This window comes from Theobroma cacao, chromosome 3, assembly GCF_053813885.1.
Source record: "Theobroma cacao isolate CCN51 chromosome 3, ASM5381388v1, whole genome shotgun sequence".
Lineage (NCBI taxonomy): Eukaryota > Viridiplantae > Streptophyta > Magnoliopsida > Malvales > Malvaceae > Theobroma > Theobroma cacao.
In genome coordinates, this window is record NC_142641.1 from 38034517 (window position 1) to 38313383 (window position 278867).

At 34.9% G+C, this 278867-nt stretch overlaps 33 protein-coding genes, 2 long non-coding RNA genes and 6 pseudogenes across 60 annotated transcripts; 30 read left to right on the forward strand and 11 right to left on the reverse strand.

Annotated features, from left to right (window-relative positions):
- Window positions 1–817: 817 nt before the first annotated feature.
- On the forward strand, window positions 818–5699 carry FKBP53 (FK506 BINDING PROTEIN 53). Its single transcript, XM_007038392.3, has 11 exons — window positions 818–924; window positions 1226–1299; window positions 1676–1914; window positions 2073–2218; window positions 3130–3475; window positions 3613–3768; window positions 4229–4502; window positions 4821–4908; window positions 5012–5053; window positions 5204–5252; window positions 5380–5699. The coding sequence occupies exons 1-11, from the start codon at window positions 912–914 to the stop codon at window positions 5459–5461; spliced, it is 1509 nt and encodes a 502-aa protein (XP_007038454.3). The 5' UTR covers window positions 818–911; the 3' UTR covers window positions 5462–5699.
- A 712-nt stretch (window positions 5700–6411) lies between these two features.
- Window positions 6412–10268, forward strand: LOC18605409 (enolase). The gene is made up of 17 exons (XM_007038394.3): window positions 6412–6605; window positions 6812–6875; window positions 7036–7100; window positions 7306–7353; window positions 7456–7542; window positions 7629–7709; window positions 7803–7904; window positions 7985–8065; window positions 8164–8238; window positions 8463–8525; window positions 8640–8720; window positions 8818–9012; window positions 9101–9151; window positions 9289–9377; window positions 9545–9596; window positions 9723–9779; window positions 9903–10268. Exons 1-17 carry the CDS (start codon window positions 6540–6542, stop codon window positions 9981–9983), a joined length of 1338 nt encoding a protein of 445 aa, XP_007038456.1. The 5' UTR covers window positions 6412–6539; the 3' UTR covers window positions 9984–10268.
- A 1363-nt stretch (window positions 10269–11631) lies between these two features.
- Window positions 11632–13319, forward strand: LOC18605410 (rRNA processing protein-like protein). Its single transcript, XM_007038397.3, has 2 exons — window positions 11632–11747; window positions 12308–13319. The coding sequence occupies exon 2, from the start codon at window positions 12318–12320 to the stop codon at window positions 13206–13208; it is 891 nt and encodes a 296-aa protein (XP_007038459.1). The 5' UTR covers window positions 11632–11747; window positions 12308–12317; the 3' UTR covers window positions 13209–13319.
- Window positions 13320–14195: 876 nt separating this feature from the next.
- Window positions 14196–15201, forward strand: LOC148763792 (uncharacterized). The gene has a single exon (XM_088804795.1). It carries the CDS (start codon window positions 14361–14363, stop codon window positions 14763–14765), a length of 405 nt encoding a protein of 134 aa, XP_088660921.1. The 5' UTR covers window positions 14196–14360; the 3' UTR covers window positions 14766–15201.
- Window positions 15202–15802: 601 nt separating this feature from the next.
- LOC18605412 (AT hook motif DNA-binding family protein) lies at window positions 15803–20451 on the reverse strand. Its single transcript, XM_018117520.2, has 5 exons — window positions 19599–20451; window positions 18228–18295; window positions 17376–17507; window positions 16723–16884; window positions 15803–16405 (listed from the first exon to the last, which is right to left on the reverse strand). The coding sequence occupies exons 1-5, from the start codon at window positions 19963–19965 to the stop codon at window positions 16109–16111; spliced, it is 1026 nt and encodes a 341-aa protein (XP_017973009.2). The 5' UTR covers window positions 19966–20451; the 3' UTR covers window positions 15803–16108.
- Window positions 20452–21248: 797 nt separating this feature from the next.
- PLE (Microtubule associated protein (MAP65/ASE1) family protein) lies at window positions 21249–26273 on the reverse strand. Of its 3 annotated transcripts, none has more exons than XM_088804994.1 (14): window positions 26052–26273; window positions 24994–25077; window positions 24650–24856; window positions 24310–24561; window positions 24007–24216; window positions 23758–23913; window positions 23475–23634; window positions 23223–23374; window positions 23051–23138; window positions 22786–22859; window positions 22620–22694; window positions 22175–22454; window positions 21820–21905; window positions 21249–21729 (listed from the first exon to the last, which is right to left on the reverse strand). In XM_088804994.1, exons 2-14 carry the CDS (start codon window positions 25063–25065, stop codon window positions 21448–21450), a joined length of 2094 nt encoding a protein of 697 aa, XP_088661120.1. In that variant the 5' UTR covers window positions 25066–25077; window positions 26052–26273; the 3' UTR covers window positions 21249–21447. The 3 variants fall into 3 exon arrangements, with proteins under 3 accessions (XP_088661120.1, XP_017972905.2, XP_017972904.2); XM_018117416.2 differs by adding an exon at window positions 25430–25486 and having other exon boundaries at window positions 21249–21905; window positions 26052–26271; XM_018117415.2 differs by having other exon boundaries at window positions 21249–21905; window positions 26052–26271.
- A 1888-nt stretch (window positions 26274–28161) lies between these two features.
- YLS7 (trichome birefringence-like protein (DUF828)) lies at window positions 28162–32113 on the reverse strand. The gene is made up of 4 exons (XM_007038406.3): window positions 31785–32113; window positions 30565–31455; window positions 29643–29917; window positions 28162–29263 (listed from the first exon to the last, which is right to left on the reverse strand). Exons 2-4 carry the CDS (start codon window positions 31106–31108, stop codon window positions 28448–28450), a joined length of 1635 nt encoding a protein of 544 aa, XP_007038468.3. The 5' UTR covers window positions 31109–31455; window positions 31785–32113; the 3' UTR covers window positions 28162–28447.
- A 3092-nt stretch (window positions 32114–35205) lies between these two features.
- Window positions 35206–38637, forward strand: LOC18605415 (Double Clp-N motif protein). Its single transcript, XM_007038409.3, has 6 exons — window positions 35206–35594; window positions 35701–35736; window positions 35903–36012; window positions 36817–36996; window positions 37993–38120; window positions 38206–38637. Exons 1-6 carry the CDS (start codon window positions 35389–35391, stop codon window positions 38236–38238), a joined length of 693 nt encoding a protein of 230 aa, XP_007038471.3. The 5' UTR covers window positions 35206–35388; the 3' UTR covers window positions 38239–38637.
- A 12103-nt stretch (window positions 38638–50740) lies between these two features.
- CPSF160 (cleavage and polyadenylation specificity factor 160) lies at window positions 50741–65819 on the forward strand. Of its 3 annotated transcripts, none has more exons than XM_018117375.2 (26): window positions 50741–51256; window positions 51811–51957; window positions 52126–52279; window positions 52934–53069; window positions 53499–53644; window positions 54313–54408; window positions 54572–54624; window positions 55682–55813; window positions 56499–56550; window positions 56655–56774; window positions 57083–57217; window positions 57743–57871; window positions 58358–58435; window positions 58640–58780; window positions 59048–59142; window positions 59641–59837; window positions 60006–60793; window positions 61171–61251; window positions 61338–61403; window positions 61500–61577; window positions 62277–62507; window positions 62873–63004; window positions 63119–63295; window positions 63516–63701; window positions 64162–64547; window positions 65255–65819. In XM_018117375.2, exons 1-26 carry the CDS (start codon window positions 50934–50936, stop codon window positions 65367–65369), a joined length of 4374 nt encoding a protein of 1457 aa, XP_017972864.2. In that variant the 5' UTR covers window positions 50741–50933; the 3' UTR covers window positions 65370–65819. The 3 variants fall into 3 exon arrangements, with proteins under 3 accessions (XP_017972864.2, XP_017972865.2, XP_017972870.2); XM_018117376.2 differs by having other exon boundaries at window positions 57746–57871; XM_018117381.2 differs by lacking the exons at window positions 50741–51256; window positions 51811–51957 and having other exon boundaries at window positions 52126–52224.
- Window positions 65820–68002: 2183 nt separating this feature from the next.
- LOC18605420 (glycine--tRNA ligase, chloroplastic/mitochondrial 2-like) lies at window positions 68003–92732 on the forward strand. 4 transcript variants are annotated; one of them, XR_016025359.1, is made up of 18 exons: window positions 68015–68302; window positions 69184–69234; window positions 69359–69420; window positions 70170–70244; window positions 70316–70393; window positions 71092–71318; window positions 72032–72217; window positions 72653–72782; window positions 72935–73072; window positions 73337–73435; window positions 73933–74049; window positions 83198–83279; window positions 83401–83486; window positions 86826–86908; window positions 86997–87045; window positions 88241–88322; window positions 90397–90540; window positions 90997–92732. XR_016025359.1 is itself a non-coding variant. In XM_088804724.1 (18 exons), exons 13-17 carry the CDS (start codon window positions 83481–83483, stop codon window positions 90481–90483), a joined length of 315 nt encoding a protein of 104 aa, XP_088660850.1. In that variant the 5' UTR covers window positions 68018–68302; window positions 69184–69234; window positions 69359–69420; window positions 70170–70244; window positions 70316–70393; window positions 71092–71318; window positions 72032–72217; window positions 72653–72782; window positions 72935–73072; window positions 73337–73435; window positions 73933–74049; window positions 83198–83279; window positions 83401–83480; the 3' UTR covers window positions 90484–90540; window positions 90997–92732. The 4 variants fall into 4 exon arrangements, 2 of the variants coding, with proteins under 2 accessions (XP_088660850.1, XP_088660851.1); XM_088804724.1 differs by having other exon boundaries at window positions 68018–68302; window positions 88233–88322; XR_016025358.1 differs by having other exon boundaries at window positions 68003–68302; window positions 88241–90540.
- A 7560-nt stretch (window positions 92733–100292) lies between these two features.
- LOC18605422 (protein PSK SIMULATOR 1) lies at window positions 100293–102216 on the forward strand. The gene has a single exon (XM_007038418.3). It carries the CDS (start codon window positions 100594–100596, stop codon window positions 102001–102003), a length of 1410 nt encoding a protein of 469 aa, XP_007038480.1. The 5' UTR covers window positions 100293–100593; the 3' UTR covers window positions 102004–102216.
- A 4360-nt stretch (window positions 102217–106576) lies between these two features.
- On the reverse strand, window positions 106577–107062 carry LOC18605423 (zinc finger A20 and AN1 domain-containing stress-associated protein 1-like). Its single transcript, XM_018117581.2, has one exon. The coding sequence runs from the start codon at window positions 107060–107062 to the stop codon at window positions 106577–106579; it is 486 nt and encodes a 161-aa protein (XP_017973070.2).
- A 421-nt stretch (window positions 107063–107483) lies between these two features.
- On the reverse strand, window positions 107484–112246 carry ACS12 (1-amino-cyclopropane-1-carboxylate synthase 12). 2 transcript variants are annotated; one of them, XR_016025316.1, is made up of 5 exons: window positions 111680–112246; window positions 111457–111591; window positions 110322–110482; window positions 108855–110130; window positions 107484–108537 (listed from the first exon to the last, which is right to left on the reverse strand). XR_016025316.1 is itself a non-coding variant. In XM_018117467.2 (4 exons), the coding sequence occupies exons 1-4, from the start codon at window positions 112130–112132 to the stop codon at window positions 109275–109277; spliced, it is 1605 nt and encodes a 534-aa protein (XP_017972956.2). In that variant the 5' UTR covers window positions 112133–112246; the 3' UTR covers window positions 108730–109274. The 2 variants fall into 2 exon arrangements, 1 of the variants encoding a protein (XP_017972956.2); XM_018117467.2 differs by lacking the exon at window positions 107484–108537 and having other exon boundaries at window positions 108730–110130.
- On the forward strand, window positions 107773–108981 carry LOC18605425 (hydroxyproline-rich glycoprotein family protein). The gene is made up of 2 exons (XM_018117543.2): window positions 107773–108609; window positions 108874–108981. Exons 1-2 carry the CDS (start codon window positions 107776–107778, stop codon window positions 108979–108981), a joined length of 942 nt encoding a protein of 313 aa, XP_017973032.2. The 5' UTR covers window positions 107773–107775.
- Window positions 112247–118752: 6506 nt separating the features above from the next.
- Window positions 118753–124437, forward strand: LOC18605426 (protein TPX2). Of its 8 annotated transcripts, none has more exons than XR_001927106.2 (18): window positions 118753–119304; window positions 119398–119481; window positions 119729–119888; window positions 120047–120155; window positions 120621–120671; window positions 120875–120972; window positions 121073–121151; window positions 121273–121335; window positions 121472–121522; window positions 121652–121710; window positions 121946–122024; window positions 122123–122179; window positions 122278–122340; window positions 122530–122592; window positions 122682–122726; window positions 122837–122940; window positions 123467–123570; window positions 123865–123994. XR_001927106.2 is itself a non-coding variant. In XM_018117473.2 (17 exons), exons 1-17 carry the CDS (start codon window positions 119112–119114, stop codon window positions 124061–124063), a joined length of 1557 nt encoding a protein of 518 aa, XP_017972962.2. In that variant the 5' UTR covers window positions 118753–119111; the 3' UTR covers window positions 124064–124437. The 8 variants fall into 8 exon arrangements, 5 of the variants coding, with proteins under 5 accessions (XP_017972962.2, XP_017972963.2, XP_017972965.2 ...); XR_001927107.2 differs by having other exon boundaries at window positions 123467–123578; window positions 123865–123933; XR_001927108.2 differs by having other exon boundaries at window positions 123467–123548; window positions 123865–123916.
- Window positions 124297–131642, reverse strand: ERL1 (ERECTA-like 1). Of its 2 annotated transcripts, XM_007038426.3 has the most exons (27): window positions 131208–131642; window positions 130435–130573; window positions 130206–130277; window positions 130045–130116; window positions 129883–129954; window positions 129729–129800; window positions 129550–129621; window positions 129237–129308; window positions 129068–129139; window positions 128913–128981; window positions 128703–128774; window positions 128519–128590; window positions 128363–128434; window positions 128185–128256; window positions 128038–128109; window positions 127879–127950; window positions 127711–127782; window positions 127546–127617; window positions 127379–127450; window positions 127227–127298; window positions 127064–127135; window positions 126903–126974; window positions 126753–126826; window positions 126520–126648; window positions 126106–126444; window positions 125531–125901; window positions 124297–125023 (listed from the first exon to the last, which is right to left on the reverse strand). In XM_007038426.3, the coding sequence occupies exons 1-27, from the start codon at window positions 131323–131325 to the stop codon at window positions 124655–124657; spliced, it is 2976 nt and encodes a 991-aa protein (XP_007038488.3). In that variant the 5' UTR covers window positions 131326–131642; the 3' UTR covers window positions 124297–124654. The 2 variants fall into 2 exon arrangements, with proteins under 2 accessions (XP_007038488.3, XP_088660529.1); XM_088804403.1 differs by having other exon boundaries at window positions 126106–126648.
- Window positions 131643–135388: 3746 nt separating this feature from the next.
- Window positions 135389–138415, reverse strand: PBS2 (cysteine and histidine-rich domain-containing protein RAR1). The gene is made up of 5 exons (XM_007038428.3): window positions 138154–138415; window positions 137144–137226; window positions 136787–136947; window positions 135889–136106; window positions 135389–135788 (listed from the first exon to the last, which is right to left on the reverse strand). The coding sequence occupies exons 1-5, from the start codon at window positions 138253–138255 to the stop codon at window positions 135693–135695; spliced, it is 660 nt and encodes a 219-aa protein (XP_007038490.2). The 5' UTR covers window positions 138256–138415; the 3' UTR covers window positions 135389–135692.
- Window positions 138416–139054: 639 nt separating this feature from the next.
- KEA5 (K+ efflux antiporter 5) lies at window positions 139055–146542 on the reverse strand. Of its 3 annotated transcripts, none has more exons than XM_088804741.1 (20): window positions 146038–146542; window positions 145461–145498; window positions 144895–144962; window positions 144712–144796; window positions 144530–144591; window positions 144217–144292; window positions 144010–144084; window positions 143526–143597; window positions 143342–143425; window positions 143185–143253; window positions 143003–143080; window positions 142808–142896; window positions 142555–142651; window positions 142425–142478; window positions 142230–142325; window positions 141676–141864; window positions 141505–141582; window positions 140282–140326; window positions 140073–140168; window positions 139055–139451 (listed from the first exon to the last, which is right to left on the reverse strand). In XM_088804741.1, exons 1-20 carry the CDS (start codon window positions 146264–146266, stop codon window positions 139410–139412), a joined length of 1722 nt encoding a protein of 573 aa, XP_088660867.1. In that variant the 5' UTR covers window positions 146267–146542; the 3' UTR covers window positions 139055–139409. The 3 variants fall into 3 exon arrangements, with proteins under 3 accessions (XP_088660867.1, XP_017972596.2, XP_088660868.1); XM_018117107.2 differs by having other exon boundaries at window positions 145461–145504; XM_088804742.1 differs by lacking the exon at window positions 145461–145498 and having other exon boundaries at window positions 146038–146200.
- Window positions 146543–148320: 1778 nt separating this feature from the next.
- NEET (2 iron, 2 sulfur cluster binding protein) lies at window positions 148321–149039 on the forward strand. Its single transcript, XM_018117594.2, has 2 exons — window positions 148321–148689; window positions 148803–149039. Exons 1-2 carry the CDS (start codon window positions 148436–148438, stop codon window positions 148903–148905), a joined length of 357 nt encoding a protein of 118 aa, XP_017973083.2. The 5' UTR covers window positions 148321–148435; the 3' UTR covers window positions 148906–149039.
- A 5825-nt stretch (window positions 149040–154864) lies between these two features.
- Window positions 154865–157249, forward strand: LOC18605432 (xyloglucan galactosyltransferase XLT2-like). Its single transcript, XM_018117469.2, has one exon. It carries the CDS (start codon window positions 155065–155067, stop codon window positions 156652–156654), a length of 1590 nt encoding a protein of 529 aa, XP_017972958.2. The 5' UTR covers window positions 154865–155064; the 3' UTR covers window positions 156655–157249.
- A 1006-nt stretch (window positions 157250–158255) lies between these two features.
- LOC108661179 (xyloglucan galactosyltransferase XLT2 pseudogene) lies at window positions 158256–161109 on the forward strand (annotated as a pseudogene).
- A 1031-nt stretch (window positions 161110–162140) lies between these two features.
- On the forward strand, window positions 162141–163939 carry LOC108661365 (embryo-specific protein ATS3B). The gene is made up of 3 exons (XM_018117578.2): window positions 162141–162423; window positions 162544–162651; window positions 163492–163939. Exons 1-3 carry the CDS (start codon window positions 162187–162189, stop codon window positions 163813–163815), a joined length of 669 nt encoding a protein of 222 aa, XP_017973067.2. The 5' UTR covers window positions 162141–162186; the 3' UTR covers window positions 163816–163939.
- Window positions 163940–165646: 1707 nt separating this feature from the next.
- Window positions 165647–170654, forward strand: PRH75 (DEAD box RNA helicase (PRH75)). The gene is made up of 14 exons (XM_018117420.2): window positions 165647–166416; window positions 166816–166950; window positions 167048–167188; window positions 167310–167421; window positions 167620–167690; window positions 167838–167992; window positions 168104–168215; window positions 168313–168414; window positions 168499–168559; window positions 168641–168809; window positions 168888–168984; window positions 169131–169225; window positions 169718–169851; window positions 170201–170654. The coding sequence occupies exons 1-14, from the start codon at window positions 165943–165945 to the stop codon at window positions 170455–170457; spliced, it is 2115 nt and encodes a 704-aa protein (XP_017972909.2). The 5' UTR covers window positions 165647–165942; the 3' UTR covers window positions 170458–170654.
- A 562-nt stretch (window positions 170655–171216) lies between these two features.
- LOC18605434 (Peptidase family M48 family protein) lies at window positions 171217–174834 on the forward strand. The gene is made up of 3 exons (XM_007038434.3): window positions 171217–172365; window positions 172448–172596; window positions 174323–174834. The coding sequence occupies exons 1-3, from the start codon at window positions 171433–171435 to the stop codon at window positions 174570–174572; spliced, it is 1332 nt and encodes a 443-aa protein (XP_007038496.3). The 5' UTR covers window positions 171217–171432; the 3' UTR covers window positions 174573–174834.
- A 134-nt stretch (window positions 174835–174968) lies between these two features.
- On the forward strand, window positions 174969–177222 carry LOC148763793 (pentatricopeptide repeat-containing protein At5g66520 pseudogene; annotated as a pseudogene). Of its 3 annotated transcripts, none has more exons than XR_016025256.1 (2): window positions 174969–176983; window positions 177096–177222. The product of XR_016025256.1 is annotated as a pentatricopeptide repeat-containing protein At5g66520 pseudogene, transcript variant X1 (transcript). The 3 variants fall into 3 exon arrangements; XR_016025257.1 differs by having other exon boundaries at window positions 177130–177222; XR_016025258.1 differs by having other exon boundaries at window positions 177135–177222.
- Window positions 177223–177359: 137 nt separating this feature from the next.
- On the forward strand, window positions 177360–180256 carry LOC18605435 (cytochrome P450 704C1-like; annotated as a pseudogene). Its single transcript, XR_016025259.1, has 6 exons — window positions 177360–177928; window positions 178012–178224; window positions 178613–178897; window positions 178982–179317; window positions 179563–179763; window positions 179847–180256. The product of XR_016025259.1 is annotated as a cytochrome P450 704C1-like (transcript).
- Window positions 180257–182136: 1880 nt separating this feature from the next.
- Window positions 182137–183589, forward strand: LOC148763794 (pentatricopeptide repeat-containing protein At1g33350 pseudogene; annotated as a pseudogene).
- A 689-nt stretch (window positions 183590–184278) lies between these two features.
- Window positions 184279–186931, forward strand: LOC18605438 (cytochrome P450 704C1-like). The gene is made up of 6 exons (XM_088804417.1): window positions 184279–184683; window positions 184768–184980; window positions 185368–185652; window positions 185737–186072; window positions 186293–186493; window positions 186577–186931. Exons 1-6 carry the CDS (start codon window positions 184330–184332, stop codon window positions 186757–186759), a joined length of 1572 nt encoding a protein of 523 aa, XP_088660543.1. The 5' UTR covers window positions 184279–184329; the 3' UTR covers window positions 186760–186931.
- A 3196-nt stretch (window positions 186932–190127) lies between these two features.
- On the reverse strand, window positions 190128–192602 carry LOC18605439 (alpha-L-fucosidase 1-like). The gene is made up of 3 exons (XM_007038444.3): window positions 191867–192602; window positions 191469–191708; window positions 190128–190961 (listed from the first exon to the last, which is right to left on the reverse strand). Exons 1-3 carry the CDS (start codon window positions 192409–192411, stop codon window positions 190277–190279), a joined length of 1470 nt encoding a protein of 489 aa, XP_007038506.3. The 5' UTR covers window positions 192412–192602; the 3' UTR covers window positions 190128–190276.
- A 2503-nt stretch (window positions 192603–195105) lies between these two features.
- LOC18605440 (3-ketoacyl-CoA synthase 5 pseudogene) lies at window positions 195106–196605 on the forward strand (annotated as a pseudogene).
- A 7268-nt stretch (window positions 196606–203873) lies between these two features.
- On the forward strand, window positions 203874–206791 carry SBT1.3 (subtilase 1.3). The gene has a single exon (XM_007038448.3). The coding sequence runs from the start codon at window positions 204389–204391 to the stop codon at window positions 206723–206725; it is 2337 nt and encodes a 778-aa protein (XP_007038510.3). The 5' UTR covers window positions 203874–204388; the 3' UTR covers window positions 206726–206791.
- A 586-nt stretch (window positions 206792–207377) lies between these two features.
- On the reverse strand, window positions 207378–210837 carry LOC18605444 (uncharacterized). Its single transcript, XR_001927139.2, has 2 exons — window positions 210630–210837; window positions 207378–207662 (listed from the first exon to the last, which is right to left on the reverse strand). It is a non-coding gene; the product is annotated as an uncharacterized LOC18605444 (long non-coding RNA).
- Window positions 210838–219827: 8990 nt separating this feature from the next.
- LOC18605445 (uncharacterized) lies at window positions 219828–221438 on the reverse strand. Its single transcript, XR_001927133.2, has 3 exons — window positions 220728–221438; window positions 220559–220644; window positions 219828–220263 (listed from the first exon to the last, which is right to left on the reverse strand). It is a non-coding gene; the product is annotated as an uncharacterized LOC18605445 (long non-coding RNA).
- A 2101-nt stretch (window positions 221439–223539) lies between these two features.
- On the forward strand, window positions 223540–227505 carry AHG1 (Protein phosphatase 2C family protein). 2 transcript variants are annotated; one of them, XM_007038452.3, is made up of 4 exons: window positions 223540–224350; window positions 224566–224928; window positions 225388–225493; window positions 226936–227505. In XM_007038452.3, exons 1-4 carry the CDS (start codon window positions 223898–223900, stop codon window positions 227277–227279), a joined length of 1266 nt encoding a protein of 421 aa, XP_007038514.3. In that variant the 5' UTR covers window positions 223540–223897; the 3' UTR covers window positions 227280–227505. The 2 variants fall into 2 exon arrangements, with proteins under 2 accessions (XP_007038514.3, XP_088660624.1); XM_088804498.1 differs by having other exon boundaries at window positions 224053–224350; window positions 224475–224928.
- An 829-nt stretch (window positions 227506–228334) lies between these two features.
- On the forward strand, window positions 228335–234659 carry LOC18605447 (putative protein phosphatase 2C 75). The gene is made up of 4 exons (XM_007038453.3): window positions 228335–229325; window positions 229440–229865; window positions 230082–230187; window positions 234105–234659. Exons 1-4 carry the CDS (start codon window positions 228852–228854, stop codon window positions 234455–234457), a joined length of 1359 nt encoding a protein of 452 aa, XP_007038515.2. The 5' UTR covers window positions 228335–228851; the 3' UTR covers window positions 234458–234659.
- A 54-nt stretch (window positions 234660–234713) lies between these two features.
- On the forward strand, window positions 234714–238032 carry LOC18605449 (glycosylinositol phosphorylceramide mannosyl transferase 1-like; annotated as a pseudogene). Its single transcript, XR_016025310.1, has 5 exons — window positions 234714–234740; window positions 235017–235342; window positions 235402–235742; window positions 235835–236152; window positions 237726–238032. The product of XR_016025310.1 is annotated as a glycosylinositol phosphorylceramide mannosyl transferase 1-like (transcript).
- A 1939-nt stretch (window positions 238033–239971) lies between these two features.
- Window positions 239972–243137, forward strand: LOC18605450 (Protein kinase superfamily protein). The gene has a single exon (XM_018117428.2). The coding sequence runs from the start codon at window positions 240803–240805 to the stop codon at window positions 242843–242845; it is 2043 nt and encodes a 680-aa protein (XP_017972917.1). The 5' UTR covers window positions 239972–240802; the 3' UTR covers window positions 242846–243137.
- A 4622-nt stretch (window positions 243138–247759) lies between these two features.
- On the forward strand, window positions 247760–252193 carry LOC18605451 (transcription factor bHLH118-like). Its single transcript, XM_018117546.2, has 5 exons — window positions 247760–248240; window positions 248579–248908; window positions 249015–249068; window positions 249356–249451; window positions 251111–252193. Exons 1-5 carry the CDS (start codon window positions 247929–247931, stop codon window positions 251147–251149), a joined length of 831 nt encoding a protein of 276 aa, XP_017973035.2. The 5' UTR covers window positions 247760–247928; the 3' UTR covers window positions 251150–252193.
- An 8430-nt stretch (window positions 252194–260623) lies between these two features.
- LOC18605452 (transcription factor bHLH118-like) lies at window positions 260624–262060 on the forward strand. 2 transcript variants are annotated; one of them, XM_007038458.3, is made up of 3 exons: window positions 260624–260970; window positions 261138–261536; window positions 261628–262060. In XM_007038458.3, the coding sequence occupies exons 1-3, from the start codon at window positions 260683–260685 to the stop codon at window positions 261709–261711; spliced, it is 771 nt and encodes a 256-aa protein (XP_007038520.1). In that variant the 5' UTR covers window positions 260624–260682; the 3' UTR covers window positions 261712–262060. The 2 variants fall into 2 exon arrangements, with proteins under 2 accessions (XP_007038520.1, XP_017973037.1); XM_018117548.2 differs by having other exon boundaries at window positions 261198–261536.
- Window positions 262061–269691: 7631 nt separating this feature from the next.
- LOC18605453 (transcription factor bHLH36-like) lies at window positions 269692–271107 on the forward strand. The gene is made up of 3 exons (XM_007038459.3): window positions 269692–270126; window positions 270351–270698; window positions 270847–271107. The coding sequence occupies exons 1-3, from the start codon at window positions 269815–269817 to the stop codon at window positions 270916–270918; spliced, it is 732 nt and encodes a 243-aa protein (XP_007038521.3). The 5' UTR covers window positions 269692–269814; the 3' UTR covers window positions 270919–271107.
- A 3982-nt stretch (window positions 271108–275089) lies between these two features.
- On the forward strand, window positions 275090–277097 carry LOC18605454 (PTI1-like tyrosine-protein kinase At3g15890). The gene is made up of 4 exons (XM_018117110.2): window positions 275090–275394; window positions 275485–275629; window positions 275750–276012; window positions 276309–277097. Exons 1-4 carry the CDS (start codon window positions 275342–275344, stop codon window positions 276940–276942), a joined length of 1095 nt encoding a protein of 364 aa, XP_017972599.1. The 5' UTR covers window positions 275090–275341; the 3' UTR covers window positions 276943–277097.
- The last annotated feature ends 1770 nt before the right edge of the window (window positions 277098–278867 follow it).

The window sequence follows — 278867 nt, forward strand, 5'->3', positions numbered from 1 at the left end:
AATATGAAGAAAACTTAAATTAAAAAAAAAAACAATTTGAAGAATACAAAGAAGAAGATAAAAAGGAGAAAGAAAAAGAAGATCGAGAGATTTTAACTCACAATTTCATCAAATATGAAGAAAACTCAATTTAAAAAAAAAAAAACCAATTCAAAGAATTGCAAATAAAAAGATAAAAAATTAAAAGGAAGAGAAGAATGGGAGATTTCAACCCCTAATTATGGACAAAGAAGAAGTATGGACCTTAGCTAGAAGAAAAAGCAAGGACTTTAACTAAATGAAGAAGAAACAGCAAGGAGTTAAGCAGAAGTGCATAAGGTTTGAAAGGGATTGTAAGTAATTCATTTAAAAGTTGAAAAATAAAAATATTTTTAAAAATATTGTAGAGTATAATGTAATATGATTGAATTAGTTTTAAACTGTAATTGTATTACATCAAATATTTGTTTTGCAATAAATGTAATATGATTATTTTTACATTGTCGCGTTTGTTTTATAATGAATAATGATTTAATTGAGTACATTTAAAAAATATACTTTTACTTTTTTTATACCAAACACTATTTTATAGAATTCAATAATTTATTTTAAAAGTCTTTATATATATTTTTCGATTATAACCATTTGAGTTTTTGTGTATATTATCCATCAAGTACTTATTCTATTTATTACATTCAAGAAAGAATTTACTTGGAGGTCTATAAGACTTGCATAACAGTTTGAGGCTTGGGACAAGGTCCACGTGTCACCTCTTCAGTTTTGGTTGCACATGTTTTCCGTAATATCTCATGTAGCATTCCAAACCTGAAAACGGTCGCTTTAGGGTTTTAAAAAAATCCCAAGGCGAAAAACCCCCTAGGGTTTTAGAAGCAGCTGCTTTTCGTGACCAAAATTTTCTCAATCCGGAAGAAATGGGTTTCTGGGGTCAGTTCTTCTATTGTCTTGAGCAAAACCCTTTTGTTTTCGCTTCAAATTTTTTACAATTTCCATTTTTAAATGTCATTTTGGATGTGTTTGGTTACTGGAAAACTGTAGGGACTAAGCAAATTGCAAATTGAACTATGATAATGGGTTTGGATTGACGTAGATGTTTTGAAAGGAAATCTCAAGGTTCATTATCATCTTCCTGCAATTTTCCAGTAATCAAACGGGGCATTAATAGTATTAGTATTTGTTTATTCCTGAAATTCTCAATTTGTTCTCATAACCCTCTATTTTTGATCAGGAATTGAAGTCAAACCTGGAAAACCGCACCCTTATCACTCTGACAATGTGCGGGGAAAGCTTCACATTACTCAGGTATATTCTCCTGGTTCAGAAATTGGAAGTGAAAAAAAGAAATTGATTTGATTTTTTGAATATTGGTTTATGTTGGAATTTAATTTTTTTATAAAAATAATAATTAATGTAGTGGTAATGTTGATTGTAGTTTAAATGCCTTTATGAGTTGCTTTGAGGTTCTGACCCTTCTTTGGTGGAGTGATTGTCTGTATGGAATGGACTGAAGTTGAACCGTTTACTTAGCATATATTAGTCTATGGTTTGTTAGAGTTTAGGCTTAGTTCTCTGAATTGCTTCTCCAAATCATTTTTAGATTTCTAAATTAGTTTTTGGTTTTGTTCTTTCTTGATGCCTTGTATGTTGCATTGTTAATCTATCTTATGTGATAACTCAGGCAACTTTAGGCCTCGGATCATCTACAGAGAGGGCTGTACTTCAGTGTTCTGTGGGACACAAGAGCCCAATTATCTTGTGTTCCTTGTTGCCAAATCAGAATGAGACTTGCTCCTTAGATCTTAAATTTGATGAAGATGATGATTTAGTGGCTTTTTCAGTAATTGGCCCTCGAAGCATCCACCTTTCTGGTTACTTTGTTGCTGCTGATGGAGATCACCTAAGAGATGAATATGAATCGTATCCTTTTATTTATCTTTCTGGTCTTACTGACTCGAATTTGCACATTCCATTTTTTTTGAAGTTTCATAAAAGAACTGAGAATATGGTTGAATTATTTAGAACTCCAAATATGGTTGAAATGTTGGTAGTTTTCATTTCTTTACTACATTATGAAGTGATTCTTATGGGGAGGATATTGCTGAGACTGAGTCAGAAGATGAGTCCTCTGATTATGATTCTGACGATGCGTATGAACATGACTTCATAGATGATGATGATGATCTTGAGTTCTTTCCACCTTCACCTGTCCCAAATAGTGGAGGTATTTGGCATTTTGATAGCTTTACTGGAGTTCACTAACTAGAGATTGGATCATACATGTTCCTTTTTGTACTACATGTATCAATCTGCAGCCTTCCACAGGAATTTTTTTTTAATTTTTTAATAATTTTATATTGGCTAGGACCTAGAAGTAATGTATGGCCAACTTGGTTTGAAGTAGTGTAGTCTTGACCCCAAAATTTTGACCTATTGGTTCTGGAATTTGGGTTTGTTGTGAACAAATTGAGGTTTTGGTTAAAATTGATATCACCGCATAAGTTTGGCCTTTTCTTGAAAATATAGAGAAGCTTTATTTTGTTTAAAACCTGTCTATCAAAGTGTCTAGATCGTGACCCTTGGGATAGAAAAAAAAAAAAATTGTTACAATCACTTGTTCCCTAAATTTTGACTGACTGGTTCAGGTATTTGGGTTTGTTTTGAACAAATTGAAGTTTTGGTTAAAGTTGACATCACTGCAGAAGTTTGGCCTTTTCTTGAAAATATAGAGGAGCTTTTTTTTGTTTAAAACCCGTAAAGTGTCTAGAACAAGGCCCTTGGTATAGAAAAGAAAGATTGTTGCAGTGGAAACTATCAGCCAAAATCAATGTGACAAAGGAAGATTTAAGAACTATTTGGTAGATGAAAATTAGTAAATATAAATGATTCAGCTGCTTTCTTTAAAATGATTATTTCAGTGGTTGACATGGAAAATTTTGGTGAAATTTTTATGTTTTGAGTACATTATGAAAGCGTTTACCAATAAATTAATTTATTATTTCACTTTATTGATCCATTGCCCATTTTCTGAAAATAATGCCTCAGTTTTTTCTGCACGTTCATTATTCTATGTACATTTGTACTGGTACTTGACAGGCTTTTTGCTTACTGTTCGTTTTTTTTAATTAATTATAGTTGTAATTGAGGAGATAGTGGATGAACAGAAACCTACAAATGGAAATGTGGAATCTAAACGATTGAAGAAAAAGAATAAATCAATGGACTCTGAGGCAAGAAGCAACTCCCAGCAGCAGCTTGTTGTCAAGGGAGGTGCTGGTGTAAAAGTTTTGGAAAGTGAAGATGAAGATGGCTTTCCAGTTTCTGCTTCACATAAAAGTGAAGATGCTATTCAAGAGCCTCAACCAGAAACAGAGAAACAGAGAGAAAAAATAACGGCTGAAGAAGACAAGAAGCCAACAAAAGATGGTAGTGAAAAGAAAAGAAAAGTTAAAAGCACTGATGAAGATGGTCAACAAGAAAGGTGAGATGGCCTTCAACTTAACAGTTTTCCCTGAACTCGGTTAGTTAGTTCTATTATATATATTATGCAGGCACCTAAGTTGCTAATAATATGCTCAATCCATTGATCCTTTGAGATGGTTATGAAAACCTTGTTAGGAAAAAGAGGAAGAAGAAGAAGAAGCAACAAAAAGAAAAGGGTACTGATAACATCAATGGTTTGCTGGACGAAGTTCAGCCTCTGAAGGTAGAGAGCCAGGATCCAGAGCAGGTTTTGCCTATTGGAAACAAACATGATCAGCCATCCAATGATATGTGAGTACTGTTCCTTGCTAATGTGTATTCATGGAGAGATATGACTGTAGTTAGACAGTGTGTGCCTGTGGATATATATGCACATGCATGTAAATTTACTTGTTGAGATTTTCTTTATAAACCCTTCCCAATAAAAAAGGGTCATAAATTGATGTGCATTAATAACAAGTATACTGATTAGGTTGGGTCTAAGTTAAAACCTTTTGGATAAAACAGGGTAGGGAGGAGAAACTTTCTGCTTAATCTGTTGATCAAGCTTTACATAAGTGGGAAGAGCTGGCTTAATATTCAATGGTACTTCATGATAGACATATCCAAACTTTTGAAGTGGTGGAAAGTTGAAAGTGACTTATTATGTCAAATGCATAGATTCTGATTTGCATGGTAGGCTGATGCTATATGTCGCCCTTAGCTAAATTTATATGTTAATTAACCAAAAGTGTTACTGTTTGCATGGCAGGGCCCTTGATTCAGATGCAGACAATGTGCCTGGTGAGAACCTTGCCGAGAAGAAGAAGAAAAAGAAAAAAAAGAAGAAGAGTGCCCAGGAGAATCAAGTGGATGCAAATGCAGCAGTTTCACAAAGTGGAGATAAGGATACTTCCACTTTGAAGTCTGAAGAGAAGCAAACTGCTGGCAAGTGTTCTCAAGTGAGAACCTTTCCAAATGGATTGGTCATTGAGGAGTTAGCAATGGGAAAACCCGATGGTAAAAGAGCATCTCGTGGGAAACAGGTTATTCCTTCAGCATTAAGTTTTCAGTTGGTCAATTTTCCCCTGCTGACAAAAAATACATCAGTGCTTTATTTTTCACTGCAATCATGAAAATGCTTTCATCATGTTATGGATATTTGCTGAAGTAAGGGAATGGATAGGAGATTGCCTGAAAAGGTAATGGAGCCTGAATAACTCAGAATAGATCTCAATTATTCATATGATGTGATTTTGAACTATATTTTATGTCAAATATGAGTTGTGTATTAATGTTATGCATGCATGTTATAATTAGTATTTAGTTGGAGATTCTTACACAAGTCCGTTCATTTGGTTCAGGTTAGTGTCCACTATATTGGGAAGCTCAAGAAGAATGGAAAAATATTTGATTCCAATGTTGGAAGGGCCCCTTTTAAATTTCGTCTAGGTACTATGGCATAAGACTTATGAATTACCGGAACTTGATATCTTTTTGGAGGTGAAATTTTGAGTAGTTAATTACGTATAATTACTTTGTTTTGTTTTTATAGGTATAGGAGAAGTCATTAAAGGATGGGATGTTGGGGTCGAAGGTAATTTTTTTGGAAAATTGTCAAAATTTTTTTGAATTTTGGTTATCCTTGTTCTTCTAATTCCATTTTGAAGCATTTATATATATATATATATATATATATATATATATATATGTATATGTATATTTCTTGAACGTATATTGACCTCAGGCATGCGAATTGGGGATAAAAGAAAACTCATAATTCCACCATCAATGGGGTATGCTATACTTTATTTCTCAAGTACCTGCATTTTACTTCAGTTAATTTAAATTGGTCGAACAATGTTGTGTACCTTTCTTGTAACTGGGAATCTTGATCATGTTTAAATGCAATTGTTATTGCAGTTATGGTTCTAAGGGTGCTGGCAGCAGGATACCTCCAAATTCATGGCTTGAGTTTGATGTTGAGTTGGTTGGAGTTCGCTGATTAGCGTGCTCTTTTTCTTACCTCCCAAGCCCTGGAAAAGGTTTTTCACTGCTTGGAGTTTCCATGAGCCGGAAAAGAAAGAATGAGAAAACAATCTTTGATTGTCTTGCAAGTTCACAAGTTCATCCAATAGTTTGTCTCAATTTCTAGTGGTGTGACTGAGGGAAGTCGTGATGACAAGTTTTGGCAGAAATACTAATTTGTTACAGCTGAAAGAAAATAGGAAATTTTGAATGAACCGTTTGCGGTTTTCCATTACCAAAAATCCATCTATAGCACCAGAAAGTGACATCTTTGCTCTCTATGTTGTTTGTAATGCTCAATGATGGAAAAACCTTGGACAGATACTCTTGTTTTACATATCGATTATTGAGGCTAATGCTATATGGAAATTTTTAGGGACAAAAATGGATTATTTTATATGTAAAAAATATTTCAATGAAATACATTCTTTTTTTTTTCCGGGAAAATTATTTATAACAAAGTAAAAAGAAAGGCAAAGATTCAAACCATAAAAAAGAAGTTTCGTTATAGTAACATGAACGATAAGCAAATGACAACGAGAAAAAGAAAAGACAATGAACATAATTATTTAACACATTTATGAATCCTGGACTTGTACCTGTCGCAAGGAGCTTCACTTTCTCACTAGTTTTCAGAGTTTTGACCATCATGAAGAAAAACAATTAACGCTCCAAATCCAAAAGCCTCTAAACCGCTTGAGCTGCCGTGGTTTAATCGAACCATGGGCGCTCGAATCACTTCTTTTCATGGCGACGCCTCGTTAAAATTCCAGTTTTACCCTCACTTTTGAATTTGGTAATTTGCTTTATTACTTTCGCGATGGCACTTAGTATGGCCCCTCCAAAAAATCGACAAGAAAACAATCTCCACCGTCCACATTATTACCCAACTTTCCACGATCAACGGCCCTCATTCGGTTCCTCCACCCTTTTTATATATTTTCCCCTCCAAGCAGCTTCGACTTTGCTCAGTTCTCAGGGGAAGGAAACGAAGCTCAAGTGGTAGTAAAGACGAACCTCGTTTATATCGAAACAAAAAAAAAATTTACCAAACAATGGTTACGATCAAGTCTGTGAAAGCCCGTCAGATCTTCGACAGTCGTGGAAACCCCACCGTTGAAGTAAGTTGTTGATTTCATTTTAGCCGTCCGATTTATATTTCTACTAGCATATACATTTCTGTTGTGTTTGTTTGTTTTTTTCTTCCCCTAACCATCGTTTTTCATATGGCTCTATTTGGTTGAAGAGAAACCTAAGTGCTTCGTAGTGTAACTTTTTTTTTTTTTGAGTTGAGTGATAAATGTGAGTCGAATGAAAAACTTAACAGGCTGATGTTACTCTCTCTGACGGGACCGTAGCAAGAGCTGCTGTGCCAAGTGGTGCTTCCACTGGTAATTTTACTCTCTCTTGCATTTTACTATTATCTGTTTTAGTTGAATGCATTTATTTAATTTTTTTTTTATAATTTTGTTAGTTATCGTTAAAAATGGAAAAACTGAATCTGTACCGATGCAATGTGGTCACTTACTCGCACCTTGTTTACTCTGAAAGGTACATATGAAGCTCTGGAATTGAGGGATGGAGGGTCTGACTACCTTGGGAAGGGTGTGCTTAAGGTAATTTCTTTTTCTTTTTTCCATTGTTGTGTAGATTATAGATTTGAGTTAAATTTGCAACTTTTCTTTCTTCTTTGGGTATTCTATTTCACAAGCTTTTGTTAAATTAAAGAATAAATGCCAATAACCATTGTGCGGGCGCGTGTATATTTATTGATGAAGTTGTAACTGTTTGGCATGGTTTTATTATCTTGATGATGTTTAGGCTGTGGAGAATGTGAATACAATCATTGGACCTGCTTTGGTTGGTAAGGTATTATATGGAACTTTAAATTATGATTTTTTTTTTTTAATTTTGGCTGTGTTAAGATTATTAATGTTTTGACTTTTATCTTGTTAATCCTTATGTTAACAGGACCCAAAAGAGCAGGGCAAAATTGATAATTTCATGGTACAGCAGCTTGATGGAACAGTTAATGAATGGGGTTGGTGCAAACAAAAGGTGTATCTTATTTTCTTTTATTTTTTCTTTATCTTCTGGTTATTTTAATTGCAATTTCCTAATTAGCTAATGGATGATTATTTCAGCTTGGAGCAAATGCTATATTGGCTGTTTCACTTGCTGTTTGTAAAGCAGGTGCTATGGTGAAGAAAATTCCTCTCTACCAGGTAATGTGTCATACTGTTGTATTGACCTGTTTGGTTTGTCACCTAATATTATTTTTCTGTAGATTCACTCTTTTTGTGTCTTCTAACTTGCAGCACATTGCTAATCTTGCTGGCAACAAGACCTTGGTCTTGCCTGTACCTGCATTCAATGTTATCAATGGAGGTTCCCATGCAGGCAATAAACTAGCGATGCAGGTAAGATTACTAAAATTTTTTGAAGGATGGTTGGATTCCATTTTGCCTTATTGAAGTCTAACTATTTGGTACTTGTCCAGGAATTCATGATTCTCCCAGTCGGGGCATCATCTTTCAAGGAAGCCATGAAGATGGGCGTAGAAGTATATCATCACCTGAAGGTAGACTTTTTTTCCTTTTTGCCACTTACTTTCTTCCTGCTCCCTTGGCTTCTTGTTTTTCCACACTTGTAGTTTGTTCTTACTTGTTGCTCTCTCAGTCCGTTATAAAGAAGAAGTACGGACAGGATGCTACCAATGTTGGTGATGAAGGTGGCTTTGCTCCTAACATTCAGGTCGGAAATTATTTGCTCTTTGCTAGGAACTAAATTCTAGGTCTGGTTTAGCATGAAGGGCTTTTTGCTTCTCTTATTTCTCTTATTTTTCATAAAGCAAATGTATAAAATGTATTGAACTTACTACTTCGGACCTTAGAGTTGTAATGAACAATGGACCTCAGGATGCTGATTGTACCAACCATTTAGATAAGTAATTTAATTTGCTTTGCTTTGCATTGCAGGAAAACAAAGAGGGACTTGAGCTCTTGAAGACAGCTATAGCAAAAGCTGGGTATACTGGAAAGGTTAGTTTCAGAAACATTCAGCATGTTAACCTAAACTGGTGTAGTTATTTCATTATCTACTATGTTTTTGCTGAAAGCTTATCATCAAAATTAACTTTTTATCTTTGTTGACAGGTTGTTATTGGAATGGATGTTGCTGCTTCAGAGTTCTATGATAACAAGGATAAAACCTATGACTTGAATTTCAAGGAAGAGGTAAAATATTTTTTCACATGACATCTGTAACTTTCCTGTAACATTTTCTTTAATTTAAAGTTAAACTGGATTGCTTATCAAAAAATTGTTGCTGCAGAACAATGATGGATCGCAAAAAATTTCTGGAGACAGTTTGAAGAATGTTTACAAGTCATTTGTGACTGATTATCCAATTGTCTCCATTGAGGATCCATTTGATCAGGATGATTGGGAGCACTATGCAAAATTGACCTGTGAAATTGGTGAGCAAGTGCAGATTGTTGGTGATGATCTCCTTGTCACAAATCCTAAGGTAAAAGACTTTATTTATGATTGGGATTATAATATAGAGGTTGGCTTTGTGGAGTTGTTAAATGCTTTATGTTTTATTCTTGCTTCAGCGTGTGGAGAAAGCAATTAAGGAGAAGGCCTGCAATGCTCTTCTATTGAAGGTAGCTTTTGACCATTTTTTCTCTTCTTCAAGTAACCTTGTACATGATGTAGAGTTAGCAGTGTATTTGTTTGTAGCTATTGGCTTACTGAGATTAATAAAATTCTTCGACGGTATTCACGGTTTGTTATTTGTCAGGTGAATCAAATAGGTTCTGTAACTGAAAGTATTGAAGCTGTAAAAATGTCTAAACTTGCTGGTTGGGGTGTCATGGCAAGCCACCGAAGGTATGACTCCCTCACTTCACAACACCCCACCAATTGTTTTATGTTATATTGATCTCTGCATTTAATATGTGACTTATTTTAAGAAAATATATTTGATATGTCCTGATGGTTTTAGATATCATTGTTATGTGTATTCCTCCTTACAATGTTTTTGTCGTCTAATGTAGTGGTGAAACTGAGGATACTTTTATTGCGGACCTTTCAGTTGGGTTGGCAACAGTAAGTGTTATGCTAACTCTGATCGTGTTTTACTCTCAGTATTCACCAAAAAAAAAAAAAAGTTCCTTGCATTTTTGTTATCACTATTTCCATTTTGAGTTAATGACCTGCCTTTTTCCGAAACAGGGCCAAATCAAGACTGGAGCTCCTTGTAGATCAGAACGTCTTGCCAAGTACAACCAGGTAAAGGCTTATTCATTGTTGCTTTTAGCTTTTAGGCACATTCTACTATCTCTATCATTCTTTATAGGAGGCAGATATAGTCTGCAATTGTACTATTTTATGATATGGATTGCAAAATTGCAGCTTCTCAGGATTGAAGAAGAGCTTGGAGCTGCTGCAGTTTATGCTGGGGCAAAGTTCAGAGCACCAGTAGAACCCTACTAGGTTCATTGACGATTCCCTGTACTGCAATAAGCTTCATGAGGCTGCGGAAGTCAAGGGTCCTTTCTAGTATTAGGAAGGTTTAAATTAGTTAGCATAGAAGAATATCAGGTATTGCTGAGTGAAGGTGTTGTTTTGATTGGGTTCACTTTTTCCCCCTTTTTCGGAGTAGTGTTTTTGTAAAAACTTGTTTCAGTTATAAATCTTCACAATTTGATTGTGATGTTTTGACTATTCTCTACCTTGGGTAATCTAGAGTCAAGGGTTTTAATAATGATCTTTTGAATATTTGGGCTTTGAATGGTTATATACTGGAAATTATTGAACGACACTTTCATGTCCCAGGTCTTGTCCGCCCATGGGAAGTTAAGGCGTGGGGACTGGGGAGTGATATTAAATTGACGTTTACGTTGTAAACCCAGTGGAAATGACTACATACTTTGCTAGGGTCAGAGTTGTTGATAAATGCTCCCGTTGTTGCTATATTTGTAGCACTTAGCAAGCCTGTCTACCCAAGGAACTTGATAGTTTCTCGTCGAGGGTGATATATTTTCTAGCCATGTGAATCAGGCTGAGGGCATTCAATTCTGTATTATTTCACCAAGACGCCTCCAACTAATGGCTTGTTGGGTTCAAAATTGGTCATCTCCACTCTGTCCCTGCCATTTAAGGCCATTTTTCATGTAGAATAGAATTCGGGGTTACTTGTGTCCCCAAGTTGTTGTAATTATCAGGGTGACTAGATTGATTTTTCTTTTTGGGTGTATATGTGTGACACCTCAATTTTTGCGTGTACTACTAGGAGTCTACGGATTGATAAGAGCCAATTATTCATAAAGAGTTTAATTATTTGTTAGAAATATTTTGGGTAAAATATTTTTATCTCTTACATTTTAATTGAAATTACACGATAATTTATTAATTTTTAAAATAAATATTTCGTTTCAAAAATGCAAAAACAGTTAATAAAAATTATAAAAAAATTATAAAAAAAATTAAAATATTTATTTATTTTATTAATTTTTAAATTATTATATTTTAAAAAAATAAAAAAAAGGATACTCTCTAAAAATAAAAAGCACCGACCGATGCTGCAAAGGTTAGGGAGCATTGGGCTCCCTTAGGGAGCTCTGGTGCTTCCAAAATAGGGAGGTTTTTTTAAATTAATAAAAAAATAATAAATAATAAAATTATATACTAATAATTATAAAAATTAATCAAAATAAAATTATTTTTTTATATTTGTCAAGTTGACAAAAATATTAATCGTTGATTAACGGTTAAATTTATATATCTAACAAAAAATATTTTTTTGAGATAATATTTATTTTAAAAATTAATAAATATTTGTATAATTTTTATCAAAACTTGGGAGCGTAGATATTTTACCTTGATATTTTTGGTGAGAGGGTTTATCTAAAATTGATTTTAGAGTAAAATTTGAGCTCGAACAAGTAGCTAGACAAACAACCAGGTAGAACTAGAAGGATTGAGCCTCTTTAAACAGTGATCTTGTTCAGAATCGGTGCCCAAAAAAGAGAAATTCAGAGTGCAATTTGTGTGGGCCCAGCATAAGAATAAAATGCAGATGGCCCTGTCCCTACATTAAATGGGCTTTTAATTTGTTTAAATGTAAAGGCTAACTAGGTCTCCTGCAGCCCAACTGGTGTTCTCCTCGCCTAAACAAATAGCTTCGGCTTGGAAATTGCGACTCTGAGCAGCCTAGGGTTTTGCTGAGGTTTTGGAGAGCCGGCGACTTGCATAGTGGTATTTTCTTCTCCATTTTACTTGCTTTTCCACTTCTCGTATTTCTCTTTTATTGTTTCCAACTCTTGAAGTATGAAATGATAGGATTTTACTTAGGTATGTGCATTTATTGTTTCTTCTGGAAATCACGAATATTGATATCAGGTATCAGGTTTTGATTGCTTTTGTCTTGTTTTTTCTTACTCTGGTATCTGGTTTAGTCCAATGTAACTTCTTGTAAATCTAGGATTGTCTTGTGCTCTGACTCGAAGTTTAGGAAGCTTTGTGGCACCCTTTTTCTGTTTGATATTTTGTTTTGGAAAATTGATTCACTCTGTTGGGTGTCCTGTGCTGTCTTTGCGGTGAATTACTTTTACACCTGGTTAACAGAAATTTAATAGGTTAATGGGTATTTTCTTTCTTGGAAGAAGCAATAGCGATTTTGGTCTGCTATTTTTCTTTGCCTGGTCGCTCATGATTGTGATTACCTTATGGGGTTTAAAAAAGTAGTGTACAAAAATTACTGTATCCTATTTGGATCCTGCTAATGAGTTTTTGAATTTCCCTCGCTTTAATGGTAGGTTTTACTCAATGGGACTACCAAGTAAAAAATCAACCTTACTAACTGAGAATTCGGAGGAAGATGATAATGTAATGGATGATCTTAGGGAGGAAGAGTCTGAATCTGGGTCGGAATCAGAAGAGGAAGATGTGAAGTTGGCCGAGCCTTCGAAGAACTCTATATACAATAGGGATGGCCTCATTGAGAAACTTCAAGATATCAGCTGGCCAGAAAACGTTGACTGGATGCACAAGCTTTCCTTTGATATTGACCAAGAGAAAGAGGTGGATGTGAATGATGACCTGGCAAGAGAGCTTGCTTTCTACACACAGGCATTGGAGGGGACAAGGTTGGCGTTTGAGAAGTTTCAGTCAATGGGGCTACCTTTCCTTAGGCCTCCTGACTATTATGCAGAGATGGTTAAAACAGATGCCCACATGCATAAGGTGAAGGGCAGGCTTTTGGCACAAAAGAGACAGATTGAAGAGGCTGAGGAGAGAAGGAAGGCTAGAGAGGCCAAGAGAATTGCTAAAGAGGTTCAAGCTGAGAAGTTGAAAGAAAGAGCTAAGCAGAAAAAACAAGAGATTGAATCAGTTAAGAAGTGGAGGAAGCACAGGCAGCAGAGTGGCTTCCCTGCAGGTGGCAAAGATAGTGAGCTAGACTTGGGTTTCGAAGATGGTAAAGCATTTGAGAGGTCAGGCAAGAAAAGGCCAGGGGTGTTTCCAGGGGATCGCTCTGGAGGGAAGGCAAAGCAAGGTGGTGGAAAGGGTAAGAATGGAAAAAACAGGGAGTTCAGGAATTCAAAGTTTGGATTTGGAGGGAGGAAAGGTTTGAAGAAGCAGAACACTGCTGAAACCACGAATGATCTGAGAGGCTTCAGTAAAGGCAGTGTTGCAGGAAATAAGAAAAGGAGAAGGTGATAACAGCTAGGACCTGTCCTCACTCCTGGGCTTTTCATTTTTGCTTTTATGTAAACTTTAAGCTGTTGTTTCATCTTTAAGTATTAATTTTCTTTTTGATGTTCGCGTTGAGTAATGGTAGTTTGAAGTCGTGATATTAGTTAACTATATTTTCTGGCTGGAATTTACAAAGAAAATTATCCTATATACATAAATTATATTATGACTAGTAATGTTGAATCAAGATCATTAGTGTGCAATGAACCTCCCAACTTGATTCTTGATCCAACCCTTGTTTCGCATCAGAAAAAAATGACATTGGAAGCATAGGAATTGCTTCAGCCAATGCTGCTCAGGCCTCAGAAGTGAACTCAACAACTGGATTATGCAATTTTCTTCCCACAAGAAATCCAAGTTTGCCAAAGAATAATGCCAATATGTTATCCGGAGAGAAAAAAATACAAAACAGGCCAATAATGCAAGGTAGTTGGTGTTTGATTGTACTGTCATCCGATTCTGAATTCTATCATGACAGATTCTTCCATGATTCTTAATTTGTACAATGTACTCGAATTTTGAACTCAAAATGTTCAATTAACATGATTTATATATGGGAAGTCAAATTTCTAACGAACAATCATCAGTTATCTTACGGTATAAGAGAAATTTGTCATTTTGATCCGCCCGTTTCTTGATTGCCTCGTTCTACTCGTTCTCATTCATCGGAGAAAACAAAAAGTTTCTAGTAGACTTTGCTTCGTTGTAAGAGCCAGAAATTACCCAAGGCTAATCCATTGATGACACAAAAGAGTACGGGAGACGGAGAAGGTTCCGTTCCATGTGCAGGATTTGGGACTAGTAAAATGAAGGGAAGCCCCACCTCGCAATTGTCCCAAACCACCAATAGATTAATGATTTTTTTGGGTAAAACAAACCATTAATCATTGATCAACAACATTATATAATTTGTCAGCTCCTATTAAATTATAGCTTTCACTCAACACTTTCTGCCACAAAAGCTTCTCATCCACTCTTTTTTCTTAGACCGTGCAGCGCTATAAATAGCCTTAAATCCCCTGGTAATGCCAGTATCTTTTGATTAGCTGTTGCCCTTTTTCTCCTCGCTTCATTTTCTGGTCCCTTATTTTTTTTTTTGGTTCTTTTGTCGCAACCATGCTTGATTCTACATTGGATTTGATAAGCCAAGCTGTTTCCAACAATCTTTATGTTTTCTGTCTCTTCAATTTGATCATTGTTATGATCCTCATGGGTTCGAAGCATGGTTCCAGCTTCGATCAAGACTATGAAATTCTTCTCTCAACACCTGCATATCATAAGCAAGACGCAGAGGTTAAGCAATCACCTGACCTACGTGAACGAGCCATGAATGCCGGTAGCGTGCCAGGTGCCTATGAGACAGCTACTGAGGACAACAAAGGGAACAAAAATGATATTAATGGCAACAATATCATCGTTACTGATGAAGATGATGAGCTAAGGAGAAGAGTAGAAGAATTTATCGCCAAGGTCAACAGAGAATGGAAAGCAGAAAAGTTAGGCATGTCTATTTCAGCTTAAAGATACATCTTCAATGCATATATCTTCTTTAGATCATGCCTGAATCCTTCGTTTAAATTGATGGGTCATGGCTTCAGGAAATTCCTCCTTTTTTTTCTTTTACACATGAGTTTTTTAGCTTGATAGTTGAGAGCAGCAAAACTTTCTGCAGCTTTGTTTAGAATTCTACTCTGCCTCCTGTAACTGAAGCCTGTAAATTTCGATGATGGAAGGAAGAATAAAATGAAAGTAAACCCTTATTTTGTTCAAAATTATCCGTATCGACTTTAATGCTTCTTCCTCACATGGATAAGGGAAGAAAGCAAAGGGAGAAAATGATTCAACCTGTCTACCTGGGGCATGCCTGAGAAATAGATGCTCTTCATGTACGTATGTTAATCTCGTCAAGAGAATTTGTTTCAAGTATAAAAAGGACTTTGCATACTTTACAAGCGAAGCGAGGGCATTTATATAAGCAAGTTGAGCTGACTGAAGAAGGATTCTTTTTCTCTCTATGCTGCCCAACTGCCGTGTTCTTGACCATTAAACTATAAGGTTCATTAGAAAAATAGTAAGGATAAGGCAGTCTTTTGAACTAATCTTACTCTCAAATTCAATGAAATAATAAAATGGCCATATTTATTACTACTGGCAACTTTGTTATCTTGATGATGAGGCCTGGCCTGACTTTTTATTCTTCCCTCGAACATAATCTTCTGCAAGTATGGATGGAGTCAGACAAGGCAGATTTTGAGTTGAAATTGACCAAGAAAATAAGTTTTGAGGTTGTATAATAATATTAGCATTGCAGAGGCCCAACTAGCCATAAACACTGTAAGGCGAGCTTTGGAAAGGTCAAATTATCTTTGAGATTTGTAATAAATTCTAAAGTGAAATATATTCAATTAAGGGTCAAATATCTTTGTGGCAAACTTGAAATTGTGGGATGCGGGATTTTGTGAATTATATTCAATTAAGGGTCTTGAGTTTCTACAAACCATCATCAAAACAACAATGCAATTAAACCTTCAAATCATTCAGATACATGGCACTTAAAATCAGAAGAATGGCACACCAGGTTTCAATCATTTCATAAAATTTTACACCAATGAGTAAGACAACACTTGAAAATACACCATACACCATGACAACAGCCGCAAACTGATCCTAACAAACTAGAAATACTACCTAAACTTAACGAGACAGAGTACAATTATGGGTTAAAACCATCAAGATGTTAAACCTACTTTTCCCTTGGTAAGAAGCCAATGAGCTTATAGTGGTTTTGGACAAGGTTGACTTAGGAGCCTAACTGATGCAAAAAGAACAATGACGACAAACCAGCTTCTGGCTTGCGGATGCTATCAACTGGAAACCTCACACTGTGATAGACTGTGGCCTTTTGATTCCTCTCCAGCTGAAGATGATTTATTGTCAATAGCAGAGTTTCTAAAGGCCTGGATAGGGTTCAAAGTACCCAAATTGTCTCCAGGGAATGGAGAGGTGAGAATTGGCCTTACTCCACCATAGGACACCTTAATTTCTTCTGTAGACATCGTATGCACAGCTGTAGGGCTCACAACAGCTGCTGCAGGTTCAGTTCTCTGTTTCTTGTGCTTCTGCTCCTGCTGGTGACCCGGTAGGAAACTGCCCACAACAACCTGTTCACTCAAAACGATTGAGAAAGAAGGTATTAGACAATGACAGTGCTCCTTGTATTTATTGCTAGTATTGTCCACTGGCCTGGGTTGCAGTATTCTACATCCTTTGATATAACATTTAACCATTGAGTTTTTGCTAATATTTTATGTCAATATCAACTGTCTGAATTTTCCTTCCAAAACAAGATATCATCAAAACATATGGAAACCTTGTGTGTACATTTAGAAATTTTGAACGACTTAATGACCTTCAACTTCTTTGTTCTTTGCCTCTCTTTTTTTTTTTTTTTTTGATCTTTCAAAGAATATGGTTTTACCTGCACAGGACCAGCTGCTACCAACAGACCAGCAAGTCCCCCTCCTAAAACACGACCATCTGGGCCTGCCAATGAAACACTCATCCCACCAGATCTACTCTTTGTTCCAGCATTCTCAGTAGGCATAAATGAACCAGACAAGGAAAGGATCTCAAAACGTCCCTGGAGAAATAATAAAGAAGCTGGGGATTATTACTTTACAGCTATGTGGATAAAACAATAACAAACGCTTGATAACACTAACTGTCCAGGCTTGGAAGCTTCCTCTAATACAAAAGCTAAGCAAGTTTGAGTGGATCTAGACTGGTCGTAAGTTACTTTTTGGGTGCAAATGAGGCACAAAGTAGCCTCATAAATAAAGCCATCTTAATACGTGCATCCACGTAAAACTGAGTTCTATGGAGATGCCACATGTTTTTCTGCCCTTCTTGCAGAATTAAGTGAAAATAAAAGCTTCAAAGCATATCACATATTGACCTTCTAAGGAAACTAACACCCATCCCCTGGAGTTGCCCCTCTGCCTTAGAAGTAAACCCAAACTGGTCTTCTCAACTGGTTTAATGGGCCTCAATAAAACAAGGAAGCCTAGTAACTAAAATTTCATGCATCCTTATGCACTTGAACTCATATTAATGGAGGATGAAGGGACACACCTCATATGTCAGAGTACCACCAGATGAAGTAGGCTGCCGAAGGGTAACATTCGAAATAGTGCCATTTGCAGAGAGAATGCAGATAGCACGAGCTCCTTGTTGAGAAAAAGACATCACCTTCATTGTAACATCCTATAACAATGATAAGGAAAGTAAGATGAAAAAAAACATAATAGCTGAAAGATGTAAGAAAAAGTCACCTTTCTAAAGTAAGAGATACATATGTATGTATATATGTGCATGTCTATATATAAAAGAAGAAAATTGGATTATTGTGCAATTAACATCCACCAAAGTAGTACCAAAGATAAAAGAAAAAAGGTACTACTTATTAATGTAACATGAATGTATTTCTATATTTCTTTATTTGCTTGACTACAGATATGCATTTATTTATCCCATTGGTTCTATACAAAATATTATAACAAAATTCTGTAACTAACCAAGACAGTCATAAGAATTTTGTTTTTTTTTTTTTTTTTGGGGGGGGGGGGGGGGGGGGGTGGGGGTGTGGTTGTGTTTAATGAATTTGTTCCATTCTTGGAAACATAGACTCTTGGAAGGAGTTGGGATAATAAAACCCAATACAAAGAGGGAGAAAAAAGAGTGAAGATTTAACAGGAATCAGGGAAATACAAACTTGAACATTTTTTTAATCATTATATAACTGTGCAGAAGCAACTACTTTCCTCCATTATGAGAATTTATTTCCTCTCTAGAGCCACATGTGAGGCAGAAAAAAACAGTTCAGAGAATTTTTTTTTTTCTGCTTAAACACAGAAGGAAACACTATACAATAATAAAGCAAAATGCCCTTTACTCATTGTGACAAGATATGTTACCGGGGCATACCTCACCAGCATTTACAGTGATCACATGAGGTGTGAAATTTGCCCCCACAAAATACGCGATTCCGTCACCTATAAAAAGTATTCAAATTAGTAAACAAAAATAAAGTGGCACATTTTTTTGCAGCATGTTGATTGTATCTCAAAATTAAAACTTTGTCTTATCAATAAATAAACTTTTTAAAGATCAAATAACCAAGCAGAGTCATAGTAAAACTAGATCCTCTTGCTGGGTACCTAAGTCCAAAGAGGGGATGAGAAAAAATTCAGTATCATTGACATCCAAGTTAACTGGCTATTCACCAAAGCACATAAAAGTGTAGCACGACTCCTATATTGCAGTTAAGCTTAATTCTATCTAACATACTGCTTGGGTAAGGAGATGGAAAACTGGAAAAGAGGCGTTCTAGCGCAAGAGTAAAGTAAATATATACATTCATCATGGTGCTTAACAGTACTATGGAGTCAAGACAGTAATTGTACTTCCAGTTTCATCTAATGACTGAGATGCAAAGGAATTAGGAGTATAGCAGGAACTGCACCGCAGAACCTTACAGATATTTTGCATACTAAGAATGTTAAATGAAAACTTTAGCAAGGTCAATTCAATTTTCAGAAATATTGTCTTGAGGTTCATGTTTGAGGTCAAATGGTCCAAACTCCAAACCAAGACAAATTACGGTAGGGTCCATTTTTACCCTGAATTTCCCTAATATGATTGAAGATGATGCACTTCTTCATTGTTGTTTCTTTTTGTGATTTCCTAATAGCAAGTATGATGATTTCACCACAGTCAGCAGGTCTGTTAAAATTAATTACCAGGTCAACGAGGTGTGGACCTAGTCAGCTCAAAGCCTCTAATGAGTATATTTTACCTTACCAACTAAAGCACAAAACAAGGTGGCACTTGCACCTTGACTAATATTCTGGTACCTTACCATTTTCCCTGTCCAAAGGCAAGTACAGTACTCTGGACAAGAGAGATATTCAGATTCCCTTCGTTTGCAACATCATCATCAAATCATCTTGTCCTCCAATAACTACCATTAATTCCAGATAGGGGCTAGAATCAGATATAACGGTCCCACTCCCATTTCAAACCCCACAAAAACACAATCTCTATTGACTCCTAAAAACTCAAATCAATGAATTATCCATTTATCCCTCTCCCCAGAAATTAAAAAAAGAATGCCTCTAGCTTTTCACACTACCAACCATTAATAACGTGAGTCGAAACTCTTAACTTTTTAACACAGATTTTTTACCCCAGATCCCGATATCCAATGTAACAGTGAAAACATCAGTTAAAAGCCTCTTCCAAGATTAGAAAGCAAACAAAAAAAGAATAGAAACAAATTATTCATTTTGAAAATACCTGGGCTGCTTTCGAACTCATACTTATGTGACTTTTTGACCGCGTCAACCGGCCGCCCTCTTCCCCGTTTCCAAGGGGAAAACTCTCCGCCCAGTGGAATCGACGACGATATCGGCATCGGCGACAATGTCATTGCCAAAGACCCATCTGGTCTGTACTTTCTTGGTCTGCCTCTTTTTTTCTTCATTTCTGAGCCGGTGCTAGGTCCCGGCGGGGCTGCTACTCTCGCCGGAGGTGCAGCGGTGGCCTGCATTGTGGGCCCCGCATATGGAGTAGGGTTTTCCGTTCTGGGTGCCACGTGGTAGCCCTCTGGAGCTTCATCTCCTTTCACTGTGACCCCGGGCGATGGTCCCTCTTTGTCCTCCATTCACATATGTTTTAGATCAAGAAAGCAATAAAAAAAAACCCAGAAAACCCCCAGCTGCCTAAAACCCTACAACCTACGCATTAAAGATTCAAACTCTCTTTCAAATTTGAGTGATCAGAGGGTTCAAAAGAGTTAATTTTGAAGAAAAAAAATCAAAAACAAAACTTCAGCTGAATTACAGAGTAAACAAACGTACAAGCAAAAAAAAATGTTAAAAAAACAACTTTGATTAGAATTCAAAGATCAAAAGAAACCCAGTTTTATGAGCATGAAATTGGGTTCACTTTTCTTTGTGAAAAACACACTTTTGTGGCTTAAATCTTCACCATTGCAGAGAATACACAGAGCTTGAAAATGCTGACAAAAAATTCAACAAAAAAATTATTAAGAATTACAGAGAAGAAAAATGCAAACTTTTCGGTGTACGAGATGAATTTGTTCAGGAAACAAGAATTTAGGGTTTTGCAGGAAAAGGAAGAGAAATAAATAAAGTAGAAAAAATTGGAAAAATTAAAAAATTATTAAAAAATGAAAATATAGTATATATGATTTAATATTGTGAATTTAATTAATATTATTTTAATTGCAAAATTCAAAGTATGAATTTTGGTTAAGAAAATGGTTCACGTCCGTCTTGGAAATTTAACAAAGGTGATTTAATAAGCTGCAAAAGATAGAAAATTTTGGATGCTTAAAGAAAATGAAAATTTGGGAAAAAGAAAAAAACTTTTCCATTTTAAAATTGCATTTTTTAATTATTTAAAGCTTTAAAAAATATATTTTAGAGCTGTAAAGCTAGCGCTGGAGCCGTGCCATTTTCCAAGTACTGACATCTTCTTTGTCTTTTCAGTTAAACTAAAGTTGACTATACTAATTTAAACTAAATACCCTCTTATTTTAAGAAATCTACTGTTAATGCCACTGTAAACTTGCAACTCCGACTTATGCCTTTTGCCCAAAAAAACAGGAAAAAGGAAAAAAAAATTAAGGAAACAGAAATGTAGAAACAGCTTGGAAACCTGATATGTAGAAGAAGCAAATTATGCAGTGCTTGTCTCTCTTATTACCATAACCTTTAAACATGAGGGAGACAAAGATTTTTGTCCGTACAAATATAAGAAAACGAATCAAATTTTCACCAAAAATGAAAATGCAATGGCTTGTGTACAAGGAAGCAGTAATGTTCAATCGGAACGCCGACGGAGTTCCAAATTAAATACCAAAACTTGAGGATCATTTTCCAAATGAAAACCCTTATCATTGATTGGGAGGGAATATTGATATGTTCAAGCATACTGGAATTTGAAAGCTCGCATTAGTCAGAAGAACTGTTGCAACATTTTCGTCCACGCTCACGCTCGCAGACTACATACACAGCAGAACAGCCAATTATAATTGACTTGTGCCATTACAAACCGGAGAGGAAACAGAAACGAATAAAATCAATTTGATTTTCAGTTCCAACCAAGGTTTTATGAAACATCATACTTGTATCAGTGATGTTATTTGTGTTTTAGAAAGCAGAAAAGCAAGCCTTCTTTCCTCGAAGGACTGTTCAATCTCTTCAGGCATTTCTTCTGCTGGCTTGGTAATGAAAGGTATCGGCGGAGCTGGGGTCATGGCTGTCTGCATCGGAATAGACGCTGTTGAAGGTGTGGAGGGCACAGGAATAGGCATTGCCTTTGGTGTCGTATTCTCTTCGTCAACCAAAGAAGTTGTCTTCAAGGGAGTAGTGTATGACAGATCCTTAGTCGGAATCGTTTTCTGTAAAGTGTCACCATTATCTTCTAGCATGTTTGTCATATTGGCTTTTGATGATACTGTGGAAGAGATGGGCGAGAATGGCTTACGAACCAATGGTGACTCTAGTTCATTAGCGTTTACAGCACTGGAAGAGTGCTTTCGCACAGGAATGTCAGCAATGTCCAGGCCTCTCCTAACTGCAAAATGTTGAAAAATGTAGTAAATAAATTTTTATTGAGAATCCAGTACGTTTTGGCAAGTAACACTGAATCACTTAACACTAAGGGAGATTGGGGAGACTGCCCCAAAAAAATGGCACAAACAAAAAAGTCCTAGGTTCGCAATTTAAACTAATCGCCCTTTTAAAATATTCAAGATGCTTTGCATAGACAATTGTTGATTGTAATTTTTTTTATGAAGCAGTTAAGATGTTCTTGGTTGTAACAAGCAGAGACAGAGAACTTACCAGCTGAGTAAGCTGGAAGGGCATCATCTTGAAGGTCATTTTGAAAAATTCGCTCAGTTTTCTTACTAGGACGTGTTTGGGGAGTAGCCTTTGCAGAGTGAAGTGAATCAGGTTTATGATTGGGAAGCATTGCTCCTCCCAAGGAGACTCTTCTATTGCTTGCACCTCCAGTTGAAAACCTAGGACCCTTTTTTACACTCTGGGGCTTTGATGGGCTTGGCTTTGACCCATAGAGCGCCTCTTGCTCCGCTATTAGCTGTCCCTGAAGTTTCTTCTGGTCCTGAAGCATAAAAATAATAGTGCATGACAATTAGCTCAGTTTCAACAAGGAAAACGCCCATAATGAGTCCATAATTAGATAAAGCATGGCTCATAACTTGGTGAACTAGCATGTATACATGCACTGAGATTTGACAATAAGTTTAGAATAATGACAGACCCATACCCGCAATCTACGCCTTTCCTGCTCTTTCTCTTGTCGTAAAATAGTATACTCTTCAAGCATAGAAAGCAGACGAATCTGGATAGCGTAAAAGGGTCAGTTAGATACCAACAGTGTAAGCAAATCTAGAATATGAAGATTCAAGGGTGTAACTCGTAAGAGTACTCACACCATCATACATAAATTTGATCTCTCTCTCCTTTTCCCATGCCAGGGTCTTTGAAGCCAATGCCTCCACCATTCCTAAGTTAATATTATAAAACAACCTCAGCACTGTGTTAACTAATTCTACTTAAAATATGTAGGAAATAGAAATTGATTGGAAGGAACCTCAAAAAATTGGGCTTCATGATGTGATACCATACTCAGAAAACTAAGCTTAGCTGTGTGACATCTAAACTTTCTCAACCTTTTTTCTAGAATGTACTATATACCTGGAAGTTTATTAACCAAGGATCGAGCTTTCTCAGCACGCTTGAGTGTAAGATGAGCACCTTTTCCTGCATTGTATCGGTTTTCATCCTGTTGAATAAGAGACATTTAAATGAGGAAATTATGGTAGGATAAAAAAAATTAACACTCCGAAGAGATGACAAAAACACACACCCTGTTATATTCCTCCAGCCAACACTCCTCATCACATGCCGTCAACCATTTCTCCACCTTTTCAAGTATTTCTTTCCTGCTAAAAGCTTCCTCTTTAACCTTAGCAATTTGAAGTTCAATTTGTTCTAGTATGGTAGCAGCATCCACAGCCCCTGGATATAAAAGTAAGAAATGACATTTGGTAGGAAGAGGGGGAGCGGGGGTTGGAATTGAAATATAACTCATATTATAACGATAGCCATTAGTGTGTACCAGACTCAATAGCTTCAATGGCATCTTCTATCGCACTGTCTGAATCTGGAACCAGGTGTGTTTTTCTACAGATATCCTCTAGCTCTGATCTCTTCTTGAGGACAAGCTCTTTCATTTTGCTTGACTTTAACTCTTCCAACCGAGAAACTTCTGCCTCAACCTGCAAGTTATATCATGTTTACTTCTCTATAGTCTGCAGTAAAGCACTTACTATTACAAAATTATAGAACCAAGAGAAGCAACAGAAGATCAGTAAAAGTGGCATTAAACGTGCATCACTTACATAGTTGATGAAATCCACAGAGAGAGTGTTGGGTTCAGTAATTTCATGTTCTGAAGCAGCTATATTACAGGTAACATTCTGAAACATCTGCTGCTCCTCAATAGGTGTATCCATTAGATTCCATAACTCCAACATGGTGGTAGCAAGATCTTGAAGCTGGCAAGGGTCAAAGAATAACTATTATGGACAAGAGAAATGGAGGGCGAGAAGATTTTGCAATATACGAAAGGCTGAAATTAACATTTTTACCCTTTGCATTCTCTGTATCTTAACTTCCCGTAACTTTTTAATTGCTATAGCCAACTTCTCAATTGTATTATTGCTAATACTCCTCAATCCGTCAGAGTCTCCTAAACTAGGATGGACCTCACTAACTGTGAGCTTGAAATCCATACCCATAACCGAGCAGAGTGAGTTCAACATATGAAGGTGGTCCTGAACCTGCTTCAGACGATCACTCTGTACAAGAGAGAGATTTATCAGCGAGCTTTTGTCATGACCATACAAGGTGGAAAGTGGAAACAATAAAGAAATGAAAAACAAAAAGTTTACCTTCTCTTTTTGAAGTTCATGGAGCTGTCTATGCAATTCTTCAAGCTTCCTTAAGGATAAGTCAGTTTCATCTACAACTGTTTTCAAAGAAACTGATTCTGTGGATCCATAAATCTCATTTGTGATCTTTTGTGTTTGTTCTAAAACTTCTATGAACTGATTTCTTCTTTCGACCTTCCTTTTCCTCATCTCCTCCAATTGTGGAAGAATTTTCCTGAGCTCCTCCTTCAAGCTTCCAGAGTTTTGATCAGACTGAAAAAGTTTGACCCATAACATAAGTAAATAGCCCAATCTAATCAGAAAATTTTCATCCAGTGTTTGTTATCATTTCATTGCTGACCTGCCTAATATGCACTGGCCTCTCCCCCATTGCCGAACAGATGGCAGCAAGTTCGGCTTCAGAATCGGCAATTGTCTGTCTTAGCTGAGCTCTGCAGCGATTTGCTTGATCCACCTTTCTTCTGTATACTTCCAGGCACTCTTGTTCGAGCTCCAGCAGCATTTTATCCCTGTCAGAGTCTGTCTCCCCGACTTCATCCCAGATTATCTAATTTTTTCAAGTAATCATGGAAGTATAAATGTTAGATTGTGTTAAAATATAGAATACAAATATGACAGTTAAAAAGACATTCTTGAACTGGGAGAATAAAACTACAAAAAAAGGGGAATCATCTTGCTAAATACCTGAAGTTCGTATAGAAGGGTTCCACACGTTGTTTCCACCTGAAGAAGTGGATCATTTTTTGGAGTAGACATGATGAATAATTCCTGCCATAACCAATATCTTCACAAATCAGAAGACGTCCATAATTATAGGCACAATATAGCAAGCACAAAGAAAAAACAAGAACTGATGTTCCGGATGGTATATAAAACTGTAAAATATTGCCAACACTGGTTCGGATCAATTTTAGCTGGTAGATTGAGAACAATGAAATGGAAAAACAATGTTTCAGTCAGTTAGTAGACAACCTCAAGCTTTAAGCTTGCATTGGAACATGAAAATTGATACTTATTTCATGTTTCGAAACAAAAACATAGCTACACAAAGTCATAGGCTAAATTTATAACTGCCAAAAATGACAAACAGACAAAGTAACTTTGTTCAGGACATCTATACCTTGAAATTTAAGGATATCTCAAGACAGCAGCATCCAAGTTCGATTAAGTGGTTGTTCTGGACATTAAGAAATGTTACTAGTTTAGGCAAACACGCAGTACATAGGACTCTGGATTTTCATAGTTTTTCTAAATTAAATATAAAATGAAATCTAACCAGGAATTGACCACAAAAAAGAAAAATCTTACGATGAAAATGTCAAAGAAAAGAGAAAATGACCATTTGAAAGACATAGATGACATTTGATCCATGACCATGAGATCAACCCTAATGCCATCAAAATCTTACTATAAGACATCAACTGCAAGCGCCAAAGCTTTCGACCTAAAGTCTTGAGGTAAAGATTAATTGCATGGATTTTACTATCTTGATTACCTCTAGATAACACGCTAAATCATGATCTCCTTCCAAACATGTTAGTTATTAATCATTAGAAACTCACAATGAGCTATTATTAAATGAAGAACAGCAGATATAAGCTTTAAGCTCTCCTCATGCTTTTGTTTTTTTTTTTTTTCCCTTCAATTTCTCATCAGCCAAATATGGCAATAAGAAATTGAAGGGAAAAAAAACCAGAGCAAAAAGAAAAGAAAAGAAAAAAAGTGGAGAGATGAAGACAAACCTGAACAAAGAGAGATTGAAACGAACAATTTTTCCTCTCCAAGGTATCTTTCTGTTAGCAAGAGTGAAATTTCGTCAGAAGATGCAGGCTAACCTAAAAAACGCGAGAATTAAGGTTTGAATTTTCGATTTGCAACAAAGAGGACCAAAGGTTGAGAGAGAGAGACAGAGAGAGTGAAGGCGTTTATTGAAAAAGGACCGTTGAAGAGCGCTTGTTATGGATTTGTTATTATTGATGATAGGGATTGGATTCGCTAGGAACCCAGGCGATTTGAATTTCAAATCCCACGAGGGGGAGGCCGCGATTGTATGTACCCATCTGCACTGGATTCATACAAATTAACACCGTCGGATTATCTTATGACCCGAAATCCAGCGGTCGATAGTTGTTAGATTCACAAGCGGTAGGAGATTGGATCATGATAAGAGGCGTTAAATTTTATTGCCTACTGTGATAACTAGGACGCAATTTTAGAGAACATTTAAGATTTTGACTAGTCACCACCAGAAGAAAGGGGGGCCTTGATCCTATTGCATCCGATCCATTTCTAAGGAGTAATTACTGTATTAATTTCGGTTTTTTTTAGGTGCTTTGTAAAGGTAAATTGAAACAACAAGTTTACAACCATTTTGAATCTTATTTCTCTTTCTTTCTATCTTTTTTGTCATAAAAGAAATAAAAAAATTTGAAAAGAAAAAAAAGGAAGGTGAAATCCACGTGAATGCTGCATATAGATAAAAGGTTAGAACTGTCGTCGGACAGGAGGGTGGGTTTGTGCTGGCAAAGTGAAATTTGGTTGGAGGAAAAGACAAAAAAATTGCCGGCTGTGCTATATTACAACGAAGCTTCGCATAACACGAATACGATGAAAATCGTCAACACTCCGCCGTCCAGGGGCCTGTATAACTCTGTTTCCCACTAATAAAATCAAATTCAAAAATTGTAACAGGTCCCAACTTCTTTTGACTGTTTAACTGCATATTTGATTCATAAAATAGATAAAAATTTAAATAAAATAATTATTTTATAAGATTAAAATAAAATAATTATTTAATTTGATATAATAAATAAAATAAAATAAAAATAGTTATTATGACTTATCACATTATTTAGTTGATAAAAATAATTTTGAAATAAGAAAAGAATAAGAGGTAAAAATATTTTTTATTATTTATATTATTTTATTTTTAGATATTAATATTTTATGTATAATTTAATCATTAATATTATAAAATACTAATATATTATTTATAATTTAAATATTATTGTGATTATTTATTTTTGTTATTTTTATTTTTTAAATATTATTATTTTATAATTTATTTAAAATATTAATATTTTGATAATTTAAATATTAATATTTTATTTATGATTTAATCATTGAAATTTTAAAATATTAATATTGTATTTATAAATTAACTATAATTATGATTAAAATATTAATACTTTTAATTAATTTTTAAACTCAATATATATTTTAATATATAATTGAAAATTTAAACTCTTTATTATAATAAGATATATTTTCATCAAAAACAAAAATACTCTTTAAATAATTTAGTAAAATTTATATCAAAGGATAAAATTAAGCAATCTTTTTCTTTTTTAATAATTTAATTTTATTTTTATTAAAATTAAAATTTTAATAATTTATTATTAAGTATTAGTATAAAATTTTTATTTTTATTTTTATTTTATATTTTCACTTAAAAATTTAAAATTAATATTTTAAAATATTAATATTTTATTTATAATTAAAATATTAATATTTTTTATTTTTTAAAATGTAAAATATTAATTTTGTAAGTTTTAGTTTGTAATTTTTCAAAAAAAGTAAGGACATTTTAGTTCAAAATGTTTTGAATTATATTCTCATGAGGAGAGGTGGTATTAACTATTCCAAAGTTTAAGCTGATTTTGAGAAATTACCATTCCAAATCCTCCATAAGAGAAAATTTTTGAGAGAATAACCATTCCCCTAACCAAACTCATTGATACTGACAAGCATAAACGACAGCAGCGGGTACATGCAGAACCATAAAGAGGCAAATCTCCAGAGTGATATACAAAACAAGGCGCCACAACCTGATTTTCGGTTAAAAATGAAAGCTATACAGAAAGAACAGCAATTTATTTCTCCAAAATTATGAATTTAATATTGTTATTGGTCGATCAGGCATCACAAAAATGCAAATAGCTCTCAATATTCCAATCCGCTACAACAGTTAATTTATCTCCCAAACTCCCTTCTATAAGCGGAAAATGGAATATATGTAAGGGTATAAACAAAAGGACTGGCTCTCCCTCACTCTAACCACAAAATAAATCTCACTAAATAAGCTACTGTTTCGATTACAAAAGCACAATCAAGTGGAAATTTGCTGACCGAAACCCCATCAATCTTCTGATGAAAAGTTTTGGTCGCCCTTAAATTCTCTTCTTATAATTTCGAGCACAAGTTCATTCCAGGTATCAACAGGACCTGGCATGCACCAGTGCAAGCAATCTTGAGGTGGAGGCTTTCCATCTGGGCCACGTTTTGTGATCTTATGTGGGTCTGGGTTCCTATATGGGCCAGGATGCCCGTCATGGCGATAGCCGAAGACTTCCGTAATATCCATCAACCTCAACTTGGACTTATTTGTCGCCTTCTTGACAGCACGTTTAAAACCCATCACCTGTTTCTTGTGCATTATATTTGTAAAGCCATTCTCCACTAACTCACCAGTTGCAAGAGGCTTTACTTTTCCTGTGCATGATCCACCGGTATTCCAGGCTCCACCCTCATAATGATCAGGAGAAAAGGAACGCAGGATAGTCAGGCCTGTGTAATTAGGATGTGTAAGAATAGCAGACAGACTTGTCTCAACAGATATCCCAAATGCATCAATATTATTGATTTTCATAGGCCGAGAACGATCTGGCCACCATAGCTGTCCTCCTACAATCTCATTTTTCAAGATATAGACAGACTGCTTGGCAAACCAATGGCCAGAAGAAATAACAATCACATCAAAGTTTGGGATGAATTCCATGAAGCTATTATCAGGAGCATCAAGGTGCAGCTTGGAAACACCCTCTGGAGCGAAGTCAAACTTTTCAGAAGAATGATGGACAAGCCAAGAGGACCATATCCGGACAATCATTACAGATGTCGACCTGAAATGCCATCGTTGCATCTTCCGGTTGCCTCGATTTTTTGGAACTTCAACCTGAAATCATCCCATAACTTTTTTCATGAGAACCCAGTCCTATGGTAGAAAAGAGCCAAAAAATAAGGATACACACAATATAAACGTAGTTTATCACACCTAAGAGTACAGAGCGCTAGAAAATAACTAAAATATTTACTAATGGTGACAATTTATAACACCTCTAGCCACATAAGCCTATCACACAGCTACAACCAACCCATTCCTGAACACACCATTGTTCTATTATTTCAAAGCCAGGAAGAAATTACTAAAAGTGAAACAATGGGCTAAGAGAATCAACAAATTTAGAAAAAGTATGGTGCAAAATTGCCCCAAAGACTGTGCAACAATTTTTTGTTCAGAAATAACTGGCATTTTAAGAAATACAGATACTTGCCTGCCACAGAAGACACAGCATTGATTCCATCTGATTTCGAGCAACAGAATCACCAATGAAAGCAAGCGTCTTTCCTCTCATCAACTCCAGAAACTTCTTGGCATCAAATCGCGGGAGGTCACATTTAGAGGGTTTCCAACGCCAATTCTCATATTCCTTGTCAGGCCTCCCATTACCCTGACAGTTCTGCATCTGTGTTAGTACAGGGCAAGAGTTGTTGGTGTATAACGGCCCTTGTGGATCATAGAACCAATTTCCGTGGTACAGGTCACAGCCTAGGGAGCAACCAATCAAATTGAGTATCAGAATCTCAATTGAGAGAGTGGAGAGAAAAGGTAGGATGCAAATACATTAGGAGGAACACTTCAAAGCAAACATTGTATTTATAAAGACAAGAGGTCAATTGGGATCAATATAGCTGATTGAATGTATATGCATATCTTTCTCTCTCTCTCTCTCTTTTTCTTTGTAAATTATGAGATATTTCTAATAGCAGTTTATCAGCACATCAAGAAAATTACTGTTAAATTGAAAAAAGTATATTACAGATTGTACTTCAATGTTCAAATGCATCCATTTCAGGACATTGCAACATAAATGGGTAATGGACCACAAAACATTTCACTACTCACATACTCTGAGGGATTAAAACAGAAGCAAGACAGTAAGACTTGAAGATACTTGACAATCAATTACGTATTGATAAATAAACCATGTAACAGCAAGCTGCCATGTTAGAGACCCAGCATAAACCTTGTGAGAAAACATGATTAACCAACATTAATAAGTTCCTAATATGTTTCCAGCAAAAGATGCAGATTCCACCTCTACATAGCAAAAACAATCAAACAAATATGTATGGCAGATAATACTTTATCTGAAATCAGATGTTATGTAAAAACAAGTGCAAAAGGAGCACTACCTGAATCAACTGAATTGATCTCAGATGCTTTGCTAGATGCAGAACTGGAAGTGCCCACCTCATTTTCCGCTGATCTAAGAGACGGTTCTGGAAGCTCTACAGGTTTCTCTGGCATCTCCTTACTTTTTGAATCAACTAGTGAATCTTTGGAACTAATAGGCAGTTCTACATTAGACTCAGATGGCAAAGAATCCTTAGCAACAGAAGATGTAATAGATACTCGTGCATTTCCACTATTATCAACAACGAAAGAACTATTGGAACTCAACACAGGTGCTTTCAAATTTGACCCAGATGATGAATTCTTATCAACAAAATCTACATCATTAACAGCACTTTGATTAAAGCCAGAAGCAGGCAAAACTATTTTCCTATCAACACTATAAAAATACCCTCTAACAGTAGAACCAATTGGATACGAAACTAGAAGCCAAGAAGCAAAAATCAAGAACATAGCTAGTACTGCCAATGAGGCTGCAATGGAGGAAAGGCTCCGCGGGAATGCAGCCATTTTAGGAGAGCCTTTTGGGGAAGCCAATGACATGGTTTCCTTATTAGGTAAAGTCCTATAAAGATTCGTGTAACATGGATCCTTTGAAGAACAACCAACCAACTAACTAACTGCCGATGATCGAAATCTTCCTTTGATGAATCTGAGAATTGTTGTTTTGAAAATGACCCACCAACAAGGGACTTCGAAATTGGTAACTAAATGCATGCGAATCGGTTTATAGACCCAAACCGACTTTTTCCTTCCTATACAAGAAGGGAGAAATTTTTTTCCAAAGTTTATTGAATCTTCTTCCCTAATTGAGACTATCAGCTAAATCCCATTCACGAATCTCAGAACAGCACGCTTTTCTTGAAGAGACTTGAATTCCTCCTTCTACCCTGAGAAAACAAGATAAATCTCACACTTAAGGAGGAAAAAACCAAAATCAGAAACTAAAAACCGTGATTCAGATGGTAATAGATTGAACTCGGAAATTCACATCTAAAAAGGAAAAGCTTTAATTTATCAAGCAAATAGAAATCTTTCAAGATCCTTCCAAAAATGAAACTTTTATGTTTGACGATAAGCACATTAATTAAACATTAATTGAATATCTAAAAGAAGCTCCGCATTAATCAAAATCCAAAAAACAAAAATCCTTTGATTTGAAAAGAAGAAAGAAAATATAAGGAAGGAATAAAAATCTGAAATTCAGCTCGGAACTTACAGTGTTCGTATAACAGAGAGGAGGATTTGGTGACGGAATGGTGAATTCTTTTGGCGCGAGGTTAGAGAGAGCACAATCGGCACGGATAAAGCGAGGGTAATTAAGGGAAAATCTTGGATCGGGTGGAGTGAATTTTATTATATTTGAGGGCGTTAATGCTGAGGATTTTATGCCGCACAGTATTTCTCTTTGTTCCCTGCAACTCCCCAGTTGCCTTGTTTTTCACTATTTCTCAGCCAGAAACAAGGTACAAGGTCTTAAATTACCGGAGTACCCATGGTTCCGGGTTTCAAGGGTTTCTTTTTCCTCCGATGCCCAACGTTCTGATTTATGAATCTGTGTAATTATTACAACTCCTCACTTACGTACGTCAGCAAGCTTGGTTGTTTATAGTAATCTTTTCCATTTCTTTCCAAAAAAAAAAAAAACAACTGATTTAAGATTATCTTTTATCGGTTGTCCTGTGAATTTTTTGAGTGTAATTTTATGACAATTTTTAAAATTAAAAAAGAAAATAAAGCAAATGAATAAGCTTAACAAGTAATTTTGATATTGACAAAAAAATAAAAGGAAATTGAAGACTTGACTTTTTTAAATGTTTAAAAAGGATAAATTGAGTCATTCCAACTTAAATTCTTTAAATTTAAATTAATAGATTAGACGTTAGAATAGTCTATTCAATCGATTGTATTAATAGCATCCATATTCAAGATAATCGGTTTTCATTTTATTTGAATTTACTTTGACCTTATCAAAACTATAATAACTTGTAAAATAATAGATAGAAAAAAGAAACCTCACTTTTCATTGTAGAGTATTATTGAATTGTTAATGGTTTTTTGTCTAATAAACTCCTTTTGTAAATCAATACTCTTTTTGGTGTTCTATCATGATAAAGGGTTGAAAACCATCATAGTTCGACTTTTTGTGGTCAGAATTTCTTTAATTGTGAACTTAATTATTTTAAATATTTAAATAAACTAAATCTTAACTAAAATATACTTGAAAATTATTTTATTCAAAGTTTTGAAGATTCTCTTTTATTCGAAATCACCTTAAGATTTTAGAATAGTGTTGTGTCTTGTTTTTTGGGCAATAAAAATATTTTTTTTGAATTTTAATTAATAATAGTTTATAAAAGAATATCAAACTCAAAATATTTTATTAAAAAAATCAAGCTTAGACATTGATCATAAATTGATTAATTGTTTAAGCTACTTATTTTTCTAAAAAATTAGTAAGCTAACAGTACGATGAGAATTTGAGCTAACCTTTAAGGTCAAAGTTAAAATTGATTTTTGTATTATATCAATTTTAAGATTTAATTCTTTTAATTTCAACAAATTTAATCATTATACTTGTATCATATGTTGAATTAAAAATAATTATTTAAAATCTTTTTTTTTTTGCCAGCAAGATGGTTACTTAATTTTTTTTTTATTTTTAATAATTAATTATTATAATTATAACAAACAAAAAAAGGCTAAATAATTATTCGGGCAACAAAAAATCCATTTAGCCAAAATAATCCCTTGTCAATAAATTTAATGATTGAATATTACAACGTTAAATACTATCCTCAATCTAATATTTAATATAAAAATAGAATTTGAATTTGCTGAAATTGCGGTACATAATTTAAATCCTTGATATTGGGATATTACAAAAACCAATTTTGGACTAGAAACCTCATCCTTAATTGTTTCAAACTTCCCGCTTAGTAAAAATCAACCTTCAAAGATGGTTTTAAGAGGGTCGTTCCGTAATTTGCAATTGACGCATTTTTGTCTCTCTCTTAATGAATCTTGTCTTGTGCCATTGTGCTTAATAGTTGTAAAAACGGTGGCGTGTGGGGTCCACACGGCTTTTCGGGTGACAAGTGTAGATTGAACGAGCCGCTAAAATGCTCCTTCATTTAAAGGTGCCGCTCAACGCCAATTGGGCCAATAAGGGCCGACCTTCGTCTGACCTAGGGCAAGTATTGGCCGGAGCATTGAAATTATCTAAACAGACGGAACATTCATTCCTTCACCCTCAAAATTACTGAACATCTTACGAGGATATCCAAAGGAAAAATTTATCCTTAACAAACACGTTTTCGATTTTGCCAACATAATTATTTCTTCATCTTTTAACTCGATAAAGAAAAACTTACCTTAAGTCCTTAACTACGGTTCATAACATTTAAATTAATAATATAAAAATTATGATATTGTCAAATCGTATAAGAAGATTTTCAATGATTCCTGATCGAAATAATTCTTATTTTATCTATTTTGTCGTATAAAATAAGTAAATTTGCTTTGAGTTTTAATGCAATTAGATTGAATTTTGGTTTTTTGATTTAATAAATAATATAATACTTCATTGAAATTCAAAATTTTTAACCTAATACTTAAAAAATATTTAATATAATGTTCAAAAAAGCTTATAAATTATTTAAGAAATTCAAATAAGCTTTTATATTTTTATTACGTTTAATCAAACCCATATATTTTTATTTTGAATCAAATATTTATAGCTATTAATTAAAATGTCATTTGTTATTTTATATATTTATGATATTGATATGACAAATATGTGAAAAGTAAAAAATGCCATACAATTATGTTATCGTGTTATATTAGCATGTCATATCGTCATTAATTATAATATATTACCATGTCATACAATCATCAATTATGACATGTCACGTAAGCACTATATAATATAAAATCACAAATGATATTTTGATTAAGTCAATTATTAATTATATATGCTTATTTGACTAAAGATAAAAAAATAAAATTTTAAGAATAAATTAGGTACTTTTTTAGATATTATGTCAAAAAAATTTAAATAAGTTTTTATTTTTTAAAATAATTATTATAATTTTATTTTAAATTAAATAATTATTTATTACTGACGATTGATTAACTGTTATTAAAAATATCACTTTTTATTTTATATTATATGATGCTGACGTGATATTTTGACATGATTTAATAGATATGACATGATAATATAACTAAACGATATTTTCACCTCTATATCAATATTGTGTGGTATAAAAAATGATAAGTATTATTTTGATTAATGATAGTTAGTGAACTATTAGTAAAAAAAATTATTTAACTCAAAACAAAAATATAAAAAATTAATTAAATAAAATAAAAAATAAAAAATTATTTAAAAAACATCACTAATTGATGAGACTTTTAAATTCAAATCTTTTCGAAATTAATCTATCCAAATCCATCTTCGCACAAGAAGAAAAGTCAGGAGGCCCAAATTTGAAGTATGGGCATAGTGATGCTAATGGGCCCAAGAGCTTCATAGACTATCTCGCTCCATCGGGTCACAAAGGACTTCGCAGGCCAGTACGATCATTTCTATCGATTTTCTTTCCCTTTAGCCCCCCAAAAGACAAATTTCGGAACTCAACGTCCATTTCCACGGCTCAATCTATCCGCTCCGAGAAAGTGAGTGCTCACTTGTCTCAGCCGAGAGTCTGCGTGAGAGTCTGAGACGCCACTCAAAACCAAATTTATAAACTACCATGAATTCATAAACTATTTTCGTTTCTCTTCAAAATCTCCATTATCTGTTTTTTGTTTCCTTTTAAATGGCTACCTACAGGCTCTCGTTTCTCCCGATTTCGATTTCCGCTAGCCAGTCTCTCCCTTCTAAACGCCACGATTTTCGTCTATCCCTTCCTCTGAGCTCTCTCTATGGCAACAAGCTTTTACTTAAAACCTCCGATTTGAGCCTTTTCGTTACCAAGCACCATTCCTCAACCACCGCCACGGTGTCTTTTAGCCTCCCAACTGCGTAAGTTTGTACTAGATTTCTGCAATTTTACTTATTATTATTTCGGATAAATTCGAGAATTACCCATTGTTTTAAACCCATTCTTTTTCTTGATTTTCTTTTGCAGGAAACCGGAGAGGGCACCTTCCGAGAAATCCCCAAAGTGAGTTAACAGTACTGTCGAATAATATGCTCATTTACGTATGTAAACGTATTGTACATGTATATATACGCGCATATTTGGGGATTAAGCGAGATTCTGTATTGTATTGATGGTTAGGCTTCTGTTTGTGAATAATTGTTTGGAATTGGGTCATTGTGGTGGTTAGATGGTCGGCAAGATCGATAAAGTCCTTTGCAATGGCAGAATTGGAGGCAAGGAAGCTCAAGTATCCAAATACCGGAACCGAAGCGCTTCTTATGGGAATTCTGGTCGAGGGTTAGTAATTTCTTTTGCTCTTTTAGTTCACTACTTGCTGTTGTAGTATCATATAACACACTTCAAAAAGTTCTTTAGAAAAGTTTCTTATGGATTTCTAAGAAAACCCGTTTCCTTTGGGACTTTTGCTGAAGAAGTGTGGCTTCATAGCAGCCCCATTTGTAATTGTTTCCCATAAGATTGTACATAAGTGAGAAGGTGAGTTAGGTGGACTTTATGTTGAATAATTTTAGCAGTTACATCCCCAATTTGGTTAGCAATGGTAAGAGACAAGCATTCTCAGTTTTTCACTTATGCAGTGTTGATTATTGATGCTGAATTTTCCAGAAATTCTGGGACCAGGCATCATTTGTCTGCAGATTAAACACTTAGATTACTTTTCCTCATATGTTATTGTTTCTATTATCTTCAAGTCATTGAATGATGAATTTATTATGCACACTTATGGGTTCTTAATTTGTTTTGGATGATCACAGTATGCGCTATGAAACAGAACTTCTATATAAATAACCTGTGCTCTTAAAGCTAAGGAAGTAGGTAAGAGGTGTGAAATTATTCTGTTGGGGAATGTAACTTGATATTCTGCTTAAAGCAAGGTAAATCCACCCCAGCCGCCATCTGTAGAAAGGAAAGATATATTGTGAATGAGTTAATATAGACTAAAAACATATATTATGTGTAAAATTAAAAGATGATGTCATACAGTCTCTCCTTTAATCTCTTTGGTGTTTGATAACTTATCTAATGTTTGTGTTATGCTCTTTTACCCGGTGTATGTCTGAAATGCCACTTTTTCATGTACAGGAACAAGCCAAGCTGCAAAATTTTTGAGGGATAATGGAATCACGCTTTTCAAGGTGCGAGAGGAAACAGTGAACTTACTTGGAAAGTCGGATATGTATTTTTTCAGTCCTGAACATCCTCCATTGACTGAACAAGCTCAAAGGGCACTTGATTGGGCTGTTGATGAAAAACTAAAGTCAGGTAAAATGATTTTTCTGATTCTTCATTTGTTACATTTATTATGCCATACAGAATTTTAGACAGTAGTTGAGTTGGTTATGTAATATGTGTTAGGATCGGCATGGACACATGGTGTAGCTTGATAAATGCAAATTTATTATGGTTAAACACCTAGCAAAATTTTGGTGTGGAGCTGATCAAATTCTTGTAGTAGTTATTTTTCAACTTTCAAAGGCAATTGGTTTAAAGGGGATTTATGTTGAATTGATGGAAGCTTTGAAGACTGATTTGAAGATTAAAGCTAAAATATAACTTTTAAATCAACAAATCTCGTGCGATTAAGTGGAATATTAGTCGCTGCTAATTAAATATGGAGGTGGGAGTTCTAGATCTTGGGTTCCACAGCAGTCAGTTTGTCCTTCATAACTATGGTTTTTGACATTATCAGAAATGAGGAGGATGCAATAAATTTTCAGTTCCCTTTTAAGGAAGTTGCCAGGTTGCAGAAATTAATCAAGCAAGACAAATGACCTGCACTTCATGTTTACTGATTTCCTGACAGTTGAGTGGAATCTAAATCTCAAAAGTAAGCAGACTATGATTCTTAAGTTTAATGACTGTTCTAATATTAAAATATAAGGATGGCACTTGCCCTTTCGTTTCCTTTTGCATGATGTGTATGAGTGAATTGGCTTGTGTTAATTTTGAAGTTCATGATGTACAAGTTTTAAAATCATGTGAAGCAGTTAAACACTAAACTACCCTATCAGACTTAATAAGATCTCTACAGGAGCTAACATTTGCCTGTGCCAAACTCCATATTTCTTCAACAGCTTCTTTTTTCCTCCTTGCTCCATATTTCTAAATGTTTGAGATTCGGTATGAACTGAGTAGGCTGTAGTGAATAATGTAGGTTTTTTTGCATTATGTTATTCCTTATTTCAATCTGGCTATTATCTCATCATCTTTGAACTGTTGTACCTTCATATCTAATTGAGATCATTGTGGCAAGTGCAGGTGAAAGTGGAGAAATAACCACAACTTACTTGCTCCTTGGTATTTGGTCAGAAAAAGAATCAGCCGGCTACAAGATCTTGGCCACTTTAGGTTTTAATGATGAGAAAGCCAAAGAACTTACAAAATATGTAAGTTTAAAGACATCTCTTTTTAATCATCGAGCAAGAGCCTTAGCAGTGTTGTCATTGACATGTATTTGTTTATTTCATGCAGATTAACGAGGATATTGTTTTGAATTATAAGTAGGAGGTCAAAAGGTTTTCTGAATTTTCCAAGTTTGTACCAGCTATGAGACATCTTCCAAATGGTAGATACTTCTTGGTGGAGCAAGTAATGTAACTTATGATGGTTTTCTACCCTCGTTAGTGGTTCAAAGTTCCAACATCAATACCTTTTTGTTTTTGGGGAATTAACGAGAAATGTTAGAGCTTTATTTTTTCTCATGAACGCATAAACTGTCTGCGGCAATGATGCATTTTCTTGCTGCTTCTCCAATTTGCTTGAGTTAGATCTTCATCTTTGTATTACAAGTGGATTGTATCCACAACCTTCTCCTCTTTTCTCAACTAATCCGAATGACTGGGAGACCTTTTTGGGATCGATGGAGGTGAATCCTTTTCAAAAATAACATTTGGGGTTAAAGTATGATGCATCTGGTTACTCTACCCTATTTGTTTTTCTTTTTCCTCTCCAGCTTATTTTATTTTTTAAACTCAATAGGTCAAATAAAGTTAAAGATAAAAGGAGAATTGAATTTTAAACCTTAATTATGATTTTTTATTAAATCGGACTAAAAAAAAAGTACTCAAATTAATGTCATACACATAATATTTGTTTTATCAGCGTATTAATCTCATAATGAGTGCCTACTACCTAGTAGAATAATTGAATAATCAAATTTCAACTTAATGATGTAGCCGTGGCCCTTCCGGCGCAATGAAATAAAGAGAAATCTTTTCCAAAATAAAAAAAATAAAAAATAAACCTGAAAAGATTTTATTCAGTTTCACCATCCATTTTTTACAGAGTTGTTTTCCGTTACCGGCTTGCCATTTTCTTTTGAGGAAATTGTGAGAGAAGGACTTCGTGATAAGGTGATTTCAGAAATAACCACTCATATAAAATTATCTGTTTCTAGCCAAAAATAAACATAAGTAGATCAAAATGCCCTTAAAAACATCGATTCAAATAAATGCTCAGCTGTTTGAGCTATCCGCCTCCCGCCAGAGAGAAAATGAAAAACATTAAAAATAAATGCGCGTAGCTGTTTGGGGTCGGTCATCTTTCTCTGTCTCAACTCTGGCAAGTCTCTGTCGAGCACCATCGTTGTCAGCTCTCTCAGATCTTTGAACTGTATGAGCTCTGTCAACTCTCTGTTGAGCACCATCGTCATCGGGCTGTGGTCTATCTCTCGACATTTGGCGACATTGTCGTAGATTAACACACCCTATAGCAGAGATGACATCAAGGTACCTGTTATTGGGTTTATTTCTGCAACACACTTAAATTTTTGAAACATTTGGTGTAAATGATAAGATGGATTAGAAACATTGCCCAGAGTTGTTACACGCCATGCATCTATAACATGAGTGAACTGTTATTTTAACGTGTCACAGCTGTTACTGGCGTGTTGTGGGTTAACTAGTTATTTGGGTTGTTAGCGTGTCACGGCTGTTCCTGGGGTGTGGTGAGTTAACTGAATTTATGGGTTTTTGGCGTGTCATGGTTGTTCCTGGTGTGTCGTGGGTTAACTGGTTTTTTGGATTTTTAGCATGTCACGGATGTTGGTGTAACCAGTCAATAATTACAGTGATTGGCGTGTCACGACAGTGATGCATGGCGTGTCACGATACTGATGCATGGCGTGTCACGACATTTGACTTGATATGCATGACATGTTACAACATTTTACGTTATTTGCATGGCGTGTAACAACACGACTGACAAATTCTTTATCACGGCATGTATTGTGTAAAATGATTGACAATTTTTTTTTTCAAAATTTCAATGGGGTTCCAATAGTGCGACTTGTGATAAGACACGGTGGTCAGTGGGTGGATGGCATTTACAAAGGTGGTGAGTCACAAATGCGGGGGGTTAGGAGTGATTTGTCGTTTGTGGGCTTGATGAAGCTGGTTGAAGATGTTGTTGGGTAAACTCAGAAATTGACGAGATTGAGTTACATACATTGATCAGTACACCCGGAGAGTTATCACGGCCAATTATCAAGGACGATGAGGATGTTGCATTAATTTTGTTAGAACAGAGGAATGTTCCGGTTGTGTATGTCAGCATTAAGGGACACCAAACAAATGTTATGTCACATGGAGAAGTTGGACAACATGGTAATCAGCTCAATCAAAATGAGATTTACAATGCTTCACATATACCATAGCATTCGGTCCGTAACCCACAACAATAGCAATTAAGGTACGCACAAGAGTTTGTGCAGCCCGGTAGACAGACGACATTCACAGAACAGTTGGCTGCACAATTTCGATCAAGATGTGCATCAAACCAATTTATTGCTTCTCTTGAACAAATGCAACGATCGGGTGAAACTATAGAATGTGTAATGCCATTGTTAAATGAGAATACGACAGTTGAGGACAACAATGTGAGGTTTGAGGGTGACAGTGTAACGCTGGAGTATAATACTGCATTTGATGAGGGAAATGAGGATTTGTTCGCTGCCGGTGAAAATAGATTTGATCACACTTAAGATGATGGGCTTGAACAATCTCAAGATGACAGTTCAGACGATGATTGCCTTTATGATAGTGACATTCCAATTTGCAGTAATGTTGAAGGCAAAATGGAACTTGTTGGAGGTGTTGATGTAGGAGATGTTCAGTGTGATGACCCCATATACAATAACCTCATCGTTGGTGAGAACGGGATTCGTTCCCTTGATACATTGCTTGATGACAGTGATCAGGAAAGGGAAAACGCAAGGATATCTCGTACGTGGGTAATTGCAGGTGCAAAAAGGTTCTCCTTCCAAACAATTACCACTGAGGAGTCGACATGTGCTGAAGATCGCTTATACAAAGGAAGAATGTTTTCGTCGAAGGCCAAGTTGAAACGAGCTTTGAACATGTTGGTTATAAAATAGAAGTTTGCGATAAGAGTAAAAAGGTTATGTAAAGCTTGTTATGAGGTTGGTTGCAAGGACAAGGCATGCAAGTTCAATGTTCGTGCAACGAAGTTACCTGATAGAGGAGAATATTGGAAAGTTCAAACATTCCACAAAGTACACACCTGTATCGTTGATGGTTTGCAAGGGCGGTTTCCAACTACGAGTGCGAATATGATTGGTGAACTTATGTCACACAAGATTCGGGCTAATGGAGTAGCATTAAGACCTAAGGACATAATTTCTGAGATGAGGGTTCAATGGGGATTGGAATGCTTGTATGGTAAGGCTTGGCAAGCGAAAGAGTATGCGGAGAGGCTTGTTTTCGATCCACCGGAGGAGTCATTTCAGCTACTACCATCGTATTTTTATATGTTGGAACAAGAAAATCTTGGCACAGTGACTGCAGTGGCCACTGATGAGGAAGAGAGATTCAAATATTGTTTCTGGTCATACGGGGCTTGTATTCGGGGGTTTAGGGATGTAATGCGTCCTACGATTGCAATTGATGCGATACATCTGAAAGGCAGGTTCAAAGGTGTTCTGTTTATCGCTGTATGCAAAGATGCGAACGAGTGCGTATATCCAGTTGCGTTTGGCATCGGCCATGTTGAGGACGAAGACTCATGGACGTGGTTTCTTAGTAAGTTGTATGATGCGGTTGGTTATCCTAAAAACACTATGTTCATTTTTGATCAGCATCTCGGCATTAAGAAAGCAATCCAAAATGCATACCAGCACACCATGGTTTATGCGGTTACCACTTGAAAAAAAACTTTAAAAACAAGTTCAACCACGACGATGTTTGTATGCTTTTCACCCTTGCTCGAGATTACTATAAGGTGGCCGATTTCAACAGACATATGAACCAGATACAACATATTCACTTGGGAGCCCACGCGGATCTTATGAGAATAGTTCTTGAGAAATGGGCACGTGCATGTTCACGGGTAAGGCGATACCAAATGATGACATCCAACATTGCGGAATGTGTTAACTCATGCTTGAAGCATGCAAGACAAATGTCGATCACTGTTTTGATCGAGTTCATCAGAGATATGTTCCAACGTTGGTTCCATAAACGGTACGAGGAGGCCATCAAGGTGACCACGCCCCTCAGCCCTTGGGTTGCCAAACAGTTGAGTAAAAGGTTCAATGATGCACATCGCTTTTTAGTTAAGCCTATTAATCGAGTGGAGTTCGAAGTTAAAGACAAGAAGATGGACGAACTTGTAAACCTGTTCAAGAAGACGTGTTCATGTTGTGAGTTCCAAACAGATTTACTACCATGCAGCCATGCCATTGCAGTAATAAGGTCAGAATATCTTTATTTCTTATTTGAACCGTAATTGACATAGCATTTACATTGTGCTTAAAGATTGAGTTTTTAGTATTTTTCAGTAAATGCAATCATGAAGCAATTGAATTCTACGCTGACTACTACAAGACAACCATTTTCGTGGAGGGTTATTCAGGATTCATTAGGCCGATAGGGCATCCTAGTGAGTGGGACATCCCCCCTTATGTGAAACAAATTATCGTCTTGCCCCCACCTTGGAAAGGCCAAGCAAGAAGACCTAGGAGGAGAAGGATTCCATCAGCTGGTGAAGGCAGTCGAGCACGGAGATGTTCGCAATGCAATAGGTACATGCATAACAGACAGAACTGCCTATACCCATTTGCAGTTCCATCCATAAATTCGGCACCATCTCTAAGTTAATCAGTGACTCCACGACTGCGCCGACCCAAAGCATGTTCAAGTTGTAAACAAATCGGTCACTCACACAATAACTGTCTAATACGAAGGACAATGTCTGAAAATGTAGGGTGTGTTGTGAATGAAGACAGCCTGACCGCCTAACTAAATGTGTTTGAAAATTGTAGTTGAATTCGTTTTGCTTTACGGATTTGTCTGCTCTATCATTCTATGAGGCACTTTTAGTTACGGACTTTGTTGCCAAACATTTCAGGCAGATAAGCATGTCAAGGCCTCTGTCTGATCAAGATCGTGTTGAAGTACATGCTTACATTGTTTGTAAAAATATTTTCGATTACAATCTCCATCAGATAAGAGCCATGTATTTGCTTATCTGCCTAAAATGTTTGGCAAGAAAGTTCGTAACTAAAAGGGCCTCATAGAATGACCGAGCAGATAAAATGTCAAGATCCTCATACTATATGCGTTGGATCTGCAAAACATGACACAGATGCACCAGTGAGTTAAGCCATAATGTGCAACAAGGTATACAGAAGAAATAAATAAGGAATAAATGTGAGACACGCCATGCATAATAAGTAAAATATTGTGACACGCCGTGCATATCAAATAAAATACTGTAACACGCCATTCATAACAAGAAAAATGAAATGACACGCCATGCATAACAAGTAAAATGTTGTGACACGCCATGCATAACAAGATAAACTTGGTGACACGCCAAAGATAACAAGTAAAATGTTTTGACACGCCATGCATAACAAGTAAAAGGTTGTGACACATCATGCATAACAAGTTAAATGTTGTGACACGCCATGCATAACAATTAAATTGTTCTGACCCGCCATGCATAACAAGTTCTAGTGTGTAAATTTAGACGTACGATTTTATAATGGCAGAATAGAATTTTGGCCTGGAAACAACTGGAAAAATAAGGGAAGATGGATACAGAACAATTTCATGCTGGAAGCAATTAGATGGATGGAAAAATCTATATATTCACTGTTAATCAATGTAATGTTTGGTTGGTGCAGTCGGTGTGCTTGGAAGAGAAAGACGACGAACCTGGAAATTAATTAATGCCAAACTGGGGTGACACGCAATGGCCCAATTATGACACGCTGACTGAAAGCAGATTAATGGCGTCACACGCTGAGTATCTGGAGATTTATGACGTGACACGCCACGGCCCAATTGTTCTGACACGCTGAGTGAAAGCAGATTACTCAACTGACACGCCGAGTGTTAGTGGATTTACGGCGTCACACGCTGACTTATTGCAAAATTTTAGGGTGACACGCTGAGTGCAAGCAGATGTATGTTGGGACACGCTGACTGGTATCATGTTTAAGGCGTCACACGCTGACTTTTTCTGACTGTGTATCAAATTAAATATATTGTATATAGAAAAGGAAAAAAAATTATTGGTATCAAATTAATTGTGTATAGGCAAAAAAATTAATTGTGTATCAAATAATTGTACAAAGTATATTGTGTATACAGAAAGAATTATATCTGTTTACAATAAATTGTATACAATAAATTGTGTATACAAAAAATGTGTATAAAATGAATTGTATAAAAAAATTTATGTGTACCAAAAAAATTGTACAGACAAGGGCCTATATGTTCAGGGTTCGCTCTCACAACTGTTGGAAAAAATTTTCAGAGCATATTGCCGACGCATTTTTGCAATCATATTCTACTTAATTTCGATCTTTTCTGATTACAAAATATGCTCGATGTACCTTATCATGAACATACCGCAACTGACACTATCATTCTGCAAATGCACTTTAGCTTTTGATAAATGAATATCCAATGGCATCGGCATCAAATCCCGTCTCTTCCGACGTATGTTGTTGAAATAACCTACTTGGTGGCAGATGAATGGCATCAATGTCGTCAAGGGTGTCATCTGACTCGCATGAACTCCATTATCCTTAGCATCTGAAGTTATTGCTGAGTCCACGACCTTGATAGTCCACCTCACCAAGTCGATCTTCGCAACCACCCAATGCCCACCAACGTTGCAAGGCGCGAGGATGAAATCAACATCTTCCCATTTTTTGGTGTACGTTGGCCTTTTACCTTCCACATAGCCCCGTAACTCATCTGAAATTTGCATTTTGGCTCGGGCATCTTCTGTTGAAAATTCGATGTGTAGCATACGGATGGTGTCTTATGAAACATGTAAACATTAGCTTACACTTCATGCAATCAAAAACTTAGTATTTATAGAATTGAACAATTTTCAAATAAACTTACGAAGAATATCGTGTCAACCATGCATCCACGGGTAGTGTACAGCTTCGACTTTGGCCCTGTCATTCGCTTGCAGAGTAGGTTGAGGCATGCGTCGATATGTTCACTTGTCATTTCCTCATTGGGATCCTCTAAGGTTATGAAAAAGTCAGCCCCTTGATCCCCTAAGATGCTGACGTTACGCCTGCATATGTAACATAATTAATTTCATAAGTCTTGGTGGATAACTGTTTCATTAAAAAACAATATTTGTAATTTTATTTACAAGCTTACCTCGCGGACTCCTCTTTCTTGAAAGCTTCGTAGTCTTCTACGATTTTATCCCTCACATCTCGACGGGTCACTAAGGGGTCGACGAATGGGCTTGCCATGTATTTGCTCGCCATTTTCAACCGTGCCCACTCAGTTGGGTCTAAAATTTCTGCTGTACCGTGATGGACAACAGATGATTCTGGTGACAACGACCGTATCTCAATTGCATTTGGAGTGCTCCACGATAAAAAACGATAGCTCCTGTTGCTGCATGGACGAATTCATCGGTTGGAGGAAGATGCTCTCCTTCAGCATCATCTGACTAAAGGGTGACAACCACTGCCACAGCTTCTTCGACGACGTCATCTACATGAGTTACGTGCTCTCCATCAGCACCAAGAACGTCATCGTCAATGTCAACGTCAACACCAGGTTCATGATGTTGTCCATCATCAGCATCATCGTGCTCCAGACCAGCACCGTCAGATGGACCGCCCTACAAAATTGGAAAAATCGTTAGTTAGCTCATAAAATTCCACAACCCATAAACAGTAAAATGTTGTGACACGCAGTGCACACCAAGTAAAATGTTGTCACATGCAATGCAAAACAAGTAAAATGTCATGACACGTCATGCATAACAAGATAAACTTGGTGACACGCCAAGGATAATGAGGAAAATGTTGTGACACGCCATGCATAACAAGATAAACTTGGTGACACGTCAAAGATAACGAGAAAAATGTCGTGACACGCCATGCATAACAATTAAAATGTTGTGACACGCCATGCATAACAAGATAAACTTGGTGACACGCCAAGGATAACAAGCAAAATGTTTTGACATGCCATGCATATCAAAATCAAACGTTGTGACACGCCGTTAATAACAAGTAAAATGTTGTGACACGCTAAATCTGACACGGCAACAACTAATTATAATACAAATGTCCTGACCCGCTAATGACCAAAAACCAGTTAAACCACTACCACTTAACCCCAAAAACCATCAAAACCATCAAGAAAACACAGTCTAAACAGTTGTTAAACGTAAATCATCAAAATATAAGCGAAGATAGAATAACGTACTTGTGATTTAAGGCCGTCAAGAATTCGACCAACGATACGATCCTCAATCGTCTACATTGCTACACTCAATGACTGAATTGAAGCCTTCAGCTCCAACATATCTTTTTCATGCTTGCGCATGATCCGTCGGAGTTGGCAGGTTGTGACTGCTCCGTCATTGACTGTTCTTGACTGGGTCAACTACAATAACATATATAACTGTGTTATTCAATAATCATATATGGAATTGTTGAACATTAACCGTTACAACTTTAATATCCTAACCAGTGGCTCGTTAACAGTCTGCGGTGGAGTTGGACCGATCGATGCGTCAGGACCTGTCGTCGCTTCCGCATATTGCAATTACATATTTAACTGTGTTATTCAATAATCATGTATGAAATTGTTGAACATTAACTATTACAACTTTAATATATTTACCGCCGGCTCGTTAACAGTCTGCGGTAGAGTCGAACCGATCGGTGCTTCAGGACCTGTCGTCACTTCCGTAAACTGTAATTACATATATAACTGTGTTATTCAATAATCATGTTTGGAATTGTTGAATATTAACCGTTACAACTTTAATATCCTTACCGCCGGCTCGTTAGCTATATGCGGTTGGACTAGATCGATCGGTGCTTGAGGACTTGTCCTCGCTTCTGTAAACTGCAATTACATAAATTACTGTGTTACTCGATAAATATATGTGAGAATGTAAAACACAAACCGTTAGAACCGATCTTACCGACGGGTCGTTTCCACTCTGCATCTGAGGAGGATCGGTGGGTGGTTCTGGAGCTGCCAGCCCATGGTCCAACTGCAAACACAGAAATGTTATTTGATAATCACAAATGGAATTGGAGAACACAAAACCGTTACAATTGTCCTTACCGACTGTTCACTACCTTGACCATGGTCGTCCCCTTCATCCATCATCTCATCAACTAAAGCAGTGGCGGTGCGCATCCTCTTCGTGCCACTAGAGGCTCTTTTCTCCTTCAAGCTTCTCTTTTTTTGCCTCGCACCTAAACCCCAATCCGATCGATCCTCCATGTGCCCTATTGGCAAGTACTCGTTGCTTTCCGATAACGGGACATCAAGGTCCACAAAATACTCCAGGAGGGCCTCATCTGCGGTGAGTTCCAAAGTCTCTAGTGCCCACAACTGTAAATAAACAAATAAAATGTTGTCATTATCGAATAGGAAAAATTATTTTACAAATATAACGCAAAAATTAGCAGTTGTTCACTCACTTGGTCAGATGACTCTAACTTCTGAATTGTCTTGTAGAAGTCTTTTGACTTTTTATTGCAATCCCATCTGCACATTCGTGGGTGGACGTTGTCCTTAGGATCAGAGGGGGCAACTATTTTTTGGAGGGCCGGAATTGCCTCCATTGCCTAGAACTGCATGTCAAATGTAACCATTATCAGACCGTCAATCATAAACGACTGCACCCATAAATTTTTTGTTCGAAAGAAAACTGAAAAATGTTACATTTTAGTACTTGTATCACCCATGCGAATCTGTAAATGTTGTAGCGTAACCGAGTTTCCTTTGTCACGCTTAAGTCAGGAACTTCGAACCTCTTCAAAAGGTAGTCCAAGGTCAGTTTCCAAATATAATGCCCCAATGGGAAGACATTCCAAGCGTCGATGTCCTCCACCAATGACAGCAACCAAGGAGTCACCCATCTACGGTAGTCTTGACCAAATAAAACGTTATTCGCGATCAAGACGAGTGCCATCTTGGTCGCGTCTCCTGGTCGCTGAAAGTTGCTCCCGAGGAAGGGATCAAGCAAAGCCTGCAGCTTAACGCTGTCCTGCCCGTTCCAGTATCTTGCATGAATTCCATCTGCAGCAACCTCGTACGGTTGTCTGAACACATCGAGCATTGGACCAAACTTCAGCTCGGTGATGAGGCAGAACTCTTGCTTTGATAGCCGCGCCTTGCTCTTGCCAATGGCAAACCATAGCTCGTGGTCCATTGACTGTCTCTCAGTGATCCGACAAATCATGATGCTGTGCAAGAGACCGACGCAAAAGTACCCCTGTGGATAGACGTCCAAGAGCATTCCGAAGCAAGTACGCTTAACTGGATCGTACTCCCCTTTTTGTTGGAGAGTCTTTGTGATGTAATGCAGCTGCGACCACTTACAGTGAGTGTTAATTGTGACGTTGAACGTCCACTTCTCCCTCGGCACGATCAGCAAACTGTCAAGATCCTCATACTGTCTGTGCTGGATCTACAAAATATGGCACACATACATCAGTGAGTTAAGTAGTCATGTGCAACAAGGTACACTGAAAACATAAATAAAGAATAAACGTTGTGACATGCCATGCATTGCAATCAAAATGTTGTGACACGCCATGTATAACAAGTAAAATGTTATGACACGCCATGTATAACTAGTTAAACGTTGTAACATGCCATGCATATCAAGTTAAAGGTTATGACACGTTATGCATAACAAGTAAAATGCTGTCAAACGCCATGCATAGCAAGTAAAATGCTGTCAAACGCCATGCATAATAAGTAAAAATCTGTGACACGACATGCATATCAAGTTAAATGCTGTCAAACGCCATGCATAACAAGTTAAACGTTGTGACACGCCATGCATATCAAGTAAAATGCTGTCAAACGTCATGCATAACAAGTAAAATTCTGTGACACGACATGCATATCAAGTTAAATGCTGTCAAACGCCATGCATAACAAGTAAAATGCTGTCAAACGACATGCATAACAAGTAAAATTCTGTGACACGACATGCATATCAAGTAAAATGCTATCACACGCCATGCATATCAAGTAAAATGCTATCACACACTATGCATATCAAGTAAAATGCTGTCACACGCTAATAACTAGCTATAATAACAATGGCGTCACACGGTAAACACCCAAAACTGCTAAAACCACTACGGCTTAACCACAACAACCATCAAACCAGCAAGAAAACACAGTCTAAACATTTACAAAACAAAACAAAAAACCCAAACATATAAAACAAACCCAGGAAAAAACCAAAAAATTTAACGAACACAAGAATGTTACGAATTTGAGACTCACTGACCTCTTCATTCATGGCCGACATTTTTGCTGGTGTTGTGGTTTCGTTCCGCTTGCAAAGAGCCTTCTCGAACACTCCGGTACTGGCAAGAATGAGAAATGAATCATACAGACGTTACGAATTCTGAATAATAACTGTTTAAAATGAAAAATGGCATCCTAATATTCTTATTCTGAAAAAAGAAAATTAATACAGTGGAAGTCCAAAGGATTACCACGTTAACTGCCCGCTTTTTTTTTCTTCTCTATTTCAAATCATGACGTGTCAGCTGCTAAAGCACTGCCGTTTCATGCACTCTAAACCATGACCATGGCGTGTCAGCTTTTCAAGCAATATCGTGTCATACACTCTAAACATGACCATGGCGTGTCACCAACTTTGAACTCTGACGTGTCACAAATTCCCTCCATGGCGTGTCACCAACTCTTAACTCTGGCGTCTAACAGATTCAATCCATGGCGTCTCACCAACCTTGAAAGCTGGCATGTCACAGATTCCCTCCATGTCGTGTCACAAACTCTTAATTTGATGTGTCACAGATTCCCTCCATGGCGTCTTACCAACTCTGAACACTACCGTGTCACACATTCCCACCATGACGTGTCACCAACTCTTAACTCTAGAGTCTCACAGATTCCCTCCATGGCGTTTCACCAACTCTGAGCAGTGTCGTGTCACACATTCCCAACATGACGTTTCACAAACTCTAAATCCTGCCCTGCGACAGCCATCTAACATATGGCTTGCTATAGTAGGACCATTTTCTGCTTTGGATTCACATCTTTCTCCTTTCAATTCACCACCGTATTAAGGATTTCTGATTTCACATAATTAGCCAAGCTTTCCATTCATGACAACCTGTTCCTCATTCGATTTAATATCTCTCTTCTCTTATTATCTGAATGCCATGTTTCAAATCTTTGAAAGCTCATCTCATGCAACATTATTTTGTTTTGCACAATCTTCGAAAAAAAATTTGGATATTTTGCACAATCAATCTTTACATATTTATTTTTTTCTCCTATTTTTCACTTTTTTGAGAGTGTACGCTAATGAAGACGACTCATTAAGGGTATTTTTATCTTAAAATCTTTTTTTATAGCTAAAAACAACTAAAACTATTATGTCGATTATTTACAAAAATACGTTATTTATAAAGACTTAAAAAAAAAATCCCCTTTTCTTTTCCTTATATGTATTTTCCCCACCTCTCATTAAATAACAGCTAGTAAAATAAATATTCCGTGAACTGAGCAGACTGGTACCTCCCGCCAAACCCGAACCAACGAAAGGGTTTAAGTTCACTCTTCTCTTCCCTTCTCACTCCCAAAACCCTAACCCCTTCTCCCTTATCTATTTTCCAATCTCCATTTCTCTTCTTTTTCTCCAATCCCAAAACCCTAGACCCTTCGACACTGAGAATGAGCTACGCGGCCTACAAGATGATGCACTGGCCCACCGGAATCGAGAACTGCGCCTCCGGCTTCGTCACCCACTGCCGTGCGGATTTCACGCCTCAAATTCCGCTCAACCAGACCGAAGATCTTGAATCTGAATGGCCCGCAAGGCGCGGCATTGGTCCCGTTCCGAACCTCATTGTCACCGCTGCTAACCTTCTCGAAATCTATGTGGTCAGGGTTCAAGAAGAGGGCAGAAGGGAAGCCAGAAACTCCACTGAAGTCAAGCGCGGCGGGGTTTTGGATGGGGTATCCGGGGTTTCTCTCGAGCTCGTTTGCAATTATAGGTTTGGCTCCAAATCCATAAAACCTTTAAAAATATATGCAAATTCTATATGCCTATATCTATAGGATCAACCTTTTCTTTTTCTTAGTAGTACTAATTTTTCCCCTCTCTCTTGTCCTTGTTTTTTCGAGCGTAGGTGTTAGTTTGCTTAGTGAAAATGATTTGGATAAGTGGCGGATTCCATATATTGTGTGCTGTTTGGTTATTATTTTTGCTACTTTGTCTTTTGGTTTCAGAAGCTAACAGCAATTTTTTAACAATAAAAAAAATTTAAAAATTTGAATTTCATGGATTGTTGAAAAAGCATATAATTTTACTTCTACATAGAACCGTTATGTTTGAATCAGCGTCATTGGTTAGCCATATACTCTTCATTTTTGATCAACATGGTTTTGCTTTTACCTTACCGCAAAAAGTAAGTGATGAAAGTACCAACCAACTGGAGCTTTAAAATTTTCCCTTCCTTCTCTTTCTATGTTGTTTTAGAATGTTCTTGCTTGGTTTCTGACCTGCTGTGATTCTCTTTGGTATTTTTTGTTTTAAATTCTGTTGCAGGTTACATGGTAATGTTGAATCTATGGCGGTACTATCTATAGGAGGTGGTGATGGCTCTAGGAGGAGAGATTCAATTATCTTAGCCTTTAAAGATGCCAAAATTTCGGTCCTGGAGTTTGATGATTCCATCCATGGTCTTCGAACAACGTAAGGATATATATTGAAAAGTGCTATTCTTACCCATTCTGATGTGTGGAAGCTTTGTCATGCTCCCCATTTTTAAAATTCTTATCTCAGAACTACTTTTTTGTTTGATGGTCTGTTTCCTATATTTGGAAGCTGATATTTGCCCATTGATGGTGTTTCCTTTTCCAGCTCAATGCACTGCTTTGAGGGCCCGGAGTGGCTTCATTTGAAAAGAGGAAGAGAATCATTTGCTAGAGGGCCACTGGTAAAGGTTGATCCTCAAGGCAGGTGTGGCGGCGTTCTTGTTTATGATTTGCAAATGATAATACTTAAAGCTTCTCAGGTCTCTGTTGCTTCCTGTCCTTTTGAATTTATCATAGTTCCCTTTTTCTATGTCTAATAACGCTAAGAACAGACTTTTGATGTGAAGGGAGAAAATGCTAGAACAATGAGTATCTCTCTCAAATTTCCATTTTTCCAGTTTGTGCATTTATTTGTGTGAGTTTTTACAATGTCAATTGTTGATTTCTAAAGGATAGCAAAAGTTTTGCTGTTTGTTTGATAGCATCTTGAGAATAATAATTTCACAGATGCTATATTCTGAGAAGTCGTGCATTTACAGATTCCTACTTCTGTGGATGAGGAGTACTGGTTCCTATCATCATGCTTTAACAAGAATTCACTCCCATAATGCAAAATATAATAACATTTGAATTTTTGGCTAGCCTGGACAAAAAAAAAAGCTAGTATCATTTTTTTCAAAAAAAATTTTTGGTAAAAGATATGAATTCTAATTAAATTCTGAAAAAAGTTATTTAAATTGTTGGAAAATCTTACAGTTATACATCTAAAATCACAAGAAACAATATTTTAAAATTCAAATTCTCATGAAATGGGATGGCTTTTGTGGCTGCTGATGATAAAAGGTATTAAGCATTTTTAAGAAGCCCTTTGTTTTTTTTTTTTAAATCTTTTATATTGGATCTTTATTTGTCAGGCTGGTTCTGGATTTGTGGGAGAGGATGATGCTTTTGGATCTGGAGGTGCAGTTTCTGCTCGGGTTGAGTCATCTTACATTATCAATTTACGAGATTTGGACGTGAAGCACATTAAAGATTTTATATTTGTGCATGGTAAGTTTGACCGACTATGTCTTATTGGTTTTATGATTTGTATTGGAAGTACTTGAACTGTAACAAGTTAGTGTTCCTATTGTTGGTTTAAATTTGCAAAAAATCAGTTAGTAGTTTGGAATTTGGGAACTCTGCATGTGGACCATGTTGTCCCTGTTGGATTGTAGTTAAATTGAATTATTTTGCAGTCTTTGTTAGACTGTCACTTTCTTATATTGGCTATTGAAATTCTGTTGCTCAGAAGACTTGCTAGAATTCATTTTATTTTTCATAATGTCATAGTTGAAAGGCTTTTGGTCATTTTCGATACAACTGATGTGGCTTTGACTAATTGCTTCTTATATTTTTGTTTGGTTTTGTTTTTTATTTTTATTTGAGCTCCTTTTTGTTTCCTTGATCTTTTCTTACATTTAATTATGTATCATCTAGGGTATATTGAGCCGGTGATGGTTATCCTTCATGAGCGGGAGCTTACTTGGGCTGGGCGAGTCTCTTGGAAGCACCATACTTGCATGATTTCTGCACTTAGTATTAGCACAACCTTGAAGCAGCATCCTCTCATATGGTCAGCAGTTGTATGTTCTCAACATGATTAGGTCCATCTGTAAATATTTTATAACTATTAACAGAAATACCTTGATATATTTTGTGGACCCTAAGCTACAAAGTCAAATTTGACTAAGATAGTTTTCTATCGAATAGTCTTTTGCAAAGGCCTCTGCTGTTGTGAATCCTTGCTATCTTAATTGAGCTAAGAGCTGTTAATAGTAAGTTCATGTATCTGTATTTACCATGGAGTTTAGATTTTGCTATTGATTCTTGATAACAAATTCATATGAAGTTTATATAAATCAATTTCCTTTTTCCTCCCCTTCTGATAAAAGAAAAAAAAAAAAACTCGTGGCCACTGGATATGTTCCCTAGGTAGAAGTGGATGCTCTGATTGGCTATCTTTTCTGTGGCTTTTCATTTCAAAACAGTTGAGGTTGATGCAAACTTCCTTAAAACGTGAAAACTTCCAGATCAGCTGAAAAAACTTTTATTACTGCAATTATTGCCAGTGGATACTATTAAAAGTGTGAGGTGAACTTCTCTGTGCTAATCTGTATTAACACAATTATGAGATTCATCCTAAGTATAAAATTCTGAAATACGGAAATTTTGCATTTTGTTGTGCTTGAGATTTGTACATAGTCCTTCCAAAAGCCATTTGTTTGATTGTTGATATCCTTTTTCTTTTCAGAATCTTCCTCATGATGCTTACAAGCTGCTTGCAGTTCCGTCGCCAATTGGAGGTGTTCTTGTGATTAGTGCAAATACTATTCATTATCATAGTCAGGTATACTTTTCTTTATTGTGTAGGCACTTGAGTTGGTTTAGCATCTTATTATGGGCTTATTTTTTCTTCAGTCCTTCTTTTATTTAATTTAGTGATGCTTGTTATCTGGGTTTCAAGTTTGTCCTTAATAATTTTATAACTTGCAAGTATCCTATATGTGCAGTCGGCTTCATGCGCACTTGCTTTGAACAATTATGCCATTTCTGTTGATAACAGGTTCATGATTCTCCTCTCTCTCTCTCTCTCTCTCACACACACACACACACACACACACAAACAAGTGCTTGCTCACATGGTACATACCGACTTATACCCATGTACATGTACCTGCAACTGCAGCCACACACTCTCTATTTGTGATTAGGCTTTCTATGTAATTGGTTTATGCAACTTGTAGTAGTGTTTGCAATTAAAAATTTCAGAAAATTGGGATCTCCCTTCTAATTTTGGCCCCATTATATGATCCCAAAAATGTTCTCTCTTAATTACGGGCTTAATAATGTTTATTATAGCTTAAATGAGGTCCTAATTGGTCGGACATCAAATAAAGATCTTAATCCAACATATTCTTGGAATTTAATCTTGACTTCTCTTGACATTTTTGTTGTTCATGTCACCTCAAGGTTGCGGCCATTCAATGCACTTTACAATAATGGTGAATATGGTAGGGTGTGATAAGTCATGGTTATGCATGGATGTCATAGGATGGTAGAGCATGTCCTAGGTGTCTTGTCAGCATTACTTGATTCCTGTGAGAAAGGTGGAGGATTGTGTATTCTGGTGTGTCAGATTAGTGCCTTAGGCTTCACTCATTCTTGTGTGAGCATGTTTGTCACTGGATCATGTATGCTTATCTGATCAATTTTAGGAAAGAGCTGTTTGACTCTTTTGTATGCTTCAACAGTTGCTTGTAGTGTTGACAACAATGACTGATCACTGCATTGATTGAATAATTACCTTGCAGTTTCTTTATCATGGTGGTCTATTTTCTTAAAGAATTTATTGAGACACTGGTTAAATGTGTTAGCATCTAATATTCTTGATGTTCGATGCCTTGGAGAGATGGAAATATTTCTGTCTTCTTGTTGTAACTGTTATATAAAGTAATTATCTTTCCTCGTTGCAATTTAATCTAGAGGACTTAGTTGTGGTTGTAATATGTCTATATGTTGATGAATCAGATTCTAAAATTTTGTTTTTTTATTTGCTTCAGCTTCTTTTGAAGACCCCCGTTTGACCTCATGCTGATTGTAGTTTGTTTTTTTCATTTTAGTCAAGACCTTCCAAGATCAAATTTCAGTGTAGAACTTGATGCTGCTAATGCAACTTGGTTACTAAATGATGTAGCCTTGCTATCAACAAAGACTGGAGAACTGTTATTGCTGACCCTTATTTATGATGGGCGGTAAGTGTTTTCATTTGGTTGTCATTTGGATTTTCACTTGTACTTTGTTGTATTTTAGTTTCCTTTAAGCTGAAGAATAAGAACTCGGTCTTTTTTGGGTTTGATGTCACAATTAATTGAATTGGTAGACAATGGTTGTTTTACATGGCAAAGTTGGTCATGGTGCTTTGTAAGGAAAACACAAATTAACAAGGTTTATAGGTTTTTGTGTTGGCTGATTGTCAAAATGCTGTTGTCTTTTTGATTAAAAATAGGGATATGAACATTAAACATCCAAAAAAGAGGCAGTGTTGAGGGCCTACCATTGAGAACAGTTAGATTTAAATAGGAATTCTGTTGCAGGCATATGTCCATGTTGATATCAGATATTTGATAGCATTACTTTCTTAAGTTTTATTGATTTGTTGCCATGTTGTTCTGAAACTTGGTTTTTCCTCCTCTGAACTCCTTTAATCTTAATTCAAATTTCTTTGGTTATTCATTTCAGCAGTTTATAAATAAACTTGAAAAAACGAAAACTAGTTTCGTTTAATAAGTATTTCCACTGGTAATCTATTGATGGAGTACAGAGGAAAATATGACTTCTTGTTATGTTATAGTGCATTTTTTTTTTCTCTGTAGTCATGCAATTGGGGAAGTTTTTTTATTCTGCTTGTTTGTTAATTCATTCTTTTCTCCTTTGAAGGGTTGTGCAGAGACTTGATCTTTCCAAGTCTAAGGCTTCAGTACTTACTTCGGTTAGTTAAACTGTTAGATTTTTCATGCTAATGCAGGTGCCTTTTTTTCTGTATTTTCCAGCCATTGACTAGTTATTTTTGGAATTTTGCTGAAATTCATTTAGGACATTACAACTATTGGAAATTCATTGTTCTTTTTGGGTAGTCGATTGGGAGATAGTTTGCTTGTGCAATTCAGTGGTGGATCAGGAGTGTCAGCCTTGCCATCTGGTTTGAAGGAAGAGGTGTATATTACCATCAACTTCTATTCAGTACTTTGTATGCTAAGATTTAATTATTTTAACATATTGTTGGTTGTTGGACTGTGTGGCATTCCAATGCTAGCATCAGTATCTGCTTTTTTACATTTGACTTTTTAGGCACTTTAAGTTGATTGATAATCTCACAGTGAAGTCCTGTTATCTCACATCCCAAGAAACTCATGGCATTCTTTCAACAAATTTCACTATACATTTAAACTTTGTTCTTCACTAAATCTTTGTACTCTTGAGAATACTATAAAGATTTTTATTCTGGTTTTTCATTCTTCTAGGTTGGAGATATTGAAGGTGATGTCCCTCTGGCAAAGCGATTGCGAAGGTCCTCTTCTGATGCTTTGCAAGATATGGTTGGTGGTGAAGAGCTTTCTTTGTATGGTTCGGCCCCAAATAACACTGAGTCAGCACAGGTGGTGTACCATTCTATAATTAATGAAGGGCCTTTTGCTGATTGCTTTAAGCTTTATCTTATGGAAATTTTTTTTTAAAAATAACGGGGAGGGAAATCGAACTCTCCTGGGCATTAGAACAATCAAATAACTAAATCTATCTAACAATTGAGTATCTAAATTAGTAATAAAGAGCTTAGGCTAGAGACTTAGAGACATCTTTGCAGTCAAAGTAAAAAACTGGACAATTGTTTCATTCCTGTGGTATCAGCTGCTGTTCTCATGATTTCTCATTTTAACAGTTCATCTGTTAAAATTGTAGTTGTTCTGAAGTTTATTTGTGTAATAGGTTCAACAAATTAGTTATTGGGTTTAGGATGTTTCACTTATTATAATTTAGACTGCAGTTACCAGCATGAGATGAATGCTATTTTTGTTATTTATTACACTTGTTCAACGTATCATATGCTGCATGGTTCATTGTAATTATGGTTATTACTTTTATTCTTTCACCCTACTAATGTTTCCCTCCCTCCATGTGTGCAGAAGACTTTCTTGTTTGCAGTGAGAGACTCATTAACTAATGTTGGTCCTTTGAAGGACTTCTCATATGGCTTGAGGATTAATGCTGATGTGAATGCAACTGGAATTGCCAAACAAAGTAATTATGAGCTGGTTAGTTTGTGAGTTAGGATGCTTTTTCTTCTGTCGTCTTTGATTAATGGATATGGAAGTGGTTCATGGAAAATGAAAAAAAAATTGGTGTTATTGCAATTGACTAGATGTAAACACCCCATCCTCCCCAACTCCCCCAAAAAAGTCAACCGGAACATGTTCTCTGAACCTTCTTATTTTTGTTTGTTGTTTTTTTTTCTTTGTATTCTGTATCTAGTGGTCGTAAAGCATTTAATTTCCTCTTCTTGTTTTGTGGTTTGGATTTTTTAAAAATATTTTATTTTTTGTTTGGGTGCGGAGGGGGAGGGGGGGGGGGGGGGCTTGATTTGAACTTGGGACTTTTTTTTGAAGGTGCAGCTACTATCGAGCTTAGACATTGCCTTGTTCTGTGTATTTGTATATTGGGCATTTTTATAGCATATATTTCTTTTTCTTCTTTGGAATTAATTAATTGTGCATGAAGTCAAGTCTTGGCTAATCTTTCAGGTGTGCTGTTCTGGCCATGGAAAGAATGGTGCCCTCTGTGTTCTACGACAGTCAATTCGTCCTGAAATGATTACCGAGGTCTATCCATACTCTAGCTCTGACTGAATTTTTCCTGATTAAGATTTTAATTATCGATATCATTTATGTAAATATTTTTCTAGTTGCCATTGTTAATCTAACTATTCATTTTCAGTAGTACATATATCACATCTTAGTGCTGGAAAACCTCATCTGTGCAACTCTGTGCTTGCATCCTTACATGCACAATTTTGTCCCCTGCAGGTTGAACTAACTGGTTGTAAAGGAATTTGGACTGTCTACCACAAGAGCACACGCAGTCACAGTGCTGATTTGTCTAAAGTGACTGATGATGATGATGAATATCATGCATATTTGATTATAAGTCTGGAGGCGCGCACCATGGTAGTCCCATTTTCTAACCTTCGATATGACTTTTCACTTTAATTCTTTATCAAAGTCAATTTAATTTTCCATTGTTTGATCAATTAACATTTTTTAAAAAAGCTTAAAGAGATTTTATCAGTATGAAATCCGACTTTCTAGACTTCAAATTAATGCTTTGTCATTTTACTAACAAATTAAAAAAAAAAAATTGACTTCTTAACTTGCAATCGGCGTCACATATTTGACTTTCTGGATTAACCACTTCCAGTTCCCTATGATCAACAGGTGCTTGAAACAGCTGATCTTTTGACAGAAGTGACTGAAAGTGTAGACTATTATGTTCAAGGAAGAACAATTGCTGCAGGAAATTTGTTTGGAAGGTGGGACCAGTTACATGGACTGTATTTACATGAAATTAGTGTATTTGCCTTGGTTTGTTGTCAAATTTTCTAGATGAATGATGCTGTACATTTAGTTTTTTCTTTTGGTTGATATTGTGTTTTTACTTGATTTATAGTTTATAAGGGGTGCTAGTAAATGCTGTCTGCTTTAATTCGTTCCATACCACCCTCGCATTAAGTAATTTTGCAAGCCCACTATACATTTTATGGTCTAAATTAATTTTATGTTCAAACGTATAGTCTTGAGAGTTTTTAGTAACTTCAAGTGAATTGGCATTGTTGTCTAATTTGGCTAATTACTGAATATTACTTTTCATTAGTAGAATTTGAGAGTTTTCTTGCTTGATAGGTTTGAACTCTGTGCTGGAACATTGCAGTCTTTCCCCTTTCTATTTCCATTTAGCCATGTAATATATTAGATGTTGTGCTTCAAACACTACTTTTAACTTGTACTTGTCTCATTATGTTCGCTTATAGGCGTCGAGTTGTCCAGGTCTATGAACGTGGTGCTCGAATTCTGGATGGTTCTTTTATGACTCAAGAACTGAGTATTCCATCACCAAACTCTGAATCTAGCCCTGGTTCTGAGAATTCTACAGTAATATCTGTTTCTATTGCTGATCCTTATGTGTTGCTAAGAATGACTGATGGAAGCATTCTGCTCCTTGTTGGAGGTATGTTTCGCCATAGATGATTTTGCGTGTGGGCTTAACTTGTAAATCTGTTTACTTGCCATGGTTTATACCCTTCATAACTTGTCTTTACTGTGTTACAAAACTGTACATCCTATTGCTTCCATTCTTGGATTTCTTGCTGATTTTATGCTTAACCTTGAATTTCAGATCCTGCTACTTGCACTGTTTCTATAAACACTCCAACTGCATTTGAAGGCTCAAAGAAAATGGTATCTGCCTGTACATTGTATCATGATAAAGGTCCAGAGCCATGGCTCCGCAAAGCAAGTACTGATGCGTGGCTTTCCACTGGCGTCGGGGAGTCCATTGACGGTGCTGATGGTGGGCCACATGATCAAGGGGATATATATTGTGTCGTTTGTTATGAGAGTGGTGCTCTTGAAATATTTGATGTGCCAAATTTCAATTGTGTTTTCTCTATGGAAAAATTTGCATCTGGAAGAACCCGCCTTGTTGATGCCTATACACTGGAATCTTCTAAGGATTCTGAGAAAGTGATTAATAAAAGTTCTGAAGAATTGACTGGCCAAGGCAGGAAAGAAAATGTTCAAAACCTGAAGGTTGTTGAGTTGGCCATGCAGAGATGGTCTGCAAATCACAGTCGTCCATTTCTTTTTGGAATATTAACGGATGGAACAATTCTTTGTTATCATGCTTACCTATTTGAAGGTTCAGAAAATGCTTCTAAAGTTGAGGATTCAGTTGTTGCACAAAATTCTGTTGGCTTAAGCAATATTAATGCTTCTAGGCTTAGGAATTTGAGATTTATTCGCATCCCGTTGGATGCTTACACAAGGGAGGAGATGTCAAATGGAACCTTATCCCAAAGGATTACAATTTTTAAGAATATTAGTGGTTATCAAGGGTTCTTCCTTTCTGGTTCAAGACCAGCTTGGTTTATGGTATTCAGAGAACGGCTTCGAGTTCATCCACAGGTCAGAAATGTAGTTTGTCATTCAGTGAGATTTAAATAATTTAATGGTTTACTCAAATTGGCTTTGGATTAAATACTTGGTAAAATTAGACCGAGTGACTTTTGGCCTGTTTGAGAATTGATGATTTTTTTTTTTGCTATCTTGTCTTAATCTTCTTTCCCAAATTCATTTTTTCACTAATAAATAATAATTTACATGCCATTTAATATTTTGCCTAGGTCATGAAGATGTCTGCTTGATTTTTTATCTAGGACCCTATGAATGAAATCAATATTAAAACACTGCCAACTTGGTGACAAAGTCACATCCTTAATTGTTGCTTAATGTTATGTGAGCAAGTGTGCTTCTCTCATTTACTTTGTTTTCTTTTCTTGCAGCTATGTGATGGATCTATTGTTGCTTTCACTGTTCTTCATAATGTCAACTGTAATCATGGGTTCATATATGTTACATCGCAGGTTAGGTACTTTCATATTTTGAAGCAATAGGCTTTTGCATACTGGCTAAAAGCGCTAACTCTTTTTTGCATTTTTAATTTTTCTAGGGTATTCTAAAGATTTGCCAAATCCCATCTGCATCAAACTATGACAACTATTGGCCAGTGCAAAAAGTGATCCCTAGCCCACCTTACAACAATCAGAAATTTACTTTTTTTCTTAAATTATTTCTGTCATTGTACTTACTAGAAACTTTATCTCTTGTTTAGATTCCACTAAGGGGCACTCCACATCAAGTGACTTACTTTGCTGAGAGGAATCTTTACCCAATTATAGTTTCAGTTCCTGTAAGAATATACTCTCTTCCTCTTCTTTATTTCTTTTTAGTATGATGCCAATATCTAAAGTGCTTGTTATTGAAACCTTTAGAAGCTAATATAGCCTACATATGGATAGAACTGGCATGCTGACTGCATCTTTTCTGGCCACCACTGATTTGAAAATGAACTTACATTGTTGACAAGTATTCATTCTATTGAACTCTGTGCTTTTGGAATTCTGCAAACCTGCATGCATGCTATTTGCACCAGGTTGTTAATTTCATAATTCATACTCACAATAATTGGTTAGATTTATTAAACTTATTGGCAATTATCATGACTAAAGAATGAATAGGTCATGTTTTCTCATTTTCTTCTTAAAGTTATAGAAGCCAGTGATTGGGCATTTTATCAGAGGCTATACATGTATTTCCATTGAATTTTAGTTAGGGAGTAAAATTTGCCTAAGCTTGTGCACTGTACTTCAATGAACTTTTAATTATGAAGTTGTCTCTATATTCTTTTATCAAACTGTGATGCCTTTCAATGCCAGGTTGCTTCCTTTAGCATAAGTGATAAAAGTAGGACAGATCTAGTGCCTCTATTTATTTACATTTTGGGTTTTCAAGAGCTCTTCATCTTTAATCCTTTTTTTAAAAAAAAAAAAAAAGCTGGGGAGAGTGGCATTGTTTCCTGAAGTATCATGCTAATCATTGATAATTGCAGGTTCATAAGCCAGTTAATCAAGTGCTATCTTCATTGGTTGATCAAGAAGTTGGCCATCAGATGGACAATCATAATTTGAGTTCTGATGAGTTGCAACGAACTTATACAGTGGATGAGTTCGAGGTTCGGATTTTGGAACCTGAAAAATCTGGTGGTCCTTGGGAAACTAAGGCAACTATACCAATGCAGAGTTCTGAAAATGCTCTAACTGTGAGAGTGGTCACTCTGTTTGTAAGTTTGGTTCTTTCCAGGTTGTTTTAGTCTTGGCTTTATGTGCTTCATGCAGCTGGAGGAGGGAGAGTTTGGATGAATGATGAAATGCATAATATTGTGTTAGTCTTATAGCAAGCATCTTTTCTATCAAAGTTAGCATTTAAAAGAGACCATAATGAATTTATAAGTATTGGCTTAATTTATTCTTCATTCTAAAAAAGACGGGACAAATTTTATAAGTATTGGCTTAAAGGGAAATATAAGAAATTGGACAAATCTGGCATGGGCATTTCCTCATTGTAATTAGCAAGTCTTTTCTGGGGATATCTCATTTCCCTTTTACGGTTTAAAAGAGTCTCTATTTATGCAGTGCTTTATTGCAGAATACCACCACAAAAGAGAATGAATCCCTTTTGGCTATTGGGACAGCTTACATTCAAGGAGAGGATGTTGCTGCTAGAGGACGTGTGATTTTGTGTTCAATTGGAAGGAACACTGATAATCTTCAGAATTTGGTACTTTTGGATTATCTGATACTTCAACTTGTTTAATTCAAATCTATTCTATGTTTTGCTTTGTGAAGTCTGTCATCTCCATTGAAGTTATAAATTGAATTTTATCCTCTATAGGTGTCAGAGGTTTATTCAAAGGAACTAAAAGGTGCTATATCTGCTTTAGCCTCCCTTCAAGGTCATCTATTGATAGCTTCTGGTCCGAAAATTATTCTACATAATTGGACTGGTAGTGAGCTGAATGGCATTGCATTTTATGATGCTCCACCATTATATGTTGTGAGCTTAAATATAGTAAGTGCTGCTTAACTTCAGTATCTTTATGACATGCTCTAGGTGAAATGCCTGGACACCAATCTGACTTTAGTTGTGTCCATCTTATTTATTTTATTTTAATTTTTATAGATGAAGTTTTAAACTGTTTGCACACTGCAAATGGTTCCTGGCGGCCATTTGCCTTTTTTTGTTTCATTTTAATGCATTTTTTAGTTAATATGTATAAATCCGACCGCAGGTCAAGAATTTTATCCTTCTTGGTGATGTTCACAAGAGCATATACTTTCTTAGTTGGAAGGAACAGGGTGCTCAACTTAGCTTATTGGCCAAGGATTTTGGCTCCCTTGATTGTTTTGCAACAGAATTTTTGATTGACGGAAGTACATTAAGTCTCATGGTTTCAGATGAACAAAAGAATATTCAGGTTTAGTACAGCGATTTTTTCTGCAATTTTATTGTTGTAAATTTGTGTATATTGTAGTAATTATTCTTCAGTGATAAAATTTTTTTGATATAATGAGCTTTTAACCTTGTTCAAACTCCCCCTCCCTTCCCCTTTATCTAATGCTATTTGGTTTAGGTGTAGCTACTGATCTGGTACAAAGAATTACAAAGAAATCATGGATGATACAACGTGAGAGAATATGTGGTTATTCAATTACTTTACTGTTAAAATTCTAGGCATCTTCTAGACACTGTGCTTGTTGACTCCCGTTTCTTTAGTTGAAAGGTCTTAACTTCATCTAGCTGCGGTTTACTTTATAATTTGTCATTAGGCTTCACACTGTTTGAGCTATTTATTGAACCATTAATATGTTCATTCCTTTTTTATATTGCTAGTTGATTATCATTGTTGAAAACTTTGATTTTACCGTGTGCCACAGATATTTTATTATGCACCGAAGATGTCTGAAAGTTGGAAGGGACAGAAGCTTCTTTCAAGGGCTGAATTCCATGTTGGTGCCCATGTTACTAAGTTCTTGCGGCTCCAGATGCTTTCTACTTCATCTGATCGAACCAGTGCCACTGCAGGCTCTGATAAAACCAATCGATTTGCTTTGTTATTTGGTACTCTGGATGGCAGCATTGGCTGTATAGCTCCTCTGGATGAACTCACATTTCGTAGATTGCAGTCACTACAGAAAAAGCTTGTTGATGCAGTTCCACATGTCGCTGGCTTAAACCCAAGGTCTTTTCGGCAGTTCCATTCAAACGGAAAGGCTCATAGGCCTGGTCCTGACAGCATAGTTGACTGTGAGCTGCTTTGCCAGTAAGTAACATCTTTTTGTTTCTGAAAAATATTACAGCAAGTATCATTTTCTGATAATTATTGAGTGCTAGTTTGAGAAAAGTTTGTTGCATTTTTGTATTCTTTCCCCTGCCCTTTGTGCTGTTTTCTGGCTCTGGCTACAGAAGAATAATAGGTTTGTGATTTTTCTTCTTTCCCAAGCATAACATTTGGCATTTATTTTCAAGTTTTTGGTTGGTCTGCCTGACTGTGTATCAGAATGCATCATTCCACTAATACTCAAGACAAAATTTTCCTTCTGAAAACTAGTAACAGATATTATTTACTTTGTTTCTTTAAATTAATCTTCCATGCAAAATTCGTGAGATGTTCTTTGGAAGAGTCTCAGTTGCATTTTGTTAACCTATATCTTGAGCATGAGAATTCCTTGTAAATACAATTTGCTTAAATTCTTGACATCAATAGCTCATTTTGAGTACTTAATTTCCACAAGATGTATAAAATACCTCATTCCCTACATCTCTGATCTGAGCCTTGCTATGAGAGTAAAGTGTCTGGCCTTGATGTGAGCTGCTGTCTTACACTGTAATTGCAACAGAATCTAGGAATTGCAAGGTTCCCACAGGGAACTGCATAGTTCACATTGCTAAGGATGCCAGTGAATAGAAGTTGGCACCAAGAGTATCATATGGGTGCTGAAATAAATTTTTGTGATTTCTGTTTTGTAGTTACGAAATGCTTCCATTGGAGGAACAGCTCGATATTGCTCACCAGATTGGAACGACGCGTTCCCAAATTCTCTCTAATTTAAATGATCTTACTCTGGGTACAAGTTTCTTGTGAATGCAGCAGATATTAAGGCAAATATTAAAACAACATTGACTGAACCTAAATCAGATGGGCTATACCTGTTGCAGAATGACACCATTCAAAAGCTTCTGTAGATCAGGGTTGATATCTTTATTTAATGAAACATGACTTGTTTGATCCTGAGAAAGAGAAAAAATGTTGTTTAGCCACTGTACCTATCAAATTTGTTGGATTAGAATCTTGTATCTTAGAGCTAGAGTTCACTCAAATGTAACAGGACTGATGACAGATATTGTGAAGAGTTGAGTACTGTCTCCAATTCTGTACAGCCTCCGAGAAACTAGAAGGTTTAAATTGTTTAGGCTATACACTCGTACATTCATAAATATGTTTCATGAAAAGTGCACCATGACTAAAATCTTTATGGAGATTTTAATTAGATGCACTAAATCCTGAACCGTTGGGCAGAGGATAAAAATTCAACCTTTATGTCATTATTTCAACAATGCTTATTTTATTTTGACGATTTTTTACATTCATCTTTATAAATTTGCATCAAATTTTTATAAAGGTTTTTATTATTATAATTTTGTTTTATCTTTAACTATGCATTTATAAATTTACATTTGTACTCTATTAGATATTATTTGTTTGAAAATATAAATGTAAATAATTAATTTTTATTAAAAATTATGTTTATTTTGTCTATATTGACTTGTTACGGTAAGTTTTAACACATTTATGTCAATATGTCAACAAAGTTTGTTTCAACATTATGATTTTTTTGTTTATTTTTATAAATTTATGTCAAGATTTTTAAAGGGTTATTTGTCACTATAACTATTTTGTCATTATTACTATATATTTATAAATTAACATTTGTACATGATTAAATATTATGTGTGAGAAAATAAATGTAAATAATTATTTTTCACTAAAAGTATATTTAATTTGTAAAAGTGATTTGTTATTGTAACTCTTAAATATTTACATTAATATTCTAATAATGTTTATTTCATCTTTGTGATTTTTTATATTTATTTTCATAAATTTACGTCAAGATTTTTAAAAAATTATTTTTATTATAACTATTTTTATCTTTATAATTATACATTAATGAATTAATTTCATTTTCTTCAGTTGTTATTTTAATTTTCTTTTTTCTTAGAAGCCGATTAAATGTGTTAACCGGCTATAATTATTAATTTTCCATCTATGGTTGCAATTTCATCCTATAAATCAAATGGTCATTATTCTTTGACTTTACACTAAGGTCAAATATCATGATTTTACTGTAAAATTTACCTTGTTCACGTAAAAATCAAAATGTGCTTCAACTGGCAAGCTCGATCTGTTGGTTTAATTTGTATTGATGATACATGGTCTTTATTATTTCTCACCACGTTGATAGAAGGTCATGGAGAAGTATCTAACAACGCCATTACACTTGAAATCATGAAGAGTAAAACTCTATTGTCTTGGACAATCTTTTGTATTAATTATCATTTAACCAATTGCTATAAATAAAATAGTTATGTAAATAATGAAAATGGAGTACACAATTTAATATAGATTTTTATGCACCTATATGTTTGAAGAAGCATCGTTTAATAAATTACAATTTATAAAATTAAAAAAAATTACAATTTAAATTGATCTCATATGTTACGCTATAAATTATTTTTTTCTTTATGCATCTTTCTTGTTTTGAAATGTACAAATAGGAAATTTTTTTTAGATATTTAATACTTTTTTCATTTTTCTGTATTATGAAATTATTTTTATGATTTTTTTACCTTTTCATATAAAAAACATTAAATATTTATATTAAAAATTTTAAATTTTATATAATATATATTAAGATTAATTATTTTAATTTTCACGAAAATAAAAAAGAAACAAATATTTAGATAAAAACAGTAATTTCTAAATATAATATTAATGACTTTGATACATTTTTTAAATGTTTTTGTTATTTTACATGTAAGTAGGAATGCCCACTAACACCTAAAAGGTATAACAATAGTTGTTATTTTTGACATGTATTTAAAATGAGTTAATTGAAAAGAATTATAATTTCACATGCTACTAATCATATAAGTACGAGATGAAATAGGTTTTGACTATATAAATATGAATTTTTTTATCACTTATCAAATATGTATTTTAAATTGAAAATATGAGTTTATGATTTATCGATTTATTTAAATTTTATTTTTAGAGTTTAAAATTAAGATCGTACGAGATTGAACTTTAAGTTTAGGTCGTAACTCTTCATTTGAACCTTGTTTAACAATTTTTATTATTTAATAATATACTACTAAATCTTTTGCAAAAAAATCTAAAAGGAAGATTCATAAAAATTCAAAGAAAATTAAAAGTGAAACAAGTTATTATTTAATAAATATATTATTAAATTTTTTGTAAGAAAATTTAAAAGAACAAGTTATAATCAATTTTGAGTTGAAAAATTCAAAGAAAAATTTATCACTCTCAATTTATTTTACGGGAAATAAATAAAAGGCCAAACAAATTATAACTGAGTTGAAAAATCTAATGAAAAATTTATCACTCTCAATTTATGTTACAGAAAATAAATAAAATAAACTGTGGTACTCTGGCTTCTGGCGTCCCCATATTTTTCTTTTTCAAAACGTTACCTTTAATTGACCGTTAGCTTCAAAACCCATCCCCCACATAGTTTTGCTTCAGTCAGAGCCGTGCCTATATTAGTCATCACATTTCTCAAGCCCCACGCTTCCCATCTCTCTCTCTTGCGCGTCGCCAAGCCGAACGCTATCCTTCTCAACGCTCCACCGCCGTTGAGCCGCCGCCGCAGGTTCAGTCGAACAACCGCCTCTGCGGTGAACACTTCTTTAGTTCAACAAAATTCCTCGACAATCGCCAGCGACGAGCCGCAGAAAGTTTCTGTTCTAACATTTCAACATGCTATTCAAAGGCTCCAGGTTCCATGAACTACTACTACTTACATTTTTTTTTAAAAAGAAAACCTACATTTCTTTTTGACTAATTTTTTACAAAATAAAATAAACTGTGGTGCTCTGGTTTCCGCGCGTACACTGGTTTCCGGCTTTGCGGTACTCTGATTTCCGGCGTCCCCTTATTTTTCTTTTTTTCAAAATTTAATTTTTTGGCGTCCCCCTTTTTTTTTTTCAAAATTTAATTTTCAAAATCAGCTCATATTTAGCGTTACCTTTAATTGACCGTTAGCTTCAAAACCCATCCCCCACATGTAATTTTCCTTCAGCCAGAGGCAGGGCCTTCCCCTTAGTCATCTCATTTCTCAAGCCCCACGCTTCCAATCTCTCTCTTGCGCGTCGCCAAGCGGAACGCTATCCCACCGCCGTTGAGCCGCCGCCGCAGCTTCAGTCGAACAACCGCCTTTGCATTCTTCAGTTCTTCAGTTCAACAAAATTCCTCGACAAACGCCAACGACGAGGAATTAAATGAAATCCTTTATTTATTTATTAATTTTTGCTCAGTTTGGCTCAATAATCTTTGGTCGTCTTGTTCTCCTTTTATTGTATTTTTGGTTGATTATACAATCTCTTTTGTCTAAGTGAAATCCAATTTTTTCCAGAAAAAAGAAAGAAAGGCAAAAGAAAATAAGTGAATTTAACAGTATTTTCTCTACAACAACAGCTATGAAAATTTATTTGATCCTGATCTGTCATTTGTTAACATCTCATTAAGTTGCTACTTCTTTGAACCTATAGTTTCACAATACTTGTTCAGCTTTTGTAAGCATTCATCCAACTGTTACACCTTATTGTTTTAAATTATTTTTTGGTGATGAAAATCAATGTAATTGTTGCTAAATTTGTAGGAATATTGGGCGTGGGTTGGATGTGCAGTGATGCAATGCAGCCGCACGGATGTAATTGTTTTTACGATTTGGATTCTTCTGCTTTTCTTTCTGGCAAAAATTTTTTTCGCTGCTGCTTTTTAGATTCTCTTTCAATTTCCAGTTTGTTTCATTAAGGTTTTGTTTGTAATGACAGGCTAGAACGGGACTATGGATCCATTGACATACTTAAAAGTTCTTGGTCCAGAACCATGGAATGTTGCGTAACTATACTTATTGAAGCAAGTTTCTATAAGTTAAAATAATTTCTTATACATTTTAGTAATTCTTTTTGTTTCTAAGTCTGTCTTTGATCATTATTTGTTGAGAACACTTTTCTTTGTATTTATTATGTATGAGCTTAAATATAATGGGGGAGGTTCAATGCATCATTGGATTTTACATTTTCTGGTTGTTTGGCTTGTGTTGCATAGACTTTCATCCATTTTCAATTATGTTTCCTTTCAGTTATTTATTTTTGTGTTGTTGTGCCTTTTTTTTTTTCTTTTGCACCATCAGGCATGAGAGTTTTTCATGCTTACTAGTGATGGAAAATGCAAAGTTCGCAGAAGCTTCTCTGATTAGATTATTTAATATGCTATCATACTGCATTAGAATTTTGTTAAATTCATTCATGGTGTGAGAGAGCATTTTGAAAATTGTTGATAGTTCCTAATTTGGAGTTATGGAACTTTGGGAATTTTAATAAGAACAGAAATTAAATGTATCATGCTGGTGGCTAGCTTAGTCTTGATTCTTATAGGCATACATATTACAAGTTGTTAATTTACTGGCTGTACGACTTTCATTGCTTTCACTGTTGTTCATAATGTCAACTGTAATCATGGGTTCATATATGTTACATCGCAGGTTAGGTACATTCATATTTTGAAGCAATAGGCTTTTGCATACTGGCTAAAAGCACTAACTCTTTTTTGCATTTTTTATTTTTCTGGGGTATTCTAAAGATTTGCCAAAATCTGCATCAAACTATGACAACTATTGGCTAGTGCAAAGAGTGATCGCTAACTCACCTTACAAGAGTAAGAAATTCACTTTTTCTCATAAATAATTTTTGTCATTATACTTACTAGAAACTTTATCTCTTGGTTAGATTCCACTGAGGGGCACTCCACATCAAGTGACTTATTTTGCTGAGAGGAATATTATCCCAATTATACTTTTGGTTCCTGTAAGCTTATATACTCTTCCTCTTCTTTATTTCTTTTTGATATGATACTAATATCTAATATCTACAGTGCTTGTTATTTAAACCTTTACAAGCTAATATAGCCTACATATGTATAGAAGTGGCATGCTGACTGTGTCTTTTGTGGCCTCCAATGATTTGAAAATGAACTTCCATTGTTGACAACTATTCATTCTATCAAACTCTGTGCTTTTGGAAATCTGCAAACATACATGCATGCTATTAGCACCAGGCTGTTGATTTCATAATTGATACTCAGAATTGGTCAGATTTATTAAACTTTTTAGCAGGTATCATGACTAAAGAATGAATAGGTCATGGTTTCTCATTTTCTTCTTAAACTTATAGCTGTCAGTGATTGGGCATTTTATCAGAAGCTATACATGTATTTCAATTGCATTTTAGTTAGGGAGAAAAATTTGCCTAAGCTTGTGCACTGTACTTCAATGAATTTTTAATTATGAAGTCGTCTCTATATTCTTTTATCAAACTATGATGCCTTTCAATGCCAGGTTGCTTCTTTTGCATAAGTGATAAAAGAAAGACAGATCTAGTGCCTCTATTTATTTACTTTTTGGGTTTTTGAGAGCTCTTCATCTTTAATCCTCTTTTTTTAAAAAAAAAAAAAAAATGGGGAAGAGAGGCATTGTTTCCTGAAGTATCATGCCAATCACTGATAGCTGCAGGTTCATTAGCCAGTTAATCAAGTGCTATCGTCATTGGTTGATCAAGAAGCCGGCCATCAGATGGACAATCATAATTTGAGTTCTGATGAGTTCCACCAAACTTATACAGTGGATGAGTTCGAGGTTCGGATTTTGGAACCTGGTGGTCCTTGGGAAACAGGCAACTATACTAATGCAGAGTTCTGAAAAATGCTCTAACTGTGAGAGTGGTCACTCTGTTTGTAAGTTTGGTTCTTTCCATTGTTCTGGTTGTTTCAATCCTGGCTTTATGTGCTTCATGCTGCTAAAGGAGGGAGAGTTTGGATGAATGATGAAGTGCATAATATTATGTTAGTCTTATAGCAAGCATCTTTTCTATCAAAGTTAGCATTTAAAAGAGACCATAATGAATGCATCACCACTTCATAGCTTAATTTATTCTTCATTCTAAAAAAGACGGGACAAATTTATAGGTATTGGCTTAAAAAGGCAATATAAGAAATTGGACGAATCTGGAATGGATCCTTCCTAATTGTGATTAGCAAGTCTTTTCTGGGGATATCTCATTTCCCTTTTGCAGTTTAAAAGATGCTATATCTGCTTTAGCCTCCCTTCAAGGTCATCTATTGATAGCTTCTGGTCGTAAAATTATTCTACATAATTGGACTGGTAGTGAGCTTAATGGCATTGCATTTTATGATGCTCCACCATTATATGTTGTGAGCTTAACGATAGCAAGTGCTACTTAACTTCAGTATCTTTATGACATGCTCTAGGTGAAAAGCCTGGATACCAATCTGACTTTATTTGTGTCCATCTTATTTATTTTATTTTAATTCTTATAGATGCAGTTTTAAACTGTTTTGCACATTGAAAATGGTTCCTGGCGGCTGTTAGCTTTTTTTTGCTTCATTTTAATGCATTCTTTAGTTAATACGTATAAATCTAACTGCAGGTCAAGAATTTTATCCTTCTTGCTGATGATCACAAGAGCAGATGCTTTCTTAGTTGGAAGGAACAGGGTGCTCAACTTAGCTTATTGGCCAAGGATTTAGGCTTCTTTGATTGTCTTGCAACAGAATTTTTGATTGACAGAAATACATTAAGTCTCATGGTTTCAGATAAACAAAAGAATATTCAGGTTTAGTACAGCCATCTTTTTGGCAAATTTATTGTTGTAAATTTATATATGTATTGTAGTAATTATTTTTTGATGATAAACTATTTTTGATATAATGAGCTTTTTTACCTTGTTCAAACTTCGCCTCCCTTCCCCTTTATCTAATGCTAGTCAGCTTACGTATAGCTAGTGATTAGGGTAAAGGGTAAGGGGAAGGGAGGGGAGTTTGAATGAGGGGAGGGGAGGTGGGGGGTGATTTGAACATGGGACCTTTTTTTTGAAGGTGTGCCTCCTATTGGGCTTAGACATTTCCTTCAAGTTTTGTGTATTTGTATATTGTGCATTTTTTACCCCAAATGATTATAGCATTTATTTCTTTTTCTTCGTTGGAATTTTTTACCCCAAATGATTTTTGGGTTTATTGTGCCTGAAGTCAAGTCTTGGCTAATCTTTCAGGTGTGCTGTTCTGGCCATGGAAAGAATGGTGCCCTCTGTGTTCTACGACAGTCAATTCGTTCAGAAATGATTACCAACTTCTACCCATATTCCAGCTCTGACTGAATTTTTCCTGATTAAGATTTTAATTGTTGGTATCATTTATGTAAATATTTTTCTAGTTGCCATTGTTAATCTAACTATTCATTTTCAGTAGTGCACATATCACATCTTAGTGTTGGAAAACCTCATCTTTGCAACTCTGTGCTTGCATCATTACATGGACACTTTTGTCATCTGCAGGTTGAACTAACTGGTTGTAGAGGAATTTGGACTGTCTACCACAAGAGCACATGCAGTCGCAATGCTGATTTGTCTAAAGTGACTGATGATGATGAATATCATGCATATTTGATTATAACTCTGGAGGCGCGCACTATGGTAGTCCCATTTTCTAACCTTTGAAGTGACTTTTCACTTTAATTCTTTATCAAAGTTAATTTAATTTTCCATTGTTTGATCACTTAACATTTTTAAAAAAGCTTAAAGAGACTTTATCAGTATGAAATCCGACTTTCTGGTTTTCAAAGTAATGCTTTGTCATTTTGCTAACAAATTAAAAAAAAAATTGACTTCTTGACTTGTAATTGGCAACACATATTTGACTTTCTGGATTAACCACTTCCAGTTCCCTATGATGAACAGGTGCTTGAAACAGCTGATCTTTTGACAGAAGTGACTGAAAGTGTAGACTATTATGTTCAAGGAAGAACAATTGCTACGGCCAGGAAATTTGTTTAGAAGGTGGGACCAGTTACATGGTCTGTATTTACAAGAAATTAGTGTATTTGCCTTGGTTTTTTGTCAAATTTTCTAGATGAATGATGCCATACATTTACTTTATTCTTTTGGTTGATATTGTGTTTTTACTTGATTTATAATTTATAAGGGTGCTAGTAAATGCTGTCTGCTTTAATCCTTTCCATACCACCCTCGCATTAAGTAATTTTGCATGCCCACTATACATTTTATGGTCTAAATTAATTTTATGTTCAAATGTATAGTCTTGAGAGTTTTTAGTAACTTCAAGTGAATTGGCATTGTTGTCTAATTTGGCTAATTGCTGAATATTACTTTTCATTAGTAGAATTTGGGAGTTTTCTTGCTTGATAGGTTTGAACTCTGTGCTAGAACATTCCAGTCTTTCCCCTTTCCATTCCCATCTAGCCATGTAAAGTATTAGATGTTATGCTTCAAACACTACTTTTAACTTGTACTTGTCTTATTATGTTCGCTTTTAGGCATTGAGTTATCCAGGTCTTTGAACGTGGTGCTCGATTGATTGTTTCACAACAAATGTTTTGATTGACGGAAGTACATTAAGTCTCATGGTTTCAGATGAACAAAAGAATATTCAGGTTAGTACAGCCATTTTTTTTGCAATTTTATTGATGTAAATTTATTTGTATATTGTAGTAACTATTTTTTGGTGATAAATTATATTTGATATAATGACTTTTTACCTTTTTCAAACTCCGCCTCCCTTCCCCTTTATCTAATGCTATTTGGCTTAGGTGTAGCTAACGATCTTGTACAAAGAATTACAAAGAGATCATGGATGATACAACATAAGAATATGTTGTTATTCAATTACTTTACTGTTAAAATTTTAGGCATCTTCTAGACACTGTGCTTGTTGACTCCCATTTCCTTAGTTGAAACGTCTTAACTTCATCTAGCTGAGGTTTACTTATAATTTTTTATTAGGTTCTGCACTGTTTGAGCTATTTATTGAACCATTGATATGTTCATTCCCTTTTTATTTTGCTAGATGATTACCATTGTTGAAAACTTTGATTTTATTGTGTGCAACATAGATTTTTTATTTTGCACCTAAGATGTCTTAAAGTTGGAAGGAACACTAATAATCCTTAGAATTTAGTAACTTTGGATTATCTCATACCTCAACTTGTTTATTCCAAATCTAGTCAATATTCTATATTTTGCTTTGTGAAGTTTGTCATCTTCATTGAAGTTATAAATTGAATTTTATCTTCTATAAGTGTTAGAGGTTTATTCAAAGGAACTAAAAGGTGTTATATCTGCTTTAGCCTACCTTCAAGGTCATTTATTGACAGTTTTTGGTCCTATAATTATGCCTAATTGGATTGGTAGAGCTGAATGGCATTACATTTTATGATGCTCCACCATTATATGTTGTGAGCTTAAATATGGTAAGTGCTACTTAACTTCAGTATCTTCATGACATGCTCTAGGTGAAAAGCTTGGAAACCAATCTGACTTTATTTGTGTCCATCTTTTTTTTATTGTTTTAATTTTTATAGATGGAGTTTTAAACTGTTTGCATTCTTTAATTAATACGTATAAATCTAACTGCAGGTCAAGAATTTTATCCTTCTTGGTGATGTTCACAAGAGCATATACTTTTTAGTTGGAAGGAATAGGTTACTGTAGATACTAGATTTTAGTTAATACTGTTATTCTAAAAAATTACGTTACAATATAATGTTGTACAGAGAACAACCAAAACAAGTGAAAATGCCTTCACGCAGAATAAGTAAAACAAGTGAAGTACTACTTCACGTAGAATAAGTAGAACAAATGAAGCGTTATTTCACGCAGAACAACTAGAACAAATGAAGTGCTACTTAACGCAGAATAACTAGAATAAATAGAACACTACTCCATATGGAACAATTAATGCAAGTAGAACAACTATTTTGAATAGAATAACCACTTCACTTGGATGGCAGTGAAAGCAACTCGGAATAAGTGGCAGGGTTCATAGGTTACTTTCATCTTGGGATGTTCTAGAGAGTTTGGCTTGGTGGCTCAGATATGAAGGTAGTTAAGAGGTCTTCCTCTTAACCCTTTCCTGAAGTACAAGTGTATCACCTTCTTACTTTGTTCTCATATATTTATTCATGTACAGCTTATTCTCTTGTACTTATTCTCGTACAGCTTCTTCTCTTGTACCTATTCTTGTACACCTCTTTTCTATTACCTTTACTTGAGAACAAGTCTTACTACATCCAATTACAGTAACAGTTACTTACATTAATATTCTTCATAATAATGTCATTTATTAGGCGCATTAAAGTCTATTCTTATGTAACCGTCACTTTTAACACTATATATAAAGCCTCACAATTCATTTGGAAGGACTCTTCTCTTCCCTTCCAAGCTAACACATTCTCAACTTGAGAGTTTCTCTCTGTAAAGTCTCTTTCTAATTATCTTGTACTCTCTAAGTCTCTTTAAGTCTTTTATTATTATCTTCCACCTGTCATAGCACTTAGTACTTCAAGAACTGCTTCAATCTTCCTCTCCATCGTCTCTGGCACATCTTTTTACTTGTTTGCAACGTTTCCTCTCCCTATCACAAGAACCCTTTTTACATTTTGACGACTCCACTAGGGAGGAGTGATTGCATTAAGTAGAAGCTTACTAGAAAAACTTTATGTTATTGGAAGAGATGGACAGTTTCTCTAGTAATCAAGATGCACCTATTTCCACCTACATCTAAGAGCTAATGAAAATGATTGAGGCTTCTTAAGAGAGAATGCAAATGTTGGAAGACAACAATAGGCGAATGTTGGAGACTATATCTCAACTTGTATCCTTCACTTCCACCATTTTTCAAGCTCAATCTGTACACTTTAATGAGAGTGCACCTGATGAAGTCATTCCTCTAGTTACAAACAATAAAGGGAATGAAGGAAATGGAGAAACTACAATTGATGTGGATGTTCAAGAAAGAGTTCTTTTTCTCCACTCAAGAGAAGGTTAATCTCCTTGATTTGGGAACAGAATATCAAAAGTTCAGAGAAGACCTCATGGAATACATCTAACACTTTAGAGAAAGAGTGTTGGATATATAAGAGTCTTATGATGAGAAAGAGTTAGTGACGGTTTACATTAAAAAAAAATGTTTGACAAGTGTAGGCTACACTAGTAGAATTTACCTCTTCCAACTTTTGCTACCTTAATGGAGATGGCACAAAGAACCAATAATACGGTTCTCAAACAAAAAGGAGTTACTTGCTTCGATAGAAAGAATACTCCAACAGTGAATGCAATTCAAGGAAGAGGTAGAGAAAGAAGAGATCCTTTTCAGAAGGGAATATTCCATAAGAAAATGCAAGCAGAAGAGTTGTTGATTGAGAACAACAGGGTCCAGAACAACCCGCTTCCCGCTCATGTATGATATTTCTATGACTCTAACTCTTCATCGCTTTATGAATTGTAATTTGACATTAAAAAAAAAATTCATATTCAGCCGCTAGCTTTATCGCTTATATTTTGGCTGTAATTATATTATACTATTGGTTGCAAGCTTTATCGTTTATTCTTTGACCATAGTTCATCATTCTTACTTCAGTTGCAAGCTTTACCGCTCATATTTTGGCTGTAATGATATTCTTCTTTTGGTCGCAAGCTTTATCGCTTATTCTTTGACCATAATTTATTATTCACATTCCAGCCACTAACTTTATCGCTCATAATTTGGCTGTAATGATGTTATGCTATTGGCCGTTAGCTTTATCGCTTATTTCTTGGCCTTAGCTTATTACTCACAAATTGGTCGCAGCTCTTACGCTTACTTATATTAAGGGTTGAATTAATCTCCTTGATGTAAAGTTGAGAGTTCCCTTTTGGCCATATACAATATAAGAAATGTGAGTAAATATGCAACAAGCATATAACATTATTATTATTGCAAAAGAAAAGAAATATGATATATCAATAGCGAAGTACTAGCTCAAATGAGCTTTCAAAAAGAGTAAAAGAAAAGCAAAAGATTAGTCAATTACATACTTCATAGAGAAGAATTATTATTGGCAAATACATTTAATTGTTCTTGTACTTCAGCTTCACGTTTTTTCAGTAAAGCTATCTTCGTTGCGATGTCTTCTAACTCATTCTTCAAAGAAGACTTGTTGAGAAAAATCTTGGCTTTAGATCTACAATCACTGAGGCACTCAAGCTTGAATCCAAAGTTACAAGCATCATCGAAATCCTGTAATATCTGTTGCAATTCTTTTGGTGAAGTACTTATTAGTGGAGCATGGGAAATGGCTAAAGCTCTACCCAACACTTCCATCATTAAGCAAATGACGTCTACGTTCTTTACAAAGGAGGTACTTCAAAACTCTCCCTCTATATTGAAAACATGCTCCAAGTATGCCACATACTCCAATGAAACTTGAAAACCATGGAAGTCAAATTTTTTACCACTTTGTTTAGTATGTGCTACTTGAATGTCAGAAGCACTACTTGCATCTCTGTGTTTTGGCACTAGGGAGGAAGAAGCATGAGGAGTCATTGGAATAGCTCTAACATCGTCAGTATCAACTCCAACATCATGAATAACCTCAACATTTGGAGTAGCTTCAGGAACAACTTCAACAGCAGGAATAATCTCAGTGTAAGGAACAACCTCATCTCGAATAGCCGCAGAGTAAGAAGAATCTTAATTTAAAAAAAAAAAGGGAATGGAACATCAATCGGAGTAACATAGTAATATGTTTATACCTGGTTCATGGTAGAGCTCTGAACATGATTTGAAAATAAAACATCCAAATCAATGAAATCATCAAAAGGGGTTGGCTCACCCTCAACTTCAGCTTTATCAACATCAACAGATTCATCATCAGATTCATCACTACGTTCAGAGTCACATGATTCTTCTTCAGTCTTAGCTTCAAAAGTCTCTTCCTCTTCAATCGAGTTAGGTTCTACTTTCGTAGTTGTTTCTCTCTACAAAAAAAAAAGTATGATGAGGAAATGAATTTAAAACAAAAAAAAAAGAAGTAGAAGAAGTAAAGGATGTACTTACTTTTCGATGTACATGTTTTGTTTGATGAGTAAGAGCTCGAGGAGCATCATCATCTTCTTCATTTACATTTCTTTTCTTTTTGAGAGAAATCAAAGGTAAGGATACATCGGAGTTACTTATAGGAGGAGTGTAAAGACAAGCTCTGGGATTAGTCAAAGGCATAATAAAAGATCTTCATTCTTCAACACACTCCATTCAATAAGCAAACCATCCAGTAGTGTGAGTACCAACTCTATCAAAAGCTGGGACAGTACAACTCTTAAGTTTATCTGAATGGAGTGAAAGTTCTGTCATGAGAAATGAAGAAACGCAAGAAGAAAAGCTGATAGGCGAAGAGGAATCAGGTGGAGCTAGTTGGTCAAATCCAAATTGACGTGCCACTCTATAAAGAGAATACACTTCAACAGAACAAAAGTTTCTATCTCCACCAGAACTAGAACTCTCAATCATAGAAGGCAAATGGAAACTATGAACCCATATACAAAAGTTAATACCTCGTGAGCTCATTCTTTCAGACTGTAGAGGATGAAGGTCATAATAAATTACAGGATCACCAAATCCATTTATAGGATGCACATAAGGTCTGGGATTGAATTCTTTTGTAACATCCATCACTTCAAGAACATTACCCCTTTGTCGATCATGCCATGCCCAAGCTCTATAGTTGTTTCTGGATAAAGGGTTATTCACAGAAAAAGATGCAAAAGGATATGCATTAGGCATGGGAGTGCAAGTACCAAACCTTTCCCACAAGCACATCTGAATGAAGGAAACATCCACATAAGTCAAAACCTTGTAACGCCCAGCTGACTCAATAGTTTTGAGTTGGTACAAGTCTAATCTCTTATATAAGGATCCTAAATACAGTGGAGCAAGAGGAAAACGTATTCCCTTAACAATTTTTATTGCTAAAGGAACAACTGTTGAAGAGATACCATCATCTGGACACCTTGGGAGTACGTGTCGTGCCAACCAAAAAAATTATTAAAGCTACTAGCTCATACTTATGGTCTGGGTACTCAGGAGAATCAATCTCGATTCCTTTAGCATTGAACTTTTTATAAAAAAATTCCTATCCAATTGGAAAATAGTGCAACCTTCGAAGTTTTACTCAGACTCTTAAGTAGATCAAAGAAAAAGTCTCGAGTACATACGTCTTCTTCAGAAAGCTTAATAGAGTGAAAATCATCCTTTCCTATACAAGGAAGTTCTAAGAGAACACATACATCTTCCAGAGTGAAGGTAAATTCTCCCCATGCAGTAATCATAGTATGCGAAAACGTGCTCCACCTCGCAAGAATAGCACGCCACACATCTATCATTTTTTCTTTACAAATATTGAGCTTGGAAGTGATACGTATAGCATCAAGTATTCCAACAGAAGAGAGAAGTTTAACCTAAGAAGAATTTTTCAACACCTTAGTTACCCATTCATCCCAACCATGAACAAATTAAGAATTGGAGCCTAACTTAGTAGCAGAAAGGGGAAACTCACCATGTTCAAACCTGAATTTCAGAATAGATGGTCCTGGAATACTACTTCTTCTATGAGGAGGTGCTCCTGAGCATAAACAATTCCAATCATATCCAACAGACTCAGAGGGATGTTTGTCAACCTGTCTGGCACGAACTTCTTCCAAAAAACGATCTTCTCCTCGTTCTCTAATAATTTCATCTTCCCAGTTTTCAGGAACAGGAGGAAGTTCACCACTCTTTCCTACCTTAATTTTCGTAGGAGCAACTAATTTAGAATCATTATTCTTCTTTTTATGTGCAGTGGTTTTTCTTCTTGTTGCAGCTCTCCCAGGCTCACCATAATGGATCTTCGGAGGGAGACGTGTCCTAGGCATAAGGGAAGATGGAAAAGAAGCCTACAAACATGATCATGAAAAAAGAGATAAGTATACATACATAATAATTTTTACTTATTTATTATGCAAAAAAAAAAAAATCACAACCACAAAGTAAAACAATAAAACTTATCAAAATTATAGATTTTTATATTATTATTTTTATATGCAATATAAATAAATATATATAATAAATAAGTAAAACTTAAAAAAAATTAATAATAATAATAATAACAAATAGATAAAACTAATATATATATATAATATTTTAAAAATATATATAATAATTAAAGAACTCGCGACGCTTGCTGCGAGCTTTGTTAAAAAGAGCTCGCGGCAAATACTTAAAAATGCTCGCGGCACATGCCGCGAGCTTCACTTGAAAAGCTTTTACTTTAAAAAGTTAGAGAAAGGCAAAATACAAGTCAAAGTCATAATATAAGCCCAAGTAAAAAAAAAAATTTAAAAAGCAGCACCAAAGCATAATACAAGTCAAAATCAAATTATATTAAAAAAATAAAAAATAAAAAATTAGAAAGACATGCCATTCTAGCTTTTATGCAAAACAAAAGACAAGGGTCAAAGTCAAATTACATTAAAAAAAAAAAAGGAAGACATGCAGCTTTTGCCAACTTCTTATGCATTTACTAGTTTGTTTCTTTATTCTGGTATTTCTCCCTCTAGCTGACATGCCGTTCACCTTATTCCTTTTCTTGCTTTCTTTATTCTAATATTTCTCTTTTCTATTAAACATTATATGTCAAAATGAAAACAATAAATTATGCTAAAAAATAAATAAATCAATAATCCTATTATTCCAATTTGTAAGATCCAAAAACAAATAGAAACCACAGCTACCTTGCAACGAGTCAGAGTAATAAAAGATTGAAACAAAGCCAAGGTAACATAAATATTCTTGCTTTGTGTTTTTCTTTTTTCTCTTTCCTCATATTTTAATTAAAAAAAAAATTTATGCAGGGGCAACAAGTAAGAAAAATACAACTAATTGAAAACAAAAAGAAAATTAAAAAAATAAAAAAAAAATTACTTAAAAAAAAATTCGTAAAAGTATCGACTTTGCTCTGAAATTTGTTTTTCTTTACTTTGAATATGAATGAAGAAAATTGTTCATAATAACATGATATTTATAAGCGACATAGAATCAAGGTTTTTATGAAAAAGATATTAAATATTATTACATAATCAATAAAATATTACAAATAGAGTCAAGATTTTTTATAAAAAAAGATATTAAATATTATTACATAATCAATAAAATATTACAAAAGATATTGACAATTAAAAAAAATGCAATCCAATATTACGAAAGATATTATATATTATTGCATAATCAATCAAATATTACGAAAGATATTGACATTAAAAAAAAAATTAGTATTACACCTTACACAAGATAGTAACATGTTACTACCTAAAGTATTACTGGCTAAGGTGTTACTGTCTAAAACAATACTGCCCAAAGCATTACTACTCAAAATGATACAGTACAATACGTTATGGTACAAAAAAAAATTTACTTTAAATTAATACATAAGAATTATTTTTAACAATAAATTCTTATGCAAAGAGCAAAATGTAGATACTAGATTTTGGTTAATACTGTTACTCTAAAGAATTACATTACAATATAATGTTGTACAGAGAACAACCAGAACAAGTGAAGTGCTACTTCACGCAGAATAAGTAAAACAAGTGAAGTGCTACTTCACGTAGAATAAGTAGAACAAGTGAAGCGTTACTTCACGCAGAACAACTAGAACAAGCGAAATGCTACTTAACGCAGAATAACTAGAATAAATAAAACACTATTCTATATGGAACAATTAATGGAAGTAGAACAACTACTTCGAATAGAATGACCACTTCACTTGGATGACAGTGAAAGCAACTCGGAATAAGTGGCAGGGTTCATGGGTTACTTTCATCTTGCGATGTTCCAGAGAGTTTGGCTTGGTGGCTCAAATATGAAGGTAGTTAAGAGGTCTTCCTTTTAACCCTTTCCTGAAGTACAAGTGTTTCACCCTCTTACCTTATTCTCGTATACTTATTCATGTACAGCTTATTCTCTTGTACCTATTCTCGTACAGCTTCTTCTCTTGTACCTATTCTTGTACACCTCTTTTCTATTACCTTTATTTGAGAACAAATCTCACTACATGCAATTAGAGTAACGGTTACTTACATTAATATTTTTCATAATAATGTCATTCATTAGGCGCATTAAAGCCTATTCTTATGTAACCGTCACTTTTAGCACTATATATAGAGCCTCACAATTCATTTGGAATGACTCTTCTTTTCCCTTCCAAGCTAACACATTCTCAACTTGAGAGAGCTTCTCTTTCTAAATTCTCTCTCTTATTATCTTGTACTCTCTAAGTCTCTTTAAGTCTCTTATTATTGTTTTTTATCTGCCACAACACTTAGTATTTCAAGAACTGCTTCAATCTTCCTCTCTGCCACATCTGACACATCTTTTTACTTGTTTGCAACGCTTCCTCTACCTATCACAAGAACTCCCTTTACAGTTACCAAACTTAGCTTTTTGGCCAAGGGTTTTGGCTCCCTTGATTGTTTCGCAACAGATGTTTTGATTGACAGAAGTACATTAAGTCTCATGGTTTCAGACGAACAAAAGAATACTCAGGTTAGTAAAGCTATCTTTTCTGGATTGAAGTGCTTATGGAAAACCGAAAATGCTATGCTTTCGTTCTTGGTAAGATTTCTGATTGGTTTAGAATGCCATTTTCTTCAGATTCTTTGATTGATTATAGAGTTACATCACTCGCAAATTCTGGAATCTCTTCTCATGGTGTTTTGATTTAATCTTATTAGGTGGACGGTGCTGCATTTGAAACAAATGCAGAGAGAGCTTCATGGAACACTTTCTAGTCTGTTAAAAACAATATTCACACAGGTATATTCTCAATTTATTATCAGTCTCTTGGTGCTGTTGAGAAAAATGGGACTCTGATTTAATTTGTTTGATTAACACTTTTCCTAAATAACTCTGAAATCTAACTTTTTTGATTATGCAGGTATTGAGGTTGATGATTTCGTTGAAATATTGTCAGAGCTAGTACAACCTCTTGAGGATTTTTTTAATGAAGTATTTGTGATGGTGGTATGTTGTCTTCGCATCTTACTCGTATCGTTAATAATTTATGCTTCATAAGTATGATTAATTAATTTATTAATCAGCTTGTTTATCATAGTTCCATGAACTTGTTTGTTTATAAGCTTGTTTAATGACACTTCCATAAACCCTAAACCCTAAGCTTTTTTTTTTTATGATAAGCTATTAATAATATTGTGTCATCAAACCATCGCTAACCACCAATAGGGAAGAACATATCGAAGCAATCGAAAATCAAACCACTCTGTACAATACCAAAAGCCAAAACTCACAAAAATTCAATACAACACCAAAATGGAAAGAACAAACGTTTCTCACACTGTTCCATTGATAATTCTATTTTATAAAATTATTTTACTCTAATTTGATTATTAAATATTAGCTAAGTCCTCAATTTTCAATTATAATTTACTTATTTTAGTTGTTTTTATAATTAGGTTACTCTTAAGTTAGTTATTTTAATTTTATGTTATTTTTTTAATTTGTTTATTATTAATTAGTTTTTATATTTTTTGTAAGATTAAAAGTGATTGGGCTTAATTTTGAAAAGTAAGGTGTAGACAGACCTAAAATCTGCTTGCATATGCTTCAGTATTTTGGCTATATCTCGAGCTACAGAACTCCAAATGATACGATTCTTGGATCACTTTGCCTAGTTCTACCTCGAAAATAGAGAAAATTACGTCGGAAAATGGCTGGACGTACTGTGCCGGGAATGAAAATTTGTAAAGACTGATAATTGATTTTTGAGCCTCTTATTATACTTTTAAGCTCAATTAAACCCTAGGTCAGCTTAAGGAACTTTAGGTTAAGTTTATTAGTATAATAGGATATGTTTAATAACATTAGAGAAAAAACCTTTGGGAGATTCAAGAAACTAGAAGTTAAGACTGAACTTGGAGATCAAGATGGCAAATATTGTTTTGTTGTATTCCTTAGCTTTTATCGTTCTTGATACTTTCAATGGTTGAATTTTATACAATGTTATTTTATTTTGCAATTATGAGTAGCTAATTTTCTTTTTCTAGGATTGCAATTGAACTCACATGTAGTTTAACTTTTTAATCTCTTTCTTACTTATTTTTAGTGGGATTTGAATTGTTTATTTCAATTTGTTCTTAATGTTTTTAATTGCTTGGTCACCAATTAAATTGATTTAGGAACCTAAACAAACTTGGGAAAGGGAGTTTAGAGTAGACTAAAATTAGGATAGCACATGATCAAATTAATTGATTTGCGTATAGGATAGGGATATACCTATAGGTCATATGTAGCCAGATTAGAGCCTGAACTTAATGAGTCTGTTTTAATTTCAATTCACATAGGAATATAGTGTTTTTGTTAAAATATATTTTTTATAAGATGAGTTGGGAGACTCTTATAAATAATTTAGGACTCTAGGTTAGCAACTCAACCCATTGAAATAAGTTAAGAAAGAGAGGTAAGATTTAGATGAAGCGTGAGGGATATTGTAATCCTAGGTTTATTGATTGGATATTTTCTCAAGTTATTATTTTGATTTTTCTTGTTGGTTTTAATTTTAGTTTTAATTAATTATTTAATTTTGATTATTTGGATAAAATTAAATTGTTCTAATTTTAGTACTTAGTAAAGTTTTAGATCAATTCCCTGTGAGATCGATACTCTGCTTACTAATATACTATCTATTCGATACGTATACTTGCGTAGTAGGATTTTAACTGACAAGTTTTTAATTCAACCCACAAGTACCTTGACATCTATAGCGCATACTACAACTGTCCAAAACACAAAAAACATCATTTTCATCTACAGAAAATGGATAAGCTAACACAACCAGGCAAAATATAAGTCCAACGTCACACACATCATCTTCAACTAAACCCAAAACTGCAAACTTGAAATCATAGTATATGGTGCGTTTCTATTATTTGATTGAAGGGATAATGACGCAAATTAGATATTTAAAGTTCTTAACAATGCTATTGTCTGAAAATGGCACAATGGTTCTTATAGAAGTAAAACACTTTAAGTTGTGTGAATTGTGGCATCCTTATTATACATTAACGTAAAATGGTGCCGATATGTGAATTTGAAATCTTAGTGTATGGTGCATTCTTATTTAAAGTACTTGACATGGCATTCCTATTGTGTAATAATGACAATGGTGCTTATAGGCATGGGCATGTGGCATTCCTATTATACATTAAGGTATAATGATCACGATATGTGAATTTAAAATCTTAGTATATGGCGCATTCTTTTGATTTAGTCGAAGGTGCAATGGTGCAAATTCGATATTTAAAGTACTTCACATGGCATTTCTATTGTGTAATAATAGCACAATGGTGCTTATAGAAATAAACAAACTTCAAAGTCTGGTTATGTGGCATTTCTATACATTTAGATATAATAGTGTCAATATGTGAATTTGAAATCCGAGTCTATCGTGCATTCCTTTTATTTGATCGAATGTACAATGGTGCGAATTAGTTATCTAAAATACTTGACACGACATTCTTATTGTGTAATAATGGCACATTGGTGCTTATAGAAATAAAAGAACTTCAAGGAGTGGGAAATGGCGTTCCTATTATACATTAAGGTATAATGGTGCCGATATGTGAATTTGAGTTGTGGTCACTATAGAAATAAGAAAACTTTAAAATGCGGGCATGTGGCATTCCTATTATACATTACGGTATAATGATGTCAATATGTGAATTTTAAATCTTACTATATGACGCATTCCTATTATTTGATCTAAGGTATAATGTTGTTAATTAGATATTTAAAGTACTTGACAAGGCATTCCTATCGTGTAATAATGACACAATGGTGCTTATGTGTAGCATTCCTATTATACATTACGGTATAGTGATGCCAATATGTGAATTTTAAATCTTACTATATGGTGCGTTCCTGTTATTTGATCGAAGGTACAATGATGTAAATTAGATATTTAAAGTACTTAACAAGGCATTGCTATTGTGTAATAATGGCACAATGGTGCTTATAGAAACAAAATGAAAAATTTAAGGTGTGGGCATGTGACATTTCTATTATACATTACGGTATAAAGGTGTCAACGTGTGAATTTGAAATCTTTGTATATGGTGCATCCCTATTATTTGATCGAAGGTATAATGGTGTAAATCAGATTTTTAAAGTACTTGACATGACATTCATATTGTATAATAATGGCACAATTATGTTTATAGAAATTAAAAAATTTTAAGGTGTAGATATGTGCATTCCTATTATACATTAAGATATAATGGTACCAATACGAGAATTTGAAATCTTAATACATTAAGATATTTTTTTCCTCTTGCTTTGTTAATGTAGGTTATGTTCAGTAGACCTATTAGTTGGATTATGTCCCTCAATGGTGATGCAGTAGTTCCATTTATGTCTACTAGGATTATGAGGTAATTGTTATTATGTATTACCACCATATACTTTTTACTCACAACCAATTGTTACTATCTACTCACCATTTTCATTTTTTATATGTAGTGGAAACTTATCTTACGTTCTTCATAATACTTCGGTAGCTACTATTATGGTATGTGTGGAAGCTTGTTTATTATTTCCTCTAGCTTCTTCTTGTTTTATATGAAGTATTGGCAGATTAATTTAGTCATTTTGGTATCTTTTAAGTATTATGACAAAATTATGAACTCAGTTAGTCTCCTTCCCCTATGATTATTTGATCTAACTGATTTTGTTTTATTGTGGTTTACAAATGCCATTAATTTGCCATAACTAAGCAATGATTTCTTTTGAAGTGCTTATGGAAAATTGAAAATGCTATGCTTTCGTTCTTGGTAAGATTTCTGGTTGGTTTAGAATGTCATTTTCTTCAAATTCTGGAATCTCTTCTCATGGTGTTTTGATAAGATTATTAGATGGATTATGCTGCATTTGAAACAAATGAAGAGAGAGCTTTATGGAACATCTCTAGTTTGTTAAAAACAATATTCACCCTGGTATATTCTCAATTTCTGTTGAAAAAAATGGGACTCTGATAGAATTTGTTTGATTAACACTTTTCCGAAATAACTCTTAAATCTAACTTTTTTGATTATGCAAGTATTGAAGTTGATGATTTCATTAAAATATCGTTAAAGCTAGTACAATTTCTTGAGGATTTTTTTTAATGAAATATTTGTGATGATGGTATGTTGTCTTCACATCTTATTCATATTGTTAATAATTTATGGTTTGGAAGTATGATTAATAAATTTATTAATCAGCCTGTTTAACATAGTTCCACGAACTTATTTATAAGCTTGTTTAAAGGGACTGCATGACGAAAGGACTTCTTTTTTATGATAAGCCAACTTATTGTGTTAATAATATTGTGTTATCATACTGTTATGGTATGTGTGGGAGCTTGTTTATTGTTTCCTCCAGCTTCTTCTCGTTTTATATGAAGTATTGGAAGATTAATTGAATCATTTTGGTATCTTTTAAGTATTATGACAAAATTATGAACTTAGTTAGTCTCCTTCCCTTATGATTATTTGATCTAACTAATTTTTTTTATTGTGGTTTACAAATGCCATTAATTTGCCATAACTAAGCAATGATTTCTTTTTAAGTGCTTATGGAAAACTGAAAATGTTGTGCTTTCATTCTTGGTAAGATTTCTAGCTGGTTTAGAATGTCATTTTCTTCAAATTCTTTGATTGATTATAGAGTTACATCAGTTGCAAATTCTGGAATCTCTTCTCATGGTGTTTTGATAAGATTATTAGGTGGATTATGCTGCATTTGAAACAAATGAAGAGAGAGCTTTATGGAACACTCCCTAGTTTGTTAAAAACAATATTCACCCTGGTACATTCTTAATTTCTGTTGAGAAAAATAGGACTCTGATAGAATTTGTTTGATTAACAATTTTCCAGAATAACTCTTAAATCTAACTTTTCTGATTATGCAAGTATTGAAGTTGATGATTTGATTCAGAGTATAATGGTGCAAATTAGATATTTATAGTACTTGACATGAAATTCCTATTAGATAATAAGATAATAATAGTAAAATGGTGCTTATAGAAATAAAAAAACTTCAAAGTGTTTGTATGTTGCATTCCTATTGTACATTAAGGTATAATAAGGTCAATATAAAAATTTGAAATTTGCCTATATGTTACATTCCTATTTGAAGTTCTTGACATGGCATTTCTATTATGTAATATTGGCACAATGGTTCTTATAGAAACAACAAAACTTTAAGATGTGAGTATGTGACATTCTTATTATACATTAAGGTATAATGGTGCCTATATGTGTATATGAAATCTTTGTATAAGATGCATTTTCATTATTTGATCAAAAGTATAATGGTGCAAATTAAATATTCATAGTACTTGACATGGCATTTCTATTGTATAATAATGGCACAATGGTTCTTACAGAAATAATAAAACTTTAAGGTGTGGGCATGTGACATTTTTATTATACATTAAGGTATAATGGTGCAAATTAAATATTCATAGTACTTGACATGGCATTTCTATTGTATAATAATGGCACAATGGTTCTTACAGAAATAATAAAACTTTAAGGTGTGGGCATGTGACATTTTTATTATACATTAAGGTATAATGTTGTCAATATGTGAATTTGAAATCTTAGAATATGGTGTATTTCTATTATTTGATTGAAGGTATAATGATTTTTTTTTTTTTACTTCCATTTAAAAACAAAGATATAAAAGTATGCATCTCCCTTGTCTCCAAAATATACAATTAAAATAAAAAAGAGAATAATCAAAGCTAAAGGGAGAGTACACACAGAGGAAGGCTGAGCATACAAAGCCCATCACTTTGGCCTAACAATCGAAGATATAATGGTATAAATTAGATATTTAAAGTACTTGACATGACATATCTACTGTCTAATAATGGCACAATGGTGCTTATAAAAATAAAACACTTTAATCTGTGTGGATGTGGCATTCTTATTATACATTAAGGTATAATGGTGTTTATATGTGAATTTGAAATCTTAGTATATGGTGAATTCTTATTTAAAGTACTTGACATGGCATTCTTATTGTGTAATAATGGCACAATGGTACGTATAGAAATAATAAAACTTTAAGGTATGGACATGTGGCATTTCTATTATATAATAAGATATAATGGTGCCTATATTTGAATTTGAAATCTTATTATATGGTGCGTTCCAATTATTTGATTGAAATTTTAATGGTGTAAATTGGATATTTAAAGTACTTGACATGGTATTCCTAATGTGTAATAATGATACAATGGTGCTTATAGAAATAAAAAAACTGTAAGGTGTGAACATGTGGGATTCCTATTATACATTACGCTATAATGGTGCCAATATGTGAATTTAAAATTGTAGTATATGTTGCCTTCCTATTATGTGATCGAAGGTATAATAATGTAAATTAGATATCGAAGGTACTTGACATGGCATTCCTATTATGTAATAATGGCACAATGATGCTTATAGAAATAAAAAAATCTTGAAGGTGTGGATATGTGGCATTCCTACTATACATTATAGTATAATGGTGCTAATATGTGAATTTGAAATCTTAGGATATGGTGCATTCTTATTATTTGATCGAAGGTATAATGATTTAAATTAAATTTTTAAAGTACTTAACATGGTATTCCTATTGTGTAATAATGACCTAATGGTCCTTATAGAAATAAAAATACTTATAATGGTCCTTATAATGGTATGGGCATATGGCATTCCTATTATACATTAAGGTATAGTGGTGCTAATATGTAAATTTGAAATCTTAGTATATGGTGTATTCCTCTTGCTTTTTATTGTGAATTTGAACCATATGTAAAAGAATAGGTAATGTTTTCTATATTTTCTTATTTAGAAAAATATATTCTTTCCTCCTTGTTTTATTAACGCAGGTCATGTTCAGCAGACCTATTCGTTGGATTATAACCCTCCATGGGGATGCAATAGTTCCATTTATGTTTGTTGGAATTATGAGGTAATTGTTATTATGGGGATGCAATTGTCTCATGGTTTCACATGAACAAAAGAATATTCAGGTTAGTACGACCGTCTTTTCTGCAATTTTATTGATGAAAATTTATGTGTATATTGTAGTAATTATTTTTCGGTGATAAATCATATTTGATATAATGAGCTTTTTACCTTGTTCAAACACCCCCTCCCTTCCCCTTTATCTAATGCTATTTGGCTTAGTTGTAGCTAGTGATCTGGTACAATAATTACAAAGAGATCATGGATGATACAACATGAGAATATGTGGTTATTCAATTACTTTACTGTTAAAATTTCAGGCATCTTCTAGACACTGCTTGTTGACTCCATTTCTTTAGTTGAAAGGTCTTAACTTCATCTAGCTGAGGTTTACTTATAATTTGTCATTAGGCTGCACAGTGTTTGAGCTATTTATTGAACCATTAATATGTTCATTCCTTTTTTATTTTTCTACTTGATTATCATTGTTGAAAACTTTGATTTTACTGTATGCCACACAGATATTTCATTGTGCACCGAATATGTCTGAAAGTTGGAAGGGACAGAAGCTTCTTTCAAGGGCTGAATTCCATGTTGGTGCTCGTGTGACTAAGTTCTTGCGGCTCCAGATGCTTTCTACTTCATCTGATTGAACCAGTGCCACTGCAGGCTCTGATAAAACCAATCGATTTTCTTTGTTATTTGGTACTCTGGATGGCAGCATTGGCAGCATAGCTCCTCTGGATGAACTCACATTTCGTAGATTGCAATCACTACAGAAAAAGCTTGTTGATGCAGTTCCACATTTCGCTGGCTTAAACCCAAGGTCTTTTCACCAGTTCCGTTCAAGTCGAAAGGCTTATAGGCCTGGTCCTGACAGCATAGTTGACTGTGAGCTGCTTTGCCAGTAAGTAACATCTTTTTGTTTCTGAAAAATACTACAGAAAGTACCATTTTCTGATAATTATTAACTTGAGCTCCAGTTTGAGAAAAGTTTGTTGCATTTTCGTTTCTTTTCCCTGCCCTTTGCGCTGCTTTCTGCCTCTGGCTACCGAAGAATAATAGGATTATGACTTTTCTTCATTCCCAAGCATTAACATTTGCATTTATTTTCAAGTTTTTGGTTGGTTTGCCTGACTATGTTATCAGAATGCATTACTCCACTAAAATTCAAGACAAAATTTTCCTCATGAAAACTGGTAACAGATATTATTAACTTTGTTTCTTTAAATTAATCTTCCATTCAAAATTCTTGAGATGTTCTTTGGAAGAGTCTCAGTTGCATTTGTTAGATACTTAACCTATATCTTTAGCATGAGAATTCGTCATTAATACAATTTGCTTAAATTCTTTACATCAATAGTTCATTTTGATTACTTAATTTCAACATGTATAAAGTACCTCATTCCCCACATCTCTGATCTGAGCCTTGCTATGAGAGTAAAGTGTCTAGCCTTGCTGCGAGCTGCTGTCTTACACTGTTTTGTAGTTAGAAAATGTTTCCATGGGAGGAACAGCTTTATATTGCTCACCAGATTGGAACGACCCGTTCCCAAATTCTCTCTAATTTAAATGATCTTACTTTGGGTACAAGTTCCTTGTGAATGCAGCAGATACCAAGGCAAATATTAAAACAACATCGACTGAGCCCAAATCATGATGGGCTATACCCGTTGCAGAATGACACCATTCAAAAGCTTCTGTAGATCAGGGTTGATAGTTTTATTTTATGAAACATGAAGTGTCTGATCCCGAGAAAGAGAAAAAATGTTGTTTAGTCACTGTAGCCATCAAATTTGATGGAGTAGAATCTTGTATCTTAGAGCTAGAGTTCACTCTAATGTAACACAGGATTGATGACTGACATTGTGAAGAGTTAAGTAGAGTCTCCAATTCTGTACTACTATTTTATTCATTCACTTGCACTTTGGTGGCTGGCAGCCTGGAGTCTTTTGCTAGAAGCGGCTCCGGCTGTAAGCTGCAGTTGCAGTTGTAACTGATTCACCGTCAGCAGGTGTAATTTTTTTTTATATTCCAGGTGAATCGTGCAGTGTTAAAATGTTGCAGTATTTGCTTCTTGGGTCCAACAATTTGACCAAGTAATTGACGGAATCACGTTTGGTGCAGGCTACAGCTGCAGCAGAGAAAACAGGGTGTATTTTGTGTTCCGATGTAATTAATGGGCCATCCCTACTTGAACAAATAGTATTAACTTGGCTGACATAATGAGATTTCCTCTTCTTTTTGGTGGTGGGGAGATTTGTATCGTTTGTAGCTTAACTAGGTGTTCCTTTTCCCCCCTCTTTCTCACCGAGCAAATCATATTTGCTAGAACGTCATGATGCAGAAAATGTTACAGTGCCTTCAGCTATCTGTGATTTACATGCGAACTGCCGGTCCAACCCATGGGTTATTTTTCTTTGACATCATAGGGAAGGCTCTTGATTCACCCAGTGTCAATAGACAATATTGAGTATTCCTACCCAAAACCCATTTCATAACAGAAGGTAATAAATAAATGGACAGCCTACCAAATCCACAGAATTGAACTTCAAAAGGTAACACATCATTTTTACGTTAAAGGCCAATAATAATCCAACAACTCCCCGAATTTATAATGACCATAGAGCCAACTCGATCTTCGGTTGTTCAATAGAATCACATCAGTTGGGCTAGTCAAAACAATAGGGTGAACAAATGATACCTAAAAATGCCTTTAAAAAAAGTGGTACCTAAAAACTTAAAACTTTGTTGCTTATAAGTCTTTGCCCATTTCAAACATCACGTATCTCTTATTCAAAATGTTGAGTTCTAATCTTCCTTTCTCTCAATATGTACAAGGAAGACGTACAATGTTAGCATGGATTTTAGTTGCACATTCAATTGCAGCTGAAAAGCAAGGAATGAGGTTGAAACTGTTTGTACGGAGATGGCATAACAAAAAGAAGAAAATTAGAAGACCCAAGAGTTCGACATGATGGGAGACATTTTTCAGATAATGTAATTATTAAACGGGGTCTTGCTTAGAGAATCTGAAATAATTGTGGAACACATGTATGACTTCAATCATCACATGATTACTATATATGATACCTTAATTAAGTTTAGGCACTGATGACTCAACCCATTACATTACACCTACAATAATTAATTGCTTTGATTTAGTAACAGGATGGAATTGAAGACTTTTCTGCCCGAAAAGACTCGAAAGCTCAACCTCCATTAGGGCAGATCAATCAATCCCACCCCACAGCTTAGCTTGACTTTAATCTGCCCCAGAGCCAGCCACAGAATAGATTTTACTATTTTACTGCCATGTACGAAGATGGGCCTGGGCCTCATGCACGTGCGTGTGGGTAAATAATTCGGTCTACCACGTACGTACAATGATGATGACACACGTGCACATAGTTCATCAATTGAGGTGCAAGGGCGCAAGGCAAAGGGGAGTGAAAGAGAGCATCATCTCTTAACAGATGTTTCTAAAGTGTTTGGTTATGGGACCATTTTCTTTACGGAATGTCCTGCAAAAGTGGAACCATGCTCCTTCATTTCTGATCAATGAGACCCCTTCTTCTGTCTACTCTCATTACCAATATTATTCTAAACGTTTTCTATTTTGTTTTTATCATATGCGTTTTCTCTTTTTCCTTTTCTTTTTTTTATTTTCTTCTTTTTGGAGGGTGATGGGATTCTCTTGTATTAGAACTTAAAGGCTAATTTTCCAAAAGCACTCTTAGTGGGATCTTGCTAATGCACACTTACAATTAGGTCCCCCATCAACAAGAGGCCAAAGAGAGCCTTTCATTTCCTCGTTTATGCGTTCAAAGAAAGTCTTCAAATGGGTCCTAGCCATGGTCTGACCCGGGTGGACTCGACCGGTTGGGTGAGCCAAATTAATATCTAGTCCATTGATTTCGATGATCATGAGATGGGATTCCATTTTGGCAATAAGTGGTATAGGTTTAGACCCACCAACAAGTCCAACAGTCCTTGTTGATTTTATCTTTAAGCTCTCGGAAATTTGCTCCTTTTCAAGTGGGAGGAAGGGCATGGTCAATGTCTGTCGAAAATGCGGGCAGGATCACATGTAAGATGAGTTTTTATTTTCCTTGAAAGCTAATTTCTTTACAAGCAACAAGTCGTAAGAAAAACAGTTCCTGTATATTTGTGATCACGCACTATATAACAAGGTGCGATTATGTTCACAACTCGTTGTCGGTGAAAGGGAACGAACTTACCATATGTCATCGAGCTAGTTGACTATGCATACCAATGCATGACAATGTAATGCCGTGGAGGAGTTTGGACTTTTTCCTTTCAATCTCTTTCTATCTTTAAAATAATTCCAGAAGGCACTATGAAGAGTTCCAGATCATTCTTTTCTTGCCTAAATATTGCACATCTACTAGGTTTTTTCCCTTTCAGGATACATATACTTATGTAATCAATAAAACGAATTGGTTGGTGCTTGGTAGTGTCTAAACTCTAAAACAACGAAAATGTTGATGTAGTCCCTTGATGTTTCCTTAGGAAGGTGGTTGACTATTTCCCATATTAGAAGTTTGTATAGAAAACAAGTATATTCATGCATCATTAAATTCTTCACAGATTCAGTGTTCAAAAGGAGGCCACCGAGAACCAAAGTCCATGCAGATTCCCAAGCACTAATTAATTTATATATTTACAACTGAAAAACCCAAAAAATTTTGATCATTTCCTTCAAAGAGAAGACAAAATTTCTCAGCACACCATAACCCAAAAATGATTTTGAAATGATTGGATTTTTCGATAGCTATATATTTACAATTACTTTTACTCTATGCATATATTTAAACTCGATGGTAATTATCAATTAGAAGAATTCAAAATTTTAAATTTCAAATTCATGTTTTATTATATGTGAATTTGATCAAATTTTACGTAAGTTTATCATTTGTTTAGTTCATTGATTGATTTTTTATCTTGCTTGTAATGATTATGTCGAGAATTCTTAAATTGTGATTGTAATTTTTAATTACTTAATTATAATTATTATTTTGATAAAAAAATATTGACACTTCCATGCTAATTTAAGAAGTAATTGGACAAACAATAATGCATGCATGATGGTATACCTTCAAAATATGTTTACATTTGCACCCATGCATTTTCTCAGAATGTAGTCATTATATGTTATTTATTAACCGCAACTTGCAGTAAGTCAACAAGCACTGTAAACGATTTACATGAAAATTTTTTATGGGTAATTATAGCACCACAGATTCGCATTAGAGCATATAATTAATTTCTCTAACCTTAATAATTGTACTTGAAAGATTTATGACTTCTTAGTTTGTATATATATCATGGAATGCTCTCCATCAAGTGCACTATCTTTGACCCAAAAACGTATAATTGTGCTTCAAAATGCTTGTATAATAACAACTAGCCACTCTTCTTTAGACATTAACCATAATTAACCTTACCTCAATGACCCAACTAATTTAGGTTAATTAACCTCTTGCATTGGCTTAAGCATACCCCTTTTCAGGGGTGTCTCCATCGCATTGATGTTGCTCCTCTCCCTTTTTTGGGTGTTTTTTTTTTTTCACTTTGGAAGAAAGTGGAAGACTATATGTTAAGTGGAATCATCACCCACGCTTGTAATATGGATGATGGCATCACACCATGATTTGTGGATTTTGGCAACACACTTAGCAACTTCAGAGCATCTTTGGCCTTATAACTCATGATTTCGTGTTGAGTGACAGCCGGACCGCGTGGCCGCACCGGAGCTAGCCAGCGTGCTGGCATGCTAGCCACCCATGTACTCCCATTACCACGCATGGTTCAAAAAGCTTTTCAATTAGTGTTTTTTATTTAAAACAACCTTTTTAGCCCACAATTCCAGTCCAAAGCATTTTCACAAACTTTCCAAAACCCTACAGCTTCATCATGTAATTTTACCAAACAATTAAGAGAGAAAAGAAAAAGAGAGAGAGAGAGCTTCAAGCTGGATTCAACTCCTTATAATATATAGATTTTGGGGTTTGAAGTTAATGTATTAGTTTAAATATTCACTTGAGAACAAGAAACCAAATAATTTTATTACGTTCAATTAAGTTATTAAATTTTTATTTTGAGTCAAATAAGTCCTTGTAATTTTATTTTTAATCAAATAAGTTTTTATACTTTTATTTTGAATCAAATAAATTTTTATGATTAATGATTGTTCTTTAATCAAAATGTTATTTATCATTTTATATCACGTGATGTTAAGTTAATATGTTAAGATATTATAATTGATGATAATATAGCATGTTAATGTAACATAATTGATGATGACATGATATATTGATTTAGCATGATGACAATAACATATGATAGTTTTCACTTTCTACATCAATCTCATGTCAGTGCTATGTGAATATAAATAAGTGATATTTTGATTAATATAATTAATCAATTATTAATTATAAAAATTTATTTAACTCAAAATAAAAATAAAAGAGCTTGACTGAATATAATAAAAAAATAAAAACTTATTTAAATATTTTTTAAATAGTTTAAGAATTTATTTGAGCATCAATCTTAATTTATTTAATAAAAAGTCAATGATCTGAAATGAATTCACGGATTGTACTGCTAGATCGTGGTCTATTAATATATATTAAGTAAATGTTGCATTGGTCTCATGGTCAAACGTAATCGACAGTGAATGAATCTACGATCCTCCTGGAACTTGGAGACTTAAGCATTTGGTTCATTGCATTTCATCCAAAAAGACAAAGACAATGTCGCTTCCATCTACTTTGTAAACTTTCTTTCTTTTTTAATCTATAAATCTCAATCCAAGCATATTTTTGCCTTTCTTTACAAGCCAAACACTTATAATTAACAGAAAACTATGGTTATACTTGTAATGAGGACAAAATCCCGGGTTAGAATAACGAAATAGCTGTTTGGATAACATTCTTTATAAAATCTAAGCTTTGATTAATTTCTATTGGATCTATATGTTGGAACCCAGCCATTAATGGTGTGACAAATGTCTGCAATTCAGCATGTTAACAAAATGGGGGGAGGCTTCCCTCCCCAACAATCCCTGAAGAGCTGTCTACTGAAACATGCATAGATCGTTTTCTTTTAATCAATGCAAATCCCGTTGCCTCCGGACAACACCAATATCTTTCCCAACCCAAAAAATTAAAGTCAAAAAGACTAACAAAAAGGCAATCATATAAGTACTACATGTATATATTATATAGTTTATCTTTTCCTTTTTTTTTTTCTTTTCTATTCTTTTACATGGTTGTAGCTGAAAAATCAAAGAACATGATTGAATTTTAACAAAAAATATGGACGAATATTATTGAATTTCTTTATGATGATAATTCATAAAAGAATTTTTAAAGGTTTTGAGCATTTCAAATTAAAAGCAATGGGATGCAAAGTAGTTGTGTTCTTGTAGCAGTGCCCACCCATCGCTCTCTTACTTTTGAATATGAGCATTGTTATATGTGTGAGAAGGAAAAGAAAATAGAAATATAACACAACTTGGGACTGTGAATGTTAATTGTGACAGAAGGGACAAAAGGGAATAAAGAAAACAACTGGGAGTGTGGGGGGTGATGGTTTGGGGAGGCACTTTTATCAAGGCCTGGAAATGTAGGGTGGTAGCCTATTCATTTTCCGACAAGTAAACAAAGGATAGCCTTCACTGCCCTTCCGTTGGTAGGCAAAAGAAAGGCAAAGGTTAAATAAAGAAAGAAAGAAAGAAAGAAAGATCAAAGTAAAAACCTTCTCACACGAATTCTATGGAAAGGTCAATTGTCAAATCTCACATTCTCCCCCCTCAGCCCTCTGAGTATTTGATGACTGATGACCCCCACACACACAAATTCACCAACCCAAAAACTATTCCCACTAGCCATGTGACGTGAATGAGTAAGTGGGGTTTTGTTTTTTTTTATTTAATTTATTTTCTCTTTATACTCGCACCACCCAAAAATATATAAATGTTACTAATTTTTTTTAATCATTTTTCTTCACAAATCTTATGCTTATGATTTCATAGAGGTATGGAACCAACCAATATGTAGTACTATATATACCATCATCATCATCATCAGCTCTGCTTCCAATTAGTCAACTCTTATTCGGTCCTGGTCAACGTCAAGTGTGCACTGCTCTCCTAATTGCCTGCCCTTTCCTTAATCTCCAAGCATGGCCTCTCCTCGATACAGTCGAGTCAGATTTTCTGCGCTATACCACTAGCTTTGCCTCTTTCTCCTATGTGCCTATATCTTTAGTCAGGTGATTTGTCATTGCTTGATACTACTATAAACACATGAGTAATTAATTAATTGGTGTTAAAGCTAGTTCCAGCCTCAAGCAATAAACTTAACGTTTTGAGATCTCAATATTATTTGTTTGAATTTTCTCTCAATGAATATGTACGCCAGTTTCTTCATTAATTAATATAAGATAATTTTTTAACACAAAATACATATATTTATTATTAAATTAAATATTTATTATTAAAAAATTAATAATTTTGAAAAAAAAAAAAGAAATATGACAGAAAACAAGCTATTATGCACTATTGCAATGTTTCGGCTATACATACTTTGTCTAAAAGTGGAGAAGAATTTGGGACTTGTAAATTCGAGGTCAGATGTGGTTTGTTTGGTTAAGGCTCTTAATTTTAATCCATTAATTGCATGTGCTAATCTAAACAATAGCAATGCTAAGGCTTCTATCACACCGCCCTTAAACTTTTAAGATTATTACTACTAACTTCTCTTGTCTTGTATTCATGTGCAAAAGCCAAAAAGCATATATTCTCGTAGCATTTAATTAAAATCTAAAAAATAAAGTATACAAATATGAAAACCCTATGGTCTGAATGAAGTAATAAATCTTAGAGTTTCATTAATTAGGAGGAAAAATGGTTTAATAAAGTAAATTTATGAGATAGGGTAGGCAACTGTCAAATGACATTGATATATATCAAACCTAATTGGAAAGTTGCAAAATAATATAGATAGATTTGATTGGCTATTGACCTACTTCAAGTAATAGTCTTTCCAACATTTACCATAGCCATTGCAATTGCCTGCTGTTACAAGAGAGGAGATAACTCTCTCTTCTTTTTACTAATTATTTTATATGCATAAGTGCTCACTTGGGATGCTCAGGATGAGTCATGGCATGTTCTTTGTAAATGATCAAGGAATTAACAAATAAATTGGAGGCAATTAAGATTACAAAAAAAAAAATTCTGAAAAGAAGCATCTTTAAAAATGTAGCCCATCACTTTTAAGGGAGAAGGGGACATGAAATCAATGGGAAGCAGTCAAAATAAGTTATATACAACTCATGAGCCAAAATAGTTTCTGAATGAGAATTTCCAAATCAGAGGGGGATGGCTGCCTGCTGTGTGTTACTCTTGTGATAAAGGTGTTGGGCCAACAATTAGTAATAGGCACAAAAACAAACCAACTAATAAGAAAAAGATGACGCTTATAAAATGCAAAAAGGAAAAGGCCAATAATGATATGGCCTTGCTTCACTGTAGAAAAAAACAGCATCTAAGAAAAAGTGTTTCTTGGCTTCCAAACAGACCAGAAAAAGTTTCTTTTGCGAAACTGAGATATTATATCATTTGATTTGATTAAATCGAATTAAACCCACAAAATTCAGTTTATTTTACAATAAATCTGACAACACGAATCCTTGTCCACGCGCTCTTAAGGCCACTGCAGTTTAAACAAGAAGAAGACAAACAAAAAACTCCAACTAACCCATTGTTCACGCTCTGTCAGTGCATCTTACTGTAATGGAACTCCTCTTCAACTCTTCCCCCTTTTTTTTTAATGAAAAAAAAAATTAAAACTGTTTGTAATGCTATTGCTATTTGTATAATGGCCTCAACATCCCACGAGCCTCACATCTGCAAAATTTCCAAGCTTTCTCTCTTTCCATTAGGCATTATCCTTATCTCTGTGAACTCCACTCTTCAATTATTTCTCTCTCAATCCAATTTCTCCTTTAAAATTTTCCTCCAAGGCTTTGCTTTTCATTCGTTTCAGTTTGATCTTTGATTGTTTCTTTCTTTGCCAAAAAACAAATTCATGGCTCTCGAAACTTGGCTGATAAAAGTGAAAAAAACGATATCCAACAGCCTGGATACTGCAAGATCTTCAATACCCAACTCAAAAGCTTCAAAGCATAAAGCCAACGTTGGAGTTTTATCCTTTGAAATCGCTGGACTTATGTCAAAGCTTCTCCATCTTTGGAATTCTCTTTCAGACAAGAGCATAATTCGTCTTCGTGATGAATCGATATCTCTTGAAGGAGTCCGCAAAATTGTTTCGAACGATGAGTCTTTCCTGTTGGGGCTGGCCTGTGCAGAAATGGCTGAAAACGTCAGGCTGGTCGCGAAATCTATTTCCAGGATAAGCAAGCGATGCCAGGATTCGAATCTTCAATGTTTTGATCGGTGGTTTGATGAGTTTGCCAACTCGGGCCACGATAGTCATGGCTGGGTTTTGAGTTCCAAAGATATGGAAGCTAAAAACAAGAAGATGGACAGGTACGTGACCATTACGGCGACTTTGTATAAAGAAATTGAGGAGTTATCGACAATTGAGAACAGTTTGAGAAAGTCCTTTCAGTGTAAAGAGTACGAGTCTTCAATCAAAGAGCAAAAGATTATTGATCTACAGCAAAAGCTTTTCTGGCAAAGACAAGAGGTTAAGTGTTTAAAAGAGAGATCTTTATGGAACAGAAGCTTTGACATGGTTGTTTCCATGCTTGTGAGATCGATTTTCACTATTTTGGGAAGGATCAATCTTGTTTTCGGGATTGGCCATGGCTATCCACCTTCTTTACCTCGATGCCTGTCAGCTTCTGCAACAGTCCATCCAACTGAAAACCCTAACGCTTATAATTTTGTATCGGGGCCATTGAAGAGTTCTAAACCTGAAGAAAAGAAAGACTTGGCTGTCAGGTTTTTCGAGTCGAACTCAAAGCTACTGAAGCCTCCACCAAGTACGTTAGGTGCTGCAGCTTTAGCTTTACACTATGCGAATTTAATTATCATTATGGAGAAAATGATCAAGTCACCACAATTGGTTGGCGTTGATGCAAGAGATGATCTTTATTCCATGCTTCCAAGCAGTATAAGATCGTCTCTAAGGGCTAGACTAAAAGGAGTAGGATTCTCAGCGAGTGATCCAGTGCTCGCCGGAGAATGGAGAACAGCTTTGGGAAGGATCTTGGCTTGGTTATCACCGTTGGCACACAACATGATCAAATGGCAAAGTGAAAGGAGCTTTGAGCAGCAGAATTTGCTGCCTAAAACAAATGTTCTTCTCCTGCAAACTCTATTCTTTGCAAATAAAGAGAAGACAGAAGCAGCCATCACCGAGCTGCTGGTAGGTTTGAATTACATTTGGAGATTCGAAAGGGAAATGACTGCAAAGGCCTTGTTTGAGTGCAGCAACTTTAATGGGTTGTTGAATTTGCAAAGTTCCAGCTGAGGAGAGGGATGGGCTTAATTTCTTGTTTCTTCCTTTTTGGGCTTTTAATTTTGTTTTTCTGCAATTTTTATCATGGTTTCTTTTAGATTGAACTGGAGTTTCAGATCTTTCAAGGGTTTGTTTTGCAGTTCTAACCCCTGATCTGTATATGGTATAATATAGATGTATGTAAATGACATGAACTGATGAGTAAAATTTCAGAATATTATTGCATGGCCTTTCATTCATGGCTTATAGTCATGTGAAAATATTCCTCTTATTTTAAGTCCTACTACATATATTGTTTTGCTTTCTTCTTGTTATTACAACCACCGGATCCAGATTCGTTATAGCTAATAGACTAGTTCATTTCGTCAATTATTTAATGAACTTGCTGTTGATCAGATTTTCTCTAAAGGCCATATTTCAGATATAAACAAATAGGAGCAGCCTAGCAGGCGAGCAGCTAGCTGTTAGACCGAGATTGGGAATGGCCCTACTCATTTGCGATGTTACATGTTTATATATATATATATTGTGCTTCAATGGCCACATGGAATCTCTGTAATACTATTTCGTCATCGTATCACTTGACTCGTTTTATATATATATATATATAGTACATAGATATTGTAGAGCTAGGCCGCCGGAGTCAATATTCTTGCTATATATCTGTGATGGACACATTACAACTAAGATTTTCGGTCTTTTTTTTAAAATATAACAATTACTCAAAAGGCAGAAATTTTGGGTATTTAGTTCGGCAGAGTTTAGCAAAGCATTTGGTGTGTCATTCGTCATCTAATTAGAGTATTCAAGCTCAAGTACTTTGAAGCCTAGTTGGAATATTATGTAGCTATAAAAGGAAAAACGCCAGTTAGGTTTTTTAATTTTATCGTGAAGGATAATCTTAGCACAAAGACAAACTCCTCCACTCTTGCTATCCATTTTGTTCATGTCTTTTTTAGTTTGTTAAGCATACTTTATATTTTCGTTTGTTGGTTATACAGCTCATAGCTTCACAAATGCCTAATTAAGATTCAGTTTTTCTCGTAAATGTTCCCACCTTTTCTCTCCCTTTTGTCTCCTCTAGGGGCCCCTGTACACCTTTCTTCTACAAAACATTGGTTTCTAATAATAATATCCCAAAGATTGTACTGAAGAGAGATGAGGATGTGATGCGCATCTTATGAATACATTTGCCCCACCCCTCATGAATTCTTTTCTTACTTTAATAAAATTTTTCCAAGCCAGCCGGCGTGTCCTGTTGGAATATAAGGGATTTAAATAAGAGGCTTGATCCTCACCCTTTGGAAGAGTAGGAATCAAATTTATCTGATCTTCATGAATTAGGATTTTATGTGAAATACAATGGGAGTGCGTGAAAAATGAGAAGCATATGCAGAACAGGCATGCAGAATAATGTAAGGGGTTCAGACCCTGATGCATATGGATCTGTGATATATATTTTAGCCGATGAACACCAATCAGGGGGAACACAGAAGCAAAGGTGGTAGGGAAAGAAATAGAAGCCATTGATAATAATGAAGATTTTTTTTTTCCCTTCAAGAAGTATTGTTCACAATGTGATTCCCCCTCAACCTCTAATTGTGGGAAAAGCGACTTTCAAGGAATTGCAACTTGCAGCTAGGCTCTAGTAGCATCGTGACAACGACGCCATGCTAACGAGGAATGTTGGTGCATAGTTTCACACAACCATCTCTAGTTGTGGTTTTTATAACCAAGAAAAGAAAAAGAGTTTTTCATGTAAGGTTGGAAACTCACAAATCAGTGCCAAGTGGCTGAGGATGCTCATATATAATAAACATATAATTTTAGACCAGATCCGAACAGAATGCCATTGCCATATGCTCTAAGGCTGAGAATTGGACTAAATTTCTCTTAGCTCTTGTTTTTAATGGACCTAATTCCAGGGAAAGCCAGATGGATGCATGTCATGGTAGTCGCTAAGGAAGAAATAAGTGATGACCTTTTGCCCAAAACACGCTTTAAAATGAAAATGGATTAAGTAGATTTTGAGTAACATGTTGGTGGGATTGACAGGCTAAGCAGGCTCTGTACCACCAGATATGCACCCAACAGGCCTTGTGGGTTCATAAAAAGCCCATAAAACCCATCACATTGACAAAAGAATAGAGTCCAGGACCCAGTTACTAGCTAAATCGGTAACTGTATGGTCCTGAACTAAAGCCAGCCCTCAGAAACACCCAACGAAGCAACCCAAAAAAAAAAAAAAGGTACGGATAAAATTGTAATAATTCAATTCTTCAACTTCTTACCACATGATGAATGTAAGTACTGAAGTTGATTGCTAATGTCAACTGTCAAGGCAAGGCAGATATGAGGGAAACATCTGTTAAGGTGGCTAGGTGAAGCCTGTGGAAGGCCACGCAAGAAATCCACCTGCCTCACCTCAACCTGTTGCTTGATCTTGGTTAAATAATTCCAACTTATCAATTATATCTATTTTCTTTCCTTTTTTTTACTTTTTTTTTTTTTGGTGGGGGGAGGGGGCATGGTGCATGAATATACGCAAATTACTAAAGCAGACGAATATTTATTTTAAAATATAAAATGTTAAAATAATATTACAAGTTTATTAATCAGAAACCAAGTTACACAATGAGTATGTGCCCTCTCTCCCATAAATAGAAAGATAAAGACAATAATTATTTCTAAGGTAAAATATTTAGATACCCTTAAGTTTTGACAAAAATACACAAAGATCTATTAATTTGAAAAATGAACACTCAAATCCAAATGCCTTAAAACCGTTAGTAGAAAAAAAAAAAAACTAAAATACTTTTTTTTTCTTTCTCTCAATTTTTTTAAAACAATTTGACTGGCCGACCGTACTTCCTTAAGCCAACCAGCCACCTTGTGGTCAAATCTGACACTCCTCGACGTCGAGGAGCACCAGATCGCCACCAAAGGAGATCACAACAGCCCCCTTTGAAGGGAGCGCGACAACTCCCTTAGAGGGGAGCTCCGGAGCTCCCTTGAGGGAGTGTGATTCTCCAGCCATATCCGATCGAATCTGGCTGGAGAAAGTAGGTAGTTTTATTTAAAAAAAAAAAAAATTAAAAATAAAAATTTATATAATGTTGTAATTTTTGACATATTCGAATGTAAAATTGTAAAAAAAATATTATCACGTTAACAAACTAATAGAAATTTTAACGTTTGATTAATAGTTGAACTCTAACAATAGATATTTTTTAAAGTAAAGTGTCTATTTTTTAAATTAATAAATTTTTATATAATTTTAATCAAAATTTAAAAATATTAAGATATTTTACCCTTTATTTTTGAGACTCAATAGTCAGGTTACACAATGAAAGCAATCCTCCCGTCTCCTAACCCCATTGACGGAGAAGGCCATATGAGGCCACTAAAATCTAAGTTAGACATATGTATGTACACTATGGTAAAGAAGTCATTTCTATCTCCTCCATAAATCAAAAAGATAACAATATTCTAAACTTCTAACAAAGGGCTGGGAATTAAACATTCATGAGACTCGAGCACAGAGACAGCTATAACTTATAAATCTAATATCCATTTTAAAGACAAAGGGAGAATGACCAACCAAAACAATAACCTTAAACTCTAAACTTTCCATAATAGCAGTGACTGGCAGACATGCAATTTCCACATCCATCAGAATTACTTGAGAACGACTAACTACTTGATGTGCGTGTCTGTGCATGTTTTGATAGTTAATGTGTACTTTGAATGTGCGAACTGCAAAGTATATGTGCATAGTGCACATACTGATATGCCAACTCACCTTTACCTGGAAGACCTAGACTCATCAAACGATAAAAGGACTGACCAAAACATAATTCCCCAGCAAAATCCTCAACCAAGACCCAGTAAATTTTGATCTAATGCAAGACAGGGAAGGACAGAGTTCTCCCTGCAAAGTGCAAGTGCACCTACGATATGCCAACTCTCCCTTATTTGGAGACAAAAAAGTATGTAAGGACTGACCAAAACATAATTCCCGAACTAAATCCATAATCTCCAAGTAAGTTTTGGTCATGCAAGAAAGTAGCATTGGAAAAGACAGAGTTCTCCATCTGATTCTTAGCAATTGTTAAAGCTCCATACACTTCAATCTAGTAATACAGTATTCCTAAACTCCAGTAGTAATGCATAAGACTCGACTCTTGCTTTCACCGAAAGGACAGAGTACTCCCTGGAAAGTATATGTGCACCTACGATACGCCAACCTCTCCCTTATTTGGAGACAAAAAGTATGCAAGGACTGACCAAAACATAATTACCCGACTAAATTCATAATCTCCAAGTAAGTTTTGATCATGCAAGAAAGTGGCATTACAGAAGACAGAGTTCTCCATCTGATCCTTGGCAAGTGCTAGTATCACAGTATCCCTAAACTCCAGTAGTAATGCCTAATACTCAACTCTTGCTTTCATCGAAAATCCGATTAGGGGTTAAGAGAACGGAAGGGGATAACTAACCAGGTTGTCTGGCCCGACTATTAGAAAAAAAAAAATCAGAGTACACACAGAGAACACACCCACACATTAGATATGAAGCACATAAACTAAATCCTAAACTGCAATTTACCACCTTTGCAATCTGGGTTTTCCTTGACCAAAGCCTCGCGACCAATTGCCTTTAGATCAACACAACATTCATGTTCTTCAGGGTATCTGTGTTTTCCACAGAACAGATTCCCACACCTACATGTAAACCCAGTTAGTCCAACCCGCTTGTTGCGGCTGTTGCACCTGTTCTTTGTGCTTGCCAAACTAGCACCACCAGAATTATTAGTCCAACCAAAGGTAAAGCCAACGCTGCCATTACTATTATTAACATGAGACACCGAGTAAGGAGGAACCGTAAAACAAGAGTTGAGAGGTTGATCTGTTGTTGGGATCAAAGGTTCCCCTATTGGGTTGTGGTTTTGGAACTCTCCTACTAGAAAATCTTTGTAGCATTGGGAGCACAGATTGTTTCTCTGTGCTGATCCATTGAAGCTGCACGCCTTGGCGCAGAGTTTTCGATCCATGCTTTCTACTGACTCCATCTCGTCTATTTTCTTTTCTATTTCTTAAATTAGTCAAAGCTTTTGTAGGTTCTCTCCCCTGCGGTGAATCTTGAAGCTATTGAGATTTCATTAGGGATTGGGAGGATGCATGGCTTTATATAGTAGTAGCGGAATAACAAAAGTGTTCTTCGCATCGAATGCCTCGCTAATTAACGCGGACTAAAAGTTTTTAAGGATTTTCTCTTTCATAACGTAGAAAACTCATGATGAAAGACTAAAAAGTTACATGCAAAAGGCCGGGTTGGTCCATTGAAATTAGTCCAAGCTCTGACCGGCCCATTTATGCCCCAAGTTCTCCGAGCCCATCTTTCTTTTGGGTTTTTTTTAAACTTTCTATTTTCGTGATTACCATTTTTGGCCACCTTTCACCTTATTTCTTAAATTAATGTATTAAACCACATAACTGAAAAGAAGTCACTATTTGCTCATAATGCTAAGTAAATTTAGTCACGACCACGTTGAGCGTGGTTTGACCTACCAAATCCAAAATTAAGGTGCTCTCAATTCTCAAATCTCTCTTCGACGCAAGGTAGAGTGGGAGCAGGTGAGCCTAACCTTTTCAAGCTCAGGAATGGTGCAGTTCGGAGGTTTGGTTTGCAGCAAACTCTTCTAATCCACTTAGCACCAACAATATATAGGAAAATATTGTGCACAAAGACGAACGCACAAGGGACCATTGGAGCTATTTCAGAATGGCAGAGAAGGAACCCACAGAGCATTCTAACAAAAGGAAAACGAGGTTGCCACCTTCAGTTCCATTCCTTTGGGAAGTGAGGCCGGGAATAGCAAAGAAAGATTGGAAACCAGGGGTTTCTTCAGTTACACCAACTTTACCACCTCGAACTCCAATCAAGCTTATAGCCTCAGTTCCCTTTAATTGGGAGGAAAAGCCCGGTACACCATTGCCCAGGTTCTCCCAGCCTCCAGTAGAACCAGCAGCCGTGCCCCTATCAGCAAATCTCATGACTCTACCTCCACGTCCAGTATACACTCCAGCCTATTTTAATGGCTACGACAACAATGATGACCGAGGTGATGGCAGTGATGAACAAGACGTGGTGCCTGAAATGGATCTTGAAACATTTGGTTTTGAGACAGATGATTCCTTTAGCTCAGCTCCATCCCTCCTAGCGAATTGCCTTGTAGCATCAACAGCGATTTGCACTGCTGTTCCAGTGCAGAAAACTTACCATGCAGATAATAGCAGTGACCATCCAGAAACACCTTCCTCGCCAGCTTCGGAAACTGAAAGTAGTACAAGCAGCTATGCAACTGGCACTTCAAGCCTTGTGGGAGCTTCTTTCCTGGAATGCCTGTTTCCATTGCTTCCACCTAATTCTGGTTTCCTTGAAAAGGCCAGGTACCCCAACCACCAGGGATCTCAGACTCAAAATGATTTTGATCGTGAGAGTAATAACACTGTTGTCATAAGGAGGCCAGCAACACTTGGAGAGCTGATAATGATGAGCAGGAGGATGAGTTATCAAAGAAAGGCTGTTCTAATGCCAGAGCAGCATCTATCAATGGTAATTCTAAATTTCCTGCTCCATGTTTCACCATTACTATTGCCTGACTAAGCCGCTATAGAACAACTAGGAAGTATGTCTAGAACAAAACTGCTTTTCATTAAACTAAAAGAGCAAAAATTTGCATTTCAAATTATCTTCTTTCATTTCTTTTGTCCAAAAAACCAATATTATCACCTTTTGGCACTACCATAGAAACAAAAAGTTGTAATTCTAACCATCTACTAATAACATTCTACTCTTGCCTGAATGAAACTATGACAGGAATTTCTGAAGGAAAGAGCTCCCGGATGCTGCATCTTTGGAACTGGCATCAAACTGATTGAAGGATTGCAATGGAAGAAGTTCCAACCAAGACTGAAATTCTTGTAGAAGAGGGGCCCAATTGGCTTTGCTGTTCAATACAACCCTAAAATCAGTACATCAAGAAGCTTCCAAATCAGTTTCTGGCTTCAGAAAATTAGGATGTAAATAATTTACAAGCCTGGAATGTATCAATGTTATTATTAAGCTGCAAGAACATCAACGGAGACAAATCTGTGTTGAAGATCCAACTTAGATATTGTGCATGCCCGCACCCTCGTTTAGTTGCAAAAGAAATATCTATGACAGAGAAATCCTACCAGTGATCAAAGCAAATAGCTCAAATGTGATTTATAGTATTTTCAAGTGGATTGCGTACAGATTTCAGCAACTTCTCGAATCCGCCCCATAACGACAGGAATGTCCTCCGGAGCTAAGGCAGTAAAACAACACCGGAACCATCCTGGTTCTATGCAGTGGCAAGCTGAGCCAGGAGTTACATTGATCTTAGCCACATTCAATAGCATATCCCATAGCTCAAGTTCACCTTTCTCGCTGTAAGTGGGGGTTAATTTGCTCATATCAGCCCAACAATACAAGCCAGCAGAGCTATCTGCACAATTAATACCTAACTCTTGCAGACCAGCCACAAACAAATCATGCATATTTTGTATCCTCTTTTTATTGGTCTCAATGTATTCCTCAATGAATCTTGTATCCGACAGCATTGAAACTAGTAACCTTTGGGTTGGAGCAGAAATAGAAGAAAACCTAGTTAATTTTCTAGCAGCAGCTAAAACATTCTCATTAAATGAATAGATCATTCCAACCCTAAATCCTGGGAGAGAGAGGTCCTTTGATAGCCCATACACTATATGAACCCTGCTTTTATCAGAATCCTCTGAGTCAAGAACTTCAGCCATGCTGACAAACTCCTCTTTGCCATACATAGACCCTGCAAATATTTCATCTGATATAATATGGATGTTCTTCTCTCGAGCAAAGTCCAAAAGCTCGTAAAGCATCTCCCGAGAAAGTAGATTGCCAACAGGATTTGCAGGGTTTGAAAGGAGAATTCCCCGAATTTTTGTTCCTCGTTTCCTTGTCTGGTTGAAAGCTTGATCCAGTGCACTGATAGTTAACATGAAATTGTCTGTGCTGCGACAATGGACGGGTATTAGCTCCACTCCTGTTCGCCATTTCACATCCCTGTCAAAACTGTAGACCATTTTCTAATTAATCCAATAGCACCATCATTTTTCCTTTCTTTCTTACATTACCTTGCATATGTGTGTGTGTTTGGGAAGGGGGGGGGGGGGGGGGGGGGGGGGGGGGGGGGGGGTGAATCTGTTGGGAAAAGTGTATATTTGTAATCATATAAAGTCTTGGAATGAAGGTCAAATAGTTACCCAGGATAATAAGGTGTCGGAACAAGAAATGCATTCCCATGATCTGCCAAGCAGAAGCATAATGTCTCAATTGCAGGAGTCGCACCCGCTGTTAAAACCATCTGCAATGGTTCAAATGAGACAGCTCCTCCCATAACACGAGACATAAAACCTGCCATAGCCTGCAAAATCCCAATAACAGATTAAAAAGAAATAACACCAGACTGTCTCAAACGCATTCCTATTGCATTACCATCTAATTCTTTATGTATAACAAAATTGTCGCTAAACTTGATAGTCGAAAGGATAACTACAAAAGCATACTGCATCCATCATTGTTCCAAGTCTTAATCTCCACCACCAATATGAATAAATGTGGACAAAAAGTGATGAAAGTTAGCTCTACTATATAAACACTCAACAGTCTACGCAGTGTGAAAATATAAACGAAAATCTTCAGTTTGCAACCATGCATCTCACAGTTCCAAAACAAAAAGATTAGGTAAGAAGAGTAGCCCCATAATCAAAAGCTTTTTGACAGCATTCACTGGTAAAAGCTTAACTAAGAAACTGTCTCAAACGAAGCATCTCCGATTCCTAAGCTTTGTCTTAAACCACTATATAACATCTTGTCTTAAACCAATTAAATTTATTCATTTTAATGTGTGCCTTTATATATGATAACGATAAAAAAACACAAAAAAAGAAAATTTTTATCCCTCTACACATTTTAACCTCTCTTTTCTCCCTAAAGTTGATATGCAAAATGTTTCTCACAATTTGTACCCCATGAATTTTTTAACTTGAGATTGATAACATTTTCAACCACTGACTGAAAATAAATACATTAGCACCAAATATCAAAATTCATTCCAAAAGGCAACAATTCGAAAAATGAATTCAGATAGAAGATTCAAAATTACAACTTCATAAAGATTCCTGGTAAGAAAAATTATGCATTTATATTTACTTGTCTTAGAAAGTAACATATCCAGAGCTTCCAACATAAATCTAGAAAAAAACAATTCAATATATAATAATATCTAGAAATTGACTGCACATATACTTACATAAACTAATTGTCCAGTTAAACATTCAACTAAACCAATAAACAAAAAAAAAAAGGTACAGAATACTATAGAGATGTCTAAATTACCAGTTTGAGTTCCATTGTTCCATCAAAAGGCTGGTAAGTTGCAATCCCACTAATGCTCAAATCACCGCCCTCTCTTCCCATTATCGAATCCCTCAAGTTCTCCAACATCCATTTCTCAATTAAATCAAAACACAGCTGGAAAAATTTTAAAACAGAAAAATAAACAAGCAATTAGAATTAACATAAACCACACAATGAAACCATGTTAAAAAGAAATGCTTACCCTATTCTCTGACAAGCCGAGCTGGATAACCCCATCCGGGTTACCTATTCTGTCATACGGATCCTCAGAAGCCTTATCCAACCCGACATAATACGGCGAGTCGTTCGGTTTTGCAATGGAACTCGCCCGAGAAGATATCCGAACCGGTCCAATCGAGCCGCGTGACAAAAGATTGGAGCGCGAAGAGGTTCTCGTCATCTCCGCCAGGTTGGATGACGACGTGGAGGGGGAAGAAGGACTGGACTGAGAGTTGGGAGAACGGTGACGTTTGAGGTAGAGTTGAAGGAAGTAGAAGAGAGCGCATGGGATAAGAGAGCCGAAGATTAGGCCTCCTCTTCCTTGGACCACGCCTTGGAGAGGTACTATGAGGCGCATGGCGGTTGCTCCGGAGGGCTTTCGGGATTGAACTTCAGGCTTAGGGTTGCGGTGTTGGATGGAGCGGGTCAGGGTCATGACCTGCCGGAGAGGAGAAGTTGAGAAGAAAGAGTGAAGGTTGGGCAAGTGATGGCGGTTGGCAAAGCCAGGGAGGGAATGATAGTACTAATCAGAAAAAATAAAATTATCTAAGAGAAAAGTGGTCACGTGAGTTTAGAGCCGTTGGTGACAAAAAGAGGCAGAGTAGGCCGTAGGATGAGCTTTGCCGATTTGGTGGTTTAGACATCTTTGTTGAGGTGGTCTGAGTTTACGATGAGGTCCCTACCTGCACCCCATTAGTTTTTTAAATTATAATTGTATGAAATGCGTGAATATCATTAATTAGACTTAAAAAAAGGGAGTATTTATTGTTACTTTTCTAATCTTTTGTTGTAAATCCATAAATATCTGAAGATAATTTATGAACCTTGAAAATGTCTTATCTAAAGCAAGAAGCTAAGTAGAATGTATTATGAGGAGTTATAGGTTTTAGGTAAAGTGAAAATGAAATTAGTATCTTCTTATGAGTCCCTTTAAAGAAAGCATATACTTTGAGTTGATTCATAAGTATACTTTTATTAGGTAGGAACCTAGAGAAAAATGTAAACAAAAAAAAAATTACTTTTCTAATATTTTTCATGTAAATCCATAAATATCTGAGGAAAATTTATGAACCTTAAAAATGTCTTATCTAAAGCAAGAAGCTAAGTAGAATATATTATGAGGAGTAATAGGTTTTAAGTAAAGTGAAAATGAAATTAGTATCTTCTTATAAGTCCCTTTAAAGAAAGCATATCCTTTGAGTTGATTCATAAGTATATGTTTATTAGGTAGGAACCTAGAGAAAAATGTAAAAAAAAATAAAAATAATCTTTACAAGGTGATATGGTAATGACAATAACTTAATGCAAACTAACACACCGAATTGTAACGTAAGATTAATTTTCCTGTAAGATCAATTAATATAATTTTAACAAATAATAAAAATCTATTTAACAAGTTAACAGATAGACAACATAATTAATTTTTAAACTAATTCATTTTATGTTAAGAGTATAGGTAATTTTTAAATTTATCTATTTTATTTTAAGTATTAATCAATTTTAATTTTTATTATATTTTTTACTTTAAAATATAAAAATATTATTTTTTAATACTAACATTATATTTAACTTATTTAATTTAATTAAACTTATTATTATAACTTATTACGTTAAATCTCACACATTTATATCAATATTTTAACAATACTTATCCACCTTTATAATTTTTTACGTTAATTCTTATAAGTTTATGTTAAGATTGTTCAATTGTTAATTTTCACTATACAGTAAAACCTATATAAATTAATATCCTTTGAATCATGAATATTTTTATTAATTAATCAATAAATTAATAATTTATTAATTTATCAAGATATTCTTTTTTTTCAAAACATTGAATTTATATATATGTGTTGTGTATTGTGATTATATGAATATTATTTAATTAACGAATTATAAATTATCATTATTCTGTGTATTTGTTTAATCAAAACAAGTTCACAAATATAATTAGTCTTATTAAATACAAGGTATGAATCTATCCATTTTTACAACAAACTAAGTATAAACTAAGATTACATTCGATGTACACTTAGTTAATATGCTTCACGAACATAAGTCAATCAAAAATATTTATAAAAAAAACATATAGTATCACGAACGGTAAAATTAAATACAATAACTTCTCATATCAAAAGTGTAAAGAAATCAACAATACAAATGAAATACGTAAAGCATTAAGTGAATACAACATAAAAAATCCAAATTGCACCTAGAAGTAATAATCATATTACATAATTTTCTCTTGCAATACGAGAACACTACACTATAACTTCTTAACGCATTAAGCAAAGTTAAAGATGAGGTTCAAAAAGACATAAATTTCAAAAAAAAAAAAAACAAATAACATTAAAATTATATTTTAGAAAAGCCTCTTAATTGAGTCACGTATATATATAATTTTGATGTATAAGAAGATTATGAATTTATATATTAACTGGGACCTATGTATTTTTTTAAAAATATATTATCTTATAAATTTAGTGAATTATTAATTTAACACGTTGATCCCAAGTCGGGATCCATCAAAAATATTATTTAATCGAAGTTATTAATTTATCAAAGTCTTACAGTAATTATTTTTATATTTATTATTATTCTTTTATAAATTAAAATTTTTAAATTGTTAAATACTTTTAACTCAAGAATATAAATATAAATATTTAATTTTTTAAAAGATTATATTTATTTTGATTTAATTAATTTGTCATATTAACTCTCACACATTTACGTCTATATTTTAACAATACTCATCCCACTTTTATAATTTTGTATGTTAATCCTTACAGGGTTACATTAAAGTTTTTTAGTTGCTAATTTTCACTATAATTATTTTTATACTTATTATTTCTTTATAAATTAAAATTTGTAAACCATTAAATACTTTTAACTCGATAATATAAATTTAAATATTTAATTTTGACAAAAATTATATTTATTTTGACCTAATTGACTTATTACGTTAAATCTCGCACATTTATGTCAATATTTACGTGTTGATGTCAATATGTTAAATTTAACGTAATAAGTCAATTAAGTGAAAATAAATATAATTTTTGTGAAAATTAAATATTTACATTTATATTACCGAGTTAAAAGTATTTATTAATTTAAAAATTTTAATTTATAAATGAATAATAATAAAGATAAAAATAATTATGTTAAAAATTATTAATTGAAAAACCTTGACTTAATCTTGTAACAATTAATGTAAAAAATTATAAAAGTGGAACAAACATTGTTAAAATATTGACGTAAATTTGTGTAATTTAACGTAATAAGATAGTTAAGTCAAAAATAAATATAATTTTTGTGAAAATTAAGCGTTCAAATTTATATTATCAAGCTAAAAGTATTTTATAGGTTGCACATTTTTATTATAATAATAAGGATAAAATAATTAAAGTGAAAATTAGCAACTAAAAAAATTTGATATAAATCTGTAAGAATTAATATAAAAAATTATAAAGGTAAAACAAGTATTATCAAAATATTAACGTAAATGTATGTAATTTAACATAACAAGTTAATTAAATTAAAATAAATACAATTTTTATGAAAATTAAACATTTAAATTTATATTATTGAGTTAAAAGTATTTTATGATTTATAATTTAATTTATAAATAAATAATAATAAAGATAAAAATAATTATAGTGGAAATTAACAACTGAAAAATATTTAATAAATTATTTTTATTCTTGTTATTATTTATTAAACTAATGTTTAAATGACTAATTTTTATTATAATATTTATTTTAAAATATCTTAATGATTAATATTTTTTACTCAAGAATTTAAATGTAAATGCTTAATTTTCATAAAAATTATGTTATTCTCTTTGTTCTTTTCCTTTAATTAATATTATTAATTTTTGTATGTTAAGGATTATTTGATAGCTGGAGTTTTAAATTGTTTTAATTAGCTACACCTATTTGTAATTGTAGTCCGACTCGACATAAGTACTAATAAATAAATTCAGTAAAGATAATTGGTGAACCTAGCTTTCAATATCATTAAGCAAAAAGTAGTTACACTCAGGTGCATGCCCATTGCCCAGACATCCTCCAAGCATACGCTCATGCGTTCTAGATCTGTCATCTGGACCCGCTATAAATAGCACGGTAATTTGTCGCGTAAACTTCCCCGACAAGCTGAATCCTGAGTCAAAGCGTTTCGAGCCGATCCCTCGGTCAACCAATATTATATACCTACGGAACACGGTGCATTCATCAATACATTATAGTTCATATCAGCAAAATTAGAGTTGCCATTTGTCCTTCTACCATCAGCTTTCAGTCGTCATTCGCTAGACTACAAATATCCATTTGATTGACGGGATACCATTGTGATTGCATTGTTTATCTTCTCAAAATTTTAAAGAGGCAAATGATAATTTCTTTGATTATTATGGATGCTTTGTTAAAGCATTGATCAGTACATGAAATTTTTAATTTTTAATTATTGTACGCATGATGTTGTGTGTCACGAATTACGTTTTTTAGTCTAAATATGCGATAATTTATGTGATATTTAAATGAACGTTTTCAGTCAAGTCAGTAAATATTCGATTATATCTTATCAAACATCAATAATAACAACAAATTATATTAAAGGAATCTGCATAAAAATCAAAAGACATACCAAATGCCTTATATACAACCACTGAACTATAAAAAAAAATAATATTTTATTAATATAAAATTAATTATAAATTGACCAAGATACGCTATCGTCATGCTATAGAGACAATCTTAGATGGTTCACTACAAACATATCTTTATCAGTAAAAATAACCCAATAATCTGTTGACTATTCACATTTTATAAATAATTTATTAGATTTTACAAGTGTTCTATCAATAACTATTATAACGCTTGAAATGATAACATTTTTTTTTTAAAGTTTTTTCTCTTTAAAGATTTAATAAGTATTTTTAAAACTGTCATCATGAGCCATTACATTATTTAAAAAATATATATTTTTTTTATAAATGTAAAAAATTCAATCTCACAGATAATTTTACCTTATCATAATCCGATACAAGATTGACTTATGACATTGTGGATTACAATTCAAGGCTAGCGTAAAGGCTTGACGATAAGTGCAAGAAGGCATTCAACGAAAAGCTGCGTTAGCAAGAAAGGGAGTAGTGAAGGCGCTTTCATTTCCCATGACGGATTGCTTGTATTCTTCAGAAGCACTCATGTTTATGCAGCATCGATCGATTCGATACAAATTCTTTCGCTCTTCTTTCTCCATCAATTGGGGATGCAAGTTCAGCAATCGGAGGAGAATTTGATCAAGCTCCATTAAAGCCAGGAAGAATTAACAAAAGTCAAAATATCATTTAACTGCCATTAATGCACGGCTTGCCGCTATATTTGGTATTAGCTAACTGTTTTCCTCCATCTGTCGGAAACCTTTACACTGAGGGTTGCCCTGGTTTTAACTACAAAGTAATGATAATTTATGCTTACGTGTACAGCTATTTCATCATAAATCCTCTCTTCATTTATTGGTCAAAACTATATTCGTAGGCGTAGCCTAGCTAATAAACTTTGTTTAGCTATTTAACGTAAATTTAAAATAAAATTTTGGTGAAAAAACTAAGACGGTGTTTGCCATTTCCATCATATTTTGTTTGCCTTTTGAATTTTTTTGAAAACAAAAACAGAAAGCATGTTTAGTAATACAATTTTGTTTTCCATTTTTTTAAATAAAAACAAAATTTCTAAAATTGTTGGAAGCAAAAATTTTTTACTTTCAATGTTTTTGGAAACAAGTGAACAGTATCCCTATATAAAAAATAATATTCATGTATATTTTTATAATAAAAATTATAAGTTAATTAAAATAATATTAAGATACTGAATTTTTTTAATATTTATTAATGAATTCATAATTCATTAATATTAATCATGTATAGATAATATATAATACTATAATAACTTTATTAATATCATTTAATATTATAGAATAACAATTAATATCATATAATTCAATATTTTTATTAGGTAATATTATTTTAATATTATAAAATTTGTTTATTGAATACATTGTTATTTTTATTTAGTTCTTAAAATTTAGTGTTTTGTATTGAATTTTTTATGTTTGCAACAATTTTAAGTTTTTCATTTCATCATGTAAAAATATTACTTTTACTTAAAATGTTTTATGCTTTCAAAGTTTAAAACAAAAATTTACGAAAACAGATAACAAAACCAGGAAGAGATGTCAAACGCGCGCCTTAAGGAATTGGGTATACTATATAACCAATGAAAAATGAAAATCTTGTAGCCAATAGATTTGGATCTGAGGTTGGAAAAAGAAGGTCACCGACTCACCGTCACCATTGTTGACATGAACCAGCTAATGTGCACAACCTTGTCTAACAATATCGTTGGATTGTACTAATTTAGTTAGCCTTGTTTGTATTTTGAATTCCGAGGAGCGTGCTCTATCATTTCATTGGCCAAAGGCAGGCCATATACGTGGCTGCCCTCCAACTAAAAAAATAAAATTTTAGTTGAGATCTTAATCTGATTGTGAAGAACATAGTAAATCAAAATCTTGCAAACAGATAGAGCATAGAAACGCATAGATTCGAGATTTTTGCATTTTTGTACCCCCACTATAGTAAAACTGTTTTACGCTGAGAGCCCTGAAGCAGATTCTTCTCACAGAAATACCATTTGTCAGTTCAAATTTTCGGAAAGGACTAGGGACACTTTGTCCTCGCATCAATATAGTCGACAATGACAGATTTGTACTTCAATTGTAAATTCAATCCTACCATACGAAAGGGTATCGATTGTAATTGTGATCCGATACGAAATTGCGTAAACAACATTATCCACCAAATTATTTTAACAGATTCCGCCCATCGGACCCCACCAATTCAAAATTTTGGAGGCTTGTATAAAAAAGGAATATTGGTTTTCCCTGTTTCCTTCCCTCCATTTCACGTCATTCGTCGAACGAAATTGTCGCCGTTCACTTCGATACACAAAATCGAATGATCCAAACAAAAATCTCCCCTCTCTTTTACTTTTCATAGAAATTAGGGCTTCACCCAATCAATCATTTTTTGTTTTCTAGTTTCCTCTCAGTTTTTAGAGAGAGAGAGAGAGAGAGAGAGGGGAGGGGGGAAAACCAATCCAATGGAATTTTGAAACATTTGGGACTTTCTCTCTCAATTTCGGAGCAAGTTCGAGAGAGAAAGTGGTTCACATTGTTGTTGTTGTTTGTCTGGTTGGTTTGTTTGCATAAAACAACAAAACAAATAAACACGCTCCATTAGAAAAGACGGAAAAAGAAAGTAAAAATTTCAAGATTAGATAAACAAGATAGCAGGAAAAATGAAAATGGTTGCAACTTGAAACGTGGACTTGCAAAGGAAATTTAGGTGAAAAATGGATGATCAAATTGGTGAACAAATGGAGGAATTCTTTTCCATCGAAGAACCGAGTGAGGCGGAAGAATTTTTTGATATCAAATACGAGTTTGATGCACCGCAATGCTACGATTTCAGTCGGCCAGAAAGATACTGGGAGGCTAAAGAAGCCGAGCTCTGGTTCGAGTCAGCTGGAAGCTATCCGCCTTCGCGTAAGCCTCTTCCTAATCATTATGCAATCAAAAAGCCTTCTATAGTAGTAGTAAACTTTAATAAGAATTTCGTATGGTTTATTAATTTTCCAGCTTTTGTAATAAAGTTGAAGTGGAGATATGATGTTGATGGGGATGAAGAATTTAGCAATGGTTCAGTAGATTATGATGATAGAGGTACATTCTTCTCTTTATCATTTTCTTTTTAAAATTTCTGATTAGCATCTCAATTTTCTAATCGGTGCATTTCTTTATAACTTTTGTTTAACTTGGCAGCACCAATTGATAGATTTGACTACGGTTATTATTTTCTAACTATATTTTTTGAAAATCTGAGAAAAGTTTGTTCGATGAAGGAAAAGAACCTACAATATGTACTAATATTCTTTTGATCTTATTTCTTCTCTTTTTACTTGTGGACTAGAAGTGTGCAATTGCTTTAATGAAGATAATCTGAGGGCTAAAACCGAGTCTCGGGTCAAGTCATCTCTATCTAGGAATTCGACTTTGATGAAACCGACAGCAAGTTACTTAGCCAAGCAAAACCAATCTCGAGCGGTTCATTTTACCCAGCTTCATAGAAGGTGTTACTCTATTGTAGTTACCATTTGAATGATGAAATTGGTAGTTAAAACTTAATGCTCTGTTTTCATATAAAATTCTGGCCCCAAATTCAGGGGTTCATTCTCTATTGAAATGATGAATCAAAAGGTCTTTATGTGTTAATTCCTCAACTTCACAGGTTTCGAAAGTTTTTAGACAGACTTGATGATAAGAGTACGAAGAGTTCTTCTGTGACTGAAGGCGATGCTACCAAAAGACAAAAGCTGGGAGCTGGTTACCTATGCAAGGTGCAATCAATTATTTTATTTGATAGTATGATTGGACCTCATTTTCCCTGTATTGTGGTTCAAAGAGTTTCTCTGGTTCATTAGCTTTATAGAGCCAGACCAATCATCATTCATATGTGAGAATGTGTGAGTTTCCCTGCTATAATTTTCCATGTGATGTTTAAAAAAGAAATTAAGGATTCCAGGAAGCAGGATCCCTCCAGTAATGTGTTGGGGGCAAGAGTATTTTGTAACTCAAGCGGTGATTTGGCTTATGATTGTGTTATTTCTTTCTCTTTTCTTGCTTCTTAGTTGTATATTGCATGGCATACTCCATGTTCTGCTTTGACTGTTTATTTGAGATTTCATGTTCTTTTCATCATTCTTGCTTTTGTTTTATTTGAAAATGCTCATATAGCTCAAAAAACTTTGGATTGTGGCCCTACTAAACATTTTATAATCCATTCTTATATTTTTGCAAAGCAGGTAGCTAACTTGTCGCATCAAGCTCTTTTCGTGCACAAGAAACCTAAAACCGTAAGTTAGAGAAGGAAGTATTTGTCCATCGCTAGACTAATATTCAAGAGTAAATTTTTTGTTGGTGATTATCGATGGCTTATTCTAACACGTCTTTATTGTATGTGCATGTTTGCTGGTACTGTAAATATGTAATAAAGATCAAGCCAACATTATCAGCATTGTTTGTGAAGTTTTTTAACAACTTTTAGTTTGTTATCCAGGTCCGATCCCTTGATGGCAACTCGGTACGTGCTAAACCTAAAGTTACAATTCCTAGAGAACTGGAGTTACAAACAGCAAGAAGGGCTCAAAGACGTAGGTAGTATTGACTTCCTATCATATTCCTTTGTCATTCATCTTGAGATCAAATTATTGTGTTTTGCCTACTAATCTGAAAGGGCATATGTTATCAATTTCAGGTCTAAAATAAAGACAGAGTCAGATGAAAATGCAAAATCACATGCTCATTTCTTTAAAGCACTCCCCTTAAACAGAAAAGTTGGTACTTCCAGTGCATAAAATTTGTTTTTCTCCAACTTTGTTCGAACATTAATTTTAGAGAAGTTTAAGGTATGTTTGATGTTGAATGTGTAATCTCTGATTTCTCTGGGCTTGATAGATTCTTGAGGCTCCTTCATTGCCCCTTCCCAAGAAAAGCCTCCCTCAGCGACCGGAGTTTCAGGTAATTGCTGTTTACAGTAACTTACTAGTTTGTCTCCACTTATGAATACCTTTCTTGTAATTGTCTAGAGAAATGCCTTGATAACTTTTATGGATAACTCTATGACACAGATTTTACTTTGTTTCATTGCTCTTAGTTATTTCACCTGAGGACATCAGAGAGAGCCAGGCAGCATGCATCTAACAGTGTGGGTTATTAAGATTTTATTTATATAGCTCTCATGTTAAGTGTTCTCTCAAGTTTTAAGCCTGTTCGGCTTCCAGTACCTATCATTACATTTTTTTATTGTTGGGAGCTAATAGTTTCCTCGCTCCAGGCAATGAAACTCCCTAATTATATTTCAACTTCAAGAAATGAAAAAACTGGCCTCAGAAGGTAAGAGGGCTTTGACTTTTAGCATCAGTCTGTTTTTGTTCTTCAAAGCTTTCATTCCTCCAACACTTGATATTCTTTTTCTCTTGTGGTGACTGGTGAATAATCACTTGGTTAATAGCCAAATTCATGGTTATTCTCTTAATACATGTATTCTTAAACGTTTCAGTATATATCCCTTCAGATTATTTCAATTGCTTGCTGAAGTGGTTATTTTTTCCTTGGTTTTTGTGCACAGCTTCAACTCTGTCAATGCATTAAAGGAAGAGAAATTTGAAGCTGTTAATAAATTTAAAGCTTGCCCTCTTAATAAGAAGGTTCTGCAAATATCTTGGTGGTTTTTTGTTAATTTGTTATAGAGATTGATTTTTTAAAATACTTATCACATATGGAACCATTTTGTTGGGTTTTCCAGATAATGTCAAGCATAGGGCAAACTGGTGTCCTGCAGAAGGAAACGACAGCCCCAATGGTAATTTACCACAACTCCTTGGGTGCAGTTATATGTTTGCATTTGTTATTCAGACATTTTTTCTCTATTAACACCAATAGAGCTTGTACTTTCTCTAGGAATTCAAGATTTTAGCAAACAGGAGGCTTCCTGATGAACCACCAATAGAATTATTGAATAAGGTATTACATGTTAATTTTTTGGAGCTTTATTCAGAAGCCACCTATAGCCTTATTTAGGAGGCTTCTAAATGAACCATTTAAAGAATTTCAGAATAATTCACATCTTAACCATCCTTAATGGAATTGCTCAATTTGTTCTTGGTTTGGGTGCATTTAATTCACTACTCTCTTGCTTGATACGGTATTCAGCTCTCCTTGTCATCTGAAGTACATTCTGGCGAAAAATCTCGAGCAAAAATGGTTTTTTCAGAGGTCGGTCCCTTCAAACTTCTGATTGAAACCTAAAACATGTCTGTGCATTGTATTCTTATTAATACAAGATTTCTTCTTGTTGAATTAAGGGATTTAAAGAGAATGAAACAGTTCCTTTCCTTCTGCAATGTCAGGTACATTGCCCACAGTTTACAGGCACCACTAGAACACGGGGCTGAACTAATTTGATATGTCTGTTTCCGATTTTTGCATTGATTATAGTTTTAAAACATCCACCTTGTAGATTATAAATGTGGGCAAAGAAAATTTACAAAGGATTGGAGGGATGGAGTATCAATGTAGGAATGACAGGACTATCGAAATTGGCCGACAACTGAACGTTAACAGGTAACACCAATTTCAAACCTTGTCGGATTTGACATTGATTGATCTTTGCCCACTTTTATAAGTGACTTTCATCTATTGATTCTCTTCTCTTTGTCCTATAAACTCCTGGTTCTGCCCTGTTGAACTTTTGCCAGTATTCATTTGAGATTAATGGCTGTGTTGGTTAAACGTTATGCCGGTGTTTCTAGTTAAGCTAGATGGAATCCAGAAACAAGCCCAACCAGCCTGTTAAAAAATTTTGTTCTGTTTTGGGGAAAAAAAAAACTGGCCTGCCGTTAGCCCAGGTCTGCTCCGAGTTATTGTTAAAAGCAGATCATCTTTCTCTCCATCACTCTCAACTACACCATTTTGAGCCAGCATTTACATGGGTCTGACATTTTTGTTTATAATTGATATGTACACATTCTCATGGATAATAGTATGTAGGATCAATGAAATTTTCCCAGAATACAGCATTTAATCAAAACAAGAGCATCATAATTTCTTGCATATAGTTGGATAATATTCTCAACGGCTCTTGTGACAGGAGCCTGAGATTGGACATAACCTGAAAGTCCTCAGTCGGTTTGGTGGTCACATTTGTCCTTCTTGCCGTACAAATTATTGGGGTACGCCGCCTGCTCATTTTTGGTGAGAAAGTAGGTTACTTCTTTTAATAATGGGGTGGTATTTATTCCCTTAAAAGAAAATGATTTTGAAGAATAGCAATATTTTTTAAATTAGTTAGCTTTTGTCTTGTTTTCCGGGTAAAAAGTTGCTGCCGCATAGCAAATGTAACTGTCAACCATAATGTATTCACTTTAAAAGCTGTAATGTTCCTCACTGTTTGCTTCGTTTGTCTAGATGTCGAATTGGAGTAGACTTGTAAAATATGTACTCCTGGACTGTCGATTCAGAGAATCTCTCATTATTGCGAATTTGCAGGCAAAAGTCAAACGAATACAACACCGAGAGTTTCTTTCTTTCCAGTTTGGATACCCGCCCCACCCACCCAATAGAGAAATGCATGGGCTTCGAGTTTCGAGTCTCTGCTGGAAAATTTGGAAGTGAACGCACAATGAAGTACGGAACACAAGCAAAACCAAATCCACTTACTTCCTCCCCAAATTTGGACCGCCATTGACTCAGACAGCCATGTCTATGACTATATGAGCACATAGGCCGCAGATAGATTTTGTCAAATTATCAAATTCATAGGAGGGGCTGTAGCTCGTGGCAAAATTGCTAGATCGTGAACATGAAAACAGAATCCATACAGCCTCAACCATCAGGATTTAGGAGATGGCTTACAAAAGGTTTGAGAACACTATTCACAGCCAAAGCAATTGAAGTTACAAAGGAAAAGAGTTATCGGTGGCAGAAAGCATTTCACCATATGATGCATTATGAGGTGATGATGAGTGATCCATGAGTCCTGAGCCACATAAAAAGCTTGCACTGTACTTTTACATATTGACTTAACGGAACAAAATAGATAACTTCTACGAATTTCTCAAATCGCTTGTGCAAAAGGGTGCATAAAGGATCAGCGCCTCATAACCGGATGGGTCTCTAATGAAATATCCAAAAAATAAAAAACCCACATTGGTGGGACCTATGATCATATTTCACACCATCTGGGTACCAAAAATAGCCCCTTCAAACCAAAACCTGGGGTTATATCTCATTACCCTCTCTATGTCTTCCTCCTCTCGAATTAAAAACAAAGATGGCTTTAAAGGGTGTTCTTAGATATGACTTCCCGAAACCGAACAAACCACTGAGCATCAGATGAGTTGGTCTCCTGCTCAACTTGCGGCTGTTGCTGCTCCAATTGCAATCGCTTCTGACCTTTGCCAATGACAAATTGAGAATAGTCAATGGACTTGGGAGGTGCTGATGATAATTTAGTAGGAGGAGCTGGAAGTAGGGAGACCAAAACCCTGGCAACCTCGTGCATGGTAGGTCTCTCAGAAGGGTGTCGCTTTGTGCACAGCAAAGCAAGTTGGAAGGTTTTTCTGACATGGGATAAATCCATGCATGTAATTGAGACTTCTGGATCAACAGCTTCCATCACGGTATTATCATCAGCCTTTGACAGTATCTGAACAACAATGAACAGGCAAAATATTGTTAACTTGGAAAAAAAGACTTTGTTGATGTTTTATGTTTAACAGTATCTATCACAACCGACAAGCTAAGACAGTCAAGTATCGAATTTTTTTCAAGGAAAAAACCATAATTCAATGTCAGCTATCATGCGGTTTGAAAAGGACCAGATAACTAAAAAGCTAAGTAAGCGCCAACCACAAAAGATTACTCCTGTCTCATGGAGATTCGAAGAGAAGATTACTATCATCTTAATGAGCCATAACTCCTTCAAAATTAAAAATACATCAGTAAAGTTCCATACACGCACACAATGAAAAATTGCATAGATGCTCATTCAGACCACTTTAATCAAAACAGCCAATAGAGCATTGTAAAGCAGAAATTAATTATTATATTTAAGGCTTTGCACTTGGCTCAGGCCAAACTTATAACAGTCAGTAAAGCTTTCAAGCATCTATTCAGAAATAATTGATTTAACATGATAAGTAATATAACTCACCAGTTGATGCAAGTTTGATTCATTGTCCACAGCCTTTTTCCCTGTCAGAAGCTCCAAAAGAACAATGCCAAAGCTATAAACATCTGATTTTTCATTAAGTCGAGAGGTACGGGCATATTCTGGGTCAATATAGCCGATGGTTCCCAGAACATAAGTAGAGGCATGGGTCTTTGTCGTTGGTATGCATTTAGCAATCCCAAAATCAGATAGATGAGCCTCAAAATTCTCGTCAAGCAGAATATTTGAGGACTTAACATCCCTGTGAATAATTCGAGGGTTGCAATCATGGTGAAGATAGGCAAGCCCCTGAGCTGCTCCAACGGCAACTTTTAACCTTGTTTCCCAATCAAGTTTTACTTTTTTTGATGGCCCTGTCCCATGTAAACTCACATGAATCAGTATTATTTGTTACACAGTATAAGATAGTCAAAACTTACATTATTAAAAACAATAGTAAAAGAAGCAGCAATGAAATATTTAATTTGACACTAAATTTCAAAAACCAAAAATTACACAAGTACTCTATATCAACAATAGGGTAGATAAAAAAGGAAGCTTAACGCACGACTACTAACCATGCAAAAGATCCCAAAGAGAGCCATTCTCCATATAATCATAAAAAAGGAGGTTCCCATATGGAGATAACGAGTAGCCATGCAAGCTGACAATGTTCCTATGTCTGATGCTGCCTATGGTTTCAAGTTCAGTCTCAAACTCCCTCAAGTTGTGTGGACACTGATTGTAGAGTCGCTTAATCGCAATTGGTCGGGAATTTTTCAACATACATTTATAAACTGTGCTAGAAGCACCATACCCAATGATATATTTATCACTCAAGTTCTCGGTGAATCTCATTATATCATCAAAGGTATGAATTGCCATATCCATGTGGAGAACTACTAGCTTCGGTGGACCTGAGAGAACAAAAAAGGACTTGAGATTTGCAGAAATATGAAAGTGTACATTGGTCAATGTTAAGATACACATGCCTTCCACAGTTTTCATAGGTCCCTTCATCATTTGCTTCTGTTGGTTGGACTTGTAAATTGCAACAATAATCATAGCTACCAATGTGATGAAGCCCAAAGTCATACAAACAACTGCAGCCCTGGAGAAAACTGTTGGAGAACAGAGAGCAAGAAAATTACTGAGAAAATATTCCAACTGGACCCAATAACATCACAAGTACCTGACAAAAATCCCAAAAAGATTAGGTTGATACCTCTAGACTTTGGCAGAGAGGGGCCACATATCGATCCAAGCCAATTGCCGCATAGCAATGGATTTCCAATGAAGCTGATGGCCGTATATAAATCAATATGCGAGACAATTTGAGACAGTTGTAAACAAGGCATAGAATATACTAGCATACCTATCCGATGAAAATCTGCTGAAGTTTCTTATGGGAGGTATGATGCCAGATAAGTTGTTATAAGAAACATTCCTGGGTGCATTAGTGTAGACATTCAGAAACAAGTCTCAATCTATGTGCACATGAACTCAAGATGGAAGAGAAATAGAGAAAAATCTTACAAGTTAGCAAGACTGAAACAATTAGTCAGCTGCTCTGGGATTTCACCTTGCAGCTTGTTGTTGTTTAATATTCTTCCATAAAATCAAGTAACGGCATTAGTGGCTTCACAAACAATAACTACCAAACTTTAAATTCTTCATCAAGCATGAGACATTAACTTACAGAGAAACAATATTTTGCAACTGACCCAATTCTGCAGGAATGTTGCCACAGAGGCTATTAAAAGAGAGATCCCTGCAATGGAAAAGAAAAGAGTTAATGAGAGTTAACAACCACAAATTCACCACAGCCTTAAAGCCACAAAATAAGCTTACATGATTTGTATGCTTCTGAGATTCCCACACTCAGCAGGTAGAGGTCCATTGAGTTCATTGCTACTCAAATTCCTAAAAGTGTAATAACAAATAAAGCTACCATACCATTGGAAAAAAATAGCAATAATAAGGTTTGTTAAAAAAAAACAGATCAGTAATTTGCTCACAAGGTAAGAAGATGCTCTAGATCACCGATGGAAGCTGGAATAGCTCCTGAAAATTTATTGCCAGATAGATCCCTGAAAAAACAACAGTAACTCAGAAATCAACTTCGAAAAACAAGACTCTTCCCTTAAAAAAAAAAAAAAACAGTGAAGTTACAAAACACATACAATGTATCTAGGTTGATGATATGCCCCAGTTCAATAGGTATCTGGCCTTTGAAATCATTCATGGATAGATTTCTTGACGTCCAACATGTGATTAACCCACTAATTAGATCACTTGTTGATTACTGACAAATAAATACTTCAAAATTCATCACCACATTAGAAACTTACAGATAAGTTAAGCTCTCTAGAGTCCGGAAACCCAATGGAATAGACCCATTAAGGCGATTACCATGCACATTGCTTAAACACAAATACACCCAGCTCAGTCAGTTTCAAGATTTAAACAAAAAACACAGAAACGTTCAGACATTCAACAGATATTCTTACAACTGATTCAGGGCCGTGCAGGAGCTGATGTTATGTGGAATGGGTCCTTCCAAGTAATTGTTGGCAAGATTCCTGATAAAATAGTGACAAACTGAATAAATAACTGCAAAAAATAAGAATATGCAATGCAAAGTAATAAAAACTTACAATTCAAACAACTGCACCAGCTTCCCAAGTTCAGCAGGGATTGTACCAACTAGCTGGTTGTCATTCAATTGTCTGCAGAATAATTAGATAAGTGACATGTCCCATAAACATATCTCATGAGTGAGTGCTGCACATATATGGCTACAATAACTTTAAATTAAAGGGGACTGCAACTCACAGATAGCTAAGTTTTGACATATTTCCCAGTTCTGGTGGAATTGGACCAGTAAGCTTGTTTCCATGGAGGTACCTACCTCAGCAAACATATATATAAGGTAAAACAACACAAAAGTAAATATAAGCTCATTTAAGCACATCAGCAACAATAACTCACAATTTTCCAGTGTACGATAAATTGCCAAGTATTGATGGAATAGGCCCAACTAGCTCATTCTCACTCAAATCCCTGGAAAATCAAAACAATCAGACAATGTATCTACCACCTAATACCACATACCTCAAACAGAAGCTATTAGGGAACACAGTTTTATTCAGATTTTGGAAGATGGAATACTTACAATACCGCAAGGGCCTGCATTAAACCAATCACCTCAGGGATTTTCCCTGTAAGCTTATTTCCTTGAAGTGACCTATCATCAGTAATCCTATTTAGATTTGGATACACTATACAGATTCCCAACCTGAATAATCTAGAAGCTTTACACATCTACAACAAATTCACAATAACAAAAATAATGACAATGCATAAGCTTTAAAAAGAAACTCACAATGTCGCAACTTGGAGGAAACCAATATTATATGGTATCTCCCCAGTAATCTGATTATAAGAGATGTCCCTAAAATTGCCAATCAACAGAGTTTTAAAAATGAAGACAATTACATTGAAACAAACAACTCAAGTCATCAGAGGCACGCAACTTACAATATCTCAAAGCTTGTGCAGTTACCGATGTTGTCCGGGATTCTACCAGTTAAATCGTTTCCTCTGACATCACTGAAAAACAATATTTTAAGCCATTTACATCAGAAAAACTAACGGAAAAATTAAAAACAAAAAAAAGATACTGCACAATCAAATCACAAGAACTTACAAATACCACAGGCCAGTCAATTGACACATATCAGAAGAAAGAGTTCCAGTCAACTTATTGCCCCGCAATCCACTGTAAAAGGTATCCCATAGGACATGAGGATAAGCAAGACTTCAAATGGACCTCAAATTTCAACTTGAATATTATGCAACAAATCATTCTTGTAGATGGTCACACCAACATCCCAGGACATAGTAATAAAGCAATAATAATCGTTACAGGGTTTCACTGTGACGCAAACATTTCAGTAACTACACAAAGGAAGCCAGTGACATGATGCGGAATCAGATACAACTATGGCAGCAGCACTTACAGATACTGCAAGACTTCATTCCAATAAATTAGCCTGGGAATCTCTCCTGTAAGCTGGTTTCTTGCTAAATCACTGAAAGGACATCACAAAATCCAGAAGAAACTATTAGCAAGTTTGTCAACTGCGCAAAGCTGCTAAGATTATCATCCAGAGTGATAGAAGAACTTAATGGAACTCACAGAATTTTCAAGTAAGGAATCTGGGTTAATGTTGAAGGAATAGGGCCTGTTAACTGATTGTTCTTCAAATTCCTGAATGAAGGGATCGAACTTCGTCTACTAGGAACAACTAAATACGTTAACTGAAATAAAACAGGGAAGAAAACAAACTTACAAAAATTCAAGCTGCTTGAGCTTAGATATGGAGAAAGGTATGTCCCCATAAAGCAGATTGTCAGACAAATCCCTGGGTTATGCAGTACATAAATCATGAAAAAAACCCAAAGAAGGAAATCATGCAAATCAACTTAAGAACCATGGTCCATTGAGGAGTTACAGGTGAACAAGAGAGCCACAATTTCCAATCTCATCTGGGATTTGTCCGGTCAATTTGTTCCCCTCCAAATCTCTGCCACATTAGATTAAATAAAACGCCCATAAGAATATGAGCAAGCTACCGTAACGCCTAGAACTGAAATATACAGAGAGAAGACATACATGGACTGCAGATTCTTCAAGTCACCAATGGCTGGTGAAATTTCCCCACCAAGAATCAAGTTTGACAGGTTCCTTGAATCAAATATCCAAAAACACACCAAAACGAATCACAAAAGGATCCCAGTTCAAACACCTACTATGGGAACTAAAACGAGTAAAACCACAGATAACGTTAACTAGCTAGTTGCCACCAGGAAGAACTTGTATTACAATTAAAGGAGAAACTCACAGGGAAACCACAGAGACGCTGATATTGTCACAGAAGACACCACGCCAAGAACAAAAATCAGCATTGTGGACATCATCCCAGTCAAGCAACACATTTGCCACATTGCTAAATGAATCCTTTATCGACATCAACGCCTTCCCTATAACCACCGTTTATCTTCTATTATTTTCTTTAAGCGAGATGTGGAGCATAACAGTATCAACGACTGAATACATAATAATCGAGGTCATGACTTCCCTAATATCAGGCAAATTAGTGGCTTAAAACTACACTCCCCTTTGCCGAAAGGTATTCCATTTCCACTACAGCTAATGTTAATGACAATGAAAGTTGAGATACACTTAAACCCAGTAAGCGCCTTATCAAACGATTTAATGATTCCAAAATGTAGAGAAATATTAGTTCTTAGCAATCAGACATTGTTGGAAACTTTAAGGGCAAATTCTTAGCGTTCTAACTCCAGATGGAAGAAAAGGTAGCCTGATTTATAAAAATTTAGAGATGATATTCACCAAATGCTACAGTTTGAACCCCTTACTTACAATGCTCTTCAGCTAAAAACACAGCCTACCACAGTAAAAGATTTCCGGAAAAGGAAACCAATAACCCCAAAGGATTCAGTTCTGAAGCACATTTTATCAAAGTTTTGAGCAGCAAAAACAACCACTATAATTTCCAAAAATGGAAAACCGAGCTCCAAATGGACAAAAGAAACAAAATGAAAAGCTCCAAAGCTACATTTACCAACTACATCACCCAGAGAGAAAAGGTACCTTCGTCATTGAGTGAAGAAGCAATAGGACAAAGAACAAGAAACACCATCACCATTACTAAACCCCCATAAAGCTCCTTTCGTCTCTTCCTCCTCTCCAACAACACCTCTTCTTCCATTCTCACCCGGACAACACTAGAACAACCCCAGAAACAAGACCCAGAAGAAAAACGAAAACAACAGAAAGGATAAGTTACTGCTTTGATATCAAAGAAGCAAGCTTAAAAAGCTTGGGTTCATTACGCAGACAGAGAAAGAAGAAAACAGGCGTTTAGCGTGAACTGCAAGGAAAGGTTGAAACAGAGATGTTATGAAGAGAGAGAAAAACAGAGTACACACTCTCTCTTTACTCTACAGACAGACTGTGAAGGACAGAAAAAACAGCAACAAACTATCCAAGGCATTGTAAACGGCGGTGAAGCGACGTGTAGAGACTTCTCTCAGGAAAAAAAACTCACTACTACTGCTCTTAATAAATATCTTAAAAAAAGCATTTTTATTTTTTATTGATAGAGAAATTCAGACAGCGGCCGTCATTCGTACTACCGTTTCCCAAAGTGGTTGCATTTCTTGACAGCTATATAACCTACCCAACTCATCTAGCTCTTTCCCCTTCCTCCGCCTCTGCGCGTGGCTGAATCATGCGGCGTTCAATATGGGTACAACGAGGTTTGTAGCGCACGCGACTGGGGTGAGAGAGTGAAGAGAGCTTGTCGTACGGGCGGGGACTAAGGGTGGGGCGAGCTTAAATGCCTTTGACAGTGATACGGGAACAACACCTTTTGGTTTTGGTCGCGATTTCAAAAGGATCTTGCTAGTTCCAACCCCTACTTTTTGCTATTTCCCCCGGTTATGTTCCTTGTTATTTCCTCTTGTCCAAGCCTGATCCAGAATTAGGCAAACATTATCAGTGCTTGTTGGGGCCTCTAACGATTCTTTTCCCGTTTAGTTCCTACCTTAACTAAATGGAATATCTTCAATGACCATTAAGGTAATTACAATCCTGTTTCATTCATTATTTGCATATCTTTTGACATAGAGTTGCAAACATAAATTCTGGTTCACGTATCAGCCAAAGTTTTATGAGATCATTGATTATCGAAGAACTGGAATTAAGCCAGGTTGGCTACTTGGGTTTGTATTCGGGTTTAATCTCAATACTTCATAAAACCCATTTTTGGATCGCCAAATTGACTTAACGACGACAGATGGAAAGGTACTAATGCCTGGTCTGAAACCCCTTTACTACCCTTTGCTTTGAAAGTACTCCCTTGGGCTGAAAAAGGTTTCTAATCTTTAAATTTCTTACTTAATAGTCTGCAGCTTCACATTCTACGACGTGACCCTTTTGGCTCATCTTAATACCACTATCTACCATTAAGTTTCCAAATCCGTAACTAATAAATACCCATATTTATTTTAAAATTTAAGAGTAGAATTATTATTTTGTTGGATACATTTATGATTCCAGCTCAAAGAGCTAAAAAGGCTAACTATCCTAGCCAGATTTAGATGTAGGTCCGAAGGGCCGAAGATTCAAGAGTTCTACCCAAGGGAGATCGGGTCCTCTCCCTTCTTTCTAGCCTCTAGAAACCGAGTACCCACTCGGCCCCTTCCCTACAATATCACAATGAAATCTCAATAATTGCGATACCCGAAATTCAAGGATTGATTATGATACTCGCTATGGTCCTAAAAGCTAACCATTGTCGACGTTTTTATGTAATCCCCTCATCCATGCAACGCTGCCGCTCGTGCCAAACTTTATAATATTCTATCACAAAAGATTCATTCTCCGTTAAGGGTTTTATTTTATTAATTAAATAATTGAAAAGGTTTTATTTTATTAATAATTGGAAAGGAATAACGACAGCGGGATCCCTTCCACTTTCCTGCAGCTGCAGCCAACAGCCTACGCAGGGTTTTGGGCAATGAACGACTTGGTTGGTACAAAGCTGCTCTTGCTCCTTCCTTATACCACTATTTACTCTGGTTTTTTTGGATTAAAATATTACATATTTTTATAATAAAATGCATGTAAATTTGCAATTACATTGTTCTCAAGTGGGACTTTATTGGGATTGGGACCCACCTAATTTATGTTCAAAATCCAAGATATATCCCCAGCCCTCTGATCCTGTTTTGTTGGTTTCCAAAGCCCAGACCTGCATCGGGAGATTGTCTCTCGAGTTGGATAAGACTGAAGATAGGGCTTGTGTTTTTGTCATATGGTGGATTTTACAGGAAAACCCTCAAATCCAATTAAACTAATGTAGCGGTGGTTAGATCTTTAATATCAAGTCCTAAAATTGAAGACGCGTTTCACTGTTTTTAGGTCCTTTTTCAGTGAGTTTAGGCAGACGAGGCGCTGAGGCCACCATCACATCATCAAGGAACATGTGACACGTGGCATAATAATAGAGCACCTAGTGTGAGGTCCTGGAAAGTGATAGCTGAGGCTGAGCCGTGACTGAGGCCATTAAAAGGAGGAAGCAACCGGCGGATGTGCCGCCGGCTACACGCCGTCAGCTGTACTGCCGGCGTGACAAAACCAGGTGGGGCCCTCCCTGTCCTCCACTGTGCAGAGACACAAAAAGGGTATTTAATATTGGGTCTCCAAAAGTTAGGATTGATGTGATTTTAGCTTTTAACGCGCATCGGTTAATTAAGTATCTTTTTCCCATTTTTTTCTTTTTTTGTTGGTTTTACTGTTTTTTCTTTTGCGTTAGAAGGGTGAAACTTCCTTAACGTGTTGGAATGATTTTTGTTTCATTTTGCTTTTACCCGTTTGAATTGGTAATCATTGAACCAGATTCTGTTTTCTCTCTTATTTTCCAACATAAAAGTACCACGTAGACAGTAAATTTCTTTTCTCTTTTTTTTTTTTTAAAGTGATGAAGGATTTAGATTTCAAGTCCCAATAAATGAATTTACCAAAATATAAAATTCTCTCTTTTCTTTTCCGTTTGCAAATAAGGGCGGGCCCCATTGCTTTTTTTTTTTTTAAATCAAAATCAAAATTGAACTTAGCTCAACTATTAGAATAAGTATTACGATAATACACTTTTGCTTTTTCTTAAATATTTTTTTCTCATTTTATTGGTTTTTGTTTTTTTATCGAACGAATTTATTTTGGTGATTATTTTTAAATATATTGTAAAGAATTAAATTTTTAAAAATAAAATTGTGAAAAATTAAAAATATTATATAATTTTATGATTTAATTCAAAAGTAATAATCAAAATTGAATTTATTTGATAAAAAACATATTAGATAAAAGGGAATAGTATTTTGGCAATATATAGTATTTGCATTAAGTGATTTTTTAATGGATTTATGAGATTAGTCACTTAAATAAGATATTCTTTGCTGGAATTAAAATGAAAAATCAAAAATAAAAAGGACTGGCATAGCTCATAGTCAAAAGCTACAGTCCAGAATTGTGCAACCTTGAAGATAAATTACGGATATTGAAAGGAAAAGAAGTTAAAAAGAGGTGGTCCAGTAGTCAAAGGGTCAACCAGAAGACCAGAAACAAGAAAATTGTAGGGTGGAACCTTACCTTACCTACATTGAGATACATCAGTGATATTTATTATATATATATATATATACACATGTACTTATGTATAGGGAAGAGTGGGCCCCAAGATTTTAAGAAGGATTGATTATACCCATCATTGGACCCGTGATACCACTGTTGGTGATCATTACTTTTGTATACGCTCCTTTCTTGGACACGAGTTAGATTTAGGTTTGGTAATAATAAATTACTCATATACATATTCCAGCTTATTAAATTTGTATGACATCCAAATATATACATATATATATATATATATCCATCTTTTATCTCTTTAATCTGAACTTTCAAATTTAATGTTTGTTTGAGTAATTGAGTCATTTAAGTAGAAAGTATTAGATCTTATTATATTTAAATTCCGCAGCATGGAAGTTATTATTGATTCCATGAACTTTATCTTGGTGATCTTTGTAAGTCCAGGCCTGATCAGCCCGATCTTTTAAGGCTGAAATGATCCATGGTCACCTTAGAGAAGACCTGCCACAGCCAAGCACCATTTGGAAATAAAGGTTGGCACTTGGAAGATTGGAAACTTGATAGTCTACAACACAACCTTTTGAATTTCAGATGGTAGAACTGGCACATGAATTAGACACGAATTTATCTCTCAAACCACATGCAGCATGTCTATAAAATACTAATAGGCAATCACAATTGACAAGTCTCAATGTTCTAGTTGCAAGATGAGTACAATAAACATTTCCAACACAGTGATAATGCTATCCTAGATTACAGTTGCTGTAAGGAATCTAAAAATGCAGAGTGTGTGTTCATACGAGGGAAGGAAGTCTCAATGTTCAAGTTACCAACCATCCCCACATCCATTAGAAAAAACAAAAGACAAAAGGAAAGAGAAAACCTCTTAACAAATAACAGGAACTCATTCCTGCTCATCCCCATAGCCTAAGACACTGGATCAGCATTGTGCCACCCCTTGGCGCATGGTGGAATGGTCATGAACTCGTCAAATTCCTTTACATGAATGTCGCAGCACTTCCACTGCAAAGAGACCATAATTAATAAATGGTGGGAGAAAAAAAAGATAAGCTAACAACGTCATAATCAATAACAACATATCATAATGAAAGATACAGCATACCCCTCTCATTCGGTCATGGAAAATAGCAGGCCCAGGATGGTAACTGCATGCAATCTCATGGTTATCTTTTTCTTTGAAAACTTTACCACATCCCTTGTTTTTGCACGTCTGAGGCTGGTTTATATCAATTTTCTTCCTTGGTGGAGCAGAAGCCTGAACATTTGCACTGCTCTCACCTGGAGAAGCTGTGGTGGAGTTCAGTTCTTTGGGCTGTGAACCTACAAAGCATGCTTCAGCTTAGTAGCTATATATGATTGTATAGCAACATACTTGAATGAGATCGATAATTTTCTCTACTACAACAAAGAATTAATGACTTCAACTTCTGATGCACAGAACACTCAGATATTTATCACTTGGCACTAGCAAAATGTAACCTCAAACCGGAACAACATGACCCCTAAAAGTTCTGCAAATCTTGTAAACCAACCATTCATAATATTCAGACTTCTGAAAGAAACCATGATTAGGACTCAGGACTCCAATAGTTTCTTTTTAGGGAAAGTATTATGTTGCTTTACCCACATAAAATGTTGGAGGAATAAACCACACAATATAGAACAAATTAAAATATTTAATTTAAAAAGAGACCTAAACAAACTTGCCAATCGCTCAAAACAAAATGGCATTAACTCTTCCAACAGATAAGAGAAAGAGGATGTACTGACAGTTATCATCTACCCCACTTGACACATGAGCTTAGTACATCGACCAACCAAAAGGAGTACCTATAAAATAACATCTTAATTCTTTTCCCACTAAGATCATAAGGTGCAATTGTGCTCATTTAAGATCATATAAAGCAAAAAAAAAGCTTCTTTTTTTTTTTACATGGTAAATCAGACATAAACCTCTGATAGTCTAAATCATTTGAGTAAGAAAAAGCTAATCATAATACCATGATCCGAGCAAAAGAAACCCTGAAGACACCTAGGGCAAGATTCTTTTGATGTTGCGCTGCTTGCAAGAGTAAAAGCAGGAGTAGAAGTTGGATTCTTTGTAATAGCAGCTGGCTTTGTCAAAACTGGTTTCTCAATTGTGTGCTTACCTGTCTTACATCTGCATTATGAAAAAAAAAAACCTTAAAAGAAACTAATATTGACTAGACACAAATAGATAATAAAAATTATGATGCAGTAAACTTCCTTATCCATGGAGGATGTCAATCATTCAATCTTTTTCTATATTACTTACTCAACAATGGCAGCATGAATCAGATAGTTCATGTCCTAAAGGAATCAAGACAGGTACTGACCCAGGAATTTCTAGGAATAAGCTGAAATCATGACTTCTTTTTTTGCAGCAACTCCACTCTTTCATTCCATCATGAAATATAGGCTGAAAAAACATCATTTAAGTTCACCTTATCAGCAGAAAATGAGGATGCAAGTGACATTTTAAAAAGAATAAAAACTACTGTATTTCTTTTCAAAAATTATCACTTACACCCTGATTGCATAATTTTGTCCACGCAGCGAAACCAAGCCAACATGCAAGACAATAAATAAATTAGCATAATGCACAAAACATAATAACATTTCCAAACATTATCTTTTAAAAAAATTCAGGACAGGCGCTGCACACTCATTCTTGTCTATCATTAGCAACCCCAATCATTACAAACTAGGCAAAAAAAGGGATAAACACAAGCTGAACGTTATCACTCAATGTCGAAAACTAATAGTATTAGTTAAAACTATAAGCTTTTACATTGAATAGCAAAAAAAAAAGCCATTTAGTCAAATTTAACAAAACATGTTGAATAAATCCAAAGGATACATTTCTTAAACGGCAAGGAAGGGAGAGGGATTACACAAACTTGTGCAAGTTATAATTTAGAAACCAAAAAGCGCATGATTATAATCATAAAAGGAAAATGGGGACAAAAGGGAGACATTATTTTAACCAAATCTAGGGTTAATTGTAGCTTTTTATTCAAGGTACTATGTTCGAACAGCGAAGATAGATATTGTAGCTAGCAGAATCCAAGAACAAACTATGCAAGCAAAAAATCAAATTATCTTCGTGTACCCTATCATATCAGCTTGTTGCATTTCAAGACTAAATATTGGTTAACAAGAGGTTGAGTGAAAGGTCTAATTTTGATTTGAGCATTTCAATTAAATGGTCAATACTTCATGTCGTTGGATTGAAGTGATGCAACGCACTGAAAATTAGAAATAAAACCACAGGCTACCCAAAGTTACCGAAAAGAAAACAAGAAAAATATAATAAAGATTTAGAATCGGTAGAGGAAAGGCATACCGAATCGTGGTATGTGCAGGAACCTTCCGGATTATCGTCTTCGGTGAACGTCGCGTTGCAGCCGATTCGCTGGCACCGAAGCTTAGCAGCCTGCTCTGCCATTCTTTTCTTTTTGGAGATGCCGATGCCCTTTTTTTTTATTTTTTACTTTCTTTATTTTACAACTCAGTGGACTTTCGGGGCTATGAAGAAGTGGAAAGTTTGCAAGGTGGATCTCGATTCTTGAGTTTCTGGTTTGTACCTGGGACGTTTAATTCTCTGCGAAGTGGGGCTCTGGCTCTTCTTTTTCCCATCGTCCTTTCTAGAATGCCACGTGGAAACATCCTGACGGTTTATCAAATTTCTGTTTTGGTTTTTTTACCTCCTATAGGAATAGGAATGATGTCTACGGCTCGCAAGCCAAATTACAATTTCCAGGGTGCTTTTCTTTGTAAAGGTAATATTTATTTTATTTATTTATAATTAATAAAGGGCATAGGCTCAGATGGCATCTGGAAATAAAACTTCACAGTTCACACAGTAGAAACAAGGCTTTGTCCCTAAATGATTGAGGTTTTAGGTTTGAGGACTCATACAATTAAGATGAAGACAAAAAGAACCCCAAAAATAAAAAAAAAAAAGATGGAGAAACCAAAGAACGTTTTCTGGTCTGATATGACAAATACCGTCATCTATAAACATTAACATTGATACAGTTGAATGAATTCTACACCTGAAAAACAGTCCCTAGAAGACTAGAACAAATATCTCTATCCTTGGCAGATAAATAAAATAAATGCAGTTTGACTCGAACTTATTCATTCTACATGTCACTGTGAAGTATAAACTCAATCACATTTGCTAATCCAGCTTAATAAAGATATAGATTTCGATGTAGAATCCAAATTCAAAGCTCGGAAAAGATTCATAAATTTGTCCCAAAAGGAGACATTTTCTTCTGTAAATAATGATCTACTATAACTCTTCTGGCCCCCAAGAGGCAAGAATATCTGTCAAGCAAGCAATCTTACAGCAGAATTTTGGAATAGGGTTACAACATGACACCAGGATTAGAATGAACTCGTGATGGCTCAAAATACAAAATCATCTATATACAATATACAAAGAATAATAAAGAATATATTAGTGTACATGAGAACTTTCAGCTGATATGCAGTGGAAGCGACATCGTGCCGTGTTATCAGAAACCCCAACAATAACATCTAAAGCTCTAAATTCTAACACCAGTATAGGCAGACTATGATCATGTGGGAAAGTCACAATAATCTGTTATGTGCTTCAATGATGGAAACTTTCTCCTGCAAAACATGAGCATATAAACTAATATAAAAAAATGAGTCTATATTCTTCAAAAAGCTTTTCCAGAACTTTAACATTTAAGCTTATACATTAATGAATAAAATAATCAAAAAGGAAAATCAAACCACCCACCCAACCTCAACAGAAAGAAGAAAAAGAAAATGACCACAGGTAACATTCAACCTTAAATTGAAAATGATTGCCATGCCGAGTTACTTCCCAGTAAATATCAAAGGTTTAATTTATGCAATTATGTAAATCTGATTTAAAGCCAAAAACAACTAAAAGGCATTCCAAAATCAAGTACATTAAGACTGTTTTAGCTGGCGAGTACCAGATACTGTTCTTGATATTGGTCTTCACCTGAAGAGTAGCACGAAAACTTTGGAACACAAAGAGTTGATGGGCGTAGTTGTATATAGATGTTAAAAGAAAACAAATTTTCATATTCAGCTCCAAAGTTCTTTTGATGGAAGTATATATGCAAAGGGAGAAGGTAGGTAATTTAGAGGTAGTGAATGATGGTCCATCCTTTGTATGCAAATCTCTGTGTGTGCACATATGAGAATACTGTATACAGAGAGAGAGAGAGAGAGAGAGAGAGAGAGAGAGGGAGAGACCTCATTCTGTGAGCTGTTCTCTGAGGGAAACCATTGTAAAAGGACACCCAAGTTCATCACATTAGGTATCAGTTTGAACAAAAGAGGAGTTGTTACCTGCAGAATCAAAATTTGGCGCCATTAATGTTGCAGGCTTGCAGCCAAGAAGGGAATGAAGAAATGCATACTATAGAGCTTCAAAGTGTAGTTTCCAGATCAGAGAAACCTACCAGACTAAGAGCAGTTGTTCCAAGAAGAAGAAGATACATCTTTCCCTTCAGCATCAGCCAAATTCAAGTTAATAATTGCAACAAAACAATTGCAATGATGATGAAGTTAAGACATGCTCATATTAAAAATACAAGTTATCAGGAAGTGTCAGAAAATAAAGCTCTGGATAGGCAAAATGGAAGCAGCAAAAGAAATATGTTAATGAACTATGTGCGATGATTAGATTGTTGATATAGGGGGCAGTTATTAACTTTTTCAGGTTTTGCGTGTTCTCTTGTAGCAGGACTCTCCTGCTTTCTTGGATAAAAAAATGACAATTATCCAAGAAAACAAGAAATATGTTAATGCTATAAGATTTAATAGTACAAGAGCACTCATATTACAGAGCCTGAGAAAGAAAACCAGACCAATTCATAGCTTATCGAAGCAGCAGAAAAAGTTACCATCGTTCTTTTCTTTCTATGCAGTAGAAACACAGTTATAACAAGGCTCTCTGAATAGAACCTGGCAGCCCCCCCCAAGGGCACACCCGCTTCCAAATAAATAATCCAAAACCACTCCCAAGGACAACAGTTCAAACTTCAAGGCATCCGAGTATAATAAGAAGAGCAGTGAACAATAAATCCATGCACGTGGTTGTTGCTTTCAACTCACAACATACCAGATTTTTAGCAACTACTGGCATCCATAGTTAAATTAGCATATCTTGAAAGCACAGATTCTCAAGTGATTTAGGCTGTGCATATGATGCCAACATATTTATCTTATTTCAATCACAAAATATGTGAAAGTGTTGGTCAACATAACAATCCTAATAGTTGGCAAGCAGACCAGTTAATTTCATGCAATTTAATTTTGTAACAAAAACTAATACAAATATTTTAGTGAGAAATTAGGAGTTCATATATTCAGACCTTCCCACACCAAACAGTATTTTACATTAATTAACCAGAATATCATCCTACCATTGGAGGCTAATAGGTATAATCGGGCACTCATCACCAGAGGGATTTATGCATATCTGAATGATTTTTTTTTTGTTAGAATTATGATACATTATTTTGAAATACTTTGAAACCACTTATAAGGGCATGACATAAGAAGAAAAATCCAAAGATAACTACGGAGATCAATCATCAAGAAAGAAGAAAAAACTTTATCATAGACATGCAAAGACATAAACATGCACATTTTTCAGGAGCACTGAGACAGAGATAGGTACCTCAACAAGGTGAAGATTTGAGGCACGACTTAAAAGAACAAAAGCAAATTCTCCAATTTGAGCAAGCAACACTCCAACCTATATCACAGATTTACAAATTGCAAAGGATGCACAAATTATGGAATTAAAACAAGATGTTCTTTGTGCATAGGAGTGAGCAAACAAACTTACATGGAAAGATGTCCTAAAACTATATCCGAAAGCCTTGGTGACCACAGCAGCAACAGCTGTCTTAACAACAATAACTAGAATAACAGCTGCTAGTAATATATCCACATGGTTCCAGAGAAAATGAACATGTATAAGCATCCCAATTCCAGAAAGGAAGAGAGCTGCAAATAGATTGCGTATTGGTTCCACCTACAAATTGCGCAAAGCATCACATCCAGAAAAGTACTAATTTCATCATTCCTATAAGAATAGAAACATGACTCATAATAAAGAGAATCTTGCATACAACAAAGAAATGCATCCACTTCAGCACTTAGCCTATTTCAGACTCAATCTCATTAAAAACTGCATAGCTTATCCAATGTCTACAAACACGTGAACCACTAGAATAAATTTAAAGATGAATAAAGTATGAACCCTTGACTCAAAATACTATAAACCATTGGCATTTTAGGTGTTCATTCATGTTTCTATTGACTAAAAATGCATGACCTAAAACAGGCTATATAAGATTAATGATATGGGTAAGGACCCTATTAATAGCCAGTGATTACCTGGTCTAAAGTGTGCTGTGCAAAGTCAGTAGTAGATATCATAACTCCAGCTACAAAGGAACCCAACTCAAGGCTGAGACCCAGCTTATCACTGCACTGTGAAGATTACAGAAGTTCAAAGGCATTAAAAAGGTGATGAGGAAATTTTACACGCGGCAATATAGCATTTGTAATCACGGCAAGCAGAAAACTCACCCAAGCAGACAATAAGCAGAAAGCCACAGCAGCAAGCTGATAAAGTTCATTTGTCTGGGTCACAAAATGAACTAATATGTTAAAAACTATTTAGAAAGTTACAGAAAGAAAAGGTGTGTTAAGAACTTACTTGAGATGATATCTGCATCATTAACTTTAGGAAGCGAGGAACAAATGACCAAGACAATACAGATGCAACAGTGAGATATATCGATAATACCAGCATCCTGACATTGATCATCAGCAAGTGTCAGATTCTTAAGCTCCATTTATGTAAAGTCAACCACCAACAACAGATCAAAGCTACTTTTGAGAAGAAGGGAAAAAAAATAAGGATCACCCTAAGAAATTCAGGATAGGAGTCAAAAACAAATCAAACTTACAACTTTCCCATTGAAATCATTCCATGTAGTAGGCCACTGCTACCACCCAAAACTGGGAGCAAAGCAAATAACAAACCAACAGCACAATCCTGAAATCACCAGAGGTTAGGGAATGAATTGTTATGCAGCAGTAAAATCAAGTTTCTGAATCCAAATTGTAATTAAATTGTTGATAGGTCATCACTTCTCTTTAACCTGAAAAATTAGAGTCCCAATAGTAACTTGACCATGAAGAACATTAGTGCTATTCCGTTCTACTAAAAACTTCACAACCTGGTAAAAAAAATAAGGAAAGCAGGGGTGACTATTAGATGCATCAAGGAGCAACCAAGAATAAAAGAAAAATACTAGCATTGTAAAATAGTATAGAAAAGTACAACTGCAGTTGATGACATTGAGAGGAAGGAGCCAACAAAAACACCCTCAGACAATTTTGCTCCACATAACTGCAAGATTAACAGATGTCTAAATTTAGTGTCTATATAACAGGTGTTCTTAATTGGCAACATAGCCAAAGTACTTGCAACACCATACCACCGCAATTATGCCACATAAGCACATAAATATCACAATCTGAAGTAGTCCTCCAAGAACAGCAACTGGCCCCACAACTTTCAACTGCAGCAAGAATTGGTTCCGACAGCTTTCTTAAAATAAGATACAAAAATTTTTAAGCAAACTAACAAATGAGAACTCGCTAAAGCTGAAAATATCCTACCTTTGCCAAAGAAAACTCTAACCCAAGAGCAAAAAGAAGAAAGATAACACCAAACTGTGCCACAGTTTCAACCTACAAAAGGAGAAAAGAGAGAGAACATATCACCAAAATAATAACATGGAAGACCATATCACACTGATCACAAATTTCTGCAAAAAGGCATCAAGGAATGAATTTTCAAATGATATAATTTAGGCATTATTAGTTGTTATCAGCTGAAAAGTTTCAATGTATAAATGTATAGAAAATAAATAACATTTTGAGGATATAAATTTCAAATGCAAGTCTCAGGATTATTAACAAAAAAAAAAAATGATCTCACAACACAACATCTTTGAAAGATGACTGATAAAGCATGTTTCCCCTCCATGGTACCATTAGTGAGGCTATCTCAGTAGTAGACAGTAGTGTATGATCAAGCATTGAGGCCTATGATATTCTGATTTTAAGAAACAACAATCTCAAGCTATTGATTGCAACCTACCTGTACCATTTCACTAATGAATTTCAAACCCCCTGGTCCAATAAGTGAACCCGCAAGAAGATAGCCCACAATAACCTATCACATGTATACATTAAGGAAAAGTAAACAAATGCAACTTCTGTGAGATAGCTGCATATCAAACTCTAAGATTTTGCAAATGAATATTCAATGCAAAGTGAAATAAATGTTAATTGTAGAGATACAAACCGGTTGCCCCAAACATGAAAAGATTATACCACCAATGGCAGCTGAGACTATGACAACCACCAGATCTGAAATCAATCTGCATGAGGGTAACACAATATATTAAAGCACTTTTTTATTAGATAATTTAACAATTTATTAAAGCATAAATCGCTAGTAGTATATTATATATAAATCAAAACTCAATGGCTATTCTAAAGGTAAGCCAAAAGTAGTTTTCAATAATTATCCATCACAATGCCAGCAACTTGTAGTAAAATGAAAACCATATACTAGATCAGGATAATGTGAGGATAAAGGAGATGAAGATGCTAACCTCAAATCGACTTGGAGTACTGGATACTTGGATTTTTTATTTGACATTACAAACACATTATCCTAACATCAAGTGAGAAAGGCAAATTAGAAGGGATTAAATTAAAAATAAAAACAATCTAGATAAAACTGTGTTATAAATCCTCTTATACACATAAGCGAAAAAGCTAACATATGGACAACCTTTTTGTCAATCAAAGTTGTTGTCTCATCTGAATCTTCATTTTCCAGGGAAAAAACATCTTGAATCTGGAATGATCTTGTGCCACTATTGAAAATTTAATATGTGGAAAAAATTGTCAAGTCATAAAAATAAAAAGTATTATTAAGATGTTTATTGCTCAAAAAAGAACTGCATGCCCATACTTTGCCTCTTGAGTATCATTTCTCTTTGTCTTCTCATGAGTGATTTTAGCCACAGTCTCCAGTACAGCCTGAAAAACATAACCAGGAAGCTTCTTTAAGACAGACAGCAAAAAAGAACAGCTACACAGAAAGCACATGGATTACTTGGGAAAGAAGGTAATAAAGAGCATGTCCAAACCAAACTTTACTCAATAATTATAGAAACCACAATAACTAGCCAATACATTAACCAATATTTGGCTATCATTAATTAAGAATACACATAACCCAAGATTCCTCACAAGATTGTTTAATTTATCCCTTAAAATTTAGAGGCCCACTACAGTTTGGAAAAATATTTGAAGAGAACAAATGTAGCAGACTCATTTACCTGAGCTCAAGCCAAAACAATAAATTTAGTAAAAATAACAAAGGAAAAAAAGAAAGGGGTGGGTGATAGAGGCACTGATATTCGCATAGAAGACTGAAACTACAGAGGAAACATTACAGTCCAGTTTCCTTATCATCAAAACAATGAAAAGGGTTTCACTGAGGAGCAATGGGCTTCAAAGGAGAACCAAACCTACTTGCTGATCAGCTACACTAGTATTGAAACTGCTTGCATCTGATCCTAACAAAAGTAAAAAATCAAAAAGAATATCAGCCAGAAAGCATTTAAAGAACCAATCAAGGCCCAATCAGTAAATGCAAAATTTACATCATGCAGAGAACTAAAGGACCTGACAGAAAGATTGCATGTAGAAAAGGAAATGAAAACTCTAATTTGCTTAAGTAAAGCAATACAAGTCAAAGCTACAAGAATATGATAAAAATGAGAGTGTATGGCGATTTTTTTTTTTAAGATTTTATTTACCTAACTAATTTTTTCATAGCTTGTCCATCATTATTAAAAAAAAAAAAAGAACTAATAGTTCAGTGTAATTTTATGAAAACTTTATTTTAACTTCTGATAGATGAGCGTTTTTACTGATAGTTTAAACTTCAAACTGAGCCTGCATTTTTATGGTCATTTGATGAAATTACAAGACCTACCGGCAGAGATATCGAGATCCAACAGTTTGTTTCTTTCTTTTTGTTTTTTCTCTCTTTCGTGAGAACATTTAAAAGAATAACTATAAAAAGAAAAGAAGTAGAAAAGCTGACCTTCAGGCTGATCATTTTCGGGGAACTCTTTGTCAAGAACCCGATCGAACATTTTGGCTATACTTTCTTCCCCGGTATCTGACGCCGACGAATTCACAAGGTTACCGTAAAACCTTTCCCGGATTTCCTTATCAGATCTCGAGGATGCGCATATCCTCGCGCACAACAATATAATCACCAAACAGTACGCGCATCCAAACACTCCACGTCTCGCGGAGAGGATCGTCATCGATTCCGTAAATCTCCCTCTCTCTCTCTCTCTCTCTCTCTCTCTCTCTCTCCTCCTTTCTTTAAAGTATTTGAAACAAATTTTGCAGAGAAAGAAAAGAGTACGGGAGGGAATGTGTGTAGAGATACTCGGTTAAATTGGAAATCTGGATCGAAGAAGGGAGGTTTATAGACGTAGCTTGGGTTCGTTAATTGAGATTTCAACTGTCCAGGCGGGATCATATTTGTGACGATAGCAGGTTGCGTGATATTAAAGAAAATCCTTTCTTTTTTGTAAGAAATAAAGAAAATGCTAAACATTATTATATGGGAAATCAGATGGAAATTCCTTTCTTTTACCATTTCAAAAGTTGAAAACTTTTTTGGTTAAAGTCAATTTATGATTTATAATTGATGTATGTGTTTCCATTGTTAGAATTAGACTTTTATGCAACGAGTTAAATTTATAAATTATATTATTATTATTATTATTACAATGAAAGAAATTTTATATTTTTAATATATATTTATACATATAAGATTAATTTTATTAATAATTTACCCAGTTAATGAACTAATCGTTATTATGTAATTAGCTAACTAATCGACTAATAATATTGTACTCTAATTATTGAATTTGTACCATTATCTTAACAATTATATGTTAAATTTAAATTATTATTTTGCGCATTACTTTAAATAAAAAATAATGTTTATAATTTTATCATGCATTCATTAAATTAAATATTTTAACTCTATTGTTTCAAATATATATTTTTTAACTTTATATATTATTTTAAAGAATTTAATTTTATAATTTGTAAATACTAGTTTTCTGATGACAATTAACTAAATATTTGATTAATTTGTTTTGAGAGAATGTGTAACTCGAGCTCTTAAACTTTAGTAGTGACTCATTAATTAATTTTTATCATCAATGATTAATGTTTTTATTTAGTGTTACCTTTTAACAAGCTGCTCACATAAATGTAACCTGGCTGACAATAAATTATTACTATTTGCTGTCAAACCAACAGTTTATTACTTCAATAACAAATTTACTCAAAAGTTATTTTTACAGTACTAACAAAAGAATTATGCTTTTGATGGTTGGCAAATATGAACTATCCGTGTCATTATCACAGGAATAACTAAAATCAAAATCAGGTTTCAGGTATTGCAAAAAATAAAAAAACCTTTTCTATATTTTCTCCATGAAATAATTGACTTGCTGATAGCCTCTAATTAAATTGGTTTCGTGACGGTGTATTCTTCCCCGTTTTTGTTTCATAGTGTGTTTAGATTATGGTTGGTGCGTTACATCGTTAGGTATGGGCCATGGCTTATTGCTAATTTCTCCAGCCAGCAGTGTGCGCACATGCTGAATAATGCAGATTTGACGGGTGCTTTTCCTCCCACTTCCAAGGGGTATCTTAAACGTAAATAACTATTTATCATGAAAATGTTGACTTGTCTGCCATTAACATGATTATTATCGATGGAAATGGCTAACCTCGAGGCCTATCTTAGGCCTGCGTGACCTCACTTTAGAATATGTATCGTCAGGGCCGGGCCTTTATTTCGGAATAAGATCCATCTATCCATCACAAGAGAACTGAAGAAAGTCGACAACAAGGCCCAATTACCCTCAGTCACCATATTTCATAGGGCCTCACAGTTTTACATGACCAGATTTTTCTCTACTGTTTTTTTTACCAAAAATACAAAGGAAAGAGTTTGTCTCTACTGTTTTTTCCTCATTGTATTAGTACGTAGTGTTACCATCCTGTATTTCTTTTATATGGTTTAGGGTAATATATAAATATAGATAAAAGAAAACTGAATATAGTTTTAACGCGTTAGTGCCAACAAAATTTATTGAAAAGAAACAACTTAAACCAGGCAATTTCCCTTTTTAGTCAGAAGAACTAGGCAAAGTTTCAATGACAGAAACAATCGGTACCAAAAAGAGAATGCAAGAAGCAAAAGGTAGAATGTTTAACCCGTACAAAATGACGTGTCACTGGTTGCATTCACAACATTGATAGAGAGCGTGTTCTCCACAAGTTCGTCACCTACTTTGTGGATCCTAAAGATAAACCCGCACTTGCCATCTAAAGGCAGAGAAAGACACAGACACAAACAGCAAAATTGTCAACAATCCAACTCAACTCTCAGACTATCTCTTTCAATGGCGTCCACTATGAGCACATACGTTGCTGGCTTCTGCCACAACTTATTATCGACTGCAGGGCCCAAGCGAAGCCGTGGTGTTGGTGTTGGTGTTGGTGTTGTTACCATTAATGCAAGGCCTAAGCGCTCAGCGGCTGTGGTGGTCAGGGCAGAGGGTCAAACCATAAACCCAGAAATAAGGAAGACCGAAGAGAAGGTGGTCGACTCTGTTGTGGTCACCGAGCTTTCCAAGCCTCTTACTGCTTACTGCAGGTTGGTTCTATCTTTTTTTTTTTTCTATTTCTTATCAAAATACCCATTTTATATGTGGCTGAATTTATTTTATAAAGGCTTAATTATTTGGTTTTGTGTTGTACAACATGTAGGTGTTGGAGGTCAGGGACTTTCCCTCTATGCGATGGGAGCCATGTAAAGCACAACAAGGCTACTGGTGACAATGTTGGGCCTTTGCTCTTGAAGAAGCAGTAACAATTTATAATTGGCTTGTCAATCATGTTTTGGTTTCCCGTGTTAATTTTGATTACTAAAGGCCTCTCTAGGGGAACGTTGTTTGTGTTGCTTGTTTTTTGATTGGGTTGAGCTCTCTGGTTTGATATTGTTTACTTTGTCCCTTGATTATGTTTTCATACATGCCATACTCACTGCAATGCTCCAAACATGTAGCAATACGAAAAGAAACAGTAAATTTCATTATGTTAAAGGAGTACATTAACTTAATTAAGGCTTTCAGAAATGCGAATCGTTTTTTATTCTTGAATGATTTATTGTGAAAGGGATGATTGAACTTTGCAGTCAATCACCAACTATACATGAGCGCCCCTCCCCACACTCGGTTACCCGGTATTTCCCCATTAGAAGGAAAGAGTCATGGATTGGGTCTCCTTACTATCCTTAGATTCAAGGTCAGTATCTAGAAAGGCTTATTGATAAAAGGGGTGCTAGTTCTTCTACCCACCTTTAATTTTAGTTTCGAACATGATTGTTGTGATGTGAACTATTGGCATGACCCACGATTTTGGCCCAATGGTCACCCTAGCACAAGAAGTGGTTTTACTTTTCCCCCAATAATACATGAAAGTATCTCATATCTCATTATCTTCCTTTTGACATTATTAACTCTACTCTCTTATGTCGTTGTACTCAAATCAGAACCATATTTTCAATAAATTCTATAAAAGTGCTCTTTTTATAATATAGATACTAGATTACTGACTCTTAATTACTTTTAATTATATGCACATAATTCGGTAAATTTTTTATAAAGAACGTTCCAACAAAAACTTCAAGTTTAGTTTTATATATATAAAGATTAAACTAAATTTTATGCAAGTTAACATTAACACTCTTTGATTAGGCCTAGGGGTTGAGGAAAAAGGTTAATGAAATATTTATTCAAAATTTCTAACGTAAGGTGAGCTTAAAACCGTTTCAAATGAGATTCACCGAAGGGGCTAAAATACAGGGCAGTGGAAGCTTTGATTGCGGCCTTTATATCCCCAGATGTCAGCAAATCAAGCTGTAAAGTTTTTATGCTTGTTTAAAATTTTAAGTATTTGACTTTTTTTAATTTATTTGACAAAGAAAAAAAATATTTGACTTGATCTAATTTTAATATTTTCGTCCATGTCCACGTGCCATTCGAGAAATAGGGTGGTGATGTTGGTTTGATTTATATTCAATTATTAACAACATAGCTCACTGGAATTAATGCAGTTCACGTTGGGCTAGTTAATGAGAGTAAACCATAAACTGATGGATCCAGCTTCTCATAAATATTCTAATCTTTAGAACAAGCTGCCGTCCATGTGATCAAATTGAACACCTTTGAACTTGAAGCAAAGAAAAACAAAAAACAATTAACAACTTTGAAGCATCCAAAAAGGCAATAGGGCAGGCAACCCCCCCTTTCTGGTTGAGTACACGGGTGATATCAGTTCCCGTTTCCAACCAAAATAAACAACAAGTAGATAAACAACCTTCTATTTACTTGATTGCGCATATAGAGTTTTCTTTCTTTCTTTCTTTTTTTAGTACAAACGAAGAATACTCGACTTTAAGAATTTCATTCAATCTCATCCTTGTTAAAAAAAAAAAACTTTATCGAAAATTGAATTCCTAAAAACAGATCTTTTTATGTGAAAAATATGTTCTCTGAAAATCTAATATTGAGTTAAGTGTTGGATCATACAAATTTAATAATGATGTAAATACAATTTCAAAATGATATATATATATAAATTTAGAAACACAAATTTATTAATTAGCATTAAAATCTTATGATATGATAGTAAATGCATGTGGTATCTTAAATTATGTATGTAAATAATTTTATAAATATATAATTTTGTTTGAGAATTTAAAAAAAAAAATTCCAAAATTTATGTGCTATTGGGAGACAAAGCTTACATGGTTGGAAAAAAACAAAATATTTTAATCTATCCAGAAATATATATATATATATATATATATAACTCGATGAAGCAACCAAGCTCTTCATGAAGCAATTTTAAATCACTTTCATATTTCACAAAAACCCTATAACTCGAATACCCCGCATCTTCCTTTTTTTTTTCACTTTTTTTATTTTGTTAAGGTTTTGCATTTATTTTTTTCCTTGTTCACTTCTCTATACTTGAAATTGAAAGGTTTCAAACTTGTTCAAAAAACCATAAAATCAATTCAATAATTCTAAAATCGGTTTGACAAATTCTAAAATTGTTTAAAGAAAACTCTAAAATCGGTTCATAAAATGATAAACTGATTCAATAAATCCTAAAATTGATTCATCACCTTAAAACTAATTTGACAAATCCTAAAATCGATTAAAAAATCTTCAAATCAATTCATGAAACTTTGAAATCAATAAAACAAACTTTAAAATCATTCAGCAAACCCTTAAGCTAGTTCAACGAAACTTAAAATTAATTTAATAAACTCTAAAATCGATTCACAAAATCATAATACCAATTCAATAAACCCTCGAATCGATTCAACAAACCTTAAAACTAATTCGATAAATTTTAAAATCGATTCAAAAAGCTCTCCATCATATTCATGAAATCCTAAAATTAATTTAAAAACCCTTGAACCAATTTAGAAAACCTTAAAAATTGATTCTATTTTCTTCAAAAAATGGTTTAGTGAACTTTTAAACTAGTACCGTTTCCTAGGACTCCGAGGGTGAATCTTATTCCACTTTCCTTTGAAAAAAAACAAGACAGAAACCGCCCTCCATGAAAGATAAAGTAAATATAAAAGTGTCCAAAAAATAAAAGATAAAGTGATGTTTAAATTAAAATACGACAATGTATCATCATTGGACAAAAAAGGCACTAAAGAACCCATGATAACTAAAGCAAACGACTTAATGGGTATTAAACAGTCAAAAGGAGCGACGGGGGCCATTTTATTTCCAAAAAGCAAGTGCCATTGGTCCTAAGAAACAACCCATAATTTTCTTAAGACCCCACCACGGGTTTATCCCAAAATCAGGCCTAGGATTAGGGATCTATAATTCTATATATCCGACTAATGACCCGTTTGGCTTTGTATTTTCGATGTCAAAAATTATTTTTGTCCCACATGCAATGTCAATTGAATATTGATTTGGATCAAAAAGTATTTTTGATTGTATTTTTTAATTAATTGTTTTTGTATTCGTCAAAATTACTTTTAGTATTAAATTATAAAATATTTATTTATATTTTAATTAAAAGTTATCTTTTAAATCATTGAAATTGAATTTAAAATAAAATTTTAGTGCATTACAAAAAAATAAAAATATTTTTAGTTTGAAATAATATTAATTTTAAAAAGTTCCAGACATTTTTTTTGTACATTTTAAAATTTAATATCACAATAATTTATTTTTGATACATCCTAAAAATAATAACTTAAAAATATGTAAAAAATGACTCATTTTTTTATTTTTTAACCTCATGTTATATTTAAACATTTTTACTCTTCGCAACATTTTTTCCCTAACGATCTCAAACATTTAAAACTCTCAAATTACACGTTTACAGAGCAATTTTTTTACAGTACTTTACACGTACACATTTCCCTACCAAAGTGATTTTAGATTTTCTTAAGCTTTTCACAAGTCCACAAAATAAAAGCCGAATCTCGAAGAAGAGCAAAGGAATTTTGAATATGTTTCTTCTCTAAAGAAGTTGAATTTCCGTATTCAAAAACAGACCATAACAGAAAATTAATCAAAAAATCAATTTCTACACCCTTTCTATATTTTTCCTCATTGCCAAATTAAAAATATTTGGAGGATTACTCTATGTATACCCATAACATTTTATGGTATACACATGACTAAAGTCAAACTTTCTTGTGTGCATTCAATCCAACATGTTCCAAGTTTTGGTGCGTTGAAAATTATTTAATCCCACACTTACATCTTCATTTATTATATATATATATACACATATATTACATGGTACTTGATAGATCATCCACTAATGCTTTGTCTACAATAAACAAAACATTTGAAGATTTCTTCACTTGCTCCTCCTTTTGCAGAGTCGTCAATGTTCCTGCCTAGACAACGTCCCGGCAACGTCTAAACTCCCATGTGTCAATTCTTTTTTATACATCTACACTGGTTTAAACCTAAGTCACGACAATTCTTCAATATTTGAGCATATTAAAAATTATAATAATGCCAATGTAACCTTTAACGGACAAAAAGATACTTAAAGAATGAGAGAAGAACAAGAAGAAGAAGTCTTGCATTATTTAACTGGGGTGAAAAATTCCTCTTTGTACTTTTGATATCAAAGACCAATTCATGCACCATACTTATTAAATTCATGACCAGACTTTTTCTTTGGCAATAGCATTGAAGGAAAAATTCTTTTCTTGGGCTCCTCTGCCCACATGCCATTTATGTTTCTCTTGTCGGTGGATCAAACTTCATTATGCCCTTCTTTTGTGTGTGTGTGTGTGGAATGAAAGCATTTTTTTAATATGATGATACGTGTTTTCGATGATCAAGTTTCCTCAAAAAACCTTTAATTACTGTCCAAGCATCACAAAGATCTAACCGTCAAGCTTATAAAACTGGGATGCTATGTACTTCACATAAAAGCTTGTTACATTTTCATCATTTATGTAATTGGAATGATTTATTCATTCTCAAATGACTTTGCTAGTCTGGCTGGTTTCTACACCAAAAGACTTGTCAAATAAACACCTAAAATGCACAAATTATTGTTATTCTCAAATAATGTAATACCAAGGCCAAACAAATCAATTTCCTTGTATATGAATTACGAAGCTTCATCATGTGCAAACACGCATTGACCGTTCAAGTCATTTTTGATGTTACACATTGTGGGCTCAACTTGAAGCCCTTTCACCATTTATATTCTGCCAAGTGTCCAATTGCTAGCCAATTTGTCACCATTCTAATGGCGCTCACCCAATAATTTCTCTTTACTTTGCCTCACACAATTCCAAAAGCAAATTTGTCGCCATTGCTCGAATGTTAGGGGGGCCCTTCGTTCTCTTAGGACCCATCTCAGAGTGTGCCACGTACGTCCCTACAGCTAGCCACAGCTGCACCGGATCCCACCTCCCACTTGCCAGCTTAATGAATTTGTAATAGGACTTGAAGCCCGCTTAAGGTGTTTTAAAACCATTAGATTAATGGTTAAAACGATCTCGATCGCGCCTATCAACGACGGAATCTAACAGGTGTCAAGGTTTTCGTTAGACCCTACAGTCTGATCTCCACGTGGCGAAGTTTGCGTCATGAGTCATCTCTAGGAGCTTAGACTTTTATGTGTTTCATCATCACAATGACCCTGGACGCTGAAGTATTTGGAAATTAAGAGTTGAAAATTGTATACGAAAAAAAAAAAATCGAGTATGCGTTACTACTCAAATGTAAAAAGATCTTTTTACTTGGAAACAATTTTTTTAAAATATTGCTGATTTAAATATTATTCAACGTGTAATAGATTGTACACTTAAAATACTCAATAATCTTAAAAGTAAGTTAAAATTATAAAGATTGAATAAACAGTAACATACTTTTAATGTTCAATAATTAGTAATTACATTTTTTATTTAATATAGATTTTAGTAACCAATTTTTATGCTATTCATTTTTTTAATCGAATTCTGTACAAGCTAATATCAATGTAAATTTTTAACTCAAGTAACTGAAAACTTCCCCTGCCGTCATGGATTTTCCATTTTTACTTGCCTTTAGCTCATTATGGTACAGTACTTTCCTTTTTCCCTGAAGCAGAAAAAAGAACAGAAAGAGAAACGCTTTTCAGTTAATATACAGCCAGGTGTCAGTCATAGAAGGCTCCACACTCTGTCGGTTGCCCCGGTAGCCGGTAACGCCAAGCCACCTGGCCTTTTTCTCCCCGCTACCATTTTAGCCTTGAAAGTCCCGTATACAAATACCACGTCCTCCAAGTTCTCGAGGACTTGAACTCTTACCAAAAAGGAAAGACTAATAAAACTGCAGCCCCACTTAGCCACTTTACACGCTCCATGCTCAGAAACTATAGACCGTCCGACACCGGTCCTCACTCGCACCATTTTTTCCGGTCGGTTGCTTCCGCCTAAACCTCAGAAAAAGCTGCTCCCAAAGAGATCTTGATGCTTCCAACATCAACCCCAAAATCCCCTTGTTTTCCCAACTCCAGCACCCCCATACCGTCCCCTAAAAAACCCCAAACCCCCGAACTCAGTTCAATCGAACGCAAAAACTCCTCCAACTCTCTCCATTTGCAACCTTATATCTTTCTACCTAGCCATCACCGCTTATGGCTACTCTTTTTCATCATCTCACTCCAGATAATCCTCCTCCTCATGGCTCGCGCCCTCCCTTTCTCCCATCGCCGAACCCACTTCCCTTCCCCTTTATCCGCCGATCATCACCTCCTCCAAAATTCGGCTAACATTTCGTCAACCCTTTCCTCTTCCTCCCACAACCTACAAGCTGCCGACATTTCGATTTCGTCCACTGTTTCACAACCCGACCAGTGTTCTTCCGGCCGTATATTCGTCTACAACTTGCCGGCTGTTTTCAACAAAGAGTTGTTAGATAATTGTGCCAAGTTGGACCCATGGCATTCACGTTGCGAAGCTTTATCCAACGACGGATTCGGAAGAAAAGCCACGGGATTATCTGGCATCATACCGAAGGATTTACTCCCAGCATGGTACTGGACCGACCAGTTCGCCATGGAAATTATTTACCACAACCGTGTTCTAAACCACAAGTGCCGCACGATGGAACCCGATTCCGCAACGGCGTTTTACATTCCGTTTTACGCGGGCCTCGCCGTGGGGAAACACTTATGGTTCAATTATAGTTCAAAAGATCGTGATCGTTACTGCGAGATGATATTGAGTTGGGTGCAAGATCAACCGTACTGGAACAGTTCCAACGGCTGGGATCATTTCATGACGATGGGGCGCATCACATGGGATTTCCGGCGGTCCAAAAACGAAGAATGGGGCTCCAGATGTATTTACATGCCAGGTATGAGAAATATCACGCGCCTTTTGATTGAACGAAACCCCTGGGACTATTTCGACGTCGGTGTGCCTTACCCGACTGGATTCCATCCCAGAACGGACTCCGACGTCTTGCAATGGCAAGACTTCGTCCGTAACCGTGACCGCAAAACCCTTTTCAGCTTCGCCGGAGCGCCACGTGGCGCCGTCAAGAACGACTTCAGAGGCTTGCTGTTGAGCCATTGCAAGAACGCGTCGGGGTTATGCCAGGCCGTCAACTGTGCGAGTACCCGCTGCTCCAACGGCAGTTCCGCGATCCTCGAAACGTTTTTGGATTCCGATTTTTGCTTGCAGCCGAGAGGCGACAGTTTCACCCGCCGGTCAATTTTTGACTGCATGGTGGCCGGTTCGATCCCGGTTTTTTTCTGGCATCGAACGGCTTACCTTCAGTACCAGTGGTTTTTACCGAGTGATCCCAAGAGTTATTCTGTTTTTATCCACCGTAACGAGGTAAAAAACGGGACATCTATTAAAAGCGTGCTTGAAAGTTACAGTAGAGAAGAGGTGAAAATAATGAGGGAGAAAGTGATCGAATATATTCCTAAGTTAGTTTATGCAGAACCTCGAAAGGGTTTGGAGAGTATAAAGGATGCATTCGATGTTGCCATTGATGGAGTATTAAATAGAATTGAGGAGCAAGAGCAGCCAGGATACAAGTGGAAATGATTTACAAGGTGAGGGTAAAAAAGAATGGACAAAATAGGATTATACCCAATATAAAGGTTTTCAGAGTAGAATTTCTTTTTATTTATTTAATTTTTATAGAATGTGATAGAGGCATGTCTATTCTTTCCCACATTGTTGTAATTTGTATTTTTGTACACATATAATAATAATAACAATATAGTAGTATTTTTCTTTTTCTTTTATGGGATGTATTATTTATGAGTTATTACGGATATAACTTTTTGGTTGGAGAGATGTATGCCAGAGATTCAGTATTATTACTGGTGCAGCAGTTGGGGAGGTTTTACAGTTGAAGCTGGGTAGTGCTTGCTGCTGGCCTTTTTTACCAGAAGGATGAGGATCGTGTAATAATGAGGAAGGACCAACAGGTTTGGGGTGGTCCTGTAATCTTTGGCTGGCTGGAAGCTTAAGGAGGACTGGGCCAATACTGATGGGTGGAGTGGGACAAGCACGATAAGCATGCAAGGACAACTGAGATTTTTGGGAAGCACGTGTAATATGATTTTTGAGATTTCATTTCATTGCACCATTAAAAATTATATATATTTAATTTATGGTGAGTTTGATTTGTTAAGGTATATCTTCTTCACAATCTACATTGTTTATAATTTTCTTCAAATTTTTTTTTTCTAAAGTTTTTCAAGTTCCCATTTCTCTGGTTTGTTTGTTTGTTTTTGGTTTGGTTTCATTCTTTCAGATGTAGTAGTCGTATAAAAACTGGTTGGATTGAGCAGTGTTGTGCAGGTGGCACAACTCGTACGCGGCAGCGGCGGCACTGAAGACCCCGACTAACTGAAGTTGGAAAAGGGTATCGTTTTTCCCAAATTGGAATATGATTGGAATTTGTCATAATTGGGTAAAAAACAAAAGTGAAACATTTCACAATAGCTTACTATATAATATGCACATTATTATTATTATTATTATTATAATATATGCTATCAGGTTCTTGTTGAGATTTAAGCAAGTGTTTGGTAGGTGGTGCTTTTTACATGCGAATATAAGAAGCTGAACCATCTTTAATGGTGGGCCTCTCGGTCTCAGGGGAAAAAAAGGCATAAAAACAACAAGGAATCTCAATCTTTTGTTACTTTTCTTTCTCTCAAGCCACTGCAGCTCTGCTCTTCTACATATAAAAATATTGTAGGCCCCCCACAAGGAGAAAACAATAGAATTTCACAACCTTTTCTAATTAAGTGAATACGTTAAATCACACTATCTCTGATGGAGGAATTATTCTTGTTGAAGCGTAAGCAACAACCAGCAATAAAACTAGGTAAACATAAATTATTGTATAACAGATAGTAAGACAACGGGGCAGTGCTGTGGAGTTCTGTTTAGGTCAGTTTCAACTTTCATCCGAGCTAGGTTAGAAGTAGATAAACGATAGCAACATTTTAATTTTACTGATTATAACGGCTACATAAACAAATCATTTGAATCTAGAAAAGCCCAGGTGAACACTGACAATCGAGCTCCTAATCTCCTAATTTCAACATTTTAATAGTTAAAAGCGATTACTAGTAAAATATATTATTGTTAGGAACAGAATAAAAAATATTTTAAAAAATCAGTTTTACATGACACGAGTCATCGGCGACAATCAAGGTTAGAAGGTAGATTGCATCTGAATGAAAGTGATTTGGCACTTAAATTAAATTCGTTTTCAACGGGTGAAATTTATTTATGTTGAATGCGACTCGCTAGTCGCTAGCTAGCTATAATGCCATGACAAGTTTTTGCTCAAATAGACGGTGACTAGTGACTGACACTGCTCTGCATTTGTTGCATTAACATGTGGAATTGTGTATGAATTAATAATTCCAGACTAGATTGGTTTAGAAGCTGTTGCCTGCTCCACATTTACAGGATTCGGGGCAAAAGAATGCCTCTCCAAGCATGCTAGAGATCGATTATCGATGGGCTGTGAAGACAAAATTCGACACGTAAGCTAATAAAATGGGCCTCCAACCTGGCTGAGAATGGAAGGAATTGGGTCCAGTACAATCAATCGTAATTTGAACTCAAATCCGTAACCCAGAGAAATTTTGTAGGTACTAGTTCAACAATTTTGTCTCGTACGGAGTAATATTTAAAATATAAGTGCTAATAAATCTCTCAACCACATCAATGCATTTATAGGCCTGACCAATGAATAAATGGAAATTCATTGAAATTTTTCTCATTTTCTTAGTACGTTTTTGGGTTTTCTTTTTACGTTATTTTTTTATTTAACAGAAAAAAAAAAGGATTGGTTTATGATTTTATGAAATAATGATGTATCTACTTATTGTTAAATCAAATGTTAATTCTGTTTGTATACTTTATGGTTTACAAATCTACCAAATAAGGGTTCATCATTTAAAAGTAAAATTTTTAAAAAATAAAAGCAAACATTTTGACAACATTGTGGATAGCAAATCATTTAATTATGTCTAATTTTGATAAATGAAATCATGTAGGTATAAGTGGAAAAATTGAATGGTAATCTTTTAAGTTTGAAGGCAATTGTGGATAGTGTTTAAATATTACTATTTATTGTTGTTTTGGTTGATTTCTTTCTACATATATTTGGTAAAATGATAAATTATATTAAATGTGATCCATATAAATTTAGCAAGATTTAGAAAAGGCTTTTAGATTACATTTCGCGAGGTTTTCCATTAAAAAAATCAGATAAATACTAAATTTTTAAAAACAAATTGATTTTTTGAAAGATCTTGATACATAGATAAAGCATATAAAATTTCAAATAATTTGAATTTGTTTTGATGTTTTATTCAAATAAAGACTTTTATTGAAAATTCAGATAAAATTCACTGTGTAATATATATTGATCAAATTTTGTGCATAGATGTTATTTTTAATTAATTTCTTACATATTATTAATTTTTGCATTAAATTATATCAATTTATTGGTTTTAATTTGAAATTTTAATTTTTAATTAATCAAATTTAAAGAAGAACCTTAGGAACTTTTGACCTCCATCTCCTGGCTCGATACTCTCCTCCGTGACCATTCCTGCACAAGGGGCTTGGCCGGAGAGCCACCGAGCTGGGCTCCATCTTACCAAAGGGTCTGGTCCCAGCGTGGTGTTGGACTGACCAGTTTATGTTAGAAGCTATTTTTCATAACAGGGTTCTCAAGCACAAGTGTAGAACATTGGAACCGGAATCTCCCACGGCCTTTTACATACCCTTTTATGGTGGACTTGCGGTGGGTAAATATCTTTGGTTCAATCACAGCGCCAAAGCCCGCGATGATGATTGCGCGAGGCTATTGAGCATTGTCCAGGATCAACCCTACTGGAAAAGATCGAATGGGTGAGATCATTTCATCACGTTGGGACGCATCACGTGGGATTTTCGACGGCCTGCTGATAATGATTGGGGTTCCAGCTTCTTCAACATGCCAGCCATGCGGAATATTACTCGTCTCTTGATCGAGAAAAACCCCTGGGACTACTGTGACATAGGTGTTCCTTACCCTACTGGATTCCACCCAAGATCAGTCTCTGATATATTACAGTGGCAAAACTATGTTCGTAGACAGAACCGCGAAAAACTCTTCTGTTTTGCCTGCGGGACACGGTGGAAAATCAAGAACGATTTCCGCGGAATCTTACTGAGTCACTGTCAAAGCGAGTCGGGCTCGTGTCAAGTTATAGACTGCGCTGGGTCTCGTTGCGCCGGTGGTAAGGGTAACACAGCGGTTCTTAAGGCCTTTTTGGGCTCTGATTTTTGCTTGCAACCAAGAGGTGATAGCTATACGAGGAGGTCTGTTTTTGACTGCATGGTGGCCGGTTCGATCCCTGTATTTTTCTGGAAACGAACGGCTTATGATCAATACGAGTGGTTCTTACCTAGTGAACCCGAGAGTTTCTCTGTTTATATAGACCATGAACAGGTGAAAATGGGTACTTCGACTAAGGGTGTGCTTGAGAAGTATAGCAGAGAAGAAGCGAGGAGAATGAGGTAAAAGGTGATTGAGAATATACCAAAGCTTTTTATGCAAAACCTGAAAAGGGCTTGGAGAGTACGGAAGATGCATTTGACGTTGCTCTTTCAGGGGTGTTGAGAAGATCAAGGAGCAGCGGAATTAAAAGATGATGCTAATTTCAATTTTTTTGATTCGTTTTCTTATACTGTTATATTGCTGGATCAACATATATTCAAAAGCGAGAAGGAAAACTTTGTTACTAGGAGTCAAGAGAACCTGTTCTCTTCTAGCATTAACAGGTTGTGCATCTGTTTTGGCTGGGATCTTGGAAACATATATTTGCGAAGGACAAAACAGAGCACTTTCCGTCTTGTTTTTCTGAAGTTGGGGACAAGGGAGTCGAGTTTGGGCTGCGTCCTTTTGCTCTTGAATGCTTTTCATTGGGTCGACGTGCTGTTCTTGATCATCCTTGTTAGCCACAATTTGTAAAGATTCGTTGTAGCCCAACCTCACTCGGCGAATAAAAGGTGCAACCCAGTTGCCACGATTTGTCCAGGCTTGCCTTCGTTGTCTCGCCTGGGTGGCATCAAGGCCTAATCTTCTTGCGCGACTGAACAGCCCATCTTGAGATGAGATCGACTTGCGTAAATGATGTCAAACTCAAATGGTGGCTTCACATCAATACATCTGTGCAAAAAGACAAAATAGTTGTCTTTTGGAAGTTCACCTTTCATCAAGCCGGCCCTTTTTTATTTTTATTTTTTAAACTTCGTCAAGGAAACTGCAGCTCCCCTATTTATTATCTCTTTCACTTCAAAAAATAGTACCGCATTGTTATTTTGGATAATTACTTATAATTAAAGTAAAATTTGAAAGTTTTAATTTTATTAAATAAAAAATTAAGGAATTAACAATATTAAGTCAAATACAATGATTTCATCTAAATATTTGGTTGTTCACAATAATAAAATTTTGAAAAATATTCGTTATTTTTCTATTGAAAATATGAAAATAAAATCTAAAAACAAAATTAGTTATTTCACAAAGCAAGGTATGATGTTTTAAATAATTTATGAATTATTTAATTTTGTATTATATTTAATTAAATTTATATATTTTTTTATTAAATAAATTTTTATAATTAAAAATTAATTAATTATTATTAATTAAAATATTATTTGATAATTTTATACACATGATATTGACGTGAATAATAAAAATATTAATTGTATTATAAAGTTATATTAATATGTTATGATTTATTATAATATATTAATATATCACGTTAATATTAAGTAATATAAAATAATAAATAATATTTAATTTTAAAAGTTTAAAATAATTTATAAATTTTTTAAATATTAATTTTTTTTTTAAATTTCAAAGAAAAAAAAATACTAAAAAAAGGTGCCAAGAGAAAAACATTAGTTGATGCGGCCGGCACCATAAACTGAAGCTAATCCACATATTTGGGAGTTCTGGAAAGGACTTAACAAGACACTAACAAACAAAGCTGAAAGACAGGTTTGCCCTTATCCACGACAATCCTTCCCTTTGTTTGACATTCATAAATGTGCTCTTTTAGTTCTTTTCCTTTTCCCTCTTCATTTTCATCCATTATCCATCTTTCTTCTTCTTTTTATCCAGCAAAAGAAGGGTTTTTTTTTTATTATTATTATTTTAAAGCGAACATGAGTAGAACAGCCTTTGCTTTACTCTATTTTGGCTGCATATTCATCCTCTGTGAAGCCGAATCGATCAGCCAGAAGCCTCAAGCTTTTGAGTCCTTCAACGTCAGTTATATACAGGTATCGTTACCAACAACCCCCTGTCAATAAAATTATCGTATTTGTTTGATTAATTTTGTTCTTATAAATGAAGTGTCTTTTTCCCCACATTTCTTATGACAACAAAAAAAATGAGAAAAGAATTTAGGGAGCTGTTCTTACTCGGTAGTTATTTCAACGAGCTGTTCCTCAACTAGTTACACTCGAGATCAGATCAGTATCGCTTTTGGGGATGCTTATGGTAATCAGGTTCGTCTTCTTTTTTCCCACTTCACGTTAATTTTTCAGTGGCATGCTTTTTCCCGTTTTAGCCTTTCAGATAATCTATTGCTATGGAAATTGAATTTACTTGCTGGTGCTTTTCATGTTACTGTGAATTAAGATGTCTCTTTTTCCCATTTTTTTTTTTTAAATTTCAAGTCAAACATAGATAAATTGGCTGAAGAAAGTAATTCTGGGGTGATAGTTACTTCAGGAGAAAAATTAGAGTTTAATTAATATCTGCAACAATGAAACGAATTAAATCATTGTTAAAAATTCCAAGGAATAACTTTAAGTGGATCAAAGATCACAAAATTTCCGTGAAATTTGTTTTGTTTTTCATCTGCTTAGGTTGATGTTGTAGGCTTGTAGGAAGATTCATAGCTTGCTTTTGGCCAATGGGAATTTGCATTTTTGGATACAAAAAGGGGAAAACTTTGTGTACCAAATATCATAAATTTTTTGATGAAGTATCCATGGCTCAAGGTTAATCCATCTGCGGGTGAATAAATGTTTCAGAGGGATGAATTAGGCAAGGATAATAATTGTATTCATAATATAATATATTATGGTCTTGTTTTATAGCAGAACATATGTTATGTCTTAGAGATCAAATTCAAGTATGTTTTTGCACCTCAAAAATATGAAACAGCATTCACCCTGGAGGTTTTTTTGTTATTATCATACAAATTAATGTGTAAAACCATCTTCACAATTTGGTACTTGAGATGCTTTATGATGTATTAAATTTTTAGGACATATATGAAACTGATATGTTGAAGAAGGTATTGATTGTAGGTATTTGTGATTGTTTCCCCTGATAATCAGATATATGTACCGAGGTTGGATGATCCATCCACTAGGACATTTGAACAATGTTCTTCAGATACATTTGAGATATACGGACCATGTGCATATCAGATCTGCTATGTTTATCTCTATCGATCTGGACCGGATGGTTGGAAGCCTGAGAGTGTGAAGATTTATGGTTATAATTCGAGGGCTGTTACTTTTTACTATGACACCTTCATTCCTGGTGACATTTGGTATGGATTTAATTATTGCAACACTGCTTCTTCTTCGCATCGACAGATTGGTCAGAGATCGTTCTTGTTTGTGATTCTTTTGTTCGCTCTCTGTGCACTCTTATAAGTATGTGTCTGCAAAGTCTGTAATACCCATGTTACGAAAGATTGTAGACTGTGATTTGAAGTATAGACATTGTTTTTCTCTCAAGTATGCTGTTCGGTGTTAATAACAAACTCTTGCATTGCAATTCATGCTGGTTAAGAACACTAGACTGTTGCATGTTGGTAGCCTTGCTGCATTATGCTGGTCAGTGTTAATACTTACTCTTGCACTGCAATTCATGCTGGTTAAGAACACTGGACTGTTGCATGTTGGTAGTCGGACTGCATCTTTATTTCATTGCAATTTTGGGAGGACAGTGATCCCCTTCTGGTCGGAAAGGGTGGTACTGGTTGGATATTAATCTTTTAAAAATTGGATGGTTCTCTGACATGTTGAGAAAGAGCATGTGACAGAGTATTGCAATTAGTGTGTATGAGAAGGCACAATATTAGCTGCTCCATGCCCCAGAACTGTGGTATTTGGAGACAGTAAATGAATCTTGAATCCAAGAGCTTCAGAGTGCACTCTCCATGCATATTTTGGATTGTTGCAGCTACTGTTTGCGCCAGGAATGACGCTAAGTAAGTTGATCAAAGAACGATGAGGACTTGACAATTTATATTTATTCATTGGAGCTAGGGAAAGCTCGAGAGGTAAAACATCTGCTGATGCTTTCCTAACAAGGTAGGTTGCTTTGTGTAAGCACGTAATGGAGTTAAAAGGAGCTTAATTAACATTTTCTTTTTCCTTGGCACATAAAGCTTTATTAACATTTAACTTAACATACGGTTTTCCTTGACCATGAACAAAGGGTTTTCTTTTTTTATGCTGAAAATTTATGCAGGGTCCAGTTATCCTATTAAATTTTATTAATTACGAAATAAAAGGTACAAAGGAGAGGATTTAAACTGTACCTTCAAGTTACATGATCATGGGAAAGTTTCGGATGAGCATTTAGAGTAAGGAAAATCATTTTACGTGCATAACTTTTGATGTTACAGTAAAATAAATATTCTCTATTATTACATGGAGTCAATAAATTAAAATAAAATTTTAAACAGAAAATATAAATAAGAAAAGCAAATGGAGTGTTTTATTTTATAATTATAATTTTTACTATCGTCATAAAATTGAAATACATCTATATTGTAAAATTCTATGTGAATAGCAAAATAAGAAAAATAAACTAGGAGTATTACTCTTTTACTCTTTTACATTCATTTAAAGCGAATATAAGGTTAATTAACTTTATCTAATATAAGAAAACCTCTAAGCTAACCTTCTACTTGTAAAAATACCATGAACAAAGGGTTGCAATGGAGATATTACGTATGTTTTTTAGCAATTAGCTACCGTCAATTGTTTCTTCTAAGATAATTGATACGCATGTATTGATCAAATGAAAGCAATTATTCAAGCCATTGCATTGTGATCACCTATTTGTTAGAAATGTTTTAGCATGTAACAGTCACATTAGTCGTAAAAGAATTTGCAAATCCATCACTTTAACGAGTGTTTTCAAAGTAGAGATGTTCGTAGTCCTAAACATACTTATATATGGGCTCAAAAATTTAAAATATTCACATTATTATATATTATATTAATATTATTGATTATGTTTAATTAATTTGAATAAAAATACATTACTTATAGAATTAAAAAAAAACACCGGATCATTTGGACTGAACTCTAGAAAATAGTACAGCCCAAACCTTATCCGAAATGGGTTGGGCTTTTTCAGGCTTTAATGGGCTGCAAATAGCCTATGGAGAATCGGTTAGGCCAGTTCTGCGGCTCTCACTGCTTCGGTTAATAACACCTTTTGCTTCGAAGCTGTACGCCAGACATTTTTATTTTATAAGCGTTTGAAAGGCTTATTCCATTAGTCCAAGGCGGTCCAATCTAACGGCAAACATCTATATACTAAATAGGGTTTCAAAATCGAACGGCCGAAATCGAGTCCACCGCCAAAACTATAAAATTGTAAACCCTAGCTTCTTCGGCCTTCCTCTTTCCCTCCTGCTTCTGCGTTCACTGCCACATACTTTTCGCAGCAGGAGAAGAAACTCTTCCTTTTTTACTTCCCCTCACACTTCTAAATTTCTATTTAAAGCTTTTGAATTGTTAGTTTGTAAACTATCTAATCTAATGCCTTCTTTAGCTTTATCTGATCTCAAAGCAAAGAAAGAAGAGAAAAAGATGAAGAAGAAGATTGCTCTCGAAACTCCAGAAACCGAGAAGAAGATGCAGAAGCTGAAGGAGCCGAGGCTAAAAGAGGAGGACAATGATTCGGAGTTGAAGAAGAGTAGGAAGAAGCGAAAGGCTTCGGAGCTCCAGTTGGAAGAGGAGGAGAGGAGCGAGACGAGCTCGGAGCTTGTTGAGCCGGTGAATGGGAAGGAGAATAAGAAGAGAAAGAAACCGAAGGTGGAGGAAGAGGAAGAGGAAGAGGAAGATGAAGGGAAAAGTGAGGATCCAAATGCTATTTCGAGGTTTCGGATTTCGGAAGCAGTTAGAGAGAAGCTGAAGTCGAAAGGGATTGAGTCGTTGTTTCCGATTCAGGCCATGACTTTTGATATTGTTCTTGATGGCACTGACTTGGTTGGGCGCGCCAGAACTGGTCAGGTATAGTCTTTTGTTTTTGTTCTTTGTTATCATTAAATATGCGTGCACTTCAATTAGTGGCTGCTAATTCCAGATAGAATTTGACCGTTGGATATGTGTTTAGTTTAATAAGGACCAAGGATTTTATTGTGAATGTTGAAGATTTTTATGTGATAAATTGTGCTGCTATTTAATTGATTATCAACTCCATAATTTTGAGAATGCTTCACATTGCCTGAAATGTATGGTGGTATTCTCTGTTTGCTTAATCTTGAAGTTTGAACTATGATTAATGCGTTATGATTGTGTAGCTTTGTTGGCGGACAGAAATTTGTTAACTTAATTAAAACCATTGTTGTGCGACTGTTTCTGGAAGTTCTCTTCTTAAGTAACTCCTTAGCCTTGTTTGCAATTGTGCAGGGTAAGACACTGGCCTTTGTGTTGCCTATATTGGAGTCTTTAACAAATGGCCCCGCAAAAACATCAAGGAAGACTGGATATGGCAGGGCACCAAGTGTCCTGGTACTTTTACCAACCCGGGAATTGGCTAAACAGGTATAGCACTTTGAACCTTATTCTCTAGACCTGAGACTCTTTGATAGTGCCTTTTTTTTATCTGTGAAGTTTATAATAATTAACCTTTTGTTTCTAGGTATTTGATGACTTTGAAGTTTATGGCGAGGTGTTGGGGTTGACATCATGCTGTTTATATGGAGGAGCTCCTTACCACAGCCAAGAGATGAAACTGAAGAGAGGGGTTGATATAGTTGTTGGGACGCCTGGACGTGTAAAGGTAACCTTTTCTTATTATTAATTCAAGCTGTTTAGCTAGTTTTAGAGATGTCATTAAATTCTATACATTTTTTTAATACTTCTATTATCTGATATTTGGTGTCCTCTTGCAAATGTTGCAGGACCACATAGAAAGGAGGAATATTGACTTAGGCTCATTGCAATTTAGAATTCTTGATGAGGCAGATGAAATGTTGAGAATGGGATTTGTTGATGATGTTGAACTTATATTAGGTATGTTTTTTTGTGTATGCTGTATTTTTTTGGGTGGTGGTTGGGTAGTACATTTTTTTAATATGAATGTTAGAGAAGTAAATACCTTACATTGTTGTGTACAGGAACACCTGTGCCTTTATACCAATTATTTGATACTATTGACCCCTATGTGCTTCACTCTTCTTTTTAATTTGCTGACGATATTTTAATTTTCAGGTAAGGTAGAGGATGCAAGTAAAGTTCAGACGCTTCTCTTTAGTGCCACGTTGCCAGACTGGGTGAAGGGTGTATGTTTCTTAACTTCTTTCATGCATTGAAGTATTTCTATTAGCTCCAAGATCTTCTACATCTATAAGAACTCAATTTGAAAATGTGAAATTGGATATTGTTTTTCTTTATTTACCTATCTGATTGAAAAATTTTTTCATCGCCAGATTGCTGCAAGGTTTCTTAAAGCAAGTAAGAAGACTGTCGATCTTGTTGGTAATGAGAAGATGAAGGCCAGTACCAATGTTAGGCATATTGTCTTACCCTGTTCTAAGTCGGCAAGGTCCCAGCTGATCCCAGATATTATTCGTTGTTATAGCAGGTTTGGTATTTTAGTTTTAAAATAATTGTTATTGCTACAATTTAGATTTCCTTTCGATAATTTGGCTGAGTTATTTTCGTCATTCCTCCTTGTGGGATGGATATGATTCAGTGGTGGACGAACTATTATTTTCACTGAGACAAAGGATTCTGCTTCTGAGCTCGCTGGCTTGCTGCCTGGCTCCCGGGCTTTGCATGGGGACATACAGCAGGCTCAACGTGAGGTAAAGTGTTATGTAGAGTACATCATTTATCATTATTTCCCTAAAGCCAAACAAACTCTGTTGTTTTACTGGTACTCATTTTGTTATGTGCTTGTAGGTCACGCTTAATGGGTTCCGGTCAGGCAAGTTCTTGACGTTAGTGGCTACAAATGTGGCAGCACGAGGATTAGATATCAATGATGTGCAGTTAATTATCCAGGTCTGTTTGGATACACTTGTTTTACAAAATTTTGTTGTGTGTTCTTGATTCTGTTATATTTATCTATCAATAAGTCTATTTCAGTGTGAGCCTCCACGTGATGTAGAAGCCTATATTCATCGGTCTGGACGTACAGGAAGAGCAGGTAAATGATAATTTAGCCCTTCCTTTTTGATTTGGTTGGTGAGAATTTGATAAGATACTGAAAGAGTTATTAATATTTTAGGCAATACTGGAGTCGCCGTCATGCTTTATGATCCTAAAAGATCAAACATATCTAAGATAGAAAGAGAATCTGGTGTGAAATTTGAGCACATATCTGCACCTCAGCCTGTTGATATTGCTAAATTTGCTGGTGTAGAAGCAGCAAAAATAATCACCCAAGTTTCTGACAGGTATATTTGCAAATAGTTTTATTTGATCTCTTCTTTGTATCTTGTCATCCTTAAATCTTAACCTCAATGAGATTGCAGCGTAATTCCTGCGTTCAAGTCTGTTGCTCAGGAGTTATTGGAAACTTCTGGTCTATCAGCAGAAGATCTACTTGCCAAAGCACTAGCCAAGGCTGCTGTGAGTTCTCTTCCTACCCCCAATGGATGTTCAATTCTCTTCATATCATGAATACTCACTTTCTGGTGTTTGGAATATAAAAATAAAAATTTAACTCTGGTTTCCTTTTTTTGGTTCAAAAGACTAATTATTGCTTTATTTTTCAGGGTTACTCTGAGATAAAGAGTAGATCCCTTCTTACATCTATGGAGAACCATGTTACATTACTTCTCGAAGCTGGAAAACCTATTTACACACTCTCGTAAGCTCATGAAACTTTCATTTTTTTATCTTTGTAATTGATATAGTTTATGTAAAGGGGATAGATATCACTAACAACTCAAGGGCTTAAAAGCAAGGAATTCTATACTCAATTTTCAAATCTCAAGATATCTCAGTCTTAATAATCTCAATAAATAGGAAGCTACTGAGAATTGCAATAAAAGATGTTTATAACGAACACAATACCCTAATTGAATAACCCAAAATACAATAACTATGAATTTGGAATGAGTTGAATCTATGATATATGAAATTCCAAGGATCAATTCCTTTATTTTCTATCATCCTTCCCTGCATCAGTAATTAATCTAGCCTTCTGTTGTAAAAATTATTTATTTATTTGTACCTTGGTTAAAATAACTAATTAGTTTGAGGAACTTTTGGATGTGCACCATTAGTTTTCAATTTTTGTTACCGAGCCATCTGAATTTGATTAATTCTTTCTGACCCCCTTTCTTATTTCATGTATTAGATTTGTTTTTGGTGTCTTAAAAAGATTCTTGCCTGAGGAGAAGGTGCAGTCAGTGCAGGGTATGACCCTTACTGCTGATGGAATGGGTGCAGTGTTTGATGTGGCAGAAGAAGATGTGGAAACATTTCTTGCCGGTAATTTTTTCTAGTTGATAGTTTAATTTTCAATTGTATAGAGGCATTTGTTCTTAATATTTTTCTTTGATGCTCCTCTAACATGCTCATTCTTTTGGTTGTTAAACATGTAGCACCGTTCACCAAACAAAATGTGTATATGTTTCTCTTAAGTGATGTGATTGGTGTGGCTTGGTCAAGCTTATGTTTTAAGTTCCTTTTTTTTTAGGAATTGAGTTTTAGTTTTTTAGTTTTCTTCCCATGCCAAAGTATTTGTTGTACTGGTCTTCTTGAATGTTGGGATTCTTTGTTTCTGGTTAGTAATCTTAGGTATAGGTTTAACACACCTTTTCTATCCTTCTGGTTCCAGGTGCTGAAAATGCAGCTAATGTTAGCTTAGAGGTGTTGAAGAAAGAATTGCCACGTCTACAAGAGAGAGACCAGTCAAGGGGGAGATCTGGTGGTGGACGGGGTGGTTTTGGTGATAGAAATGGTGGTGGGGGCAGGTACTCTGGAGGCGGTGGTAGGTTCTCTGGAGGCAAAGGTGGCCGAGGTGGATTTTCTGATAGAAGGTTTTCTAATGGTTCAAGTGGTGGGCGAGGGCGCTACAATAGCAAGAAATGGTGAGGGTCCTGAAGATGGAAGAAAATATTCAATATGAGCCCAAGGGCATTTTCATTTTGTTTTTTGCGGCTAATCTGTAGGTTCGTTTTGATTTTTATTTGTTTTCGTTATATGATTAAGTGTATCTGCTGGGGGTTTTGCCTTCCTCCCCGTGTTTCTTACTTGTCACTGAAATGGTAAGAAAAAATTACATTTGAGTATGTATTCTTTGCTCGCAACCAAAACAGAGAAAAAAGAATATAGAATATCCAAATTATGGCTTATCCCATAATTGCATTTGAATAATTATTGACGCCATGGAATTTTCTAGTATTATCAAAGACATGTTATTCTTGATGTTCTTGTCAAAATTATATTCTAAAGCTCAATCTATTGTCTTATTCATATCAATTGAGTTTAAAATAAAAATAAAAAAATGTCCATTGAAAATCTCGTCATTGATTTTCAATTGAGGTAACGGTACCCGATTACATATCCGGTAAAAGACTTTTACCCACTTTCATCACAAGTAAGCAGTGGGCGGATCCACCTGACTCTCCATTTTTGAATATTATGTAGCATTAGTTGAATATAAATGTTAATGAAAAAAATTTATATTTTCAATTTAATTTTAATAAATGAAATGACAAAAAAAAAATTATGTAATATTTAGCGAAAATGAGCGACAATATAGATTAGATACATTATTTACCTAATTTTTTTATTTTCGTTTTTTAAAAATTTTGTTACTTGACATTACAAACTGCACCGGTGTCCATGTTTCGGCCTTCCAGATTCCAGACAGCTCCACACCCACCCAGGCCTCTTACTATCTTGCTTTACTTTTTTTTCACATTTTTTATCTCCATTTTCTCTTTCTTATTTTGTTTTCCTGTTGTACTTCCATCAGCCTGCCGTTCCCTCTCTTCCTTTCCTGGAAAAAGAATTCGAAACTTTGGATGACTCGAAATCTCTGTTGAATATTTATTTTCCATCATCATGGCATGCTGCAGAAGGGCAAAGTTTGCACTCAATACCCTGCGCAATAGTTTCAGTTCAAGGCCTATTCTCAAATCTCCAATCCAAGATTCGTCTTCACTAATCTCCCAGAGCCTTGGGTCTTCGATTTCATCTGCTAACAGAGCTAAGTTTTCTGCGTTCTCTTCACATTCTTCTATTTCGCAGAGACCAGGAATTTCTAGTAAGTATCAGTATAATCCGTTTTTAAATGGTGCCAAGAGATTTTACTATGTTGATCGTTACCATGTTCAACATTTTAAGCGGCGGGGTCCACTAAGGTGGTTCCAAAATCCAAGAAATGTGTTGATATTTGTCTTGGTTGGTTCAGGGGTTTTGATTACTGTGTATTCTGGTAATTTAGAAACTGTTCCTTACACAAAGCGAAAGCATTTCATTCTCTTGTCCAAAGAAACAGAGAAAAGGATGGGAGAGGCTCAATTTAAGCAACTGATGGCAAATTTTAAGGGAAAGATATTGCCTCCATTACACCCAGAAAGCGTGAGAGTGCGACTGATAGCTAAAAATATTGTTGATGCGCTCAAAAAAGGGTTGAACCATGATCAAACATGGAGTGATTTGGTGTATGAATCGCCCGGGAGCTCATTTGGACATGAGAGTGGGCATGAGACGATGGCACCATTGAGTGAGAAGGAAGGGGAGTCAGGGGTGAATTGGTCCCGTGAAGATGAGATTCTTGATGATAAGTGGGTTCAGCAAAGTAGGAAGGAAAGTCAACAGAGAGGGTCGCAACCGACAATGTCTCATTTGGAAGGATTGGCTTGGGAACTTATGGTGATCAATGAACCTGTTGTTAATGCATTTTGTTTGCCTGGTGGGAAGATTGTGGTGTTCACAGGGTTGCTTGAGCATTTTAAAACTGATGCCGAGCTAGCAACCATAATTGCACATGAGGTATACATTGCTCACCACTTTAGTATTGTCATTTTTTGTTGGCTGTGGGAGTGATATCTTTTCATTGTGTTTATCTGATTAGGTTGCGCATGCAGTGGCTCGACATGTAGCTGAACAAATAACAAAGAATTTATGGTTTACCATCCTACAATTGATCCTATATCAGTTCTTTATGCCTGATCTGGTCAACACAATGTCAGCGCTCCTCTTGAGACTCCCCTTCTCTCGGAAGTAAGGTTTTTATATTTGTTCTTTGAAGAATATCAATTGAATTATATTGTGTATAAAGATAATCAGGGTTTTATCAAGAAGAATCAAGAAACACGAGTTATCTCTGAAAATTTGTTACCATCATATAGTTTAAGAGTAGGTGATTGCTTGGTGGAAAAATGTCTTGTGAAAGTATACATGAGTAGCATTACAGGTTTTATAGTAATATTTAAGCCAAAATTTCATAGATTGTTTCTTCTGCAGGATGTGTGTGCGTATACATATTATATGTAATTTGATGTTATAATGGGAATATCCAGTACTTTGTGACCTCTTTGTCCGTCATAAGAGATGTGCTCATCTGCTTAAATTTCTGGATGTATTCTTCTTTTAAATATTCCAGTTTAGTTCTTCTGATGCCTGGGTGCTGCATCTGCAATGCCATTAGGTGTGATATACCACAAAAAATAACAAAGCAGAGCAATGACTCTGTGAATCCATTTAATGTCAACTAGAATCTCTCTCAGGTTTGTTAGATCCCTGTTTCCTCAAGCAAATTAACTACTGTCAAATAGAATTTGAGAGTTTTACTTCTGATGTTCTTTTCTTTTGCCCTCTTTTATTATCTTCCTTGTAACATATGCATTCCCCTAGGCAGTGATATCCAAGAATAAGTGGGTATCAATAAACATGTTTGATGTCACACAGGTTGCTTGAGATTAGCGCTATACTCCCGTGTCTAGTCAAGCATACAAAATAACTGGGTTCTGAAAGCAAAAATAGTATTAAACTGTTGCTAAACATATTAGAAAGTGTTTTTCTGCAGGTTCAGAGTTTCACATTTTGCTTAGGAGCCATGTCTCTGCACCCTTTGTGGCTTTGAGCAAGTTAACTGTTTCTAACTTGGGTTTCCCTTATCTCTCAAATGCTAAACCTCTTGGTAACTTCCCACTAGTTCTAGTGCATGCTGTTCATGCTTCATTCACAAAAATAAAATGATCCTTTGTTTGGGAATTTTTTTGGCTGAATTTTGGTCAGTAGTCAATATTGAAATCATATGGCCTTGTCCCTGGGAAAAAGAAGCGTCCACTAGAAATCCAATATCTAGTGACAAACTTGGATTTTTTGGAAGCTTTCAGCTTTACAGAAGCATTTATCAGTTCTTGATCCAATTCTTTTATTGAAATATCTTAGGTCTTAGCTATTCACTCTGGAACCTCTGTCAATTGTCGAGGTGTGCCTGATACAGAATAGGTTAATAGGTGACCACTCCTCTAGAATGATTGTTCCAAGTTCGAATTCTTTCTCCCCTACTCGATTATGAAAAATGATGCGCTTTCACACATTTACCAATATATCCTGGATTTTCTCCTATTTGACATGAACAAATATTTTTAGGTGCAGTTTAATTGCACTCAAATATAGATCTTTGGCTGAGGACTGATGAAAGATCCCGTCATTCTTTCCATTTGTCTACAAAGACAAGCTTAGCCATTCTAGTGACCCCAAATAAAACTGCATTAGCACCCCCCCCAAAAGAGAGAGTGAACCCTATTGGTTTTCCTGCTTTTGTGCTGTTGGGTTAAGGTTTTATTGATTTACTGAGAACCCACATCTCAAAGCATTATTGCTATATATCTTCCCTTTACCCTTAAATTAACTTTAATATGTCCTGAAAGCTACATTGTTAAATGTGATTCTCATGGTTGTCCCAGTGCTTACCACCCCTTATTATCATCTTTGATAGGATGGAAATTGAAGCAGATTACATTGGGCTGTTGTTGATGGCATCTGCTGGCTATGATCCTCGACTTGCTCCCAAAGTGTTCGAGAAGTTGGGAAAGATTGGAGGGAGTTCAGCTCTGGAAGATTATCTCTCCACACATCCATCTTCAAAGAAAAGAGCTCAGTTACTGGCTCAAGCTCAAGTAATGGAAGAAGCAATTACAATTTACCGGGAGGCCATAGCAGGACGTGGGGTTGAGGGTTTTCTCTAGGATTGCATGATACCGCCATGAAGCTACTCTCTCTCTGCAACCTAGAAGCCACACCAGCTTGTGAAGTTTAAGAGCTCCATATACTTTTAAGTTATTCCTTGCATTTATCTTATTTACAAAATTTTCATTTTTGTAGTCGAGTTTTCATTTACCATGTCATTCTGCAGCAATTGTAACTATTAGAGTTCCATAAAGTCAGAAAATTTTGTTTCTGCAGCAAGTGTTATGAAATTGTAACCATGGTGTCCGTTGTTTGTCCTCATTCTTTAACCTGCCTGTTGGAAGGATCATGTTTTTTCTTGCGCGGTTAAGAATTGCGAATCAGGTGAAAGTTTGGGCGTTTGCTGTTTGAATACTCTAGACACAAGCTCTGACATCACTTGTTTGGTAAGGAATGAGGCAGCAAATGCACGCTTTTTGCGTGGCTGATCAGCCCAACGAAAGCTTACCAGACAACCTGAATGCGACTAAACCAAACCAACCTGGAGGAGATCTTGTCCAATCCAAAAAACAGAAAATATCATGGCCCAATCAGACGCAGTGTAAGCAGTCAGTCAGTGTCGTTCACTTCTCCACCCGTTTTAGTCTCTGGGCTACACCATTAGCTGAGCATGCTGGAACCTAAATGGCAAACCCTGAAAAACACCATTTCACGCTTAATCGAAGAATGCAAGAGTCTGAGAGAGCTCAAACAAATTCATGCCCACATCATAACTTATCCAAAACTACCCAAAAACCATCAAGATTTCCTCATTACTCGCCTCCTCTTCTTTATTGCCCTCACAGACTCCGGCTCTCTTTGCTACGCGATCCATGTTTTCAAATTTATAAAATACCCAACACTCTCCGTATATAACATCATGATCAGAGCCTACGCTTCCAAAATCTGCGACACGAATGATGGTGCTCCTTTTTTACCATCTTTACTTCTTTTCAAGCAAATGCTTTTTAATGGCATTTCACCGGATTGCCTTACGTTTCCTTTTCTTCTAAAGGAATGCACGAGGAGGTTTGATAGCCGAGTAGGCTGTAGCATTCATGGGAAAACCATTAAATTTGGATGGTTTCGTGACCTTTATGTTCAAAATTCTTTGGTTAATTTTTATTCCGCATGTGGGTTCTTGAATAGTGCTAGGAAGTTGTTTGATGAAATGCTGAACAGGGATGTTGTTTCTTGGAATTCGATGATTATTGGGCACTTGAGAGCTGGGAATCTTGATATGGCATTAAAATTATTTAGAAGCATAGAGAAGAGGAATATTATCACTTGGAATTCGATGATAACGGGTTTTGTTCAGGGTGGCTTGGGAAAAGAGGCCTTGCAACTGTTCCATGAAATGCAGAATTTAAGTAATGATAATGTTAAACCAGATAAAATTACAATGGCTAGTGTACTTTCAGCTTGTGCTTACCTTGGTGCAATTGATCATGGGAAATGGATACATAGTTACTTGAGGAGAAGCGGTGTTGAATGTGATCTGGTAGTTGGAACAGCATTGATTGACATGTACGGTAAATGTGGTAGTGTGGAGAGGGCATACGAGGTCTTTAAAGAGATGCCTAGAAGGGATACCTTGGCATGGACTGCTATGATTTCTGCATTTGCACTTCATGGGTATAGCGAGGAGGCTTTTGACACTTTTGTAGAGATGGAAGCCGTGGGAGTGAAGCCTAACCACGTCACATTTGTTAGTTTGTTGTCAGCTTGTGTTCATTCTGGCTTGGTAGAGAAAGGTCGCTGGTGTTTTGATATGATGAGGCGTGTTTATTCTATAGAACCGCAGCTTCACCACTATGCTTGCATGGTTGATGTTCTCAGTCGAGCAGGGTTATTTGAAGAGGTAGAAAGTCTTGTAAGAAGTATGCCAATGGAGCCAGATGTGTTTGTTTGGGGCGCATTACTTGGAGGCTGTCAGATTCATGGAAATATAGAACTAGGAGAAAGGGTAGCACAATATTTGATTGATTTGGAACCGATGAACCATGCTTTTTATATTAACTTGTGTGATATATATGCCAAGGCTGGTAGATTTGATGATGTGAAGAGAATCAGAGCCTTAATGAAAGAAAGAGGTATCAGAAAAGAAGTTGCAGGCTGTAGCATGATTGAAGTTGATGGGTTCGTTCTTGAATTCTCGATTAAAGGGTGGCCTGAGCTAGTGATGGACGAGATAGTGGTGATCTTAAATTTATTGAAGAATGAGATTAAGGGTGAAGGTTCCGTTCATTACTGTGATGGGATACTGTTGGATGCACAAAATTGATGAGGTCGTACCTAGTAGTGTTTGGCTTTTCTCTACTTTACACGGTTCAGAAGAAGAAATGGAACTAAGATTTGTGGGCGGCAATACCGTTCAAAGGGACAGGGGCAACCATTTTTATAAAAAGAACCGGAGAAGGACATGACAGAGGTAAAGTTCCCTCTTGATAAAAATTTTAAGTTGACAAAATAGACTAGTAGGTTTCCCCACAGTTAGTTGCCAATCTATTCTGTAAACTGAATCTTTTCTTTTTCTGTTTCAGGCAAATGACTATTTCTTTTTTTTTTTTTTGAAAGAAAAGTGTTGCATAGCCTAGATTGTTGCTGCCAGTGAAGGGATTTCCCGGATGCCTTAGAGAAATGAAATCATCATTGTATAATGCCTGGAAAGCCACTGTTTATGTGCTTCAGATTATAAGACCATATTATCAACATGGACAAGATAGCGGATTAGAAGTCAAAATCCTTGCAAGGTTGGGACCACATGAGATTAAAATTTGTGATTGACCAAAAATATCTCCGTTCTATATCATGTTCTTTTATTAAAAAAAGGCTAATGAGATATTGCCAGAATAATTCCTGATTAAATATGCAGATGACTCGATAAGAGCGGACAGGACGTCATCATTCATTTTATATGCTTGTTCTCTGATGCAAAATTCAGATACCAAACTCTCATCAGGCTATCTAGAAATATATCAGAAAAGATTATTTACTTCTGAGCTTTTTTCTCCCTGAGCCAACCATGGGCGCTTTCTTTCTTTCTGCCATCATCTTGCTTCTCATTGCCCTTTTCATTTTAAACCCTTTTGTTCTAGCTCTGGTTGGAGCGTTGACTTTGGTTCTGATAATATTTACGGCTTTATTCTTATCGCTTCATGTTACAGAATTGATCTCCAACGACAAACGGCCACCCGTAGCTGGTCTAATGTTACATCAGCTCGTGCACTTTAATGGACTTTTTGATTACCAAACATCCCTTGCTAAGAAGCACAGCACTTACCGACTGATTATGCCATTGCGAAGTGAGATTTATACTGCTGATCCAGTTAATATCGAACATATACTAAAAACCAACTTCCCTAATTATGGACGGGTATGAATGTTTTGCGTTATCCTTTTAAGCTTTATTATCTTTCTTTTTATTAGCATTGAAATTTGGGCGTTGTGGCAATACAGGGTGCCATTGCTGAGATATTGAGAGATCTCTTTGGTGATGGTATCTTTGCAGTAGACGGAGAGAAATGGCGCCATCAACGGAAGCTTGCAAGCCATGAATTTTCAACCAAAGTTTTGAGAGAATATAGTACTGCTGTATTTCAGGATAATGCTGCAAAATTGGTTTCAAAAGTTTCTATTATAGGAGCAGCTAGGCATGCTATGGATTTGCAGGTTCCTGATCTTGCTTGTAACTTTAGTAAACTGCAAACTTTGGTAGAATTAACCTTTTAAATGAATTTTCAGGCAATTAGATCAAGCATTTACCTGGCACAAGAGAATTTTGATAATCATTCTTGAGATAACACATTCTTTAGGATTCTCATGGTGATTGAAAAAGACTTGTATTGGATTCTAAGTTTACGCATTATATTTGTTTTAATCCTTCTCTTGAGAAAAGAGAGAGAGAGAGAGAGAGAGAAAGTTAGAGGGGGAATGGGAAAAAAAATTAAGGGGTTTTAGCATTAATTCTTTCTTAATTGGTGTTAGTCACAGCACAAGGATTTAGGTCTACAATTGATCTTCTTTCAGTTTCTCTTAAATTTTACCACATTTTTTGCAGGATATGTTTATGAAATCAACTTTGGATTCAATTTTCAAGGTGGGATTTGGAGTTGAGTTGAATGCATTGTCTGGCTCAGATGAGTTTGGAAACCAATTCACCAAGGCTTTTGATGATTCCAATGTTATTGTGTACTGGAGATTTGTTGATCCGTTCTGGAAAGTTAAAAGGTTGCTTAATATAGGATTGGAAGCCGCTCTTAAAAGAAATGTCAAAATCATTGATGACTTCATTTTTGAATTGGTTCGATGCAAAAGGGAGCAGATGAAAAATGAAAAGCTTGTGGTTAGTAAATTCCACCATTAATTAATACTTATGAAACTTTTGTCTCTTGAGTATTTAATTTGTCAATTGTTTCCTGATGAGCAGAGAGATAAAGAAGATATATTGTCAAGGTTTTTGATGGAGAGCGAGAAGGATTCTGAAAACATGACTGATCAATATTTGAGAGATATTATTCTCAACTTCATGATAGCAGGCAAAGATACATCAGCAAATACACTCACTTGGTTCTTTTACATGCTTTGCAAATATCCTCTTGTTCAGAAGAAGGTTGTACAGGAAGTCATAGAATCAACTCAAGCTGAGGATAAAATATGTGCTGATGAATTTTCCAGGTTGATGACGGAGCAAGCTCTAGACAGAATGCAGTATCTTCATGCGGCATTAACTGAAACTCTTTGACTCTATCCAGCTGTCCCATCGGTAACATTTGGTTTCTCTTTCTAATTTCTGTGGAAAATGTAACTTGATGTTTTTTTTCAGTAAAGCACATAAACATAGTGAAGTCATCTGTGATTATGTATTTTCTCAGAGCCATTAGCTCAATGCTGCTTTCATCACTGTGATTTCAACCCTTTATAGTGTGGTTGAAAAGAGGCAGTACTCTACCACTCTTTCCCTGTATGTCTCTAGAAACAAAAAAATCATCTTCTTTATTCCTGATGCAGGATGGGAAGAGTGCAGCAGAGGATGATGTTCTCCCTGATGGTTTTAAAGTAAAGAAAGGAGATGGGGTAACTTACATGGCTTATGCCATGGGAAGAATGACATATATATGGGGAGAGGATGCTGAAGAATATCGGCCTGAAAGATGGCTTGAGAATGGCATTTTTCAACCAGAGAGTCCTTTTAAGTTCGCCGCATTCCAGGTAACATTTTTACTCCAACCTTGTGTGAAGAGAGTTTCTTGATATTCTCTATTTGATTTAATTGAGCTGTGATTTATCCCAAGGCCGGGCCTCGCATCTGTCTGGGGAAGGAATTTGCATACAGGCAAATGAAAATCTTGGCAGCTGTTCTCCTCTACTTCCAATTCAGACTCGTGGATGAGACCAAGGAGGCTACATATCGGACCATGTTCACCCTTCACATGGCTGGAGGGCTCAATGTATTTGCATTTCCCAGGGCGTAACCATGGACTGGAAAATGTTTGTTTGACAATTTTTCTTCGCTTTATGTTGCCAAATATATTTTTATTGGTCAAATTATGCAATTAGTCCAATACTTTATCAAAGTGATAGATTTAGTCCTTTATAATAATTTGTAAAAATTAAATCTTTATATTTTTCAAAATTGACAATGTCAGTTTAATGTGTTAAAATTTTTTTATTATTTATAATGATATGATGTTTGTTGGGTTGACATGTTATTTTTTTTATTTATGTGACATTGAATTTGATGATATGATATGCAGTAATAGTGTTGATATGACGTGATTAAGTATTGAAATGAACTTTATAAGTATGGATATGAAATTATTCAATATGAGCTAATAGTTTTAAATGAAATTAGAAAAGAAACAAATAACAAATACGAATAAGTTTTTAAAATTTAAGGAAATAGTATTGTGAGATGTTAAAAAAATAAATTTTTGTATTAAATTATCATTTTAATAGAATACAAGAACTAATTTCATAATTTAACCTACTTTTATTGCAATAAAGTGTCTACACTTCTTACAAAAATATTTTAATAAACTTTTGTATGCTCGCTATAAATTATACTTCTTTTAAAACAAAAAATCCCAAGTAATCGAAGCATGAGTCTCGATTCAGGGTGCGATACTGGAAATATTTAGGTTTGACATTTTGTAAATACTGCAGTACATATGGAAAATTCAAAACCCCCCCTTCCCAAAAGTACATATAAAATAGTTTTTGATTATTAACTTCTTCAATCCGGTTTTCAATAAATATGGGTGATTTATAATTGGAAATCTATCTCAATAGGCTCTTGGAACCATAACTAAAATGGTTAATTCGATCCCCAGAAGTTGTAATTTAATGAGTTAAATGGGTTTTGTTAATTTTATTTTTATGCTAATGATAAATATAATAAGTGACTTTATTTATGATACTTTTACTTTTGCATAATACTTTCACATAATATAGTTACGAACCCATCAATATTGAATTATCAAAATTAATTACCTGCATTCTAATCTATTGGATGTATGATAATTTTTGTTCTTATCTTAAAATATACATTTTATTTAACAATATTTAATCTGAAAAATATATATAATAATAATAATAATATTAATATTAAATTTTTGAAAGATTGAATTAAGACAGTAGAATTGACTTATAATTTGTTGATAGATAATTTTTAAAGAAGTAGAAAGATATATATTACCAATTAATTTTTAATGTCAATAGTTTAAAAAACAATAATCATTTAGAAAGATTTGACATGACCTTACTTGTTCTTAGGGAAAAAAACAAACATATCTAAATAAATTTATTTAAAAGATTGAATAATTTCCATATACTCCAAAGTAGCATAATTGTGCAATTTATGAGAGCAATTCCAAGCAATAGTATAAAGCAGTCATAGCTCCCTAATTAGTTCATGTCAGCTTGTGATGGCAATTGGCAAATGGCAAATGAATTTGATTGTAACAAGGTTGCGAGTTGATAGCGAACTGCCTCTTCCATAAATGATTTGTTTGATCGCATTGGGCAATATCCCACCCAAGGATTTTTGAATAATGTCAAGTCAGCTGTGGGAGTTCCGTTGGGCAATTTCCAGGCCTATGGCAACCAAATAAACATGGGCCTAGAGGTGCTTGGATTACAGCTTGACTTTAACAAAACCTGCCCTACGCACATTCACCCCGTGGGCGGATAAATAAATAATTTAATTATTTAGATAAATATTAAAAAAAGAGCAAAAATGAAAAAACTTTAAATTCTTCTTAAATTGAAGAAAAAGTAAGTAGAAGTGGGTTTTAAATATAAACTCTAACCCTACTTTCAATATTAAGTTATTATTATAGCCCTTATTGACACATTTTTTTTATTTTACATTTTTTTTGGTCAATTCTCTGATGGAAACCAGCAAATTAATTAAGCTCAAGAAACGAATAGTATGTGGCAAGCATTTGACGATTATGCCGAGGCAATTCCTATTATGACCAGTATGATTTTACAAGCTAGTTAACACTAGACCCTCACAGGTGGAAAACATGTGCTATTAAAATATTTCCATCTCCAGATAATGCACGTTTTAGCAATATAAGAATGCGGAAAGCAAGAAGGTGGTATTTCCTTCTAGGTCATTCAATCTCCCAGCGAAATATGGAATTTCCTTGGGAGCCTGAATCGGATCTGATTCTGATATTTTTTATACCTAATTTTAGTAACATCTGCCCGTATCTCAACAATATTGGGGGTTTTTCCTTATTTTTATTTTGTCAGAGAATCAGATCACCTTGTGAGTTTGTCAACCTGGAATTGATTTTTGTATTTTACAACCAAATAATCAGTAAAAAAATATCTTGGCACAAACTTTTAGGTTTATTACATTATTTTGATATCAGATTCTTTGTTATATAAACTTTTAGGAAGTTGTTTGAAGAAATAATGAACAGGGATGTTGTTTCTTGGAATTCGATGATTATTGGGTACTTGAGGGATGGGAATCTTGATATGGCATTAAAATTATTTAGAAGCATGGAGAAGAGAAGCATTATCACTTGGAATTCGATGATAACGGGGTTTTGTTCAGGGTAGCTTGGGAAAAGAGGCCTTGCAACTGTTCCATGAAATGCAGAATTTAAGTAATGATAATGTTAAACCAGATAAAATTACAATGGCTAGTGTACTTTCAGCTTGTGCTTACCTTGGTGCAATTGATCATGGGAAATGGATACATAGTTACTTGAGGAGAAGCGGTGTTGAATGTGATCTGGTAGTTGGAACAGCATTGATTGACATGTACGGTAAATGTGGCAGTGTGGAGAGGGCATACGAGGTCTTTAAAGAGATGCCTAGAAGGGATACCTTGGCATGGACTGCTATGATTTCTGCATTTGCACTTCATGGGTATAGAAAGGAGGCTTTTGACACTTTTGAAGAGATGGAAGCCGTGGGAGTGAATCCTAACCACGTCACATTTGTTAGTTTGTTGTCAGCTTGTGTTCATTCTGGCTTGGTAGAGAAAGGTCGCTGGTGTTTTGATATGATGAGGCGTGTTTATTCTATAGAACCGCAGCTTCACCACTATGCTTGCATGGTTGATGTTCTCAGTCGAGCAGGGTTAATTGAAGAGGTGGAAAATCTTGTAAGAAGTATGCCAATGAAGCCAGATGTGTTTGTTTGGGACGCATTACTTGGAGGCTGTCAGATTCATGGAAATATAGAACTAGGAGAAAGGGTAGCACAATATTTGATTGATTTGGAACCGATGAACCATGCTTTTTATATTGACTTGTGTGATATATATGCCAAGGCTGGTAGATTTGATGATGTGAAGAGAATCAGAGCCTTAATGAAAGAAAGAGGTATCAGAAAAGAAGTTGCAGGCTGTAGAATGATTGAAGTTGATGAGTTCGTTCTTGAATTCTCACTTAAAGGGTGGCCTGAGCTAGTGATGGACGAGATAGTGGTGATCTTAAATTTATTGAAGAATGAGATTAAGGGTGAAGGTTCCGTTCATTACTGTGATGGGATCCTGTTGGATGCACAAAATTGATGAGGTCGTAGCTATTAGTATTTGGCTTTTCTCTACTTTACACGGTTCAAAAGAAGAAATGGAACTAAGATTTGTGGGCGGTAATACCGTTCAAGGGTGCAAAGGCAACCATTATCATAAAAAGAACCAGAGAATTACTTGACAGAGGTAAAAGATCCCTCTTGATAAAAATTTTAAATTGACAAAATAGACTTGTAGGTTTCCCCACAGTTAGTTGCTAATCTATTCTGTAAACTGAATCTTTTCTTTTTCTGTTTCAGGCGAATGACTCTATTTTTTTTTTTTTTAAAAGAAAAGTGTTGCATAGCCTAGCTTGTTGCTGCAAGTGAAGGGATTTACCGGATTCCATAAAGAAATGAAATCATCATTGTATAATGCCTGGAAAACTGCCGTTTATGTGTTTCAGATTATAAGACCATATTATCAACGTGGACAAGATAGCGGATTAGAAGTCAAAATCCTTGCAAGTTTGGGACCACATGAGATTAAAAATTTGTGATTGACTAAAAATATCTCCGTTCTATATCATGTGCTTTTATAAAAAAATGGCTAATGAGATATTGCCAGAATAATTCCTCATTAAATATGCAGATGTCTCGATAAGAACGACAGGATGGCATCGGTCATTTTATATACTTGTTCTCTGATGCAAAATTCAGGTACCAAACTCTCATCAGGCTATCTTGAAATATATCAGAAAAGATTATTTACTTCTGAGCTTTTTTCTTCCTGAGCCAACCATGGGCGCCTTCTTTCTTTCTTCTGCCATCATCTTACTTCTCATTGCCCTTTTCATTTTAAACCCTTTTGTTCTAGCTCTGGTTGGAGCGTGGACTTTGGTTCTGATAATAGTTACGGCTTTATTCTTATTACTTCATGTTACAGAATTGATCTCCAAGGACAAACGGCCACCCGTAGCTGGTCTAATGTTACATCAGCTCGTGCACTTTAATGGACTTTTTGATTACCAAACATCCCTTGCTAAGAAGCACAGCACTTACCGACTGATTATGCCATTGCGAAGTGAGATTTATACTGCTGATCCAGTTAATATCGAACATATACTAAAAACCAATTTCCCTAATTATGGACGGGTATGAATGTTTTGCGTTATCCTTTTAAGCTTTATTATCTTTCTTTTTTATTAGCATTGAAATTTGGGCGTTGTGGCAATACAGGGTGCCCGTGCTGTGATACTGAGAGATCTCTTTGGTGATGGTATCTTTGCAGTAGATGGAGAGAAATGGCGCCATCAACGGAAGCTTGCAAGCCATGAATTTTCAACCAAAGTTTTGAGAGAATATAGTACTGCTGTATTTCAGGATAATGCTGCAAAATTGGTTTCAAAAGTTTCTATTATGGGAGCAGCTAGGCATGCTATGGATTTGCAGGTTCCTGATCTTGCTTGTAACTTTAGTACACTACAAACTTCGGTAGAATTAACTTCTTAAATGAATTTTCAGGCAATTAGATCAAGCATTTACCTGGCACAAGAGAATTTTGATAATCATTCTTGAGATAACACATTCTTTTGGAGTCTCTTGGAAATTGTAAAAGACTTGCATCGGATTCTAAGTTTAAGCATTATATTTTGTTTAAATCCTTCCCTTGAGAAAAGAGAGAGAAGGAGAAAAAGTTAGAGGGGGAATGGAAAAAAAAAATTTACGGGTTTTAGCAGTAATTGTTTCTTAATTGGTGTTAGTCACAGCATAAGGATTTTGGTCTACAATTGATCTTCTTTCAGTTACTTCTCTTAAATTTTAATACATTTTTTGCAGGATATGTTTATGAAATCAACTTTGGATTCAATTTTCAAGGTGGGATTTGGAGTTGAGTTGAATGCATTGTCTGGCTCAGATGAGTTTGGAAACCAATTCACCAAGGCTTTTGATGATTCCAATGTTATTGTGTACTGGAGATTTGTTGATCCGTTCTGGAAAGTTAAAAGGTTGCTTAATATAGGATTGGAAGCCGCTCTTAAAAGAAATGTCAAAATCATTGATGACTTCATTTTTGAATTGGTTCGATGTAAAAGGGAGCAGATGAAAAATGAAAAGCTTGTGGTTAGTAAATTCCACCATTAATTAGTACTTATGAAACTTTTGTTTCTTGAGTATTTAATTTGTCAATTGTTTCCTGATGAGCAGAGAGATAGAGAAGATATATTGTCAAGGTTTTTGATGGAGAGCGAGAAGGATCCTGAAAACATGACTGATCAATATTTGAGAGATATTATTCTCAACTTCATGATAGCAGGCAAAGATACATCAGCAAATACACTCACTTGGTTCTTTTATGTGCTTTGCAAACATCCCCTTGTTCAGAAGAAGGTCGTACAGGAAGTCATAGAATCAACTCAAGCTGAGGATAAAATATGTGCTGATGAATTTTCCAGGCTGATGACGGAGCAAGCTCTAGACAGAATGCAGTATCTTCATGCGGCATTAACTGAAACTCTTCGACTCTATCCAGCTGTTCCAGCGGTAACATTTGGTTTCTCTTTCCATTTTCTGTGGAAAATGTAACTTGATGTTATTTTCCAGTAAAGCACTTAAACATAGTGAAGTCATCTGTGATTATGTATTTTCTCAGAGCCATTAGCTCAATGCTGCTTTCATCACTGTGGTTGAAAAGAGGCAGTACTCTACCACTCTTTCCCTGTACGTCTCTAGAAAAAAATAATCTTCTTTATTCCTGATGCAGGATGGGAAGCGTGCAGCAGAGGATGATGTTCTCCCTGATGGTTTTAAAGTAAAGAAAGGAGATGGGGTAACTTACATGGCTTATGCCATGGGAAGAATGACATATATATGGGGAGAGGATGCTGATGAATATCGGCCTGAAAGATGGCTTGAGAATGGCATTTTTCAACCAGAAAGTCCTTTTAAGTTCACCGCATTCCAGGTAACATTTTTGCTTCAACCTTGTGTGAAGAGAGTTTCTTGATATTCTCTATTTGATTTAATTGAGCTGTGATTTATCCCAAGGCCGGACCTCGCATCTGTCTGGGGAAGGAATTTGCATACAGGCAAATGAAAATCTTGGCAGCTGTTCTCCTCTACTTCTTCCAATTCAGACTCGTGGATGAGACCAAGGAGGCTACATATCGGACCATGTTCACCCTTCACATGGCTGAAGGGCTCAACGTATATGCATTTCCCAGGGCGTAACAATGGACTGGAGAATGTTTGTTTGACACTTTTTCTTCGCTTTATGTTGCCAAATATATTTATTGGTCAAATTATGCAAGTAGTCTAATACTTTATCAAAGTGATAGATTTAGTCCTTTATAATAATTTGTAAAAATTAAATCTTTATATTTTTCAAAATTGATAATGTCAGTTTGATGTGTTAAAATTTTTTTATTATCTATAATGATATGATGTTTGTTGGGTTGACATGTTATTTTTTTTTATTCATGTGACATTGAATTTGATGATATGATATGCAGTAATAGTGTTGATATGACGTGATTAGGTATTGAGATGAACTTTATAAGTACGGATATGGAAATTATTCAATATGAACTAATAGTTTTAAATGAGATTGAAAAAGAAACAGATAACAAATACGAATAAGTTTTTAAAATTTAAGGAAATAGTATTGTGAGATATAAAAAAAATAAATTTTTTTATTAAATTATCATTTTAATAGAATACAAGAACTAATTTCATAATTTAACCTACTTTTATTGCAGTAAAGTGTTTACACTTCTTACAAAAATATTTTAATAAACTTTTGTATGCTCGCTATAAATTATACTTCTTTTAAAACAAAAAATCCCAAGTAATCGAAGCATGAGTCTCGATTCAGGGTGCGGTACTGGAAATATTTGGGGTTGACATTTTGTAAATACTACAGTACATATGGAAAATTCAAAACCCCCTTTCCCAAAAGTACATATAAAATAGTATTTGATTATTAACTTCTCCGATCAGGTTCCCAATAAATATGGGTGATTTATAATTGGAAATCTATCTCAATAGGCTCTTGGAACCATAACTAAAATGGTTAATTCAATCCCCAGAAGTTGTAATTTAATGAGTTAAATGGGTTTTGTTAATTTTATTTTTATGCTAATGATAAATATAATAAGTGACTTTATTTATGATACTTTTACTTTTGCATAATACTTTCACATGATATAGTTACGACCCATCAATACTGAATTATCAAAATTAATTACCTGCATTCTAATCTATTGGATGTATGATAATTTTTGTTCTTATCTTAAAATATATATTTTATTTAACAATATTTAATCTGAAAAATATATATAATAATAATAATAATAATAATATTAAAATTTTTGAAAGATTGAATTAAGACAATAGAATTGACTTATAATTTGTTGATAGATAATTTTTAAAAAAGTAGAAAGATATATATTACCAATTAATTTTTAATGTCAATAGTTTAAAAAACAATAATCATTTAGAAAAATTTGACATGACCTTACTTGTTCTTAGGGAAAAAAACAAACATATCTAAATAAATTTATTTAAAAGATTGAATAATTTCCATATACTCCAAAGTAGCATAATTGTGCAATTTATGAGAGCAATTCCAAGCAATAGTATAAAGCAGTCATAGCTCCCTAATTAGTTCATGTCAGCTTGTGATGGCAATTGGCAAATGGCAAATGAATTTGATTGTAACAAGGTTGCGAGTTGATAGCGAACTGCCTCTTCCATAAATGATTTGTTTGATCGCATTGGGCAATATCCCACCCAAGGATTTTTGAATAATGTCAAGTCAGCTGTGGGAGTTCCGTTGGGCAATTTCCAGGCCTATGGCAACCAAATAAACATGGGCCTAGAGGTGCTTGGATTACAGCTTGACTTTAACAAAACCTGCCCTACGCACATTCACCCCGTGGGCGGATAAATAAATAATTTAATTATTTAGATAAATATTAAAAAAAGAGCAAAAATGAAAAAACTTTAAATTCTTCTTAAATTGAAGAAAAAGTAAGTAGAAGTGGGTTTTAAATATAAACTCTAACCCTACTTTCAATATTAAGTTATTATTATAGCCCTTATTGACACATTTTTTTTATTTTACATTTTTTTTGGTCAATTCTCTGATGGAAACCAGCAAATTAATTAAGCTCAAGAAACGAATAGTATGTGGCAAGCATTTGACGATTATGCCGAGGCAATTGCTATTTATGACCAGTATGATTTTACAAGCTAATTAACACTAGACCCTCACAGGTGGAAAACATGTGCTATTAAAATATTTCCATCTCCAGATAATGCACGTTTTAGCAATATAAGAATGCGAAAAGCAAGAAGGTGGTATTTCCTTCTAGGTCATTCAATCTGCCAGCGAAATATGGAATTTCCTTGGGAGCCTGAATCTGATCTGATTCTGCTATTTTTTATACCTAATTTTAGTAACATCTGCCCGTATCTCAACAATATTGGGGATTTTCCTCATTTTTATTTTGGCGGAGAATCAGATCACCTTGTGAGTTTGTCAACTGGGAATTGATTTTTGTATTTTACAACCAAATAATCAGTAAAAAAATATCTTGGCACAAATCTTTTAGGTTTATTAAATTATTTTGATATCAGATTGTTTGTTATATAAATTAGAGAAAGAGAGAATAAAGTACGTACTTCAATAATTAAAAATGTAAGCATATGCTGCATGCTTTAATAACACTTTAGAAATAAGCCAAAAAATTCCTCTTAATTCACCTCTCTGATGACTATTTTATAAGCATAATGACAAAAGAATAATTTTTTTTTTTGAATGACTATCTCATATTCATGATTGCCAATTTTTAAACTAATTTTTTAGGTATTATTAAAGGAGTTGTAGTTGTTATTGCCCCATCTACGAACAGCTACGGTTAACCTGGAAGATATAATCAGCAAATCATGCTGTATCTATTAAAAAATAATCCACGTTATAACAATCAAATTAAGAAAAGAAAGAAGTGTTAGAAAATTAGTAGAAAAAGAAAAAAGAAGAAAGTGCACTTGAAGTATGCTATAACACACTTTCTGGATTTTCTAGGATACAATAGTCTTTTTGAATAATGCTTTAAATGAATGAAGTCTGGTTGAATATATATATTTTTTATAAATATTGAAAGGTTGTGTTTAATTTGTTTCAATAGACATTTTTCGTTAAGTTTTAAGAAATGTATATGTTTGAAAATAATGAATAGTTAATCAATGTATTTAACAATTGTGTTTGAAATAATTTTTTCTTTATTCATGAGTCGTGTCTTAATCTAAATAATAACTTAACTTGAATAATCACATTTGAATAAAAGTTTTTTATATTACAAACTATTTAACAAGAAGTGGAGAGACTATAGGATTTCAAGGATCTTGATCCTGCCAGCCAAACTTTTTTTTTTTTTTTTTTGAGAGCTTCAAGCTTGAGCTGATATTCTTTTTATATTATTATTAGCTATTAATATCAATTGGTAGTAACAGTTTGTGATGTGAATACCAAGATATCGCCTTATGCAGTAGATATTGATTGAGAATTTCAAATATATATATATATATTTTTTCCGTTATGCCTTTAGCAACCTTTATTACATATGAAGACAAATAGATCAAGCAGAAAGGCATGGGCCTGAAACATACGGAAAGGCAAAAAGCAGGCAGCTGAAAGCCTGAAAGCTTAAAAAGGCCACTTTTTGAGTCAAAGACTGCTTCAGGCCTAAAATAATAACTGCTCATTTGGGTTCCAGTAAGGGTCAAAATGCAGGCCAATGGAAGAGATCAAAGGCAATCCCCTCGATTCCTTAACTATGATCCTCACAACAAGACCGTGAACCTCTTCAAGTCTGTGAAGCCTCTTATGTCCCACTGTTGTCCCCTCCACTAGTTTCTTGCCATCTACAAAAATTTCATGCCTTACGATCCTTTGACCAAGCCCTATTGCTTCTTGAATTCTGACCACATTGAATCTCAGCCCTTCATTTCGTACTCTGATCTCAATCCAATGTTCCTTTTTGTGACCATCATCCCTTGGTGCCCAATAGGTCCAGAGATGATCACTATCCAACACATTCTCGGGGCCAAAACCACCTCCCTTTCCCCCTCTTTGGCTACTAGCTTTTATGGAACATTTCTCTGCCAAATTGGTAGAAAATATGGTGTCAATTGCACTTCTGAATTGCTTTAATCTCTGAACATCTGTTTCAGATATAAGCCCCGTTGAATTGGGTGGCACATTAAGTAACATGACACAATTTCTTCCTACTGAATTGTAATAAATCTGTAAAAGCTCGCTTAACTTCTTTGGTGACTCTGATTTATGCCAGAACCATCCTTTTCGAATTGAAACATCACATTCTGCAGGCAACCAGTTTGTCCCTTTTGGATCACCCGTGTTGAGATAACTGCATTATTGAAACAAAGCAACTGTTAGTTGGGAAGTTCGCAACTCACATGGATGACTTTATTGATTGATAGCTACAAAGTGCTCTAATGGGATACAGCTGCTAATCAAAGTTGTTCGGTAAACCGCTAGAACATTTACTTTTGAGAGTTGAAAAAACCTTCCCTAGCTAGCTTAAGGCGGTGCACACCCGAAACTAACTAAAATCATGAGAGGACAGAGATTACATGTTCTTTAACTAATCAACGCAAGTTAAAAGGGATTTGGAATATGAGAAAAGGGAAAGGATCTATTCAGTAACATAAAATTAAATTTATATCAATCTTTAAAACATTTTCTATTCACAGCTTATTCTTTTTTATTTTCTTACTTTACTTGCAATTCACCTCCCTGTAGAGTTCAAAGTGTAGAGGTAAAATGGTTATAAACTGAAGACATCTGTAATTATGCCTACGCATAACTTCACAAAAAAAAAAAAAAAAAAAACTGAAGACATCTGTATACTTACTCGATAATGCTTGCATTTCCTATTGACAGGGAGGTACTATTGATGGTAGACCAGCTCGTGTTTCCGGCAAATCCACGCTCATTTCCCACCCATCTCACGTCGGGACCGGCATCAGAAAATATATTGATTGAACTCTGCAACTCTCTCACCATTGCAAACCAATCTGTGAAGTAGTAGGACATGTTCTTTGCATTTTTACCCTTTGCTCCATCAAACCATATCTCCTTCACGCTCCCATACCTTGCAAATGCATGTGACAACAAACGAAAGTCAAGTACAATAATGATAATAAATTTAATTACCATCGTTAAAAAATACTTTCCTTCTTATGGTTTTGGAATTTTGTGAAGAATAAATGGAAGATCAATAAAGTGAAAAGATATTGTTTTTTAGCTTACTCGATAAGCAGCTCTTGCAACTGAGCTAAGTAGTATTCGTTGTACTGCAAATCCTGTCCATATCTCCGATCATGGCGATCCCAGGGTGACAGGTACAGTCCAGCATCAATCCCGCCATGAGCCTTGACTGCACTGACAAACTCTTGCACCACGTCCCCATGGCCATTTTTCCAAGGACTAGATACAACAGAATGATCAGTGTATCTAGAAGGCCATAAGCAAAAGCCATCATGGTGTTTTGCCGTGAGGATCATGAGAGAAATCCCCGCCTCTGCAGCTGTGGTAACCCATTGCTTGGCATCCAGACCAGCAGGGTTGAATATGGCTGGGTTTTCCTTGCCGGTTCCCCATTCGGAGTCTGTGAATGTGTTGACACCAAAGTGGAGGAACATTATGAGCTCTCTTTGTTGCCATTTCAATTGGGAAAATGTTGGGAGCGGTAGGACTGGAAGCGGTGGTGTTGGGACTTGTTCACGCCGAGAAATGGCCAATTTTGACAGTTGAAGTATTATGATTATGCACAAGGAACACCAAAACTTAGCCATAATGCTTACGGGGCCTTTTTTCTTTCCCTCCCACTTGTCTAGTCCAATATGTTAATGATGAACAGATACATAGATGCTTAGATGATAGGGAATGGAACCGAACAAAAAGAGGGTGTGGAAGATTCTCTGACAAAAGACAAGAAAAAGTGAAAGAAAGAAAGCTTTTTGATACGAATTTTGTTTGGAGAAAGCTTTTTGATACGAATTTTGTTTGGTTCTCCCATTCTCAGTCTTTATTTATAACTGGTATGAGTGAAATTGTGGGACAGCATTCACGGGTTGCATTGGCCTTTCCATTTCAGGTCGTGTGAACAAAACAGCGAGGGTGTTTAATGATAATGTTTGGGACCATTTTCAAAAAATAATTAGAAAAAGGAAAATGAGAATGAGATGGGCCTGGGTCATTTTTACTCCCTAGCGCCCTCAAGCTGAGTAACCCATTGAACCCATTCTCACTAAAGGCCGTATCATGGTGGGCCTCGTGAGGATTCCAGCCACGAGATTGCATCTTCGGCCTGTGTGTGAACCACGATGCTTCGCGCTGAGCTGACATTTGAAACACTACTTTAATTTATTTATTTTTAAAAAATGTAAATTTTATGTTGCTTGTGAACTTTTCTTTTCTTAAGAGGATATGTGGAATATCATTCGATTTTGGACAATTACATGAAAGCAGATATTTTCTCACCTCCTACATCCCCTACGGAATGTGCTGCATGCTCATGGACGAATTTCTACTTCTATATGATCACCACATACTGTTTGGTGATTAAGTTGTATATTACTACATCTAATAGATTTAGTTTGTATTTTGCCACCAGCTTTTGCACTCATGAGAATATTTATGAATTCAAATACATAAAAAATGTTCTATTAGATGGAGTAAATTATCTTATTTAATCACTTAACTTTTACACAATTTTTGTTTTAATAACCTAATTTTGAAAATTTATATTTTAATCACTAACATTTATAAAAATTAATATTTTATTCATTTAATTGTTAAAAAATAAATTTTAATGTGTTTTTTTTTATATCAAAATGATTTTGATCACGTGATAAATGAACTGATGTTTCATAATTAAGGTGAACTAACATAAAAAAAATTTACATAAGATAATCGTAAACTTGAAACAGCTAAGTGATCAAAATATTAATTTTCGTAAAACCATTAAGTTCAATGTATAGTAAAATTTCCCAGTCATCTATACATGTTTGGGTCACTTGCTGGTTTTGCCTTTTTGGGAATACAGTAGGGGAACGGTGATGGTTTTCAAAAACTAAAGACCATGGCTGATACGCAGCGTTCCAATAAAGGAAAAGTTGCATTGACTTTCTTCGTTTCAACTAAAATTCAACTAGGCTGTAGCAGGCGGTCATGCCTGTTGCCACGGCAAATTAATGCTACTATCGATGACAATCAATGGTTGTACAGCGAAACAAATGAACTCTACTAGTTTGTCATTCATTCGCGTTGGGATGGGATTTCCCGTTCTTCCTCAACGGATTTTGGAGACAACTCAATTATGTATGATACTATTACAACAGGTGGTTTGCACTTTTAGGCTCGATAGGTATATTATTCAAACCGTAAGACAACCATCGGATGTTGCTACATGTGTATGTAACAAGTTTATTATCAAATAAAAGTTTCTTTCAAAAAATAAAAAAAGTGATTTCAGCATACATATTTCAGCGCACACTGTAATGTGTGTTTGAAAATATAACCAAATTACTAGTCATAGACAGGGATCGATCTACATATTGAGGTTTTGGGGCTCAATTGCCCCCACTGAATGTTGGAAGATTCATTGAAATTACTATAGAAAATCTAAAAATAGTACTAAATATATATATATACACACTTTTGCCCCCACTAAAATTTACCAAAATTTAAATTTGGAAGCATACAAATCTTCTTGAGTTGAAAAATTAACTTCAAACTTACCTTATTGTATCAGTAAGTGAATGAAAATCAAAACCTTTTATTAGTAATTATAGAGTCTGTTTGACCTGATTTTTTTTTTAATTTAAAAGTTATTATAAATCTCTTATGAAAAATAATAGTTTTTAAAATTAAGCTAAAATTGTTTGATAAATTTTTTTTATAAGTTTTTTTTTACACGTTATAATTTTGGTTAAAATTATTGTTGAAGGTATTTCTTTCTTTGAGAGGATAATATTGTAATTATTTTTAATAGATGATAATATTTTTGAAATAAAATTAAAAATTCTCCTGTATTTTAAAAAAAAGAGAAGAAAAAACTCGTCATAGAAATTTTTTTTGAAACTCTTTTTTTAAAATTTTATTTTTTTTAAAAAAGTTATTTTTTAAAAAAATTCAAAATTTATATTTTGCATAATTTTTACTTTTAAGAGATAGATAAATTAAAAAAAAATTAAACCAAATAAGCACGTAATTCCAAAAGGAAGATCCCCAGTTCAAATAATTTCCTTTTGTTCCATAACCATGAAAGCATGTCACTCCATTTGAGTATAAATGTTACTGAAAGTCCTGGGATGTATTTTAATTATAGTGCAGTTTAAACTGGATTGGCTGCTGCTACATGACATTGACACAGGTTGATCTGGCCTATTTACACTTCCATTTAAACCCTTCCCCAAAAGGCAGACGAAATCCCAAAAAAGATACCACTTAAAAATTAAGCATCTCACCTCGTCTGGGTCTCCAGGATGGATCCTCTTCTTCTGCCTGAGCTTAAGCAAGATTCAGTTTCCAACACCATCGGCATTTTCCTCTCCACCGTGCTATCTAAGCACCTTTATTCAATCCCCCTGGAGCTACTTCCATTTTCTACTCTTATACTTGCATTCATGTCCCTCGAAGGTTTGTTTGTCTTCCACAAATGGGAACCCATTTTCCAAGTCCTACTATTATTTTCTTTCCTTCTTCTATTTCTCCTCGGAGTCGGACCCTTCGCCTTCAAACCTTCGTCAGTCTATCTTGTAGACTTCTCATGTTTCAAACCGCCAAACTGTTGTAAAGTCCCCTTCTCTCACTTCACAGAACACGCCTCCATGATTGAATCTTTTGACAGTGAAAGTGTAGAGTTCATGGCCAAAATACTCGCTTCTTCGGGACTGAGCGAAGACACATATCTTCCTCCAGCCTTACACTGCATTCCTCCAAAAACCCATCAACGAGAATACGTTAAAGAAGCCAAAATGGTTCTCTTCCCTCTAATGGATGATCTTTTATCCAAAGCCAAACTCTCTCCTCGCGATATCGATATACTCATCATAAACTGTAGTGGCTTTTGCCCCTCACCGTCTCTCTCCTCCATTATCGTGAACAAATACTCCATGAGAAGTGATGTGAAGAGCTATAGCCTTTCAGGTATGGGGTGCAGTGCAGGAGCTATTGGCATTGACTTGGCTCAAAATCTTCTCAAAACTAACAGGAACTCTATTGCCATTGTTCTTAGCACTGAAATCTTGTCTGCAGGTTGGTATTCGGGTCGTGAAAGGTCTATGTTGCTCCTTAACTGCCTCTTCAGGATGGGCAGCGCAGCAGTCTTGCTTACAAACAAAAAAGAAGCAAGCAAATCATCGAAATACAAGCTTTTACGCACCCTGAGAACCCAAACAGCCTTTGAGGACAAAGCTTATTTGACGGTAATTCGTGAAGAAGATACTGGTGGAAAACTGGGGGTTACCATTAACAAAGATTTGCTACAAGCTGCGGGAGAAATTCTCAGGTCACACATAACAATCCTTGGTTCGCAAATCTTGCCCTTCAAGGCAAAACTTAGGCATGCTATCTCTATCATACGAATGAAATTCATTAAGAAATCAGGGAAGATTTACATGCCAAGTTTTAAGACTGCGATACAACATTTTTGCTTGCCAACTTCCGGAAGGGCGGTCATAAGAGAGATAGCCAAAGCGTTAAAGCTTGATGAGAGAGATATTGAAGCTGCTTTAATGACACTGCATAGGTTCGGGAACCAGTCTTCTTCTTCAATGTGGTACGAGTTAGCTTACATGGAGGCCAAGGAACGCGTGAAGGAAGGTGACAAGGTGTGGCTGCTGGGTATGGGTACTGGACCAAAGTGTAACAGCTTCGGTTTGGAATGTGTGAGGCCCATAGTTGGGGAGTCCAAGAAGAACCCATGGAGCGATTGTATCAACCTTTATCCAATAGAGGCCGTTCCTTCAAAATCCCCAACCTGATTGTAATTTTCTTAATCTCAAACAAATTTCATGACCAATTAGCTTACATTAAGAGGAATAAAAAGGTTCATTCTACAATGGATAAAGTATAAAATTAATTAAGCTAAGCGTTGTCTAGGAAGAATAGGAATATGTCTAAGTCTAAGTATGAGTCCGTTATATATATATGGAAACTGTTACAAATTGACAATGGAAGTTATGACTCCGTCTTTGCAATTTGTGGTTATTTTGTTGGGAACAATAAAATCGCTAGTTTATGTACAAATCCAACTAGTAGGAGCTATAGAAAGTACACGTGAGCACGTGAGTTGCAGTAAGTTATTGGAAATAAATTCAACCGGATTCGGATTCGGACTATTTGTTTATACATTTGGCAAATTAAGTACGTTTGACCTTACAAAATAAGTGAAACTCGAAGGTTATTTGGCAGCAGTGGCAAAGCTCCAAGGGGGGCTCGTAGGGACTTAGCCCCCTTGACTTGTCAAAATTAACGAGCTTGTTTGCATTCCGCGATCATACTGGAGCTCATGCACGAACTGGTTTAGGTGTTGAAATTCAGTTCATTTATGTGAGTCAAGCTCGAAATTGGTGACAACTTAAAAAAGCGAGCTTGAAGTTGAAGCAGCATGGAACCCGATAAACACTGGAATAAATGAGCTAGTGTTGGGTTTGCTCTCCTCGAGCTCCTCTCAGCTCATTGACACCCCTAAATTGCCGAATGGGACTGTGGGAGCCTCCCATTGCTCATTAATACTGAGGTTTTGAAAAGAAAAGAAAAGGCGGGGAGAGAGAGAGAAGCTTTCTCTTGTCCAGCTTTTAGCGAAAGGAAATATGATTATTTGCTTCGGCTTCCATGGCGGGCTTCTGCCTGCTGGCTGTGGGCTCATGAACAAAAACGCTTGCTTCGAGACAGATTCCGCAATCCTCTTCACGCAAATCTGATCCACCCACCTCCAAATGGCGTTGCCAGTAATCCGTGCTGAACATGTCTCAACCGACCAAATTTATTAATCTGACAAATTCCCAGAAAAAAAACTAGTCATAATATTACTGCTTCTAGTTATCGTCAAATTTCCATAGCATGTCTGTCTATCCACACAAGTCGCGAGTCCAATTACCCTTCCGACACGTTGGTTTGTGTAATGGAATAAAATAAAATAAAATAAAATAATTATTTTATAAAAATAAAATAAAATGATTATTGTGTATTTTGATTCATGCAATAAAATAGAGTATGAATTATTGTTATAATTTATTGTGATATTTGGTTGACAAAAATAGTTAAAAATAAATAATAAAATGACAAAATTACTTTTTATTATATTTAGTAAATTGAATAAAATTGCTCATTATTATAATTTAATAATATTTTTGTTTTTCTAATCTTTTAATTTTATTTTCATTAAATTTTTAAAAATATTAATAATTTATTATTAAATTATTAATATGATTTTTCATTTCAATTTCTTTTTATTTTTTAATCTTTTAATTTCTATTTTCATTAAAAATTTAAACATTAATAATTTTTTATTTTAATTTTGTTTTTGTTTTTACTTTTTCTTTATTGTCATTATCTATTTGTAAATTATAATTATTTTTAATAAATAAAGATATTTTTATCTAATAAATTTTTAACCCTATTTCATAGTCATGAAATAGCCATTAACATGGAAAAGTGAAGAATGGCTAAATCAAGATTTTGAAAAATAGCTATTCCCCACTTCAAAAATCAACCAAATAAAGGTATAAAAATTAAAAAAGAATAAGGAAGAAATGACTTAGCTATATATTCTCCATATTACACGTGGCATTCGTGTTTAAGTTTTCTATAATATTGCCAGACTTAAATGCGCTTGACTTCTGCCTCCTTGCATTCAATTCGAGTCTCATTCTCAGTGTCGGGCCGTATTTTGTTAAAAAAACAAAAGAGAGAAACAGCCCTACTGTTTCTTATTTCTTTTTATGAAAATTTTTAGGAGTTTTTTAAGTTTAGTTAAAATAATATTTATGATAACATTAATATTAAATGAAATATTTATAATAATATTCATGTACTAAATGTAGCAGTTGACTGTTAATAGATGATTTTCAATATATTAAAAGAATATATTATTTAATATTATAATTTTAAATATGCTTAAGGCACTCATTAGCGACAATTTTATTAATTATAAACAAATATTATAAAGAGTGCTTCTAAAAACTTATTAAGGTGATATGGTAATAAAGTTTTTATAATTTATATATTATTTGTTTTTGAAATTTGTGAGAATAGTGTATTAGATAAACAATATTTTTTAAAACTAAATTTTAACTTTAACAATTGTGTATAAGTAGTTGTTAACCAGACCCTTAATTAGAAGTGAACAAAAGTCGAATTAAAATCAATTTAACAAAATTAATCGACAAAATTTGATTAATTCAAATCAATTAAGTGGGAAAGTCAATTATGTTGGATCAATTCGGTTAAAAAAATTGAAGTCCGCTGACCAAATTGACTGGCTTTGTATTTAATATCATTTAAAAGCTACTCTTATATGGTGTAACAGTAAAACAAAGGGCAACGATTTGTCCCTATAAACTCAGGTATATGAATAGTTTTGCTGGGAGTTTAAGATGAATGGCTGCAAATAGTCAGCACGCCCAGCGGCTAATGTACTTCCTCTAATAATTAACTTTTGACAATGAGTCGAGAAGTCAGAACATTCTTGTTACTGCTATTTATTGGTTTTTTCCCTATCTTTTTTGTATTAATTTCCGTTGATTTTATGAGCCGAAGTACGTACAGTACAATTTTTTTTTTAAGGGACAAAGTGCGTGCCTCAATAAACTTCATTGGAAATAAATTCCCTGGTCCTTTGTGCTTTGTGATTAAGGGTCCAAAGCTTGTGTTTTTTGCAGCCTTTCGTAGTAATACCAAGCTATAGTCATCTCTCCTCTCTCTCTCCAAATCTTCTTCCTTCTATGCAAGAACCCAAACACTCATTTTTTGGGCCTGGAAGTTATGCAGTTAAACAACGAACATATCTGGGCTTACTGCTGCATCTTCTGGAGCCTTAGGCCCCCATTTATTCCAATCAGTTCATGAGAGAGAGGAAGAGAAACTCTTCACAGACTAAAAACTGTGGTTTTTTAAGAGAAAGGGATTGGAATCAATTTTTTGAATATGGAATACGTGTTCTTATCATTGACAAATACCCAAGTGCAGCTACAAATGAGTTCTTACACAACATGCAATACAGAGAACTGATTTCGAGTTAACCAATTTTTGTCATGTAACATCTACATAGGGGAATACATGGACCTATGTTGTTACGTCATTACACACTTACAGGAAGACATGGACTCATGAACATAACAAAAACATTCTTATTTTTTGAAAGCTTTGTGACTTGAACTTGAAAAAGGACATATTGGCCTAGCCGGAGGATCAGGATCTCAGAAGTTCGAAACAATTAATGATTAGGTATTTATTAATTAATTAAGGATACTTAATTACGTGATCATTTCATCCAAAATTAAAAGAGAATAAATAATTTGCTTTAAATCATTAAAGTCAAAATCCTAGCCCTCTCTAACAGCATTTTGTGGGTGAAAGCAACAAAAGCAACCGCCCAAGTCTAGCGATGTCAAGTTCCTAGTGTTTCTTTCTGTTGCAGCAATTTCTTTTGTGGGGATTACACATATCGATCCTACACGCTCTCATTTTGTTTCCTTTGCGTCAAGGTGTCTATCCACAAATTTCTTGATATACTTAATAGTAATAATTAAATTCAGATATTCCCAATTCCAATATATAGTCTATTTATTTATTAGATGCCTTGGTCTAGTTGTCTATAACAAATTTTCATGCACTATATATGGTATATTATTGTTTTTTTATTTAAATATATTCAGGTATATGCATGTGTCATGGCGCAACATTTGGTTTTATTATATCACACTAAACCTCGGGAGAAGAAAAAATGAAAAACTAAACCTTACTTGTACCACACTTCAATTTATAAACCCAATACTTATATTTAATTTCAGAAGAAAGAAAAAAAATAAAAGATATATATGTAGTGATCTCATTTAACTAATTACTTGTTATGTAAATATTATAAGGTGCTATCGTATGATCTTATGTTGAAAAATATATTTTAGTCCATCCTATTTTTTTCATTCCCTTGATCAAACATCAATTTATTATAATTTTCGCCATTAATTAGTGAAAGCAACGGGAAAATGATAGATGATAACATGAAGAGTAGGAGAAACGGCCACGTGGTCATGACAACAATAGGACTGATTGGATTTTTAAGTATTGAAAAGCCCTCTCCCCCAAGGCCTGACCCTCTCACCTTTGAACCATATATACATTCGACCACTCCAAATTTTTGTGCATTGATTGATTCGAAGAGGCCCCAGCAGGAATTCAACGAGAGACGATGGGAGTAATAAAGGCACTGCTGATTTAAGTTTTGAAAGTTGCCGTTGCCGCTGTGATGGCTTTAAATATGGACATAAATGCTTGATATGGAGCCGTTGAACGGACTGCTACCAGCACTAAATATGAGAGAGGGACTCTTCAACACCACCATTAATCACTGCTTGCTGTGGTTGTCGTTTTTACAGTTTCTGGAGAGGCATATGCACATGAGCTGAGCTACTAGTAGGACCGTGTTGATGGCGCTGCTTCTTTCGTCCTGAAAAGTAAAAACATTATGTTTATAAATTAGTAAGTAGTATTTTAGTGAGGGAAGACCCAAGCACTCACCTAGCCTAATTAAGTTATTGCAATTTCACCTTAATCTTTTTACTCTCTTTACTTCTCTTCATTATTGAAACTATTGGATGGGGTTATGACTCACCAGACGTGGCGCTCTTCAACTTTTGCTAAAATAAGGCTGAATAAACAACAAAGAGCACCGGAAATGCAGTTCTTTTATCATATATTTGGGGAAGTTGCCATGTCTTTCAAAATCTAGATAACTACATGCAGCATCTATCTAGGCCACAGGACAGAACCCAACTTTCTCCCATGTGTACATATATCCGAATAAGTCCTAACCCACTCCATCCTATCCAGTTAATTTCTAGTAAGTAGTCACTGCCAAAAGCCTAGGGATATCAGTATTTATTAATTTTAAAGTACTCAAACCCTAATCTTATTAAAAATTAAATACTTTAACCCTATTAACGATTCGAATAATTTTAAAAATTATTACTCTAATTCTAATCCTAATACATTTTCACTACCTTATAATTACCTTAACTCGTTTAAATATCCGATTAGATAAAAAATTATTAAAATCTTCTTAATGGTATCTAATTATCTAATTAACTATTATAATCTCATAACTTCCCTTTAAATTTATATGTTATAAGTTTATATAAACAAAAATATATATATTGTAATTAATAATTTTATGAGTTATAATTTTTATTATGTTAACACAAAATAGAAAGTATATATATTTATATTTAAAGTACATACACACACATCAAAAATATTTATATATATATATATAATAGTAATTATATTTTTATAAATGAATCTAATATATATATATATATAAAGTATATATATTAAAAGATATTACAAGTTAATTAATAATTATAATTTCATAAATTAATTTAATTAACTATACGAGTTTGTTTTTAATTACATAAAATTAAAAAAAATAACTAAGTTTTAGAACTATTCTAATCTCACAACTTCTCTTTAGGTTTATATAAGTTTATATAAACAAAGTTATATATATTATAATTAATAATTTTATAAGTTATAATTTTGTAATGTTAACATAAATATAGAAAGTAAATATGTTTATATTTAAAATAAATATTAAAAAAATTTTAGTATATATATAATAGTAATTATATTTTTTATAAATTAACACAATATATAAACTATATATATTGAAAGACATTACAAGTTAATTAATAATAATAGTTTCATAAATTAATTTAATTAATTATATAAATTTGTTCTTAATTTCATGAAATTAAAAAAAATTTAGGTTTCGAAACTGTTCTAATTTCAAAAGCTTTCTTTAAGTATATACATTATAAGATTATATAAATAATAATATATATTATAATTAATAATTTTATAAATTATAATTTTTGTAATATTAACACAAAATAAAAAGTAAATATATTTATATTAAAAGTATATATATAATAATAATTATATTTTTTATAATATAATATAATATTTATATTATTTAAATATTATTTATAATTTTTTAATTTTTTAATTTAAATATATTAATGTCATTCTATTAATAATTAGAGTAATAATATTTTTTTATATATTTATTAATTTTTAATAAAAAAATTATTTATAAAATTAATAAAAATTATAAAATTTTAATTTAATTATTAAAAATAATAAAAAATATATAAATAATAATTAAATTCGAATAACAGATACTTAAAAGATGATACTTGATACAAATAGTAAAATTACTATTTAAATTTATTTCAAATTTGATTATAAAATATTTTAATTTTATATAATCAAATTAAATATCCACAGATATTCTATTATCGGATATCCATCATCATCCCTACAAAAGCCTGGGGGTTGCGTGATTCGGTTGCCTTAGGCCTTAGCCACCTAGGCATTACGGGAAAAATGAAGTGTTAGGAAAATTCAATTCTCGCCCTCTTATTGGGACCGGCTAGAAGGGACAAGTCCCAAGCTTTACCGGGGCTATTATTTTACTCTACAGAAATAAAAGCACTGACGGGCATCTTAACTTTGTTTCCTCGATTTAAGGGAAACACCCAATCGAAGACGAGTTGCAATTATACACGATCCAGCGGCCATGCCATCACCATAATGCAACCATGAATCATCGATGTGATGTTTTTCTTATTACCGTCAAAGCTTTTTCCTCGATTGGAATCCCCTTACTTTCTTTTTGGTTTTTTTCCGATGTGATGTGCATGTGAGTTGTGAAAGCAAACGTATTAACTTGTTAATTGTTTATGCATTCTCAATGAAATTTCGTACATAGAATTGATCAGATTCCAAGGTGATACTCAACAGTGGGATAAGGTGGAAAACAAACGGGGAATGAGACAACTATCAACGAAGTTTCTTTCAGCACCTAACATGTGAGATTTTCTTCTGTCCTTCACTATCAAGGGAAAGTAAGAGCTCCACATGGCAAGCCTTGTTCACCTTCAACATATTTGCTGGGCGAATTGTAGAAATTTGGCATTATAATTTTATAGAAGAATGTAGTAATAACATTTTCATACTTGCGCAGCGCACAGATGTGCGAGTACATGCATACTGCGATCTTGGGGACCGAATGACCACAGATTAACATACAAAAACACCAATAGCATTACATAATTCTGTGTCAGATCACAACTCCAAATCCAACGGCGCTAGAAGCTTCATGGATTTACTACTGATTTACTCCAGTGAAAAGTAGCCAACCTTCAAGGATCGGCCTTTGCTAGTGCTGTGTGGGGCACATGATATGTGTTTAGGTAACCATAGGGACAAGCTAGTTACCAAGACTATGAGAACCCTCTCTCGCACAAGGACCGTAACCAGCTTTAACTTCTACCACCTCACCAGTCAAGTTTCCTAACTCCATCCAACTGGCATTCAAAGAATCACCAACCACCTTAATTACCACCATAAGAAGACAGAGAAAAGGTCCCTCCCTCCCTTCAGATATTTCTAGTCTCAAAAGCACCAGTTCCACAAACCTTCTCATATTTGTTCTGCATCCGCTCTGTCCCCTTGCAAAAATCCTTTTTTCTCTGCCTGATAATGACTGAAAATCCAGTAAAATGGCTGTTTCTCATTCTAACAAGCTGCCTTTCCTTTGCTCTCGTCCTCTCGGCAAGCAACCCATTGATAAAGAAGACTTTCATCGTCCAAATGGACAAGTCTGCGATGCCAGCATCATTCTCCAGTCATCTAGAATGGTACTCTTCAAAAGTAAAGTCAGTAATTATGTCCAACACTCAGAGCGAAGGTGATGGAGATGGAGAAAGGATAATTTACAGTTACCAGAATGCCTTTCACGGAGTTGCTGCTCAGTTAACTGAAGATGAAGCTGAGAGGCTAGAAGAAGAAGATGGTGTAGTTGCTATACTTCCGGAGATGAAATATCAACTGCACACTACAAGGAGTCCCATGTTCCTTGGATTGGAACCAGAAGAAAGCACTAGCATCTGGTCTCAAAAACTTACAGACCATGATGTCATAGTTGGAGTACTTGATACCGGAATTTGGCCTGAAAGTGAAAGCTTTAATGATACAGGGTTGGCACCAGTACCTGCCCACTGGAAAGGAGCGTGTGAAACTGGACGAGGCTTTGAAAAGCATCACTGCAATAGGAAAATTGTGGGTGCAAGAGTATTCTATCGGGGATATGAAGCAGCTACTGGAAAAATCAATGAGAAAAACGAATACAAATCACCACGAGATCAAGATGGGCATGGTACTCACACAGCAGCTACTGTTGCTGGCTCTCCAGTACGTGGAGCAAATCTTCTAGGTTATGCCTATGGAACAGCTAGAGGAATGGCACCTGGTGCAAGAATTGCAGCTTACAAGGTTTGCTGGACTGGTGGGTGCTTCAGCTCAGATATTCTGTCGGCAGTTGACAGAGCTGTGGCTGATGGAGTAAGTGTTTTGTCAATATCTTTGGGTGGGGGGGTATCATCTTACTATCGTGACAGTTTGGCAATAGCAACTTTTGGAGCAATGGAGATGGGTGTTTTTGTATCTTGCTCAGCTGGCAATGGAGGACCAGATCCTGTCAGCCTCACAAATGTATCACCATGGATCACTACAGTCGGTGCTAGCACCATGGATAGAGACTTTCCAGCTGACGTTAAGCTAGGAACTGGGAGAACTCTAACTGGAGTTTCACTCTACAAAGGCCAGAGGTTTTTGTCGCCAAACAAGCAATATCCTATTGTTTATATGGGTAGTAATTCAAGCAGCCCTGATCCAAGTTCATTATGTCTAGAGGGAACTTTAGATCCGCATATTGTTTCTGGAAAAATCGTGATATGTGACCGTGGAATAAGTCCTCGAGTGCAAAAGGGTCAGGTAGTGAAAGATGCGGGTGGAATAGGAATGATTTTGACAAACACAGCTGCAAATGGAGAGGAGCTTGTTGCAGATTGTCACCTCCTTCCAGCACTTGCTGTGGGAGAGATGGAAGGGAAGGCAATCAAACATTATGCTTTAACAAGTCGAAAAGCAACTGCAACTCTAGCATTTCTTGGTACCAGATTGGGGATTAGGCCATCTCCAGTGGTGGCAGCATTTTCATCCAGAGGACCAAATTTCCTCACATTTGAAATTCTGAAACCTGATATGGTCGCACCAGGGGTGAACATTCTTGCTGCCTGGACTGGAGAATTGGGTCCATCAAGCCTTCAAACAGATCACAGGAGAGTGAAATTCAATATATTATCTGGTACTTCCATGTCATGCCCTCATGTGAGTGGAATTGCTGCCTTGCTCAAGGCCAGACACCCAGAATGGAGTCCTGCAGCAATAAAATCTGCTCTGATGACGACAGCTTATGTTCATGATAATACCCATAATCCTCTCAAAGATGCAGCGGAAGCTGCAATTTCAACTCCATATGATCATGGAGCTGGACACATAAACCCATTGAAAGCTCTAGACCCAGGTTTGGTTTATGACATTGAAGCTCAGGATTACTTTGAATTCCTCTGCACACAGAAATTAACTACAATGCAGCTGAAAGTTTTTGGCAAGTATTCAAACAGATTCTGCCACCACACCCTTGCCAGTGCAGGAGACTTGAACTACCCAGCAATCTCAGTGGTCTTCCCAGAAGATACAACAGCCATTTCAGTTTTGACCCTCCACAGAACTGTCACAAATGTTGGCCCTCCTATTTCAAATTACCATGTAGTAGTTTCACAATTTAAAGGCGCCACCGTTAAAGTTGATCCGAAATCCCTAAATTTCACAAGAAAAAACCAGAAACTGTCTTACAAGATCACTTTCACAACAAAATCTCCACAAACAGTGCCTGAGTTCGGAGGTCTGGTGTGGAAGGATGGAGTGCACAAAGTACGAAGCCCGATTGTTATCACATGGATACCGCCAATGTAAATTGCACCAATGGATTTTCAGTCATCCATGATTCCAAAATAAACAAGATGCTTTCTAGAGCGCAAAGGGGTTCACTCATTTTATCATTAAGAATGCATTTCTTTCACTGTTTTCTACAACAATTTTGTAGCATTCACATAATAGAACAGTTAACAACAGTGTTCTATTCTATTCATCATCTGTATCGTTTTGGAAGACATTAAGTATTAAAAGTACAAGTCAACAGACCTAGATGAGAACAAAGTCAGAGTTGCTTTCCATGGGTATTCCATGGTGCATGATTTCGATAGCTTTCACCAACTCAGTTAAAGCCATGATCATGGCTGCAATAGTCAGATGGGCCAAATCTAAGTAATCTCATTTTCATGTTTCATTCACCACAAAAAATAGTTCTAGGTCATCTACTCTAAGCTTTCATCAAGTGCCAGGGCCTCTCTGTTCTCATTGCCTAGATCAAGCAGACAAGAAATGAATATCTGACCACCAAATACAGACGTGCACACAACCGAGAAATGAATACTATGCCAACAGAAACAAAAACAGAAAACAATATGCAGGAACTCAAAAACTCAGGATAGACTCTGTTTTTTCTATTCTAATGACATCCACTTTTAAAGACATGGTTAAGCAATAAGTGCAAACTTATATGCAATGACAGTAAGTTTCACTCTATCATTAACATCATCCACTTAGATTTCCTCTTGTACCAGATGGCACACATAGCATACAATCTTTTACCCTTTAATTTGGAAACATACAATCTGGTGCAAATATTAACATTTCTCAATAAGTTATATAGAATCAACTTACTGTTATTTTCATTAAAAAATTAGAAAGAATGGAAGAAAAAAACATTTTGTGTTTGGAGCTCAGTCTCTTCCTTCTTTCTTTACCCGCTCCAATGTGTCTTCATTTCATTCATGAGATTCTGATAATTCTGTTCAGCGCAATTAACGATCAGTTTAAAGACGAAAAACACAAGAACCTAGATAGATCACAACTTGAAGGATTCTTCTTCTTTTTGTTGTTGTTGTTGTTATTATTATTACACATTTTAGGTACAGTTTCATATTCTCATTGATAATTTTTTCTGTTCATCTATAGATTAATAAGCGGGCATTAAGTTATTTAACTTATTTTAATTTTGTTTATCCAAATTGCATTTAGATAGCAGATTGCACAAAAAGATCCAATACACGTAGGTCATTTGAACCAAAAGCAGAGACCTAATTTTACCTCAACATGCAACGGACAAAAGGGAGGAATGGAAACAGGCATATTTAAACAACCAGATAATATAAGACTGCAATGAAATTTCATAGACGTGAATATAATATTAGGCCATAAAGTGAATCACTGTGTGTTATTAACAATCACTTAATTAACTGCTAACTTAAGTAGAGCATCCAGCATTCAAAAGGCTGTAGCTTGAATTTATGCACAAAGAGAAGTTGGTAAGGAACATATGTATACCCTCTACAAGAGGTAATAAATCTTAAAACATGAAACAGCCTATAGCAGGTAAAATTCTTTCATTTACCAGATAATCTATATTACTATATATGAAGTACAAAGAAAATTTAAGCATGAAAAAAAGAGACCATCCTATATTAATTTCAAATATATATTTCCATTTCTGAACATATGTTCAGCTGTACATGTCCAACATCAGGTTCATAAACACTCCACATAATAGGCCTATATCCTAGTGCATAGAGGTGATTTTCACACTCGCACTGTCACTAATAAGCAAACAGAAAAATGAACCTTTCTTCATTTCTTTTTCTTTTCATCTCAAGTTTTGAAATTTGAAATAGTCATGGTTAGTTCCTGAACCAACTGAACCATTTGTGATTTTACTCTAGCTGCATTAGTCCTCATATTAACCACGCTAAGTTTTCCATTTTTATGCTGTGCACAAGTTTTAAATTAAAACCTAACTCAACTTCACAAATCACACCCCTCTATAATCAAAGTCAAACTCTCATGGCACCTGCTGAGGACTTGACATTAGTAAAAGTACAAGGTTACCCAGAGTTTGCCTCAGAAGTCTGTTACCACTGGAAATGGCAGGAAAAAAAAAGAACAAGAATAAGAAAGTATTTTCCTCTCAAATAACAAGTCCTGCCTACTGCAGACAGGCTTTATGCCAAAATATGATGAGGAGTCTAGAATAATGGAATAAAAGAGAAGCAAAACAGTAAACGATTAACATGCATCTTATAGTTATTGGAACTGAATTTTGCATACTACCAAGCTTTGTCACCGAAAGTTTCAAATGTTACTAAAGCATCATTCAGTTTCAAAAGGAAATCGCTTATTATATCTGGAAGGCTTGCCCGGTTTGAAACCAACCTTAGCCAGGAATATAAGAGCAATATTGTTGCCTGAATTGGGTTGTTTAGCATTTGAAATTTAAAAAAAAAAAAACGGTTCATTTATCATTTCAAACAGCTCTGTGCTAGATACTTTAGGTTGATGCAAGCTACTTTTGGTTGCACAATGAATTTTTCTCTATTATTGACAGTAAAATTTGAAACTCTCATCCTCTTCAGGTTTCATATGTCAAGATGAATTTTGCAAATTCAACTCCTCAAAGTTGTAAGTTGTAAAGTTCTTTTACTATCCTTGATCATGATAAAAAGCCAAAGTCCTTTAAATATTGTAACAAGAAAAAATCAGTGCCTTTTATGAACAACCAACTGGGGACCCTGAGTAAACCAAGGGCTCTTACTATTTCGTAAACTCTAACTAACATAAGTGTTCAGTTATTAAATCTTTACCAGACTTCTGGAAGGGAAAATATAACATATTTATGACTGACAGAAAAATTGAAACCTTGAAAATCTATATAGAAGTTCAGAAGGCCCAAAGATTAAGCAGCTTAGGTGTCCTGACATCTAGGTCCAACCAACCTATTACTACTCTTAATTGCAACTTAATGGTGCTTGTTGTATAAACCTATTCTCAGATGGAAGTGTAGGGTCTTCTTTCAGATTGATAGATCATCTACCTTAACCAACTATTTAATCTGCTCAACTACCTATTTTTTGGCGGAAAATCTAATTACTTTTATCAGTTAGTAGCAGTGCAATGCATGATACCCAAACCATATTGGCTTAAGAAGCATGACCTTGCAAAGACACCTATGCATCGGCATAGGTGCTTCTGTACCCATTCTTATAACAGTCATATATTCAGATAGACAATAACATTGATAGTACCCTCAGCAGCTTCTGCCCGTGTTGTTAGTTGTTACAAAGTGCAAGTAGAAAATTACTTTGCTACCTTTTATGTTCAGAAAAAGCAATCTCTATCACTTTTTTCAGTAAAACATAGACTATATTCTATTCTTGCATTTCACTTCAACATGACTAGGTCTAGGAGTAAATGATTACCGAAGAACTTACTAGTATTATCTTTTTCATTAGAAGAAATGAATTATTCCTTTAGGGATTCCAATCTGATTGTAGCAGTAGCCAAACATGGATTTTGAATTAACACTTGAGAAAATAGTCAGGCATTGCTGAAGTTTAAAAAACGAAAAGTTAAAAGTCAACCGATAAGTATCCCTCCTCCAAATGTGGATGTAAGCAAACAAACAACTCATGATCTTTCAATGAATGTCAACAAATTTATCCAAATGAATAGATAAATTTGGTTTAATTAACTATTTACTCGATTATTTTTCCTTAAAAATTGTACAGTGCAATTTATTCATTTCTTCACCTCCATTTTGCCGCATTTTTTTCCGGCTTTCTCAGTAACCAAGAAAACAATAACACAAGGCAAATCCTAATAAACACATGCTATTAGCACACGAGAAATTTCAAAAAACAAAAACAAATAATTGAAAAAAATAGAGAAAAATTGTGAGAGTTTCTAAAAGTGAGGCTTTGCTAACCTGATGGCGTCTATAGACTGCAGCGAGCTTGAGACAAATCTGGGTTTAAAGCTGCAAATGAGAACCCTTTTTTGTGGCCAGATGGATGAAAATTCTTGAATTAATCTTGTCCCTCTCTTGTTCCTCCGCGGCAAGCAAACCACAGACACCGTCAGTGTCAAGCTGATGATCACCAGGCCAGCATACCAGGTGGGCCTTGCACGTTACTGCTGGGCCGAATAGTGATGATTATGTTATTGTCTGATTTTCCTTTTTCTTTAATGCTTTTTTTTTTTTGTTAAAGAAGGTGCATTTTGTTAAGGCCAAATCATTGAAACTATACATCCAATCCGCTTATAACATTTTTAGGCACACTAATACAAAACTAACACATTACACTTGCATACTAGGTGAGCCTCGTTAAAAACTTTCTCGTGATAAACTAATGGGACAAAATTCATAAGAAAGAAAAAAGAGTACTCATCTTAGTATGCACTTATATTGCCCCCATTTACCAAGATAGGATATTACAATGAGTCTTGATCTTGACTCACACACGGCCTATACAAGAAGGCAATTGCATGCTTTCTTTCCATAGCAATATACCTACATTTCGCATGTTGTGCTATTGTGTGAGCCACCTTATTTTCCTCCCTTGAGCAATGACGGACCTGTGTACATCAAGTTTTCTCCAATAACATGATGCAGTCTTCCATTATGTGTCCCAATCTTCCTTCGCTACACTTGTCTTTCAACCATTTGACCAGTTGCAAATAATCTATCTCCACCTCATCAATTCGTAGCTGTTGTTGATCACAAATAGATAATGTCCTACTCAATGCTTTGATCTTTGCCTCTACAATGGACACCGCCTTTTTATATGTATTTAATCCAACAAGCATAATTTCTCCATGATTATTACGAACGATGAAACTCTCACCTACCTTTACCTCACCATTTAATTTGAAGATAGTAGCATCAACATTAGCTTTGGACCCTAACAGTATTCTCTATTTATTCTCTTTACTTATCGCACTAGTTTCAGATATACGAGGGGTGTAGATGCCCAATTTTGGTTAATTATATTGAAGTACTGTGTTATAGACAAATTACATTAGGAATGTTCCTAACGCAGAAGCCCCCAAGGGTATTCCAAGAGTAAAAGCGCCCAAGGGTGATCCAAGTGCGGAAGCACCTAGAGTGTGCCAAGCGCAAAAACGTCCAGTGTCGTTACAAGCGCAAAAGCACTAAAGGTGTTCAAAGTACGAAAGCGCCCAAGGGTGTTCCAAGCGTAGAAGTGCCCAAGGTGTTCTAAGTGTAGAAGTGCCTAGGGTGTTCCAAGCGTGAAAGCTTCCAAAAGTGTTCTAAGCATAGAAGTGCCCAAGAGTATTCTAAACGCAAAAGCGCTCCAAGGTGTTCCAAGCGAAGAAGCGCTCAAGGGTGTTCCAAGTGGGAAAACACATAAAGTGTTTTGAGTATGGAATCGCCTAGGTGTTCTGAGCGCGAAAATGCCCAAGGGTGTTCCTAATGTGAGAGCACCTAAGAGTGTTTTAAGCCCAAAAACACTCAAGAACAAGCATGGAACAGTTGTTTGTACGGGAAAGTGAAAGTAACTCAAAATAAGTGGTAAGATTCATGAGTTACCTTCAAATTTGGGATGTTCTAGGGAGCTTGACTAGGTGGCTCAGATATGGAGATAGTCAAGAGGACTTCCTTTTAACCTTTCCTTGAAGTACATGTGTTTTACTGCCTTTTTCTTTCTTTCTTAAGAATACACATGGTGCACTATCAAGTGTTACTATTCCACTACCCAAAACTTACGTCCACTACTCAACTATATTACCATTTTCATAATATTCCATAAATTGTTCTTTAACTTCTCTTTCATGACAAGCATGTTCACCCATTATTGAATGTGTTCTCCCAACTACTCTTGAGAAGGTGCTCCTGATTAGTATAAATATGGGAGCCTTTGGAGGTTGAGAGACAATGAGAAATCATTAGAAATCCAGCAAAGATTATACTAAAAGCTTTCTCAAGACTCCTCTAAACATTCTTTCCATTCAGCCTTTCTCATTCGCCATAATCTGTCGATTTTTTCACATTTTCTCATCCCTCACCACCTGCCACCCAAAGCATTTACGTTTTAAGGAATGCTCTAGTCTTTCTCTCTATCACCTTTAGTGTATTCCAATTTACTCATTGCAACATGTCCTTTCTTTCTTTACCAAAAGAACCCTCTACATTTTGGTGACTCCATTAGAGATGAGTGATTGCAGTAAGTGAAAAAGTTACCGAAAAATTTTTTGCCAAAAAGATATGGAGAGTTTTCTTGATAACCAAGAAATGACTATTCCCACCTATGTTCAAGAGCTCATGAAAATGCTCTAAGCTTCCCAAGAAAGGGTGCAAGTGCTAGAGGAAAACAACAAGCGGATGATAGAGACCATCACCCAGTTTGCATCATCAATTGCTACAACTTCCTAACCTCAACCAATGCCAACATATAATGGAGAAAATGTTGCTAACATGGTCAATAATAACAGAAATGGAGGAAATGGAAAGAACACAAGTGACCCACTCCTCAATACCACCAATCCCTCTGTTGTAGGCAATCCTGTTACGGTAACTCCTTCCATTAGTGCTCAAAGTTTTGTCACAAAGGAGGAGTTGGAGAAACTACTCGATTAGGAGAACAAGAGTCTCAACTTCTTAGAGTTTGACTTGAAACTACCCTATCCTGCCAAAGTAGCTGCTAAACCATACCTCAAAGATTTGACCAACCTAAAATTCAAACAATTCAACGGCAAGATGAGTGATGCTTGGGAACATGTCATGAAGTTTGTAGAAACTTTGGGAGTTGAAGGCTTGGACGACGATTTAAAGTTGAAAGAGTTCTCTAAAAGCATGTTTGGCTTGGCTTGGCTTTTTTTTTTTAGTTTAAAAGTTATTATAAAGCTCTTATGAAAAATAATAGCTTTTAAAATTAAGTTAAAACTATTTGGTAAATTTACTTTTTATAAGCTCTTTTTTATAGATAAGTTGTTTGGTAAAACAACTTATACAAAATTTAATTTTGATTAAAATTACTATAAAGGGTATTTAATAAATCAAGAGAAAATTTTGAATCAAATAAAAAAATATGAGTGTGAAAAAAATGTAATTTCTCCTATTATATTATGAATTGCTGAAAGATAAAAGATGAATATAAAAAATATTTGTTGTTATTTTTCTAAGATTTGCTTGAAATTTATGACCTTTGGAGCTGAACAAAATTGATGTTACATACAAGGAAGAGAATTTAAGGTGGTATTAATAATCGATCCAACTGGGTCAAGAAAATCACGTTTAGCCATTAATTTGGTAACTCATTTTTCTACTGAAATCATCAACACTAATTCTATGTAAGTCTATCAAGGTCTTGATGTCTTCACTAATAAAGTTATCTTGAACAAAAAGTTTTGGCTTTTGTATTTTTTTCTCATTTTTTAATGGGTTATTTATTTTGTCAATGAGTGCCACATCATCTGTTGGATACTATTAACTTAAATGTGAAATTCACTACTAAAAAGTTCAGGGATTCTGCAACTCTTGTTGCCAAAGGAATTAAAGTATATTTTAATTTTCTTGTAGTGTAACATATTGTTATACCTAAAAGAAAAAATTCTTTAAAATTGAGTTACCACAAATAAGTACAAATATTGACTTTTCAATTTTCATCTAATTTATCTAAATAATTATTGACTTATTTGACTAATTATTTTAATTATAATCAACAAATATTATATACACCAGAAAAAAGTCAAGAATAAATAATATTACATAATTGTCATATTAAATAATAAATTGAGAAATACCAAACAATAAAGAGAGTTTTTAAAGCAAAAAAAAAGAACGATAGAAAATAAAATAGAAAAAAAATACTTGAATGCAGTTTTAAATTTTGGATTTTCTTTTCCCTTAATTTTTGTAAGAACAAAAAAACCCTAGAAGGATGAATTGCAGAAAAAGGGAAAGAAGAAGGAGATTGATAAGGAGAGAGGGAGGAGGTAATTTTTGAGAGAGGATCTTTTTGAAAAAAAAATAACTCTCTTAAGAAATTGATGTGTTTTTTTTAAAAAAAAAAAGAAAGAAAACTCTTATTTGGAGCTTTTTCCAAAGCCTTTTTTTTAAATTTTGTTTTAAAAAAAACTACTTTTTTTTAAGAGCTTCTCACAAAATACTATTTGGCCCAATTTCTACTTTTAAGAAGTAGATAAGCTAAAAATAAGTTAGATCAAACAGACACTAAGTCTTTTACTGAGAAAGCCTACACCTGGAACGTAATCTCACTCCCGACTTAATTGACTCTTGGAACCAGATGTGTAGAATGTTTGGAGAAAAGTTCTTTTCTACCCACGAGAAGGTAACCCTTATTGACTTGGGGAAAAAACATCAGAAGACAAGAAAGGATCTTATGGAGTACATCCAACGCTTTAGAGAAAGGATGCTGGACATACAAGATTTCCATGATGAGAAAGAATTAGTCAAAGTTTGCATCCAAGGTATGTTCAATGAATATAGAGTCTATTTGGAAAACTTACCTTTTCTTACTTTTGCCATTTTAGTTGAAGCTACACGATGGACCAATAATACGATTTTTAGGCAGCAGGGAGCAAGTCATTTTGAGAGGAGAAATACCCTAATAGTAATCTTAATTCAAGAAAGAGGCAAAGAAAAAAGAAACCATCGACCTCCTTTATGTCCTAAAAGAGGCAATTTAAGTAGAAGATAAGAAAATGAGATTGATTCTCCACCACCATTCTCAATCTCACTAGATAGAGTGAAAGCGTTTTTCCATAAATAGTTAAAGGATGGACAAGTGAACTTACCTTATGTTTCATAACCACCAACAATAAAAGAAAAGTCCAATCCAAGGTATTGTGACTATCACTGTACAGTTGGTCATTCACTTGCTGAATGTAGAGATTTACACAAAATATTTTATAAGAGAGTGCAAGTAGGAGAAATAATGGTTGGTATGGGTGAGCAAATGTAAACTGAACCGAACTGAAATGAGTTTAGTTTTTTAGTTCATTTAGTTTGGTTAGGATAGTTTGGTTATTAAAATTAATTCGGTTCAATTTTGATTATAAAAATTTCTAACCGAACTAGCCAAACTTAAGTAAGGGTATTATAGGGATTTTGCATGAAAAATAAATCCTAAACCTAATCTCTTCTCTCTTTAGTTCCTCTTTAATTATATGAGTATCCATCTTATTTATTATAATTTTTTATTATCATTTTTAATATTTTTGTAGTATTGATTTATTAAAAAAATACAGCATAAATAAATATATATAAACAAAAAAAATTTGTCAAGTTCGGTTTTTGAAAATCGAATCGAACTAACCAGATTAGTTTGATTTATGTTAATTCAGTTATTTGTATAGTTTGGTTTAGTTTCAGTTATTTTTAAATATGAGTTCGGTTAGTTTGGTTTTGGATATTCAGTTATTAGATATCCAAAACCGAACTAACCGAAATAATTGTTTGCACACCCCTAATGATTGGAAACAACAAGATCTAGAATAACTTGTTTCTCACTCATCCATGATGTCTATGATTTCTACTATTGATTATTTCGTGTATTCAAAATTTGATATTTGCAAAAAAGTAAATTCATTTTCAACCGTAAACTTTATCGCTCTTATTTTGACTGTAATATTATTGTTTCACTTGATCGTAAGAGTTCGAATCTTTCACCATATAATTCATATTTCAGTCACAAGCTTTAACGCTCATAATTTGGTTGTAATAATATTACGTTATTGGCCGCAAGCTTTACCGCTCAACTTTTGGCCATAGTTTGTTATTCACAAATTGGCCGCAAGCTTTATTGTTCACTTCTTGGCCATAGTTTGCTATTCACAATTAAGCTACAGCTTTAAACACTTATATAAAATGTCATTCCCTTTCCTACTAGGTTCAAGATTATTCTCCCTAATATGAGGTTGAGAACCCTTGTTGGCTACATACAACAATATTTATAAAACATTCATATGCTTGCAAATAATGAAATATGAAACAGAGTAGCTCAATAAAACCACAAGAAAGCAAAGTAAATGTTTACTTTGGAAAATAAGTCTACGAAATTAGAAAAAGAAGAACAAGAAAAAAACTAGTTAAGTACAAAGTTCAGAGGGCAGGAAGATCTATCATTCTCAAATATGGAAAGGTTGTTTAATCTTCATTGCAACTTCATCTTTTGATCTCTCACTGAAGCCATCTATATGCTCTAAAAACTCCAAGTTTTACCCCCAAACTAAAATGCCATGAAAGTCTTCCAAATGAGTGTCAAAAGCATTGAGCCTATGACTTATCATTGGAAAAGACAACACATGGAAATAAGAAGCATTGTAAGAACACATCTAAGAGAAACATTGCGAGTTGTATTGGAACACCTCCCGAAGAATAAGAAGTATTGTGAATAATATTCAAAACACTTTAAAAAAAAAGTTATTACTATGTGCATCTTCTATTTATGCATAAAACTCTTTATAAGAATTTTTATGCAAGGGGCAAAATGTAGATGCCCAATTTTGGCTAACTATTTTAAAATATTGTGTTACAAACAAATTACATTAAGGTTGTTTCAAACACGAAAATGCCTAAGGGTGTTCCAAATGTGGAAGCGCCTTAGAGTGTTTCAAGTGCAAAAATGCCCAAGAGTGTTCCAAATGCAGAAATGCCCAAGGTCGTTACAAACGCGAAAGCACCAAGTGTGTTCCTCGCACGGAAGTGCCTAAGGGTGTTCCAAGTACGGAAGTGCCCAATAATGTTCTAAGTGCAGAAGCGCCTAGGTGTGTTCCAAGTATGGAAGTACCCAAGGTGTTCCAAGTGTGAAAAACACCCAGAGGTGTTCCAAATGCGAAAGCACCCAGGGGTGTTCCAAGCATAGAAGCGCCTAAGGTGTTCTAAGTGTAGAAGCGCCCAAGGGTGCTCTAAATAAGAAAATGCCCCAATGTGTTCCAAGCGAGGAAGTGCTCATAGGTGTTCCAAGTTGGGAAGAACCCATGGTGTTTCGAGTGTGAAAACGCCCAGGGGTTTTTCGAGTGCCAAAGTGCCTAGGGGCATTTCCAATGTGACAGCACCCAAGAGTGTTCCAAATGCGAAAACACTCAAGAACAAGCATGGAATAATTGTTTGTACGAAGAAATGAAAGTAACTCAGAATAAGTGGCAAGATTCATGAGTTATCTTCGAATTTGAGATGTTTTTGAGAGCTTGGTTTGGTAGCTCAGATATGAAAATAGTTAAAAGTACTTCCTTTTAACCTTTCCTTGAAGTGCATGTGCTTTACTGCCTTTTTCTTTCTTTCTTAAGAATACACGTGGTGCATTATCAAGTGTCACTATTCCATTACCCAAAACTTACGCCCACTACTCAACTACATTGCCATTTTCTTAGTTTCCCATAAACCGTTGTTTAATTGCTCTTCTATGACAAGCATGTTCTCCCATGATTGAATGTGTTTTCCCAACTATTCCTGAGAAGGTGCTTATCATTAGTATAAATATGAGAGCCATGGAGGTTGGTAAACAATGAGAAATCATTGGAAATCACTGAAAGCTCTCTCAAGACTCTTCCAAGCATTCTTTCCATTCAACCTTTCTCCTTCGTCGTAATCCGTTGCTTTCTCCACATTTTCTCATCCCTCACCACCTGTCACCAAAGCACTTACGCTTCAAGGACTACTCTAGTCTTCTTTTCTGTTGCCTTTAGCATTTTTCGATTAACTCATTGCAGCACATTCTCTTTCTTTTTACCAAAAGAACCTTCTACAAGGGGAAATAGTGGCCAATCTATATTGCCGCACCATGATTAATCTTAGCTCCAAAACCTTTTTGGGGTTCGAATATTCCTGTTTAAATATTAAATTGTTTCTAGCATTCCATATTGACCATTGAATGCATACAATCTCCTCTACATCTGTTTGCTCCATCTTATCTAACAACAACATGAGTCATTCTACGACAGACGAACACTGGCTTTGAATGTCCTTGAAGCCTTACCTTGAAGCTAGCTAGACAACCAGTGCAAAGCTACAAGTACACAAGCAATGAAGCATAATTTCATCCTCAACTCCACATAACGAACACACCAATTCTACATTAATGCATATATTGTTACTGGTATTATCAAATTGTATATGCTTAAGATTTTAAAATGACATACTTGGAAACTTAAAATGATAGGATATTTTATTCACAAGGAAAGCAATTTTCGTATGAAAGTCTAATAAACAATTTAATTGAACTTACTATTTTAAAAGTTTCCTCGCCAAACAACCTAAAAAATAAACTAAGTCAGGGTTAATTTAAACTTTATTTTTATCTGATTTAAATTAGACACATGAAATGTTCTTCTTATATTTTTTTTTGGTATTATCAATTTATAAAAATTGAAACCAGCCTGTTTTGTTCTTATATTAGTTTCTATCACCTTACATTTTTTTTACAAATAACTATTACTAGTTATGATTAAATATGATGAAAAGTGAGTATAAACGAGAAAAAAAATCATAAAATCAATATTTAAAATCAATCTCTATCGTTCGTGTGGATGATAGATAGCAAGTCTTGCATAGAAATCACAAATGAGATAATGATGTTTAAACATAATTCACAATCACTTTCAAAAAATGCCTAATGTACAATTGAGATGCCTAAATACTCATATTTCTCTAATTTATTTCTCTTCTTTGGACAACACATTCAAGATGTACGTGTACATGTTTATGCTTGTGATGGACAAACACACCCTTTTCACTACCCAAAAACAAGCTATTTCCAACGAAATTTTCTGTTGAAAATAGCTTGATTTTCGTTGAAAATAACGTTTTCCGACGGATTTTCAATGAAAAATTCTGTTGAAAATTCCGTCGGAAAAGACCTCGTCGGTAATGCTTTCTATTGGAAATCCATTGGAAATTTTTAACGAAAAATTTCGTTGGAAAATTTTGATTTCTGTTGGCTATCCCATTGGAATTCCGTTGGAAACAAATGTGGAAATAATTCCGTTGGAAAAGAGAATTCCCACAAAAAATTCCGTTGAAAATTTCCAACCGAAATTTTCATTGAAAATGTTTTTCCAACTAAAATTTTGGTAAAAAATTATCAATTTACATTCATAATTCCTATCCAAAATTGATAAGAAAAATACGCATTAAAATCCAAAATTCAAAATTTAGTCATTCATGCATTTTCATTATTAGAATGTAAATTACAAAGCAGTGGATAACAAGCTAGCAAGAAAGGCTCATGCAACCAGTTTAATTACATTGAAACAAACAACCCAAATAACGCCCCATCATAATAGAATCATGGCCAAAATCAAAACAAAGAGGCAACAAACAACAATCATAACAGCAAGTTCTTTCTATTTTCATAACCAGAATCAAAGCCAAGCAATCAATAAAGTGTTGCATCTCATTCCTGGTTTCGCAAGTTGATAAGCACAATGGTTCCATTACTGTCCAATGTTTGGTGCCCATGCAACAGAATAAACTTGATCTTCCTTGTCACCAGGCAAAGCCAACTCTGCTACTGGCAGCCATATCTGCTACTGGCAGCCATCTCTGATGAGCTGGATCAAATTTCCACACCTATGGAACTCTAAAATGAGTCCAAATTAGCAATATGACAACACATCCACTTGTTTTTGTTAGTATGCAAGTCACTCAAGAATAATGATAACAGGCAATCTCCTAACATCAGAATATAGGTGATCTCAGCCACCAAACTTGCCCAATTTTCAATAACATGGGATCCTGGAACTTGATAAACCAAACCAAATAAAGATAAGCTGCATACTACAGAGACAATGCTCATGTATGGAACAAATTGATGCACCCCAATCGCATTATATTAGAGCAGAATTTAGCTGCAAGAAAAATGAATTTAAGAATACCTTGAGGGAATTGCGCTGTGGAGTATTAGAAGTGAAACCCAAAATAAAGCTTGATTCTTGGCCTTCACCCTTTAAAGGTTGTGTACCTATCAAAATTTACAATACCAATTGGCATTTTCAAAATATTACCATCAAATCTAAGAATTAAAAATTCAGGGAAGAAAAAAACCTTCTACACGCTCTTCCCATATGAATAAACTCCCATCTTCACAAATGCAACAACATCCCCATACTTAGGAGGGATCCAAGCAACCTTCACAATGCCAGCTTCATTGGCCTAAAATCGAAGACAGCAACTCAAAAAATTGAGTCTAAAATGCGATAACTATTAAATAAAAGAAAATGATCAAAAAAAGAAACCAATCTTTCAAAAAAAAAAACCAGATTCAAACAACAACAAAAAACCACAAATCAACCACCAAAAAAATCCTAAACTAGCAACCAATACCCACAACAAAAAAATATATATACAGAAAATTTCAGAAAAATAGGAAATCGGAAGGAAAAGGGTTCCTTTTCATCCTATGGTTTTTGGGTTTTAGATCTAATTTCTTTGGAGGGATTTGGACCAGTTGGAGGGTAGAGAAGCTTGGGTAGTGCCGGTTGGGCAAAAGAGGAAGAAGAAAAGGAAGTTCTTGGGGAGGTGTCGCCGGTTGGAGGTTAGAGTGCTTAGGTTAGGTGCCGCCGGTTGGGTGAGTGAAGAGAGGGAGATCTTAGGTGAAAGAGCAGAAGAAGAAATGGGTAGACGGAAGAAGGAGACAGATCGATTTTCAGGGAGAGAAGAGGAAGGAGAAAAATGAAGAAGGTGAAGTAATTTTGTGGGGGTCTCTAAACGGCGTCACATAGGAAGAATGAGGTATTTTCTTTTTCTTCTCAAGTTGGTGCATTTTTGGAGTTGTTCATTTGGAACCAAATCATTTAAAATAGATAACTTGCAATTTCATAATAATACAGGTTAATTTATATATATATAGTTAACATATTTTATAACTATGATTCTAATTTATATATTTATAATAAATTACTATATTATATTAATAAGTTTACTATATACACCATTCTTCTAATTAATTTATATTTTCTAATATTAGTACCTAAAGTATTATTAATTTTTGTTTAATATATTACTATATTTTATCATCTATTCTTATAAAATTAAAAAATTAATTATTATGTTATTCTTATAACCTTTTTAATTTTATAAAATTAATAAATTTGAAACTATTAATTTATAATTTTTGATTCAATAAAGTTTTCAAAATATATAAAAAAAAGTAAAGAAAGACATTTAATTTTTAATATTATAAAACTTAGTATGTATATATTTAATTTTATTAATATATTTCTTATAAATGATTAATAAATTTTTTTAAAATTTTTAATATATTTTAAATACAAAATTTAAAAAATAATAATACTGATAAAATTTTTTAACGAAATATTCCGTTGAAAAATTTTCGTTGGTAATAGTTTTTTCTAACTAAAATTTCGTTGGAAAATTTAGCGGGTTTGAATTTTTTTTGGAGCCATAAATTTTTCGACGGATTTCTAACGGATTATTTTTTTTTGGAAAATTTCAACGAAAATCTGTTGGAATTTTCGTAGGAAAGTTTAGTAAGATTAAAATTTTTTTGAGCCAAAAAAAATTTCAATGAATTTCTAACGGAAATATTCCGTTGAAAATCAGTTAGAAAATTTTTTCAAAAAAGTTAAACTAAATTTTCGTTGAAAATTCATTGAAAATTTCTAACAAAATTTTTTTCGTCATAAAAAATTGATTTTTTTGTAGTGTTTCTAACCTACCTTTCACTTACAAAATCAATCAATTATAAACTTAAATTTAAATGAATTGTAGTGTTTAACTACATATCTTCGAAAAGATAATCAATTATAAATTTTGTTACTTTTTATGTGTCAACTCCATTTGTTAAGTTGATGAATCTTTTATTCGAGTTGAATTTTAAATAAATTTTTTAATAAATAATTTAACTTGAATATTATTATATTAATAGAAAATCTAATTTTAAATATATTTAAAAATATTGATATATTATAATAATAAATTTAATTTAAATAAAATTTGAGAGGGCGAATACAAATAGATTAAGTTTAAACACTTGAACAAATTTAAAAAAAAAAATTGTGCAGGCATCAGATCATGATTGTTTCGAGATAGTTGTGCACTGAAACAGAGGAAGGAGTACAGCTGAAGAATGCCAATCTTAGCAACAAAGCAAGCACTGCACGATTTCTGAAATATGTACCATTTAGAATTTGACACTCTCAATCAAAGTACGTCACATCAGTACGCCCTCCGTTCAAATTTCCAAACCCTCCAAGTCTATCCCACGTGCCAATTCTCTTTGACCAACTCCAAAATCGCCCACGTGTCTCATAACCAGCGCATTGCTTCCACTAAGTAGATAAGGAAAAAGGGCTAACGTTACCGTCGATGTCCAATGCTCCCTCATGGTCAACACGTGTAACAAATCATGTTAACAGGTAAGGTATGGCAAAGCCAAGCCACAACTCACATGCTATTCCAATGAAGTTTGCTAATCGGAGTCACCTGTGACGCCAGCTTTGTTTCTCTAAACAGCCCTTCCATTTCCTACGTGTCAACAGTGGACCGCAAGTCAACTGCGCGGCGCTGGCATCCCCACAGTCCGCCACGTGAATAAGGCCGCTCAATTCCAAGAGAGAAAAAAAGTTAAACAAACACACATTTCTAATTTCCTTCCGGTGGAAAAGAACCGCCGAAACGTATTCCTTGTGGGCCATTCCCCTTACTTTATTTGGATACACGTGGCGACTGCATTGGTGTCCCACTTGTTCCATTTCAAAGAGGTTGGGGCCGCCAGTTATCAGAGCTTTCCTGACACGTGTTCTCCTATCCAGATCATCTTCAAAACGTTCAGCAAATATATCGCGATACGGGAAATTGACAAAATAGGAAAGCAATGAGAAGACACTTTAGGGAAAGATGAAGCGCAAGGGTATACACGTGTCAGGACGGAACCAAATGATGGTCAGAAACGGGTAGCGTCGGGCAACAAGGGCAGCTGCGCATGAAGCTGGCTTGCCCTGAAGAAGGCTTTCGCGAGAAACAGATCAAAACGCTACACGTTGCCTTTTTCTCTCATACGTTTCAAAAAACACCTTGTTCCTCTCTTTTCCCACCTCTATTTCCCCTTTTCTTTTATTTTTATGCTTTGTTCTCCGTTTATTACTAAATGTTTCGCCGGAGATGATCGGCAGTTGCGATGAGAAGCTACGGGGAAATTTTTATTGGATAATACTCAGTTGGACGAGATGTTCGTTATTTACTGAGAACTTTCAATGACGGAGGTTTATAGGAGAATGCTGAGCGAAGACGATGATGATTCGCCGGCCAAGTGCCGGCAACGACGGCGCCGGAGGATCCAGATGAGGAGGCTTGGGGCAATTTCAGTGTCTAGTACGGCGGCGTTTCCGAGTCAGAGACAAAGGGAGGATCATGCAGAGAGCTCAGGTTGCTTTCCGGAGGGGAAGCGACTACGTATGGGGGAGGCCAGCGGTCTGCTAGCGACTGTCACCATGTGTACTTTTTCCGGCGAGGAGGTTGAGCCGACGGCCGGGGAGCGGAAAGTGACTATGACGAATGGGCCTGTGTTCGGGACGATGTCGATTTCTGGGAGGTCACGTGAGATGGAGGATGCCATTTCTGTACGGACCAGCTTCTGCCGGCCCGATGTTAATCTTAAAAGACCTGTGCATTTCTTCGCTGTTTATGACGGTCATGGTGGCCCTCATGTAAAGCTTTAATTTATTAACACTTAATTTTTCGCATTAATTGTTTTCCTTCTTTTAAAAAGAAAAAGAAGCTTCCAGAAAAAAAAAAAAAAAAGAATGGCGCTCACTAGTTTTTACAAAACAGGCGGCCAGGCGTTTTAACTTGGAGTAGGGGCGAATCCGTCATTTTGCAGTCTGATTTCTGGATATGGCGTTCTAATGGCCTTTTCCTGCAGGTGGCAGCACTGTGCAGGGAAAAGATGCACGTGTTCGTAGAGGAAGAGTTGATGGGCGTGAAGTGCACAGGAGAGAGCGAGTGTGGGAGAGACAGCAGCTCACAAGAGGATGAGCACGAAGAGAGTTGGAGAAGAGTGATGAAGAGGAGCTTTGAGAGAATGGATGAGGTGGCAATAAGCACTTGCGCATGTGGGATTGTGGGGCACCAGTGTGGGTGCCACTCAATGGAGGTGGCCCTCGGTGGGTCCACCGCCGTGGTGGCCCTGTTAACGTCGGAGCACATCGTGGTCGCAAATTGCGGGGACTCACGCGCCGTCCTCTGCCGCGGCGGGAAGGCCGTACCTCTAAGTGTCGATCACAAGGTTCGTTTAATTTTTAGCGAATGTCTTCGAGCTTGATGATGCCGAAACGCCCCATATTTAGCTGACATCTGTCACTTTGACGATTATAATAGACTATTTTATGATCAATTTGTTAGTATATATATATATTTTTTAAGGTTGGTAGTATCTTTTTGGAATTTTTTACTTGTGTCATTGTGATTGTAGATTAAGTTATCCTTTGTTCATTCTTATGTTACAAAAGTACAGACAAAAGTTATTGACTGGCTGTAGTTAATGGTACTAACTAATATGACATTATGTTGAAATTATTTTAATGATTCCTTTATGATTAAAAATCTTACACTAACAGGTCTGGTGATGTCTTATTTGGTATTGGTTTCTATCTTAGCAAGTGATGTTTTCTTTTTTAACAGAAATCTGAATTGACTAAAATATTTAGTAGTTAATATCATTTTCCAACATTGTTTTCACTTTCAGCCGGACAGATCAGATGAGCTTGCACGAATTGAAGCTGCCGGAGGTCGGGTTGTCTTTGTAAATGGAGCACGAGTTGAAGGCATTCTTGCTATGTCTAGGGCAATAGGTAAGGTTTTCTGGATTTAAAATTCGATGATCATTTGGTTTTATTCTTACTATAATCATTAATTACAGAGGAAGTTATGGCTTCTGCAAGAATGGGTTGTCTTGTGCATTAAGTGATCCATACAATTCTTTACTATTCTTCTAATTGCATTGCATTTTGTTTCAATGTATAATCGGATTTCTATCTCATCATAGTAAATTCTATAAAAAAAAAAAAAACTGCCCCTTTTGAAAGCTGTAGATAATCTTGTTTTCCCTGTCATGGATGCGCTTCACTTTTCTCTGTTCTCAGTTTTGGATGAACTTTCAAATTGGGAGGCGTATCCATGTTGGACGTCTCAGTTTCCAAGAATATCAATTCTTGCATGACCTTTTTTCCTTATATGTTGTATCCCTTAAAATCAACTCAAGTATACAATTTAGGTTCTATTTCTCAAATTAAAAATGGAGCAATGAATGATCTCAGACGCCTTTTTTGTTCTCACAATTTTAACTGATGTCTTGGGGCTCGAATCATCATTGGATTTGTACGAACATTGTTGTCAGTGGCATTCAATTCCTTTAATCTTACCTTTCATTTGGAGCTGTTGAGTTGCTCATTTCTGTTGTCTTATATTATTGATTACATTCAAATTTTGGTTTTGTGATGGATTGTGGTTGATCCTTGATAATTATAATGTCATACTTCCATCTGGATTTGGTCAGGTCATAGCTACTTTGGAAGCTAGAAAACGATTTGATATATCTATTAGCTTGTTAGAGTTGGCTAATTTAGTCAATGCCATCATTAACTTTAGCTCTGGGTATTACTGGTTTTTTAACTGGAATAATGAAAAGAATGCTTATAGCTTTAAATGGATTATGGTCTCCATGAATCCATATGCCATTCTCAAATTGCCCATGACATGAATTTTTTCAAACTGAGATTGCTAGATGGTAGTCTTTTGTTGTAATATGAAGTTCAAAACTGGCAAAATCCATGATTTTATTCAAGTTTATTTTGAATATCTTTCCAATTTGGTTTCTACAAAGGTGTAGCAGGAAGAATCTTATGTTTTAGAAGCTAATAAAGTCTTTTATTTCCGACTAATTCTAAATTCAGAAATAACTGAAAGTAATTGATTTGAGTAATATTGTGGTAATGTTTAATCAAGTTGGGGGTATAAGATGACTCAAAAATACCAGAAGATAGTAGAACCAAGTTGCTTGTATTTGACAAGCTGAGACTTGAATTTGTTTGTTTGGAAGTAATTCTATTCAGTTGTATTGTATCATATAGAGGATGCTCTATTGCTCCTGAATGGTGCACTTGGTAATATGAAAAAGCAAGACAGATTCTAAGTTCTCGTGTTGTGCTATGGCATCAAATCTAACTTACTCTGTTAGATTATTTTGTTTCAAATACTGATGCCACAAATGCTTACTCTTTATGGTTCTGAACAGGAGACAAATACCTGAAACCGGTTGTAACATCAGAACCCGAGATAACATTTACTAAGAGAGAACCAGAGGATGAGTGCTTAATTCTTGCAAGTGATGGTCTGTGGGATGTTCTGTCTTGTGACTTGGCTTGTGAAGTGGCTCGCGAATGTCTTAAAGAAGGAAGTAATAGTGCTACTGCTTCTGCATTGAACCTCAATGCAGGACCGAACAAAGAAGATGAAGGGGCTGAAACATTGTATCCATCTCGAAGTGTTCTTGCTGCTGCACTGCTTACTCGCCTAGCTTTGGGACGAAAAAGTTCTGATAATATTAGTGTTATTGTTGTTGATCTAAACGAAAGTTGAGGAGAAACAGAGCTGAGGAAACGCAATGTATTACCTTGGAAATGTCCATTAGTGTCAATGTATTTCATATGAACCTGGTAAATGTCTCATGATGATAAAACATGCACAGATAATTGTAGTTGCAGAGTAATATCCTTGCATATGTATCATAGAATTGAAATGACTCTGATTTTATGATAGGATATGAAATGGCAAAGGTTGAGAGATGCATATGGAATTGTCCTTATATCCTGAGAGTGCCATATGATCATAACTTCATAATGGAAGGTGTAGCTGCTTCAAATTGTAACAATATCTGCAACCTAACCAACTGATGAGTCTTGATTTTTGGGTGCCTCATCATGGTACCAAACAATGGAGTCTCCTTTAATTACTAGTCTCCTTTTATTCCTTGGTTTAGTAGTGCCAAAAATGCAAGTGATACTTTCTGGTGTCGAAGACTGCAATGAAGAGAACAGATAAATTGGCTGTGGGAGTGTTACTAATCTTTCAGATACTGTGTAGGGGCAGAGTGGTACTCAAAATTCAAAACCAATCAATGAAATTGACCCTAGTCACTGAGGGTGAGGTGGTACGCAGTCCATGTTGAATAGTCAGAGGAATTCCTTGAGTCCTATCAAGTTGAATAAGATGTCCAAAGATGGGCAATTATTTTTCTGATTGTTGATCTTGTTTTTTATTTCTGTAAAAGTTTTTTGCGTAAGTCTATAAGATAAAAGTAAATAAATATTAGTACTAAAAAAAAGTAATAAAATACTTAGTACATGGCTGGAACATAATTTTAATCTAATATATAATTGTGGCATAGGGAATATAATCATTGGTTACCGATAAAAATTATACTAGTAACATTTTAAAATTTTTTAACATTATAAGGTGCTTGGAGAAAATTCATTAATCATTACATTACTCTGGCAGCATATATATATATATCACACTTCGCATAAAGTTTGCAAAAGATCATATATATCATAGTTTATCATTCTAAATTAATCCCAATCTATTAATTAATCAATACAACATGAATTACTATAATACTACAAGTTAAACTCTAATTTATAAGCCAAGAATAACAAAAAGAACAAAAGAATGTGTTGAATTTGGGTAATAATTAATGTTAAAAGCCATCCACTTCCTTGTGTTAATTAATTGATTATCCCGAACGAAGGAACTCTAGCTCTCGAACCCTTGGGAAAAGCATGCGTTCATGGCCCGTCAATAACTCAAAGGCATCTTCTCAGAATCCTAATCCTCTAATTCCCATCATCCCAAAACCGTGAAAGCGAAAATCCAACGTGGACCCAAGGGATGGATGCCACCTCTCGATTGTAACGTTTCCTAACCCATTCCCATCTACAGAGGAACCTGGAAACCCCACGTAGATGTCCATAGCTCCATGCATAGCGTTCCCGTGGCGCTTTGCCAATCATCCTCTACTTCCACGAGTCACCAAACCAACTTTCTTCACTCACGCTAATCAGCTCTGTCAACCTTTTTTCTCTTCCTTTTTTCTTTTTTTTTTATCTTTCTTGAACTTTCTTTCGATCATCACTCTCTTCTTTTTCTCTATCAATGGCACCACCATCTGAGCTTCTGCTGAAAATCTTTAGCGACGATTTAGAGAACGAGACCCCAGAGAAGTGCAGAGAACGCCGCCGCAGAAGAATCCAATTGAGGAGGTCGAGGTATACCTTTGCACCAATCCAACAACTTCAAAGCCCTCCACCTCGAAAGGAAATGACAAATTATGTTCCTACTACGGATCAGTATTTTGCATTATTGAATAGGACTACCCTAGGAGATAAGACGACGGCCATGGCATTGCCAGTGGTGGTGGATTCATCATGGACTTCCTTAACCTCTGCCAGCTGCGGCGCCAAAACGGACGTGAATCCAATGCCGGTAAATGGGTGGATATCGATACAAGGGTTTTCTGATAGTATGGATGACAGATTGTTTGTGAAGGAAGAGTTTTGCCGTTCAGATTTATTTGGTGGAAAGCCACTGCATTTCTTTGCTGTGTATGATGGACATGGTGGACCTCATGTAATTCTCTCGCCATTTGTCTTTACCTTCATTTCCTTTGGATTTTTTATCTCTATCGTATAGAACTTTTTCTAAAGATAGACTCAAACGTGAAATCAAACTTAAAATATTTAGGTCTCGACTCTCTGCAAGAACATGATGCATACAATCATGGCAGAGGAGCTGATGCGGCTTTCGACAGAAAAAGCACCCGCAACCAGCGATGGCGGCGGTAGCAGCAGCGGCAATGGCACTGGCAGCTCCTCTCCAGCAGAAAGAATTAAAAACGCAGAGGTGGGTGGAGTGGAAGAGTGGGAGAATTTAGTGCGGGCAGCTTTAGAGAAAAGCTTCCTGAGGATGGATGAGGTGGCACTGAGCACGTGCGCTTGCGGAAAATCCGCGTACCTAGGCGGGTGCCAGGCCGTGGATGTGGGTTTTTTGGGGTCCACTGCTGTCGTTGCAATCGTCGCCCCTCATCACGTGGTTGTCGCCAACTGCGGTGATTCACGCGCCGTTCTCTGCCGTGCTGGGAGAGCCATTCCTCTCTCTCTGGACCACAAGGTTTGAACTTTTTTTTAAGTAAAGTAAACTTGTTTCGTGTTAAATGCATCAGGAACAAACACGTGTCGTACCCGGGTTAACTCCACTTGTTTCATTCAAACGCGGATACTCTGCCTTTCTGATTTTGTCGGCCTCGGAAACTGAATACCAGTAGATAGCAGTAGCACTACTTTACTAATTAATATTGATCGCGGTTGGGTTGTTTCATGGCTGCAGCCTGAGAGGCCAGACGAACTGGAGAGGATTCGAGCAGCAGGGGGTAAGCTTGTTTATCAAAATGGGGTTCGAGTTTATGGGATACTTAACATGTCGCGAGCCCTAGGTAATCTTTATCATAAATGTCGTCTTTAATTTATTTATTTTGGTCATTTAATCTTTCCCACAAACTTATTTTGCAGAATTTCCAGTGTTTCTACTTTGTAGATGTTTGTTTGTTTGTTTATGTAAAGAATTACGCTTGCCTGGTATTTGTAAAATAAACTGAGAGACAGTTTTGTTTTCATGATTTGTACTATAATTTTTGTTCATCGGAGACTACTGAATAATAACATATTAGCGAGATGTATCATCTAAAATTTACTTCTCTGATTGAGCATACATAAAGTTTACTTGTCTAATTTTGTTGTTTTATCTTTGTAAACGCTTAAGCATGGTATTTTTATTTTGGAACAATACAGTACCAACGACCTACTATGACAGGGTTGGCACCCTGTTTCGGTAGGCTGCAAATGGAGCTTCGATTTTCAGCACATACTCTTTCTCCAACAAAATGTTGTTGGTGGTTGTGCTAATCTAGTTGATTGGTTCTCTATGATCCAATTACGTATGCCAAACCCTCAAATATTGTAGTCGTCGCTCATCAGCCTGTTTTTTCTTCACACATCGCTTGAATTTTATTAATAACAATATTATGAGTTGGTTTACTTGTCAAAAGATGTTTAATTACTTAGCTTTGCTGGGTTTGAGGTAGCTGCTGGGTCATGTAAGGTTTCAAACTGTTCGACTTGGAAAAAATAATGTCGTCTAGATTCGGAACGATAAAACCAAAGGGATAGAGGTCTTCCCTGGCATTATTAAGAAATGATCAGCTGCCATAAAAAATGCAGTTCAATAATGTTGTTAAACTGTATTTGAAGGTATCAATGATAGGATAAGGTTGTGCACTTCTCTGTTCAGTTCTTTCCGTATCTCTAATTTTGCAAATGTTGCATGCAATTGCAACTTAAAAAAGAGAAAAGGGCCATAAAGCATTTGTAAATTTAGGAAGAAGTGTACGTTACTAATAGGAATGAGCAAATAGGTAGATTGGGTGGTTTGATCCACCATACTTAAAGGTCAAATAGATCAAACTGACTAAATATAGAATTGGTTTGATCGGTTTAGTTTTGGACAAATGGACTAAAATTTTATCACTTTTTTTTTACAAATAATAATATCAAAACTTATAAACTTCATCTATAATTATTATATATATGAAATTAATGACACAACTTATATGTTATAATATTTAAATTTTTATATCAAAGTTTGTATAAATAATAACTAATTGTAAACAATATATTATAAAAATTAAGGTGATTACTAATAAAATTATTAAGTATAATCATATAAATAAAATCTATTATAAGTTACAGTATTACTTATGTATAAATTAAATATATGTATATATATATATATATAATATTACTTTATTATGTATATATGAAATTAATAACACAATTTATATATTATAATGTTTTATATTAAAGTTTGTATAAATAATAACTAATATAAACAATATGTTCTAAAAACTCAGGTAATAATTAATAAGGTTATTAAGTGTAACCATTTAAATAAATATTATAAGTTATAGTAATACTTATGTATAAATTAAATATATATAATATTTATACAATTATATAAATTCATAATATTTTATATTATTAAAACATTACTAAGGTGTAATAACTATAACATATTAATATATAAGATATTTACTATCATATATTATAATATTAACATATAAGTCATGTCATTTAAAATATATAACTTGTAATTTTATATTAATACAGATTTATAAATAAATAAATATATATAACTAAAATTAAATTGCTATAATTATAATTTGTATACGTACATATAATAAACTAATATATTTTAAGTATATTATTAATTCTTCTTAATATATATAAAAAATATTATATATATTAATATATATAATTAATTTAGTTTCTTGGGTGGATTGGTCTAAAAATTTTAAAATCAAGAATCAATTAAAAAATCAATTGAATCAAACATTTTGGACCAATTGATATAATGGACCAATTAGATCGAATAATTTTACTTAAATCGCATTTGATTTGGATGGATAATTGATCTAACGATTGATATTCGATATGCATGGCCTATGCTAATTGGACAACCTTAAAACTATAGTTGTTCTATCTCCTTATCGAAAAAGAATAGGATGCTTGTTCTTCTATTCAACATAAGCATAATTTGGTATCCCACCATGCTATCCATCTTTCAAATCTTGAATTTTAATAGCCTTGTGATATTTCGTGATATGAACTTCAATAGTAGGATTTTGTAATAATATACTTTTCAGTCGGAGGGGTGGTGATAGTATGATAAAGGAAAACATGCTGCAATCAGTGGGAATGTTCAAAAAGAAGGATATTGTGGTAGTAGTGATTGTGATGGCAGTAAATGGAAGCTCCTTGGGGGTAACAGTGTTGATGAAGAATGATGTAAGAATGACAACCACTACATCTGAGCTAGAAGAAGTGAAAAGCCAGTGTCAATTCTAATTTTGATGGTGATAGGAATTTTGAAAGGTTATGATTTCTGTTGCAGTGGTGGCAATAGCATTAAGACATGAACTAATAATATTGGTTAGAAACTCAATGAGGAAATCCAATTTTTTGGCCCTGCACCATAATCTTTCATCCTACTTTATCTTACACCTTTAAGTGAACAATCCTTCAATACTCCATCATCATTCCAATTCAATGGCAAGAAGTGTTGAGCATTACAAAAAATGCCATGAAGTAAACATCTGGTATTTGCTATTCTGGTTACCCAAAGTGATAGATATAGTAGATTTTGCCCAACATTTTTCTTTTATTTCACCTTGATATTTACCTTTTAGTGATTTCTCTTGCAAGACCCTATGATTCTAATTTCAGTGTGATGATTTATTGAACATGGCAATATGAGTTAACTCATTTTTTTTTTGGAAAGGTAAGTTAACTCAAATTAAGGGAAGATAAATTCATTATTGGGTCCACAATAAGTCAATTGATCGTTAATCTCTCTTTACTCTTGTGCATCTTTAACATAATTAGTTCCCTTTTTGGAACTTATGACGTCTTCACTCTTCATGCATCCTTAACCTACTTTATTTGTTTTTTCATATGGGTCTGACTCTGTTGATGCCTCCATTACTTGGGAACATACAACATGCTCTATCTAGGACATGCGTGTCAATGGTCAAATTGGGGTGAAAATAGTGCCCTTCTTTTTTAGTAATTGGTCATGTTTTTTGCATTTTTTGTGCCTTTTTTCATTGTAGCTGGAATGAAAAGAATCTACATAATATATTGGTACTCTAGCATTTAGCTCATTAGTTGGTACATAATCTCTCTGTCTTAAGAGTAGGATTCAAATCCTTCCTCTCTCAATTATAAAAAAAAAATCTACATAATATATTGGCATATAGAGATCATTCTATATAGTAAATTCATATCTCTATTGCATCACGTGGTAACGTGGCCATGCTATATGAGATGTCATGCGTGATCACCTCTTCCACTCCTCCCATGCACCTTCCTCCACACCGAAACAGAATGTTTCTATAACTTGGCTGTGGTGTACTGCATAGCCTTTTCTGTTGAAGACATTATAGAAGTTGAACAGTTTTGAGGTTTCAAACTCGGAGATTGAAATGGTCTCAGTATATGAAGGGTTTAATTGACCTTTCTCTTCTGCGTTGAGATACTAATAAAAGCCTTTTAAAAAGAAGTGTGTTCTTTATGGCTCCCTTTTCCTTTGATTTTTGCATTAATTGTCCTTAAGAATGTACTTGAAACTGGGCTGTGTTATGTTTGATGACTAACTTACACTATTACTCATTCATTTGCATGATAAAGAAGAGAGAAACTGTGAAAGAAACAAATTTCCAATTGAAGCATGAAATATAAACGAATAGCTCAAATGTTTATAATTGTGGTATCTTAATCCTCTTATCTTGACAAGCAGGAGATAACTTTTTGAAGAAAGTCATAACATCACAACCAGAGACTTCCATCACGGAAAGACACCCAGAAGATGAGTGCCTAATTCTTGCTACTGATGGTCTATGGGATGTCATGTCCGATGCTTTGGCTTGTGAGGTAGCTAGCACATGTCTTAGGGATGGAAGTTGTGCCACTTCACCTAGGAGCCACTATTCAGGGCAGTCAGTCAAAATTGATGGTGAAGTGTTGTTTCCATCTAAAAGTGCTTTTGCAGCAGCAATACTTTGTCGCCTTGCTCTAGGACGAGGGAGCTGTGATAATATCAGTGTCATAGTTGTTGATTTGAAGAAGCATTTAGCGGGGAAGGCAAAGTAAAGAAGGTTAGCCTCCTTGTAGAAGCTCTGCTTGATGTTGTATGCACCTTTTTGGAACACTTTAAACACTGTTGTTATGTTGGAAAAAATCATTTCCTTGTTTGGACATCATAGACCCTGTATGGAAGTGGCAGTTGTTCAGGGATACCTATTCCGTTTTTCTTGATGGAACATGTTCATGGACGACTCTTAGCCATTTTACATGACCCTACACTTGGCAGAAAAGGGTAAATAGAAAGGTGAGTAGTTGCAGGAAAATGAGGAGAAGCATTGAGGAGGCGTCAGTGTGCGGTAAGTGAGGGGAAGGGGAGGATACTTGGGCTATTGCTTTCTCCTGGTCAAAAAAAACGGAGTAAAAGGTTCTTAGTCGATTAAATGAAAATGCAACTGTGTTTTAATAATAAACACGCCTATCAAAATTAGAAACAGAAACTGCAAAAAACACTACTTCCCCAGTCTAATGGTAGCTAGAATTCTTTTATGCTTCTAAAAAGGTTATGGGCGGCTGTAGTATAAGGAAGCATGCAAATAAAGTGGACAGACCCGAATAGAACCCACAGATTTGTTGGGCTTTGGGCCCCATTGTGGGGTCCAAACCGGACGAAAACCAACTGAGCCTAGTAATAAAAAAAAAACAAAAGGACATCCCACTCAACCAGACCACCCTCAGTTTCAGCTTTCATGTGAAATTCGATGCCAACAAAGACGCTCTTGCTGAACAGAACAGACTCTATGGTTCTCTTCCCCAATGTCTAGCCAGCTTCTCGGCCCGACTAAAATCGAACTTTTCATCCTCTTCTGTTCCCTCTGCGTCGTCGTTTCACTTGCTTTTAAACTCAACTCTTTCATGGGCTGGAACCCCCACCTCCGTCTCTTCCCCCTTCAGGTACTAAACAATTCAAAATTCTTTCATATTCAAATGAATTACAACTGCTTTTATTATAGGGGCGGTTATACGGTGTTAATTAATACATGGAAGCGAAAGTCCCTCCTGAAAAACTCGGTGGCACATTGCTCCTCGTGCGGCGGCTCCGACGCCATACGAGTGTTGTGGAGCGAGACCCATCCTCCGTCGGAAGCCGAATTTCAGGTTCGAGATAAACGGGGACGATGACTTGAGCAACATATTTAAACCCATTAAAGAGCTAAGGACGGATGCGATTTTCTTGGTGGACGATGATGTCATCGTTCCATGCCATGCCCTGGATATCGCTTTCTCACTTTGGCAGAGCTTTTCTCTTAATATGGTTGGTTTTGTTTCTCACTTGCATCTTCTAAATCAGCAGGTTGGTACCCATTTGTTTCAAATAATTTATAGTAATAAATTATTGGAAATATGGCATGTCCTTATATATATAAACAACTTTATGTGATGCAGAAAAATGGGGTTGCAAATTATAAATATGGAGGATGGTGGACAGTTCGGTGGATGGGTAGTTATAGCATGGTTCTTTCAAAAGCAGCTTTCTATCACAAAAAGTATATGGATTTGTATACTTACAATATGTACTCATCGATTCGTGATTATGTTTGTAGAGAGAGAGAGAGAGGTATATATATATTTTTTGGCTCTGTGAAGTTTTTGCATGATTTATTTCCTTAATTTTGTCAGGTTGTCATATAGAAATTGTGAAGACATTGCAATGTCCTCGCTGGTCGCCGATGCCACTGCTGCTCCTCCAAATTTGGGTTAAAGGTAGTATTTCTTTTCTTTAGAGCTTTCATTTTTGTTTTAAAATCCTATAGCGGTTTTGTTCCGGTTTGTTGTGTGTATTGTCAATTTGTTTTTATGGCTTTTTTTATAAACTTTTGTTTCAATGTTTGCATTATCTCATGATCTAGAACTAGATGGAAATTTTGTGCTAATGAGGACATGAACGTACGTGAAATTAATCTTACATTTCTCATGATTTTGTCATGGAGTGCTTTAGAAGTGGAAGTTCTTTTTATTTTATTGGTGTTCACAATAAATCGACTCACTGGTTTCTTTGTTGGTTCTACCTTTATTGTCTTTCATCTAAACCATGACTAGTTCATTTAAGCCTCTAAAAAAGGTTATTATTGCATTAGTGCGACTAGTAAATATGATTAGAGGGTAATGAAGCTAGCTGATTTGGTTTAGGCCACTTTGCCGAAGGGTAGTTCTTTACCGGTGAAATATCCTGACTCATGATCTCAAAATGATACAAAAAATATATTGTTCTTCTTAGAAGCTGCTAGCTGTACGTGCAGAATAAGAACAGCACTGATAAAAGCATGTGTAGAACTTTCTGAATAATGAGTATTGTCAAGGTTTCAGTAATAGGATATGAATAATGAGTATCATCAAGGTTTCAGTTAAATGAGGAAAAGAAATTCCAATATCAAAACTGAGGTTTTACATTAGAATATGGATAAAGAGATTTTACTTTAGATCTGCTTTTCCATTGCTGGTTTTCTCTAGAAAGCCAATCAAACAGCTAAATCTACTGTTTACTAATGAAGTAAAACTCATAAACAACTCCTTGGGACTAAAATCAACAACTTATTAACAGATAAAGGCATGTTCACACCCTTCATAATCTGGGATTTTATGAAAAGTGCATGGTGGTGATTTGTTTAGAATGATGAAGTGACATTATCATTGGTCATTTTCCCTTTCTTTCTTTCTTTCTTTTTTCCAGTGAAAAATGTTTTCTGTAAAATACTTTAAGCCTCCATATGTGGTGAAATTTACCTTCCAGATGCAATGACTGATGCAAAAAGGCAACTGTCATAAATAGTATAGGTACATGAGCTTTCATTTTTCATGGCGGTTCCTTTTCATAAGGTGTTGGGTACGTTTGAAGCACTTTCAAAACATGGTGGTTTTGTATATGATATGGACCTAATCACTTTCAATTATCCATGGAGACCAGTATACAAATACACTCAGCCATGGCTCTGAGAAAATTTTGAAATAATGTTGTTTGGATACATTGATAAATTTCTTCTGGTGATTTTCACTATTTTTCATCGAGGATATGCAAGTAATTCCACTGTCATTCAAGTTGATGTGAGGGTTTGTCTTTTCGGTTTTTTTTTTCTGAGAGGATAATAATGCGGCCTAGTTATGAATAACTTACCAAAGGATTTAACAATCATAAAATTTCATATCTTTGGTTTTCCATTTTCTGATTGTTGCCATTTTTTATTTGCTTTCAGATTGTGCTGAACATGATGATATTGATCTCAGTTTTCCTTTCTTGAGAGACTGTTTTTAATAGGAAAATAATCAATGAATTTTGCAGGGAAAGTATATGAGATTGGATCCTCAGGCATTAAGCAGTCTAAAAGGGCATCCTGCTAGAAGAGATAACTGCCTCAATGATTCTACATCAGTGCCTCTTGTCTCAAACCAATGTCAAAAGCCGTGGATGCAAGACACGAATGGTTCTGGTAATGACTTCTTCCATGTATTTGGGTTACCGCACTCTTCTGATCAATGCAATCACACTTGGCATAGCCTTTTATGACAGTCCTTTCGTTGTTGTGTTCTTTCAAGATCACCACTCTTATTTTTAATGCAGCTAGCTAACATAATGACTGTTACTGATCTGATTGTGTTAGGAAATTGGTTAGTTATATTCGTTTATGCAAAATCTAATCCCATGTGAATATCGACTAATTGGATGCCAGATATGAAGCTGACTAAGGGTACCCATTGAAAATAATGAAGTAATTACTAATGAGAAGTGAATCATTTCAAGAATTGAAAGGTAGATAGAAAAATTGCAGTGGAGGAAAATGGTGACATATGCACTAATTGATAGCGTGAGCCATGACATGTAAAAGTAATAGCGGTTGGGGCGGGGTCGGGTCGGTCACCACGTTGGATAAACTTTAACTATCCGCAATTTATTATTTGTGGGTGTTGGTAATAAACATCCATCATCTACGGGACCATGCGTGCTGTTGCGGAACTTGCATTAAATCATTGTCTTTGAGGTATGCAGCTCACACGTGATGGCATTCCAGAAAATTGGTTCAAACATTTATCCTTCACTGTACCATATAATAATATATATATATATATATAGACATATTATAATAATGCATTTTATTGAAAAAAATGAAACAAAATAAAACAGGAGGGATCCTTCGGTACGCTAGCTGGATTGCTTGATTATGTTGAAAAACTATTTTATAGTAAGTGTTATAGGAAGATTACGTAGACTGACATTTTTCTTATGCTGTATTTTCAAATTCAATCATTTGTCTTTGAATTTAAATATTTAATTAATAGTTAATAAATTATATTTCATAATAGATAAGTGTATTTTCTGATTAAAATTCATATTTTAATTTTTTTTTGTCTCAATCAATATAATATTTAATGAGGAGTAGTGGTTTTTTACATTTAGGATGGGCCTTGAATTTTGAAGCAAAAAGAGTAGGAACTTTGACTGACAAAAGGGCGAAGCCATTAGTCAGGCTACCCTTTTAAAGTGTACCTAAGCTAGCAGCTATCCTACGACGCAATGGAAAGAATTGCAAAATTATGTTAAATAATTGATGATGAGCACTAATAAAAAGAATTGACACTAAGTATTTACATTTTTTCCCCTTTAAGAAAGGTTATTAGTTGCATTTGTCACTTTTGTTGATTCTCATTTGCAAAGAAAAGAAAAAGAGAAATAAAGAAACATTTGAATGGCAAATAGGAAGAACAGTTGAACTTGAAGGTTTTGATCCAAAAAAAAAAAGGGATAAAGAGGGGCAAAAATAAAAAGGAGAAAGTGGGACGTGGGTTGAAGGGAATCCCTGCTTAGGAAAATAAAAATAAGAGTGGGGGTTGATTTAAATTCAAATATTAAAGAGATGGTCCATGTATGATGCTTTGACACAATTGAAAAATAAGAGAACCTTTTATTGAAGAAAATTACATAATTTACTATTCAATTAACAGGTTGACAAATTGTATATAACTTAACTAAGTTGATAAAGACCCCAAAGCTAAATGGGAATATTCATGTGGCCAAAGGAGAAAAAGACAATTTGACAGTAGCAAGCCACTTTGGACTAAAAGAAAAAATAAAACCCAAAAAACAGCAAATCCTTCATAGTCTTCTTGCTTAAAAAATAAAATACACTATTAATTCTAGTACTATTTTAATTCTGTCAGGTAAAAAATATAATCTCCTTTTTATTTTTCAAAATAATAAAAAAAAAAAGTGGACTAACACCATCTTTACCATGGATATATAGAAAAAACCGGTAGCAAAAAAGTCAAACTGAATGGCAGAAGAAACAAAAAGTTGATGTCCCTTGAATTTCTAAAAGTAAATCATGGGCCATGAGGGGCTGCGTAACAGGCTAAAGGTTTGAAAGTTGAGAAGAAGCAAACAAGAAATTAATACCTAACCGGGTTTTCTTGCACTTTAATGACTGGTAATTGGTCAGTCTGCATTTTGCCTATTATCATATTCCCTTTCAAATACCAAGTCATCAATTTTTCATATTTTTGAATCAGTCACAACTCAACCATTTATTTCCAGAAAATGGGAAAAAGTAGGAACGTTCACCCTGTTCTTTCTCTCAGCTACTCAGACTTTAATGGTCTTACTTTTTGTAAGGAAAGAACTTTAAGCATGGAGTTTATGTATGGTTAAAGGAGTTAGGATTTCAAGTTTCATATCAAAGTTAAAACGCCTGAGAAAAGTTGTAACTTTGAATATAAGTTTTTATAATAACATGAATTTGAGTTGGCTTGGATAACTTTGGAGGGAAGTATCACGTAGATCAATAGATTTGATATTCTCCTTTATTTCATTAATTCTAATTTGGAATGAAAATATTCTCAGCTAAAAAAATCACAAATATTGATGTACCTGGTTTGGCAGCTCAACAGTATATGTTGGTTTTGGTTTGCTGAGTTGAAGTGGTGGGAGTGGGCACGAGTAATAACGGATGACTAAAGAGTTTACAACTCAGAAGAGAGGAGGGAGTCCCATGGTTTTCCGTCCGCAGCTGTTGTTTCTTTTTTAGTTGTAATCACCTCTTCTCCTTTTTGTCAATTAATACAGCAAACGTACAAATCATTACAACCCCACCCCAAAAGGCCGCTCCGCCAATCTCAACAACAAACAAAACCACACCCGAAATCCATTACTACTTCCAAAAACACAAAACCAGTTGAGAGAAACAAATTGACTGCACAAACTCTTTCGACAATCTTCGCCGTATACGGCCCCAACCCAAAGAAAAGTCATGTTCCAACGCCACTTCTATTCCCTTCAATCCGCGTAAATCCATCTTCACACTCTTCATTTCTTTCTCCTTTTTTTTTTTGGGTAAAAAAAGAGAGAATTTTGTTACTGGTTACACGATGCCACGAACGATCCCACCACTGCCGCCACCGCAGCAGCAACCGCCTTTGATCTACCACGAGCGTCCTTTGCCCACGCGCCTCATCTTCCCGCCTGTCGCAGCTGTCACGGCTGCCTTTTCAATCTTCTTAGTTCTATCCGTGTGCCTCCGCAAAATCCGGCGAGAACGTACGGCTCCAGCCGACTCTAAGCCGCCACACCGGTTCTCCTACTCCATCCTTCGGCGTGCTACCTGTTCGTTCTCCGCCTCTCGCCGCCTTGGACAAGGGGGCTTTGGCTCCGTCTACCGCGCCTGCCTCCCTAACAACAAAGAAAACAACAAGAACAACAACAACCAAACCGTCGCCGTCAAGGTGATGGACGCCGGTTCCCTCCAAGGAGAACGCGAATTCCAAAACGAGCTCTTCTTCGCTTCAAAACTCGATTCTTCCCTGGTGGTGTCAGTCCTCGGCTTCTCCTACGACCGAAAACGACGCCGCATGCTCCTCGTTTACGAGCTCATGCCGAACGGCAATCTACAAGACGCGTTGCTTCATCGAAAATGCCCCGAATTAATGGACTGGAAACAGAGGTTTTTGATTGCTGTTGATATTGCCAAGGGACTTGAATATCTCCACGGATTGGATCCTCCGGTAATCCACGGAGATATTAAGCCTAGTAATATTTTGTTGGATCAGTATTTTTCAGCCAAAATTGCGGATTTTGGATTAGCGAGGGTGAAATCAGAGGAGAGCAAAGTGGAAATAGGTGAGGATTGTGGATCTGTAGCGGAAACTGAGAGTGTGGCTACGGCAATTGAGGAGTTCAATTTGGTGGCTGATCAATCGCCGGGTTCCGTTATGGAATCACCGGAGAATGCGGAGGTTGTTACAGTTGCGGTTTCTCCAGAGACAGTTGGGGTGGCAGCTGCAATGTCTCCGGAAATGATGGAGAAAGGAAGTGTTTCGGAGGTGAATTTCGATAGGGCTAGTGTGGAGAGTGGAAAGGAATTGGGGAATGGCGGGAAGCGGAGTGGGAAAGGGTTAAGGAGTGGTTCCGGTAGGGATTGGTGGTGGAAGCAAGATAATGGGGCGGTGGCAGAGAGTGGGAAAGTGAAGGATTATGTGATGGAATGGATTGGGACTGAGATTAAGAAGGAAAAACCTAGTAGTGATTGGATTGCTTCGGTGGCTTCTTCAAGTAGTGAACTGAATGCGAAATTGGAGAAGAATAAGAAGAAGAAGAGTAGAAAACGGTTGGAATGGTGGGTGTCGATGGAGGATGATAAGGAAAGGAATGTAAAGAAGGAGAAGAGGAGGCCAGCAAGGGAGTGGTGGAAAGAGGAGTATTGTGAAGAGCTCGCTAAAAAGAATAAAAAGAAGAAGAAGAGACAGTTGGGGATGTACCATAGTGATGATAATGGTGGTGGGGAGAATTGGTGGCCGGTTGATGACGAATTGTTTACAGAGAAGAAGAAGAAGAGTAAAAGAAGTAGAAGTAGAGGTAGTGTTGGTAGTGTGGATTGGTTATGGGATGGGCTTAGTGGTGAATTGTGGAGAGCTCGCCGGAACAGTTATGATTCATTCAGTGGGGAGATTACTAAGAGTGGTGGTATGAGCAGTACACCCAGTATGAGAGGAACCGTTTGCTACATTGCTCCTGAATATGGCGGTGGTGGGGATCTATCGGAGAAGGTCGATGTTTATAGTTTTGGGGTTCTGCTGTTGGTTTTGATAGCAGGGCGGCGACCCCTGCAGGTTACAGGCTCACCTATGTCGGAGTTTCAGCGGGCCAATCTGACTTCTTGGGCACGGCATCTTGCGCGAACAGGAAAGCTCCTTGATTTGGTTGACCAGAGTATACAGTCTCTGAACAGGGAACAGGCTCTTTTGTGCATCACGGTTGCATTGCTTTGTTTGCAAAAGTCACCTGCTAGTCGGCCTTCCATGAAGGAGGTTGTGGAGATGCTCACTGGTGAGGCAGAGCCGCCTCAACTACCAACTGAATTTTCCCCTTCACCACCATCAAGATTCCCTTTTAAGCCACGTAAGAAGGTCCGGTGAGGTGAGCTTTCAGTGCCCAGCGGTAAATTTTCTCAAACAGTAGCTTACTGCTGTAAATCATTGTTTCGTCATCTTTTCAGATTGATCATTGTAAAGAAATCATAGTAATTGTTCTTTTTTTCCCATTTAAAATTAAATGCTCTTCAACTTTCTTTTACTTGCACTTTTGTTGATATTACTGTTTTGGCCTACAAGTTTATTCATATACATTGATCACATATTTGTTGCCTTTCTGTATCAAAACTGTGAAGATGCAAATCAAGACACTGATCCCTCGGATTTTCTCTCTAAAGTTTCTCACATTGCATTGACATCTGGTTTGGTTTGTCAATTATAACCTGTATTTCTCCTAATGGGGCCGTTATGTGGCAATTTCATTAGTTTTCTTTGATTGAAATAAATTGCTTGCTTTATATTATTTCCCCACCACTTCTTAGAAGTTATTGAGCTTTTCCCCAAGCTTTGTGTTTGAGTTGTGTTTAATCAGCTAACTTCTTCTACGTTTCCTATTAATAATCCTCAATGCACAATTAAGGCCTTGCTGGCCACCTACCTACACACGGAATGACCACAAGTGAGGTTTATGTGTGTACAGTTGTAACAGCCGCATTGAAGATCACTGGTTGGAAAACTGAAGGGGAACTGAACTTTATCATTCATGGTTTGATTAACTGTGAGTGATATTGTTTTGACAATAGAGACTAAACCTGCAAGTCACATATTAACTGGCACGTGATATTAACATTTTGCTGCCCTTTTCCTAATTCTGCCACTGCAATTGAAATGTAACAGTAAGAGAATAGGACTTATTAAGTTTCAGGTCCATTCAGCAAGAAAAAATTTGATGCTTGAATTAGAGAATGGTAAAAGGATGGGTATTCATCCCATCCACAATTAAATTAGCTAGTTTACAAAGTTGGAATTGTATTAATTTTTGTTAAATGGTTGATAAAGATTCCCAGTTTAATTGCAGCTTGCACACAAATTCACATGAGAAAAGAAAGGCATTCCTTATGATAAAAGTGTTGGGCAGAATTGATTTCGAGTTGCACTTACTTGCAGCTCGCCATTTAGTTTACTACATGTTTCAAATTGCTCACCATCCCAAGAAATTAGTACTATCTTATCGTGGGATCCAATCACAGTAGCTTTCTTATTATTGTATCAGGAACGTGAGTACTTGGTCATCATCCCTCAACTGTAGCTTATGCGTCTTTTTCCATTCATCGTAAGAGGAATAGCTTTTTTTTTGTGCTTGTATTTTCTCGTGGATTGTAAGGATTATAAAATTTAATCCTGTTTTAGCCTTTGGGAAAGCAATCAAGATTGAGGGACAAGTGCTAGCCCTGACCAAATGTTGAAGTTCCATCATTAGTTAGCAATGCAGTTTTCCAAGACAAGAGGATGGTCAAGAGTGAAGTGCTGTCTTATCAGAGAACCGGAAAGTTGGAAATTGGGATGCTGCAATTTGATTTAATTTACCATATGGAGCAATCGTCAATGTTCATACGTTACACGCGGTACTGGGGAGAAGCTTCCATGCGAGGGCTGATGGGAATAGATTTGGGAAAGTCCGACTTTTGGTGTAGTAATGGGGAACAGATGGGGTGATTCTTTGAAGACATGAATAGTGAAGTATAGAGGGAAGCATAGGTCTTTTTATCCACGTAACTGTGACTTTTATCCTTGGATATTAGCTTATTGGGCATTCTATGCCAAGTCTAACATGGATTTGTCAGGTGCAATTACTGTTGATTCAGCTTGTTAAATTCCAGATTTTCTGTAGCCTCAGAAGTCAGAAGTATCTAAGCTCATGCAACTTTATCGATTTTCTGCTTAGGTTGATATTTTTGTGGTCGGAAAACGTTGGAGTTGACAAAAATATATTTGAAAAACACTTCAAAGAATTGTCGCCTAAAAACCGTGTGATCTGATATTACTATACGACAAAAAGTGTTGTGAAAAGTTAAAATATCTAAAAGAAGACATGATTTTGAAAAACAAATCAAAGAATGAGTCATTTTTTTTTCACTTTTAATAAATATTTTAAAATACATCAAAATTAAATTATTTTTAAATTTAATTTTAAATATGTACACAAAAGCCATTTTTTCTTTTTTCTTTTTTGCAAAAATCTCAAAAATATCTTTAAAGTGTTTTCACGATTTACTCAGTATATAGAAAAACAGTGTTTAACTCGAATCAAAATGCATTTGACATTGTGTTTTAAGGCAAAGCATTTTTGGACACGCAAATGTAATAACAAAGGCCTCTTCTCAACTACCTACAAGCGCTTTACCAACTACCCAACCTATTTTTCCTTTGAGCTTTTCCAGCTTGATTGAGATGGAAGTTAAACAGCACAACTCCGGAAACTTCTTGAGTTGTGTTACCTCAACTTGGGCTGGGCATGGAGCCCAATCCAACATGACAATAAGAATGGATCCCAAGCTTCATGCTTTGAGCCATTGATCATAGAGTACTGTTCCCTGTTGAAACGAAGGCCCATTAACATGTTGAGATCTCCCTTATTTTCAAGAGAAGAAATGCTTGTTTGGCCCATACATGACATTTTCCTTTTTCCTTTGGTTTAATTGGAGATTACTGACGAAATAACACCAAAACAAAACGGATGTCAAATTAACAAACCAAAAAACCAAAGCATCTAATTTAAAAATGTCTTGCTGATTTTTTGTTTTTCCTTTTGCCGTCCAAGTTGTTCGATTGAAAAAGGAAAACAAGTAACGTATTAAAGTAACAAAGATTCCTTGGTTTGATGTATATTTATAATCCTAGGATAAGCTATGGCCGTACCAAATCAGAGTTAGCGTCTACTAAAGCAAATGATTCGAAATCAGTTGGTTCAATTTGTTCTTGATGATAAGATCATCACACAATCTGGTTTTATAATCCAATAAAATCAGCGAGGAACCTAGCAAGCTCCTACATTGTTTCTACGGTGGTCGCCGCTGCTTCTTCATTTCCAATCCTCTCCTTTCGTTTTGTCCTTGGCCACCACACAGGCATTTTCACATGATTGCCTTTTTCTTTTATTTATTTAGAATGAAACCGTGTAATACAAAAAACTGAAATGCCTTTTGTGTCTAAAGAAATACTAAGAATGCCATAACAAATTTAAACTTTTTTCATTTCTAATTTATTCTGTTATAACATTTTCTTATATATATATGTATATATATATATATATTTCCTTTGATTTTGTACGAACTAGTTAAAGTAAACTCTACAATTGCAGCAATAATTAAACCTGTCTAAACTTGAGAGAGAGAAAAAAAACTATTATTCCTACTAATTTTTGGGTCAATTTTTTTATGATTAGTTTTGTATGTCCCAATCAACTTTTAGAACAAAATAAAAAAAAAAAAAAAGAAGAAGAAGAATAAAGCAAACCTGAGATGGCATTAATGTACCAATCCAAATTACCGTCTATTCATAATGCTTCATCATAGTTGTTTAATGTATTCAAGATTTATTTTATTTCCAAAGGAAATTCATCATTATTATAATAATAAAATAAACAATGTAGTATATATAATTGCTTGAATGGGTCACGTGGGCTCAATAATTCTTATTATTTAATATTTTCTTGCACCAAAGCATATGCTGAAAAGGTTAACCAGTCAGTCTACACTTCCAATAATGTAGGGTTAGGGGAGAAATTATCCTCTAGGGTAATGCTTATAATGGAAATGTTGGGGGTCTGCTTTGTCCTCCAGATTTGAAGACATTGATTGTTGGGGTTAGTTAATGGAGATTTGGGAAGGATATGCTGCCCTTAAAAAAAGATTAGGAAGGATAGGATGCAGCCCCCACCCTCACCTGTTACATGTCCTTAATCTAGGACTCAGCTTAGCACATATTTGGTAGGATGATCTGGCCTTTCGGCTAAGATCAAGAGTTAGGACCAAAGTCCTGTCAATTAATTAATGTTCAAAATATCAATCTAGACAATATAATGTGTCATATGATCTTGTTTTTTTCTTTCTTATTATTATTGTAAACCACTTCAAGCTAAGATCAATACGAAATTAGTACTTTTAATGTTTAACCTCCAAACTTCGTCTGTCAAGGAACAAGCCGGTAATTAGTGCCATGTCTAATTAATGGAATAATGAAGGCTAACAGCTTCTTGTCCAGCTCATGTACATTGGTTATGGAATAAACTAGGGAAACAGAGGCTTACTTCATATATTCCGGAGATCTTCCCCTCGATACTGTTGGTGGGTGTTGGCTACTTTCCCTTCTTTTTCCGACCATTTAATTGGCGTATGCGCTCTACCATGGCATGATTAGTTCATTACTTTTTCAAGACGTCGTAAAGTTGAGAGAATATCAGATTGTCTTGTTTCATTCCAAAATTAACAAAGGAGTAATTATTGGTAACGCCTGTGCAAAAATGAATGAAGGAACTACGTAATTATACTATGCTCGCTATATATGTAATCAGAAACTTAATTTCTGCAAATTAAATAACCAGGGAAATGGAAGAAAAAGCCCATATAATATATATATATATATATTCTCTCCCTCAAACTATATACTCCAATAGCACGAGAAAAAAAATTATTATTGAATCAGAAAGAGGTGAATAATTGGTGTAATATACAACATGTGTTGGAAAAAATGTAAATTACTTTAGAAATTATACATAAAGTCAACTAGGAAGTACTTGTTAATTATTTAATTAAATCGTCGTCATCACCTTCCATTCAGCTTTCGAAATATTTTTAATCAGTTCCGATAAAGATCGGACGGTAAACATTGGCCCCCTTTGTGTGAATGCAAGGAAGTGGGGTTACTTTTGTGCAAAGCTACAGTACCTAAAACTTGAAACCCAAACTTTTTAACAATGGCCGGTGAGGTCATTTCTCATATCAGCTTTTGTTTATTTGAAGAAAATTTTTGCAGAGAGAATCTTTAGCCCCATTGAATAGTATCACAATATACATACCCTAACAAACGTATAATCTCCTTCTTCAAGCTCCCGGCCCTAAATATAACCACCATTATTTTTTTTTTCAAGGGACAAAAGCTGGAATTTCTGAATAATAATCTTTGCACAATGTTTCCTTTACAACAAGGCGATGACCTGGTCTACCAGATTTTCTTCAATTCTAACCAACACAAAATCCCACAAGATCTGATTACGGATCATGCCTCACTGGAAGGCACTCCTATTCCTATAATTGGCAGCAGCATGGGGAAAAGCCAGAGGCGGAAAGTCTGTCATATGGAGAGTACTAGTACTCAAGCGTTTACTTGTGATAAATATAAGAAACAGAAGTTGCATAGGGAGATTGAACGCCAAAGGAGGCAAGATATGGCTTCCCTTTATGCGTCACTTCGATCTCTTCTCCCTGGTGAATATATCAAGGTAAAAAGGATATATATATATACTTGGTCATAAATCATGTCAAATTTCATGGGGTTGTTTCATTTTTGCCAACAAATGGTTAACATCCCAGTTTTCCTTTGCCCTTCCCATCAAATTTCTTGATAACTCCTTTTTCTCTTCCTCATCACTGTGCACATGCAAATTTGTGTGGATTGTAGAGGAAGGAAATAGAAGAGCATAACAATTTTTACTTAGATTGTTGTGCCTTCGGGTTGAATTCATCCCGGAAAGAAACGATAATAATGGCTTAGAGTTGCCCTTCAAAAAAAAAAAAATAATGGCTTAGAGTTATATGCTTTTGATGTGGTGGGTTTCAGGGAAAGCGCTCGATGTCGGATCACATGAACGAGGCAGTGAATTATATAAAACACCTAGAGAAGAAGGTTAAAGACCTTGATGTTAAGAGAGATGAACTGAAGAGAGTGTCCAATTTGGCTGCTCTTGGGTCAGGAACCGAATCTTCAAACCACTGCTTCATAATCCGACCCTGCTTGATCGGTATCGAGATTATGTTTCGTTGTGGCTTTGAGGAGCAAGGTTTGCCCCTATCAAGAGTATTAGCTGCACTTGTTGATGAAGGACTTCCTGTTGTTAGTTGTATCTCCACCAAATCAGAAGAATATTTACTTCATACTATCCAAACCGAGGTGATTTCTTTCCCAAATAATTTTAGAGTTTGCTTCCTACTTTAAAGCCGTTACGTAAGGGAATAAGGAAAACACCCTCGGTTTACTTATCTATCTCACTTCACAGGTCAATGATCCAACAAGCTTCAATCTATCCGGGCTGCAACAGAAACTAGCTAAAGTTAGTGACATAACAATGTAACTTTGTATTTATGCTAGTTAGGGATTGATCATCGGTTCATCACCATTGGCATTGACTTAATCTGACTTCTAATTTGAGCAATGGACTTGTTTTTGTCCAATCTGATCTGTATATAATGTGTGATATCCACTTCTTGCAGCGTTGGGGTTTTTAAGGAATAGTTGGAATGAGTTAACAGACTCTTTTTCTTTTTTGGAAAATATGTATATATAAAGGCAATGCTCATCCTCATGATAAACTTTTCTCCTAATAAGACTTCTTTGCAGAATTGCGTTGCTTCCTCTTGCAGTCCAAATGAAACTGCTAGAGTTGGATGCAGGCAGATAACTTGGACGGTAGCTATCTGTATCAGTACTTCAACGGTAAGCTAACTTATAAAGTCTCTGTATTAATTATTGTGTTTAAATATGAACAAATTTTCACACTCCGAAACTTTCAGCTTGGGAACGATGGGCAATCTTGTAAGAATTCTTAGAATCATCTGGATATATGAACTCCACTGATGAGTGTATTCAGTGGAAATATGTTGTTTTTTTTTTCTTGCCTCGCTTAAGCATTCATCTAATCCATGAACTCTCATCTAGCTAGAGATACAATGTGCCTTATATATATTGCATGATCATCGAATGCTCAAAGAAATTCCATTGTTATTAATAACAGAAGGACATGATCCTATTCAAGCAATACTAATTAACTAAAAAAAATCTAATTTATGACTAGATATTTAAGTTTGTGTTCATGGGATTGCAATAAAGGGGATGTCTCTTAGCAATCTTCTAATCATAAGCTAAAATTATTCATTACAACTATACATTGGCCTTTTCATATATATATTGATCTACTTGGGATAGCATAAGAGTGGCGGGTACTGTCTGCAAATGTAGACATGTATTCTATGAATTTAGTTTTTCCACAATTGAGAATGGTTAACTAGAAATTTAGTAAATTAGAAACTATGGAGCATCATACTAACTTAGATGATAGTTAGATATATGCAAGCATTTTATCTCTATGTCAAGTGTTTCATGAGTTAACTTGCATGATGGGTAAAGCTAGTATGGCATGACACCCAACCCATATATGCCAAAAGGATCTTATGTTCTATTGTTATCCCTTATTCGTGATCTGTTATTCGGGAAAAGAAATTTCAAATATCTGTCAAATTGTCTATGCCAGCTCACCATAATCTCTACATTATTTTTGCAAGATCTGCCAACTCGATTTTTATGGGTGAAGTAAATTCAAATCAGAAACCTCCTGCAAGACTCATTATTATGATATATCCATGCATGCAATCCCAGGCCCATCGTCCATTACTAATACATACATACAAGTTTTTATGTATACAATTTTTTAAGTCTTACATACACATTACATGTACATACACTCACATATACATGTATATATTTATATATATGCATGCATGCATATGCATTCAACTATATGTCTTTACGATTGCCCTGTAAATAGCTCTATAAAGAAACATTTTAATCAAATTATATCTTATAGTACTGTATATAGTTGCATGTGACCATCTGTTTGGTTCTTTCATACTTAGATGATTAATTGAAAATAGTCTTTGTTCATGGATTTCAATATGCAAAACAGTATATGTGGCTATATTCTAGTATTTAATTAATAAAACAGAAAAAGAAAGATATCCATATCTTTTTCAATAATGCAGAATTATTCCTCTAAACTCTCTGCCATATATGATTTGTTGACTGTTTGAATGACTTGTTTTTTGGAAGTATATATGCCGATAGTTCCATCTACCCATCGTGCAAATAAATATATATAGTGCATTCTATTCATGACATGTCTTTGGTCTTTTTATTATTATTATTATTATCATTATTTTTTTTTCAAGACGATATGAGATCTTTAATTGAATTCTCAGTCCCCGACTGCTTGAGGCTAAAGCTAAGCTAGCATATCATTCTTTTTCGTTCTCTTTGATTCCTGCTGATTCTATTTTCTTCAATATATGATTTCTTGAATGATTGGCATGCAATTTGTAGGACCAAATGATAGAGTCTCATGAGATTGTGAAGAAATAGATATGCAGGATCACTAATTTCTATGGTCTTGAAGTTGAGTTCAGCTTGGGGTGATGTATTTACAAAATTGATGCCTTAATTCTTGTGAATTCCTAGTTTTCGTTCAAGGCTGTAGCTTGTTACCAGAATGTGTTGTAGGGCTTGTAACCCAATTTAGTGTTGAGTCATAATTTGGTTTCTTGAAGCAGAGAGTGTGGGTAAAAGTTGGTCATGCAAATTAAGTCTCGGAAATCATTAATTTGTAATGGTAAATGCATGCTGAAATCATTTTGTCCTCTGTCTAGGAAAAGAAAAGTTTCCTTTTGTTTTTTTTGTTTGATTTGGGTTTATCATAATCATTCAGACTCAATGATCGAAAATGATGAGTTTAACAAAATTTAAAGAAAATGATGAGAAAAATCGAATATTTATATTACATATATAAAAGAAAATCTCAAAAAACTAATCGAATATTTATATTACATATATAAAAAGAAGTCTCAACGAACCTTCACATTTGACCACATGAAAGTTGTGAAAGGGCTTTCAACAGTACTTTCAAATTTTACCACGTGGACCTTAAAGAAGAGAAGTTGTGATGTGTTTAGTGGGTGGATCGCATTGAAGGATATAAATTGGACAGATCATGTACAACGCATGAGTTTATCTTCAGTATCACATGCCAAAGTTGTTGAGATGTAGCGGGGCAACAGTGTTTAGACACTTTACCAATTACAAAAGCATTATAGGGCGTTAGGTGAGCTGTTCTGATGCTAATTTGGGTGATTGAAGGGAACATATACTGCATTCTTTTGGAACATAGTTTTGTTTTAGCACATGCTTTCAGTTTTATGTTTTGGCCGAAGGAATAATCAACCTGCGAGGAGGGACCAGGTCCCGTTCAAGAAGAAAATGTTGAGAGAGTAAGAATTCAGAGAATTCGAGCGGCAGAGCTTTTCTTTTTTCTTTTTTAATTGTTTTGGAGAAGATTTAAACCTTAGACATTGAACTAGCTTTTGTGCAAGCGTTTGAAGCTCTAAATTTTATCAATCTACTCTAAATTTAAAGCTTGAACAAATGTGATGTATCAAGCTTCCATTCATTTATCTTACGTTATTTTATATACTGAATAGAGTCAATCTGGAATTTAAGTTCATAAATTAAGGCATAAGACCAATCGCAGGTTATACAACGGTGGACAATAATTGTTAATCTCATTACATGTAATAGTAAGAAATAAAACTCAAAACTATTATGAAATTAACGAGACACCATTCACATCTCCTAAGCGTAATTCAAAATTAACAAGATACCTCATTACTACTGCAATCAAGAAAAGGATTAGAGGTGTGCATATATAGGAGGAGAGGTATTGATTTTGGACATTAGGGATTTGGAGTAAATTAAAAACTGAAGCCGTTGGTTTGCTGTCAGCTTGTCAACATCGAGGGCTTGTTACGACCAGTCTTGTAATTGCAAATAGTGGTTTTTTATATTTTAATAATCCATTTAAAAAGGATTTTATGGACGTCAGTCTTCCTTGAAATCTTTGACTGAATTTTATATTCTGTGGATAGTGCTGGGTAGCACTAGCTGGTGATGTAGTGATTAAACGCTGCTCAATAATAATTTTTCTTGACCGCGATTTCTCCCTTTCCCTTTCCATAATGGAAGAAAGAAAATCGTGGCATTTAATTACTCGTCCAAGAAAGTTTGTTGCTTTTATAACTTTCACCAAATTAAATAGCATGAAGGCAACCATATTTTACTTCCAAAAACAATATTAAACATCTCGCTTATTCTTTCAAGATTAATACCTGAAGTCTCTAATTTAAAATACTAAAATTTTAATATTTAAGAAGGGGATAATTGTCTTCAAGGATCTCTTTAAATAGTTACTGTTAATATTGTCTTTTAAGTAATAATTAAGTTAGAGACTATAGATTTTGATTAAATAAATTGTTGGAGAGAATATATTTAAATTTAATATCACTTTTTTTTTAGAAAAGATGTAATTACAATTAAATTATTTCTCCAATATCATGTAAAATGACCTTGTGATTATATATATATATATTCATAAAAAATACAAACTGAATTACAATGGTCTTATATATCTATATAGAATGCTTAAAAAAGGATTATAAATTTTTAAAATTTTAAAAAAGAAAAATTCAAATTTAAATTTGTAGATAAAAAATGTATACACTTATTATTAAATCAAATATTTGAATATACTATAAGTTTTATACAAAACAAAATGTCACAATGTTCTTCCAATTATTGGTCAAGATTATTTTAATTAACTTCTCAAGTTTTTACTATATTAATATATGGTAGTTTTGTAGACCATCTCGAAATTACATTGTTGAAAGAAATTCGTTACGAGATTAAAAATTAAAATTGGAGTCGACCCAAAACATTTTATTTTATATAAGAAATTAATAACCACTAGGAAAGGGGCAGCTAATTAGCAATCACCACCAGTTTCCTTGCAAATAAAATACTAGGAAAATTCACATCTTCTAGAGATCTTCTCTTGATACTGCTGGTATTACGGCTTAACCTTTTTCTGTTCAACCGACCAAACCCTGGAAACGGAAAACGGCTCGTTTTTCTGGGGTGTTTTTTTTCCTCAAGATCTCCAAGGGTCTGCATCAAGCTTCAAGACGAAATCAATTAATGCATTTACAAACATGAATTTTGTTTTTTTTGTCGTTTCAAATGATTTTTACTGTATATTTCTCTGCTGTTCGTATTGACTAAAGACAGTTGAACAACTTTCAAAAGTACCTTGAAATCGATATGTCATTATAAAATTGTAAATTTTCTACCCGTTCGGCCGTTTTAAATCATTGTTTGGTTGCTTTTATGTTTTTTTAATAGAATAATGTTTTTGGTAATAAGCACATGATTAATTACTTGGCCTCAATTTACGTATGAACAAAGACAAAATATTTGACTTATCCATCCCTTGGCTTGTCACACTTGTCAAAAAGAACTTTGATGATTCTTGTTTTCCTGCTCTACATTGAAGAGACATTCAAATGTTTCGCCCTTTTCACAGGAAACAAAATCATTCTTGTTTAACTATCTTTTAGCCTTCCGAGAACTGTACGAAAAATGAATATTTCTTTTAAGGCCTCTTACTCATTCCGGCACAGAATAAATTTTGTTTTGTTATTAGTATTACTTTTCTTCCTAATTGTTTTCTATATAAATTTCTTTTTAATATATAATAATTGAGTGTTTTGATTAATATAATATGAATGAGTTACATATTCAATATTTACTTCAAAACATGTCTTTGACAATACAAGAGTATGCATAGTGATATGTGTATGGAAAATAAAGAATGCTTTTTGAATTTTTCCGCTTACAGGGCTGACAAGCAAGAGAACAGAAACTAGGACTAAAAATTAAGATAAAAATAATGGAAAAGTAAGCCTAAAAATACTAAAAAGTTAAAAAGTCCCTCCAAGCCTTTTGTTGAAGAGTAAGGCATTCAGACTTTAGAATAGCAATAATTAGATAGATAGGACACCCCACGTGTTGCATGCGGACTCTGCGCTCATCCAAAAGCCTGCTACTCGACTTACACGTACTTACTTATTAATGTCGGAATCACCAAGTCAAGTCAAATCCTAACTTCGAATGGAATTAATGTGCTTCAGCAAACCCGTTTAATTTTTTATCCATAACGCTCATAATTGATGGCATGTCGACGAGAGATGTGATCAATAAGTGTATGTATATAGTAGGATTTGCTTTTCTAATCAAAGATTTAAAAAAAAAGATTTTTTCGAACCATTTTATTAATTTGTTTGTCTTTCAGCTTTGTTTTAGTTGGCTAAGTTTCTAGAAGCATGTGTCGACAATTTTCCTTGGCCTAACCAATGTGCGCAAGTCATTAACTAATTAGAATTTTTTTTTTGTTCTGAGGACAAAATTGTTAAACTTCCTAATTTGTAGTTTAATATATTGTCTCCGTGTAGAGTAGTCTAAATGATCATGTCGTCTTTGTTTAAACCGCGTAGAGCATAATTTATTTTTATTTTTGTTTTTGTTTTTTTGAAGAGCATCAAAGATGTAGAATTTATTCATATATGGGAGGAGTAAATTGTATGGAGTGACAAACAGGTCTACCTCCATGCAAACACACCTCAAGCAGCATCTCTAATGGTTATATTAATCTGAACTCACAGCATTTGAACAAAAGTAACTCAAAACAACAACAACATAAGTGTAATCTCCCTAACAAGATGGAGCAATTACAATTTCAAAAACAACTAGCTACTAAGAAAAACTAGCGTTATCCTCGGACTTTTCAAACTCAAGTACCTTCCGTGATTTAAGGATCAATGCTACCTTTAATCCACTTATCCAAACAAGGTTAGAGTTAGTCAACTTTTATTGGGATCAAAGACGAAGAGAAATAAGAATAAAAAATTATAAAAAACAACACATTGAATTTAACTGACAATCAAAAGACTTATTTTTTTTAAAAAAAAATTAACAATCAAAAGATTTATAATAGATAATAATTTTACATAACATGTAAATAAAAAAAATTGCATAAGAATGGGTTGATATGGTCGCGTTTGAGATAAACACGACGAATTTCATCCCTTTGATTGATAGGAAATTCTCATATCATTGATCGTAATCCAAGATGAGGTTCTACATGAAAAGTATTTATTTCTTCAGTATTGATTCTTGGTTTTAATTCACATTACTCTTGTTCATGAGTTGAAGTATTGAGACTTGATGGCTCAAGTGTAAGAGAATCATTTGGACGATTTGCATATTTTATTTTAAAGAATTTGTCAATTATTTTCAACTTACTCATATTTTAATTAAACTTGAAAAAGAAACTAATGTAGTCAACACTCAATATTCTTATTTTATTTTTAATTAAACTTAAAATACTAAATATAAAATTATAATGCATAAAATATAAATAGTTAAATACGATATATATATAATTTTATATAATTATTTATATAGATAAAAGAAAACTTTACCTCTTTTTAATTTCACACAATGGTGGTGAGTGGTCCATATCCTTCCTTGTCCAAGCTCCTAAATTTCTTTTGAAAAATAAAGTGTATTTCGATAGTGAGTTATAGAGAAAAAAGTAAAGTAAAATAAAAAAAAAAAGAGAAGAGAAAGAGAAAAAGAAAGAAAGAGAAAGAGGAAAAAGTGTGGAGAAACTTAAGAATTAAGGTAAAGTTGAGTAAAGCGGTGGGGTCATTTTATTTTTTTATATGTATTAATTATTAAATAAAAAAATTATTTTGAGAGGACCATTAAAAATTACATATAATAAATAAAAAATTTCAAAAATTTTGAAGGGGCCACAACTCCCATAAATATACTACCTTTCGCTCCTAATTAAAAAATATATAATAAATAAATAAATTTAAAATTTTTGGAGGGGCAATAAACTACCCTCTGCCCTTGCATCTAATCAAAAGAGATTTGATTACCATTCTCGATGGCTAAACCAATTCTTGATGTCACGTGAGAAAAACATTTACTACTTATCTCAAAAGGGCTTAAGATGTTATTCGAAACTTTGGAGCACCTTTTACTTTGCCAAAATGTAAAAACCAATTTATGAAGGTCGTCACTATTTTTCTCCACAATGATGCATCTCCATAAGTTGTCTTGTTTGTTTTTGTATCACCGAACCTTTTTATGTAGTAAGGTCTTGTTTTTCACCGGAAGATCAATAAACTTGAGTTTGCCATGCTCCCTAGACCCGCACACTGTCTCCCAATTCACAAAATTGATTCTCAGGGCTGAGGATGCTTTGCATAGAATTTCCTTTGTATCTTGTCTAGCTCATTTTTTACCCCCTGTGACATATTACACAGAGATAGAAAAAAATAGAGAGACTTGTTGATCACTAACCTTAATAATGTGACTTTTCCCTTAATAGAGAGAAGCTTAGATTTCCAAGTAGTTAGTCTAGTTCCAAATGTCTCCATTATCGGTTTCCAAATTTTCAACAACTTCTAGTAAGCCCCTAAAGGGTGGCCTAATTAAGAAGTAGGAAGCTTACCAACCTTGCAAGATATTCTATCTACCAAGTAGCCTCAGTTTGTTCATCAATACAAATGCCAAAAAGCAATTTTCCTAAAATTTGATTTTGAACCTTGAAATAATATGGAAACATCTTATAACTTTTTTAATGTTCACCAAGTTGTCCCAATCTATTTTGAAAAATATCATGGTATCCTCGACATATTAAAGGTGTGAGATTGTGAGTCAGTTATTCCCAATGTCGATTCCCTTGCATATTTCTTTCTCCAATACTTTGCTCATAATGGCATTGAAAAGCTTTCGTTACAATATTAAAAAAAAAAAAACAGGATAGAGGCCATTTTTACCTCAAACCTCTACCCATTTTGAATTGTCTCATCGATGAGTCATTGACAAGCACTAGTATCTGAACAATTATGACACAGGCCTTCATCCATCTATGTCATCTACTCTTGAACCTTATCTTACACATAATCGATTCAAGAAAGTTCAAGTTCACACTATCATAGGCTTTCTTCAAATCTACTTTGAGAAGCACCCCACTTTTATTATTATTTTTAATAAAATCAATTGTTTCATTTGAGATCAACATGTAATATATAAGTTACTTACCTTTTATAAATGTAAATTGATTACTACCAATTACCTCATGTGCCGCTCAACTGTATGAAAAAGTATTATTAATCCTTTTCCCTCCACTAACAAAATTTTCTTATAGGTTTCGTTGTCTTGGAGTGATAGTGAGAAACGATAAATGTATCTCACTTTGGTTTGATAAATAGTTGGATGATATGGTACTCAAAGATGTCTATCTAGGAAGTTTTGCTATTTCCATCAACAAATAGGGCAAATTAGTGGACTTTGGCACTTAGGAAAATAAAAAGTGCCAACGAAAGACGGAGTTCATGAGATAATTGTTTGGGTGGGAGTTCAACCAATGGTCCCATCTGTGGAGTAACTTGGGGGAGCATACATTGAGTGAAAATTTGCCTGGAGTTATGTGGAGAAAGACAGCTAGTAGGATCTATACAGCCAAATCATTTTGCAAGAAGGTTTATAATAGTATAGATAAAGAGATGGGATATGGAAGCAAATTTGGGGGGAGGGGGGGTGGCATGTACTATGACACATGCTCATGTTTTCAAACCAAAAAACATTTTAATATGTTGAAAAAAGCCCCTGTTTATATACTTAAAACTCACCCCGTCTCTTATTGATGTGGGATCCATGATATTTTACCCATTCAATTGAGCAACCCTCTCATTACACTGGCTCTTTACCCATAAACGGGTCTACTTCAATCATTGAATCTTTCATGAGATCTCATACTAGAGAAAATTTTAAATCTACTTTGATATCACTTGTCACGGACTCACGTTTCTAACCAAAAGACATGTCTGACAAGTAGAGAAAAGTTCATGTTTATATATTCACAATTCACTTCATCTCTTATGAATGTGAGATTCATCACATATCCCACAGAATATAAAAAAATTGATGCTTGGGAAAATTACTTTCAAATGGAAATTGGCTAGAAAGGGTCTTGTGATGAAATGACTACTTACATTTTATGTAAAAAAGAGTATGACATTGTTAAGCACCTTTTCTTTGAGTGCGACGAAGCTTGGAAAAGATTTTTGGACTTTGTTGTGTGACAAATGGAGCTACAAGTGGACTAATTCGAGAGACAAACCCTTCTTCTCAACATGGGTCTTGATAAACTTTAAAGAGAGTGAGAGGAAAATCTAGGTGATGGCCTTCTTTGCAATATCTTGGTCTCTTTGGTTGTTCTCTAATGATATGGTGTTCCAAGGAAAGACATGGATCGATCCAAGGCAGCTTTTCGTCCTTATTAAACTTAGAATTGCTTAGCAAGTTAAGGCAAAATGGCCTAACGAGAACAATTCTACCCTTGATATCAATGGCTTTCTTATGAATACACGGTTTTGGGGAAAACTAAGAATGCAAGATTGATGACAATTTGGACCTTCCATCCTTCATTCTAATAGGTCCCTTCTACTGTTTATTGTCGTTCTCAGTTGAGACCATTTGTTACTTTCACAGGTAGCTTCCTTGATGAAGATATGTCTCCCATCAATCCTACGGTTGTTTCTCATACCATTTACCCTTTGCAACTCCCCTTCTTCCCTATACCTCACAAAGGTAAACTTCGATTGTCCACCAAGGTAGTTCTTAATGACGATCTCCATCTGTCCAAATCAACAATTTCCTTTCGCCTCCATTACCGTTCTCCATCATCAGTCAAGTTCCTGTTGTTCCTCCCTTAGAACGCTGACACCTTCACATTTTTCTACCTAATTCAGAGATTTGGCTAGACATCGGAAAGATTATTGGATGCTATCAAAGGGAGCTTTTGTTTTGGGAAAATTTCCAACAATCACTTTATGTATATAAATTTTTAATTAATTTATTACAAAGGTAATGAATTTTTTTAAAAAAAAAATTTACAAGAAAACAGATGATTATTTAGTAGTAGAATTTGTCATTACTTGTATATGACATAATTAATATGACTAAGTAAACAAGATAAAATAAATTAAAACTAAAAGAAAATCAATATGAAGTTGAAGAAATGACCCACACATGTAGACAAGGCAAAAGTCAAATTAAGCTAGGCCCAAAGTAGGTCCTTACCAAATACTATTCAAATTTGAAGGATATATATACTCCTCCTATGTATATATACAGTACATTTATATATATATATAATACCTAAACTAAAGACCTTAAATGGGTAAGGTTCAATTTTGAAATCTCATATTAGAATCCTAAAAAGAGAAGTATTAGAATTGATGTAATGAACCCTCTCTTGCTCTTGAACTTCCTCATATGTACCAAATAAAGAAAGTTCCTCGTGTGTGTGTGTGTAGTCCAATTCCGAATTCAATTGACTAGCAAAACCCAATAAATCATTTAAAAGTTGTATCATTATTCATATGTTTATCTTTTAGATCATTGGCTATTTAATCTTAATCTTTTTTTTATATATAAAAAATTGTAATTTTTAATTTATTGATTTTTTTTATTAAAAAGAAAAACCCGTTATCAAGATTCAGGAGCCCCTTCTCTTTTTTTTCCTCTGTTTTTATTCGGAACAATGGCAATATTTAATTTCTTGAAAGAGAAGGCTTATAAAACAAGGCAAATCTACACAGATATATATTTGATTTTTTTTTTTTAATTTAGGGTAGGTGGCTTTTCAGCTAATACACATAAAAATACAGTGTCCACAACGGACTTTATAATATGGGTAGAGATATCAGTTCATATCTCATCTTATACCTGATCGAGGATTATAGGGAATCTTGACATATTCGGCCCCATCCCAAGATCTCACACCCTAACAAACGTATCCACTGCTTTTGCCTGCCCTCTTATTGCCGCCTAGGCAGAAAAGTTTGTCTCTTATCTCAGACAAAAGTTAAAACAGCATCAATACAAAGCAAAGGAATACTACCCTTAAATGCTCCCTTTACACCAAGGCCATGGATCAGATGTTCTTCCAGGTTTCTTCCAACTCCGACCCTCAGAACACAACCCCACAGGATAAGAATTTGGATTATGTTCTACCCGTGGATGGGACTAGTAATCTGCACAGCAATATGAGAAGTAGAGGCCAGCAACGAAAATTATTGGCGAGTGACAAGAGCGAAAATAGTAATGATGATAATAAGAAAAAGTTGATGCATAGGGATATTGAAAGGCAAAGGAGGCAAGAAATGGCCACCCTTTACGCCTCTCTTCGAACTCTACTCCCTCTTGAGTATATCAAGGTGAACAGCTTGTATCTAACTTAATCTTCTTCTTATATATGTTCAATTATGCAGATTTACTTTTCAAAACTTAATCAAATTAGTAGATATATGCCCTTTTTTGCTTTTTTACATCAGTACTGCTATAGCTGCTTACTATTCTTTTTTTTCTTCTTCTATGATTGAAGAAACTGCGCTCTGGGTTTGCCATAATTATGAGTTTAGGGTTACTTTTCATGGGGTTTCAGGGAAAGCGTGCAATATCAGATCACATGAACGGGGCAGTGTGCTATATAAAAGACCTGCAGAAGAGGATCGATGAACTGAGTGCCAAGAGAAATGAGTTAAAGAAGCTATCCAATTCGAGTTGTTTTGACCAAGGGATGAGCTCGAACGACTCTTTCCCAAGCAGTGCTGTAGTTCGCCAATCTTTGAATGGTGTTGAAGTTGTGATCAGCACTGGCCTTGGAGCTCAAGCTTTGACCCTATCAAGAGTGTTAGAACTACTGCTTGAGGAAGGACTTGATGTTGTTAGCTGTATTTCTACCAGAATTGATGGAGGACTGATTCATACCATCCAATCTGAGGTATAAATCATTCATTAACTACTAGGTCTAGGGGGTTTTTTATGGGGATTAGGCTGCTAACCAAGTGCAACCCTTTATTTGGCTGCTGCAGGTCAGTGATCTGACATACGTTACTGTACCCGGGCTGCAACAGAAACTAAATGAAGAAATTTCATCCTTGAGTCAAATTTCCTAGCAACTAAACCATATTTTGGTGTTGCAGATTCTTCCCATCACAGCTCCCACCTTTTGATTATGTTTTGAGTAAGGTTGGTCTTTTGCTATTTAGTATGACCCATACGATACATCTAATTTTCTACCAATATTTGCGAGGTCTTTTGCTTTCAGAAAAACTAGGTAGAAATTTGAGTATCAAAATAGTAGATCGTCTCTGAATATCTCCAGAAATGAAAATGGTCTAGTTCTCTATTTGTATTGCACATTTATTTTTCCTGTTATCACATGTACCATAGGAGTGGAGTTTATGTGGTGTACTTGTTATCATATTCTCCCTTTTTCAGATAAATGAAGTGATAAACTAGGTACACTTTGTCTTACATATTCATTGCATGCATGTTCAGGAGAACTAGATTTAACTTTATTCTTAAACCAAAACTTTTTTATGCTGTATTTAGCTCCACCTTATATACTGATATCAGAGTCTCAGGATGGCTTTAGTTATGTATTTTATAGGGTAATTTCAGCTATTAGAGAGGTTTGGTTGCTGTATAATTAGCCAAAACTTGTATATGTCTTATATGTGGTTGACTAGAAGCTGATCAGTCACCTATGCAACTCATGATGACATCCATCCACAATCAAGTAGAGTAGTCCTTGGCTCCTTAAAATAGAACACGATTAGAAGATTTACAATCATATTATGTGGATAATGTACAAATTAAATATGCTATTGGAGTTTTACTTTCCATAATGTACAGATTATTGAGGATTATTGGAGAGTCTTTAATGAAATTGACAATTATTGGAGGATTATTGGAGAGTCTTTAATGAAATTGACAATTGTTGGAGGATTATTGGAGAGGTGAAATTGCGTCATACTCTTAGGGAGGCGAATGCACTTGTGGATTCGTTAGCCAAACTTGGGGTGGATAGTGAGGAGATGTTTTTGGCTAGGTGGTAGTTGCAAAATGAATTTTTGCTATGTTGGGACATTCTGCTACTTGGATTCTGGATTTGTCGTTTGGTTCTATGTTGTGAAACAGGTCTGGTCTTTTATTGTTTCCTTGTGCGTGAGCTGTTTGTTGCTCGAAGGCATTTGGAGGTTTATTTGATAAAAAAGATTTTGCTTTTTTAAATCTCTAGCTGATTTCCATCATTTGATATTCCTATGTGTTGGCATCTGTTTGTAATCACTAGGTGATTGTCCTTGAGAAGATTCTGGGCCGCCTTTTTCTTTTGGTTCTGCTGCTAAGCGGTTCCTTTGATGCACTTTGTCTTTTGATTATCAATGAATTCAGAACTTGACCGAGCCAAAAAAAAATATTACAGATCATGAGAAAGTTTACCTAAATTCAACAGCTGCTGTTGCAAGCTGCATTAGGGTCAACAAAGGAAATTTCAACCAACAAATGAGAACAAAAATTTGGATAGAAAAACTTAAATGAGCTGTTCAAACTTCTAACATGCCACCAGCTTGTATTAAAGAAATTGCATTATCTTCACAAGTTGCAGTTGGTTGATAGAAGAATAACTTTCAAACATTCAAGAGATTCGAGTGATTTGAATGAAATTTTTTTTTATATATAAATTCTCTTGATGCGATTTTTCTGGGTTTAATTTCTATATTCTGTTTCAAAATTGTAAACCTTTTTAGGAGGTTGCTCCTACATGCATGTGTTGGGGTCTCGGAGAGAGTAAAGAATTAATTAGGCGATATGAGTATATGTTAATTGCTGTAGTTACATTGTACCGCATGCCAAACATTTTTTCACTGGGAACTGGTGTACATGATCAATAGCTAGTCAAAAGATTGTTGGCATCATGAGTTATGTCAAATTTAATTTGGAGGTGCGATTCATTAGCAATATTTATGTGCTAAGAGAGTTACAATATTTTCTTATCGCATATCATAGCTGATATATAGTCAGTGAAAAGAGGGTGCATATACATAACATATAGGATCTAGTTAATTAAAGTTATTCTGGAAAAACATATATACATTTTCTGCATTAGGAGTGTGTGGGGTTGTTTGTGGAGGAAAGGATTACTGGAAATTTAGAGGAAGGAGATAACAAAAACATGAGATATATCGATGTAACCATGCATGAGCTTTTCATGTCATCAATGGAGGCGGCGGCTCCAATTATTAATACTCTCAAATATTCAAATTAAGGTATGTCTATCCAAATCCCATACAAGGTTCGTGGTTGAAGACATGACATTGAATTTATGTACAAAATATTGCCTCCTATACCATTCATTTAAAAATTATATCTCTTCTTCTATCCCTTTGGTTCTTAAAAATGTAAAATCCAATTTCAAATACTCGATACGATTTTATTTATTATGTTTCTTTCGAATGAATTTGTTGATTAACCGACCACTTCTCAATCTGAAACCTTTGGCCTTATGTACCAAAAGAATTAAAAAAGGTAAAGCTTTTACCTTTTTGATGATTATAAAATTTTTTAAGGTATTCATCACATGGCAAAATGATTATTTTTTTCTTTGTTTATAGCTGTTTTGTCTTAGATTTTTCGGAATCGAGCAAAGATAACAGCTAAAAGACAAAGAAATGACCTGAAATTATCTTCAAGCTATCATTTTACTTCTGCCGCCATCCTCAAAGGTAGAGGGAAAAGAATCCAAAACAGGAAGTGTATAGTTCACACTCGGGCATGCATGTTTAACGTTTCCTTTTTAAAAGAAGTTACTATTATCTTCATTATTTTAATTATTCTTAACTAAGTGCTTCCCTCTGCCTAATTAATTGACTAGAAATGCTAACATTAGAGAAAGGTATAAGCAAGTTATAGCCGTGGATGATGGGCACCTCTGGTTGGAGTTTTCTATTTGTTTCTATTAGGAGACTTGAATGGTTATTTATAATAAGGATTGCGTGCAAGGGTGAAGGTAGTGACCACTTCACTATATATATGTGTGTGTGTGTGGTGGATTACGAGAAAAATTGACAATATTCCACTTTTCTTTCTTTTTAAGTTTATTTTCAATTTTCACTTTTTTTTTTAGAAGATTCATTTTTTAACGTCTAATTAATACTTCACATGGTTTCTTTTTTATCAAATAATTTTTATTAAATTTCCAAATGTTCATGGCGGCACTTACCCAAAAGAATATTTGTTACAGAGAATGTGATGTTTGATTTTTTTTAAAATAAAAAAAGGTAGTGATGTTTGAAATTAAGAGTGAGTTGATAGCAGTAGACATATAGAAGATATAGAAAGAAAAATTAGGCAGTTAAAATTGAGCCTTTTGGGATGGAGATCTTTTAATTGATGGAATGATGAATAAAGAGAACTGAAACGGAGTAGCAAAAAGGAAAGAAAAAGGAGAAAAGTTGGAAATTAAGAAAAACTATATAATATAATCGTTATTTTCTCATTGATTTTCTTTTTCGAAAGATCCATAATTCTATTAAATCAAAGACAAAAAAGCAATTATCCTCAAAACATACAGCAAATATTTTGGGTATTGTACCTAAACATAGTCTACAACATTGGGTATACCCACTCAAAATCACAGCATCCAAAACAGGAGGCTTAACAGCCTCATACATATAGTGTTTTTTTTTTTTTTTAAAGTGAATTAGTATTGCTCTTATACATACTATTTTGCAATATACATACAAATATATATATATATATATATATATATATATATCATATGTATTGATATTCTGATTCACTAATTAATTAATTAACTCAATCGTCAATAAATTGTGACTGATATTCTGATTTACATCTCCATCTTTAAATTGCTAGCTTCTAGGGAAAAGATGTTGATCTTCTACGATCAAATGCCACATTGTAAAGACTTGGCAATTCAAATTGCCCCAATAACTGAAAGCCCTTTTGCCCTTACATTCTTCTTTCTTTTTTGTCCTCAATTGCAAGTACCACGCTGAGATCATTACCTGCAATTGGAGTGTGACATTGTCTACCAAGAATTGCAACATACTCGACCGTATACCAAGATTTTGACTCAACCGTGATGTCATTTTCAACGCACTCATTCTGCCTTGCCCCTATTATTATTGAGTCCTTGTTGCCACCGAGTTCTAGATTTGAATCGCCATGTGTCATAATGTCTACCTTCTTCCTTCCTTTTCGGGTCACAATGGAAGATAGGAGCACCCTTCTCCTTCCTAGTAGCCCACCCCACACGTCAGCTAGAGGAAGAGTGTTAGCTCTGCTCAATCTTGTTTCACCCTCCATCACCCCATTTGCCCAGATAACTTTACTCTCAATGCATTAACTCTTTTGCCCAGAGAGAGAAAAATGAGCCGTTGTCTAATTTGTGCTGAATTTCTTCATTACGGAAATCTGCACACAAGGGTCCTTTTTATATGCACTTGCAAACTGAAAAAGAGAGAAAATAACAAACTGAAAATCAGTCAGTTTTAACTAATGACAGTAAAAGTAAAAATCCTAACTACATTACAAAAATACAAACACGTGCTATTTTAATCGAAACGTCACATGCTGAGCACGTGATCCTCTCTGCCGAGCCGGGTTTTCTTTTTTTCGCAGCTTCTCACCTCTGCAATCATGTGTTCTAACCAACCTCCCTTTCATCATTATGACTAATAATTTTGGACAAAGATTAATATTCACCCTCCTATTTCATTTCTTACTATTTACTCACTTAGACATTTTCTTCGACAATAATAATTTAAAGTTACTTAGATGATTAAAAAGTTGAGTGTTAAATTATTGTTGTTAACTCATGATTGGACATCAATGAATGATTTAATGCATTAATGAATGGCTGTTGAAGAAAAACACATTCCTATGCAGAAAAAAAAAAAAAAAGAAGGCTATTTGTTTTCTTGGAAGTAGTTTCGAAAGTTAGAATTTGTTTGGTAACCGAAAAATAATTTATTGGAGAAAAAAAAATTTTGTGTAAAATATTTTATAAGAAAATTTAATATTTTTTATTGTTTAGATAAACTGTCGAAAACATTTTTTGTTATGTGGATTATTTTATAAAAATATTTTTTATTATGATGGAGTTATGTAGGTGTTAAAATAATAAATAAGAGTTAATTACAAAATAATATTAATATTTGATTTTTCCTAATTTGAGATCAAAATTAAGAATGGAAATGAAAATGGACAAAATTAATAATCATATTTCTCAAAGCAGTTACCCACATATCTATAATGAAAATAAACTCTAATTTTCAAAAAAAATTTCACCTTATCACTTTTTTATCATAACTATAAAAATCTAAATATTCATCAATTGTGTAAAATATCCAAAATCTATACTTATAAATATGCATTCATTAAATGACGATCATTGAAATATTTTTTATTATAATTATTAGTAAGATTTAATCTTATTATAAATGTGTATTCATCAAATGATGATCATTGAAATATTTTTTATTATATTAATTAGTAAAATTTATTCCATTTATAAATAAAAAATTTAATTGTATTAAATGGTTTTATTAAAAAAATATTTTTTAATTTTAATAGTATTGTATAATTTAAATATTAATATGTTAAATTAATTTTTTCAAGTTAAATTTTAATATTTTAAGTTAAATATTAATATTCATCAAACTTGTACTCATAAACTTAATATAAAAGTGTTTTCATTGTTCTCTAGAAAATGTCTTCCGTGGTTAACCGTATTGACTCATAATATGTTTTACATTTGAAATTAACTTTTTGTCTTCTAATAAATATAAATCTTAAAAACATTTTTAAAAAAATATTTTATTACAAAACAAACGGACCCTCATTTGTCAAACTAATTAGTCTGTCTCTCATGTACTAGATATCTCTCCTCCAACTTTCTGGTATTATTTATATAAATAAAACTGTGTTAGGTGTGTGCGTGGGCAATACGATTTGAGATTATGGTCACCTCATTTCCAGACAAGCTTAGGAAAACTCAAATTAGATAACTAGTAAGCCTATATCAACATCCAAATATTCTTTGGGTTCAATTTGTGCGGTTGGGCACGGGATGGAAACTTAACTTTCCCAAAAGTGGTGGGCATGAGAGAGAACTTACTAATTTGTTTGTCATTCAAGGGTGCAGCATAAACAGCACTAAAGCTACCAATAAGGAAGGGTTGGGTGAAGTTACATGCATCCAGACCTCAACTCATATTGTCTGGTATCACTCTTTAAGCAAAAAATAAAAAAATAAACTGAAAGTCTCTCATTGCCCACTTTCCCTATTATGAGATCCTTAACTTAGGGCTATGCCCAACAATCCATATAAACAAGATAAGTTATTAAAGTAGAAAAGCAAGAATTAGGTCCTAAACCAAAGTCATAAGTTAACAGGATCCCGGATTTTATTAGTGGTTGGGGGACATAGGGCAGTAGGAAACCTATTTCACATGGCGTTGCCTCGAATGATCAACTCATTCACAATGATACAAAGCCCGTACAAACTTTCGAAAAGAATTTCCTTTCTCAATAAGGGAAGGGAATCTCAAAAGATAAAGGGGTTGGCCATCATGAGGAGAGTACTAGGTGAACAAATAAACAATTCAATCATGAAAAGTCTTGGGCACACACTTTAAGCTGCTTGGTTAATTATTTTAAAGACCATTGCTTGAGAATTGAGATCAACAAATAATTAAAATCAAGTGATCAATCACCCTCTCAATGTCATTGGTTACAGTACTTTTCCAATAGGGATTAGTGCTTGCTCGATGGACATGATTGTTACACACCTAATTGTGTGTTCTTTATAGTGATAATATCCACTCCTTGTTATACATCAATTAGTGTAGTTAGAGGGTAAAAGATACGAAACAGCTAAGCTTATCTTCGTATTCTTTTCAAAATCTTTATAGATCATAAGCCTGTCCAACATATAGATTTCCCATAATTATATGAAAATTCGTATCGTCATTAAGATCTTTGCATTGATGCTACAGCCCTCTTTTGCCATTCGTACGCAGTATTTATAGAAGTATTCTCTTTTTGAATCAAAAGATCATTGCCGGTGGCAATTTTAAATTCCCTTTTAGTCTTTTTTTTTTTTAAATTTTGGAATGGTTTTTATGTGCATATGGAATTTGTACTTTATTAACAATATGTCACGTGCATGCTACATTAAATTTACAAATTAATGACATAAAAAAATATATGCACAGTATACAATATTTTCTACTTGTGTGGACACATTCAAATGGCGGCAAAAAATGTAGTCGTAGAAGAATTTTTTTTCGTTTCCATTTGAAATTTGACTTTCACACTGTCTAATTGCACTCTTATGTCCTATTTTTTTCCTCAAAAGGGAGAACAAATAAAGAAACATTAAAGAATGAATATATAACACTACTGTTTATTTAACTCTTAGTTGGCCAAGTCTTATATTTGTAGGCAGATATTGGCCGTAGAGCAAATAATTATTAGTAAGAGTAGCAACAGTATAAGTTTAAAAACTTGGGTAATAATGATGTGATGTCTTGTCTTTTCGCCCTGAAATTAAGAATTATCCTTTAACCTCAGCATCTTCCCACCGTGAAAAACCAATCTTTTTGTTCAGATACCATAAAACGGACGAAGCAAGCTCTCCTCCATTTATTAATTACTATAAAATATGTAAAAGAAAAAGATAGCATATGATATTAAATCAATTGAATTATGAGATGGGATATGCCAACGAAAGAGTGACAATATGACACGACGTCGAGGAGAATTTGGTTAATTTTTTAAGTGATGAATCAAAGCAACCCTCCAAAGTTGGAATGATAGAATTTTTTAGTCTGCCTAAAATCTTTATGAAACGTGCACAAAGAGACACCTGCCGACTTACTATATTCTTAACTAAAATAAGAGGTGTAAATTCTGCGGTGAAAAGCAGGAAGTGCCCACACCCAAAACTTTAACACGCTGCCAAGGCCAAGCCCACATTTTGCCACAGCTTGCCTTGGAAGAGATTGCGGAGAATCCTTTTTATTATAGGCCGATGAAAAGGCCTTTCGAAGTCGTAATGACATATATGAAGGTCTCAAGAGACAAAGTTGTAAGACAAGAGCCCTCTTACAAGCGTATCTGTATATTTAAAACTTCCCATTATCCCTGGAAGATACGGCTTTCAACCCTGGAAGAGTCTTTGTTCAATGTTTCCTTCTCATCAAAGTGATGACTTCCTGTACGAAATCTCTGATATTCCCCACTATCAAGATTTAATGCAGCAAAATCTGACAATATCTGGGGAAGGTTCGGCAGGGGGAAGTAATCTCACCCAGAGAATGGCAAAAGGCAAACGACATAAAAAGTTCGTAGCTGCTGCCAACAGTAATGATGGGAATGCTGCTGCCAATAATGATGCTAAGAAGATCATGCGCAAGGAAATCGAACGGCAAAGGAGGCAGCAAATGGCCAAGCTCTATGGAAAACTTCGATCACTGCTCCCTCTTGAGTCAATACAGGTCAACAAACTATCCTTTTATTTATTTATTTTTTTACTCCCTTATTATGTCGTTTAACTTTACTAGGTTTTCAGTAGTATTCTCAAGACATAGCTACCCGTTACAGTTGGTACATGTTCGTTAGAAACTAGCTCTTTGTGGAGATAAGGGTTTTTTTTTTTTCTCTCCCTTTGTAGGAGTAATTATATATGGCTAGGGTTTTCTTGATGGGGGGTTAATCGCAGGGAAAGCGAGCTGTTTCCGATCATATGAACGAGGCAGTGAATTACATAAAATATTTGAAGAAGAAGATCCAAGAATTGAGTGTCAAAAGAGATAAGCTCAAAAAGTTGTCCAATTTGAGTGCCTTTGATCAAGGGAGTGCTAGTTCATCTGATAACTCCTCGCTGATCAACTGTGTTGCCGTCCACCCTTATAGGGGCGGAGTGGAGATTGTGATAAATAGTGGCTTTGGAGACGAAAGCTGGCATCTCTCTGCAATGATGCAAGCTATTCGCGCAGAGGAGCTTGACGTTGTCCATTGTATCTCCAGCCAAACAAATGAAGGGTTTTTGCACACTATTCAGTCTGAGGTACATACGTCTAACTCCATTTAATATCCCTCTCTTTTTTTCCATAATTAATTTCTAGTTCTAGGATTTAATTATGCATGCAAGTTTTAGCATTATTAACTAATCAGAAACATGTGATTTTCTGTGTCTTGTTGAATTTGTCTTTCAGGTTAGTGATCCAGCTCATCGACTTGATCTACCCGGTTTGCAAAGCAAACTAAATGATTTGATCTCGTTTTGAGATACGCTTCTCACTGATGACGCTGTGTAGGCTGCTTCCATTATGAACTGCCACAAGCCCATCTCCGATATCTGTAACTCAAGCTTTTGGTACATTGCTTTGCTATTCTATCTAGAACTTGGAACTATCTGTAGTTGTGTTTTTGGTGAGTTCTTTGTGGAATGAGAAAATCTAATATCAATGATGCAACTCCTTGGGAATTAACTATTTGTAGGGAATGTATTGTGTTAACTTAGACAAATAAATCTTTGGAGGAAACTATGGTCTGTGGCTAGTTAAGTAAAACAGGAAATAAATGACCATGTTCCATGACTGAGAAAAATTTTGCTTTAAATTGATATGTTCATTAACATTTTCATGCTCTCCTCCTAATTATGTATTTCAGTTGAAGTGATGTGATACCAAATACACTAGCAACTTAATGAGCCCAACTTGCTTTAGTGACTTATTGGTAAGTTGATTAATATTGCTGCAAGGTAACACTTAACATCGTTTTGATTTCTACTTTTAATTCATGAACATTGATTCTAATCAAATTTCATTATATATGAAATCATATCCAGCATATATTTTTTTTCTCAATAATATATCTAGCATATATATGACTTGTGCGGATTTTGATTTTGTTCTGTTTTGTGATATATTTATTACATTCTAAAAGTGAAATCAATCTATTGAAATTCTTACTTTAAACTATAATAATCTGTGGATGGTACTTTACATTGATGGATACACTTTCTTGCAGTTTTTGCATGCTTGCCTGCACATTAATTCATAACACAGGTTCTGCCATAGCCGGATAAATTTGAACAGGCAGCAGGTTGCTTGAGATTTTTTTGGGAGATCAGTGGGTGGGGAGGGGTTGCTGGTGATAGGGGATAGAAGATCCAGGAGCAACCACATGAGAAACAACAAGAGAAGCCTGCTACATACCCTTGTATATATTGGGAAAAAAATAGACATTGGTTAGTAATAATGACAATATCTGACCATTAAGTGAAGTTACAAATCTTTAGATGTGATAAGTTGGTAATTGGAAACAAGAACAGCGCATTTACATGAATGAAGTTGCTGCTAGATAGTCCTTCGGTAAATTTTGTATCAAGAACGTGAGATTGAATCTTGGACTTGATTAGGAATTACTGGGTGTGGTTTACTGAAAGAGAGGGATTATATATCCCACTGTCTGTCTCAACTATTGGACCAAAAAGAGTAGTGGTCACATCAACAGGTCAAGCTTAGTCTAGACAACCATTTCACCATAGAGGAATATCAAATTTCCTATCCACAAGCTGTTTATAGTTATACAAATTCCTTCTGGTTTGAGTTCCCAACAGGTAAGGGCTCCGCTAATCGGTGATCATCAGCAAAAAATTTCCCTAGTGCTACTCGTTCTGTCTGCCTTTTCTCTCCTGAAAATGAAAAATCATTGTAATGATTTTGAGGAACTTCAGGAGAGAGGGGAGGGGCGGAATTGAAACGATTGACCTTAACATTTCTTACAAGAGGTAAAAACTTGTCAGACAAAATTTGAATTGTTAGTTTGGTGTCTTTATGCAAAATCAATAAAACGAATACAAATGATCACGCCATTATATAAGTTTACTGAAGTGCAAGTTTGCGTCCTTCCTTCTTTTGGGTCTGACAAGTTCACTGATATGTTGGGCAATGGGCATTTTTAAGCTACATCAGGAGATTTATGAATATTGATAAGGCTGCCAAGCTTTCTTTCTACTCTTTTTCATTTTTTGTGGAATGACACTTATATATCTAACAAAGTTGACAGAGCACGCATAAGCAAAGCAACATGATCTCATTCTGAGATCTTAACAAGCATCATTAGGTTCATTGTATCAATCCGTATAAGGTCAAGCATTTATCTCTACTTCAATTGGTGAATATGTGTAGAGCTACAGCATCCCATGATGGATAGTTTGAATTCCTTAGATTCATGCCTATGCTTTCTTTGTTAGAGTTGATTTTAAATTGTTTTTGATGTGTGATGCAACTATACCATATTCTTTTTTTTTTTTTTTTTGTGGAAATCATCAACAATATACAGTTTTATATAGTTAAATTTAGTTCTCCGTAGCAGGAGACATATATTTGGTTGAATATGAAGATTGAATGAAGGATAAGTCATGATTTTGTGTTGCTTGTTATTTTCCACTCTATCGATATCTGAAAATCTATAGAATTGTCTAAAGGTTTCACCATCAGTTAAGGCTTTTGAAAGCCTTTTCCTGTTCTAGGAGCTTTTATTAGGAAGTAGTACTCTAAAGGCTAATCATCTTAACTTTTTATTACCATTATTCAGCCCCCATATATCATGTTTTCTTGTGCTTATAGAAATGCCATTACTTGAATGCTTACAGCAATTCATTTTTCCTTTCTTCAATTTAAGACGTAGAGAAATATAATGGCGAGTGATAACAATGTTAATTTACTCCCTCTTGCTTCTCTATTTATGCTTGTACTAATTTCGTACATGATGGTTTGGAATTTGAGTTTCTTTGATGGCTGGTTTCGGTTTATTTTTTGACGTTTTTTTTACGTTTTACGATATAATTTGAAGTGATTATATCTTATTTTTCAAACTTTTAACTTATACCAACGTTTGATATTAATAAAATTTTATTTGATTAAAAAAAAACCTAAATCAATAATATTTATATAAACTAAAAAATTTCACTAATTATTAATTATGTAAATATACCCACGGGACACGCTTATGAGACGCAAGTAACATGAATGCGGCTCTTTCTTTCATTGATTTATTTAGAAAAAAAATATTTTCTCATTTAATTGATTATTTCATTTATACAAAACATTCTTTTCTGTGGTTATTTGTTTCCAAATTGAAAGTATTTAATCAGCTTAAAACTAAATACAAATAGAAAAAAATCCGTACCTCTTTGTTTTTTGTTTTAATTAAATACCTATAACCCAATCAGGATTTTTAATTTAAACTAACCAGAATTTCTATTTATGCCATTTAAATATGCCTCAGCCAATCCCTTTCTTAATTACTTGACACAAGCTTTTCTAATTAATTGGTAGTACTTTTTTCTTTTTTGGAATTTAATTAATTGGTAATACTCAGAACAAGAAAAATACTTTGGTCATCGAGGCTGAATCCTTTCTCTCTGTGGTCTTAAAATAACACTATACAGGTCAAGTCAAAGACCCATTGGACATGTGGCCTGTGGGCTTCTCTAGTATCAGCTCTTTCGATGAGCCCTTGCCCAATCAGCATTCTTAAAGCTCATTGAGCCATTTTAGAGTAGATCTGGGTTCCGGCCCATCTCATGGAACCTCTTTCTTTAAACTCAAGCCTCCTTTCATCTATTTAATTCTTATTATCTTATTTTAAAAATAAAATATTATTTGTATTTTAAATTAAAAATATATGATTTATAATATAATATTTTAACCGGGTCTAATTAGTACTTAAAATTTCATAGCCAAACTAGACCCATCGACCTATTTTAATCATCAACAGCTACCCCAAACAATACCTTGAGCCCACAGGTTCAAACCGCCCCTATATACCCGACTCTCCCCGTTTTATTTCCCAGCTATACATACGTGGCTGTTGCCTTGCACTTGTTTGGAACGTAAAATTTGTCCATGTCTACCGTAATTTTTGGACTCCTGTCTTCTGATATAATCTCAAAGTGTACATATATAGTCCATCGTCAAGTTGCCAAAACGTTAATACTAATTAATTAAATCCTTTTTTGCGTAGAGTGATTCCTCTTAATGGAATTGGTACGGTTAATTGGCCTCCATGGGTGGCCTTTTTCTAACTAATTCAAACTAGAAGTTCAAGATCGTACGGTTAAGATCGTTTCATTAGAATTGGATCATGCTCCATTATGCTATGGTCAACCAAATGGATGCTCCAGATGTATTGATAGCTGTTGATCGAGTCAATCATCTCGATGTGGGTCCCTGAAGCGGGTTCTTGGGATTTGAAGGAGTCACTTTTCATCTAACGAAAGATATTGAATGATTAAAAACCATGATTTATCATTTTACCAAATTGATTAATAGTGCTGTATGTCATATGGAAAGTATAGAATAATCCTTTAAGAATGTTTAATAAGTGATAGAATAATGTGATGTTTCCAATGGAAAGTAGATTAACGCAATGACGACAAGAACAAAACTTCAATTAGCTTAATTGAAGGCTTCAGATAGAAATGTGCCTCATCTTGTTTCCACACCATTATGCTCCAAACTCCTTGACTTCCTAGGCTGCCTTTTGTCTTCAGTGCCAGAAGCTATTTCCTTCTTCAGAAATCTCCGATGATATTCTGCTTTGCTTCTTTCCTTTGTATCCCCAGCCTGGTTGTATGTGTTTTTTGTTGACAACTCACTAATTTTCCTCGTGCTCTTAACCTTTTCTACCGTAGAAACTATGAACTGGAGATGTTTACTCTGTTGCATCTCTCAAGAAAAAGAAGAGATCAGGTAAGCTTTTCTTGAACTAATTTTGGCTAGACGATTTCTGGGTTAATTTGCTATTGCCCCTTCTAACTTTTTGGATTCTTTTGCTTAAAGGGTGAAAAAGAGCAGGGATTACCCCTGGGAAATATACTCTATCAAGGAGCTTCTGCACGCAACAAACAACTTCCACAACGATAACAAGATTGGCGAAGGCGGATTTGGAAGCGTATACAGGGGCCATACAAGTAAAGGCGTCGAGGCAATCATATGTTTTCATCTTTTCTCTATTGCTTGATCTCCATAGCTAGTGGAAATGAAATTATGCATGGTAGTTTCTTTTTTCTTTTGTTAATTATGTGCAGCAAATATGGTGTTACAGATAGCAGTAAAACGCCTCAAGGCGATGAGTGCGAAGGCAGAGATGGAATTCGCGGTGGAAGTGGAGATTCTTGGGAGAGTAAGGCACAAGAATTTGTTAGGTTTGAGAGGGTTTTACGCCGGCGACGATGAAAGATTAATAGTGTATGATTTCATGCCTAACCATAGCTTGATCACTCATCTGCATGGCCAACTCGCCGCCGATTGCTTACTAGATTGGCCGCGTAGAATGAGCATAGCCATCGGTTCAGCCGAAGGTCTAGCGTAAGTTAAAACAAAACTGTCTTTGCAAGAAACGTACCTAATTTGTTCGTCTTCAAATTGTTTGCATATGGTGCATGCCAAAATAAATCAAAGATTATATATATACTTTTAAAGTAAACAGTCAATATTGTTTGGTTTGATGTTGACAGAGTGAGATTTTCCAAAATGTCTAGCTAAATTATATTCATAGATAAAATGCAATTACATTTTCCCTACCTTAGACGTATTTAATATGTTTGTGAGGCCGTCCTAATTAATTTAAAATGTTAGCTAAATGTGTCCTTGTTGTTTTTAAGGTACTTGCATCATGAGGTCCATCCTCACATAATACACAGAGATATAAAGGCCAGCAACGTTCTTCTAGATGCAAACTTTGAAGCAAAAGTTGCTGATTTTGGCTTTGCAAAGCTGATACCAGATGGTGTTACGCATTTGACAACTAGGGTCAAGGGAACTCTGGGGTATTTGGCCCCCGAATATGCAATGTGGGGGAAAGTTTCCGAAAGTTGTGATGTGTATAGCTTTGGCATTTTGCTTCTAGAGATCATTAGCGCCAGAAAACCATTGGAGAAACTCCCTAGTGGTGTGAAGCGTGACATAGTGCAATGGGTCACCCCATATGTTCAAAAAGGTGCATTTGATCATATTGCAGATCCCAGGTTGAAAGGAAAATTCGATCGAGCTCAGCTTAAATCCGCAGTGACGATTGCGATGAAATGCACGGATAGCAATCCGGAGAATCGGCCTAGCATGTTAGAAGTGGTGGAGTGGCTTAAGGGTGGTGTAGGGAGAATAAGAAAAGAGGTGACCAACATTGAATACATGCTTGAAGAAGAAGAAGACAATGATGACACTGATACCCATTTTGAGGGGTTTAGGATGGCACAATCTGATACCAGAAGAAAATGGGCACGTTCAAAAAGGATTTGAATGTTCATTTCATTTGTTTCTTTCTTTGTGTATGTAATTCGCAAGAAATTGTTAATCTAATGTTACAGTATGTAATGCTTTCTTTTTAACGTCGTGTTAGTTAAAACAAGTGAATGACCATATATATGACTAGGTCTTAACTCGGAATCTAATCATCAGCTACATATTTTGCTTTCTCTTTCCACTCGTTTTGCTTAATTAATTAAATTTACTTGCATACATACTTTCTCTATCCAACACTAAAACAAAGACAATGTCAATAGCTTTCATTGAAAGAAACAGGGCACGATACGTCAAATTAAATATTACCACTAGGGTTCATATTATTTAATTTACAAGTAGTAGTAGTAAGTAAATTTCTCCTTCTTTTTGTCAATAAGTACATATGCACAAGGGTTATTGTGAAAATTAAGTACAAATATTAAACAAGGGTAATAAATCAGGAAAAGACAAAGCAGCAATCCAATGCGACATGCTATTTAAGTATTATTTTTCCAGCAATTTTAACAATTCAGCAAATACTGAGAGTGACAATAATAATTTGTTATTAAAAGTTCATTAATTAAAGTATTGAAAAAAGTAAATTTTGTGATAAATTCCAATTGAAGCGTAATTTTTATAGACTATATTCAAGACAGGGAGAAATTCTAGATATGATGTATAGAAGTCCAATCTCGGCCCATCGCCTTTACTCCAAAATCCAAAAGTTTTTTATATTTAATCAATTTGTATATACACTCGAACATTTGGTTTATTGATTAATGTATAATTTTTTATTTAAAAAATATGATTTAAATCTCTCTTTCTTAATAAAAAAAAATCAACCCCACCTTCATCCAAAAAATAAATAAAGAGAAAAAATAGGTTCTTTTTCAAAATATCTCACGTAAATAAGGTATTTTTAAAAATAGCTTTCTTTATAATTTTAACTATTTTTAGTCAAGAGAAATTAATTTTGATCAAAATTACCCTTCATGAAACCGATTCATATGTTTAAATCCGCGCCTCAAATCGACTCATATCTTTTGAGCTTTTCTCTCCAGACCATTCATCTATAGAGTATTCCTTACTAGAAAGAAAAACTTTTAAGTATTTTAAATTTTTTAGAGTGGTTTTTGATTCACGAAGAAAAACCTTTAAGCGTTTTGAGCATTTTGAGCATTTTACAGTGATTTTTGATACATGAAAAAAAACTTTTAAACATTTTAAGCATCCTTTGCCAAGTAGACATGTTTGTTGATTATATTGTTAAATGGAATATGATGTGTTATTTGAAGTTGTTGATTTTGTTGAATAAAATTCAATAGTTTTGGTAGTTTTTAAACAGTACGTAACCGGTTTTCGGACATTGTATGATTAGTTTTAAAATATTATGTGATTAGTTTTTAGGCATTACATGATTAATTTTTAAGTATTGCGAGACTTGTTAATATGACATTGCGTGACCGGTTGATATGACATTACGTGTGACTAGTTAGTAAAAGATTGCGTGATTAGTTTTTAGGCATTGTGTGCCTTAGGCATTACCTAAAAAATAGTCACGTAATGTTTAAAAACTAAAAATGCAATGATTAAGTCGCATAATACTTAAAAATCAATCTCACAATATCTAAAAACCAGTAATGCAATACCTAATAACTAATTAATTTACTTGTTTTTAATTAAATTTAAGTTGCCAAAGTCATACGGTGTTTTAATTTACAGATATGTCTAATTAATTTCAATCCTTTACCATTGAGGTTTTATGAATATAAACCAATAAATCTAATAATCTAAAACATATATCTTATGTCATCTCTACTCTTTGGGATAACGAGAAAGAGCTGAATGGCAAGATAGATAGTATTTGGCAAGAAAAAGAAATCAAAATTTAATTTTAAAATTTTTGTCTAGATAGGGATAGAGAATATTAAAATCATTTGAAT

What these genes read in the sequence shown, in the direction of transcription:
- FKBP53 (XM_007038392.3), top strand. An exon ending in CTAAGAGATGAATATGAATC is followed by an intron (nt 1,915 to 2,072) that starts GTATCCTTTTAT and finishes TACATTATGAAG; the next exon opens with TGATTCTTATGGGGAGGATA. An exon ending in CCCTTTTAAATTTCGTCTAG is followed by an intron (nt 4,909 to 5,011) that starts GTACTATGGCAT and finishes TTGTTTTTATAG; the next exon opens with GTATAGGAGAAGTCATTAAA.
- LOC18605409 (XM_007038394.3), top strand. Translation starts at nt 6,540, where the DNA reads ATGGTTACGATCAAGTCTGTGAAAGCCCGTCAGATCTTCGACAGTCGT. An exon ending in GCCAAGTGGTGCTTCCACTG is followed by an intron (nt 6,876 to 7,035) that starts GTAATTTTACTC and finishes TTACTCTGAAAG; the next exon opens with GTACATATGAAGCTCTGGAA. An exon ending in GCAATGCTCTTCTATTGAAG is followed by an intron (nt 9,152 to 9,288) that starts GTAGCTTTTGAC and finishes GTTATTTGTCAG; the next exon opens with GTGAATCAAATAGGTTCTGT.
- LOC18605410 (XM_007038397.3), top strand. Translation starts at nt 12,318, where the DNA reads ATGGGACTACCAAGTAAAAAATCAACCTTACTAACTGAGAATTCGGAG.
- LOC148763792 (XM_088804795.1), top strand. Translation starts at nt 14,361, where the DNA reads ATGCTTGATTCTACATTGGATTTGATAAGCCAAGCTGTTTCCAACAAT.
- LOC18605412 (XM_018117520.2), bottom strand. Translation starts at nt 19,965, where the DNA reads ATGGAGGACAAAGAGGGACCATCGCCCGGGGTCACAGTGAAAGGAGAT. An exon ending in TGAGTTCGAAAGCAGCCCAG is followed by an intron (nt 18,296 to 19,598) that starts GTATTTTCAAAA and finishes TACTTTTTATAG; the next exon opens with GTGACGGAATCGCGTATTTT. An exon ending in TAGCAGCTGGTCCTGTGCAG is followed by an intron (nt 16,406 to 16,722) that starts GTAAAACCATAT and finishes TTGAGTGAACAG; the next exon opens with GTTGTTGTGGGCAGTTTCCT.
- PLE (XM_018117415.2), bottom strand. Translation starts at nt 25,065, where the DNA reads ATGTCTACTCCAAAAAATGATCCACTTCTTCAGGTGGAAACAACGTGT. An exon ending in ATGAACTTCAAAAAGAGAAG is followed by an intron (nt 24,217 to 24,309) that starts GTAAACTTTTTG and finishes TCTCTTGTACAG; the next exon opens with AGTGATCGTCTGAAGCAGGT. An exon ending in AGGAAAGGCGTAGATTGCGG is followed by an intron (nt 22,455 to 22,619) that starts GTATGGGTCTGT and finishes TTTATGCTTCAG; the next exon opens with GACCAGAAGAAACTTCAGGG.
- YLS7 (XM_007038406.3), bottom strand. Translation starts at nt 31,108, where the DNA reads ATGTCATTGGCTTCCCCAAAAGGCTCTCCTAAAATGGCTGCATTCCCG. An exon ending in GATCAATTCAGTTGATTCAG is followed by an intron (nt 29,918 to 30,564) that starts GTAGTGCTCCTT and finishes GTTGCTCCCTAG; the next exon opens with GCTGTGACCTGTACCACGGA. An exon ending in TGCTGTGTCTTCTGTGGCAG is followed by an intron (nt 29,264 to 29,642) that starts GCAAGTATCTGT and finishes GGATGATTTCAG; the next exon opens with GTTGAAGTTCCAAAAAATCG.
- LOC18605415 (XM_007038409.3), top strand. Translation starts at nt 35,389, where the DNA reads ATGGCTACCTACAGGCTCTCGTTTCTCCCGATTTCGATTTCCGCTAGC. An exon ending in TGATGAAAAACTAAAGTCAG is followed by an intron (nt 36,997 to 37,992) that starts GTAAAATGATTT and finishes TGGCAAGTGCAG; the next exon opens with GTGAAAGTGGAGAAATAACC. An exon ending in CCAAAGAACTTACAAAATAT is followed by an intron (nt 38,121 to 38,205) that starts GTAAGTTTAAAG and finishes TATTTCATGCAG; the next exon opens with ATTAACGAGGATATTGTTTT.
- CPSF160 (XM_018117375.2), top strand. Translation starts at nt 50,934, where the DNA reads ATGAGCTACGCGGCCTACAAGATGATGCACTGGCCCACCGGAATCGAG. An exon ending in TAATACTTAAAGCTTCTCAG is followed by an intron (nt 52,280 to 52,933) that starts GTCTCTGTTGCT and finishes TTTATTTGTCAG; the next exon opens with GCTGGTTCTGGATTTGTGGG. An exon ending in CTATTCATTATCATAGTCAG is followed by an intron (nt 54,409 to 54,571) that starts GTATACTTTTCT and finishes CTATATGTGCAG; the next exon opens with TCGGCTTCATGCGCACTTGC.
- LOC18605420 (XM_088804724.1), top strand. An exon ending in CTTCGGTAGCTACTATTATG is followed by an intron (nt 87,046 to 88,232) that starts GTATGTGTGGAA and finishes TGTTTTGATAAG; the next exon opens with ATTATTAGGTGGATTATGCT. An exon ending in TAAAAACAATATTCACCCTG is followed by an intron (nt 88,323 to 90,396) that starts GTACATTCTTAA and finishes TTATTAACGCAG; the next exon opens with GTCATGTTCAGCAGACCTAT.
- LOC18605422 (XM_007038418.3), top strand. Translation starts at nt 100,594, where the DNA reads ATGGCTCTCGAAACTTGGCTGATAAAAGTGAAAAAAACGATATCCAAC.
- LOC18605423 (XM_018117581.2), bottom strand. Translation starts at nt 107,062, where the DNA reads ATGGAGTCAGTAGAAAGCATGGATCGAAAACTCTGCGCCAAGGCGTGC.
- LOC18605425 (XM_018117543.2), top strand. Translation starts at nt 107,776, where the DNA reads ATGGCAGAGAAGGAACCCACAGAGCATTCTAACAAAAGGAAAACGAGG. An exon ending in CAGAGCAGCATCTATCAATG is followed by an intron (nt 108,610 to 108,873) that starts GTAATTCTAAAT and finishes AAACTATGACAG; the next exon opens with GAATTTCTGAAGGAAAGAGC.
- ACS12 (XM_018117467.2), bottom strand. Translation starts at nt 112,132, where the DNA reads ATGACCCTGACCCGCTCCATCCAACACCGCAACCCTAAGCCTGAAGTT. An exon ending in TCGGCTTGTCAGAGAATAGG is followed by an intron (nt 111,592 to 111,679) that starts GTAAGCATTTCT and finishes AAATTTTTCCAG; the next exon opens with CTGTGTTTTGATTTAATTGA. An exon ending in CCGACACCTTATTATCCTGG is followed by an intron (nt 110,131 to 110,321) that starts GTAACTATTTGA and finishes AATGGTCTACAG; the next exon opens with TTTTGACAGGGATGTGAAAT.
- LOC18605426 (XM_018117473.2), top strand. Translation starts at nt 119,112, where the DNA reads ATGGATGATCAAATTGGTGAACAAATGGAGGAATTCTTTTCCATCGAA. An exon ending in AGTAGATTATGATGATAGAG is followed by an intron (nt 119,482 to 119,728) that starts GTACATTCTTCT and finishes CTTGTGGACTAG; the next exon opens with AAGTGTGCAATTGCTTTAAT. An exon ending in CACTCCCCTTAAACAGAAAA is followed by an intron (nt 121,152 to 121,272) that starts GTTGGTACTTCC and finishes TGGGCTTGATAG; the next exon opens with ATTCTTGAGGCTCCTTCATT.
- ERL1 (XM_088804403.1), bottom strand. Translation starts at nt 131,325, where the DNA reads ATGGAAGAAGAGGTGTTGTTGGAGAGGAGGAAGAGACGAAAGGAGCTT. An exon ending in ATTCCTTACTTGAAAATTCT is followed by an intron (nt 129,622 to 129,728) that starts GTGAGTTCCATT and finishes ATGTCCTTTCAG; the next exon opens with TGATTTAGCAAGAAACCAGC. An exon ending in ATCATCAACCTAGATACATT is followed by an intron (nt 127,618 to 127,710) that starts GTATGTGTTTTG and finishes TTGTTTTTTCAG; the next exon opens with GGATCTATCTGGCAATAAAT.
- PBS2 (XM_007038428.3), bottom strand. Translation starts at nt 138,255, where the DNA reads ATGGCAGAGCAGGCTGCTAAGCTTCGGTGCCAGCGAATCGGCTGCAAC. An exon ending in CCTGCACATACCACGATTCG is followed by an intron (nt 137,227 to 138,153) that starts GTATGCCTTTCC and finishes ATGTTTTTTCAG; the next exon opens with CCTATATTTCATGATGGAAT. An exon ending in TCCATGACCGAATGAGAGGG is followed by an intron (nt 135,789 to 135,888) that starts GTATGCTGTATC and finishes GTCTCTTTGCAG; the next exon opens with TGGAAGTGCTGCGACATTCA.
- KEA5 (XM_018117107.2), bottom strand. Translation starts at nt 146,266, where the DNA reads ATGACGATCCTCTCCGCGAGACGTGGAGTGTTTGGATGCGCGTACTGT. An exon ending in TGATGCAGATATCATCTCAA is followed by an intron (nt 142,479 to 142,554) that starts GTAAGTTCTTAA and finishes TTTGTGACCCAG; the next exon opens with ACAAATGAACTTTATCAGCT. An exon ending in TCTGCTTATTGTCTGCTTGG is followed by an intron (nt 142,326 to 142,424) that starts GTGAGTTTTCTG and finishes TAATCTTCACAG; the next exon opens with TGCAGTGATAAGCTGGGTCT.
- NEET (XM_018117594.2), top strand. Translation starts at nt 148,436, where the DNA reads ATGGCGTCCACTATGAGCACATACGTTGCTGGCTTCTGCCACAACTTA. An exon ending in CCTCTTACTGCTTACTGCAG is followed by an intron (nt 148,690 to 148,802) that starts GTTGGTTCTATC and finishes TACAACATGTAG; the next exon opens with GTGTTGGAGGTCAGGGACTT.
- LOC18605432 (XM_018117469.2), top strand. Translation starts at nt 155,065, where the DNA reads ATGCTTCCAACATCAACCCCAAAATCCCCTTGTTTTCCCAACTCCAGC.
- LOC108661365 (XM_018117578.2), top strand. Translation starts at nt 162,187, where the DNA reads ATGTGCTCTTTTAGTTCTTTTCCTTTTCCCTCTTCATTTTCATCCATT. An exon ending in TCAACGTCAGTTATATACAG is followed by an intron (nt 162,424 to 162,543) that starts GTATCGTTACCA and finishes AAATGAGAAAAG; the next exon opens with AATTTAGGGAGCTGTTCTTA. An exon ending in GGGATGCTTATGGTAATCAG is followed by an intron (nt 162,652 to 163,491) that starts GTTCGTCTTCTT and finishes CCTGATAATCAG; the next exon opens with ATATATGTACCGAGGTTGGA.
- PRH75 (XM_018117420.2), top strand. Translation starts at nt 165,943, where the DNA reads ATGCCTTCTTTAGCTTTATCTGATCTCAAAGCAAAGAAAGAAGAGAAA. An exon ending in CCCGGGAATTGGCTAAACAG is followed by an intron (nt 166,951 to 167,047) that starts GTATAGCACTTT and finishes TTTTGTTTCTAG; the next exon opens with GTATTTGATGACTTTGAAGT. An exon ending in TGATGTTGAACTTATATTAG is followed by an intron (nt 167,422 to 167,619) that starts GTATGTTTTTTT and finishes TTTAATTTTCAG; the next exon opens with GTAAGGTAGAGGATGCAAGT.
- LOC18605434 (XM_007038434.3), top strand. Translation starts at nt 171,433, where the DNA reads ATGGCATGCTGCAGAAGGGCAAAGTTTGCACTCAATACCCTGCGCAAT. An exon ending in CAACCATAATTGCACATGAG is followed by an intron (nt 172,366 to 172,447) that starts GTATACATTGCT and finishes TTATCTGATTAG; the next exon opens with GTTGCGCATGCAGTGGCTCG. An exon ending in AGACTCCCCTTCTCTCGGAA is followed by an intron (nt 172,597 to 174,322) that starts GTAAGGTTTTTA and finishes CATCTTTGATAG; the next exon opens with GATGGAAATTGAAGCAGATT.
- LOC18605438 (XM_088804417.1), top strand. Translation starts at nt 184,330, where the DNA reads ATGGGCGCCTTCTTTCTTTCTTCTGCCATCATCTTACTTCTCATTGCC. An exon ending in ATTTCCCTAATTATGGACGG is followed by an intron (nt 184,684 to 184,767) that starts GTATGAATGTTT and finishes GTGGCAATACAG; the next exon opens with GGTGCCCGTGCTGTGATACT. An exon ending in TGAAAAATGAAAAGCTTGTG is followed by an intron (nt 185,653 to 185,736) that starts GTTAGTAAATTC and finishes CCTGATGAGCAG; the next exon opens with AGAGATAGAGAAGATATATT.
- LOC18605439 (XM_007038444.3), bottom strand. Translation starts at nt 192,411, where the DNA reads ATGGCTAAGTTTTGGTGTTCCTTGTGCATAATCATAATACTTCAACTG. An exon ending in TTGCAAGAGCTGCTTATCGA is followed by an intron (nt 191,709 to 191,866) that starts GTAAGCTAAAAA and finishes TGCATTTGCAAG; the next exon opens with GTATGGGAGCGTGAAGGAGA. An exon ending in GGAAATGCAAGCATTATCGA is followed by an intron (nt 190,962 to 191,468) that starts GTAAGTATACAG and finishes TCAATAATGCAG; the next exon opens with TTATCTCAACACGGGTGATC.
- SBT1.3 (XM_007038448.3), top strand. Translation starts at nt 204,389, where the DNA reads ATGACTGAAAATCCAGTAAAATGGCTGTTTCTCATTCTAACAAGCTGC.
- AHG1 (XM_007038452.3), top strand. Translation starts at nt 223,898, where the DNA reads ATGACGGAGGTTTATAGGAGAATGCTGAGCGAAGACGATGATGATTCG. An exon ending in CTCTAAGTGTCGATCACAAG is followed by an intron (nt 224,929 to 225,387) that starts GTTCGTTTAATT and finishes TTTCACTTTCAG; the next exon opens with CCGGACAGATCAGATGAGCT. An exon ending in TGCTATGTCTAGGGCAATAG is followed by an intron (nt 225,494 to 226,935) that starts GTAAGGTTTTCT and finishes GGTTCTGAACAG; the next exon opens with GAGACAAATACCTGAAACCG.
- LOC18605447 (XM_007038453.3), top strand. Translation starts at nt 228,852, where the DNA reads ATGGCACCACCATCTGAGCTTCTGCTGAAAATCTTTAGCGACGATTTA. An exon ending in ATGGACATGGTGGACCTCAT is followed by an intron (nt 229,326 to 229,439) that starts GTAATTCTCTCG and finishes TAAAATATTTAG; the next exon opens with GTCTCGACTCTCTGCAAGAA. An exon ending in TAACATGTCGCGAGCCCTAG is followed by an intron (nt 230,188 to 234,104) that starts GTAATCTTTATC and finishes CTTGACAAGCAG; the next exon opens with GAGATAACTTTTTGAAGAAA.
- LOC18605450 (XM_018117428.2), top strand. Translation starts at nt 240,803, where the DNA reads ATGCCACGAACGATCCCACCACTGCCGCCACCGCAGCAGCAACCGCCT.
- LOC18605451 (XM_018117546.2), top strand. Translation starts at nt 247,929, where the DNA reads ATGTTTCCTTTACAACAAGGCGATGACCTGGTCTACCAGATTTTCTTC. An exon ending in TCCCTGGTGAATATATCAAG is followed by an intron (nt 248,241 to 248,578) that starts GTAAAAAGGATA and finishes GGTGGGTTTCAG; the next exon opens with GGAAAGCGCTCGATGTCGGA. An exon ending in TTCATACTATCCAAACCGAG is followed by an intron (nt 248,909 to 249,014) that starts GTGATTTCTTTC and finishes CTCACTTCACAG; the next exon opens with GTCAATGATCCAACAAGCTT.
- LOC18605452 (XM_007038458.3), top strand. Translation starts at nt 260,683, where the DNA reads ATGGATCAGATGTTCTTCCAGGTTTCTTCCAACTCCGACCCTCAGAAC. An exon ending in TCCCTCTTGAGTATATCAAG is followed by an intron (nt 260,971 to 261,137) that starts GTGAACAGCTTG and finishes CTATGATTGAAG; the next exon opens with AAACTGCGCTCTGGGTTTGC. An exon ending in TTCATACCATCCAATCTGAG is followed by an intron (nt 261,537 to 261,627) that starts GTATAAATCATT and finishes TGGCTGCTGCAG; the next exon opens with GTCAGTGATCTGACATACGT.
- LOC18605453 (XM_007038459.3), top strand. Translation starts at nt 269,815, where the DNA reads ATGTTTCCTTCTCATCAAAGTGATGACTTCCTGTACGAAATCTCTGAT. An exon ending in TCCCTCTTGAGTCAATACAG is followed by an intron (nt 270,127 to 270,350) that starts GTCAACAAACTA and finishes GGTTAATCGCAG; the next exon opens with GGAAAGCGAGCTGTTTCCGA. An exon ending in TGCACACTATTCAGTCTGAG is followed by an intron (nt 270,699 to 270,846) that starts GTACATACGTCT and finishes TTTGTCTTTCAG; the next exon opens with GTTAGTGATCCAGCTCATCG.
- LOC18605454 (XM_018117110.2), top strand. Translation starts at nt 275,342, where the DNA reads ATGAACTGGAGATGTTTACTCTGTTGCATCTCTCAAGAAAAAGAAGAG. An exon ending in ATACAAGTAAAGGCGTCGAG is followed by an intron (nt 275,630 to 275,749) that starts GCAATCATATGT and finishes ATGGTGTTACAG; the next exon opens with ATAGCAGTAAAACGCCTCAA. An exon ending in GGTTCAGCCGAAGGTCTAGC is followed by an intron (nt 276,013 to 276,308) that starts GTAAGTTAAAAC and finishes GTTGTTTTTAAG; the next exon opens with GTACTTGCATCATGAGGTCC.